The sequence below is a fragment of the Salmo trutta genome, chromosome 17 (genome assembly GCF_901001165.1).
Source record: "Salmo trutta chromosome 17, fSalTru1.1, whole genome shotgun sequence".
Taxonomy (NCBI): domain Eukaryota; kingdom Metazoa; phylum Chordata; class Actinopteri; order Salmoniformes; family Salmonidae; genus Salmo; species Salmo trutta.
In genome coordinates, this window is record NC_042973.1 from 55,016,017 (window position 1) to 55,274,415 (window position 258,399).

Below are 258,399 nucleotides of genomic sequence, written 5' to 3' on the forward strand. Positions count from 1 at the left end.
AAAAATTCTAAATATTCCATTACCGTACTTCGAAGCATGTCAACCGCTGTTTAAAATCAATTTCTATGCAATTTATCTCGTAGAAAAGCGGGAATCTGCCTGTCTGTAAATAGAGGGAAAAACAGAAAGGCGGGGGGGGCAGTGCACGCGCCTAAGCCTTTTGTCTGCTGATAGACCACTTAGCAAAAGCGCTCGTGTGTTTCAGCCAGGGCTTTGAATTACGTCATTCAGGTTTTTCCCGGGCTCTGAGAGCCCATTGGAGACGTGGGAAGTGTCACGTAACAGCAGAGATCCTTAGTTTTTGGAAGAGATGTCAAATAAAGCAAATAAATGGTCAGACAGGCCACTTCCTGTAAAGGAATCTCTCAGGTTTTTGCCTGCCAAATGAGTTCTGTTATACTCACAGACACCATTCAAACAGTTTTAGAAACTTTAGGGTGTTTTCTATCCATATATAATAAGTATATGCATATTCTAGTTACTGGGTAGGATTAGTAACCAGATTAAATCGGGTACGTTTTTTATCCGGCCGTGTAAATACTGCCCCCTAGCCCCAACAGGTTAAACAGCATTTTACATTGGCGCATGATGTTCAGAAAATGTATTCCCACCAAAACATCCAGTGAATGTGCACATCAATTTACAAAAATACTCATCATAAATGTTGACAAAATATCTAACAATTATTTAAAGAATTATAGATAGACTACTCCTGGATGCAACCGCTGTGTCAGATTTTAAAATAGCTTTACGGAGAAAGCACATTTTTCAATATTCTGAGTACATAGCTCAGCCATCACGGTGAGCTATTCAGACACCCGCCAAGTTCATCGCAACCTAAACTCAGAATTAGTATTAGAAATATTCTCTTACCTTTGCTGATCTTCATCTGAATGCACTCCCAGGACTGCTACTTCCACAAGAAATGTTGTTTTTGTTCGAAATAATCCATATTTATGTACAAATACCTCCGTTTTGTTCGTGCGTACAGATCATTTTTCCAAAGACATAACGCGCGAGCGCGGAACGAGAGACGAAAAGTCAAAATGTTCCATTACCGTACTTAGAAGCATGTCAAACTTTGTTTAAAATCAATCTTTATGGTATTTTTAACGTAAAATTGCGATAATATTCCAACCGGACAATAGCATATTCATTCAAGAAGAAAAAGAAGGAATGGTGCGCTCGTGTGACCGCGCATTTCAAATCCCTTTGTTGCCAGGCAGACCACTCAGAAACTGAGCTCCTATTATCTGCCCAGTGACAGGAAAATGCTCAAACCACTTTCTGAAGGCTTTAGACAGCCAATGGAAGCCTTAGGAAGTGCAACGTCACCCCACAGACACTGTAGCTTCGATAGAGAATCAACAGAAGAACTACAATTCTCAGACTTTCCACTTCCTGTTTTCTCAGGTTTTTGCCTGCCATATGAGTTCTGTTATACTCACAGACACCATTCAAACAGTTTTAGAACCTTCAGAGTGTTTCCTATCCAAAGCTACTAATAATATGCATATTCTAGTTTCTGGGCCAGAGTAGTAACCTGTTTAAATTGGGTACGTTTTTCATCCGGCCGTGAAAATACTGCCCCCTAGCCCAGACAGGTTAACTGTGTGTGGGTTGCGTTAACTCTGTGTTATTTTCCCAGGTGTCCCAGAGCGCTCCCACTCGGTGCTACTACAGTACTCTGTGAACGGGGGGATCAGTTGGCTGTTGTTAGATGAGTTTTACTTCCCTACCTCCACCGATACGCTGTTCATCCACCTTCCTCTGCCCACCAGTGCCCAGACCAATGCTACCCGCTTCAGGCTCTGGCAGCCCTACAACAGCGGTGAGTAGTGAACACACACAGAGAGTCTGTGGTCCGTTTATCTACATAAGAAGTGTGTGCTTGTACACTCCACTTCATGGATTTTAAAGGAATGGACTGGTGGAAAAAAATGGTGGAAACTTCATCCAATCCAATGCTTTTAATGCAATGAGAGTGTACATTTTTGGTGAAGAGTAGCGAATCGAATCACAACTAAAGACAAAGTGCAAATACACTCATACTTACAGTATACGCACATCTCAAAATAATGACATACTGTATGAAGACACATTGTATGTCTGACTGGCTATATGTGTTCTGTCCTATAGGTAAAAAAGAGGAGGTGTGGGTGATTGATGACCTGATCATCGATGGCAGCTCGCTCAACAACCCTCCTGTAGTCTCTGAAAGCTTTGAGGGCGGACCCCGGGATTACAACTGGCTCTTCTACCCAGGAGGCAACACTGGACTCTACTGCCCCTACCAGAAGAGTGGCCTGTGAGTAGACCTACTGGTTGTACATCCCTTTAGTGCACTGTGAACACACTGAACCTTCTACTTAACCTACAACCCTTCATCTCTGCGTGCCTCTAAGATGTAAATTCAACATACGTGCGTCAATGCCACTTTAATTCAGGAAATTCAGGAAGTTAACTACCAATTTAGTTTACATATTCATATTCATTTCCTGTGTTTTATATATATTTCCACACTATGAGGTTGGAATAATACTTTGAAATTGTGAAAATTATGATAATGCCCTTTTAGTATAAGATCTGCTTGAAAAGACAGACTGAAATTTGAGCTTGTTTTGGGATGGAGTTTTGGCCTGACTGGTGACATTACCAGGCAGTAAATCAGAAAGAGAGTTCCAAACCTCATTGCCAATAACAGCTAATTTTCAGTTTTCTCCTCCCCATTAGGATGACTCCCAGACAGTACTAGCAAAATTCTTACTTCATAAATTGCTCTTTGCTAAGAAGGTGTTTTTGTTTATTTTTGTCAATTTTAATTGAAATCAATCCCGGTAAGTTTAATTGCTACCCAATATGTTTTTGATATTGATTTTTTTTTTAAAACGGCTGCATTGACTCCTTTAACGTAAAATGTCTGTTTAATTCCAGAATTGATTCAATTGAGTTGGACTTGACCCCAACCCTACTGTAAAGGACTGTAGATAACATACTTTGTCTAATGTATGTGTTTGTACAGGGAGGATGATGAGTCTGCCATGGTGTTTGTCTCCAGTGAGTTGGGAGAACATTCCATTACCACCAGAGACATTGATGTCAATGAAAACACCATCATACAGTTTGAGGTATGAAGAGAAGAGAGAGAACAGACTGATTGGTTGGGAAAACAGTGTGGGAAAGAAAATTAGTGAAGTATAAGAGGAGAGGAATGGGGAAAGAGGAAAGCGGAACAGAGACAGATAAATTGAGTTGGAAAGAGAAATACTGACGGAAAAGATAAGAGGATAAAGAATGAGAAAATGTATCCTAATTTAAAAGTGTAGGCCAGAGCAAAGGGTTTTCATAAAGATAATGACTGATTTATATGAAGTTATTATAATTACTATTCTCTGTGATACAAATGAATGCGGGCTGTATAAGGAACATAATTATTTTATAATAATTCATCACAACATAATTATATGAAATAAAAAACATAAACAGAAGTCTATTGAATATCTAGAGTGGTCTTGTTGATGCAAACACACTAATACTAATAAGTCAGTAGTATATCAAATAAATTAATTAATGTTCTTGCTGAAGCAAGAACATTAATTAATATAATACTGAATAATGTTCATAATTGTCACAAAAAATGTCGTACTGGAGAGAAGACCAAGGCGCAGCGGGAATATGGATGCTCATGTTTTAATTCAAAAAAGGAGTAAAGCATCCACTCACAAAACAATAAAGATGACAACAGCAACAGTTTTGCAGGCTATACAAAAACGCAGTGCAAAAACAATCTCCCACAAATGACAAACACAAACACACCCTAATATATGGGACTCTCAGCCAAAGGCAAATAGACAACACCTGCCTTCAATTGAGAGTCCCAACCCCAATTAACCAAACATAGAAACAGACTCACTAGACTAAACATAGAATACATGAATATCAGACAGTGCCCAAAAAACCCCGGAATACTTAAATCAAATGCCCTTCTAGAAAAACACCACCCTGAACCACATAAAACAAATACCCTCTGCCACGTCCTGACCAAACTACAATAACAATTAACCCTTATGCTGGCCAGGACGTGACAATAATAATACTAGTAATACTTTATAATATAACAACTAAGAATTTGATTGATATTATGATCATAATTTAATCATTTTTCCTGTTTATTTTTCCTGTGTTGTGTTTTAGATGTGATCTTTATAATGATAATGACAATAATATAGTAATAATAATGTATTAATTTGTTCTCAGATCAACGTGGGATGCACGGCAGATTCTTCCTCCTCTAACCCAGTGAGACTGGAGTTCTCCAGGGACTTTGGGGCTACATGGCATCTCCTGGTGCCCCTGTGTTCAGGGGGCCCCCAGCCCTCATCCCAATGCTCCACAGAGCTGCACCCCGCCAGCGTCTACTACCCCGGGACAACACAGGGCTGGAGGAGGGAGATCATCCACTTCGGCAAGCTCAGACTCTGCGGGTGAGAGACTGCAGGACATAGAAGACAGCCTAACTAATGTGAAAACCATCCCATTCAAACGTCTCAAATGGCCAGTTAACATATATATAGATAGGAATGGGCCAAAATTCAGCAAACTTATTGTGGGAAGCTTGCGGAAAGCTACCTGAAATGTTTGACCCAAGTTAAACAATTTAAAGGTAATGCTACCAAATACTAATTGATTACTAAACGCCGCTCAGCAAGGAAGAAGCCACTGCTCCAAAACCGCCATAAAAAAGCCAAACTACGGTTTGCAACTGCACATGGGGACAAAGATCGTACTTTTTGGAGAAATGTCCTCTGGTCCGATGAAACAAAAATAGAACTGTTTGGCCATAATGACCATCGTTATGTTTGGAATAAAAAGGGGTGAGGCTTGCAAGCCGTAGAACACCATCCTAACCGTGAAGCACGGGGGTGGCAGCATCATGTTGTGGGGGTCCTTTGCTGCAGGAGTGACTGGTCAACTTCACAAAATAGATGGCATCATGAGGCAGGAAAATTATGTGGATATATAGAAGCAACATCTCAAGACATTAGTCAGGAAGTTAAAGCTTGGTCGAAATTGGGTCTTCCAAATGGACAATGACCCCAAGCATACTTCCAAAGTTGTGGAAAAATGGCTTAAGGACAACAAAGTCAAGGTATTGGACTGGCCATCACAAAGCCCTGACCTCAATCCTATAGAAAACGTGTGGGCAGAACTGAAAATGCGTGTGCGAGCAAGGAGCCCTACAAACCTGATTCAGTTATACCAGCTCTGTCAGGAGGAATGGGCCAAAATTCACCCAACTTATTGTGGGAAGCTTGTGGAAGGCTACCCAAAACATTTGACCCAAGTTAACCTCTCTAGGGTAGGTGGCACCAAATCGTCCCACCTACATAACAGCCAGTGGAATCCTGTGGTGCGTTATTAAAATACCTTAAATGCTATTACTTCAATTTCTCAAACATATGACTATTTTACACCATTTTAAAGACAAGACTCTCGTTAATATAACCACACTGTCCGATTTCAAAAAGGCTTTACATTGAAAGCAAAACATTAGATTATGTCAGCAGAGTACCCAGCCAGAAATAATCAGACACCCATTTTTCAAGCTAGCATATAATGTCACATAAACCCAGAAGACAGCTAAATGCAGCACTAACCTTTGATGATCTTCATCAGATGACAACCCTAGGACATTATCTTATACAATACATGCATGTTTTGTTCAATCAAGTTCATATTTATATCAAAAACCAGCTTTTTACATTTGCATGTGACGTTCAGAACTAGCATACCCCCCGCAAACTTCCGGCGAATTTACTAACAATTTACTAAATTACTCACGATAAATGTTCACAAAAAGCATAACAATTATTTTAAGAATTATAGATACAGAACTCCTCTATGCACTCGATATGTCCGATTTTAAAATAGCTTTTTGGTGAAAGCACATTTTGCAATATTCTAAGTAGATAGCCCGGCATCACAGGGCTAGCTATTTAGACACCCAGCAAGTTTAGCCTTCACCAAACTCCGATTTACTATTAGAAAAGTGTTATTACCTTTGGTGTTCTTCGTCAGAATGCACTCCCAGGACTTCTACTTCAATAACAAATGTTGGTTTGGTCCCAAATAATCCAGAGTTATGTTCAAACAGCGGCGTTTTGTTTGTGCGTTCAAGACACTATCCGAATGGTAAATAAGGGTTACGAGCACGGCGCATTTCGTGACAAAAAAAATCTAAATATTTCATTACCGTACTTCGAAGCATGTCAACCGCTGTTTAAAATCAATTTTTATGCCATTTTTCTCGTAAAAAAGCGATAATATTCCGACCGGGAATCTGCAATTAGGTAAACAGACGAAAGAAAATAAAGCATGGGGTCGACTCGGGCACGCGCCTAAGCCCATTGTCCTCTGATCGGCCACTTGTCAAAAGCGATAATGTGTTTCAGCCTGGGGCTGCCTCGATATCGTTCAGCTTTTTCCTGGGCTCTGAGAGCCTATGGGAGCCGTAGGAAGTGTCACGTTACAGCAAAGATCCTCAGTCTTCAATAAACAGAGGCAAGAAGAACAACAACTTGTCAGACAGGCCACTTCCTGCATGGAATCTTCTCAGGTTTTTGCCTGCCATATGAGTTCTGTTATAGTCACAGACCCCATTCAAACAGTTTTAGAAACTTTAGGGTGTTTTCTATCCAAAGCCAATAATTATATGCATATTCTAGTTACTGGGCAGGAGTAGTAACCAGATTAAATCGGGTATGTTTTTTATCCGGCCGTGTAAATACTGCCCTCTAGCCCTAACAGGTTAAACAATTTAAAGGCAATGCAACCAAATACTAATTGAGTGTATGTAAACTTCTGAACCACTGGGCATGTGATGAAAGAAATAAAAGCTGAAATAAATCATTCTCTCTACTATTATTCTGACATTTCACATTCTTTAAATGAAGTGGTGATCCTAACTGACCTAAGACAGTGAATTTTTACAAGAAATACATTTCAGAAATTGTGAAAACTGAGTTTATATGTATTTGGCTAAGGTGTATGTAAACATCCGACTTCAACTGTATATACAGTCGTGGCCAAACATTTTGAGAATGTCACAAATATTAATTTCCACAAAGTTTGTTGCTTTAAATCAAATCAAATCAAAGTTTATTTGTCACGTGCGCCGAATAAAACAGGTGTAGACCTTACAGTGAAATGCTTACTTACAGGCTCTAACAAATAGTGCGAAAAAAAGGCGTGTGTGTGTGTGTGTGTGTGTGTGTGTGTGTGTAAGTAAAGAAATAAAACAACAGTAAAAAGACATTTCAAAATAAGAGTAGCAAGGCTATATACAGACACCGGTTAGCCAGGCTTATTGAGGTAGTATGTACATGTAGGTATGGTTAAAGTGACTATGCATATATGATCAACAGAGAGTAGCAGTAGCGTAAAAAGAGGGGTTGGCGGGTGGTGGGACACAATGCAGATAGCCCGGTTAGCCAATGTGCGGGAGCACTGGTTGGTCGGGCCAATTGAGGTAGTATGTACATGAATGTATAGTTAAAGTGACTATGCATATAAGATGAACAGAGAGTAGCAGCAGCGTAAAAGAGGGGTTGGGGAGGGGGGCACACAATGCAAATAGTCCAGGTAACCATTTGGTTACCTGTTCAGGAGTCTTATGACTTGGGGGTAAAAACTGTTGAGAAGCCTTTTTGTCCTAGGCTTGGCACTCTGGTACCGCTTGCCATGCGGTAGTAGAGAGAACAGTCCATGACTGGGGTGGCTGGGGTCTTTGACAATTTTTAGGGCCTTCCTCTGACACTGCCTGGTGTAGAGGCCCTGGATGGCAGGCAGCTTTGCCCCAGTGATGTACTGGGCCGTACGCACTACCCTCTGAAGTGCCTTGCGGTCGGAGGCCGAGCAATTTTCGTACCAGGCAGTGATGCAACAGGTCAGGATGCTCTCGATGGTGCAGCTGTAGAACCTTATAAGGATCTCAAGACCCATGCCAAATCTTTTTAGTTTCCTGAAGGGGAATAGGCTTTGTCGTGCCCTCTTCACGACTGTCTTGGTGTGTTTGGACCATTCTAGTTTGTTGTTGATGTGGACACCAAGGAACTTGAAGCTCTCAACCTGCTCCACTACAGCCCCGTCGATGAGAATGGGGGCGTGCTCGGTCCTCCTTTTCCTGTAGTCCACAATCATCTCCTTAGTCTTGGTTACGTTGAGGGATAGGTTGTTATTCTGGCACCACCCAGCCAGGTCTCTGACCTCCTCCCTATAGGCTGTCTCATTGTTGTCAATGATCAGGCCTACCACTGTTGTGTCATCTGCAAACTTAATGATGGTGTTGGAGTCGTGCCTGGCCATGCAGTCGTGGGTGAACAGGGAGTACAGGAGGGGACTGAGCACGCACCCCTGGGGAGCTCCAGTGTTGTGGATCAGCGTGGCAGATGTGTTGTTACCTACCCTCACCACCTGGGGGCGGGCCATCTGGAAGTCCAGGATCCAGTTGCAGAGGGAGGTGTTTAGTCCCAGGTTCAGTGTCTTTAGATATTTTTGTCAGATGTTACTATGGAATACTGAAGTATAATTACAAGCATTTCATAAGTGTTAAAGGCTTTTATTGACAATTACATGAAGTTGATGCAAAGAGTCAATATTTGCAGTGTTGCCCCTTCTTTTTCAAGACCTCTGCAATCCACCCTGGCATGTTGTCAATTAACTTCTGGGACACATCCTGACTGATGGCAGCCCATTCTTGCATAATCAATGCTTGGAGCTTGTCAGAATTTGTGTGTTTTTGTTTGTCCACCCGCCTCTTGAGGATTGATCACAAGTTCTCAATGGGATTAAAGTCTGGGGAGTTTCCTGGCCATGGACCCAAAATATCAATGTTTTGTTCCCTGAGCCACTTAGTTATCACTTTTGCCTTATGGCAAGGTGCTCCATCATGCTGGAAAATGTATTGTTCGTCACCAAACTGTTCCTGGATGGTTGGGAGAAGTTGCTCTCAGAGGATGTGTTGGTACCATTCTTTATACATGGCTGTGTTCTTAGGCAAAATTGTGAGTGAGCCCACTCCCTTGGCTGAGAAGCAACCCCACACATGAATGGTCTCAGGATGCTTTACTGTTGGCATGACACAGGACTGATGGTAGCGCTCACCTTGTCTTCTCCAGACAAGTTTTTTTCCGGATGCCCCAAACAATCAGAAAGGGGATTCATCAGAGAAAATGACTTTACCCCAGTCCTCAGCAGTCCAATCCCTGTACCTTTTGCAGAATATTAGTCTGTCATTGATGTTTTTCCTGGAGAGAAGTGGCTTCTTTGCTGCCCTTCTTGACACCAGGCCATCCTCCAAAAGTCTTCGCCTCACTGTGTGTGCAGATGAACTCACACCTGCCTGCTGCCATTCCTGAGCAAGCTCTGTACTGGTGGTGCCCCGATCCCGCAGCTGAATCAACTTTAGGAGACGGTCCTGGCGCTTGCTGGACTTTCTTGGGCGCACTGAAGTGTTCTTCACAACAATTGAACCGCTTTCCTTGAAGTTCTTGATGATCCGATAAATGGTTGATCTGGGTGCAATCTTACTGGCAGCAATATCCTTGCCTGTGAAGCCCTTTTTGTGCAAAGCAATGATGACGGCACGTGTTTACTTGCAGGTAACCATGGCTGACAGGAAGAACAATGATTCCAAGCATTACCCTCCTTTTAAAGCTTCCAGTCTGTTATTCGAACTCAATCAGCATGACAGAGTGATCTCCAGCCTTGACCTCGTCAACACTCACACCTGTGTTAATAAGAGAATCACTGACATGATGTCAGCTGGTCCTTTTGTGACAGGGCTGAACTGTAGGGGAAATGTTTTGGGGGGGATTCAGTTCATTTGCATGGCAAAGAGGGACTTTGCAATTAATTGCAATTCATCTGATCACTCTTCATAACATTCTGGAGTATATGCAAATTGTCATCATACAAACTGAGGTAGCAGACTTTGTGAAAATTAATATTTGTGTCATTCTCAAAACCTTTGGCCACGACTGTATGTATATATATATATATATATATATATATATTCACTGAATGTACTAAGCATGACAAACACATTCCTAATATTAGGTTGAACAGCCATTATTTGTCAAAAGCATTCCACAGGGATGCTGGCCCATGTTGACTCCAATGCTTCCCACATTTATGTCAAGTTGGCTGGATGTCCTTTGGGTGGTGGACCATTCTTGATACACACGGGAAAATGTTGACCAGGAAAAACCCAGCAGCGTTGCAGTTCCTGACACTCTCAAACCGGTGAACCTGGCACCTACTACCATACCCTGTTCAAGGGCACTTAACATTTGGTCTTGCCCATTCAGTCTCTGATTGGCAAAGATACACAATCCATGTCACAATTTGCTCAAGGCTTAAACATTTTTTTCTTCCTGTCTCCTCCCCTTCATCTACACTGATTGTGGTTGATTTAATCAGTGACATCAATAAGGGATCATAGCTTTCACCTGGGTAATCTGTCATGGAAAGAGCAGATTTCCTAATGTTTTGTATACTCAGTGTATAGATCCCTTTCTCTCCATCTCTCTCTTCTTCTTCATATTATTTTTCTTCTCTCTCCTCTCAGATCCATCCGGTTCCGTTGGTACCAGGGCTTCTACTCCAGCGGTTCATCCCCCCCTACCTGGGCTTTGGACAGTGTATACATTGGCCCCCAGTGCCAGGACATGTGTAACGGACACGGGTCATGTGTGAGGGGTACACACTGTGTGTGTGACTCGGGCTCCTCAGGACCAGACTGCTCCCAACCCGACACATCCAACCCTGACTTCCTCAAGGAAGACTTTGAAGGTAGGCAGTGGGTATAGAACTGGTAGATATTGTATGGTTTCGGATAATGGCTACATTAACCCTGCCTGATCTTAACACTTACAATTACCCTAACCTTGCTGGTTGAATATACATTTCCTTGAATGTGCAAGAAAACGCAGATGCCGGCACAAACGCAGGGGGAGTATGTGCCAAAGTGTGTGTGTGTGTGTGAGACTAGTAGACAGTCACTGTATCTGTGATGTCCAAACACAGTGTTCAGATAGTGTTTAGCCATCAATACTGATATTGATCAGAGGATCTTTTGAGAACTGTATGAATGGATGTGATTAATATACTTGCGGTAGAAAGGGCTCCTAAGTGTGACAAAATACGTTGTTGTGCGACCAGGAGTTTTATTTTGGCAGCAGATAATAATTGTTGTAATGATAAGGGTTCACTGTACCATTGTTTCTGAGTGCCCTAGAGAAACAATCAAGCACAGATTCATTAGCGTCATGGTTACACCATTACTGCAGCGAAAACGGCTTGTTTTAACCCCACCAGGTCAAAAGATCTGACCCATATTACCTGCTCAACATTTGTATCTGGGACCGCATTTTACATGAATAAACTGCTTGCACATTTTAGTCATGTTACCTCATTGTGTGGGACTGATTTCTTCATCCCACTCCCGCCAACACATTCAGCTTTTCATATCGCACTGGATTCCCACTTGCAAGAACTGGTTTCAAACCTGCGCAGTCCTGCATTTTAGCATGTGACGCAGCTCACTTGCCAGCCAGGTCCCAGCAATTTTGGGCCCTGTAGGCAATATCAAAGTGCGCAAAAATACACTAAGAAGTAGGTTAAATTACCAGAGGTTCTCATGTGGACCAATATATTAATCCATCTTATTACTGGGATATATCAACAACTAAGGTAGACGTAGTTTGTAGCGAGAAGAGTTGGAGAGGATTGCACTTTCACCTGACCTACATTTTATAGCCTTCTTTTTAGGAGTGGGATGATTTTCAGACGGAGACAAATATGGGTGATCAATATTTATTTATCGGAAATGTAGTAAACTATAGCCTGATCATATTTAGGATGTACATATCCTTGGAATGATAACAGCCCCGTGCTTCCCCCGCCCATGCAGGCTATAGCCTACTCTATTTAATTGAGACCACACGCGCACCTGATCTTGCACGTGGCTACATTTACATTTACATTTAAGTCATTTAGCAGACGCTCTTATCCAGAGCGACTTACAAATTGGCTACAATGGGAAAGTAATTCTGCTTTGAAAGTTGATCAACTTGTAAACTCACTTTTGAGAAAACTGTCTTTCAATGTTTTGGTACTACTACTGGAGAGCCCTTCTTTGTCTACAGTGGGGGAAAAAAGTATTTGATCCCCTGCTGATTTTGTACGTTTGCCCACTGATAAAGAAAGGATCAGTCTATAATTTTAATGGTAGGTTTATTTGAACAGTGAGAGACAGAATAACAACAAAAATATCCAGAAAAACGCATGTCAAAATTGTTATAAATTGATTTGCATTTTAATGAGGGAAATAAGTATTTGACCCCCTCTCAATCAGAAAGATTTCTGGCTCCCAGGAGACTTTTTTACAGGTAATGAGCTGAGATTAGGAGCACACTCTTAAAGGGAGTGCTCCTAACCGCAGCTTGTTACCTGTAAAAAAGACACCTGTCCACAGAAGCAATCAATCAATCAGATTCCAAACTCTCCACCATGGCCAAGACCAAAGAGCTCTCCAAGGATGTCAGGGACAAGATTGTAGACCTACACAAGGCTGGAATGGGCTACAAGACCATCGCCAAGCAGCTTGGTGAGAAGGTGACAACATTTGGTGTGATTATTCGCAAATGGAAGAAACACAAAAGAACTGTCAATATCCCTCGGCCTGGGCCTCCATGCAAGATCTCACCTCGTGGGGTTGCAATGATCATGAGAACGGTGAGGAATCAGTCCAGAACTACGCGGGAGGATCTTGTAAATGATCTCAAGGCAGCTGGGACCATAGTCACCAAGAAAACAATTGGTAACACACTACGCCGTGAAGGACTGAAATCCTGCAGCGCCCGCAAGGTCCCCCTGCTCAAGAATACATATACATGCCCGTCTGAAGGTTGCCAATGAACATCTGAATGACTCAGAGGACAACTGGTGAAAGTGTTGTGGTCAGATGAGACCAAAATGGAGCTCTTTGGCATCAACTCAACTCGCCGTGTTTGGAGGAGGAGGAATGCTGCCTATGACCCCAAAAACACCATCTCCACCGTCAAACATAGAGGTGGAAACATTATGCTTTGGGGGTGTTTTTCTGCTAAGGGGACAGGACAACTTCACCGCATCAAAGGGACGATGGACGGGGCCATGTACCGTCAAATCTTGGGTGAGAACCTCCTTCCCTCAGCCAGGACATTGAAAATGTGTCGTGGAATGGTATTCCAGCGTGACAATGACCCAAAACACACAGCCAGGGCAACAAAGGAGTGGCTCAAGAAGAAGCACATTAAGGTCCTGGAGTGGCCTAGCCAGTCTCCAGACCTTAATCCCATAGAAAATCTGTGGAGGGAGCTGAAGGTTCGAGTTGCCAGCCTCGAAACCTTAATGATTTGGAGAAGATCTGCAAAGAAGAGTGGGACAAAATCCCTCCTGATATGTGTGCAAACCTGGTGGCCAACTACAAGAAACGTCTGACCTCTGATTACCAACAACAAGGGTTTTGCCACCAAGTACTAAGTCATGTTTTGCAGAGGGGTCAAATACTTATTTCCCTCATTAAAATGCAAATCATTTTATAACATTTTTGACATGCGTTTCTCAGGAATGCGTTTCTCAGGAATTTATTCTCTCACTGTTCAAATAAACCTACCATTAAAATGATCATTTCTTTGTAAGTGGGCAAATTTACAAAATCAACAGGGGATCAAATACTTTTTTCCCCCACTATACACCCGTTCAGCATTGTTCACACCCTCTTAAGCCTTAGCCCCATCGATCTCTGTAGCCTCTCTGGGCTATGTGGGACGCTACCGTCCCACCTGCGGGACACAGCCAGTGAAATAGCAGGGCGGCAAATTCAAAACAGCAAAATCTCATAATTCCAATTTCTCAAACATACTACTATTTTACACCTTTTTAAAGATACACTTCTCCTGAATCGAACCACATTATCCGATTTAACCTCTATGGGCTAGGTGGCACCAAATTGTCCCACCTACGTAACAGCCAGTTGAATCCTGTGGCGCGATTTTCAAAACGTTTGAAATGCTATTACTTCAATTTCTCAAACATATGACTATTTTACAGCTATTTAAAGACAAGACTCTCGTTAATCTAACCACACTGTCCAATTTCAAAAAGGCTTTACAACGAAAGCAAAACATTAGATTATGTCAGCAGAGTACCCAGCCAGAAATAATCAGACACCCATTTTTCAAGCTAGCATATAATGTCACAAAAACCCAAACCACAGCTAAATGCAGCACTAACCTTTGATGATCTTCATCAGATGACACACCTAGGACATTATGTTATACAATACATGCATGTCTGTTCAATCAAGTTCATATTTATATCAAAAAACAGCTTTTTACATTAGCATGTGACGTTCAGAAAAAGCATACCCCCCGCAAACTTCCGGGGAATTTACTAACAATTTACTAAATTACTCACGATAAACGTTCACAAAAAGCATAACAATTATTTTAAGAATTATAGATACAGAACTCCTCTATGCACTCGATATGTCTGATTTTAAAATAGCTTTTCGGATGAAGCACATTTTGCAATATTCTAAGTACATAGCCCAGCCATCACGGGCTAGCTATTTAGACACCCGGCAAGTTTAGCCTTCATCAAAATCATATTTCCTATAAGAAAAATGGTCTTACCTTTCCTGTTCTTCGTCAGAATGCACTCCCAGGACTTCTACTTCAATAACAAATGTAGGTTTGGTCCCAAATAATCCATCGTTATGTTCCATCAGCGACGTTTTGTTCGTGCGTTCTAGACACTATCAGATTGGTAAATCACGGTCGTGCGCATGGCGCATAACGTGACAAAAAAATTCTAAATATTCCATTACCGTACTTCGAAGCATGTCAACCACTGTTTAAAATCAATTTTTATGCAATTTATCTCGTAGAAAAGCGATAATATTCCGACCGGGAATCTGCCTGTCTGTAAACAGAGGGAAAAACAAAAAGACGGGGGCGGACAGTGCACGAGCATGAAGTCCTTTGTCCTCTGATAGACCACTTAGCAAAAGCGCTCCTGTGTTTCAGCCAGGGCTTTGAATTACGTCATTCAGGTTTTTCCCGGGCTCTGATACCCCATTGGAGACGTGGGAAGTGTCACGTAACAGCAGAGATCCTGAGTTTTTGGAAGAGATGTCAAAGAAAGCAAATAAATGGTCAAACAGGCCACTTCCTGTAAAGGAATCTCTCAGGTTTTTGCCTGCCAAATGAGTTCTGTTATACTCACAGACACCATTCAAACAGTTTTAGAAACTTTAGGGTGTTTTCTATCCATATATAATAAGTATATGCATATTCTAGTTACTGGGTAGGATTAGTAACCACATTAAATCGGGTACGTTTTTTATCTGGCCGTGTAAATACTGCCCCCTAGCCCCAACAGGTTAAAAAAGGCTTTACGGCAAAAGCAAAACAATAGATTATGTTAGGACAGTGCCTAAAAAGTAAATATTTATATAAAAAAAAAAACATTTTACATTGGTCCGTAATGTTCAGAAATGCTTTTCCTCCGAAAACTTCCGGTGAATGAGCACATCAATTTATAGAAATACTCATCATAAACGTTGATAAAATATTAAACTGTTATTCAAAGAATTATAGCTAAACATCTCCTTAAAACCTCTTGGGGATCTTATCCCGGTAATGGGATTCATTGTCAAGTGACCATGGCGTGGAATTCAAAACTGCAAGAGTCTAATCATTTCAAATACTCAAACAATCAACTATTTTCCTCCATTTGAAAGATACACATCTCCTAAATCTAACCACGTTGTCCGATTTTCAAAGAGGCTTTACGGAGAATGCATAAAGTTAGGTTATGTTAGGAGAGTACATTGACAATAGCTGTGTGTAATGTTTAGCCAATTCAAAGAAGGGCATCAACAGAGACAGAAAACCAGCTAGAATTATGCACTTACCTTTGACAATCTGCATCAGATGACACTCATAGGACATTATGTTATACAATACATGCATTTTTAGTTCCATCAAGTTCATATTTATATCCAAAAACAGCATTTACAGTCGCGGTGAAATTCAGAATTTTTTTCGCCTCAAATGCTCCCAGTGAATTCAGCGTTACAAATTACGGAATTACTATTCGAAAACATTGGTAAATTATAATATTGTCATTCAAAGAATAATATATTATCATCTCGTAATTGCTACCGAATGGCCAGATCTCAAAATAACTTTACTGGGAAACCACATTTTGCAATAAACGGGGTACTATGCTAAGAACAATAGGCTAGGCTATACAGGTTAGCAGCATCTAATATCGATAATAACATTGTAAATATCCCCTTACCTTTGATTATCTCCATCAGAAGGCACTTCCAGGTATCCCAGGTCCAGAACAAATGTGGTTTCTTTTGACAAAGTTCATAATTTATGTCCAAATAACACCAAGTAGTTAGCGTTCAGTAGGCTCCCACAAAACGTAGGGGGAGGGGGGAAAATCATGCCGAAAAGCTAAAAAATACTAGTAAATAATCTATTTACGTTCGTTCAAATATGTCAAACGTTGTTTAGCATCAATCTTTTGGTCCATTTTTAACGTGAAACATCAGTAATATTTTCACACGACCTATCCTGTGTCTAGAAAAACGTTTATGAAAAACTCTCTTCTCACATTTATGCGCAGGCGCAAAAATGAAGTGACGATATGTCAACTTCCCTGCATTCTAATTTGCTCTCTGTTAATCATAGATGCTTCAAACAACTTTATAAAGATCGTTGACATCTAGTGGAAGCAGTAGGAGTTGCGAAATGAATCCTTTCTCACTGTGGTATCTATAAAACAATGACCCTAAATAGTACAGTCACAAAATTCACATTTTTTTTAATCTATTTTTCACAGGTTTTTGCCTGCAATATGAGTTTTGTTATACTTACAGACACCATTCAAACTGTTTTAGAAAATTCAGAGTGTTTTCTATCCGAATGTGTTAATAATATGCATATCCTAGCTTCTGAGTTGGTGTAGGAGGCAGTTACAAAGGTGCACATAATTCTTTCAAAATTTCTCAATACTGCCCACTAGCCCGTAGAGGTTATTGCAACCGCTGTGACAGATTTCAAAACAGCTTCACGGGGAAAGCACACTTTGCAATAATCTGAGTACTGCGCTCAGAAAACAATCCAGATACCCACCATTTTGGAGTCATCTAAAATCATAAATAGCATTATAAATATAGCCAACAGCCAATGGCATTGCACGGCACGAAATACAAAGCCAACTAAAATACCACAATTCAATTTTCTCAAACAGTCAACTATTTTACACCATTTTAAAGATAAGACTCTCATTAATCTAACCACATTGTCCGATTTCAAAAAGGCTGTACAACGAAAGCAAAACATTAGCTTATGTTAGGAGAGTACATAGACACAAATAATCACTCAGCCATTTTCCAAGCAAGCATATATGTCACATAAACCCAAACCACAGCTAAATGCAGCACTAACATTCATCAGATGACACTCCTAGGACATTATGTTATACAGTACATGCATATTTTGTTCAATCAAGTTCATATTTATATCAAAAACCTGCTTTTTACATTAGCATGTGATGTTCAGAACTAGCATACCCACCGAAAACTTCCGCTGAATGATCTTTGACCTTTGATGATCTTCATCAGAATGCATTCCTAGGTATCCTGAGATGCTTCTGTTCAGGAAGTACCCTGTTTGAACATTTCTTGCCCTTGTTGATTCTCTCTATCTATTACAAGGGATCTCTGCTGTTATGTGACACTTCCCACGTCTCCAATGAAGTCTCAGAGCCCGGGGAAAACAGTAATGACGTAATTCAAAGCCCTGGCTGAAGCACACGAGAGCAAAAGCTGAGTGGTCACTCAATGGACTAAGCCTTACGCTCGCGACCCGCCCCGCCCCCGGCTTTCGGTTTTTCCCTCAGTATACAGACAGGCAGATTCCCGGTCGGAATATTATCGCTTTTCTACGAGATAAATTGCATAAAAATTGGTTTTAAACAGCGGTTGACATGCTTCGAAGTACGGTAATGGAATATTTAGAAATTTTTTGTCAAATTCTGCGTCATGCTCGTGGCCGAGATTTAGCGTTGGGATAGTGTCTAGAACGCACGAACAAAACGTCTTGATGGAACATAACGATGGATTATTTGGGACCAAACCTACATTTGTTATTGAAGTAGAAGTCCTGGCAGTGTATTCTGACGAAGAACAAGCAAGGTAAGAACATTTTTCTTATAGGAAATGTGATTTTGGTGAAGGCTAAACCTGTTGGGTGTCTAAATAGCTAGCCCTGTGATGCCGGGCTATGTACTTAGATTATTGCAAAATGTGCTTCATCCGAAAAGCTATTTTAAAATCGGACATATCGAGTGCATAGAGGAGTTCTGTATCTATAATTCTTAAAATAATTGTTATGCTTTTTGTGAACGTTTATCGTGAGTAATTTAGTAAAATCACCGGAAGTGTTCGGTGGGAATGCTAGTTCTGAACGTCACATGCTAATGTAAAAAGCTGGTTTTTGATATAAATATGAACTTGATTGAACAGACATGCATGTATTGTATAACATAATGTCCTAGGTGTGTCATCTGATGAAGATCATAAAAGGTTAGTGCTGCATTTAGCTATGGTTTGGGTTTATGTGACATGATATGCTAGCTTGAAAAATGGGTGTCTGATTATTTCTGGCTGGGTACTCTGCTGACATAATCTAATGTTTTGCTTTCGCTGTAAAGCCTTTTTGAAATCGGACAGTGTGGTTAGATAAAGGAGAGTCTTGTCTTTAAATAGCTGTAAAATAGTCATATGTTTGAAAAATGGAAGTTTTCGGATTTTAGAGGAGTTTGTATTTCGCGCCCCGCCCATCATTGGATATTGGAGCAGACGTTCCGCTAGCGCAACGTGTAGATGTAAGATTAAAGTCCATAATTTAAGTCCTCTTTGTTCCAAATGTAGGAAGCTTGCCGAAAACTTCATGACGAAAAGTAAAAAAAAGTTATATTTACGTTCGTAGAAACATGTCAAACGATGTATAGCATCAATCTTTAGGGCTTTTTTAACATAAAAGTTCAATAATATTCCAACCGGACGATTCAATTGTCTTCAAAAATGTAATGGAACACAGCAACCTCTCACATGAATGAGCGCACTTGAGGCAATGTCCTTTCCTGAGTCAACAACTTCCAACTTCCTTTGTTCGCTCTCTGTTCACCATAGAAGCCTCAAACAACTTTCTAAAGACTGTTGACATCTAGTGGAAGCCTTAGGAAGTGCAAAATTAACCCTAAGTCAGTGTATACTGAATAGGTCCAGTCTTGAAAAACTACAAAACACTTCCTGGTTGGATTTTATCTCAGGTTTTTGCCTGCCATATGAGTTATGGAATACTCACAGACATCATTCAAATAGTTCTAGAAACTTCAGAGTGTTTTCTATCCAAAGCCACTAATAATATGCATATCCTACGTTCTGAGCCCGAGTAGTAGGCAGTTTAAATTGGGCACGTCATTCATCCGAATTTCCGAATACTGCCCCATGTCACTAAAAAGTTAACCTGTTGAGGACAGACGTTCCGCTAGCGGAACCCCTAGCCAACAGCCAATGGCATTGCACGGCGCGAAATACAAAGCCAACTAAAATACCACAATTCAATTTTCTCAAACAATCAACTATTTTACATCATTTTACAGATAAGACTCTCGTTAATCTAACCACATTGTCCGATTTCAAAAAGGCTTTACAACGAAAGCAAAACATTAGCTTATGTTAGGAGAGTACATAGACATTATGTTATACAATACATGCATGCCTGTTCAATCAAGTTCATATTTATATCAAAAACCAGCTTTTTACATTAGCATGTGATGTTCAGAACTAGAATACCGACCGAAAACTTCCGGTGAACTTACTAAATTACTCACGATAAATGTTCACAAAAAACATAACAATTATTTTAAGAATTATAGATACAGAACTCCTCTATGCACTCGATATGTCTGATTTTAAAATAGCTTTTCGGTGAAAGCACATTTTGCAATATTCTCAGTAGATAGCCCAGCCATCACGGCTAGCTATTTAGACACCCAGTAAGTTTAGCACTCACCAAAGTCAGATTTACTATAAGAAAAATGTTATTACCTTTGCTGTTCTTCGTCAGAATGCACTCCCAGGACTTCTACTTCAAGAACAAATGTTGGTTTGGTCCCAAATAATCCATAGTTATATCCAAACAGCGGCGTTTTGTTCGTGCGTTCAAGACACTATCCGAATGGTAAAGAAGGGTTACGAGCACGACGCATTTCGTGACAAAAAATGTCTAAATATTCCATTACCGTACTTCGAAGCATGTCAACCGCTGTTTAAAATCAATTTTTATGCCATATTTCTTGTAAATAAGCGATAATATTCCGACCGGGAGTGGTGGTTTTCGTTCAAAGAGAGAGAGAAAGTAACATGGAGTCGACTCGTGCACGAGCCTTAGTCTCATAGTACTCTGACCGGCCACTATCCAAACGCGCTAATGTTTTTCAACCAGGGCCTGCAAAGCCACGATTCAGCAGAGATCCCCTGTATTGGATAGAGATAATCAAGAAGGCCAAGAAATGGTCAGACAGGGTACTTCTTGTTTGGAATCTTCTCAGGTTTTGGCCTGCCAAATGAGTTCTGTTATACTCACAGACACCATTCAAACAGTTTTCGAAACTTTGGAGTGTTTTCTATCCAAAGCTAATAATTATATGCATATTCTAGTTTCTGGGCAGGAGTAATAATCAGATTAAATCGGGTACGTTTTTTATCCGGCCGTGAAAATACTGCCCCCTAGTCATAACAGGGTAAAGAGCCAATGGAAGCCTTAGAAAGTGTCACGTTACAGCACAGATGCTGTAATGTCGATAGAGATGCAACAGAAGGACAACAAATTGTCAGACAGGGCACTTCCTGTATGGAATCTTCTCAGGTTTTGGCCTGCCATATGAGTGCTGTTATACTCAGACACCATTCAAACAGTTTTAGAAACTGTAGTGTGTTTTCTATCCAAATCTACTAACTATATGCATATTCTAGTTTCTGGGCAGGAGTAGTAACCAGATTAAATCGGGTACGTTTTTTGAAAATACTGCCCCCTATCCCAAAAAAGTTAGTATTGCACCTCCTTCGCCACTTTTCCCCTCAGAACAGCCTCAATTCATTGGGGAATGGACTCAACAAGCTGTCGAAAGTGTTCCACGGGGATGCTGGCCCATGTTGACTCCAATGCTTCACACAGTTGTGTCAAGTTGACTGGATGCCCTTTGGGTGGTGGATCATTGTTGATACACATGGGAAACTGTTGAGCGTGAAAAACCTTCTACCATATCCCATTCAAGACACTTAAAATTTTGTCTTGTCCATTCACCCTATAAATAGCACACATACACAATCCATGTCTGAATTACAAATTCTTCTTATACCCGTCTCTTCCTCTTCACCTACCCTGATTGAAGTGGATTTAACTAGTGACATCAATAAGGGATCATAGCTTTCACCTGGATTCACCTGGTCAGTCTATATGATGGAAAGAGCGGGTGTTCTTAATGTTTTGTATACTCAGTGTATGCAGCCAACTGTATACACTGAGTGGGCCCAAAACTGCCCATACATTTGATTGGTTCTACATGGGAAGGTTCCTCACTACAACTGATAATTATAGAGCTGACAGGTGAAAACTACTTAGCCAAATATGGCAAAAACATGATGTTTAACAGAGAGCTGACAATGAACTTAAAAATAAATGGTCAACAACTCGGGTTTCAGAATGTCTTGGTCAGCGACTTCACTGATCCAGAACTAGCAGCTAGAGGAATTTCTCTGACAGCTTGTCGGGGGTCGGTTTCAGTGTGGTTTCTGATTTCTGAACAAGAGTGAGGATTCCAACACAGTATACACATTCTACTGATTCACACAGTGCATGCACGTAATACAGTGCTTTCAGAAAGTATTTACACGCCTTGACTTTTTCCAGAGTTTGTTGTGTTACAGCCTGAATTTAAAATGGATTAAGTTTCAATTTTTTTGTCATTGGCCTACACACACTATCCCATAATGTCAAAGTTGAATTAGGTTTGTAATGTTTTTTACAAATGAATAAAACATTCAAAGCTGAAATGTCTTGAGTCAATAAGTAGTCAGCCCCTTTGTTATGGCAGGTCTGAATACGTTCAGGAGTACAAATGTGCATAACAAGTCACATGACATACTCCGTATGTAATAATAGAGTTTAACAAGATTTTTGAATGACTACGTCATCTCTGTACCCCACACATACAAATAAATATATCATGTCCCTCAGTCAAGTAGTGAATTTTAAGCACAGATTCAACCACAAAGACCAGGAAGGTTTTCCAATGCCTCGCAAAGAAGGGCACCAATTGGTAGTTGGCTAAAATTAACAAAGCAGACATTTAATATCCCTTTGAGCATGGTGAAGTTATTAATAACACTTTGGATGGAGTATCAATATACCCAGTCAATACAAAGATACAGCCGTCCTTCCTAACTCAGTTGCTGGAGAGGAAAGAAACCGCTCAGGGATTTCACCATGAGCCTAATGGTGACTTTAAAACAATTACAGAAATTAATGGCTGTGATAGGAGAAAACAGATGGATCAACAACATTGTAGTTACTCCACAATAATAACCTGACAGAGTGAAAATAAGGAAGCCTGTATAAAATAATAATCCTGTTTGCAACAAGTCACTAAAATAATACTGCAAAAAATGTGGCAAAGCAATTAACATTTTGTCCCGAATACAAAGTGTTATCTTTGAGGTAAATCCAAATCAACACATTACTGAGTACCACTCTCCATATTTCCAAGCATAGTGGTGGCTGCATCATGTTGTGGGTATGCTTGTAATCATTAAAGACTGGGGAGGTTATCAGAGGAAAAAAATAAACAGAATGGCGCTAAGCACAGGGAAAATCCTAGAGGAAACCTGGTTCAGTGTGCCTTCCACCAGACACTGGGAGATGACTTCACCTTTTAGCAGGACAATAAACTAAAACACAAGACCAAATCTACACTGGAGTTGCTTACCAAGAAGACAGTGAATGTTCCTGAGTGGCCAAGTTACAGTTTTGACTTAAATTGGCTTGGAAATCTATGGCAAACCTGAAAATGGTTGTATCGTGTAACCGATGTGAAATGGCTAGTTAGTTAGCGGTGGTGTGCGCTAATAGCGTTTCAATCAGTGACGTCACTCGCTCTGAGACCTGAAGTGGTTGTTCCCCTTGCATTGCTTTTGTGGCGCGATGGGTAACGATGCTTCATGGGTGTCAGTTATTGATGTGTGCAAGGGTCCCTGGTTCGAGCCCAGGTTGGGGCGAAGAGAGGGACGGAACCTACACTGTTACATTGATGCTGTTGACCCGGATCATTGGTTGCTGCGGAAAAGGAGGAGGTCAAGAGGGGGGTGAGTGTAACCGTTGTGAAATGGCTAGTTAGTTAGCGGTGGTGTGCGCTAATAGCATTTCAATCAGTGACGTCACTCGCTCTGAGACCTGAAGTGGTTGTTCCCCTTGCATTGCAAGGGCCGTGGCTTTTGTGGCACGATGGGTAACGATGCTTCGTGGATGTCAGTTGTTGATGTGTGCAAGGGTCCCTGGTTCAAGCCTAGGTTGGGGCGAAGAGAGGGACTGAACCTACACTGTTACAATCGCAATGATCCATAACCAATTTGACAGAGCTTGAAGAATTTTGAAAAGTATACTGGGAAAATGATGTACAATCCAGGTGTGGAAAACTCTTGGAGACTTACCCAGATTATAATTGCTGCTAAAGGTGATTCTAACATGTACTGACTCAGGGGTTGAATACTTACCTAATCAATAAATATTTTTATTTCACTTTTACATTACAGAGTATTTTCTGTAGATCATTGACAAAAACGGTCAATTAAATATATTTTAATCCCACTTTGTAACACAACAAAACGTGGAAAAGGTCAAGCATCATTTGATGTTTTGATAGTTGGGTTTCCCAAGAGACTCCATAGGCCAGCATAGATGACCTAAATTGTAAATATAGAAAGAAGGAGTTGCCTCGTAATGTGTATGTATCTTTCAATTCTTGGAATGTTCTCAAACCATTACTATCCATGATATTGGTAAGGGTACGGACTCCACAGGACCATTGGGGGGATGCAAAAGGTCGCCATCCAGATCGCAAGGCATTATTGTGAAATATTGGAGCATGGGCATGCCATTTTGATTCCCAGTAATATGATTTTTTTGTTGTTGCAATAATAGGACCAAAGCACAGATTACATTGTTTAAGGAATATATCAGTGAAGACAACCTCTTTCAGGGCAATAGGAGACACCATATTTCTTTCTATAATCAACCAGGGGGCGGAACAATCCTGTCTTAACCAATTTAGGATGGGGCAAAATGCAATTAAAAGTTTGGTACGAATAGTCTTCCTATGTCTTTCCCTTTTTGTAAATGTGTTAATTTCATCCGGGATTGTTTACCTTGCAATATACATGTTTTAACCGCACTATGAATTGTATCCCAGTAGCCAGAAAGGGGAGCCATTGGAAGCATTGAACTACAAAAATTCAGCCGTGGAAATATATTCATTTTGGCAAAATATATTTTGTCGGTTAAAGCAACTGGCAATGTACTGAGGTCGGATTGAATTGACTTGAGCGTTCTGTTGAAGTTTCTGGAAATGGTTTTATCTAAAGAAGGAAAAATATCTACTCACAAATATTTAAAAGGTGTAATGATTGGGATGCAATAAATAAAGATAGAATCCTCCAACAGGGTCTTGAGAGACAGTTGGGCTGATTTGGTGTCACGACTTCCGCCGAAGTCGGCTCCTCTCCTTGTTCGATCGGCGGTCGACGTCACCGGCTTTCTAGCCATCACCACTCCATTTTTCATGTATCCATTTGTCTTGTTCCCTGCACACCTGGTTTTCATTCCCCAATCAATCTACATGTATTTATTCCTCTGTTCCCCATCATGTCTTTGTGAAAGATTGTTTGTGTTACGTGTTTATTGTTGACGCGCCAGACTGGTTTGTTTATTCTGTGGTATTTCACAAAGATGTTTATTGTTAAACATAATTCTTGTGACTGTTTTGCACGTTTTACACTTTTGCCTTAATAAAGTGTGCGCCTGTTCACAAATCTCTGCTCTCATGCACCTGACTTTGCTACCAGTGCGCACACACCTGACATTTGGTTAGATTCATTTTATAACTTGAGATGAAGCTGAATGTATCTATGATCTTCAGTGATCTTCAACATTATCTAGATGTAGTAAACAGTTTTAGAAACTTCAGAGTGTTTTCTATCCAAATCTACTAGTAATATGCATATTCTAGTTTCTGGGACAGAGTAGTAACCTGTTTAAATTGGGTACGTTTTTCATCTGGCCGTGAAAATACTGCCCCCTAGCCCTAAGAGGATTTAATGGAGATATTGCCTGATATTGCCTGTTATAACTATGGTTGAGGGATTGGAATATAATATTTTAGTCATATTAATGAAATTGGAGACAATTCCCACATGTTCCAAGACAGATCAGCGATATGACCATTTTTATCTATTAATTTAAAAGCTTTTTCTTCATCAAGAGATAATACAGCCCAAGGAGCTGTTGTTTCTAATGACACATCTGTATAAGATATTTAATGGTCGACGGAGGTTATCCGAAGAAAAAAGCTTTTTAACAAACCTGCTTTGGTCCGTGTAGATCTATTTGGGTAAGTCTCGAGACGGCAAGACAACATTTTGGAAAACAGTTTAATATCTGTGTTTATCATAGATGGGGGTGATAGTGAAAACACTGGGTGGCATCCTTACTTTAAAAACAAATAAAAGCTAAATTAGTGCAATTCTCTCAAATTAACCTTTGTGAACAGCTGTATTAATAATCAGAGCAACAGTGGAACTAATTGATTCCAACATTTTAAATAAACCGCAGGAGGAATACTGTCCCATCCAAGTAATTTGTCTTTATTCGTGCTATCCAATGCCTTTTTGAGTTCATTGAGAGAGATTTGGTCTCCTCTGTTGAGAGGAGGAGTTCTTAATTTTTTGGTCTGGCTTGATGTGGATTTACAATCAGAGGTGTACAGTTTTTTATAATGTATAAGCGGGAGAATCATTGACTGATTAATTTGGGCTCTGATAATAATTTGCCTGTTTCACCTTCAATAGTTGCTATACTTTTTGAATTTTTGAATTTAAGCTTTATTTAACTAGGTAAGTCAGTTAAAAACAAATTCTTATTTACAATGACGGCCTACCCCGGACCAATTGTGCACCGCCCTATGGGACTCCCAATCACAGCCGGATGTGATACAGCATGGATTTGAACCAGGGACTGTAGTGATGCCTCTTGCACTGAGATGCAGCGCCTTAGACCGCTGCACCACTCGAGAGCTAATTGGTAATTACTGCGTAGAATGTTGGCCAGTAAACGACTGGGACAATTACCATGGAAGAAATGGTTGAGTCTTACTCGATGGATGGTAAATTCTGCTTTCTGTCTAATCAATAAATTAAGTTCTGTCTTGACTTTGGAAAGAGTAATAGCTACCTGGTCTGTAAAATGTGTTTGATGGGAACACTAACACAGTTAACATCGACTGACTTTGTATTGATCATCATGAATTTATTTATTTGATTTTCAAATCGATCACAGTATGTAGGATTTTGTAATAATCAACAGTTGAAATGCCATCTTTTGACTCTTAGGAGAGTCTGACATTTTAAGTTGGCAGTGGTAAGCGTGGTGGTCAGACAAGCTTATTATGTTGAATTTCTATTTTCTTGATTAAAGAAGACAGAGGTGTAAATAATGTATGAAATCGGAAGTGTACTCTTTTGCTTTAGGATTGTGTGCTCGCCAGGCCTCAGAGAGTATATCCTGAAAAGCCTTGGTTGCATATGGATTGTAGTTGGTCTAATTCAATTTTTTCCTGCATGCCCAAAATGGCATTCATGTCTGTTCCAATAACCAGACGGAATTGAGTTATTTCTAACAATATGCAGTTCAGAGAATTGAAAAACCTGGGTTCATATGAATTTGGAGCATACACATTAAAAAAGGCAATTTTCTTTCCATTATGGAAACATTGAAGGATAGTGATTCTGCCTTTGTGGTCTTCACTTTTACCCAAAATGGTCATTTTGAGTTTCTTATGTATCATTATGATTACACCTTTAGTTTAATTTGGGGTTGATGAAAAAGCAACCTATTTGTGTATCCTTTTTGTGTTTCTTGGAACATTGCTACAGTATATCAGTATGGTTTCTTGGTAGGATATCAAGACAGCTGGAACATTTCATAGGAGAGTTTACACTTTCAAATTCCAAGAGAGAATAGCTAGCATTGCCATCATTTTAAATAAAATAATGTACTATTAATGATGTAATTGTTATCTTTAGTTTTAATAAGCCCATGGATCTGAAACCAAAAGCAGGACCCACAGGGAGTGATTCTGTTTTCTTTTTTAGGAGATTGATTTCCCCTTCTAGCTTAGTTCGCGCTTTTTAGAGTCAGCCCTCTGTCACATTGTCCACTGTCTCAAACTATTACACTTTAGTTGAGGAGGAATCCACTTCAGAAGTGAGCAGTGCAAGAGATTCATTTATCGGTTTTAATTGCAAGTCGAGGGCAAAGGTAATTTCCTCACAAACAATCTCTCAGATAGTATTGGCTAAATCTTTCTATTGTTGGGTATTGAGAGCTGTCATGATCCCACAGGTGAATGATGAATTTACAGAATATTCGAGCTACTGGAGCGAAATAGACCTGCTATTGTTCCTTGTAAAAGAGTGAATGTCTCACACCTTAATGTATTGCTATGTGTTGACATTTACTTGAAAATAAGTATGATAATTCATAGTTATTTTGCAAAAGAAAAAGCCACTAGAAAGCCACACGTTTTCAATGCATGCCACCTTTTAAATAACTTTTATAATAAACTAATGTGTTAACAGTGTTATATATTACTTTCTAGGGCACAACATGTGCTGTAAAAGTAGCTAGAATTCATAAATCCCAGTATAGGCAATTATCTCAATCAATTAAAAAATTATTCCTTTCTGGTGCTCCTAAATTTCATGTGATAGTCCTAACTTTTTAAAGTTGAGAGCACCAGTGCTACCAATGAAATTTTTTAATTTGCATGCCTGTGTGTGCGTTTGTGTGTGTTTGTTGTGCGTGCTTGTGTGCATGCCTGCTTGCCCTTGTGTGTGTGTGTGTGTACAGGAGGGGCGGTGGATACTGACCGGTTTAGGCTGCTGAGTGGAGGGAAACCTAGCAGGAAATGTGGTATCATGTCCAGTGGGAACCACCTGTTCTTCAGCGAGGAAGGCCTTCGCATGCTGGTCACCAACGACATGGACCTTTCCAACGCAAGGTACCATGTGGTGTGTGTGTGTGTGTGTGTGTGTGTGTGTGTGTGTGTGTGTGTGTGTGTGTGTGTTTGAAGGTTTTTAACTGATAGCTGTGCTACTGAGGCCCTTTAATGGTGAGTTGAGGTGGCATAATGTATTTAACCCTATTAGAAAACCTGGTCCTCACTTCTCAAGTGGAATGGTCCTCACATGGACAGTAAAATGTGTATGTGTGAGCTAAGTATAACCATTTGAATTCAGATGAAAAGAGAAAGAAGTGTATTTTCTCAAGACACACTTACACACACACACACATTGATATATGTACATATATTTATTAATGTGCATTATAATTATATATACAGTTGAAGTCGGAAGTTTACAGACGCCTTAGCCAAGTACATTTAAACTCAGTTTTTCACAATTTCTGACAATTAATCCTATAAAAAAATTCCCTATCTTAGGTCAGTTAGGATCACCACTTTATTGCGTCCCACCTACTCAACAGCCAGTGTAATCCCGTGGCGCGATATTCAAATACCTTAGAAATGCTATTACTTCAATTTCTCAAACATATGACTATTTTACACCATTTTAAAGACAAGACTCTCGTTAATCTAACCACACTGTCCGATTTCAAAAAGGCTTTACAACGAAAGCAAAACATTAGATTATGTCAGCAGAGTACCCAGCCAGAAATAATCAGACACCCATTTTTCAAGCTAGCATATAATGTCACATAAACCCAAACCACAGCTAAATGCAGCACTAACCTTTGATGATCTTCATCAGATGACAATCCTAGGACATTATGTTATACAATACATGCATGTTTTGTTCAATCAAGTTCATATTTATATCAAAAACCAGCTTTTTACATTAGCATGTGATTAGCATGTGACTAGCATTCCCACCGAACACTTCCGGTGAATTTACTAAATTACTAACAATAAACGTTGACAAAAAACATAACAATTATTTTAAGAATTATAGATACAGAACTCCTTTATGCACTCGCTATGTCTGATTTTAAAATAGATTTTCGGTGAAAGCACATTTTGCAATATTCTGAGTAGATAGCCCGGCCATCACAGGCTAGCTATTTTGACACGCACCAAGTGTGGTACTCACCAAACTCCGATTTACTATTAGAAAAGTTTGATTACCTTTGCTGTTCTTCGTCAGAATGCATATTCTAGTTTCTGGGCAGTAGTAATAACCAGATTAAATCGGGTCTGTTTTTTATCCGGCCATGCAAATACTGCCCCCTACCCTAGAGAGGTTAACAAGAAATATGTGGAGTGGTTGAAAACATGTTTTAATGACTACAACCTAAGTGCATGTAAACTTCCGACTTCAACTGTATATATTTTGTAGGTTTATTCAGTTCTTCCTGCGTCTGGGCTGTGGTAAGGCCTCCCCAGACCCCCGCTCCCAACCTGTCCTGCTCCAGTTCTCTGTAGACGGGGCTCTGACCTGGGGCCTGCTGCAGGACTTCTTCTTCTCCAACAGGTTAGCATAACTCTCACTGTACATCATATCAGGATAAGGTAAGACCCAGATGCAGACTGTTTCGAGAAAAAGAGAGGCTGGGAAAAGACAGGAGCTAACAGGACAAATGCTGTTAAGCTTGACAAACAAGACCATCCGACAACAGACAAACAGAAAACACAGGTATAACTACATAGGGGACAATGGGGAGGATGGGCGATACCTGGAGGGGGGTTGAGACATTCACAAAGACAGGTGAAACAGATAAGGGCGTGACACATCACTGTACTTTAAATGTTGTTTTGTGTTATACTGACATGATTTATGACGCAAAAAAATATTTACTAATGGATACAATAACTCATTAACTTCATCATAATCATCATCAACTTCCTCTTCTCCAACAGCAGTAACCAGGCTCGCTTCGTGGCCCTGGAGATCCCTCTGCGTGCCCGTACCTCCGCCACGCGCCTACGCTGGTGGCAGCCCTCTGAGAATGGACACTTCTATAGTCCATGGGTTATTGACCAGGTGAAACACCTTACCTACATCTATCTATCACTCCAGTGTTAATTTGCTAAATTGTAATTACTCCGCTACTATGGCCTATTTATTGCCTTACCTCCTCACGCCATTTGCACACACTGTATATAGACTTTATTTTTTTCTATTGTGTTATTGACTGTATGCTTGTTTATTCCATGTGTAACTCTGTGTTGTTGTTTGTGTCGCACTGCTTTGCTTTATCTTGGCCAGGTCGCAGTTGTAAATGAGAACTTGTTCTCAACTAGCTTACCTGGTTAAATAAAGGTGAAAAATATATATATATATAAATAAATTAAAAATATATGTTCATCCAATTATTCATCCATCCTTCAATCTGTCCATGTTTATCAATATACAGTATCACGCATATGACATGAACCTATGTCTCTCTACTCTGCCAGGTGGTGGTGGGTGGCAGTGCCAGTGGCTGGGGTCCTTTAGAAGATGACTTCTCCTCTATGGATGGGCGTTCCTGGCTGCTCCACCCCGGGGGTACCCGCATGCCCGTCTGTGGTTCTGACGGGGCGGCCTTCGCTTTCATAGAGAAGTCCAACACGCGCTACGCTGTCACCACAGACATCAGCCTGGGACAGGATGCTTTCATACAGTTTGATTTCTCAGCTTCATGCTCTGTCACAAACTCTTGCTACGGTGAGCCACAAAATATATACATTTGACAGGTTGTCTATGTAAGTAAGAATATGTTACATTTATTTTGTCAAGGTAGTCAGAGAATAGTTTTATAAGAAAAGTAGGTAAAAATGTGAGCATTCAGGATTGCTGTTGATTGCTGTTTTCGCTGTTATTAATGTTCCCTGGCTATGCTTTCTAGGTAAGTGAGGTCGGGCACTGATGTTGGGTGATTAGGCCTGGCTCGCAGTTGTCTTTCCAATTCATCCCAAAGGTGTTCAATGGGGTTGAGGTCAGGGCTCTGTCTAGGCCAGTCAAGTGTTTACATACCGATCTCGACAAACCATTTCTGAACCTAGTTTTGTAAACGGGGGCATTGTCATGCTGAAACAGGAAAGGGCCTTCCCCAAACTGTTGACACAAAGTTGGAAGCACAGAATCGTCTAGAATGTCATTGTATGTTGTAACGTAAAATGTCCCTTTCTGGAATAAGTGGCATAGCCCGAACCATGAAAAACATTCCATACCATTATTCCTCCTCCACCAAACTTTACCGTTGGCACTATGTATTGGGGCAGGTAGCGTTCTCCCGGCATCTGGCAAATTATTAACTAGAGAGGTTAGAAAATTAAGCTGTGGAGGGATTCTAGTTGTGGATTTTAAAGAAAACATGAATCATCAGCATACAATGACTCCTTTGCTTTAAGCCCTGGATTTCTAATCCTTTAATGTTATTGTTGGATCTAATTTTAACAGCTAACATTTCGATGGCAATAATACATAGATATGCCAATAGTGGACAACCTTGTTTTACTCCTCTTGACAGTCTAAAACTTTCTGAGATGTAGCCATTATTTACTATTTTACACCTAGGCGTACTATACATAACTTTAACCAATTTTATAAGAGATTCTCCAAAAATGAAATATTCCAGGCATTTATATATATAAACTCCAGTCGTACTTTATCAAAGACTTTTTCAAAGTCAGCTATGAATACCAGGCCTGGTTTCCCCGATATTTCATAGTGTTCTATTGTTTCCAGTACTTGTCTTATATTAACTCCAATGTATCGTCCATGTAAAAAAACCTGTCTGATTAGGATGAATAATATCCGACAATACCTTTTAAATTCTATTCTAAGCTAGAATTTTTGCATCACAACACTAAAGTGTAAGAGGCCTCCAATTTTTTCAATGGACTGGATCTTTATATTTACCACTTGGATCCTGTTTCAGTAATAATGAAATCAGACCTTCTTGTTGAGTGTCTGATAATCTACAATTTATATAGGAGTGGGTAAAACATGCTAATAACGGTCCCCTGAGTATGTCAAAAAAAGTTTGGTGTACTTCCACTGATATGCCATCCAGCCCTGGAGTTTTCCCAGCCTTAATGGCTTTAATTGCATCAAGAAGTTCCTCCATACAATTGACTTCGGTTAGTGGAGATGGAGGAGACGAAGTACTTTACTTCCTCTTTCAAAATATAGTTTGGTAACTCCATTTGTAACAAGTTTCAGTAAATTATTTTAGTTAGCATTTCTTTGTTGAATATAAAAAAATAAGTTGGTGCATTTTTCCCCATATTCCATCCAGTTCATTTTATTTTTATAATATATTACACGGGATCTTTCTTGAATAAGTTCCTCCATTTCTTTTTCTTTTTCCTCTAATATGAGCATCTATGGTACAGTTTTTATTGCTATCTATCTGTATTGTTAGTCCTTCCATTTCCTTTGTTAATATGGACTTTTTTGACCTAAATTTGTTTTGTTTTATACATGAGTTCTGAATTGCATGGCCTCTAAAGGCACATTTAAAAGTGTCCCATACAATAAGGGGGATCTGCTGTACCTATGTTATGTCAGAAAAAGTCAGTTATAAATTCTTATGTCCTAGTTAAAAACAAGTTATCATCCAGTAGGCTTTGATAGCAAGATGGGGACGACAGAGAGGGCTGCTTCGCTTCTAGTCCTTAGGAAACTTTGCAGTATTTAAAAAAAAATGTAATCTATTATTTCTTACATTGTTAGCCCAGAAAAACGTAAGTGTTATTACATACAGCCGGGAAGAACTATAGGAAATCAGAGAGACGTCAACTTACCAGCACTACAACCAGGAATACGACTTTCCCGAAGCGGTACCTTTGTCCGAACCACAAAGGGCATTTGAACTGATTCCAGAGGTTGATCCTCAACAAAACCGCCGGAGAAGAGGTAGACGGAGCGGTCTTCTCTTTAGACTTCAGAGGCACGCACATCTCCCACAGATTCCGTGTATATTACTCACTAATGTCCAGTCTCAGGATAACAAGGTAGACAAAATTAGGGCAAGGGTTGCTTTCTAAAGAGACATCAGGGATTGTAACTACTCTGTTTCAAAGTAAATGGCTGTCTTGGGATATTCTGCCGGAGTTGGTAAAGCCACCTGGATTCCTTGTTCGTCGCGCCGACAGGAATAAACATTTCTCCGGGAAGAAGAAGGGCGGTGGTGTATGTTTCATGATTAACGACTCATGGTGTAATTGTAACAACATACAGGAACTCATGTCCCTTTGTTCACCTGACCTAGAATTCCTCACAATCAAATGCCGACCGTACTGTCTCCCAAGGGGAATTCTCATCGGGTATTGTCACAGCCGGGTATATCCCCCCTCAAGCCTCGACGGCCCTCAAGGAACTTCACTGGACTTTATGCAAACTGGAAACCGTATATCCTGAAGCTGCGTTTATTGTAGCTGGGGACTTTAACAAAGCAAATTTGAGAACAAGGCTACCTAAATTCTATCAGCATATTGACTGTAGCGCTCGCGCTGGTAAAACACTGGATCACTGCTACTCTAACTTCCGCGCTGCATATAAGGCCCACCCCCGCCCTCCTTTTGGCAAATCTGACCACGACTTCCTTTTGCTCCTCCCTTCCTATAGGCAGAAACTCAAACAGGCTGTACCAATGCTCAGGACTATTCAAAGCTGGTCTGACCAATCGGAATCCACTCTTTAAGATTGTTTTGATATATTCCGGGTAACCTCAGAGAATAATATTGATGTATATGCTGATTCGGTGAGTGAGTTTATAAGGAAGTGTATATGAGATGTTGTACCTTCTGTGACTGTTAAAACTTACCCTAACCAGAAACGGTGGATAGATGCATGAAACTGAAAGCGCGAACCACCGCATTTAAACAAGGAAAGGTGACTTCAAATATGGCTGAATTCAAACAGTGTAGTTATGCCCTTCGCAAGGCAATTAAACAAGCGAAATGTCAGTATACAGACAAAGTGGAGTCACAATTCAACGGCTCAGACACGAGACGTATGTGACAGGGTCTACAGGCAATAATGGAATACTTAAGGAAAACCAGCCACGTCACGGGCACCGACGTCTTGCTTCCAGATAAACGAAACTCCTTCTTTGCCCGCTTTGAGGATAATGCAGTGTCACCGACGTGGCCTGCTACCAAGGATTGTGGGCTCTCCTTATCCGTGGCCGACGTGAGTAAAACATTTAACCTGTTTAGGACCGGAGGGACGAATTCGTCCCACCTACGTAACAGCCAGTTGAATCCTGTGGCGCGATTTTCAAAACCTTTGAAATGCTATTGCTTCAATTTCTCAAACATATGACTATTTTACAGCTATTTAAAGACAAGACTCTCGTTAATCTAACCACACTGTCCGATTTCAAAAAGGCTTTACAACGAAAGTAAAACATTAGATTATGTCAGCAGAGTACCCAGCCAGAAATAATCAGACACCCATTTGTCAAGCTAGCATATAATGTCACAAAAACCCAGAAGACAGCTAAATGCAGCACTAACCTTTGATGATCTTCATCAGATGACACACCTAGGACATTATGTTATACAATACATGCATGTTTTGTTCAATCAAGTTCATATTTATATCAAAAACCAGCTTTTTACATTAGCATGTGATGTTCAGAACTAGCATACCCCCCGCAAACTTCCGGGGAATTTACTAACAATTTACTAAATTACTCACGATAAACGTTCACAAAAAGCGTAACAATTATTTTAAGAATTATAGATACATTACTCCTCTATGCACTCGATATGGCCGATTTTAAAATAGCTTTTCGGATGAAGCACATTTTGCAATATTCTGAGTAGATAGCCCGGCATCACAGGGCTAGCTATTTAGACACCCGGCAAGTTTAGCCTTCACCAAAATCACATTTACTATAACAAAAATGTTATTACCTTCCCTGTTCTTCGTCAGAATGCACTCCCAGGACTTCTACTTCAATAACAAATGTAGGTTTCGTCCCAAATAATCCATTGTTATGTTCCAACAGCGACGTTTTGTTCGTGCGTTCTAGACACTATCCCAATGGTAAATAACGGTCGAGCGCACGGCGCATTTCGTGACAAAAGATTTCTAAATATTTCATTACCGTACTTCAAAGCATGTCAACCGCTGTTTAAAATCAATTTTTATGCCATTTTTCTCGTAAAAAAGCGATAATATTCCGACCGGGAATCTACAATTAGGTAAACAGCCGAATTAAAATACTGCACGGGGTCGAATCGGGCACGCGCCTAATTCCATTGTCCTCTGATGGGCCACTTGGAAAAGGCGATAATGTGTTTCAGCCAGAGGCTGCCTCGTCATCGTTCAGGTTTTTCCCGGGCTCTGAGAGCCTATTGGAGCCGTAGGAAGTGTCACGTTACAGCTAAGATCCTGACTCTTCAATAAACAGAAGCAAGAACAACAACACCTTGTCAGACAGGCCACTTCCTGCATGAAATCTTCTCAGGTTTTTGCCTGCCATAGGAGTTCTGTTATACTCACAGACACCATTCAAACAGTTTTAGAAACTTTAGGGTGTTTTCTATCCAAAGCCAATAATTATATGCATATTCTAGTTACTGGGCAGGAGTCGTAACCAGATTAAATCGGGTACGTTTTTTATCCGGATGTGAAAATACTGCCCCCTAGCCCAAAGAAGTTAAACATGTTAACCGTCGCAAGGCTGCCGGTCCAGACGGCATCCCTAGCCGCGTTCACAGAGCATGCGCAGACCAGCTGGCTGGTGTGTTTACGGACAATTCAATCTCTCCCTATCCACATGCTTCAAGACGGCCACCATTGTTCCTGTACCCAAGAAGGCAAAGGTAACTGATCTGAATGACTATTGCCTCAACACTCACTTCTGTCATCATGAAGTACTTTGAGAGGCTAGTCAAGTATCCTATCACCTCCACCTTACCTGTCACCCTAGACCCACTTCAATTTGCTTACCGCCCCAATAGGTCCATAGACGATGCAATCGCCATTACACTGCACACTGCCCTATCCCACCTGGACAAGAGGAATACCTATGTAAGAATGCCGTTCATTGACTATAGCTCAGCATTCGACATAACACTACCCTCCAAACTCATCATTAAGCTTGAGGACCTGGGTTTCAACCCCGCCCTGTGCGATTGGGTCCTGGAATTCCTGACGGGCCGTCCCCAGGTGGTGAAGGTAGGAAACAACATCTCCATTCTGCTGATCCTCAACACTGGGGTGCGTGCTCATCCTCCTCCTGTACTCCCTGTTCACCCATGACTGCGTGGCCATGCACGTCTCCAACTCAATCATCTAGTTTGCAGATGACACAACAGTAGTAGACTTGATCACCAACAGCCTATGACGAGACAGCCTATAGGGAGGAAGTGAGGGCACTCGGAGTGTGGTGTCAGGAAAACAACCTATCACTCAACGTCAACAAAACAAAGGAGATTATCGTGGACATCAGGAAAAAGGGAGCACCCCCTATCCACATCGACGGGACAGCAGTGGAGAAGGTGGACATTTTTAAGTTCCTTGGGGTACACATCACAGACAAACTGAAATGTTCCACCCACACAGTCAGTGTGGTGAAGAAGGTGCAACATCGCCTCTTCAACCTCAGGAGGCTGAAGAAATTTGGCTACAACCCTCACAAACTTTTACAGATGCACAATTGAGAGCATCCTGTTGGGCTGTATCACCGCCTGGTACGGCAACAGCACCGCCCACAACTGCAAAGCTCTCCAAAGGGTGGTGCGGTCACCGGGGGCAAACTATCTGCCCTCCAGGACACATATAGCACCCTATGTCACAGGAAGGCCAAAAACCTGTCACCCTCGCAAGGCTGCCGGTCCAGACGGAATCCCTAGCCGCGTTCGCAGAGCATGCACAGACCAGCTGGCTGGTGTGTTTATGAACAACAACCACCCGAGCCACTGCCTGTTCACCCTGCTACCATCCAGAAGGCCAGGTCAGTACAGGTGCATCTAAGTTGGCACCGAGAGACTGAAAAACAGCTTCTATCTCAAGGCCATCAGACTGTTAACCTCTTGATGACCCCTTCGAGATAAAATTCCGTTAACGGGATTGGTTGGACAACAACCAGTGAGATAGCACGGCGCGAAAAATAAAATAAAAAATAATCTCAAAATTAAAATTCAAGTATTATACGGCATTTTAAAGATTCTCTACTCCTTAATCCAATCACATTGTCCGATTTCAAAAAGGCTTTACGGTGAAAGCAAAACCTTAGATTATTTTAGCATAGCACCTTAGCAACAAACAAAAAAAGCCATTTTCCAAGCATGGATAGCCATCACAAAACCAGATATACAGCTAAAATGAAGCACTAACCTTTGACAATCTTCATCAGATGACACTCCTAGGACATCATGTTAGACAATAGACTTATTTTTTGTTCGATCAAGTTCATATTTATATCCAAAAACCCAATTTTTACATTGGCGTGTGACGTTCAGAAAATGTTTTCTCCCCATAACTCCCAGTGAATAGGCACATTCATTTACAGAAGAACTCATAAACGTTGACAAAATTTATAACAATTATTTAACCTGTTATGGATAGGGGGCAGTATTTTCACGGCCGGATAAAAAATGTACCCGATTTAATCTGGTTACTACTCCTGCCCAGTCACTAGAATATGCATATAATTGTTTGATTTGGATAGAAAACACCCTAAAGCTTCTAGAACTGTTTGAATGGTGTCTGTGAGTATAACAGAACTCATTTGGCAGGCCAAAACCTGAGAAGATTCTGTACAGGAAGTACCCTGTCTGACCATTTCTTGGCCATCTCTATCCATCATCTCTATCCAAAACATGGGATCTCTGCTGTTACGTGACACTTCCTACGGCTCCCATGGGCTCTCAGAAGGCGGCAAAAAGCTGAATGGTGGCTTTGCAGGCCCTGGCTGAAAAACATTAGCGCGTTTGGATAGTGGTCGGTCAGAGTACTATGAGACTGAGGCGCGTGCACGAGTCGACTCCATGTTTACTTTCTCTCTCTTTGAACGAAAACAACCACTCCCGGTCGGAATATTATCGCTTTTTTACGAGAAAAATGGCATAAAAATTGATTTTAAACAGCGGTTGACATGCTTCGAAGTACGGTAATGGATTATTTAGATTTTTTTTGTCACGAAACGCTTCGGGCGCGTAACCCTTCGTCACCCTTGGATAGTGTCTTGAACGCACGAACAAAACGCCGCTATTTGGATATAACTATGGATTATTTGGAACCAAACCAACATTTGTTATTGAAGTAGAAGTCCTTGGAGTGCATTCTGACGAAGAACAGCAAAGGTAATCCAATTTTTCTTATAGTAAATCTGACTTTGGTGAGGGCTAAACTTGGTGGGTGTCTAAATAGCTAGCCCTGTGATGCCGGGCTATCTACTTAGAATATTGCAAAATGTGCTTTCACCGAAAAGCTATTTTAAAATCAGACATAGCGAGTGCATAGAGGAGTTCTGTATCTATAATTCTTAAAATAATTGTTATGTTTTTTGTGAACTTTTATCATGAGTAATTTAGTAAATTCACCGGATGTGTTCGGTGGGAATGCTAGTCACATGCTAGTCACATGCTAATGTAAAAAGCTGTTTTTTGATATAAATATGAATTTGATTGAACAAAACATGCATGTATTGTATAACATAATGTCCTAGGATTGTCATCTGATGAAGATCATCAAAGGTTAGTGCTGCATTTAGCTGTGGTTTGGGTTTATGTGACATTATATGCTAGCTTGAAAAATGGGTGTCTGATTATTTCTGGCTGGGTACTCTGCTGACATAATCTAATGTTTTGCTTTCATTGTAAAGCCTTTTTGAAATCGGACAGTGTGGTTAGACTAACGAGAGTCTTGTCTTTAAAATGGTGTAAAATAGTCATATGTTTGAGAAATTGAAGTAATAGCATTTCTAAGGTATTTGAATATCGCGCCACGGTATTACACTGGCTGTTGAGTAGGTGGGACGCAAGCGTCCCACTGGCCCAGAGAGGTTAAATGATAAACTTGGATTAGCTAACACAACGTGCCATTGGAACACAGGAGTGATGGTTGCTGATAATGGGCCTCTATACGCCTATTTAGATATACCATCAAACATCTGCTTTTTCAAGCTACAATAGTCATCTACAAGATTGTCAATGTCTACACTGTATTTCTGATCAATTTGATGTTATTTTAATGGACAAGAAATTAGCTTTTCTTTCAAAAACACAAACATTTCTAAGTGACCCCAGGATTTAAAATGTTTGGGGAATGTTTGGGGAAATGTAAAACATTATTTTAAAACATTAAAATCACTTTACAAAACTATTCAGGCCCTTTACTCAGTACTTTGTTGAAGCACCTTTGGCATCGATTACAGCCTCAAATCTTCTTGGGTGTGACGCTACAAGCTTGGCACACCTGTATTTGTGGAGTTTATTTCCATTCTTCTCTGCAAATCCTCTCAAGCTCTGTCAGGTTGGATGGGGAGCTTTGCTACACAGCTATTTTCAGGTCCGTCCAGAAATGTTTGATAGGGTTCAAGACTGGGCTCCTGCTCGGCAACTCAAGAACATTCAGAGACTTGTCCCGAAGCCAGTCCTGCATTGTCTTGGCTGTGTGCTTAGGTTCGCTGTCCTGTTGGAAGGTAAACCTTCCATTCTGAGGTCCTGAGTGCTCTGGAGAAGATGTTCATCAAGGATCTCTCAGTACTTTGCTCGGTTCATCTTTCCCTCGATCCTGAGTAGTCTCCCAGTCCCTGCCGCTGAAAAACATCCCTACAGTATGATGCTGCCACCACCATGCTTCACCGTAGGGATTGGTGCCAGGTTTCCTCCAGACGTGGCGCTTGGCATTCAGGCCAAAGAGTTCAGTGTTGGTTTTCTCAGAGAATCTTGTTTCAAATGGTCAGAGTCCTTTAGGTGCCTTTTAGCAAACTCCAAGCGGGCTGTCATATGCCTTTTACTAAGGAGTGGTTTCTGTCTGGCTACTCTACCATAAAGGCCTGATTGATGGACGGAAGGTTCTCCCATCTCCACAGAGGAACTCTGGAGCACTATCAGAGTCACCATCGCGTTCTTGGTCACATCCCTGACCAAGGCCCCTCTCCCCCGATTGCTCAGTTTGGACGGGCAGCCAGCTCTAGGAAGAGTTTTGGTGGTTCCAAACTCCTTCCATTTAAGAGTGATGGAGACCACTGTGTTCTTGTGGACCTTCAATGCTACCCTTCCCCAGATCTGTGCCTCTATACAATCCTGTCTTGGAGCTTAACCGACAATTCCTTCCACCTCATGGCTTGGTTTTTGCTCTGACATGCACAGTCAACTGTAGGACCTTATATAGACAGGTGTGTGCCTTTCCAATTCATGCCCAATCAATTGAATTTACCACAGGCGGACTCCAATCAAGTTGTAGAAACTCCCCAGGGATGATCAATGGAAACAGGATGCACCTGAGCTCAATTTTGAGTCTCTTAGCGAAGGGTCTGAATACTTATACAAACAAGATATCTGTTTTAAATTTTTTATGCATTTGAAAAAATTTCTAAAAACCTGTTTTCACTTTGTCATTATAGTGTAGATTGATGAGGGAATTTTTTTTATAATCAATTTTAGAATAAGGCTGCAATATAACAAAATGTGGAAGAAGGGAAGCGGTCTGAATATTTTCTGAATACCCTGTATTCGCTGCTCCCGTTTGGCACAGCGATCTAAGGCACTGCATCTCAGTGCTTGAGGCGTCACTACAGACACCCTGGTTTGAATCCAGGCTGTATCACAACCGGCCGTGATTGGGAGTCCCATAGGGCGGATCACAATTGGCCCAGTGTCGTCCAGGTTTGGCCGGTGTAGACCGTCATTGTAAAGAAGAATTTGTTCTTAACTGACTTGCCTAGTTAAGTAAAGGTTACACATGTGTATGCGACTAATAACATTAGATTTTATTTATGCGTCTTTCTGTACCCTTGTCCATCACAGCCATTGAGCTTGAGTATTCTCTGGACCTGGGTCTGCACTGGCAGCCTCTGGTGCGTGACTGTCTCCCCACCAGTCAAGACTGCTCCTCCTACACCCTACAGAGACTGCTGGTGGCAGACACATACAACAAGTGGGGCCGAGTCACTCTGCCCGTTCCCACCTACGCCAGGTCAGTTACACGTTGTTTGACTGCCAAACCAAACAGAGGTTGTTATTCTTCAAAATCACCGTCTAAACATTTGAACAGCTTTAAATGTTGGTACGAGTTGTATTATGTCATTAACATGTATCTGCAGGTCTCCAGCTACACGGTTCCGTTGGTTCCAGCAGGCTCCGTTCGACAAGCAGCAGACCTGGGCTCTAGACAACCTCTACATCGGAGACGGCTGCTCCGACATGTGCTCCGGACATGGACGCTGCCAGCAGAGCTCCTGTGTGTGAGTGACTGATATTTCAATAACACACCAGCCTGAAAGAATAATTACAGACACGAATGTGGTGTTCCATTGCCATGTTGAAGTAGAAGTCCCGACATCCGTAACAACAATATCACACACAGCAACCTGAGAGACCATTCAATAACCTCCTTACCCCTTTCTCTCACCTCTCGTCCCCCCCAGGTGTGACCCAGAGTGGGAAGGCGAGTACTGTGATGAGCCTGTGGCCCCCCTGCCCTCCCAGCTGAAGGACAGTTTCAGCCGGGCCCCCTCTCTTAGCCACTGGCACCTGGTAACCGGGGGAAAGCTCAGCACTGTGTGTGGGGCCGTGGCATCTGGAGCTGCACTGCACTTCAGCGGGGTCAGTGCCTATCAATCCATTGTGCCTGTAAACCACACTACGTACAGAGAGAGTTTTCATCTGTATTCTTCGTAGCTGTTTACATACCACCACAGTTAGAGGCTGGCACTACAGTAAGACAGCATTGAATGAGCTGTATTCCGGCATAAGCAAACAAGAACATTCTCACACATAAGCGGAGCTCCTAGTTGCCGGGGACTTTAATGCAGGGAAACTTAAATCCGTTTTACCAAATTTCTATCAGCATGTTACATGTGCAACCAGAGGGGAAAAAAACTCTGGACCACCTTGACTCCACACATGGAGAATCATACAAAGCTCTCCCTCGACCTCATTTTGGCAAATCTGACCATAATTCTATCCTCCTGATTCCTGCTTAGAAGCAAAAATTAAAGCAGGAAGCACCAGTGATTAGATCAATACAAAAGTGGTCAGATGAAGCAGATGCTAAGCTACAGGACTGTTTAGCTAGCACAGATTGGAATAAGTTCAGGGATTCCTACAATGGCATTGAGGAGTACACCACATTAGTCATTGGCTTCATCACTAACTGCATCGATGACGTCATCCCAACAGTGACCGTACGTACATACCCAAACCAGAAGCCATGGATTACAGGCAACATCCACACTGACCTAAAGGCTAGAGTTGCCGCTTTCAAGGAGCGGGACTATGACTCTAACCAGGAAGCTTATAAGAAATCCCGCTATGCCCTCCGACAAACCATCAAACAGGCAAAGCATCAATACAGAACTAAGATCGAATCGTACTACACCGGCTCTGACGCTCGTCGGATGTGGCAGGGCTTGCAAACCATTACAGACTACAAAGGGAAGCACAGCCGAGAGCTGCCCAGTGACAAGGGCCTACCAGACAAGCTTAACTACTTCTATGCTTTTACACCGCTGCTATTTGCTGTTTTTGATTTTGTCATACTCTTGTGAATTCTATGGTTTTTACTAGATTACTTTTTTTCATGTTGTTTGTCTATAATTTTTGTAATGACTTGGTGCTGCCTATCTTGGCCAGGACGCTCTTGAAAAAGTGATTTTAAATCTCAATGAGCCCTTCCTGGTTAAATAAAGGTTTAATAATAATAAAAATGCTCGCTTCAATGCAAATAACACTGAAACATGCATGAGAGCACCAGCTATTCTGGAAGACTGTGAGCGAGCATGCGCGGACCTACTGGCAAGTGTCTTCACTGACATTTTCAACCTCTCCCTGTCCGAGTCTGTAAAACCAACATGTTTTAAGCAGACCACCATAGTGCCTATGCCCAAGAACACTAAGGTAACCTGCCTAAATAACTACCGACCCGTAGCACTCACGTCTGTAGCCATGAAGTGCTTCGAAAGGCTGGTCATGGCTCCCATCAACACCATTATCCCAGAAACCCTAGACCCATTCCAAGTTGCATACCGCCCCAATAGATCCACAGATGATGCAATCTCTATTGCACTCTACACTGCCCTTTCCCAGCTGGACAAAAGGAACACCTATGTGAGAATGCTATTAATTGACTACAGCCAAAAGAGGCAAAGGAGATGATTGTGGACTTCAGGAAAAAGAGGACTGAGCACGCCCCCATTCTTATTGACAGGGCAGCACTGGAGCAGGTTGAGAGCTTCAAGTTCCTTGGTGTCCACATCACCAACAAACTGACATGATCCAAGCACACCAAGACAGTCGTGAAGAGGGCACGACAAAACCTATTCCCCCTCAGGAGACTGAAAAGATTTGGCATGGGTCCTCAGATCCGCAAAAGTTTCTACAGCTGCACCATCGAGAGCATCCTGACTGGTTGCACCGACCGCAAGGCACTTCAGAGGGTAGCACGAACAGCCCAGTACATCACTGGGGCCAAGCTTCCTGCCATCCAGGACCTCTATACGAGGCGGTCAGAGGAAGGCCCTAAAAATTGTCAAAGACTCCAGCCACCCTAGTCATAGACTGTTCTCTCTGCTACTGCACGGCAAGGGGTACCGGAGTGCCAAGTCTAGGTCCAAGAGGCTTCTAAACAGCTTCTACCCCCAAGCCATAAGACTCCTGAACACCTAATCAAATGGCTACCCAGACTATTTGCATTGCCCCCCCCCCCTCTTTTACACCGCTGCTACTCTCTGTTGTTATCAGGGTTAGAATTTATTACAATTCAATTTGGGAAGTGAGCTGACACTACAATTTAATAACAGAAAATTCCTTATTGAGAATAAACTGCTATTTTTACTTGAATTTGATTTTCTCTTTATAACCTCAATTAATAATATTTAAATTGTAATTTTAATACATAAATTAAATTGAGCCCAAACCTGGTGTGTCTCTCTCTTCATCTAATGTCTTTCTCTTTAACCTCCATGTTTTCTCTTGTATTTGTCTCTCTCTCCAACAGAGTTGCAGTCGTCAGCTGGTGACGGTGGATCTGAACCTGACCAACGCAGAGTTCATCCAGTTCTACTTTATGTATGGCTGCATGACCCCACCGAGCAACCGTAACCAGTGTGTGCTACTCGAGTTCAGTCTGAATGGTGGAATCAACTGGATCGTGTTGACAGAGATCTTTTACGACCTGTACAGAAAGCCTGGGTGGGCCTTTTTTATGAAAAATAGATACACGCACACTTTGTTGATTACTCCCAGTGCTCCCACGGTTTATGTTTTTACCCAAAGGTCTTCGTCAGGCTTAACACACATGAAAAAGTAGGAGTATTTATAGACTTACAAGTAATGAAGTACAGCAAAATAGGATATACAGTAACTGGGAATTGGCTTTAACCTGTCCACTTCTTTCACATCAGATGTTCCCAATCCTAACCTGTGTGTCATGTGTAGATTCGTCAATGTACTGCTGCCCCATGCGGCCCGTCAGGAGGGTGTGCGTGTGCGCTGGTGGCAACCGACCCACGAGGGGTCCGATCACAGTGACTGGGCGCTGGATAACGTCCTAATCGCTGGCTCCGACCCGGGGGCACAGATCTCTGACACCTTCGGAGGGGTGGCACTGCCTAACCACGAGAGAGCACCCGCTGATGGTACCCCCACGGGCAGGATAGGCCTGTTGAATGAGGGAGAGGAGGAGAGCACCTCAGGTATATACACAGGGGATCTGGACGAGACCACAACATACACCACCACAGGTACATACACAACTACAGGTACATACACAGTTGGGGGAGTATCTTTCAGTCATACAGGCCCCAATTCTGACTTGACTTCCCATGTCTGATTGTTGAGTTGAGTTTGCGCATCTCATATTAGGTTTCATCCTAATAAGCAATGACCGCATCAAATACAACTGCTTTCAGAAGGAACATTTATTGAATCTAGGTATTTGAAAAAAAAAATAAGGTATTTGAAAAAATATATTTTGTTTGATGAGATGGATGCTTACTTTCTCTCTCCCTCTTCCTTTCTCTCTCCCTTTCTCTGACCCCTCACCCATGCTTCCCTCTCTCTCAGTGAGTGACCACTGGCTGTTCAGTGAGGACTGTGCGGTTCAGAGGTTCTGTAGCTCTCCAGACGGAGTCATGGTGTGTGGTAATGATGACGGCAGAGAGGTGTATGCAGTCACACATGACATCGTCCCGGACAAAGGCTGGGTCATGCAGTTCAAGGTAACAACAATTGTGTACAAAACAGTGGAAATGGTTGAGTGTGTGGTCCTGTCGAAAAACAAATCTTGTTCCTACCCCCTAGACCAGGGATGTTCAATTCCGGTCCTGGAGGGCCGAAACATTTCTGTTTTTTGTTTCTACCTATTAGTTAATTGCTCTCACCTGGTATCCCAGGTCTGCATCAGTTCCTGATTAGGAGAGGGTGAAAGCCAGGAGTGTTTTGGCCCTCCAGGACTGACATTGAACACCCCTGCTTCTCTAGACACTTCTGAGATTAACCGCTAGGAGTGTGTGTGTGTGTGTGTGTGTGTGTGTGTGTGTGTGTGTGTGTGTGTGTTTGTGTGTGTCTCTGTGGGGGGGTTGGGTGTGTTTGTGTATATTGTGAGCAAAAGTACAGGATATGTGTGTATGTACAATAAATGTTTTTGCATGTTCATGTGTCTCTACAGATTGTGGTGGGCTGTAGTGTGCCGGAGCGCCATTCCGAGCATCAGGTCCATGTCCAGTATTCTGTGGACTTCGGTGTCTCCTGGAGGTACCTGGTGCCTCAGTGTCTCCCTGCTGACCCCTGCTGTGGAGGACAGATCTCCCAGCCCAGTGTCTTCTTCCCTGCCCAGGGTTGGAAAAGGGCCGTCTACCCCCTAACGGACAGCCTGGCAGACACGTGAGTGACAAGCCTGATCAATACAGTACAAACATGCACATACAGTACCAGTCAAAACTTTGAACACACCTACTCATTCCAGTGTTTTTCTTCATTTGTACAATTTTCTACATTGTAGAATAAAAGTGAAGACATCAAAACTATGAAATAACACATATGGAATCATGTAGTAAGCAAAAAAGTTTTAGTGTGCAAAGCTGTCATCAAGGCAAAGGGTGGCTACTTTGAAGAATCTCAAATATTAAATATTTTAATTTGTTTTACACTTTTTTGCTTACTACATGATTCCATATGTGTTATTTCATAGTTTTGATGTCTTCACTATTATTTTACAATGTAGAAAATAGTAAAAATAAAGAAAAACCCTTGAATGAGTAGATGTGTCCAAACTTTTGACTGGTAGTGTACATAAGCAAGCATGCACACACAAACACACATATACTCAACCTGGCTGGCACACTCTCTCCTTGCTTCCTCCAATACTTTCTTTAGGTACAAGACATTCGGACTGTCTCAAGTTACAGTTGAAAGGAGGCTTCCTTAACCTCCCTGGGCGAGGTGGGACGCTAGTCAACAGCCAGTGGAATTGCGTGGCGTGAAATACAAATACCTCAAAAATGCTATAACTTCAATTTCTCAAACATATTACTATTTTACACCATTTAAAGACAAGTCTCTCATTAATCTAACCACATTGTCCGATTTCAAAAAGGCTTTACAGCAAAAGCAAAACATTAGATTATGTAAGGAGAGTACCCTGCCAAAAATAATCACACAGCCATTTTCAAAGCAAGCATATGTGTCACAAAAACCAAAACCACAGCTAAATGCAGCACTAACCTTTGATGATCTTCATCAGATGACACTCCTAGGACATTATGTTATACAATACATGCATGTTTTGTTCAATCAAGTTCATATTTATATAAAAAAAATTAGCTTTTTACATTAGCATGTGATGTTCAGAACTAGCATACCCACCGCAAACTTCCGTTGAATTTACTAAATTACTCATGATTAACGTTCACAAAATACATAACAATTATTTTAAGAATTATAGATACAGAACTCCTTTATGCAATTGCGGTGTCAGATTTTAAAATAGCTTTTCGGCGAAAGCACATTTTGAAATATTCTGAGTACATAGCCCGGCCATCACGGCTAGCTATTTTGACACCCACCAAGTTTGGCCCTCACCAAACTCAGAATTACTATTAGAAAAATGGTATTACCTTTGCTGTTCTTCGTCAGAATGCACTCCCAGGACTTCTACTTCAACAACAAATGTTGTTTTGGTTCCAAATAATCCATAGTTATATCCAAATAGCTCTGTTTTGTTCGTGCGTTCAGGTCACTATCCGAAGGGTGACGCGCGAGCGCATTTCATGACAAAAGATTTAAAAATATTCCATTACCGTACTTCGAAGCATGTCAAACACTGATTAAAATCAATTTTTTATGTTTTTTTCTCGTAAAATAGCGATAATATTCCAACCGGGCGACGTTGTATTCATTCAAAGGCTGAAAGAAAAAAAATTAGAATTCTCATGAACGCGCAGCTCCAGTGTCACTGTTCCCAGGCTGACCACACAAATTCTCCTGCTGTTCTTCGCCCAGAGACAGCAGACACCCCATTACACTTTCTGGCGCCTTCTGAGAGCCAATAGAAGCCTTAGAAAATGTCACGTTACAGCAGAGATGCTGTATTTTCGATAGAGATGCAACTGAAGGACAACAAATTGTCAGACAGGGCACTTCCTGTATGCAATCTTCTCAGGTTTTGGCCTTCCATATGAGTTCTGTTATACTCACAGACACCATTCAAACAGTTTTAGAAACTTTAGAGTGTTTTCCATCCAAATCTACTAATTATATGCATATTCTCGTTTCTGGGCAAGAGTAGTAACCAGTTTAAATCGGTTACGTTTTTTATCCGGCCATGCAAATACTGCCCCCTAGCCCCAACAGGTTAAAAACAGCCTATGGAAGATAATTTAAAAGTCTTGCCTCACTTAATCTTTATGACCCTCCTGTGTGTATTGTGTGTATGGCGGTGCATTTCTTTGGTTCAGCACTCTGATATCCAGTGGGCTGTGGAGAACTTCTACATCAGTTCTTAACCTACATTATGTGTTATGTTCTGCAGGGCGGTGCGTTTCCGGTTCTACCAGCAGCACAGTGATACCCAGTGGGCTGTGGAGAACTTCTACATTGGGCCATCGTGTGACAGCCATTGTGGGGGACATGGAGAGTGTCTGGACCAGCGATGTATCTGTGAACCAGGCTTCACTGGACCCAGCTGCTACGTCAGCACTGCACTCAAGGTATCAATCACTTAATCAATCTTTATTTATGTAGTACATTTCATATAATGACATACAAAGTGTCCCTATCTGGCTTGAAGGACCATTTATTTTGTTCACATAGCAAAAACAATGCAATTCAAAATGCAATTACATTGCCCTCCCCCTAGGGATTCTGCACCATGGCAGATTATGTGGCTCGGAACATTTGTGTGTGTTGGGGTGTTGGGAAAAGGGCAGAAGACAAATGTCCATACTATGGACAATAAAGTATCTATTCTATTCTATTTCCCCAGACATCTCTGAAGGAGCGTTTTGACTGGGATGGGGCGCCGGGCCCTCAGTGGCAGGTGTTGGAGGGGGGTCGTCCCTGTACTGACTGTGGGGTTCTGGTGGAGGGGACTGCTTTGTACTTTGGAGGAGCAGACGCCAGGCAGGCCGTCACCGCTGACCTCGACCTCAGAGGAGCCAAGTTAATACCTCTACTGATCAAAAGCCTGTCAACTTCACAGGATTTTGTTATAACGTTCCTACTACCACTCAAACTTTTCATAAGATATATCGTTTTTTCCATATGTTCTCTGAGATCACAATCGCTGGAACTGCTTCAGATGTGCACAGGTCGTTTATCTGTGTTTGAGAGTCCCAGCATAAGTACTCCACTGTTAATGGCTGTGTGATCTGTGTTTTATGATCAGGTTTGTAGAGTACTGGGCCAGGATAGGAAGTGAAGACAACATGACCATGTGCCATCGCCCTACCTGTCGCAAAGAGGGAGTGCTGCTGGACTACTCCAAAGACGGAGGTAAACTGTCATAAACTGTACTAAACAGTAGTAAACTGATGTAAAGTTTCGTTTGTAGTAGATGTAATCTTTAGTACACTGATGAAAAATAGAGGATTTTTTCCCCCCTGAGATTTCATTCATGCCCCCCCAGGTGTGTCATGGACCCTGCTTCATGAGATGGACTATCTGAAGTACGCGTCTGTAAGGCGTGATTACATTGTTTTACCAGAGGGGGCGCTGTCTAACACCACGCGGCTGCGGTGGTGGCAGCCCTTCTCTGTCTCCTCCGGTCTGGCATCACCCGGGCTGGAGCGTGCTCAGTGGGCTATAGACAATATCCTGGTGGGAGGGTCTGACATCAACCCCTCCACCCTGCTCGACACCTTCGATGACGGTAAACACAGCATAGAATAACGTAATATTGGATAACAAAACATAACATTAATCCCTCCACCATGCTGGACATCTTTGATGATGGTAGATAGTTTGTGCTGAAACACTTCTGACATGGAATGGGAGGTGAAAGTGTAAAGATGAATCTGGGCTCTGTTTTGTCCTGTTGTTGATTGTGAAGGTGTCTTAAGCTTGCCATTTTACTCTCCTTATCTCTCTTGAATAATATTCTGAAATCTTCTGGATCCTCTCTCTCTCTCTCTCCCAGAGGGTGTGTCCCATGAGGAGAGCTGGAGCTTCTATCCCAACGCGGTGCGTACGGCTGGGTTTTGTGGCAACCCATCCTTCCACCTCTACTGGCCCAACAAGAACCAGGACAAAACACACAACATCCTAGCCACCCGAGAGCTTATAGTACAGCCTGGATACATCCTACAGTTCAAGGTATCGTTCAAGCACTTATAGACTGGCTAAATTCTATAGTTCAAGGTGCTACCTCTTAGCATTTACAACATGGCTACATTTGACAGTTTAAAATCATTATCATAATCTACAAACATAGAGGTCCAAGAATCGATCCCTGTGGAACCCCAAAACTTACTTGTGACTCTCTCTGTCTCGCTGTATGTAGATTGTGGTGGGCTGTGAGGCAGACAGCTGTGAAGACCACCATTCTGTCCTCCTGCAGTACAGGAAGGATGCCAGGTAGGATAGATTTCTTCCTATGTGCTAACTTACAGTGCTGGGACAAATATATTGGCACCCTTCCATTTTCTTAAATAATTCCCTATTTCTTCTCAAATTTGTCACCACACCATGTTAATGGATTTTATTTTTGTAAATTTAAGTTTACAATTTTAATTTAGAAAATGAAGACAAATGGCTTGGACAGAAATATTGGCACCCTGGAGCTAGCACTTTTTTTGTGCAGAATCTGCTCTAATCCTTCCAGGCTGGAAGGGTGCCCTCCACCAACTGCTGTTTTCAGCTCTCGCCATAGGTTATGGATGGGATTCAGATCTGGACTCTTCACTGGCAACTCCAGTTTCTTGAACCATTCCAGGGTGCTTTTGATGAGTGTTTGGGGTTGTTGTCCTGAATGCAGACCCATTACCTTCAACAGAGCTACAGTAGACTTTACGGTGAAATGTATGCTTACAAGCTTTTCTCAACAATAGATCGTTTCAAAATAAAATCGAAACACAAAATGAGTAAAATAAAATAAACAATACAATACACAGGGAGTACCAGCACCAGATCAATGTGCTGTAATCACTGCCAAAGGTGCTTCAACAAATTACTGAGTAAAGGGTCTGAATACTTATGTAAATGTACTATTTCAGTTGTTTTTTAATACATTTACAAAAAAATCTAAAAACATGTTTTTGTTTTGAGATTATTGGGTATTGTGTGTAGATTGTTGACGGGAAAAAATAAATGTCATCCATTTTAGAATAATGCTGTAAGGTAACAAAATGTGGAAAAAGTCAAGGGGTCTGAATATTTTCCGTAATCACTGTATGTACATGAAGGCAGGGTAAAGTGACTAGACATCAGGATATATAATAAGAAGAGTAAAATAAAGAACAGAGTAACAGCAGCAAATGATGAGTGAAAAAGTGTGTGAGCGTGAACTTCTCAAACTCAACTGAGCAAGCCTAAATCCTGGGAATGTCACGCCCTGACCTTGGAAATCCTTTATTCTCTATTTTGGTTAGGTCGGGGTGTGAATAGGGTGGGCATTCTAGTTTCTTTATTTCTAGGTTGGCTTGGTATGGTTCCCAATCAGAGGCAGCTGTCTATCATTGTCTGTGATTGGGGATCATATTTGGTCAGCTTTTCCCACCTGTTGGTGGTGGGATCTTGTTTGTGTATAGTTGCCTTGAGCACTGCATATCTTCACGTTAGTTTTTGTTCTTTATTCTTTTTTTGCTGGTTCACGTAATAAAGACGATGAACCCAAACCACGCTGCATTTTGGTCCGATTTTTACAACAACGGCCGGACAGGGAAAACATTTCTGTGGACCAATTAAACAAACTTTGAGTTATTTGGCAATGCAGATCAACGCTGTGTTTACTGACGACCAAATGAAGCATTCAATGAAAATAATAGCCTCCCTACAATCGAAGATGTGGGAGGTTTTGTAATGCTGCGGGGTTGCTTTGATGCTTCTGGTACTGGAGTCCTTGAACATGTGCAAGGTATCATAAAATCAGCAGATTATCAGGTGTTTTTAAGTCAATGTTCAACTCAGTGTCCAGAAATGGGGTCTCCATTGAACATTGTGGATCTTCCAGCAGGACAACGACCCCAAACCCACATCTAAAAGCGCCCAGGAATGGTTCATAAAAAGATGCTGGACTCTTCTGGACTGGCCAGATCTGATTCACATCCATAACCTTGGTGGAGGGCACCCTTCCAACATTTAAGAATTAGAGCAGTTTACAATACAATCCTCTTTCTTCCTTCCCTCTCTTCTCTCCAGGTCTGACTCATGGCAGCTGGTCCAGTCAGAGTGTCTTCCCTCCTCTGTGAACAACGTGGGCTGCTCTCCCTTCATGTTCCATGAATCTACCATCTACAGTCCTGTCAACAGCTCTACCTGGACCAGAGTCACAGTCCAGCTGCCTGACCACGTCTCCTCAGGGTAGGACCGCTTTTGCAAATTAGCCTTTTGCCACTCACTAAGCTAGCAAGGTAACAAACTGGCTAATGATGTTTGTTGTGGGTAACTAAATGTGAGCATTCCATGCAGGAGCAGAACAATTCTCTAAAAGAGAAGAGAAGCTTCTGAACCAGCATTTTATTTCTGTGTCTGAAGGGTGATCAAGGCTGTTATCAACGAGCTTCTATAAGGAACATTTGTGTCTGTAAAGGGTTTCTCTCTCAGTTCCGCTCTTTCTTGTCACAGCTCTATAACTCTTTTTCTCTCTCACACTCACCCTTCTCCTGCAGTGCCACGCAGTTCCGTTGGATCCAGAAGGAGGGCGTTGGCGAGCGTCATGGCTGGGGGGTGGACCACATGTACATTGGGGAGGCGTGCCCAGGGCTGTGTAGTGGTCATGGTTACTGTACTAGCGGATTGGTCTGTATCTGTGATGAGGGACACCATGGTGGGTCTGACTGAGTACCACACAAACTCTAACCCAGGGGTCACCAACACGGTGCCCGCGGGCACCAGGTCGCCCCCAGGGACCACATGAGTCGCTACGCAGGCCTGGTCTAAAAATAGCACAATTCACTAGTTGCTATTCTTTTTAATCACACTTGCATTTATATATATTTAAAAATGACAATATCTTAAAAATATTTTCATTATACATGAGTTTAGATAAGTTTAGGTGAACTCTGACCTACTCTAGTTCAAAGGTCAGCATTGTGCGCGTGAAAAAAACAGTGCTCGTGGAGAGTAAGCTAACCGGCGCAGCGAAGATGGTAGCTGAATGCAGTTTCTTGTCCCAAAAACATGGCAGAAAAAAGGAAGAAAACTTATCACTTTCACAACGATTGGGAGGAGGAATTATTTTTTACGACTGTGAAAGAAACCTGCGTGTGTCTCATTTGTGTCTCATTTGCGGGGCGACTGTGGCGACGGCAAAGCGGCACAATGTGGAGAGACACTTCACTACGTGTCACAAAAGCGACCATGCTAACTACCCACCGGGAAGTTCACTACAGGCAGAAAAAGCCTGTGAGCTAAAGGCAGCTTTGGGTAAGCAACAGTCTTTTTTCACGAGGACGGCGAAAAAGTCAAAAAAAGCACAAAAAGCAACCAAAGTCTCGTTTAGAGCTACACATTTTCTGATCAAGAAGAAGGCATTAACAGACGGAGAAGTTGTCAAAGAAGCAATGATGATAATTGCTAACACTGTACTTAAAGATGAGAAAAATGGAACCGATCTAATCTCCACTCTCTCCGACGTCCAACTGGGTGCATCTACGATGGTTAGACGAGTGTCAGCTATGTCTGGTAACTTGGCCGATGAGCTGGACCGGGATCTGGCGAAGTGCAGCTGGTTTAGCAGCAGTGCAACGAGTCCATGGACAGCAGCATTATAGCGCAGCTGTTAGTTTTTATCCGAATGGTGTTTGAAGATTTCTCCACAAGAGAAGAACTCCTGGCACTACTGCCCTTAAAGACAACTACGAGGGGAGTTGGCATTTATAACACGGTGAAGGAGTTTTTTGTGCAGAAAAGGTACCATTGGAAAAGCTGGTAGCAGTGACTACAGACGGGGCTCCTGCTATGATCGGCCGACATACAGGTTTCATCGCTCACTGTAAAAGTGACCCAGACTTCCCAAAATTTCTGCATTACCACTGCATCATTCACCAGCAGGCGTTATGTGCAAAAGTGATCGGCTTTAAGCACGTGATGACTCCCGTTGTAGAAATCATAAACAACATCCGCTCCAAAGCAAAACAGCACAGGATTTTCAAGGTGCTATTGGAGGAGATGTCAGCTGAATATGGTGACCTGCTGCTACACACAGAAATCCGATGGCTCAGCAGAGGACGAGTTTTACTTCGTTTTTTGTCACTTTTGGGTGAAATCAAAGAGTTCAAGCAGTCCAAAGGCGAAGACGTCTCACTGCAAGAGGACACAGAGTGGACACTTGACCTTACATTTTTGACGGACATTACTGGGAAACTAAACGACTTGAACTGTAAGCTGCAAGGCAAAGGTATGACTGTTGTTGATCTGATAAGTGCTTTAAATGCATTTAAAGCCAAGATGAACATTTTCTCTGGATTTACAGAAAAAAAGGTGCTGCACTTTCCCTCTGTGCTATCGGTGCTGAAAGACAATGCTTCTGCATCTGAGACATTTGACAAAGTTGCAGAAAAGTACTGTGAAGTCATAAACAGACTTGGGCAAGAGTTTGAGAATAGGTTTTGTGACCTTCATCAGCTTGAGCCATGAGTGTCGTTCATTTCCAATCCTTTCATGAATGTGGACACAACATTCTTTGCTGAGCAACTAAGTGGAGATTGAAATCATAACATTGCAAAATGACCTCCACCTCAAAGCCTACCAGGCTGCACCAAACTTTTGGTGCCTTGTTTGACACAGAGAAGTACAGTGGAGTATGCACAGCAGCTATGAAGGTTGCTAGCCTGTTTGGTTCAACCTATCTCTGTGAATCAGCGTTTTCTGACATGAACTTCATCAAGAACAAACACAGAACACGCCTCACTGATGCACATCTGAAAGACTCACTCACAATTGCAGTGTCAAGTTACACACCAGATTACAATACACTGGTGAACAGCATGCAATGCCAGTCTTCCCACTAACAAAAAAACAGATACCAGATGTTGTCAGTGGCAACATGGCAGTGCCATGGTGAAGTTGAATTAAAATATTGAAGAATTGTGTTCAATTTAAAAGTGTGTTAAAAAATGCAGCAGATTTGGTCATTAGTTCAAAATGTGACAAGATTTATTTAAAAATAAATAGATTTTTCTAACATTACATAATTGATAACTTTTTGAAACAGTTCATGATTTGTTAAAAGGGTTTGTCAATGGCTAGTGAAAATGTGACATTTTTCCTATGAAATGTAGTGATGTAAGTGATCATCTGAAAATTTAACAATTACTGAGATTAAAGTGCTGAATATTGATATCTGTTTCCCACCTTATTGTCATTGTTGATAATTATTGTGAGAAATTATTAACGTGATCAGTGTCTTCACATAGATGAGTATCATTGATCATTATTAATAACGTATAACTAAAGGCAAACTGAGCAAATTTGTTATTTCAGAAGAGTGTATCAAACTGGTAGCCCTTTGTATGACTCAGTACCCATGAAGTAGCTCTCAGTTTCAAAAAGGTTGGTAACCCCTGCACTAACCGTAGGGGCCAGTACAATGTTCCCTTTAATAAGTAAGACTGACAGCTAGCATTCATCTTGGTTAAACTTTATTCTTTATGCATTCAAATGTTAGGAGTGTTCCAACTGTCACTCATCTAAAATGTAGCGTCACACGGTTGGGGTCAATTCCATTTCAATTCAGTCAATTATCGAAGTAAACTGAAATTCCAAATCCTCATTGCTTTTCAATCAAATATATAAATATATTCTTTAATGGACCCCAACTCTGCAGCACCACAATCTAAATAAACCACCCTTTCGTTCTCTCCTCCCTCTCCCAGGTGATGACTGCTCCCTGTCCGGCAGTGACCTACCCAGCTCCATAAAGGATAACTTTGAGTCAGGCAGCATGTCAGAGGAGAGCTGGCAACTCATCCAGGGTGGCGGGGTGGGAAGTGGGTGTGGTCAGCTCTCTCCCCACGCCCACGGTGACTCGCTCTACTTCAACGGCTGTAAGATGAGGCAAGCTGTCACCAAGCCACTCGACCTGACACGAGCCAGGTAGGGCTGGACAATGGATTGTGCTGTACTAGCCTAGTCTTGCCAACTACTAAAGGGACAGTGAGAGATGCTCATTATACAGTACAATGTTATACTGTACAGTAGCTGTAAAATGAGGCAGACCAAGCCTCTGGAACTCACATGAGACAAGTACTGAACAGGGGCGTCATGCACCCCAAAAAGGGGGCACAAAGTACGTGAGGATGGCTGGGCGGTGGAGAATTTAGTATTTTTCAAACACCTGAAGCAGCTTTTTCCTGCAATCAAGAGCCAAAATCATTATGCTTAATTCTATGTCAAAAATGTATTTTTCTGCATGTCTAAGCACACCTCTTGAACTGTCTGTATCCAGCTGACGGTTTTTACTTTTTTTAGTTATTGCTTGCTTTTCTAAAGTCTAACCAACCTTGCCAGCAGGCACGCCATTTAAACTCTCTAGGGGGTGTGGGACGCTACCGTCCCACCTGGTCAACATCCAGTAAAATTGCCTAGCGCCAAATTCAAAACCAGAAATACTCGTTATAAAAATTCATAAAACAAACAAGTGTTATACATTGGTTTAAAGATTTAGTTCTTGTTAATCCAACCACAGTGTCAGATTTCAAAAAGGCTTTATGGCGAAAGCATAACATGCGATTATCTGAGAACAGCGCCCAGCAGACAAATCATTACAAACAGTTACCAGCCAAGTAGAGGAGTTACAGAAGTCAGAAATAGTGATAAAATGAATCCCTTACCTTTGATGATCTTCATATGGTTGCACTCACAAGACTCCCATTTACTCAATAAATGTTTGTTTGTTTGTTTTGTTCGATAAAGTCCCTCTTTATATCCAAAAACCGTTTTGTTTACGCGTTTTGTTCAGTAATCCACAGGCTCAAAGGCAGTCACAACAGACAGACGAAAAATCCAAAAAGTATCAGTAAAGTTCGTAGAAACATGTCAAACGATGTTTATAATCAATTCTCAGGTTGTTTTTAGTCATAATAATGAATAACATTTCAACCGGACAATAGCTTCATCAATATAAAAGGAAAACAAGAAAGGCGTGATCTCGGTCACGCGCATGAAAAACATCTGGGACACTGCAGTGTTCACTCGTTCAAAGTGAGTTCAGAATACAAGCCTGAAACAATTTCTAAAGACTGTTAACATCTAGTGGAAGCCATAGGAAGTGCAATTTGAGTCCTAAGTCAATGGATACTGGAATGGCATTCAATAGAAAACTACAAACATAAAAATCCCAGTTCCTGGATGGACTTTTCTTAGGTTTTTGCCTGCCATATCAGTTCTGTTATACTCACAGGCATTATTATAACAGTTTTGGAAACTTCAGAGTGTTTTCTATCCATATACATATCCTAGCTTCTGGGCCTGAGTAGCAGGCAGTTTATTTTGAGCACGCTTTTCATCCGGAGGTGAAAATAGTGCCCCCTACCCTAGTGAGGCTAAGACAGTTAGAAAAGCTAGCTACTCTTGATTGATAGCCTGAAATGTCTTCTTGGTAGATGGTTCGGAGATTGGGAACGTATCTGGGCTAGCTAAAGCCAACTTCATAAAATTGCTGTGGCTAGTAGTATTACAGATTTAAAAAAACGAACAGCACAAATCTGTGGTGGCACGTGCCCCCTATGGCATGAAGCCTATTCTAGCTCATCCTAGCCTAGCTAATCCTAGCCAAGGCCAATGAGAGGTCAATATACAGCAGGACTAAGATGGAAAACTTGGAGCCTAAATTTGCTAGGACAAAAATACCAAGGCAATCTTACAATTTTTTTCTCTCTCGCTCTCCCCCACCCACAGTAAGATCATGTTCGTCCTGCAGATAGGTAGTGTGTCCCAGACAGACAGTTGTAACACAGCCCTGGACCAGCCTGACACAGTGGACAGAGCTGTGCTGCTACAGTACACTGTCAATAATGGAGTTAGCTGGCACGTGATCGCCCAGCACCAGCCCAAAGACTTCATCAAGGCCCAGAGAGTGTCCTACAACATCCCACTGTGAGTGAACCTATTCATACAGAGATGTTTTTCCTTCCAATAAAGGTTATATCCAATATTAATGTTCTAGACACGTTTCATTGGAACGTTTCACGAACATTCTTGTGTGTAGTTTTCTGAGGGTTAGGACAAAATTCCATCTACGTCCCATCACAAACATACAATTTATTAATGTTCTAGACATGTTTCGTGGGAACGTTGCAGTGTATCAGTTGTCAGGAAGTCACCTGATGGTCCCAAAGAAATGTTCTCATTGCACATCACGCCTTGTTACTGTTGGCTCTGATTAATGAACCACTGATCCATACACAGCTCTTGCTCTGTTGGCAAAGTTAGGAACACAGTAATTATTATTCATCATGTCCTCACTTGTGATTTGAACTCACAATCTCTTGGTTCACTGCATTCCAATATTTCTACTACGCCACAATGTCTGTGTCAGTTATCAGTTAATCTGACTACTCTCACATCATTGATTTGATTTACTCATTTCAGCAAGGACTTTCTGTATAGTGCTCTAATGTTGCTGAGGCATTTTACCCTGTTCTAATGTTACTCCTGAATCTCTATGATCCATAAAATATTTTTTCTTCTGTGTACTTTCAACAAAGCACATTTTTTGTCCATTAAAATAACATCAAATTGATCAGAAATACAGTGTAGACATTGTTAATGTTGTAAATTACTTTTGTAGCTGTAAACGGCATATTATTTATGGCATATCTACATAGGCGTACGGAGGCCTATTATCAGCAACCATCACTCCTGTGTTCCAATGGCACGTTGTGTTAGCTAATCCAAGTTTATCATTTTAAAAGGCTAATTGATCATTAGAAAACCCTTTTGCAATTATGTTAGCACAGCTGAAAACTGTTGTGCTGATTAAAGAAGCAATACAACTGTCCTTCTTTAGACTAGTTGAGTATCTGGAGCATCAGCATTTGTGGGTTCGATTTCTTCTGAAATTCGTCAGTCTTTTCTTGTTCTGAGAAATGAAGGCTAATCCATGCGAGAAATTGCCAAGAAACTGAAGATCTCGTACAACGCTGTGTACTACTCCCTTCACAGAACAGTGCAAACTGGCTCTAACCAGAATAGAAAGAGGAGTGTGAGGCCCCGGTGCACAACTAAGCAAGAAGACAAGTACATTAGAGTGTCTAGTTTGAGAAACAGATGCCTCACAAATCTTCAACTGGCAGCTTCATTAAATAGTACTCGCAAAACACCAGTCTCAACATCAACAGTGAAGAGGCGACTCCAGGATGCTGACCTTTTAGGCATAGTTCTTCTGTCCAGTGTCTGTGTTCTTTTTCCCATCTTAATCTTTTCTTATTATTGGCCAGACTGAGATATGGCTTTTTCTTTGCAACTCTGCCTAGAAGGCTAGCATTCCGGAGTTGCCTTTTCACTGTTGACGTTGAGACTGATAAACTTGGATTAGCTAACACAACAATTCTCCCATTCTTCTCTGCAGATCCTTCTCTGCAGGTCTCTCGATCCTGACTAGTCTCCCAGTCACTGAAGATTGATGAGGAAAACATTTAATTGAATCCATTTTAGAATAAGGCTGTAACGTAACAAAATGTGGAAAACGGGAAGGAGTCTGAATACTTTCCTAATACTCTGTATAATGATGAAAAAAGAAAACTGGACACAGGAATGTTCTTGCAACGCTCCCATGAAATGTGTCTAAAACATTCATATATTTTGAGAAGATGGTAACTATGTTCTGTGTATGTTTGGTGGGACGTTGATGGAATATTCTCCTGACCCTTAGAAAACTGGACACAGGAATGTTCTTGCAAAGTTACAATAAAACGTGTCTAGAGCATTACTATTGAATATTCTAAGAACATGGTAACCACGATCTGGGTAAGCTCTGTTTGACATTAAGGGAATGGTCTCTTGGAAACAGTTATTGCACGTCACTGGAACATTCCTATGAAAACGTTAGATATGACCTAATAATGCTTAAGGGAACGTTCATTAAAGTTGTGGGAACATTTGTTTTAAGCTAGGTAGAGAGGACATGAGTGATCAAAAAAATAATAATTGAGAAAGACCCACAGCTATTCTTAATCTCTGACCTCTAACTTTCACAGAGAGGCGAGAGTTAAAGGGGTGGAGCTGCGGTGGTGGCAGCCGCGTCACGACGGTGTGGGACATGACCAGTGGGCGCTGGACCATGTGGAAGTAGTTCTGTGAGTATCTCCAACCATCCTAGTAACCCCTGGTTCCTCATTCCCCAAACAATCCCCCAGGCTGTTATCCAAACCGCCCCGTTTTTAGGCTCAATCTGCCAGTCTGTTGTGTTCCTAATGTTTTGTACACTCAGTGTAATTCATATGATATGTTACGAATTGCAATTCAAACAAACGTTATACATTACAATTTGTACAATATGTTACGAATTTGCAAAATGTATGACATGTTATGAATTCCCGTTTTTTGTGGCTAACGTTAGCTAGGTGGTTAGGTGGCTAACGCTAAGTCTAGGCGTTAAGGTTCGTGTTAAGGTTGGGAGTTAGGTTAAAATGTGAAGGTTAGGGTTAGAGGAAGGATTAGCTAACATGCTAAGTAGTTGCAAAGTATCTCAAATGTAGTAAGTAGTTGCTGATAAGCTAAAATTGTCCATGATGAGATTTGAACACGCAACCTTCGGGTTGCTGGACATTCATGTTATATGGCTACCCATCCACCCTGACCAACCACCTTACATTCATTTTTGCCATAAGTAGCCTTCTGTCTTACGTAACCATAACAAACGTAACACATTGAGTGTTTGTCACGTCCTGACCTGACCACGTCCTCTTATTTTCTATGTTAGAGTAGGTCAGGGCGTGACTGGGGGTTTGTCTAGTTATTATTTTCTATGTGGGGTTCTAGTTTAGTTTTTCTATGTTTGGTTGATTTGTATGATTCCCAATTAGAGGCAGCTGGTAATCGTTGTCTCTAATTGGGGATCATACTTAAGTAGCTTGTTTTTCACTTGGGGGTTATGGGATATTGTTTATGTGTAGTTGCATTGTAGTCACAGTTCGTTTATTCTTTATTTGTTTTGTATTTTTCTAAAGTTTAACTTTGTAATAAATTATGTGGAACGCTACTCACGCTGCGCCTTGGTCCGATCATTATTATGACGAACGTGACAGTGTTGGATTTGCTTTTGCTATGTTACGTCTAGTCTATGAGACCAGGCTGCATAAGATGCTATTGAATGTCATTAGTGGCCAATGCATTGCAAATGTTTTACATAAGTGACAGAATGTGTATGTATAGGCTTGATGTCCACCATGTTGTTCACTAAGTAGGTCCTGTCAGTGCTGGTGTCATCAGTTGGCAAACAACAAATACCCAATATAGTACAAATATTCACTGTTTAGGTTTATATGATATCTGTCTTACATCACGGCAAAGCACACACATACAGTACACAATACACACAGTCCTTACATGAGCTGTCCCTGGTTTCGTTTGGCCTCGACCTGCACTCCTCCACTCCCACTCTCCCACTCCCATTGCTGGTTTTCAACATTCAACAACAGTGTCTGCTGAACAGAATAACTGTACGTGATCCTCACACTTCTCTTTTATTTCTGTGTCTCTGTTCCACCACCACTCCTCACACTCCTCTCCTCCTTTTCAATTGTTTCAATCGTCATCCCGTGCCTCTCCTCCCTGGCCTTACAATCACTAACATGTGTGACCATATTCCTCCTTTTCCTCCACCTACCTCCTCCCCTTCCAACGCTTCTTCCTCTGCCTCCGCTAATGCTATTCTGCTACCTCATGTCTTATCATTGCTCCATCTCCTCCTTCCTCTTCCTTCCAATATACATTTTTTCCCTATTACTCCCTCTCTCGTTCTCTCTGGTGCATAATGGACGGATTGGTCCTCTCTTTCTCTTTCACTCCTCCATTTCCATCTGTTATTGTCTATCGCTCTCTCTTTCTCTCTACATCCTTGGTCACTTTTGCTTCTCTCTCACTCCCCTATTCCTTCTTCTCTTTTGCTCTACCTCTCTCTGGATACTTCCTGCTCCCTCTTTCTTTCTCTACCCCCCTACCCCCTCTCTCCCTCCTCCCTGGCTCCCTTCGCCTCCCCAGGCGGCCGGGGTTCCTGCCCCCCCAGAACTTTCTGCGAGCCTGCAGCACCCCCCTCCACCCCATCCTCCCCTCTCGCGCTCTAACCTCTGCTCTCTTCTGTATTCTGCTCCCTGTGGCATTGCTGTAGAGTCAGGTAAGTCTTCCGCCTCTCCCCTCCTGTGACACCCCCTCACCCTTCAGCTACACCTCTGACCCCCTTTTCTGTCAGCATCTCCTTCACCTGAATCCCCCCACCCCACTTCCACAGAGGCACAGGACACCCACTATCATAAACCAGGTGCAGGCTCTTTTCAAGGCCCATCCATGACACACAGACAGAGCTATAGTTCAGACAATACAGATAAATCATTTGAGGAAGCAGGTCTCTCAAAATGTAAAATATATAGCTTTTCTGAAGATCTCAATTGGTCTGCTTCATGTTTATGTGTATTTGTGTGATATAATGCATCACTATATCAATGTCTGTTGCGCACTTGCAGCCATTGTGTTTTAAGTATGGCTTTGGTTTAATGTGGTTACATGTGTGCAGATCCTAGACACGTAGCACACTCTGAGGATGACACTGCCACACAAGTTACACAGTTCAGGCACTGTAATATGGGTAACACACTTACCTCTTCATTCTAACCTGAACATCTAACATCATTATATTAATTAAACCCAACACACACTAGAATATAGAGCATAATGGCATAACTTCAGATCGTTAGACACCACTAAGGACCTAAAACTCATCAGCCCCGATCATCATCATTAGAGTAACCTCCTCCATCCAAGTCCTTGCATGACTTTTTAAATCCACCGTTGCAAAGCTCCCCCCCACCTCCATGGCTGCCGGTCCATGGACCACAACCTTCTCTGAATTTGGAGCTCCCGCCATACTGTCCTTCGCTTTTGTTAATGAGAAAAAAATTGAAAAAACAGAAGCGGCCAGACAGACATCCCATTTTAGTTAGCAAAGCACCCCAACACACCCTCGACCCCATCCCAGTTTCTGCCACCCTCCGACCTTCAACCACACCCCTCCACCACACACCTCCCGACCCCCCAGCTTTGCAGAGGCCACTGGATGCACTCCAGGCATACTGGCACCTCCCGCTGGACAGATGATGCAATGACAGGCTAAGCAATCACAGCATCTTTTTGCGACTAATTACCTTCTCTTTCAATGTATCTCCTCCCTCCCTCAATCCCCTCCACCTTTATTACTTTGATTTGTTTTTCCAAGTGATATGATGGCTGTTACTCTACGAACTCTGACCTCAAACACTCTCCTTCCTTAGATCCTTATAACCATGGTCAGAGTTAGAAAACCCCAGAACCCGACCACATCTGTAGATAATGTCTGTGACCATGTCTGTAGCTCTCTAGCTAGTCTTGTGTCCTCTAGTTTTGTGTTGTTCAATGTCTTGTCCTGTTGACCTGTCTGCTTATGATACTGCCATTGAGAATGTGTCAATACATACAATATTGTTCACCTATAAGATGATGGTCACATACACATTTCAATATTCAGTAAGTAATGCACATCTTAAAGAAACAGTCCACCTTTCGCTAAATCGAATATCATTTTTGAGTGTTTGAGGTTATGGGTGAAACCCAACTGAAAATGCCAGCATGGATCTAGAAGTGTGTGAGCTTGCATATGAGAGTGTATGTGTGTACATGTAAGAGGGTGTCTGCATGAGTGAGTCTGTGGATACTGTTAATACCACTTCCTGGTCACTAATGGTCTCCCTCCTCTCTTCCTCCCACTCTCTTTCTCCTCTCTCTCACTGTCTTTGTCTCCCTACAGCACTCGTAAACAAAACTATATGATGAACTTTGCCAGACAGACCGGCCTACGCCACTACTACAGCCGGAAGAGGCGGGCACTGCTACAACATCGTGCCTAACCTCTGAGAAGAGGATTCGTCCTACGACCTGCCAATCACACATATGACCTACCAACCAACCACATTCCTTTCTCCTGATGACATATCACCCTGTTGAGTCCCACCCACCAGCCAATGGATTCCAGTCAGCCTTGGACCACACTCCCTCCCTCTCCAACCTTCCAATCCTCACTCTGCCAGACATGGGCCCATCCCATCAGTGTACGCTGTAACCAGTCAGAAGCCTTCCCCACCCCCATATGATGGGAAGGAAGGAGACGTGACGGAGCAACAAAGGCAACCATTTTGTTGACTTTTCATGAACTTTCGGGTTTCTAGTTGTTTTCTAATCGTTGCTGTACATGGTTATTATGATATGATGATTCCCTGTTCCAGTTGCGATACGATGATGATGATGATACCTCCTGGCTTTCCCCGTCACCCCATCCTACCCACCTCCTAGTCCTACTACTACCACACTGTGAAGTTATTCCGAGAAATCAGTAATGACCAGGGAGCATAGAGTTGGATAGAGAGCACACTGTCACAGAATTGATAATGGCAAAGATGGGGAGTGAGCCCCCTTTCCAACTCTATGCCAGGGAGCTGGGCTAGCTGGATGCTTCCAAGATCAGCTGAAAATTCCTCTGCTTCGCGCCAGTACCTGAGGAAGCTGATGATGATGATGAGGATCATAACAGTGATAAGGATGCTAAAAAAAAGTACTGTGTTCTTGCTGTTCTGTTCAGTGTGTCTGTGTTCTTTTTGTGATGGTTTGACTGTTGTGCTCCGTTCATTCGTTTTTTACTAATTCATATTGTGCTATTTTTGATTGGATTAGTTTTCTCGTTTCCGTCTCCTCAGAGGCAGACGGAAGAAAGGAAAGAAGGAAGGAACAAATCGCAAAAGGGCGGAATAAAAGACAAATAGAAAAAAAAGAAAACAAATTTAAGACTGAACAATGATTTTTTATTTTATTATTTTTATATATGTTGGTTCCTGAAAATACAGATATTTATGGTAAGCGGTTCTCCACGTAACCTATTTAAAGATGCACTGTGCGTGAAATCTGTATGTTATTTTCTAGTGTTAAGTTATTAGGCAGTCATCCAGCCTCTCTCAAGGCTATTGGGCTGCAACATCCCCCCCTCCTCTCCTCCCCCATTCTCTTGTGCTGTTACCCACATCTCTCTCTTTCTCTCTGCTAAATTCTGCTCCCTGGAGATGAGGCTCCATCAGTGTTGTTTCTTGAAGTCTAATGTGTAATGTGGACCCTCTCCCAGCCCTATCTCTCAGTGTAACTCCAGTATAGCAGTCTCCTGTACATACAGTATATGTATATCCACTATGGGGAGACCCAGCAGCCTTATAAAAGGGAAATAAAGAACTGTCCAAACCTCAGATAGCTGCTTGGTACAGTATGTGTGTGTGAGTGTGTTAATAGATTTATAAAACAACTTTTTACCCACATAACGTCAAAAGGAGACACCACTACGGGTACCAAATGAACTGCAGCACTGTGTCAGGTGCTAAAGTAATTATGGTTTCAACTAGTTACCAGTGGGACGCTTGCATCCCACCTACTCAACAGCCAGTGTAATCCCGTGGCGCAATATTCAAATACCTTAGAAATGCCATTACTTCAATTTCTCAAACATATGACTACTTTACACCATTTTAAAGACAAGACTCTCGTTAATCAAACCACACTGTCCGATTTCAAAAAGGCTTTACAATGAAAGCAAAACATTAGATTATGTCAGCAGAGTACCCAGCCAGAAATAATCAGACACACATTTTTCAAGCTAGCATATAATGTCACATAAACCCAAACCACAGCTAAATGCAGCACTAACCTTTGATGATCTTCATCAGATGACAATCCTAGGACATTATGTTATACAATACATGCATGTTTTGTTCAATCAAGTTCATATTTATATCAAAAAACAGCTTTTTACATTAGCATGTGACTAGCAATCCCACCGAACACTTCCGGTGAATTTACTAAATTACTCACGATAAACGTTCACAAAAAACATAACAATTATTTTAAGAATTATAGATACAGAACTCCTTTATGCAAAATCGCTATGTCCGATTTTAAAATAGCTTTTCGGTGAAAGCACATTTTGCAATATTCTGAGTAGATAGCCCGGCCATCACAGGCTAGCTATTTTGACACCCACAAAGTGTGGTACTCACCAAACTCCGATTTACTATAAGAAAAATTTGATTACCTTTGCTGTTCTTCGTCAGAATGCACTCCCAGGACTTCTACTTCAACAACAAATGTTGGTTTGGTTCCAAATAATCCATAGTTATATTCAAATAGCGGCGTTTTGTTCGTGCATTCAAGACACTATCCGAAGGGTAACAAAAGGGTGACGCGCGGTCCCGTATCGTGACAAAAAATTTCAAAATATTCCATTACTGTACTTCGAAGCATGTCAAACGCTGTTTAAAATAAATTTTTATGCGATATTTCTCGTAAAATAGCGATAATATTCCGACCGGCAGTCGTTGTTTTCGTTCAAAGACTGAAAATGCAAAATGGACTCTTCACGTGCACACCCGTCTCATTGTTCTCAGATCGACCACTATCCAAATGCGCTACTGTTTTTCAGCCAGAGACTGCAGAGTCATCATTCAACGTTCTGGCGCCTTCTGAGAGCCTATGGGAGCCTTAGAAAGCGTCACGTTACAGCAGAGATCCTCTGTACAGAATCTTCTCAGGTTTTGGCCTGCCATTTGAGTTCTGTTATACTCACAGACACCATTCAAACAGTTTTAGAAACTTTGGAGTGTTTTCTATCCAAAGCTACTAATTATATGCATATTACGTTTTTTATCCGGCCGTGAAAATACTGCCCCTTATCCATAACAAGTTAAGATCTTGATCGAAACGTTTTGGTTGCCATCTTTCAGGGACACTACACCATCTGAATTAAAGGCTGAAAAATCACAATGGGAAGACTGAGAATCAAACTCAACTAGTGGCTGAAAACTCACCCTGGTGGTCAGAGGCAGGTTTAACTTGACCTGACTTTTTTGATTTAAGTAGAGGACAATCTTTCTTCCAATGTCCTTCAACTAAACAGTAGCGACAGGTATTAGCATTAACCTGTGCTTTAAGTCCTCTAGACCCAAACTTCTGTTGAGGCCTTTGGAAAGAAGCTCCAAAAATTTGACCTACTATTCCTGGAAGTAAAGTTATGTTTATGGTACATGTCACTGTTTGATTCAAAATTGCTTTTATGTGTTAGCCTGTACTCATCTGCAAGGACTGCTGCGTCACTTGGAGACTTAACTTTACGTTCATTCATGTATGTAGCAACCTGGTCAGACACAGAATTTTTAAACTGTTCTAACACAATCAAATTAGACAGATCCTAAAAAATATTAACTTCTGAAGTTGTACACCAACGATTAAATGCAGAAGTCAAATCACGAACATACTCAGAATAGGTTTGTGAATCTAACTTTTTCCTGTAACGAAAACGTTGACGATATGCCTCCGGCACAAGTTCGTAAACCTTCAGAACTGCTGATTTAACTTTAGCATACACTTTACTGTCAGCTACACAAGGTGCTACAAAAGCCTCACGTGCTTTACCTGTAAGTACACATTTCAACAACATAGTCATGTCCAAATCAGACCAAGCTCTAGCTTCTGCAATACGCTCAAATAAAGTAAAGTATGTATCTGGATCTGACTCATCAAATTTAGGCAACAAACGAAGATTCTGTGCAACATCAAACTGTGGTAGTCCTTCTGGTCTATTAGAGCGATTGCGACATGCTATCTCCAACTGGATTCGCAACAGCTCCCGCTGCTGCTCAAAAGTTAATGAAGTACTAGACTGAAAACTTGTACCTTCACTACTAGCAGATTGACCCAAAAAACACCTATTTCCATAAGACCCTGCTTTAATTTAGCTTTAATAGTCTTTAATTTTTTTATCAACAATCTCAATCTGATAATGTTCAGCAATTTCAATTAACTGCTCCTTAGTACACAACTCTAAGGCTACCTCTGAAGGAGCTTGAACAAAACCAATCAGAGTGGAAGACATTTTCCTCAACCAATACAACTATTACAAATGCTAAAAAAAATACACAACTCACCTGCTGTTAGTCTGGGTTCAAGGACAGGAGTCACACCCCACTATCCTCCAAAAACAATTACCTAACTGGCCCTGGTCTTCGTGCAGTCACATGTGGTGGGGTTTTATGCACACAAAACCAGCGGAGTGGAAAAGACAACCAGAAACTGGCGGCCCCCCCATAACCACGGAGGTGCTCCCGAGCCGATGTAGGGGAAAAGGAAAAGGGAAGCTCTACCCACGTTCACTGCCACCTAAAACAAAAACACCACGAGCCTCCTATTGACACTCACTGATAAGCCTGAACAGGAGAGGACTCCCACTTGAACAAAAACCCAGAGTGAATTGCTAACCAAATTTAGCTACCAAGCTAACTGAACCAAAAGAACACATGGCTCTCAATGCTCTCTCCAACAATATTGGCCAAACCAAAACATCCCTCTCAAACAAAAACTTGGCAACCTGAACTAAACTAACCCAACTATAACTATAAGTACAACTAACCTTAACTTATGGATGAGCCCCCACTTGTCACAACTTATGGATGAGCCCCCACTTGTCAACTTACGGATGAGCCCCCACTTGTCACAACTTACGGACGAGCCCCCACTTGTCACAGGCCGGCTCATAGCCTGTGGCAAAAAATGAGAGGACATCAACAACTGGTATAGGCCAATTCCAAAACGTTCTTTATTATAAAAAAAACTATTAACTATAAACAAAGAAAAAGGAATGAGGTGTGGAAATGTCATAATGTAAGGTGCATGGATGCGTGAATATGTGTGTGTAAACATGACTGAATGGAAACTAACTAAACCAACAAAGTAACAAACGAAACCGGATCATGCCGAGAGACACAGCGAGACAGAAGCTCAGCGAGGAGACAGACGACAGAGAGGTTAGTGGAGCAGTTTGTTAAATACCCTGAGCCCAGGTGGCTCCAATCACACCAGCTGCAATCACTAACGACCCTCCTCTGCCTGCAGGGGGAACCACCCCTGCACTGCAGAGGAGGAGCCGTGACATTAATAACATCTGATTTGAAGACTATAAAAACACCAGCTCGAAGTGGAAATCTTTTCCCAAGTATTGCCATGCATAATAGAGTGACACGTGATTGTATACAATGTTTGAAATGATTGTTTTAGTCCGATATTCTGTTTGGGCTTGCAGTCAATTTGCAGTCTACAAATGATTTGGAATTATGTTCCGGCAACCAGAACCATCCGCTTAAGAAAAAGCAGGTTGTTGTTACAGCGCATGGCAGGGAGGAAGAGGGACACACAGGATGGTCGATAAGAGCTGGGAACTCCTGGGGGCTGATAACAGATCAGTGACTAGGAAATAAGGAAATAAGGATGCTTTGTCTAACTATTTGTACAAGTCCCAATACTCATCATAATAATATATCCATTTAGCAGATGCTTTTATCCAAAGTGACTTAGTCATGCATGCAACAAAATCTGATGGGTGACCCAAGGAATCAAACCCACTACCCAGATGTTGCAAGTGTCATGCTCTACCAACTGAGCCATACAGGGCCCATTTTCTTAAAAGTATCTTAAACAGCGGTTGACATGCTTCAAAGTACGGTAATGGAATATTTAGAATTTTTTTGTCATGAAACGCGTCGGGCACGTCACCCTTATTTACCCTTCGGATAGTGTCTTGAACGCACGAACAAAACACCGCTATTTGGATATAACTATGGATTATTTGGGACCAAACCAACATTTGTTATTGAAGTAGAAGTCCTGGGAGTGCATTCTGATGAAGAACACCAAAGGTAATCAAACTTTTCTAATAGTAAATCGGAGTTTGGTGAGTACCACACTTGGTGGGTGTCAAAATAGCTAGCCTGTGATGGCCGGGCTATCTACTAAGAATATTGCAAAATGTGCTTTCACCGAAAAGCTATTTTAAAATCGGACATAGCGAGTGCACAAAGGAGTTCTGTATCTATAATTCTTAAAATAATTGTTATGTTTTTTGTGAACGTTTATCGTGAGTAATTTAGTAAATTCACCGGAAGTGTTCGGTGGGATTGCTAGTCACATGCTAATGTAAAAAGCTGTTTTTTGATATAAATATGAACTTGATTGAACAAAACATGCATGTATTGTATAACATAATGTCCTAGGATTGTCATCTGATGAAGATCATCAAAGGTTAGTGCTGCATTTAGCTGTGGTTTGGGTTTATGTGACATTATATGCTAGCTTGAAAAATGTGTGTCTGATTATTTCTGGCTGGGTACTCTGCTGACATAATCTAATGTTTTGCCTTTTTGAAATCGGACAGTGTGGTTAGGTTAACGAGAGTCTTGTCTTTAAAATGGTGTAAAATAGTCATATGTTTGAGAAATTGAAGTAATAGCATTTCTAAGGTATTTGAATATCGCGCCACAGGATTCCACTGGCTTTTGAGTAGGTGGGACGCAAGCGAGCGTCCCACTGGCCCAGAGAGGTTAAAGGCCATGATTATTTCATCTTTGTGTCAAGTGATATAGTACTAAAACACTTGAGTGTCACCCTTGATCCTAGGTCCTGGTAGAGTTGTGCAGACTCAGGACAACTGAGCTTTGGAGGAATACGCAGATTTAAAGAGGAGTCCATAATTTGCTTTCTAATGATCATGTTATTTTCCTCAAAGAAGTTCTTGAATTTATTACTGCTGAAGTGAAAGCCATCCTCTCTTGGGGAATGCTGCTTTTTAGTTAATTTTGCGACAGTATCAAAAAGAAATTTTGGATTGTTCTTATTTTCCTCAATTAAGTTGGAAAAACAGGATGATCGAGCAGCAGTGAGGGCTCTTCGATACTGCATGGTACTGTCTTTCCAAGCTAGTCGGAAGACTTCCAGTTTGGTGTGGCGCCATTTCCGTTCCAATTTTCTGTTAGCTTGCTTTAGAGCTTGGGTATTTTCTGTACACCAGGGAGCTAGTTTCTTATGACAAATGTTTTTAGTTTTTAGGTGTGCAACTGCATCTAGGGTGTTGCGCAAGGTTAAATTGAGTTCCTCAGTTAGGCGTTAACTGATTTTTGTCCTCCGATGTCCTTGGGTAGGCAGCCAGATGCTGATCTTGGAATAAACTGACGATAGCAAAGATTCCATCTTTGATGACGCCACATAAATGGAATAGGTACTAGCTAGCTTGATAGTTAATGTTTGCTTTAGTTTGCGCTGCTAGCTCTGCAAATTCAGATAGTGTGTATGTTTACAGTGATATATTGGGGGGGACAAATCAAATTTTTCCCAGGATGGGGGGATCGTGTGTCCCCCGTTCCCCCTGGGATTTCCGCCTATGAGTAAATCTGAAGTAGGGCTGGCCAATATATCCAATTCATTGGATTCATTTGAGTATATGTTTTAGCGCGAAATTCCAAATGCCTGTATCGCAAGTAGGTAACGATATGCGCTGAGAGTCGAGACGCAAGTTCAGGGAATGAGTGTTTTAATAAATAAACATAACATAATACAAAAAAAGAAACAATAACAATGCACAGACATGAAACTGAAACAGAAACAACGCCTGAGGAAGGAACCAAAGGGAGTGACATAAATAGGGAAGGGTAATCAGGGAGGTGATGGAGTCCAGTTGAGTGATGACGTGCAGGTGTGTGTAACGATGGTGACAGGTGTGCGCCATCATGAGCAGCCTGGTGAACTAGAGGCCGGAGAGGGAGTACACGTGACAAAGTATCACTTTTTTTAACGTATTTTTATTTATGAGTTTATTTCCATTTGTTCTCATGTCGTCTTTTTGGTCTCATCTCCTTCATTCCATTCTGTGCCGTGTGCTCCTTCCCATTTACTCACACACACCAAGCCCCTCCCCCTGCCAATCACAACAACAAAGATGAGAGCTCTCTAACTCCCTATTTGCATTTGAGGTTTGGTCCAACAGAATCAATCATATGGACATCGAAAGACATTGAGACATTATTGTACTGTAATAGGAGCAGTGACCTTTCTAACCATACCCTTATTATGTTACAACTCATCAAATTGGGTGCAGAGCAGACACTACTAAAACAGGACTTCTGAATTTTTGATTCTGGAAAATGAATGCTCAGTTTGTCGCACGCAGCATTGCGGTACAAAAAACTGAATTGGCAACTCGTTCTCATTCTGAGAAATAAGGTAGGTCAAGTGATTTCAACATCTGAACTAAGTGGACAGATGAGCATGCTGTTCAAACAGTTGGAGACGGACAGAAGCTAGAAAATAGATCCAGTTAGCTAGCAAATAGATCCTGTTAGCTAGCAAATTGATCCAAGTTGGCTAAAATTGAAATATTAAGATTAGCTGGCTACTACGAGCATGTGAGCTTGTGCTTGAGAGATTTGTTTATGAGACCTGCTAAAATAAGTTAATCATTAATTGATTTTAAACAGCGTTTGACATGCTTCGAAGTACGGTAATGGAATATTTAGAAATTTTTTGTCACGAAACGCTTCGGGCGCGTCACCCTTCTTTACCCTTCAGATAGTGTCTTGAACGCACTAACAAAACGTCGCTATTTGGATATAACTATGGATTATTTGGAACCAAACCAACATTTGTTATTGAAGTAGAAGTCCTGGGAGTGCATTCTGACGAAGAACAGCAAAGGTAATCAAACTTTCTAATAGTAAATCGGAGTTTGGTGAGTACCACACTTGGTGGGTGTCAAAATAGCTAGCCTGTGATGGCCGGGCTATCTACTCAGAATATTGCAAAATGTGCTTTCACCGAAAAGCTATTTTAAATCAGACATAGCGATTGAATAAAGGAGTTCTGTATCTATAATTCTTAAAATAATTGTTATGTATTTTGTCAACGTTTATCATGAGTAATTTTGTAAATTCACCATAAGTTTTTGGTGGGTATGCTAGTTCTGAACATCACATGCTAATGTAAAAAGCTGGTTTTTGATATAAATATGAACTTGATTGAACAAAACATGCATGTATTGCATAACATAATGTCCTAGGAGTGTCATCTGATGAAGATCATCAAAGGTTAGTGCTGCATTTAGCTGTGGTTTGGGTTTATGTGACATGTATGCTTGCTTGGAAAATGGCTGTGTGATTATTTGTGTCTATGTACTCTCCTAACATAATCTAATGTTTTGCTTTCGCTGTAAAGCCTTTTTGAAATCGGACAATGTGGTTAGATTAACGAGAGTCTTAACTTTAAAATGTTGTAAAATAGTTGATTGTTTGAGAAAATTGAATTGTGGTAAATCTAACCACACTGTCCGATTTCAAAAAGGCTTTACAACGAAAGCAAAACATTAGATTATGTCAGCAGAGTACCCAGCCATAAATAATCAGACACCCATTTTTCAAGCTAGCATATAATGTCACATAAACCCAAACCACAGCAGCACTAACCTTTGATGATATTCATCAGATGACAATCATAGGACATTATGTTATACAATACATGCATGCCTGTTCAATCAAGTTCATATTTATATCAAAAACCAGCTTTTTACATTAGCATGTGACTAGCATGTGACTAGCATTCCCACCGAACACTTCCGGTGAATTTACTAAATTACTCACGATAAACGTTCACAAAAAACATAACAATTATTTTAAGAATTATAGATACAGAACTCCTATATAAACTCGCTATGTCCGATTTTAAAATAGATTTTCGGTGAAAGCACATTTTGCAATTTTCTAAGTAGATAGCCCGGCATCACAGGGCTAGCTATTTAGACACCCAGCAAGTTTAGCACCAAAGTCAGATTTACTATAAGAAAAATTGTATGACCTTTGCTGTTCTTTGTCAGAATGCACTCCCAGGACTTCTACTTCAATAACAAATGTTGGTTTGGTCCCAAATAATCCATTGTTATATCCAAATAGCGGCGTTTTGTTTATGCGTTCAAGACACTATCCGAAAGGGTAAATAAGGGTTACGCGCCCGACGCGTTTCGTGACAAAAAATTCTAAATATTCCATTACCGTACTTCGAAGCATGTCAACCGCTGTTTAAAATCAATTTTTATGCCATTTTTCTCATAAAAAAGCGATAATATTCTGACTGGCAAAGCGTGTTTACGTTCAGAGAGAGAGAAAGTAAAAGCATGGGATCCCCTCGTGCACGAGCCTCAGTCTGATGGCCCTCTGATCAAGCACCATCCAAACGCGCTAAAGTTTTTCAGCCAGCGGCTGGAATTGCATCATTCAGCTTTTTCCCGGGTTCTGAGAGTCTATGGGAGCCGTAGGAAGTGTCACGTTACAGCAAAGATCCTAAATGTTCAATAAACAGAGCCAAGAAGCCCAAGGAATGGTCAGAGAGGGTACTTCCTGTTTGGAATCTTCTCAGGTTTTTGCCTGCCATATGAGTTCTGTTATACTCACAGACACCATTCAAACAGTTTTATAAACTTTAGGGTGTTTTCTATCCAAAGCTAATAATTATATGCACATTCTAGTTTCTAGGCAGGAGTAATAATCAGATTAAATCGGGTACGTTTTTTATCCGGCCGTGAAAATACTGCCCCCTAGCTATAACAGGTTAATGTGACAAATGTCGATAGACGTAGCTGGTAAATTCACTCTGGCTATCTACACCGATTTCAGAATAATCTCGTCTGAGTGTGCCAGAGAACAGAATAACTAACGAATTTACGAACGCTCAACACCCTTTGAATATGGCCGGTGTCAGTTAACGTTGGCTAAAAAGCGTAATTAAATTTTTGCCAGCAGCACAGTTGCAGTCACCAACTCTCTAGATAACATAAAAACAGCCTAAACAGCTCTGCTAGGGCGAGTAAAATGTTAAGAGTGAGCAGTTCTCTCATTTGTGTTATCACATCCGGCCGTGATTGGGAGTCCCACAGGGCATGGCACAATTGGCCCAGCATTGTCCAGGTTTGGCCGGGGTAGGCCATCATTGTAAATAAGAATTTGTTCTTAACTGACTTGCCTAGTTAAATAAAGGTTAAATAAAAAATATTAAAAATGATGTCTTGAAGTAGCTAGCAAGCTAGTCAATGTTAGCCAGTTAGCTTGGGTGCATGACTGCTATTGTTATTGTCACGACGCCAGGACAGCGGAGTCAATCACCACCTTCCGTAGACACCTGAAACCCCACCTCTTTAAGGAATACCTGGGATAGGATATAGTAATCCTTCTAACCCCCCCCCCAAAAAAATATATAGATGTACTATTGTAAAGTGGTTCTTCCACTGGATATCTTAAGGTGAATGCACCAATTTGTAAGTCGCTCTGGATAAGAGCGTCTGCTAAATGACGTAAATGTAAATGTAAAATGTTAGGTCAGAACGCTCTGATCAACCCTACTTTTCGGCCAGAGCGTCCAGTTTTCACTTTGAACGCTTAACAAACGGCCAATCTGACAACGCTCTGAGTTTACGAACACCCAGAGCACACTCTGGCACTCAAGATTAAATTTACGAACACATCTGTAGTATAAGCCAGCCTTTAGTCTTGAAATCTTTGTTCTTAAGTAAATAGCCTCACATGTGAATAGTTAAAGAGATGGGTGGGGCTAAAGCTTAAAAGGGTGTGAACGATGCTGAATGGGTGTAGACAAAGAGCTCTCTAGTAGATTCCAAAACATTCAAAGGAGATTTTCTCAAAATGAGGTTATAAGTTTATCAACTTTCAAAGCAGAATTCCTTTCCCATTGTTCCTCAACTGTAATGTATGACATACCTTTTTCTAGCTCTGAGTCTCCACTTTTATCCAATCTAAAAAACACCATTTCAAATGTTGCTACTTAAGACCGAATCGGGCCAGTTTGTCACATATGGTTGAAATTTCATCATCAAAACAATGTATTTTCCACTGAAATTCCACGTCACAATACGTCAAAATTTAAACAATGTTGATTCAACCAGTTTGTGCCCAGTAGACGTCTTCTCTCTGAGTTATGGGTGATAACGGAACACTGTTTTCATGCAGCAGTGTTCTCTCTCTCACCATCACTCAGATGGAACAGATGACCCTGGGCAGGGCAGGGCAGGGCAGGGCAGGGCAGGGCACGGCACACACACACACACACACACACACACACACACACACACACACACACTAACACTGTCTGATTAGGCTACACTCTACTGCTGTTACTGTGATCAGATCACTCCTACTGAACCTGCTACTGCCCAGAGTAGAGAAGACTGCTGTTGTTATTGCTGGGAAAATTCAAGTACCGTACACTCACTCACTAACAGGTAATAACTAGGAGGGGGGAGGAGGGAGGGAGGGTAAGGGTGGTGGAGAGGGGCACAGAGGGAGGGGCACATAGGGGGAGAGAGAGATGGAGTGAAGGAGGGAGAGAAAGAGGGTGGGAGAGAAATGGAGGAAGAAAGAGGAAGAGAGAGGGGCATTGAAAAGGCAGCAGCCTAGTGTGAGTGGGAGGAAGAGAATCCTCGGAGAGTAGATACACATGTGAACAGTTAATGCTCTCTCTCTCTCTCTATATGTGTGTGTGTATCCATTCCCGTCTATCCTGTCGACTGTGTGGGAAGTTAACCTGTTATGGATAGGGGGCAGTATTTTCACGGCCGGATAAAAAACGTACCCGATTTAATCTGTTTATTACTCCTGCCCAGAAACTAGAATATGCATATGTTTGATTTGGATAGAAAATACCCTAAAGTTTCTAAAACTGTTTGAATGGTGTCTGTGAGTATAACAGAACTCATATGGCAGGCCAAAATCTGAGAAGATTCCAAACAGGAAGTGCCCTCTCTGACCATTTCTTGGCCTTCTTTAGCCTTTTTATTGAAAACAGAGGATCTCTGCTGTAACGTGACACTTTCTAACGCTCCCATAGGCTCTCAGAAGGCGCCAGAACGTTGAATGATGACTTTGCAGTCCATGGCTGAAAAACAGTAGCGCATTTGGATAGTGGTCGATCTGAGAACAATGAGACGGGCGTGTACGTGAAGAGTCCATTTTACATTTGAACGAAAACAACGACTCCCGGTCGGAATATTATTGCTATTTTACGAGAAAAATCGCATAAAAATTGATTTTAAACAGCGTTTGACATGCTTCCGAAGTACGGTAATGGAATATTTAGACATTTTTTGTCACGATACGCGCGGGCACGTCACCCTTCGTTACCCTTCGGATAGTGTCTTGAACGCACAAACAAAACGCAGCTATTTGGATATAACCAAACCAACATTTGTTGTTGAAGTAGAAGTCCTGGGAGTGAATTCTGATGAAGAACAGCAAAGGTAATCCAATTTTTCTTATAGTAAATCTGAGTTATGTGAGTACCAAACTTGGTGGGTGTCAAAATAGCTAGCCTGTGATGGCCGGGCTATCTACTCAGAATATTGCAAAATGTGCTTTCACCGAAAAGCTATTTTAAAATCGGACACCGCGATTGCATAAAGGAATCCTGTATCTATAATTCTTAAAATAATTGTTATGTTTTTTGTGAACGTTTATCGTGAGTAATTTAGTAAATTCACCGGAAGTGTTCGGTGGGAATGCTAGTTCTGAACGTCACATGCTAATGTAAAAAGCTGGTTTTTGATATAAATATGAACTTGATTGAACAAAACATGCATGTATTGTATAACATAATGTCCTAGGAGTGTCATCTGATGAAGATCATCAAAGGTTAGTGCTGCATTTAGCTGTGGTTTTGGTTTTTGTGACATTATATGCTAGCTTGAAAAATGGGTGTCTGATTATTTCTGGCTGGGTACTCTCCTGACATAATCTAATGTTTTGCTTTCGTTGTAAAGCCTTTTTGAAATCGGACAGTGTGGTTAGATAAAGGAGAGTCTTGTCTTTAAAATGGTGTAAAAAATTTATATATTTGAAAAATGGACGTTTTCGGATTTTCGAGGGGTTTGTATTTCGCGCCACGCCCTATCATTGGATATTGGAGCAGTGTTCCGCTAGCTGAACGTCTAGATGTAAGAAGTTCATGGGACCAGCTGCTTTTCCTCTGTATCAGCCAGCTAAGGATTGGTTGGAGCCTGCAATGGCAAACTGTATTACTGGTCCTCAAGTAAATAAATAGGAAAAACATCAACTATTTATTGATGATTAACCAGCTGGCTGACTCAATCGAGGTTAAAGAACTGTTGATAGCTAAATGTGTGTGCTTCATTAACCTGTAAATGTATCCCAGAGAATGTCAGCACAGTGGTATTAAAACCTCAACGGGATCGGTGTCCCCCCCACAGGACGGTTGAGCTATCGTAGGCTAATGTGATTAGCATGAGGTTGTAAGAAGGCATTTTGCAGGACATAGACAAATCTGATATGGGCAGAAAGCTTAAATTATGGTTAATCTAACTACACAGTCCAATTTACAGTAGCTATTACAGTGAAAGAATACCAAGCTACTGTTTGAGGAGTTTGCACAGTTATGAACTTGGAAATGCATTAATAAACCAATTAGGCACATTTGGGCAGTCTTGGTACACCATTTTGAACAGAAATGCAATGGTTAATTGAATCAGTCTAAAACTTTGCACATACACTGCTTCCATCTGGTGGCCAAAATCTAAACTGAGCATAACCTGGAATAGTACATTTTGGCCTTTCTCTTGCATTTCGATTTATGATTTCTTTGTATTATATTTTACCAGATCTAATGTGTTATATTCTCCTACATTAATTTCACATTTCCTCAAACTTCAAAATGTTTCCTTTCAAATGGTATCATGCAAATGGTATATGCATATCCTTGTTTCAAGTCCTGAGCTACAAGCAGTTATTTGGGCATGTAATTTTAGGAGAAAATTGATCCTTAAGAGTTTTAAATTCCTTGCCACGGTAGTAGCATGGTCATAGAGCGTTAGTAAACACAAGCCTAAATTAGGATTGTACAACTTAGGTAATTGTCTCCAATGCCACAATAGTTCAAGTGGCTTGACCACCCTTCTCCTCAGTCCTCACTATTATTGAAATCATATTCAATAGGAAACAACACCATGGAAATCCATTAGTACAGCTGGCTACACTCCACCCACATTTAACGCACAAGAGTCTTCTTTGCCAAGAACAAGCATGGCGTGTTGTTGCACTAAGTAGCATAGTTTCCTCTTTGGGCATCTGTTCTTTTAAAAAAATCTCTGGGCTAGGTGGGACGTGACCGTCCCACTCTATTCAACAGCCAGTGGAAGAGCGTGGCGTGAAATACAAAAACCTCAACAATGCAATGATTTCAATTTTTCAAACATACGACTATTTTACACCATTTTAAAGATAAGATTCTCGTTAATCTAACCACATTGTCCGATTTCAAAAAGGCTTTACAGCGAAAGCAAAACATTAGATTATGTTAGGAGAATACATAGAACAAAATAATCGCACAGCCATTTTCCAAGCAAGCATACATGTCACAAGAAAACCAAAACACAGCTAAATGAAGCACTAACCTTTGATGATCTTCATCAGTTGACACTCCTAGGACATTATGTTATACAATACATGTATGTTTTGTTCAATCAAGTTCATATTTATATCCAAAAACAGCTTTTTACATTGGCGTGTGATGTTCAGAACATGCATTCCCACCAAAAACTTCTGGTGAATTTGCTAAATTACTCATGATAAACGTTAACAAAATACATAACAATTATTTTAAGAATTATAGATACAGAACTCCTTTATGCAATCACTATGTCAGATTTTAAAATAGCTTTTCGGCGAAAGCACATTTTGTAATATTCTGAGTACATAGCTCAGCCATCACGGCTAGCTATTTTGACACCCGCCAAGTTCGGGGCACACTAAACTCAGAATTAGTATTAGAAAAATTGCATTACCTTTGCTGAGCTTCATCAGAATGCACTCCCAGGACTGCTACTTCCACAAGAAATGTTGCTTTTGTTCCAAATAATCCATAGTTATGTCCAAATACCTCCGTTTTGTTTGTGCGTTCAGGTCACTATCCAAAGGGTAACGCGTGAGCGCATTTCGAGACAAAAAAATTCAAAATGTTCCATTACCGTACTTAGAAGCATGCCAAACGCTGTTTAAAATCAATTTTTATGGTATTTTTCTCGTAAAGTAGCGATAATATTCCAACCGGACAATAATGTATTCATTCATAGAGGAAAAGAAAAAACAGCGTCCTCGCGTGAATGCACATATCCAATCTCTTAGTCACCAGGCAGACCACTGAGAAACTGAGCTACTATACTCTCTCCAGAGACAGAAGACACCTTAATCCGCTTTCTGAAGGCTTTAGAGAGCCAATGGGAGCCTTAGAACGTGCAACGTAACCCCACAGACACTGTAGTTTCGATAGAGAAACAAAAGAAGAACTACAAATTCTCAGACAGACCACTTCCTGCTTGGAATTTTCTCAGGTTTTTGCCTGCCATATGAGTTCTGTTGTACTCACAGACACCATTCAAATAGTTTTAGAAACTTCAGAGTGTTTTCTACCCAAATCTACTAATAAAATGCATATTCTCATTTCTGGGCAAGAGTAGTAACCAGTTTAAATCGGGTACGTTTTTTATCCGGCCGTGAAAATACTGCCCCTTAGCCCAGACAGGTTAAAACCTTTTGAATTTTAGCTGTCAAATAGTTAGAGAAGGGATACTCAGATATATAGATAAAAGCAGGGCATTTTTTATGGTGGCACTCAGTTTTTGGTATGTGCCTGTGTTCGGGAGAGATATTAGATAGCCTATTCTCCCACACTTTAGTTACATCCACTTACATACAACAAAACAAATGTCCATCAAGACCATTCATAGTGAAATCTGGTTGGGATTTTATGTTGTGTGGACAGTCATTTACTACATGGCATGACCTTATGGGATGTTTAGAGTGGGTATTACTGTCAGAGGGTAGGATTTTCCCTGTCTCCACCAGGCTATCTGAGTCCTGGCTTAGCAGTTTTCTTATATTATTATGGCTCACAAGCCGCCCACACACACACAGTTCTTAGAAACATCAAACTGTGAGGGAAATCTTCTGCCATTTTTACTCAAACCCATTCTATTTCGACATGCGGGGGAAACGTGTGTCCGTCCATGCCACTGTAAAGCGTTAAATCTGCCCAACATAGGTTTGATTGACTGGACTCTGCAACTCTGGCATTGTGAGAATAATTCTTCCGGCCAGACGGGTCACAGGTAAATTGAAGGGAGATAGCATCTTCCCAGTCTGACCACACTGCCCATTGTGGCTATCCCGCCTACCTCTTTCTGCTCCCAGCCCATGTTCATAAAATTGTGGACAATCTAGCCACTGAGTGGACCTGAGTCATGTTGTGGGGGACGATTGTGTGTGTGTGTTATGGGGGTAAGATGGCACAGGGAGAGTGTGACATTGGTGTGGTAAACCTCTCCAACCCACACATCCCATTAACCTTATATTGCAGTGGGCTTAATCAGGGTGACTATTTGTAGTCTTAAACAAATCTACTTTGAAACAAAAGTATACACCTCACACACACATGGTTATGGGTTTACAAAAAAAGAAGAAACTTGTACCATGTAAATGTATTACATTTTGAGTTTGCATCCCAATGTTACACCTTATATACATCACAGAAGACTGAAATATAACAAAACTGTTTGACATAGAAACACAGAATTTCCATCCGTTTTTTAAAATAATCTTGATTAAATTATTACAAATATTTATAACATTCCACCGAAGAAGGTGCTTTTGGTCAAAGGGTTTTAAAAAGCATTCTTGAAGCAGCATTTAGTTCCTCCCACTCCTGAAGCTGTTTGATGTTGTTCTGGTGCACCACTACTCATTTCCAACTCCCTTCCCTCATTCCCTTCCCTGTTGTCCAGCCCCTCAACTCCCCACACCCAACATTGAATTGTAAGTATTGTGTGAGTTTTCTTTAGAGGGTTCATATCACACAAAATGTGAGTGGTTTAGCTGGGAACAGTATGATCAAGCAAGACAACCATTATCATGAGAGGCTAGTGACTAGTGCTTAGGGACAACTTCACCAGCTAGGAGGTAGAGCAAACAGGTGCAGGCTGACCTGGCTGAGGCAAGCAGTGTACTATATTACTGTGAGAAGTGGGACAGAAGATTCTTTGCAGAATCTAAAAGGGGAAACCCTATTTCTGAACTTTGACTCTCATACAGTAGGCCTACTGAGTGATCAGTCATTCATGAGATGCATTGCACAAAGTCAGATACAGAAAACGGAGGAAACATTGTTCTGTTGGAAGCATAACATCCATATACAGTGCATTCAGAAAGTATTTAGACCAGTTGACTTTTTCCACATTTTCTTACTATACAGTCTTATTCTAAAATTGATTAAATAAAATGTTCCTCATCAATCGACACACAATACCCCATAATGACAAAGTCGCTGCCAAAGGTGCTTCAACAAAGTACTTAGTAAAGCGTCTGAATAGTTAAGTAAAGGGTCTGACTAGTTATGTAAATGTGATATTTCAGTTTAAATTTGCACTCATTTATAGAAACCTGTTTTTGCTCATTATGCGGTGTGTGTAGATTGATGAGGGAAACAAACAATTTAATAAATTTTAGAATAAGGCTGTAACGTATGCACTGTATTGAGTGACAGAGTGGATTCCAGTGGAAGACTCATTTCAAATTCTCTGGCTGAAGATGCAACAGCAATTACAGAACTTGGCTATCATTTTATAGGGATGCCAGGAATGTTTTGATGTTTGTTGGAGGAAGTGAAATGTTTGTTTTTCTCTGTCTGTCTGTCTCTGCACGGTCTCAGTGATGTAGAATTGGGTGAACTCGCTGTGTTCTGCTAGTTCCATTAGAGAGACCACTCTACCCCCAACCAATCATATCACATTTCAACTATAGGCTTGACTACTTGTCTTTATAATTGGGTTTGCCTTTCAACTGAGCTTTATTGAGTCTTCATAATGGGTTTTGCCAATGGACTTTCAATGCAATTTTTCTTGTCACAATAGGCCTTCCTTTATGACTTTCATTAGCACTTTGGGTGGCATTATTTTTGTCAACTACAGTGTTGTACAGTACACTCCAGTGTTGTTGTTTTTCTGTGACATCAACATACTACTAGTCTGTATAATGAGGGTTGCCTTTCAATGCAATGTCCTTATTATAATAGGTCTTCAAATAGGATTTCAACATTGAGTGCTAAAATTCTTTGTCAACATCAGTGTTGTACAGTACAACACAACGCTGCCCATGTGCAGATGGTAGAACAGCTTGCTGCGACTCAGACTTTCCCCTCTCCGACCCCTGTTCCTTGTGGTGGTGTATATACTTATTAAGCAATAAGGCTTGAGGAGGAGTGGTAAATGGCCAATACACCATGACTAAGGGCGCAGGGTGTGGCAGGTACAGTGGCAAGAAAAAGTATGTGAACCCTTTGTAATTACCTGGATTTCTGCATAAATTGGTGATCAAATTTGATCTGATCTTCATCTAAGTTACAACAATAGACAAACACAGTGTGCTTAAACTAATAACACACAAATTATTGTATTTTTCTTGTCTATATTGAATACATCATTTAAACATTCACAGTGTATGTTGGAAAACTTTGTGAACCCCTAGGCTAATGACTTCTCCAAAAGCTAATTGGAGTCAGGAGTCAGCTAACCTGGAGTCCAATCAATGAGACGAGATTGGAGATGTTGGTTAAAGCTGCCTTGTCCTATAAAAAACACTCACAAAATTTCAGTTTGCTATTCACAAGAAGCATTGCCTGATGTGAACCCTGCCTCGAACAAAAGAGATCGCAGAAGACCTAAGATTTTATTTTTATTTTTTTATTTTACCTTTATTTAACCAGGTAAGCTAGTTGAGAACATGTTCTCATTTACAAATGCGACCTGGCCAAGATAAAGCAAAGCAGTGCGACACAAACAACAACACAGAGTTAGACATGGAATAAACAATTGTACAGTCAATAACACAATGAAGAAAAAAGAAAGTCTATATACAGTGTGTGCAAATGGCGTGAGGAGGTAAGGCAATAAATAGGCTAAAGTAGCGAAGTAATTGCAATTTAGCAAATTAACACTGGAGTGATAGATGAGCAGATGATGATGTGCAAATAGAAATACTGGTGTGCAAAAGAGCAGAAAGGTAAATAAAAACAATATGTGAATGAGGTAGGTAGATTGGGTGGGCTATTTACAGATAGGCTATGTACAGCTGCAGCGATCGGTTAGCTGCTCAGGTAGCTGATGTTTTTAAGTTAGTGAGGGAAATATAAGTCTCCAGCTTCAGCGATTTTTGCAATTTGTTCCAGCCATTGGCAGCAGATAACTGGAAGGAAAGGCGGCCAAATTAGCTGTTGGCTTTGGGGATGGCCAGTGAAATGTACCTGCTGGAGTGCGTGCTACAGGTGGGTGTTGTTATCGTGTCCAGTGAACTAAGATAAGGCGGAGCTTTACCTAGCATCGACTAATAGATGACCTGGAGCCAGTGGGTCTGGCGACGAATATGTAGCGAGGGCCAGCTGACTAGAGCATACAGGTCGTAGTGGTGAGTGGTATAAAGGGCTTTGGTAACAAAACGGATGGTACAGTGATAGACTGCATCCAGTTTGCTGAGTAGAGTATTGGTAGCTATTTTGTAAATGACATCACCGAAGTCGAGGATCGGTAGGATAGTCAGTTTTACAAGTGTATGTTTGGCGGCGTGAGTGAAGTAGGCTTTGTTGCAAAATAGGAAGCCGATTCTAGATTTAATTTTGGATTGGAGATGTTTAATATGAGTCTGGAAGGAGAGCTTGCAGTCTAGCCGGACACATAAGTATTTGTAGTTGTCCACATATTCTAAGTTAGAACTGTCCAGAGTAGTGATGCTAGTCGGAAAGGCGGGTGCGGGCAGTGAACGGTTGAAAAGCATGCATTTGGTTTTACTAGCGTTTAAGAGCAGTTGGAGGCCACGGAAGGAGTGTTGTATGGCATTGAAGCACGTTTGGAGGTTAGATAACACAATGTCCAAAGCAGGGCCAGATATATACAGAATGGTGTTGTCTGTGTAGAGGTGGATCAGGGACTCAACCGCAGCAAGAGCAACATCATTGATATATACAGAGAAAAGATTTGGCCCGAGAATTGAACCCTGTGGTACCCCCATAGAGACTGCCAGAGGTCCAGACAACAGGCCCTCCAATTTGACAAACTGAACTCTATCTGAGAAGTAGTTGGTGAACCAGGCGAGGCAGTCATTTGAGAAACCAAGGCTGTTGAGTCTGCCAATGAGAATACGGTGATTGACCGAGTGATAAGCCTTGACCAGGTCGATGAAGACGGCTGCACAGTACTGTCTTTTATCGATGGCGGTTATGATATCGTTTAGTACCTTGAGCGTGGCTGAGGTGCACCCGTGACCAGCTTGGAAACCGGATTGCACAGCGGAGAAGGTACGTTGGGATTCGAAATGGTCAGTGATCTGTTTATTAACTTGGCTTTCAAAGACTTTAGAGAGGCAGGCCAGGATGGATATAGTTCTATAACAGTTTGGGACTAGAGTGTCACCCCCTTTGAAGAGGGGGATGACCGCGGCAGCTTTCCAATCTATAGGAATCTCGGACAATACGAAAGAAAGGTTGAACAGACTGGTAATAGGGGTTGCAACAATGGCGGCGGATCATTTTAGAAGGAGAGGGTCCAGATTGTCTAGCCCAACTAATTTGTACGGGTCCAGGTTTTGTAGCTCTTTCAGAACATCTGCTATCTGGATTTGGGTGAAGGAGAAGCTGGGGAGGCTTGTGCAAGTAGCTGTGGGGGGTGCAGAGCTGTTGGCCGGGGTTGGGGTAGCCAGGAGGAAAGCATGGCCAGCCATAGAGAAATGCTTATTAAAATTCTTGATTGTCGTGGATTTATCGGTGGTGACAGTGTTACCTAGCCTCAGTGCAGTGGGCAGCTGGGAGGAGGTGCTCTTATTCTCCATGGACTTTACAGTGTCCCAAAACTTTTTGGAGTTAGAACTACAGGATGCAAATATCTGTTTGATAAAGCTAGTCTTTGCTTTCCTGACTGACTGCATGTATTGGTTCCTGACTTCCCTGAAAAGTTTCATATCGCGGGGATTATTCGATGCTAGTGCAGTCCGCCACAGGATGTTTTTTTGCTGGTCGAGGGCAGTCAGGTCTGGAGTGAACCAAGGGCTATATCTGTTCTTAGTGCTACATTTTTTTGAAAGGGGCATGCTTATTTAAGATGGTGTGGAAATTACTTTTAAAGACTGTCCAAGCACCCTCGACTGACGGGATGAGGTCAATATCCTTCTAGGATACCCGGGCCAGGTTGAATAGAAAGGCCTGCTCGCAGAAGTATTTTAGGGAGTGTTTGACAGTGATAAGTAGTGGTTGTTTGACCTTGGACCTATAGCGGATGCAGGCAATGAGGCAGTGATCGCTGAGATCCTGATTGAAAACAGCAGAGGTGTATTTGGAGGGCAAGTTGGTCAGGATAATATCTATGAGGGTGCCCATGTTTACGGATTTAGGGTTGTACCTGGTGGGTTCCTTGATAATTTGTGTGAGATTGAGAGCATCTAGCTTAGGTTGTAGGACTGCCGGTGTTAAGCATATCCCAGTTTATGTCACCTAACAGAACAGACTCTGAAGATAGACAGGGGGCAATCAATTCACATATGGTGTCCAGGGCACAGCTGGAAGCTGAGGGGCATCTATAACAGGTGGCAACAGTGAGAGACTTATTTATGGAGAGATTCATTTTAAAATTAGAAGCTCGAACTGTTTGGGCATCGACCTGGAAAGTATGACAGAACATCTCTTTACATGTTGCATTTATATTTTTGTTAAGTACAGTAGTAGCTAATTGAAACGCACCAATTATGAAACCCTTCGGAAGAATGCAATTGCTTTTTTGTGCTATGACTGGTGACCTAAGCCATGTAAATTGTAGAGAGGAATCAATGGGGAATGAGAAGCTTGTGGTAGCTAGGCAACCTTTTAAACTGAGTAGTTTGGGTCCTGGATGCTGAATGGCTGAAAGCCGTGGTATATCAGACAATATTTACAACGAATATGACATAAAATTACTTGTTTACTGTTTTAATTATGGTTATAAGCAGTTTTTAATAAGCAATAAGGTACATCTGGGGTTTGTGGTATATTACCAAGGCTAAGGGCCATATCCAGAACATTAAAACACTTAAATAATTTCACTGTGCTCCTCTATTTAGTTGTATACTCCAAAATATCAACTTATGTACTCCTTAAAAAAAATACAAATCAGCGTTACAGCCCTGAAATAGTATAATAAATAAGCAAAATCACTCAGCATTTTGTGACAGGGCAGGCACATTGTTGATTCTTGATGTTCAGTTATAGAACTGTTTATTAGTTTTACTATTGTATCGAAATTATTTCTTTGAACCTACAGTACATTCGTTAAAAGATTCAGGTCACAACAATTACATTGCATTGAGCAAATCACTAATTCGGAAAGTTTTCAGACCCCTTGACTTTTTCCACATTTTGTTACGTTACAGCCTTATTCTAAAATGGAGTAAATTGTTTTTTCCCCTCATCAATCTACACACAATACCCCAGAATGACATAGCAAAAACAGAGGTAGAAATGTTTCACATTTATTAAAAATATAAACGGAAATATGACATTTACATAAGTATTCAGACCCTTCCGTCTGGTCACTCTACCATAAAGGCCTGATTGGTGGAGTATTGTAGAGATGGTTGTCCTTCTGGAAGGTTCTCCCATCTTCACAGAGGAACTCTGGAGCTATGTCAGAGTGACCATCGGGTTCTTGGTCACCTCCCTGACCAAGACCCTTCTCCCCCGATTGCTCAGTTTGGCTGGTCGGACAGCTCTAGGAAAAGTCTTGGTAGTTCCAAACTTCTTCCATTTAAGAATGATGGAGGCCACTGTGTTCTTGGGGACCTTCAATGTTGCAGAAATTCTGTTGCCCTTCCCCAGATCTGTGCCTCAACACAATCCTGCCTCGGAGCTATACTGACAATTCCTTCGACCTCATGGCTTGGTTTTTGCTCTGACATGCACTGTCAACAGTGGGACCTTATGTATACAAGTGTGCAGCTTTCCAAATCATGTCCAATCAATTGAATTTACCACAGGTGGACTTCAGTCAAGTTGTAGAAACATCTCAAGGATGATCAATGGAAACAGGATGCACCTTGGCTCAATTTTGAGGCTCATAGCAAAGGTTCTGAAAACTTATGTAAATAACGTATTTCTGTTTTTTAATACATTTGCAAAAATGTATTTTGCTGCAGCGATGTGTCTCTTCAACAGCACCCTCGATTTGGAGGCGGCTTATGGTAGAGAAATGAGCATTCAATTTACTGGCAACAGCTCTGATGGACATTCCTTTAGTCAGCATGCCAATTTCACGCTCCATCAAAACTTGAGACATCTGTGGCATTGTGTTGTGTTACAAAACTGTACATTTTAGAGTGGCCTTTTATTGTCCTCACCACAAGGTGCACATGTTTAATGATCATGCTGTTTAATCAGTTTCAGGTGAATGGATTATATTGGCAAAGGAGCAATACTTACTAAAAGGGATGTAAACACATTTCTGCACAAAATTTGAGCAAAATATGCTTCTTGTGCATATGGAACATTTCTGGGATCTTTTATTTAAGCTCATGAAACATGGGACCAACACTTTACATGTTCCGTTAATATTTTTTTCAGTATAGTTTATATAGTATAGTTTATATGTTATGTCAAGGCAAAAAGAGTCGCACTATTATATTAGATAGTTGAACTTCTATACTCACTGGTTGGGGTGATAGCACAGCAATGGAGTTTGTCATTATTGAGGCTCCTCCCTGCTAATATTGCTGTGAGCAGATTTTTCATCAGAACTCCTTTTTCCTGATTCAAATTCTGGTTCTTTTAACACCTATCTTTCTGTTCTATTAACGTTCCAGTAACACCTTCCTCTCATTCAGGGCGCTAGGTAGCCTAGTGGTTAGAGTGTTGGGCCAGTAACCAAAAGGTTGCTAGATTAAATCCCTGAGCTGACAAGGTAAAAATCTGTCATTCTGCTCCTGATCAAGGCAGTTAACCCACTATTCCTAGGTTTTCAACGTGTTCTTAACTGACTTGCCTAGTTAAATAAAGGTAACAAATATTTTATCTCATCCTGGTTTGACCACAAGCCACTGGGAGCAACTGACTTACAGAAGAGTGCGCTTTAATTCTAAAGAGAATCGGAGGGTGATTATCTCAATGCAGGTTGTGCATCCCCTCACTGGCTCCTGCACACACAGAGACAGTAAATGCTGTTGTAACCGTTTTCTTTGACTCCTCTCTCTTTTCCCTTTGTTTGGATTTGTGCTGAGAGAGAGAACAGAGAGCGAGAGCGCTGGCCACTTTGGTTTGAATAGAGCTCAGCCTGGAGCTGGAAAGTGACGTCACACACCCTGCCTCTCCGGTTTCAGCAGCATTTTCACTCCAGGCTGCAGCCACACCACATGGTACGTGGGCAGGGAGCAAGGCTCCAGGCATCTTGACAGCTGTGACACTTTATTTCCTCACGAGCTCTGTGCCATCATAGTGCACTTCACAGGAGACGCTTCATAGCAACGAACTATCTTTCCACTTGTTATATTTTTTTCCTTGAACTCTTCTACACTGCTGTTTCTCTCCTGCCGACCAACGACTGATGTTCCGTTGATCTGCTCCGCATCTGGGTAAGGGTTTAGAAGATTCTTCTTCGCTAACTGACCGAAGATATTATTGCACCACCTGTCTGGATTGTTTTGTGGAAGCTTTTCATTGTAAGTAGATATGTCATTTTGCAATGCTGGTTTGGCTATTTATGGCGCTGTTTGTGTTTGCATTCGATAGGAATAGCACATTAGTGTAATTGTGTGTGTGATAGATGTAAAATGCGAGTTCAATGTGTAATAGCGATGTTGATGTTGCGGGTCATTTTCACACATTGGCAGTGGTTGAAAAAGTATCCAAATGTCATACTTGATGAAAGTAAAGATACCTTAATAGAAAATGACTCAAGTGAAAGTCACCCAGTAAAATACTATTTGAGTGAAAGTTTAAAAGTATTTGGTTATAGATAAACGTAAGTATCGAACGTAAAAGTAAAAGTATTAATCATTTCAAATGCCTTATATTAAGCAAACCAGACGGCATACTGTTATTGTTATTTTTTTATTTACGGATCGCCAGGGGCACACTCCAACACAGACATCATTTACAAATTAAGCATTTGTGTTTAGTTAGTCCGCCGGATCAGAGGGAGAAGGGATGACCAGGGATGTTCTCTTGATAAGTGTGTGAATTGGACCATTTTCTGTCCTGTATTCAAACTGTAACGATTACTTTTTGGTGTCAGGGAAAATGTATGGAGTAAAAAGTACATTATTTTATTTAGGAATGTAGTGAAGTAGAAGTTGTCAAAGTAAAGTACAGATACCCCCAAAAAACTGTTTTCTCTCTGTCTGAAGGCGAATATAAGAAAACACACACTGTTATCTTTGTTTGCTTAGAGTTTGCATTATGTTTTGTCGATGTCAGTTGCAAAATGTGTTTAGTCCATTGGTGAAAGGTTGTGACTGTTGCTTCTACATTTTGTTTGTATTTTATTACATAGGGATGTCATTAATGTGTCTCAAATGCAAATTAGCAAAGCTGTTATTGGTGTGCCATTTTCAACATTTTCGACCTACTGTGTATTGATGGATAGAGCACATGTGCTCTTGGAATTACAGGAAAAAGTGACTTTTCCCAAACTGCATTCCAAAGCTTTATGGCCTAATCATGTTTTCTTTTGTTTTTCTCTGTGAAAAGCTGGAAGATGTCAGTTATTTACTGTCAATTTGGCCATAATTGCAGCATTAGTTTTCCACCCACTCTCTCTATCTATGCCTCAGATCAATGACCTGAAAAGGGCTTCTCTGATAGTATGGCTGCACCCTCTGTCAATTCAATTCCAGGGGCTTTATTGGCATGGGAAACATATGTTACCATTGCCAAAGCAAGTGAAGTAGATAATAAACAAAAGAGAAATAAACAATAAAAATTAACAGTAAACATTACACTCACAGAAGTTCCAAAATAATAAAGAGATTTCAATTGTCAGTATGTGTATATATACAGTTGTGGCCAAAGGTTTTGAGAATGATAAAAATATACATTTTCACAAAGTTTGTGCTTCAGTGTCTTTAGATATTTTTGTCAGATGTTACTATGGAATACTGAAGTATAATTACAAGTGTTTCATAAGTGTCAAAGGCTTTTATTGACAATTACATGAAGTTGATGCAAAGAGTCAATATTTGCAGTGTTGACCCTTCTTTTTCAAGACCTCTGCAATCCGCCCTGGCATGCTGTCAATTAACTTCTGGGCCACATCCTGACTGATGGCAGCCCATTCTTGCATAATTAATGTTAGGAGTATGTCAGAATTTGTGGGTTTTTGTTTGTCCACCCGCCTCTTGAGGATTGACCACAAGTTCTCAATGGGATTAAGGTCTGGGGAGTTTCCTGGCCATGGACCAAAAATATTGATGTTTTGTTCCCCGAGCCACTTAGTTATCAATTTTGCCTTATGGCAAGGTTCTCCACCATGCTGGAAAAGGCATTGTTTGTCACCAAACTGTTCCTGGATGGTTGGGAGAAGTTGTTCTCGGAGGATGTGTTGGTACCATTCTTTATTCATGGATGTGTTCTTAGGCAAAATTGTGAGTGAGCCCACTCCCTTGGCTGAGAAGCAACCCCACACATGAATGGTCTCAGGATGCATTACTGTTGGCATGACACAGGACTGATGGTAGCGCTCACCTTGTCTTCTCCGGACAAGCTTTTATCCGCATGCCCCAAACAATCGGAAAGGGGATTCATCAGAGAAAATGACTTTACCCCAGTCCTCAGCAATCCAATCCCTGTACCTTTTGCAGAAATTAGTCTATCCCTGATTTTTTTTCCTGGAGAGAAGTGGCTTCTTTGCTGCCCTTCTGGACACCAGGCCATCCTCCAAAGTCTTCGCCTCACTGTGCATGCAGATGCACTCACACCTGCCTGCTGCCATTCCTGAGCAAGCTCTGTACTGGTGGTGCCCCGATCCCGCAGCTGCATCAACTTTAGAAGACGGTCCTGGCGCTTGCTGGACTTTCTTGGGCGCCCTGAAGCCTTCTTCACAACAATTTAACCGCTCTCCTTGAAGTTCTTGATGATCCGATAAATGGTTGATTTAGGTGCAATCTTACTGGCAGCAATATCCTTGCCTGTGAAGCCCTTTTTTGTGCAAAGCAATGATGACGGCACGTGTTTCTTTTCAGTTAACCATGATTGACAGAGGAAGAACAATGATTCCAAGGACTTTGCAATTAATTGAAATTCATCTGATCACTCTTCATAACATTCTGGAGTATATGCAAATTGCCATCATACAAACTGAGGCAGCAGACTTTGTGAAAATTAATATTTGTGTCATTCTCAAAACTTTTGGCCACGACTGTACAGTGTTGTAACGATGTGAAAATGGTTAAAGTACAAAAGGCAAAATAAATAAACATAAATATGGGTTGTATTTACAATGGTGTTTGTTATTCACTTGTTGTCCTTTTCTTTTGGCAACACGTCACAAATCTTGCTTCTGTGATGGCACACTGTGGTATTTCCCCTAGTAGATATGGGAGTTTATCAAAAAATCATTGTGGATCTGTGTAATCTGAGGGAAATATGTCTCATACATTTGGCAGGAGGTTTAGAAGTGCAGCTCAGTTACCACCTCATTTTGTGGGCAGTGTGCACATACGGCAGCCTTTCTCAATAGCAAGGCTATGCTCACTGAATCTGTACATAGTCAAAGCTTTCCTTGCGTCTGGGTCAGTCACAGTGGTCAGGTATTCTGCCACTGTGTACTCTCTGTTTAGGGCCAAATAGCATTATAGTTTGCTCTGTTTTTTGTGAATTCTTTCCAATGTGTCAATTAATTATCTTTTTGTTTTCTCATGATTTGGTTGGGTCTAATTGTGTTGCTGTCCTGGGGCTCTGTGTGGTCTGTTTGTGAACAGAGCATCAGGACCAGCTTGCTCAGGGGACTCTTCTCATCTCTCTTAACTTCTATGGGCTAGGTGGGACGTCAGCGTCCCACTCTGTTCAACAGCCAGTGGAAGAGCGTGGCGCGAAATACAAAACCTCAAATGCTATAATTTCAATATTTCAAACATACGACTATTTTACACCATTTGAAAGATAAGACTCGTTAATCTAACCACATTGTCCGATTTCAAAAAGGCTTTACAGCGAAAGCAAAACATTAGATTATGTTAGGAGAGTACATAGACACAAATAACCACACAGCCATTTTTCAAGCAAGCATATATGTCACAAAAACCCAAAACACAGCTAAATGCAGCACTAACCTTTGATCTTCATCAGATGACACTCCTAGGACATTATGTTATACAATACATGCATGTTTTGTTCAATCAAGTTCATATTTATATAAAAAAACAGCTTTTTACATTGGCGTGTGATGTTCAGAAATTGTATTCCCACCGAAAACTTCCAGTGAATTTACTAAATTACTCATGATAAACGTTGACAAAATACATAACAATTATTTTAAGAATTATAGATACAGAACTCCTTTATGCAATCGCTATGACAGATTTTAAAATAGCTTTTCGGCGAAAGCACATTTTGCAATATTCTGAGTACATAGCTCAGCCATCACGGCTAGCTAATTTGACACCCGCCAAGTTCGGGGCTCACTAAACTCAGAATTAGTATTAGAAAAATTGTATTACCTTTGCTGTTCTTCGTCGGAATGCACTCCCAGGACTGCTACTTCCACAACAAATGTTGTTTTTGTTCCAAATAATCCATAGTTATGTGCAAATACCTTCGTTTTGTTCGTGCGTTCAGGTCACTATCCAAAGGGTAACGTGCATTTCAAGACAAAACATTTAAAAATGTTCCATTACCGTACTTAGAAGCATGTCAAACGCTGTTTAAAATACATTTTTATGGTATTTTTCTCGTAAAATAGCGATAATATTCCAACCGGACAATGCTGTATTCATTCAAAAGGAAGAGAAAAAAGCGTGCATTATTTAGTGTTTTACGTTGTACACAGAGGATATTTTTTCAGAATTCCGCATGCAAAGTCTCAATTTGGTGTTTGTCCCATTTTGTGAATTCTTGGTTGGTGAGCAGACCCCAGAATTCACAACCATAAAGGGTTCTATAACTGATTCAAGTATTTTTTGCCAGATCCTAATTGGTATGTCGAATGTTCCTTTTGATGGCATAGAAGGCCCTTCTTGCCTTGTCTCTCAGATCGTTCACAGCTTTGTGGAAGTTACCTGTGGCGCTGATGTTTAGGCCAAGGTGTATATATAGTTTTTTGTGTGCTCCAGGGCAACGGTGTCTAGATGGAATTGGTATTTGTGGTCCTGGCGACTGGATCTTTTTTGGAACAGCATTATTTTGTCTTACTGAGATTTAGTGTTGGGGCCCGGGTCTGGCAGAATCTGTGCAGAAGATCCAGGTGCTGCTGTGACCCTCCTTGGTTGGTGACAGAAGCACCAGATCATCAGCAAACAGTAGACATTTGACTTCAGATTCTAGTAGGGTGAGGCCGACTGCTACAGACTGTTCTAGTGCCTTCTCTCTCTTTCTCTCCCCCCATCTCTCTGCCCAGCCAGTCAGCAACATGTGGTTGGTTGATCATCAAATCTCTGTTATCATTTGAGGCAATAGTTGAGAAACTAGTTCCTCATGGTCGTGTGTGTGTGTGTATTTAGCCAGATGTGTCGTCACAAGTTTTCCTTAAAAAAGTTTAAAATAGCTTTAATTTTAAGGAGTGTACCCACTACATGACCTTGTCCTTCTTTTTGACCATAACTAGTTTTTGTAAATATAGAGTTGGAAACCCGATGACTATTTGAATCATAAATTGCTAATAGAGCCAGACTGATTTATCGGTGGATTAGAGTCCGACTGATTTAGCGGTTGACGGATATTATTGGCTGATATTAGCCTTTTACTGAAGTAGGCTATTTATATCGCAATTAATCCACCAAAAAGGAGTGATATAAGATGCAGAGAAAACGCTCTGAAAATAATACGTTCTTCATAGAATATTCCATTTTTTCTACATTTAATGATTTATCTTGAATAAGGCTCACTTTACATGGCTATAAGCCTACATTGCCTTGGCGCGCTACAGCAAGACTGAACACTATCACTCAACACAACTACACCGGTCGGAGAGGAGAGTGAACTTCTGGGAACTAAGTGAGTGTTTTTTATGTTATCCAGAGCATTGGTGACTGCAACTGTGCTGCTGGCAACAATCTTGTTAGGGATAGGGGGCAGTATTTGCACGGCTGGATAAAAAACGTACCCAATTTAATCTGGTTACTACTCCTGCCCAGTAAATAGAATATGCATATAATTAGTAGATATGGATAGAAAACACTCTAAAGTTTCTAAAACTGTTTGAATGGTGTCTGTGAGTATAACAGAACTCATATGGCAAGCCAAAACCTGAGAAGATTCCAAGCAGGAAGTGGAAATCTGATTTGTGGAATCACCTTCAACACTTTGCCTATGTAACACACCATGAGTTAGGATTCATTTAGCACTTCCTAAGGCTTCCACTAGATGTCAACAGTCTTTACAAAGTGGTTTGAGTGTTCTCCTGTAAAAACTGACCGAACGAGAGGCCTGGAAAGTTGGTCATAGGCGGATGGTCATGTCTACTATGACGCGCATGCGTGTGGAGACCCTTTCTTTCCAAAATGTTTTATAAAACAATGCAGTCATCCGCCTTGAATATTATTGAAGTTCTGATTGAAAAAGCCCCTAAAGACTTATGCTATACAACGTTTGACATGTTTGAACGAACGTAAATATTTTTTTTTGCTCTTTCGTGGTGACAAGTCCCACGGGCTTCGGTACATTTTGAGTAGCCTACAGAACGTGCTAACAAGAAGGAGCTATTGGGACATAAATTATTAACTTTTTCGAACAAAACTACATTTGTTGTGGACCTGGGATCCCTGGAAGTGCCTTCTGATGAAGATAATCAAAGGTAAGGGAATATTTACAATAGTATATTTGATTTTAGATGGTTCCAAGATGGCGCTAACATGTATCGCCTAGCCTATTTTTCTTAGCATAGCACCCCGTTTATTGCAAAGTGTGATTTCCCAGTAAAGTTATTTTGAAATCTGGCAATGCGGTTGCATTCACGAGATGTTAATCTATAATTCTTTGAATGACAATATTATAATTTACCAATGTTTTCGAATAGTAATTTTGTAAATTGTAGCGCTGATTCACCGGCAGCATTTGAGGGAATATATTTTCTGAATTTCACCGCCTCTGTAAAATGCTGTTTTTGGATATAAATATGAACTTGATGGAACAAAAAATGCATGTATTGTCTAACATAATGTCCTCGGAGTGTCATCTGATGAAGATTGTCAAAGGTTAGTGCATCATTTTAGCTGGTTTTCTGCTTTTGGTGACGCCTGTCTTTGCATTGACAAAACATTACACACAGCTATTTTCAATGTACTGTCCTAACATAATCTAACTTCATGCTTTTGCCGTAAAGCCTTTTTGAAATTGGACAACGTGGTTAGATTAAGGAGATGTTTATCTTTCAAAGGGTGTAAGATAGTTGATCGTTTGAGAAATGTAAATTATTTGATTTATTCTGTTTTGAATTTCGCGCGTTGTATCTTGTCTAGCAATCCCGTAATCGGGATCCGAATGTGAAGGGGTATCCCCAACAGGTTTTAATTACATTTTTTTGCCAACGTTTACTGACACCGGCCATATTCCACGAGTGTTGAGCATTCATAAATTTGTCAATTATTCTGCGCTCTGGCACACTCAGACGAGAGTGCTCTGAAATTGGAGTAGATAGCCAGAGAGAATTTATCAGCTACGTCTATTGACAGTTGTCGCAGTGACATGAACATTCTATTAAAATGGTTACTTGCATAGCAGTCTTTTGTTTCGACATGTAGATAGCTAGCTAAACAATGAACCATAATCCCAACTAATAACGTTACTATCCTGCATGAATCTGCAGGTAGCTAACCAACCAGGTTCAATGTTAGCTAGCTAACATTAGGCTATAACTAGCAATGCGAATGGCTCTGAGATACAAATAATATAACTTTACAGATCATAAACCTTCCCTGTGGCTCAGTTGATAGAGCATGGTGTGTGCAGCGCCAGGGTTGTGGGTTCGATTCCCACGGGGGGCCAGTACAAAAAATAAATAAATGCATGAAATGTATGTATTCACTACTGTAAGTCGCTCTGGATAAGAGCGTCTGCTAAATGATTAAAATGTAAATGTAAATAAACATAACATTAGCTAGTGAGCCAGCCAGCTAACGTTAGCTTGCTAGCTAGCAGTACATTTTCATTTGAAATGAAAATACTTTCTGACTAAATGAGAAATGTGTAATATCTGAAAATGTAGCTAGCTAGACTATCGTACCCATATACATGGATGGACGCTTCTCTCTCTCTGTCACGGATGCCATGTTTGCCCTTAGTTCGAAGATGTAATCCGGAGACAGGTGTTTTATATATCAGCCTTCTGTGTGTTTTCTTTTCGACTCCATCTGCATATTTGCAATCAAACTGCAGAATCTTTTCTATCTCCTTAGCTATCACACTCTAATTCTACTGATTTCAAAACTCGGTCCTCCAGAAAGTGGAGAGCAACAGTTCTACTACGTGAAATCTTTCAAAAAAGCTAATGTTATAGACAGAAGCGCGCTACATGGCAGACCAATCCGAACTCATCTCTCAGCATGTCCAGCCAACTCATTATCTCAGCAAATAATGGCTAGTGGGAAGGTTGCTAACATTTTCTGTGGCAAAACCAACTAGGCACGTAATTTAACAATTTTGCTCGTATTTGCATATGGCATACACATTTTTTATTAAGGCACATGAATGTTCACATGTTCCAGAAGGAATTTCTGCCAAAGTTTACATTTAAATGGCTCTCCTGGGAAGTAGTGATGCGCAACATATGCATCATTTCCTGAAACGAGTCACATATACGTTTACGTGAATATTCATGGTTGGGTGTCGTGACACAGTGAATGCTATGCCCAAATGTAAAGCAAGTCCTGTGCTAAGAATGTTCAACTCTGTGGTAACGTTAACCTCTCTGGGCACGTTGTGTTAGCTAATCCAAGTTTATCATTTAACGTTACAGCCATTAAGTGATGACCGCGAAATCCAGTTTGTTATATTTGCTCTTTGCGAAGGGTATTCTTCAAGCTCTGTCATTCAAATGTTTTCAGAGACACTAAAAATGTAGCAAGTTACAAAGTATCTCTTCGTAGCTACATTTTGATGTATGGGTTGTCACTTTTCAGGGACTGGTCCAAATTCATGTTTCGCCACCCCATCTAGCCAGCTAACTAGCTGTGTAAAAGTACTTGACGCTGTTCATTGACGGTTAGGGCTATCCGGAATCCTTGGGATGTCCCTACTCTAAACCCTAACCTTAACCCTTACCTTAACTATTTTAAATGTCAATGGTGTAGGGACGTCCCAAGGATCCCCGATAGCAAGGACTGTTCACCGAGGAAGTGCTTGGGGCGAGAGGCAGCGCTGTGGCAACGGTGAATCTGTGATTGATGTTTTTCCTTTCAAGTGACAACTACCAGAAATTCGCTGGCTACAGCCCTGCAATCGATAAAACATGGCTAAATACCAATACATTAAGAACATGTCCTATGTTTTTTTTCTTCACATGGCTAGCATGAGGCAGCTCAGTCTTCAGAGCTTAAGCCCAGGCATCGCAGGACATTTTTTAGATTTTGCTTCCATCTGTCAATTTTCAAATTTTGGGATATTTTGCAACTATAACTTCCATACATTCATAAAATGTACAAATAAATTGGCAATAATGTAAACTCTTTTTCAGGACCCTGTCTTTCAAAGATACTTCATAAAAATCCAAATAACTTCACAGATCTTCATTGTAAAAGGTTTCAACACTGTTTCCCATGCTTGTTCAATGAACCATAAACAATTAATGAACATGCACCTGTGGAAAGGTTGTTAAGACACTAACAGCTTACAGACGGTAGGCAATTAAGGTCACAGTTTTGAAAACTTAGGACACTGAAGAGGCCTTTCTACTGACTCTGAAAAACACCAAAAGAAAGATGCCCAGGGTCCCTGCTCATCTGCGTGAACGTGCCTTAGGCATGCTGCAAGGAGGCATGAGGACTGCAGATGTGGCCAGGCCAATAAATTGCAATGTGAGACGCCTAAGACAGCGCTACAAGGAGACAGGACAGACAGCTGATCATCCTCGCAGTGGCAGACCACGTGTAACAACACCTGCACAGGATCGATACATCCGAACATCTCACCTGAAGGACAGGTACAGGATGGCAACAACAACTGCCCGAGTTACACCAGGAACGCACAATCCCTCCATCAGTGCTCAGACTGTCCGCAATAGGCTGAGAGAGGCTGGACTGAGGGCTTGTAGCTCTATTGTAAGTCAGGTCCTCACCAGACATCACCGCAACAACGTCACCTATGGACACAAACCCACCGTCGCTGGACCAGACAGGACTGGCAAAAAGTGCTCTTCACTGACGAGTCACGGTTTTGTCTCACCAGGTGTGATGGTCGGATTTGCGTTTATTGTCGAACGAATGAGTGTTACACCGAGGCCTGTACTCTGGAGCGGGATCGATTTGGAGGTGGAGGGTCTGTCATGGTCTGGGGCGGTGTGTCACAGCATCATTGGCCTGAGCTTGTTGTCATTGCAGGCAATCTTTACGCTGTGCGTTACAGGGAAGACATCCTCCTCCCTCATGTGGTACCCTTCCTGCAGGCTCATCCTGACATGACCCTTCAGCATGACAATGCCACCAGCCATACTGCTCATTCTGTGCATGATTTCCTGCAAGACAGGAATGTCAGTGTTCTGCCATGGCCAGCAAAAGGCTCGGATCTCAATCCCATTGAGCACGTCTGGGACCTGTTGGATCGGAAGGTGAGGACTCGGGCCATTCCCCCCAGAAATGTCCGGGAGCTTGCAGGTGCCTTGGTGGAAGAGGGGGGTAACATCTCACAGCAAGAACTGGCAAATCTGATGCAGTCCATAAGGAGGAGATGCACTGCAGTACTTAATGCAGCTGTTAGTCACACCAGATACTGACTGTTACTTTTGATTTTGTTCAGGGACACATTATTCCATTTCTGTTAGTCACATGTCTGTGGTCTCAGCTGTTGAATCTTGTTATGTTCATACAAATATTTACACATGTTAAGTTTGCTGAAAATAAACGCAATTGACAGTGAGAGGACGTTTCTTTGTTTGCTGAGTTTATATACCGTAATTTCCGGACTATTAAGCGCACCTGAAAATAAGCCGCACCCACTGAATTAAAAAAAATATATTATTTTGAACATAAATAAGCCGCACATGTCTATAAGCCGCAGGTGCCTACCGGTACATTGAATCAAATGAACTTTACACAGGCTTTAACGAAACACGGCTTGTAACAAAAATAAATAGGCTTTAACGAAACACGGCTTGTAACAAAAATAAATAGGCTTTAACGAAACACGGCTTGTAACAAAAAATTCAAAATTCAAAATTAGCAGTAAGCTTTAGTTGTCTTTTTGCAATGAGTCAATTCCTCACGCTGCTGTTTCCAACGTCTTATCATCGACTCATTAAGACCAAGTTCGCGTGCAGCAGCTCTATTTCCTTTTCCAACAGCCAGATCAATCGCCTTCAACTTGAAAGCTGCATCATATGCATTTCTCCGTGTCTTTGCCATGATGAGGGTGACAAAATGACTACCGTAATCAGAATGATGGGAAGTTTGAGAGCGGTCGATTTAATCTAAACGGTAAACAAAAAAGTTGTTTGACCTTAACCCGTTCGGCAATTTCATTGGTCTAATGAAAGCTTCATGCCGCCAAAAAACTGAGCACGTCACAGAATGTGTTTTTTTGGAGAAAAACATTTGAAAGCGGGAAAAATCCATATATTAGCCGCGTCATTGTTTAAGCTGCGAGGTTCAAAGCCTGGGAAGAAAGTTGCGGCTTATAGTCCGGAATTTACGGTAAATACTTTATTTGTATCATTTTATCCCAACTCCGTCAACTACACCTACCATAAATGTCATTCTTGATAGAACTTTAACTGCTATTTTTAAAATGCTCCATGTTGAATCATATATCATTCAAAGCTTGTTTTCCGGAGCATATCGTTAGCTAGTCCATACATGGCTATATCCTTTGTAGACATAGTGCTTCGTGCTGGAATATGAGTAATTTTCTGACATCCGATTGGTTACTGGCATTTAAAGGCCCTTCCGGCAACCTGATTGGTTAAAATGCCTCACGTGCTGCACAGCACTTTCTTGTTTGAAAATATCTCCCGCGAAGAATCCACGTAAAGAGAGAAAATGAGACAATCTCTAAGAATATACACACACTATGTGAATAAAAATAGGCAATCTCAGTTAGCCAATGCGAGAAAAGCAGTGAATGAAATAAAAAAAATTGCCTGATCAGCAAAGAAGGTTGCCGGCAGCAGCACGTTGTGGAGCAAATTAGTTAAGATGAAGATGACAACTAGCATAGATCAACCAGACAGCAGACAGCCAACAGTGGCTTTTATTCTGCGTCACAAATAAACCAAGTCCAGTGTCTGAACACTGGACTGAAAATCACCGTAGACCCCACCAACCAGTGATTATGTAATTCTGTCATGATAGAATGTGCAGACTGTGAAGGTGATCGTGATGAATTTAGGAGGAGTGTTTACACTTCCTCCAGGAGTGCTCCAGGGGAGATGTGGCATTTGATATAAATGTGAGGATGGTTCCTCCAGCCCATGAACTTGGACACAGGTTATGCAGCTCTAAAGAATATAAGCAACGGGATTTGCATCTCAGCTCATATCAGAGACATGGCAGGAGAGTGACAGGCAAATAAGAGAGAGTGGCCCATTATTGTCAGGTGACTTGATGTGTATATAGAATATTTATTTCAGTTAAGACTAATGTCGACAGACATAATTACCTTTTCCCCCCACTTTAGTTGCAGAGATTCAGAGAGGGCTACAGTCAATGGAGAGTGCTACAAAGATAATTAGAAGAGCATACGCAGATATAGAACCAGACATACAGTGGGGGGAAAAAAATCAATTTATAACATTTTTGACATGTGTTTTTCTGGATATTTTTGTTGTTATTCTGTCCCTCACTGTTCAAATAAACCTACCATTAAAATTATAGACTGATCATTTCTTTATCAGTGGGCAAACGTACAAAATCAGCAGGGGATCAAAATACTTTTCCCCCCACTGTAGCAGAGTTGCTGATGGAGGATGAGGATGCCATCATAGACATTAATGTATCCTTCGAGGGCACTTGGTACAAGAGAGGATTCACTTCCAACTACAGGATAGGTGTGTGCATTGGTGCTGGTACAAGCGAGCCATAGAAAATGGTGAAGATCCACCCTGTCAATAAAACCTTGGAGGCCATATATTTTTTAATAGAGAGGTTGCCCAGAAAATGGTACATGTATATTATAGGATATCAAATGATAACCTCCTCAAAATAATGTAGCTTGGAGGAACCCAGAATTCATATGACTCTCTGAACTCTGTAATATGGTCGCAATGCCCCAAAACTGTCTTGGTGGGCAAAAGCCACATTGACGGAGCAGCCTGTATGGCAGTAGCCACGTTCAATGAGGGAGCTGCTATATCAAATGCGATGAACAAATTGTGGCTTGACAGCACTTTGGTGACACTGGAAGCAATCAGAGAGGAGTTGTGAGAACTGATGCTGCTTCAATGGAGTGGGCCAAGTGTAAGCGCAGGTCCCATGACACAGTCAAGAAAGTCAAAGAGGGCCTTACATATGGGGCAGGCATAGCTGATTAATGTTCTGCACATTTCAACAGCTATACAAAATCATTGTATGTGACTGTTACGTGAATTAAGTTATCAATGTTCTTAAACCGAACTTCAATTAAACTACTCAGTCTGCCCCCTCCCCCCCCCCCCCCCCCCCCCCAGAGTGTGTAAGATTCTGGTTGAATGAAGCAGCCGGACAGCCAGCCCACAAGGGTCAAAACGTTTATTTATGAGAGCTCTGAAAATCCTTACAATGTACAAAGCCTTTTATATTAACACACACACACTAACTTACATCAGTAGAGAACTCCACCCAGCTTTAGGTGGCTGTATTTTTTCACAGTACCCAGACCACCTGTCTCCTTATCTTTTGCCAGCCTAACTGTTCCCAGGCCGTTGTTTCTCTCCCTAACTTAAGGAGGCCTCTTCTCCTGTTCCTTTCCCAAGGTTGTCTTATCAACTCTGCCTCCCTCGTTTTGAAGTGGTACCAGTGTCTTACTCACACACAGTATTGCAATATAGTTTTTAACCCATTATTATAGCCTTATTTCAAATACATTTCAACAGGTTATAAGGTTTCTGAGTGAAATCATTTAGTCAAACCTTTAATCATATAATTTCCATTACAGTGACAAATTGAGAAAAGTAGGAGAATTTTCCCAAAACTGCATATTTGCCCAACAGACCAGTATTCAAAACATATGCTCTATTAATTGAAACAAATGTATTAAACATGCTTATGTATTTGCAAAAGGTATATTTGATGTTTATTTGTCAGTTTAGAAGTGATACATGAATACTAGCTTAATTAATGTGACTTAAATGGTCATATTTATGGGAAGTACATTTTAATTACATTAGCTTATTTTATTGGCCATTTTATAAAAATGACATGTTCCCGGTGTGCCAATTCATTCACATTATTCCACACACAGGTTCTTAGGTCTTATAGTCAGACTTTTACAGAGGCTTTTTTTAATATCTTGTATCGTTTTGATTTTAAGTGTCATTTTATGTGTAAATATAGTCAAAATATGCATCTGTCAAACATGTGAATAGTGTTTTTTAAATAATTCCATGAAATTACAATATTTTGATGAACTGATCTGTAAAAGACTTACCATTGAGTGTCTTACCACAATAAAACAAACATTCTGCCTTGAAGAAATGTGTTGAAAAACAGATTCTCGTAATATGCAAATAAGCACATATTTAATGAGGGGTTGCCTAATTTGCATTTATGTATATATTTTTTTATAAATAAAACTTGTAATACAATAATATCTTGTATTTATGTATACTTTCAACTGGTAAAGTTTCAGTCTGATGAGAGTAAAGGAAAAACAATCCTATTAGCCTGTGGTGCATAGTTAAGCTACGTTTCACTAGAGTAACACACAGTTTTCCATGAAAAAATATTTTCTTTCTGGTGCTTCTAAATTTGATATGGTGCTTACGTTAATATTCTTTCCTCAAAATTAAGAAACCAGATTTCAGAGTATTTTTGTAAGGCTGTTTTAAGCACAATCCATACAATTTTTTAATTTTTTTTCATTCCAGGCATAATAATAGATTTATCAGCAGATGCTGTATATCAGTTATCAGTGAATATTTCCACTCTAAAATTGGTATTGGATCCAAAAATACCATATTGGTCGGGCTTTAATTGCTATACAATTTGTGCTGCCTGCCTTCTGTCTCTAGGTCATCAGTTTGAGTTTTGTGGTTTCCTGAGCAGTGATGTGGAGCTGGGTTCTGGCTGGCACAGTGATCTTGAACCAGCTAAGTCCGAAGGAAACCCTGGGTGTACATGTCGTTTTGTGTGTATAGTACCAGTCAAAGGTTTGGACACACCTACTAATTCAAGGGTTTTTCTTTATTTTTAGTATTTTATACATTGTAGAATGCAGACATCAAAACTATGAAATAACACATATGGAAACATGTAGTAACCAAAAAAGTGTTTAACAAATCTAAATATATTTTACACAGCGTTGTACGAGATCTTCAGTTTCAAGGCAATTTCTCGCATGGAATAGCCTTAATTTCTCAGAACAAGAATAGGCGGACGAGTTTGAGAAGAAAGGTCTTTGTTTCTGGCCATTTTCAGCCTGTAATTGAATCCACAACAGCTGATGCTCCAGATACTCAACTAGTCTAAAGAATGCCAGTTTTATTGCTTCTTTAAATCAGTAACAGTTTTCAGCTGTGCTAACATAATTGCAAAAGGGTTTTCTAATGATCAATTAGCCTTTTAAAATGATAAACTTGGATCAGCTAACACAACGTACCATTGGAACACAGCAGTGATGGTTGCTGAAAATGGGCCTGTACACCTATGTAGATATTCCATTAATACATCTAGACGTTCCGCTAGCGGAACACCTGCTCCAATATCCAATGATAGGTGTGGCGCGAATTACAAATTCCTCAAAAATCCCAAAACTTCAATTTTTCAAACATATGACTATTTTACACCATTTTAAAGACAAGACTCTCCTTTATCTAACTACACTGTCCGATTTCAAAAAGGCTTTACAGCGAAAGCAAAACATTAGATTATGTCAGCAGAGTACCCAGCCAGAAATAATCAGACACCCATTTTTCAAGCTAGCATATAATGTCACAAAAACCAAAACCACAGCTAAATGCAGCACTAACCTTTGATGATCTTCATCAGATGACACTCCTAGGACATTATGTTATACAATACATGCATGTTTTGTTCAATCAAGTTCATATTTATATCAAAAACCATCATTTTACATTAGCATGTGACGTTCAGAACTAGCATTCCCACCGAACACCTCCGGTGAATTTACTAAATTACTCACGATAAACGTTCACAAAAAACATAACAATTATTTTAAGAATTATAGCTACAGAACTCCTTTATGCAATCGCAGTGTCCGATTTTAAAATAGCTTTTCGGTGAAAGCACATTTTGCAATATTCTGAGTAGATAGCCCGGCCATCATGGCTAGCAATTTTGACACCCACCAAGTTTGGTACTAACCAAACTCAGATTTACTATAAGAAAAATTTGATTACCTTTGCTGTTCTTCGTCAGAATGCACTCCCAGGACTTCTGCTTCAATAACAAATGATGGTTTGGTTCCAAATAATCCATAGTTATATCCAAATAGCGGCGTTTTGTTTGTGTGTTCAAGACACTATCCGAAGGGTAAAGAAGGGTGACGCGCCCGACGCGTTTCGTGACAAAAAAATTCTAAATATTCCATTACCATACTTCGAAGCATGTCATCCGCTGTTTAAAATCAATTTTTATGCGATTTTTCTCGTAAAAAAGCGATAATATTCCGACCGGGAAACCCTGTTTTCGTTCAAAGATGGAAAAATTAAAACATGGTGTCGGCTCGTGCACGCGCCCCCAGTCTCATTGTTCTCAGATCGACCACTATCCAAATGCGCTACTGTTTTTCAGCCATGGCCTGCAAAGTCATCATTCAACGTTCTGGCGCCTTCTGAGAGCCTATGGGAGCGTTAGAAAATGTCACGTTATGCCAGAGATCCCGTGTTTTGGATAGAGATGATCAAGAAGGCCAAGAAATAGTCAGAGAGGGCGCTTCCTGTTTGGAATCTTCTCAGGTTTTGGCCTGCCAAATGAGTTCTGTTATACTCACAGACACCATTCAAACAGTTTTAGAAACTTTGGAGTGTTTTCTATCCAAAGCTAATAATTATATGCATATTCTAGTTTCTGGGCAGGAGTAATAATCAGATTAAATCGGGTACGTTTTTTATCCGGCCGTGAAAATACTGCCCCCTATCCATAACAAGTTAAAAAAATCAGCAGTTTCCAGCTACAATAGTCATTTGCAACATTAACAATGTCTACACTGTATTTCTGATCAATTTGTTGTTATTGTAATGGACAAAAAATGCTTTTCTTTCAAAAACAAGGACATTTCTAAGTGACCCCAAACTTTTGAACGGTAGTGTACACATTTTTTTATTCATATTTCTAACAACAGATTAAACACATTTTGGCCGAGGGATCCGTGGAATACGTTTAGAGGGTGTAATATAATACAATGTAATATTATGCATCTACAATGCATGTTCTTTACCCTGGACAACATATGCCTTGGAAGCTCACATGGATTTAAGTATCACAGGGCTCCACCAATTATACATTTGTCAGTTTTTAAGCTAATTTCCTGAAATTATTTGCATTTTGCCATGGCTAGTGCTTATTTTGTACAAACATAATAACAACACCTATACTGCGAAATTCATTTTTAAACTCTCTCTGACTTTTATTTTGGTGATTCTTAGTTCTAAAATATTATATTATAAAAAAGTATTTAGGCTCATTATCTTTTCTATATACCTTATATCTGGTTTTAGTTGTTTAAGTTTACACTGTTTGAACTCCAAGGATTTCATTGTCAGAAAAATACCTGACATCCTCATGATGATGATAAACTGTAATATCACATTTTACATAACTGTTCAGACCCTTTACTAAGTACTTTGTTGAAGCACCTTTGGTAGCGATTACAATCTCAAGTATTTTTGGGTATGACGGTACCACCCCCATAGAGACTGCCAAAGGTCCGGACAACAGATTTGACACCCTGAACTCTGTCTGAGAAGTAGTTGGTGAACCAGGCGAGGCAGTCATTTTAGGAACCAAGGCTGTTGAGTCTGCCGATAAGAATGTGGTGATTGACAGAGTCGAAAGCCTTGGCCAGGTCAATGAATACTGCTGCACAGTATTGTTTCTTATCAGTGGCGGTTATGATATTGTTTAGGACATTGAGTGTGGCTGAGGTGCACCCATGACCAGCTCGGAAACCAGATTGTATAGCGGAGAAGGTACGGTGGGATACGAAATGGTCGGTGATCTGTTTGTTAACTTGGCTTTCAAAAAGCTTAGAAAGGCAGGGTAGGATAGATATAGGTCTGTAACAGTTTGGGTCTAGAGTGTCTCACGTCTAGGGATGACCACGGCAGCTTTCCAATCTTTGGGGATCTCAGACGATACGAAAGAGGTTGAACAGGCTAGTAATAGGAGTTGCAACAATTGCAGCGGATCATTTTAGAAAGAGAGGGTCCAGATTGTCTAGCCCAGCTGATTTGTAGGGGTCCAGATTTTGCAACTCTTTCAGAACATCAGCTATCTGGATTTGGGTGAAGGAGAAATGGGGAAGGTTTGGGCAAGTTGCTGTGGGGGGTGCAGGGCTGTTGACCGGGGTAGGGGAAGCCAGGTGGAAAGCATGGTCAGCCGTAGAAAAATGCTTATTGAAATTCTCAATTATTGTGGATTTCTCGGTGGTGACAGTGTTTCCCAGAACATTTTGGAGTTAGTGCTACAGGATACAAATTTATGTTTGAAAAAGCTATCCTTTGCTTTCCTAACTGCCTGTGTATATTGGTCCCTAACTTCCCTGAAAAGTTTCATATCGCGGGGGCTATTCGATGCTAATGCAGTACACCACAGGAGGCTTTTGTGCTGGTCAAGGGCAGTCAGGTCTGGAGTGAACCAAAGGCTATATCTGTTCCTAGTTCTACATTTTTTGAAAGGGGCATGCTTATATAAGATGGTGAGGAAATTACTTTTAAAGAATAACCAGGCTTCCTCTACTGAAGGAATGAGGTCAATATCCTTCCAGGATACCCAGGCCAGATCTCTTAGAAAGGCTTGTCTGCTGAAGTGTTTTAGGGAGCGTTTGACAATGATGAGGGTTGGTCGTTTGATCGCAGACCTATTACGGACGCAGGCAATGAGGCAGTGATCGCTGAGATCCTGGTTGAAGACAGCAGAGGTGTATTTAGAGGGCAGGTTGGTCAGGATGATATCTTTGAGGGTGCCTGACTAGTCTCCCAGTACCTGCCGCTGAAAACAGCCCCACAGCATGATGCTGCCACCATCATGCTTCACCGTAGGGATGGTGCCAAATTTCCTCCAAACATGACACTTGGGATTCAGGCCAAAGAGTTCAATCTTGGTTTCATCAGACCAGAGAATCTTGTTTCTCATGGTCTGAAAGTCCTTTCAGTGCCTTTTGGCAAACTCCAAGCGGGCTGTCATGTTTCTTTTACTGAGTATAGGCTTCCGTCTATCCACACTACTGTAAAGGCCTGATTGGTGGAGTGCTGCAGAGATGGTTGTCCTTCTGGAAGTTTATCCCATCTTCACAGAGGAACTTTTTTTTGATCTCCAGGTTTTTTCACAACTTATTTATTCCACACATCTGACTTCCCCTTTCCCTCCTGGGCAACCACTAAACATTCCCCCATTTCAAGTTTATTTATCCTTGCTGTCATGTGTTAGTGTTCAGAGTTTGTTTTAACCAATTTAATGATGTGATTATGGTATATTATACTGAAGGCCAGGCTCTATCGTTCACGTACATGCGATGCATACATGTGTCATGTAAAAAGAGCAAGGGTTGAGGGTATAGGGAATGTTTTTCCAAAACAAATGAGGGATTTCGGTAACATAACTTTTCAGTCTAAAATGGCAGAAATGATGTTGCAGCTTCAGCAATGCAGACAGCACGATAAACACTAATGTTCTGTAGCAGGGAGGAGAGAGAGACACCGGGTGCTAGTCACAGTCACTTGCTGTCATTTATTTTAACACAGCGCAGCAAGTCTGTCAATCAAATCAATTGCAGTCGGACTCCCTCCATTCATTTGTGTGTCTTAATAATTTAATCAAACATTGCACTTAAAGCATCAGACTAGCTCAGTGCATATAGTTGATTTGATTAAAACACATAGGATGTCTCTATACTGTATATGGAAAAATACATATTTAAAAAAAACCAAAAGATAGTTTTTGAGTGGATTTTTCCTTTAACTGCAACCGCAGCACTAGGTGTGGAGCAGTGTACAGCCAGCCAGGCATGTGTGAAGGGATACCGAAAGACAAAGTAGGCTATGCATTTCAAATGCCACCCTATTCCCTTTCTAGGGCACTACTTTTGAACTGGGCCCATTTGGGACATAGGCAAATGGTGCCGTTAATCTGTCCTGAGACCTCACACAACGCTCCTCCTGCCAACAATGCTTGCAATAATTACAGACTAGCAGCTAGGGCAAAGGCTTCACTCCAGGCTAAACTGAAACTGAAATCCCATATTTCAAGACTTACCATTGTCTCTACTTCACTACATGTAGTTTAAAGTCAGCCTATTTTTAAAGCCAGTATTATTTTTGGGCTGCATGCATCACTGTGGACTGGAGCTAGCCTGTTTTCTGTTTTTGTCTGACTACTAGGCCTGTATTTAAAAGCAGCTCAAGTGGTTTTGCAGATTTTGACCCGTCTTCTGACCCTTTCAGACAGACAGTTCAGTATGTTCTGTCTCCATCTTCTGTGATCGATCGTGCCACAGATGGTGGAGAATGCAGGCACTCCCTGGCCACACCACACAGGGTGCCACACTTCCATCCTGTGTTGGACAATAAAGTTATATTTTATTTTATTCTCAGTAGCACGTACTTGTGTTCCTAAACACATTGCTACTGGAATGTCAGGCCTATGTCCTCAAAGCCATCCCCTTAGAGAGTTAGGTACTGATTGAACCTGTCTCTGATGATGTAACTCAGATCAAATGAGCATGGGTTAGCCTAGCCCTAATGTATTTATTTAATCAAATGTCTTAATCATGCCAATTATCAGATAGGGTGTTACTTCGCCGGTTCTCAACCAGGAGCTAACTCACTGTACAGGGACTTTCACAGGCTGCTTTCAATACAAATTATGGTCATTTAAATTAAGTCTGGATTTATGACAGGCAGCAGCTGACAATGAGGAGCATCTGAACTAGTAATACTGAGTGATTCCCCTGGACAACAACCCAGCCCTCAGGCCCTCTGAATCAGATTGGACTGTCTCTCTATAATTGCTGATAATTGAAGATGACTCTTGTCCTTGGCTGTGCTCCTTCTCTCCTCTGCCTGCACTGTGTGGTGCTCTCTCCCTACAATGTACCGGTGGTGCTCCAATCATGTTTGTGTGGAAGGAAAGGAAGAGAAAGAAGGGACTTCCATATAAATATAATTACAGGACATCCCCATTCAACTCAATGGGAATTAAGTAGCCTAATTATATTTCTATGGGGACTACTCTGTGTAGTGGAGAGGACTCTAATTGGTCCATCAGCAGCAGGGTGGGTGGTTGGGAGCCTGCATGTCTGTGTGATCAGGCCATGACTGGATGACCAGAGCTGGCAGGGTAGGCAGGGCAGGAGAGATGGAAAGTCTGCTGGAGACTGGGGTCAGAGGGAGTTCCTCTCACAGGTTCACACACAGAAGTTAGAGCCCGAGAGAGTAGCCTAGGCTATAGGCTCCACAGATACATTGGAGTGCGAGGCAGAAGCTTACGGATAGATAGAGGATACTTACGGCAAGATAGCTGGAAAGGATAGTCACTAGTGTCAGTATACTTACTGCATGTGAACTGGTGTGTTTTCATGCATGGCCCGGTGAAGAAGAGGATCAGGATGTTGAAGTTCACTTCAACACACTGCTCCAGGTGTATAATGCACTTTACTGCATACATGTGTCCTCTGCACTGCTTTTGGCTAAAAGGGGATCTTCCAGAGGGTTTAGTGGTGGTAGAATGTCTCCTGCGCAGTGATCCATTTCAACCTCTTGTATTTATGCACTGCATCTGTAGGCTAGGCTACTTCTTACTGCCTTCATTGTCCTGGATTTCTTTGTTTTTTTGAGAGGCAAATGGTACTCTGAAGAGAATGGATTAGCCTGCTAAAGAAAGGAATGCTCTTCTGTATTTGAGCGTGTGTGGTTTGCTCCTGTTCACCCCTCTGGATGTTTCTATTGTGTATAACTTTACAAATAATAAAGCTACAAATCTGTTTACAAGAGCTTTTCTCTTGTCTGTTTTCTGTTTGTTTTAGTTTTCTGTTTTATAAGTCCAGACAGGTCAGGGTTTAATTACAAAGGCTTTACTGTTATGTTATATTCCCCAACTCCCCTGGTGTGTGTGCATCTGTGCGTCTGGTGCGTGTGTGTGCATGTGTGTGCTGGTGTTTGTGGGCGCCAGAGTGACCCAGGGTAATGTGGATATGGAGCTTTCAGCTCACTGATACATTCCCTGACTAGCACAGTACAGTATGATCTGATCACCCCATTAAGGCTGTCTGCAGCATCCTGAATCACAAACTCTCCCATTTTAAATCCTGACCTCAAGGATGGGTACAGTAAAGTGGCAAAAACGGATGCCAAGAGGGCATGTTTTATAGTGGGGCAGCTTAGCAAAACAATCATTCATGTTGTGATAAAAGCACCAAATTTGGTTGATTTGGAGCCACTCCAGACTTGGCCCCTGGGGTGTGGCAGCATTTTTTTCAATTCAGAAGGACTGTTTTTAAGATTAAGGCTCCAAATTTGGCACAGAGAGAATTTTGGACCCTGAAAAGACTTAAATAAGGACCCACCACAGATATAGCATCTGGGGGCCATAGCATCTTACACAATGGCCACAATGTTAAAGTTCTGGCCTTTTTAGAGAAAAGCACACCAAATTTGGCACAGAGGTAGATTTATCTACCCTGAAATGATTTAGATATCGAGCCACCACAGATTTGGCCCCTGCAGGCTGTGGTAAACATCTTTGAAAATAGCCACCAGCAGTACCATTGTTTTACAATTCAGAAGGAATATTTTAAGATAAAGGCTCTACATTTGACTTAACTTCTTGGAGCTATGTGGGACGTTAGCGTGCCACCCGTGGCGCACCCTATCAACAGCAGGTGCATTTCAAGAGCGGCAAATTTGAAACCAAATAAATGTCAAAATTCAAATTTCTCAAACATACAACTAATTTACAGCCTTTGAAAGATAAACATCTCCTTAATCTAACCACGTTTTCCGATTTCAAAAAGGTTTTACGGGGAAAGCATAAAGTTAGGTTATGTTAGGAGAGTACATTGACAATAGCTGTGTGTAGTGTATTGTCGATTCAAAGACAGGCGTCACCAAAACCATAAAATCAGCTAAAATTATGCACTAACCTTTTACAATCTCCATCAGATGACACTCCTAGGACATTATGTTAGACAATGCATGCATTTTTAGTTCTATCAAGTTCATATTTATATCTAAAAACAGCGTTTTACTATGGCGTTGATGTTCAGGAAATCATTTCCCTCCAATACCGGCAGTCAAGTCATGACAACAAAATAATTATTTAATATTAGAAAACATTGGTAAAATATTATATTGTCATTCAAAGAATTATAGATTTACATCTCTTGAACGCAGATTTAAAATTAACCTTACTGGGACATCACACTTTGCAATAATCTGAGCACTGCGCCAGAAAAATACGCATTGCGATACAGACTAACCGCCATGTTGGAGAGATCTAACATCGAAAATACTATGTAAATAATCCATTACCTTTGATTCTCTTCATCAGATGTCACTTCCAAAGAATCCCAGGTCCATAACGAATGTAGTTTTGTTCAAAAAAGCTCATCATTTATGTCCAAAAACCTCCGTGTTGTAGCACATGATCTAAGCCAGCCGGACTTCACTTCACATCACGAACGGAAAAAATATATTTACGTTTGTTCAAACATGTCAAACGTTGTATCGCATAAATCATTAGGGCCTTTTTTAACCAGAACATGAATAAAATTCAAGGCGGACCATTGGGTTCTCTTTTAAAACGTTTCGGAATGAGAGTACCCACCATCAACTCGCGCGCCAGGTGTCTAATGGGCCATCGCCGTTCCAAAGCTCTTCTTCAGTCAGATCTCACTGTAGAAGACTCAAAACACTTTGTAAAGGCTGGGGACATCTTGTGGAAGCAATAGGAAGTGCCAAAACATTCCTCACCCCCTTTGTTTTTCAATGGTATAGGCTTAAAGTCAATTCAACACATCAGGTATCCACTTCCTGTCAGAATCTGTCTAAGGGTTTTGCCTGCCAAATGAGTTCTGTTATACTCACAGACACCATTCAAACAGTTTTTGAAACTTTAGGGTGTTTTCTACCCATATATAATAAGTATATGCATATTGTCGTTACTGGGTAGGATTAGTAACCAGATTAAATTGGGTACATTTTTTTATCCAGCCGTGAAAATACTGCCCCCTATACCCTAACAGGTTAAAGCATTTTCACACAAGTTTGTTTGCTGTATTTCAAATAAGAGTTAGATGATTTGTTACATAGATTTAACATGTTTTTGGTCTGGCTGGTTTCACATCAGGAGGGATTTTATCCCACTCCTCTTTGCAGATCTTCTCCAAGTCATTAAAGTTTCGAGGCTGACGTTTGGCAACTCGAACCTTCAGCTCCCTCCAGAGATTTTCTATGGGATTAAGGTCTGGAGACTGGCTAGGCCACTCCAGGACCTTAATGTGCTTCTTCTTGAGCCACTCCTTTGTTGCCTTGGCCATGTGTTTTGGGTCATTGTCATGCTGGAATACCCATCCACGACCCATTTTCAATGCCCTGCCAGAGGCAAGCATGTTCTCACCCAGGATTTGACGATACATGGCCCCGTCCATCGTACCTTTGATGCGGTGAAGTTGTCCTGTCCCCTTAGAAGAAAAACACCCCCAAAGCATAATGTTTCCACCTCCATGTTTGACAGTGGAGATGGTGTTCTTGGTGTCATAGGCAGCATTCCTCCTCCTCCAAACACGGCGAGTTGAGTTGATGCCAAAGAGCTCCATTTTGGTCTCATCTGACCACAACACTTTCACCAGTTGTCCTCTGAATCATTCAGATGTTCATTGGTAAACTTCAGACGGGCATGTATATGTATTCTTGAGCAGGGGGACCTTGCGGGCGCTGTAGGATTTCAGTCCTTCACGGCGTAGTGTGTTACCAATTGTTTTCTTGGTGACTATGGTCCCAGCTGCCTTGAGATCATTGAGAAGATCCTCCGTGTAGTTCTGGGCTGATTCCTCACCGTTTTCATGATCATTGCAACCCCACGAGGTGAGATCTTGCATGGAGCCCCAGGCCGAGGGATATTGACAGTTCTTTTGTGTTTCTTCCATTTGCGAATAATCGTACCAAATGTTGGCACCTTCTCACCAAGCTGCTTGGCGATGGTCTTGTAGCCCATTCCAGCCTTGTGTAGGTCTACAATCTTGTCCCTGACATCCTTGGAGAGCTCTTTGGTCTTGGCCATGGTGGAGAGTTTGGAATCTGATTGACTGATTGCTTCTGTGGACAGGTGTCTTTTTTACAGGTAACAAGCTGCGGTTAGGAGCACTCCCTTTAAGAGTGTGCTCCTAATCTCAGCTCGTTACCTGTATAAAAGACACCTGGGAGCCAGAAATCTTTCTGATTGAGAGGGGGTCAAATACTTATTTCCCTCATTAAAATTCAAATCAATTTATAACATTTTTGACATGTGTTTTTCTGGATATTTTTGTTGTTATTCAGTCTCCACTGTTCAAATAAACCTACCATTAAAATTATAGACTGATCCATTCTTTATCAGTGGGCAAACGTACAAAATCAGCAGGTGATCACATTTTTTCCCCCCCACTGTATAGGAAACTCCAAAAGCTTGTGGAGGTTGTGAAATATGAACATGAGACTCACATGCTTTTGAAAATATAGATTTTGGTGAAGATAAGACCCTACAACTGCTCCTCCCTAAGAAAGTAGAGTGGGGCAGGGAAGAGATTAACCTCTCTTGGGTATGTGGGACGTGACCGTCCCACCTGCGGGACACACTATTCAACAGCCAGTGAAATAGTAGGGCGCCAAATTCAAAACGACAAAAATCTCATAATTCAAATTTCTCAAACATAGAACTATTATATCCCATTTTAAAGATAAGATTCTCGTTAATCCAACCACATTGTCCGATTTTAAAAAGGCTTTATGGAGAAAGCATAGCATTAGATTATGTTAGCACATCACCTTGACAAGAAAAACCACACAGCCATTTTCCAAGCAAGGAGAGGCGTCACAAAAACCAGAAATACAGCTAAAATTAAGCACTAACCTTTGATGATTTTCATCAGATGGCACTCATAGGACTTCATGTTACACACTACATGTATGTTTTGCTCGATAAAGTTCATATTTGTATTCAAAAAAACCATTTTACATTGGTCCGTAATGTTCAGAAATGTTTTAACTTCAAAAACTTCCGGTGAATGAGCACATTAATTTATAGAAATACTCATCATAAACATTGATAAAATATTAAACTGTTATTCAAAGAATTATAGATAAACATCTCCTTAATGCAACCGCTGTGACAGATTTCAAAAAAGCTTCACGGGGAAAGCACACTTTGCAATAATCTGAGTACGGCGCTCAGAAAACAAGATCAGGCAATGCGCCATTTTGGAGTCATCTAAAATCATAAATTGCATTATAAATATTCACTTATCTTTGATGATCTTCATCAGAATGCACTCCCAGGTATCACAGGTAGTGTGTTTTGCTCCAATTCACATCTATCACATTTCAGCAAACACATTTAGTGGCCTACTTGTTGTGTGAACTGCTGACTGCTCATAATTATGCAGATAGTTGTTGACACATCAACCAGGATCAAGGGGCAGGGCAATTTCTGACTTATTTTGATAATCAGTGGCTGTATTGGAGGGGGAGTGGTTTCACCTCTTTTCTGAGTGTATATAACCAGTCCACTGGTCTCATTCACACAGAACTACCCGACACCTTGACCTTTTTCTCTCCTCTCTCTTTAGATGACATCCTTCGACTATTGAGGTCTGGCCGCCTAACAACCTGCCTGCTCAACTCCACCTCCTCATCCCTTCTCCAGACCATCTCTGGAGACCTTCTCCCATTCTTCACTTCCCTCATCAACTCATTCCTGACCACTGGCTGCGTCCCCTCTGACTTCAAAATGGCCCGAGTTGCTCCCCTCCTCAAGAAACCAACACTCGACTCATCTGACGTCAAAACACTTGAGTGTGGTGTCTCTTTCAACTTTCTCATTATCTATCTCAGAACGATCTTCTTGACCGTAACCAGTCAGGCTTCAAGACGGGTCACTCAACCGAGACTACACTTCTTTGTGTCACGGAGGCTCTCCGCACTATCAAAGCTGACTTTCTCTCCTCTGTTCTCATCCTCCTAGATCTATCCACTCCCTTTGACACCGTGAACCATCAGATCCTCCCTCCACCCTCTCAGGGCTGTGGGTCTCAGACTATGCACACTCTTGGATTTATCCTACCTGGCAGGCCAATTCTACCCGGTGACGTGGAGAGGGTCTGTGTCTGAACCACGTATTCTTACATTTACATTTACATTTAAGTCATTTAGCAGACGCTCTTATCCAGAGCGACTTACAAATTGGTGCATTCACCTTATGATATCCAGTGGAACAACCACTTTACAATAGTGCATCTAAATCTTTTAAGGGGGGGGGGTTAGAAGGATTACTTCATCCTATCCTAGGTATTCCTTAAAGAGGTGGGGTTTCAGGTGTCTCCGGAAGGTGGTGATTGACTCCGCTGTCCTGGCGTCGTGAGGGAGTTTGTTCCACCATTGGGGTGCCAGAGCAGCGAACAGTTTTGACTGGGCTGAGCGGGAACTGTACTTCCTCAGAGGTAGGGAGGCGAGCAGGCCAGAGGTGGATGAACGCAGTGCCCTTGTTTGGGTGTAGGGCCTGATCAGAGCCTGAAGGTACGGAGGTGCCGTTCCCTCACAGCTCCGTAGGCAAGCACCATGGTCTTGTAGCGGATGCGAGCTTCAACTGGAAGCCAGTGGAGAGAGCGGAGGAGCGGGGTGACGTGAGAGAACTTGGGAAGGTTGAACACCAGACGGGCTGCGGCGTTCTGGATGAGTTGTAGGGGTTTAATGGCACAGGCAGGGAGCCCTGCCAACAGCGAGTTGCAGTAATCCAGACGGGAGATGACAAGTGCCTGGATTAGGACCTGCGCCGCTTCCTATGTGAGGCAGGGTTGTACTCTGCGAATGTTGTAGAGCATGAACCTACAGGAACGGGTCACCGCCTTGATGTTAGTTGAGAACGACAGGGTGTTGTCCAGGATCACGCCAAGGTTCTTAGCACTCTGGGAGGAGGACACAATGGAGTTGTCAACCGTGATGGCGAGATCATGGAACGGGCAGTCCTTCCCCGGGAGGAAGAGCAGCTCCGTCTTGCCGAGGTTCAGCTTGAGGTGGTGATCCATCATCCACACTGATATGTCTGCCAGACATGCAGAGATGCGATTCGCCACCTGGTTATCAGAAGGGGGAAAGGAGAAGATTAATTGTGTGTCGTCTGCATAGCAATGATAGGAGAGACCATTTGAGGATATGACAGAGCCAAGTGACTTGGTGTATAGCGAGAATAGGAGAGGGCCTAGAACAGAGCCCTGGGGGACACCAGTGGTGAGAGAACGTTGTGCGGAGACAGATTCTCGCCACGCCACCTGGTAGGAGCGACCTGTCAGGTAGGACGCAATCCAAGCGTGGGCCGCGCCGGAGATGCCCAACTCGGAGAGGGTGGAGAGGAGGATCTGATGGTTCACAGTATCAAAGGCAGCCGATAGGTCTAGAAGGATGAGAACAGAGGAGAGAGAGTTAGCTTTAGCAGTGCGGAGCGCCTCCGTGACACAGAGAAGAGCAGTCTCAGTTGAATGACTAGTCTTGAAACCTGACTGATTTGGATCAAGAAGGTCATTCTGAGAGAGATAGCTGGAGAGCTGGCCAAGGACGGCACGTTCAAGAGTTTTGGAGAGAAAAGAAAAAAGGGATACTGGTCTGTAGATGTTGACATCGGAGGGATCGAGTGTAGGTTTTTTCAGAAGGGATGCAACTCTCGCTCTCTTGAAGACGGAAGGGACGTAGCCAGCGGTCAAGGATGAGTTGATGAGCGAGGTGAGGTAAGGGAGAAGGTCTCCGGAAATGGTCTGGAGAAGAGAGGAGGGGATAGGGTCAAGCGGGCAGGTTGTTGGGCGGCCGGCCGTCACAAGACGCGAGATTTCATCTGGAGAGAGAGGGGAGAAAGAGGTCAAAGCACAGGGTAGGGCAGTGTGTGCAGAACCAGCGGTGTAGTTTGACTTAGCAAACGATGATCGGATGTCGTCGACCTTCTTTTCAAAATGGTTGACGAAGTCATCCGCAGAGAGGGAGGAGGAGGGGGAGGAGGATTCAGGAGGGAGGAGAAGGTGGCAAAGACCTTCCTAGGGTTAGAGGCAGATGCTTGGAATTTAGAGTGGTAGAAAGTGGCTTTAGCAGCAGAGACAGAAGAGGAAAATGTAGAGAGGAGGGAGTGAAAGGATGCCAGGTCCGCAGGGAGGCGAGTTTTCCTCCATTTCCGCTCGGCTGCCCGGAGCCCTGTTCTGTGAGCTCGCAATGAGTCGTCGAGCCACGGAGCAGGAGGGGAGGACCGAGCCGGCCTGGAGGATAGGGGACATAGAGAGTCAAAGGATGCAGAAAGGGAGGAGAGGAGGGTTGAGGAGGCAGAATCAGGAGGTAGGTTGGAGAAGGTTTGAGCAGAGGGAAGAGATGATAGGATGGAAGAGGAGAGAGTAGCGGGGGAGAGAGAGCGAAGGTTGAGACGGCGCGATACCATCCGAGTAGGGGGCAGAGTGGGAAGTGTTGGATGAGAGCGAAAAGGATATAAGGTAGTGGTCGGAGACTTGGAGGGGAGTTGCAATGAGATTAGTGGAAGAACAGCATCTAGTAAAGATGAGGTCAAGCGTATTGCCTGCCTTGTGAGTAGGGGGGGAAAGTGAGAGGGTGAGGTTAAAAGAGGAGAGGAGTGGAAAGAAGGAGGCAGAGAGGAATGAGTCAAAGGTAGACGTGGGGAGGTTAAAGTCACCCAGGACTGTGAGAGGTGAGCCATCCTCAGGAAAGGAACTTATCAAGCCGTCAAGCTCATTGATGAACTCTATAAGGGAACCTGGAGGGCGATAAATTATAAGGATGTTAACCTCTGGTACACCCTATCAACAACAGGTGAAATATCAAGAACGCCAAATTTGAAAACAATTAAATGTCATAATTCAAATTTCTCAAACATACAACTATCTTACACCCTTTGAAAGATAAACATCTCCTTAATCTAACCACGTTGTCCGATTTCAAAAAGGCTTTACGGCGAAAGCATAAAGTTACATTATGTTAGGAGAGTACATTGACAATAGCTGTGTGTAATGTTTTGTCAATTCAAAGACAGGCGTCACCAAAAGCAGAAAACCAGCTAAAATTATGCACTAACCTTTGACAATCTCCATCAGATGACACTCCTAGGACATTATGTTAGACAATACATGCATTTTTTGTTCTATCAAGTTCATATTTATATCCAAAAACAGCGTTTTACTATTGCGTTGATGTTGAGGAAATCTTTTCCCTCCAATACCGCCAGTCAAATCAGCACAAAAAAATTTAATAATTACTATTCGAAAACATTGGTAAAATATTATATTGTCATTCAAAGAATTATAGATTTATATCTCTTGAACGCAACCGGATTGCCAGATTTAAAAATAACCTTACTGGGAAATCACACTTTGCAATAATCTGAGCACTGCGCCCAGAAAAATACGCTTTGCGATACAGACTAACCGCCATGTTGGAGAGATCTAAAATCGAAAATACTATGTAAATAATCCATTACCTTTGATTCTCTTCATCAGATGTCACTTCCAGGAATCCCAGGTCCATAGGAAATGTAGTTTTGTTCGAAAAAGCTCATAATTTATGTCCAAAAAGCTCCGTGTTGTTAGCACATGATCTAAGCCCGCCGGACTTCTCTTCATGAAAGAGGGGAGAAAAAATATTTACGTTCGTTCAAACATGTCAAACGTTGTATAGCATAAATCATTAGGGCCTTTTTCAACCAGAACATGAATAATATTCAAGGCGGATGATTGCATTCTCTTTTAAAACGTATTGGAACGAGAGTACCCAACATGAACTCGCGCGCCAGAGTCTTGTCGGCCACCACGGTTCCAAGGCTCTTGTTCGTTCAGTTCTCACAGTAGAAGACTCAAACAACTTTGTAAAGACTGGTGACATCTAGTGGAAGCCATAGGAAGTGCTCAACAATTAATAAGCCCCTGTGTGTTTCAATGGCATAGGCTTAAAGGTAATTCAACACATCAGGTATCCACTTCCTGTCAGAATTTGTCTCAGGGTTTTGACTGCCATATGAGTTCTGTTATACTTACAGACACCATTCAAACAGTTTTAGAAAATTCAGAGTATTTTCTATCCAAACCTGAACAACAATATGCATATTCTAGCTTCTGAGTTGGTGTAGGAGGCAGTTACAAATGGGCACATATTTTTTTCAAAAATCTCAATACTGCCCCCTATCCCCAACAGGTTTTAAGCTTGAAAGGGCTGGTAACTGTGACAGCATGGAATTCAAAGGAGGCGATAGACAGATGGGTCAGGGGAGAAAGAGAATGTGCACTTGGGAGAGATGAGGATCCAAGTGCCACCACCCCGCTGACCAGAAGCTCTCGGGGTGTGCGAGAACACGTGGGCAGACGAGGAGAGAGCAGTAGGAGTAGCAGTGTTATCTGTGGTAATCCATGTTTCCGTCAGTGCCAAGAAGTCGAGGGACTGGAGGGAAGCATAGGCTGAGATGAACTCTGCCTTGTTGGCCGCAGATCTGCAGTTCCAGAGGCTGCCGGAGACCTGGAACTCCACGTGGGTCGTGCGCGCTGGGACCACCAGGTTAGAGTGGCAGCGGCCACGCGGTGTGAAGCGTTTGTATGGCCTGTGCAGAGAGGAGAGAACAGGGATAGACAGACACATAGTTGACAGGCTACAGAAGAGGCTACGCTAATGCAAAGGAGATTGGAATGACAAGTGGACTACACGTCTCGAATGTTCAGAAAGTTAAGCTTACGTTGCAAAAATCTTATTGACTAAAATGATTAAAATGATACAGTACTGCTGGCTGGTGAAATAGGCTAGCTAGCAGTGGCTGCGTTGTTGACTTTGTTTGAAAGTGTAGCTGGCTAGGTAACCTCGATAATTACTCTAAACTACACAATTATCTTAGATACAAAGACAGCAAAGACAACTATGTAGCTAGCTAACACTACACTAATCAAATTGTTCCGTTGTAATGTATTATTAGTTTTTACAGTGCTGCTAGTTGGTAGAAGTTGACTAGCTAGCTAGCAGTTGTTGACTAGGTAGGGGAACGGTGGCGCGTCGCGGCGACGAAAATAGCTGGCTAGCTAACCTCGATAATTACTCTAAACTACACAATTATCTTAGATACAAAGACAGCAAAGACAACTATGTAGCTAGCTAACACTACACTAATTAAATCGTTCCGTTGTAATGTATTATTAGTTTCTACAGTGCTGCTAGTCGGTAGAAGTTGACTAGCTAGCTAGCAGTTGTTGACTAAGTAGGAGAACGGTGGCGCGGCGTGGCGACGAAAATAGCTGGCTAGCTAACCTCGATAATTACTCTAAACTACACAATTATCTTAGATACAAAGACAGCAAAGACAACTATGTAGCTAGCTAACACTACACTAATCAAGTCATTCCGTTGTAATGTAATAGTTTCTACAGTGCTGCTAGTCGGTAGAAGTTGGCTAGTTGGCTAGCTAGCTAGCAGTGTTGACTACGTTAGAAGGACGAAAATAGCTGGCTAGCTAACCTCGATAATTACTCTAATTACTCTAAACTACACAATTATCTTTGATGCAAAGACGGCTATGTAGCTAGCTAAGAAAAATTGCTCAGATCAAACAAATCAAACCGTTGTAATGTAATGAAATGTAATATTACCTGTGGAGCGAAGCGAAGGGCGACTACTCGCTCCAAACCCGGAACCAGTTCTTACTACTACTGGTGTCCCCCAGGGCTCGGTTCTAGGCCCTCTATACTTCTCTATACACCAAGTCACTCAGCTCCGTCATATCCTTACATGGTCTCTCCTATCATTGCTATGCGGATGACACTCAAGTACTATTCTCTTTCCCCCCTTCTGACACACAGGTGGTGACACGCATCTCTGTGTGCCTGGCAGATATCTCAACTTGGATGTCGGCCCACCACCTCAAGCTCAATCTTGACAAGACGGAACAGCTCCTCCTCCCGGGGAAAGCCTGCCCTCTCAAACACCTCTCCATCACGATTGACAACTCCACAGTGTCGCCCTCCCAGAATGCTGTGTGACCCTGGACAACACCCTGTTGTTCTCTTCAAACACCAAAGATGTGACCCGCTCTTGCAGGTACGCAGCACCCCGACTGGTTTTCAACCTTCCCAAGATCTCTCATGTTACCTTGCTCCTCTGCACATTCCAATGGCTTCCAGTGGAAGCTCGCATCCACTACAATACCATGGGGCTTACCTAAGGAACATTAATAGGAACTGCCTCTCCCTACCTTCAGGCTATGCGCAAACCCTACACCGCAACCTGAGCACTCCGTTCTTCCTCCTCAGGTCTCTTGGCCCTTCCACCCATAGGGTAGGGCAGCTCTCGTTCAGCCAAGTTCAAGCTCTTCTCTGTCCTGGCACCCCAATGGTTGAACCAGTTTCCCCCTGAAGCTAAGACAGCAAAGTCCCTGCCCATCTTCTGAAAACATCTGAAACCCTACCTTTTTAAACAGTATCTTAAATAATCTTCCTCCTCACTTCGACCCTCCCTCCCAAAAATGCAATAAAATAAAAATAAAGAAAAAGAGAACCAGTACTTGCACTTGACCCACCCCACCCACCCTTCTAGCTCTGACTACTAATAGCTACTTTATTGAGGATAAAAACAAATGATATGCCTGTGATATGAGGCTGTCCCACCTAGCTATTTTAAGATGTGTTAGGTTCTAAATGAACCTAGTGACGATTAGTAAAGCTTAAACCAAGTTTATTCACCCATTGGGTCATTCAGCTGCATAAGACAAATACGTATTTCCACCAGTGGTAGTATATATACCCCAATTTGGGTGGAGTCTCCTCCTTCTCTGTAAACATTACATCTTTATTACTAGGCAGGAAGTTAAGTAATGCGGGAAACAAACAGTTCCTTCCTTAATGTGACCTGACCTCGACCCCTTTCCTCGCTAATCCACAGCTCTCCACCATAATCAGTGACTGCAATCATGTGATTGCCTCTCCTCTACTCAGCACCTCCCAAAGACCCCTGGCTCCTATCCAACCTTCATTGACCCACCATATAAACTCAGCAAAACAAGAAACGTCCCTTTTTCAAGACCCTGACTTTCAAAGATAATTCGTAAAAATCCAAATAACTTCACAGATCTTCATTGTAAAAGGTTTAAACACTGTTTCCCATGTTTGTTCAATGAACCATAAACAATTAATGAACATGCACCTGTGGAATGGTCGTTAAGACACACTGAAGAGGCCTTTCTACTGACTCTGAAAGCACCAAAAGAAAGATGCCCAGGGTCCCTGCTCATCTGTGTGAATGTGCCTTAGGCATGCTGCAAGGAGGCATGAGGACTGCAGATGTGGCCGGGGCAATGAATTGCGATGTCCATACTGTGAGACGCCGAAGTCAGCGCTACAGGGAGACAGGACGGACAGCTGATCGTCCTCGCACAGTGGCAGACCACATGTAACAACACCTGAGGGCTTGTAGGCCTGTTGTAAGGCAGGTCCTCACCTGACATCACCAGCAACAACGGGCACAAACCCACCGTCGCTGAACCAGACAGGACTGGCAAAAAGTGCTCTTCACTGACGAATCGCGGTTTTGTCTCACCAGGGGTGATGGTCGGATTCGCGTTTATCATCGAAGGAATGAGTGTTACACCGAGGCCTGTACTCTGGAGAGGGATCGATTTGGAGGTGGAGGGTTCGTCATGGTCTGGGGCAGTGTGTCACAGCATCAAAGGACTGAGCTTGTTGTCATTGCAGGCAATCTCAATGCTGTGCATTACAGGGAAGACATCCTCCTCCCTCATGTGGTACCCTTCCTGCAGGTTCATCTTGACATGACCCTCTAGCATGACAATGCCACCAGCCATACTGCTCGTTCTGTGCAGGATTTCCTGCAAGATAGGAATGTCAGTGTTCTGCCATGGCCAGCGAAGAGCCGGATCTCAATCCCATTGAGCACGTCTGGGACCTGTTGGATTGGAGGGTGAGGGCTAGGGCCATTACCCCCAGAAATGTCAGGGAACTTGCAGGTGCCTTGGTGGAAGAGTGGGGTAACATCTCACAGCAAGAACTGGCAAATCTGGTGCAGTCCATGAGGAGGAGATGCATTGGAGTAATTATTGCAGCTGGTGGCCACACCAGATACTGACTGTTACTTTTGATTTTGACCCCCCCCTTTGTTCAGGGACACATTATTCCATTTCTGTTGGTCACATGTCTGTGGAACATGTTCAGTTTATTACATTTACATTTAAGTCATTTAGCAGACGCTCTTATCCAGAGCAGTTGTTGAATCTTGTTATGTTCATACAAATATTTACACATGTTAAAAACTTCTTAAGGCTAGACATCCTGCTAGCTTGACAACTTCCTGTGAAACTGGAAGGCTCGCAATTCAAATAAATAATCATAAAAATGATGGATATTAGACATGTAGGTACATACAAGTGTCTTACATTGGTTAAAAGCTTAAATTATTGTTAATCTAAATGCCCTGTCTGATTTACAGTAGGATCTACAGCGAAAGCATGCGATTGTTTGAGGACGGCGCCCCAAATTAAATTATTTTCCCACCGGCACAGGTTTCATAAATTCACAAATAGCGATTAAATATTCACTTACTTTTTGAAAATCTTCCTCTGATTTGTCATCCAAAGGGTATAACAGCTATAACATGTAGTGTCATTTTGTTAGATAAAATCCTTCTTTATATCCCAAAAAGTTAGTTTAGTTGGCGCCATCGATTTGAGTAATCCACTCGTTCAACATGCCAAGATAGGAATCCGAAAATGCACCCCTAAACTGTGTTTCAACAAGTCAAAATATGTTTCTATTTAATCCTCAGATACCCTAAAATGTAATTAAACTATAATATTTCATAGGGAAAGAAGTATGTTCAATAGGAAAGCGATATTCACAGGTGCGCGTCCTCTTCATCACGCGAGTGTACACAAATGCAAGTCTGAGTCCCTGTAGTAAAACTCATATTTCTAACTCACTTTGGAAGAAACAAGCCTGAAACCTTGAACAAAGACTACTGACACCCAGTGGAAGCCATAGGAAATGCATACTGGGAGCATTGTATGAGCATGTGCTCTCAAAATAAATAAATTCTGGTTGGTTTTTCTTTGGATTTTCTCCTACCATACCTATTGTGTTATAGTCTCCTATATTCTTTTTTACATTTCTATAAACTTCAGAGTTTTTTCTGTCCAATGGTACCAATTATATGCATATCCTTGCTTCAGGGCCTGAGCAACAGGCAGTTTACTTTGGGCACGTCAATCAGGTGAAAATTGAGAATAATAGACCCTAGCCTGAAGAAGTTTTAATTAAGTTTGCTGAAAATAAATGCAGTTGACAGTGAAAGGACGTTTCTTTTTTTGCTGAGTTGTGTATAAACCAGACTATTGCACTGTAGTTGAAGGGGAGTAAATAATTTGAGACAAGTGAGACATTGATTGTGTATGTGTGCCATTCATAGGGTGAATGGGCAAGACAAAGGATTTGAATGATAATGGTAGTAGGTGCCAGGCACACCGGTTTGTGTCAACAACGGCAACGCTCCTGGGTTTTTCACACTCAATTTTCCCATGTGTATCAAAGGACATCCAGACAACTTGACACAACTGTTGGAAGCATTGGAGTCGACATGGGCCAGCATCCCTGTGGAACGCCTTTGACACCTTGTAGTCAGTCCATGCCCCGATGAATTGAGGCTGTTCTGAAGGCAAAAGAGGGTGGAAGTCAATATTATGGAGGGGTTCCAATTGTTTGGTATAGTCAGTGTATATGTGATCAGGTAGGTGTGTCTTGTCTGTTTAATTAATAAAATAACAAACTATTGATTTCATTTGGATGGTGCAGCCAAGGCTGCACAGACCCGTAACATAAACCTAATTAAACTCAAAATATGCTATTCTATTCTTAGGACCTGCCTAAACAAATTAATAATGGATTTATTTTTGATGGTGTATATTCTCAATGGATTTTTTAAAATAGACACCCACCCACATCTTCACACCACTTCTACCACTCGTCCCCAGCATGCCGGCATGCACAAGGGGGGTATAAAAGGCGTATAAGAATAAAAATAACATGAATAATCTCAAAGTGCATAAAATAAAAGATAAACAAGGCAACAGTAAATATCTTTCCACACGAAAGATGCTGTGCCCCCCTTGGGCCAAGTGAGATATCGTGTGTGACTTTGAAATTTCAGTTCATTAATTTTGTATATGCCGGATCCCTATGGCAAGACGCTTCATTCACCGAAGTTTCATCGAAATCGTCCTAGTGCTGTCGGAGATATCGTGTGTGACTTGTGTACGAACATACGTACAAACAAACGTATGGACGGAGACAGATCCAAGGTCCCCTCCCTGATTTCATTGTGGGGGACAACTAGAAACAATTTTGGAATTAGGTTGTCGATAGGCCTACAGTATATTCAAACAAATAAACAATAATATTCAAAAAAAGGAATTCTTACATACAGTGCATTCAAAAAGTATTCAGACCCCTTGTTTTTTTCCACATTTTGTTATGTTGCAGCCTTATTGTAAAATTGATTTTTTTTTAAATCAGTCTACACACAATACCCCATAATGACAAAGCAAAAACAGGTTTTTTAGACATTTCTGCAATTTTATTTTAAAAAGTATTCAGATCCTCAGGTGCATCCTGTTTCCATTGATCATCATTGTGGTGAATTCAGTTGATTGGACATGATTTGGAAAGGCACACACCTGTCTATGTAAGGTCCAACAGTTGACAGTGCATGTCAGAGCAAAAACCAAGCCATGAGGTCGAAGGAATTATCCGTAGAGCTCTGAGACAGGATTGTGTCGAGGGACAGATCTGGCGAAGGGTACCAAGAACCCGATGGTCACTCTGACAGAGCTCCAGAGTTCCTCTGTGGAGATGGGAGAACTTCCAGAAGGACAACTATCTCTGCAGCCCTCCACCAATCAGTTCTTTATGGTAGAGCGGCCAGATGGAAGCCACTCCTCAGTAAAAGGCACATGACAGCCCGCTTGGAGTTTGCCAAAAGGCACCTAAAGGACTCAGACCATGAGATACAAGATTTTCTGGGCTGATGAAACCAAGTTTGAACTCTTTGGCCAGAATGCCAAGCGTCAAGTCTGTAAGAGACTTGACACTATCCCTACGGTGAAGGATGTTGTTGGTATTATCATGCTGTGGGTATGTTTTTCAGCGGCAGGGACTCGGAGACTGGTAAGGATCGATGGAAAGATGAACAGAGACATCCTTGATGAAAACATTCTCCAGAGCGCTTGGTAACTCAGACTTGGGGCGAAGGTTCACCTTCCAACAGGACATGGACCCTAAGCACCCAGCCAAGACAACACAGGACTGGCTTCGGGACAAGTCTCTGAATGTCCTTGAGTGGCCCAGCCAGAGTCTTGAACCCAATCGAATATCTCTGGAGATACCTGAAAATAGCTGTGCAGCGATGCTCCCCATCCAACCTGACAGAGCTTGAGAGGATCTGCAGAGAATAATGGGAGAAACTCCCCAAATACAGGTGTCCCAAGGCTTGTAGTGTCATACCCAAGAAGACTCAAGGCTGTAATTGCTGCCAAAGTAAGAGTAAAGGGAGAGTAAACGGTCTGAATACTTACAGTACCAGTCAAAAGATTGGACACCTACTCATTCCAGGGTTTTTCATTATTTTTTACAATGTTCTGCATTGTAGAATAATAGTGAACACATTAAAACTATGAAATAACACACATAGAATGATGTAGTAACCAAAAAAGTAATAAACAAATCAAAATATTTTATATTATTCAATGCAGCCATCCTTTGCCTTGATGACTGCTTTGCACACTCTTGGCATTCTCTAAACCAGCTTCATGAGGTGGTCACCGGGAATGCATTTCAATTAACATGTGTGCCTTGTTAATAGTTAATTTGTGGAATTTCCCTCCTTCTTAATGCATTTGAACCAATCAGTTGTGTTGTGACAAGGTAGGGGTGGTATACAGAAAATAGCCCTATTTGGTAAAAGTCGAGTCCATATTATGGCAAGAACAGCTCGAATAAGCAAAGAGAAACGACAGTCCATCATAATTTTAAGACATGAAGGTCAGTCAATAAGGAACATTTCAAGAACTTTGAAAGTTTCCTCAAGTACAGTCTCAAAAACCATAAAGCGCTATGATGACACTGGCTCTCATGAGGACCGCCACAGGAAAGGAAGACTTAGTTACCTCTGCTGCAGAGGATACGTTCATTAGAGTTACCAGCCTCAGAAATTGCAGCCCAAATAAATAAAAGTTAAAGTAACAGACACATCTCAACATCAACTGTTCAGAGGAGACAGCATGTATCAGGCCTTCATGGTCGAATTGCTGCAAAAAAACACTACTAAAATGACACCAATAAGAAGAAGAGACTTGCTTGGGCCAAGAAACACGAGCAATGGACATTAGACTGGTGGATGTTTGTCCTTTAGTCTGAGGAATCCAAATTTGAGATTTTTTGTTCCAACCACCATGTCTTTGTGAGACGCAGAGTAAGTGAACAGATGATCAATGCATGTTTGGTTCCCACCGTGAAGCATGGAGGAGGTGGTGTGATGGTGTGGGGGTGCTTTGCTGGTGACACTATCAGTGATTTATTTAGAATTCAAGGCACACATAAACAGCATGGCTACCACAGCATTCTGCAGTGATACGCCATCCCGTCTGGTTTGTGCTTAGTGGGACATAAATGTGTTTTTCAACATGACAATGACCCAACACACGCCAGGCTGTGTAAGGGCTATTTGACCAAGAAGGAGAGTGATTGAGTTCTGCATTAAATACCCTAGCCTCCACAATCACCTGACCAAGTCCCAATTGAGATGTTTTGGGATGAGTTGGACCGCAGAGTGAAAAGCAGCCTGGAAGTGCTCAGCATATGTGGGAACTCCTTCAAGACGGTTGGACAAGAATTCCAGGTGAAGCTGGCTGAGAGAATGCCAAGAGTGTGCAATGCAGTCATCAAGGCAAAGGGTGGCTACGTTGAAGAGTCTAAAATATATTTTGATTTGTTTAAGATGGTTTTGGTTACTACGTGATTCCATGTGCGTTATTTCATCGTTTTTATGTATTCACTATTATTCTACAATGTAGAAGATAGTAAAAATAAAGAATAACCCTTGAATGGGTAGGTAGTCCAAACATTTGACTGGTAATATTGTATTTTTTTATTTTTAATACATTTGCAAACATTTCTAATGCTTTGTCATTATTGGGTATTGTGTGCAGATTGACAAGGGGAAAAAACGATTTAATCAATTTTAGAATAAAGCTGTAATGTAACAAAACATGGAAAAATGCAAGGAGTCTGAATATTTTTCGAATGCGCTGTATTATTAATAATTCTTACACACTACTGTTAAAAAGTTTGGGGTCACCTAGAAATGTCCTTGTTTTCCATGAAAACATACATGAAATGAGTTGCAAAATGAAGAGGGAATATAGTCAAGACGTTGACAAGGTTATAAATAAGGATTTTTAATTGAAATAATGTGTACTTCAAACTTTGCTTTCGTCAAAGAATCCTCCATTTGCAGCAATTACAGCCTTGCAGACATTTGGCATTCTAGTTGTCAATTTGTTGAGGTAATCTGAAGAGATTTCACCCCATGCTTCATGAAGCACCTCCCACAAGTTGGATTGGCTTGATGGGCACTTCTTACTTACCATACGGTCAAGATGCTCCCACGACAGTTCAATAGGGTTGAGATCCGGTGACTGTGCTGGCCACTCCATTATAGACAGAATACGAGCTGACTGCTTCTTTCCTAAATAGTTCTTGCATAGTTTGGAGCTGTGCTTTGGGTCATTGTCCTGTTGTAGGAGGAAATTGGCTCAAATTAAGCGCCGTCCACAGGAACACGTGGCGTTGCAAAATGGAGTTGCCTTCTTTCTTCAAGATCCCTTTTAGCCTGTTCAAATCTCCAACTTCACCACCACAAAAGTAACTCCAGACAATCACATCATTTATTTAACTAGGCATGTCAGTTAAGAACAAACTCTTATTTTCTATGACAGCCTAGGAAGAGTGGGTTAACTTCATTTACATTTACATTTACGTCATTTAGCAGACGCTCTTATCCAGAGCGACTTACAAATTGGTGCTTTCACCTTATGATATCCAGTGGAACAACCACTTTACAATAGTGGGGGGGGGGGGTTAGAAGGATTACTATATCCTATCCCAGGTATTCCTTAAAGAGGTAGGGTTTCAGGTGTCTACGGAAGGTGGTGTCATGACGTTGGCCTGTGGGTGTGGTTTATGACCCCCCCCATAAATACCTTTCTCCCTTCCCCTCTCTTACTGACCCTACTGAAGGACTGCTGTCCTGTTAAATATAGAGAGTCTGGGAACATCAAACAAATGGGGAAAGGAACCATATTTTGATAATAAAACCAGTTGGAAATATGCTTGATAACGTAATGAGTATGTATGTCAGTTCATTGTTATCTGAGACATTATGATTGATGACAGGACGACATAAACTGTACCTGAGAAAGTATACACCCTCTAGTTATCAGAGTCACATGGAATTGTTATGCAATTGAAATGTTTGATATTGAAATTGTTTGTTAGGAGATTAAATGTAATTTTAGCTTCCAAATGAGAGAATTGGGTTTTCATAAGGAAAGTGCCCTGCTCTATCAGTGGCCCAACCCTGTGAAGAAGACAGGGGTTATAAACGATGAAATACCTCCTTCCCCCCTCTCCACTATATAAGCCTTTGATGAAAAGATAACCAGCAGTTCCAGTACGGGAGGTCTGCAGCCTCTACGTTAGAAGGACCCACATGTTAACTAAACCATATCAAGGACAGAACTAAGCCAACCTTGGCGTGAGCTATGGTATGAACTGGTATGAACTTTGAGCTTATTCACTACAGAAGTGATACTCCCTAGCCGTTGAGTTAGCCGCTGCTAACGTGGGCTAGGAAAGGACGGACGACGGATCCAGTCTAACAACCAGACGGAGATACCACCACGTATCCAATTTACCACCAGAGACATTCTTCCGAGTAACAGGAAGATCTGTTGGCCAACCCGGCCAGCATCTACGACCAATCTACTGAAGCGCAGCTCAGAGTAAATATTTATTGCATTTTCCTTTTCCAAATGGGAGGTAATTTAGAATGCATAAGATAATGTATTTACGATAGCATAGCTGCTGTTTCTGTGTTCCTAAATCTTCCCGCTCTTTCATTCAAGCCCAACCCCCTTTCCTTCGTGTAACCAGCTTTCATACAGGTTCCGTTCACCAGGGGTGAATTCTGTATGACATCATTGTATTCTGTGTATTTGTAATTCTGTATGATTAGTTAGGTATTTAGTAAATAAATAATTAAACCCAATTTTGTATTGCTGATTCAACTTGTTAGCCAGGGTTCGTGAAGATAACCAAGAATTTACAACTTTCATTATGAGACTGAAAATAAGATAAGGGTTAATATTGACTGCTATCGATGTAAAATATTACTAAGTATTTTAAGAGTTTATTCGGAAGATAACGGCTCTATAAACGTTCTTCTGTGGTGCCCCGACTTTCTAGTTAATTACATTTACATGATTAGCTTAATCAGGTAATATTAATTACAGAGAAATAATTTTATGTTAGCATGTCATATCACTTAATCCGGCATAGCCAAAGACACGACAGTGGTGATTGACTCAGCTGTCCTGGCGTCGTGAGGAAGCTTGTTCCACCATTGGGGTGCCAGAGCAGCGAACAGTTTTGACTGGGCTGAGCGGGAACTGTGCTTCCGCAGAGGTAGGGGGGCCAGCAGGCCAGAGGTAGATGAACGCAGTGCCCTTGTTTGGGCGTAGGGCCTGATCAGAGCCTGAAGGTACGGAGGTGCTATTCCCCTCACAGCTCCGTAGGCAAGCACCATGGTCTTGTAGCGGATGCGAGCTTCAACTGGAAGCCAGTGGAGTGTGCGGAGGAGCGAGGTGATGTGAGAGAACTTGGGAAGGTTGAACACCAGACGGGCTGCGGCGTTCTGGATGAGTTGTAGGGGTTTAATGGCACAGGCAGGGAGCCCAGCCAACAGTGAGTTGCAGTAATCCAGACGGGAGATGACAAGTGCCTGGATTAGGACCTGCGCCGCTTCCTGTGTAAGGCAGGGTCGTACTCTGCAAATGTTGTATAGCATGAACCTACAGGATCGGGTCACCGCCTTGATGTTAGTGGAGAACGACAGGGTGTTGTCCAGGGTCACGCCGAGGCTCTTAGCACTCTGGGAGGAGGACACAGTGGAGTTGTCCACCGTGATGGCGAGATCATGGAAAGGGCAGTCCTTCCCCAGGAGGAAGAACAGCTCTGTCTTGCCGAGGTTCAGCTTGAGGTGGTGATCCATCATCCACACTGATATGTCTGCCAGACATGCAGAGATGCGATTCGCCACCTGTTTATAAGAAAGGGGAAAGGAGAAGATTAATTGTGTGTCGTCTGCGCAGCAATGATAGGAGAGACCATGTGAGGATATGACAGAGCCAAGTGACTTGGTGTATAGCGAGAATAGGAGAGGGCCTAGAACTGAGCCCTGGGGGACACCAGTGGTGAGAGCACATGGTGCAGAGACAGATTCTCGCCACGCCACCTGGTAGGAGCGACCTATCAGGTAAGACGCAATCCAAGAGTGAGCAGCGTTCAGGGGCAGAATGACAGATTTTTAACTTGTCAGCTCGGGGATTCGATCTTGCAACCTTTCGGTTACTAGTCCAACACTCTAACCACTAGGCTACCTGCCCCCCCACCATGCTTGACAGATGGCGTCAAGCACTCCTCCTGCATCTTTTCATTTCTTCTGTGTCTCACGAATGTTCTTCTTTGTGATCCGAACACCTCAAACTTATATTCGTCTGTCAATATCACTTTTTTCCAATCTTCCTCTGTCCAGTGTCTGTGTTCTTTAGGCCATCTTAATATTTTCTTTTTATTGGCCAGTCTGAGATATGGCTTTTTCTTTGCAACTCTGCCTAGAAGGCTAGCATCCCGGAGTCGCTTATTCACTGTTGACATTGAGACTGGTGTTTTGTGGGTACTATTTAATGAAGCTGTCAGTTGAGGACTTGTGAGGCGTCTGTTTCTCAAACTAGACACTCTAATGTACTTGTCCTCTTGCTCAGTTGTGCACCGGGGCCTCACACTCCTCTTTCTATTCTGGTTAGAGACAGTTTGTGCTGTTCTGTGAAGGGAGTAGGTCACAGCGTTGTACGAGATCTTCAGTTTTTTGGCAATTTCTCGCATGGAATAGCCTTCATTTCTCAGAACAAGAATAGGCTGACGAGTTTCAGAAGAAAGTGCTTTGTTTCTGGCCATTTTGAGGCTGTAATTGAACCCACAAAGTCTGATGCTCCAGACACTCATCTAGTCTAAAGGCCAGTTTTATTGCTTCTTTAATAAGTACAGCAGTTTTCAGCTGCGCTAATATAATTGAAAAAGGGTTTTCTAATTATCAATTAGTCTTTTAAAATGATAAACTTGGATTAGCTAACACAACATGCCATTGGAACACAGGAGTGATGGTTGCTGATAATGGGCCTCTGTACACCTATTTAGTTATTCCCTAAAGAAATCAGCTGTTCCTAGTTACAAAGTCATTTACAACATTAACAATGTCTACACTGTATTTCTGATCAATTTGATGTTATTTTAATGGACAAAAAAATAGAAATGTTCTTGTTTTTGAAAGAAAAGCAAAGTGATCACAAATTTTTGAATGGTAGTGTATAGATAGTATTATTTTTGCATTTGCCTGTCTGCATTATTTGAACAATTCTGCAAATATTGAAGCATTGTAACAAATAACGAGAATATTGATATTGCAACATAGTAGCCAATGAGAGTGGGCGGCTTTCGCAAATTTTTCCCCGGGCCACCTTGTCTGATATTGTGTGGCCTACTCTGCAGTTGCACTATCTGTGTACTCATTATAGTTAAACAAACAGCCCTACATGCACACTATAGCTAGCCTAAATAACTTAGCAATATTTAATGCCATATTGCCATCAAGACTGATCTGTTACAATATCACATTTTAATTCAGGAAAATGGATAAGCAAGATGATATAGATAGGAATTAGCCATGCAGGCAGGGAATGATGAAGAAGTAGGCCTACAGCAAGAAGTTCAAAAAAGTTAGCCCAACTAAGTATTCATTCATGATTTGCATTATCTCAATTATCATTCTGTCACTGCATGACAATACACCTGTTAGCCTATAGCCTACAATTGTTGTCTTTAAAGCCAAAATAGTGTATTTTGGGGAAATGCTCCAAATTGTATTTGTTTTTATTGCAATCTATGAAACCAAAATTGCACTAGCCCACTGGACCAATGAATGAAAATATCAATTGCAGCTATCACAACCTATATTTTTGTAGAAATGAAACAGATTTTGTTTTTGAATGGTGTCCGAAAAGGAGGGGTCCCCTGCCTCCGAATTCCCAATTCAATTAACCTCTGGCAATCAGATTACAAAAAGGCTTAAAAGGCAGAGTTAAAATGCCCATATCAAATTCAAAGCAATCGGCGCACTGCCTAAACGGCTGACTGGCAAAGCAAACTGGCACTCTCTGCTTTCTAAAAGTGAGAGAAAAGGCGTGCGGGCTGGCAGCTGCTCTCCAAGCGATGCTCTGCATGGCCCTAAAGCCAGCCAATGAATACGTTAAACCGCTTTTGCAATTTTATCGGGATTGGAATGATTTTAGTTTACATTACATTTTTGGTCTTGAGGTAGAACTGAAGACCCTGACTATAATCCAACGAGAGGTGAAGTAATTTACTATATTGCTGAAACCTATTTAATCCTTTTTTAGAGCACTGGCTCCCTTCAGAGCTCACTTTACCTGCCAACCCCAGCTATACCTGCCCCCCTGATACATGTTCATTGTGTTCATTAGAATTAGTTAGAACGGAAGGACCCATCATGGTGCATTTCATGAATGGGAATGTCTGTTCTGGTCATTCTATTTGTATGGTGTTCCCACCTTCTCTGCCAAGCAAAGCCTGGCCCCCTGATAGATAGCCCTCCTAGAACATGTTCACTTTCACAACTGCCACGAGTAGCAGAGGAGGATGAGGAGAGACTCACACTTCTGTGCTATCTTAAAACCTGATCTGGCAGAAGGTGTCTTACTCAAGTCTCTTTCACTTCCTTCAGAATTCTGAGCATAATTGCTTGTTGCAACTGTTCAAACTAGTTGTTTGTCTTTTGAGTTCAAGTTCAATCAATGCCATAACAAATAGTATCTCCCCCTCTCCTACTTCTTCCTTGAAAACAATAAAAATCCCTCTGTAAGTATGGAACTGCTAGGGCCATAGCCCAATTTTCAGTGTGATAACTACAATGTCTCAATCATACATCATAAGTGAAAAACAACAATTAGAGGCACTTCCATTTGTTATGATGAGCGAAGGGGGGGAATCCAAGAGCGGACTCAGAAGAGGAAGCCGGGATGAATGCACAAAAAAGTTTATTGATCACAGAGAAATGGGGAGTGCAGAACCGGGGTAGCTCAGATGAGTTGCAAAAACCAGGAGTGTAGAGTGAGGTTGGAGTTGGCTGAGTAGAACTGGGGAACAGGTCCTGAGGGGAATCCAAGGTAATGGTGGTGAGTAATATCCAGAGCAAAGTTGTTGGTGGTGAGATGTGGAACAGGAGACAGGAGCCAGAGACAGAGCGGTGATGAGCAGAGATTACGATCTGGCAGCGTGGAGGTGGCAGGAAAGAGTAGATGTAGAGGTCTTGATTTATGGGATGATTTGCAGCTGGTAGGGATCTGCTCTGACTCCAGCACACCTGTCTCCAACCACACAATCACACCGAGAGAGAGAAAGTATACAGGGGGAGAACTGCAAGTTTGGACGACACCGGATCTACAGCAGAGGGCGTAGTGGGAGCAGATGTGACAGTCGTCGTCGTCGTCCCCCCCCCCCCCCCCCCACGGACGCCTGGCGCACGACCCGGCTTGTCTGGGTGTGATGTGTAAAAGTTCTGTAAGTGAGAGGGATCCAGAATGTGACGACGGGGCACCCAGCTACGCTCCTCAGACCCGTATCCTTCCCAGTTCATCAGATACTGCTACCCGCGGCCCTGATGGCGCACATCCATGAGCCGCTGGAACGTATAGGCAGGATGGTCGTTGATAAGACAAGGGGTGGAGGAGCAGCTGCAGGAGAGGACAAAGGACTGGAGCAGACTGGTTTGATTAATGAAACATGGTAGGTGGGGAGAATTTTGAGAGAGTCAGGGAGTTTTAGATGAACAGCAGTGGGGTTGATGACATGATCAATTTCAAAGGGGCCAATGAATCTGGGAGCTAGTTTTTTTGAAACCACAGGTCCTTCGAAGAAAGCCATACCCTTTGGCCTGGGGTGTAGACTGGAGCTGCAGCACGATGACGGTTAGCCTTGGATTGGGTCCTGGCGGAGGCACGAAGAAGGGCAGCCCGGGCCCTCCTCCAGGTGCGACGACAATGGTGCATGTGGTCCTGGACTGAGGGCACCGCTACTTCAACCTCTTGGGAAGGGAACAAGGGAGGTTGGTAACCCAGAGCACACTCAAAAGGGAGACATACCTGATGAGGCGTTGATGAGAGTGTTGTGGGCATACTCCACCCTACACAGAGCTGTGCAGAAGGCTCTCCATACCTGGGATGTAAACTGGGGTCCTCTGTCAGAAACAATGTCACTGGGGATTCCATGCAGCCGCAAAACATAGGATTCCAGCAGGTCCGCAGTCTCCCTGGAGGACGGAAGCTTGGAAAGGGGAATGAAGTGGGCCGCTTTAGAAAATCGGTCAGTAATAGTGAGGATGACTAAGTTACCATTTGATGGGGGAAGCCCAGTGACGAAGTCCAAAGCTATGTGTGACCAGGGACGACTAGGTATGGGAAGAGGATGAAGCAGACCAGATGTAGGTTTGGTGGAGGTTTTATTCCAGGCACAGACTGAGCAGGCTGATATGAATTCCCGAGTGTCTCTCTCCATGGTGGGCCACCAAAATCGCTGACGCAGGAAGGCGACTGTCCGGTTCATGCCAGGGTGACAGGTGAGGTGAGTAGAACATCAGAACGAACATCAGAACGAACTGAATCTGGCACAAACAGAGCCTTACACGGGCCGTTTCTAGGATCAGGCTGGGTCAGCTGAGCCCGACGAACACGAGACTCAATCTCCCAGGAGACAGCAGCAACGATGCAGGAGGATGGCATAATGGTCTCAGGCTCGGAACCTTTGTTGTCTGCGGTGAACTGACGAGAGAGGGCATCAGGCTTGGTATTCTTAGATCCAGGGCGATAAGTGAGTGTGAAGTTGAATCTTCCAAAAAACAATGCCCACCTGGCCTGCCGAGTGTTGAGACGCTTGGCAGTCTGGATGTAGGCAAGACTTTTATGATCCGTCCACACAATGAAGGGAAGTATTGAACCCTGAACCTTAACAGCCAAGAGTTCCCGGTTGAAAACGTCAACATTTCTCTCTGGAGGTGAGAGCTTGCGGGACAAGAAGGCACGAGGATGGAGCTTCTGATCCGCGGGAGAACATTGAGACAGAACTGCACCTACCCCGGTGTCGGAAGCGTCCACCTTGAGGACAAACTGGAGTTCTGGGTCTGGCTGGGTAAGGATTGGAGCAGAAGTGAAGCTGTGCTTGAGTTCCCGGAATGCTGCCTCCGCTCCGGGGAACTGGGGAACAGGTCCTGAGGGGAATCCAAGGTAATGGGGGTGAGTGATATCCAGAGCAAGGTGGTTGGTGTTGAGATGTGGAACAGGAGACAGAGAGGTAATGAGCAGAGATTACGATCTGGCAGCGTGGAGGTGGCAGGAAAGAGTATATGTAGAGGTCTTGATTTATGGGACGATTTGCAGCTGGTAGGGATCTGCTCTGAGTCCAGCACACCTGTCTCCAACCACACAATGAGAGAGAGAGAGAGAGAGAGAGAGAGAGAGAGAGAGAGAGAGAGAGAGAGAGAGAGAGAGAGAGAGAGAGAGAGAGGAGAGAGAATGAGAGAAGAGCAGAGAGAGAGAGAGAGAGAGAGAGAGAGAGAGAGAGAGAGAGAGAGGAGAGAGGAGAGAGAGAGAGAGAGAGAGAGAGAGAGAGAGAGAGAGAGAGAGAGAGAGAGAGAGAGAGAGAGAGAGAGAGAGAGAGAGAGAGAGAGATACATTGAGAAGTCATGCAGAAGAACAGCTCCTGACTTGTTATAACTATTTGGTTGTTAAGAGCGAGATTGACACGACTAAATTAGCAAAAAATGTATAGGTAATCTAATTGTACAACTGAAGATCAAAACAGGAGGAAAAGATTGACAGAGAGTGAGTAAAAAGACCAATCTTCATCGTGGTAGCTAGCCAAATTCAAATCTGTCAGCTAGCTCACCGTCTAGCTCTAACCGTTTACTGGTGGTAACCATAGCAACATGGCCACTGAGGCAGCGCTAGCATCGACAGCAACGGCAGAGACTGAGAGACTTTCTCCGTTGTTTTTTGAATACCCAGCAGAAATAAAATCAGAGAAGGGAAGAATCAACTTTAAACACCGAATTCTGAGGGAGAACCCAGAAACTTTGTTTGCCGACTGCTCACAAAACGGGACTGTTACAAACCTGCTATTTTACACAGACCACACTACTGCCTGGCATACAGCTGTAACTAGCCATTTCAGCTACACCACGAAGAAAGGCATCTGCAAGGGAAGACAAATCCACATTTTTGAGGACAGCGATAAGGACCAGGAAAACAGGTTTCTGACGGTAAACATGTATCAGAACGGCACTATCATGGTCCAGGGCAGTGAGGCTGCACTCAGCTCTGTTGTGCAGGACTTCCCCACCCTAATGAAGATAGCAGAAAGTAAAAAAGACAAGGACAGCACCCCGACCTCTCCCCTCACCTCAGGCACCCCAACAGCAGGACTATCCTCCCCCCTGCCTGCCTACAACCACCAGAGCCAAGACCACACTACCATCAGCCTGTTGAGAGACAGGCTGGCTCTGTTAGAGGTATGGGTTACTGAGCTGAAGGAGCAGCCCCCCAGCTACACCACCTCCAGCCCAGACACAGAGCTTCTACAGGACCAGATCAACCAGTGCAGGACCCAGCTGAAGAACTCTGTCCAGGAGCTGAGAGAGAGCCTTACCACAGCGCTTGAGGAGGTAAAGGCCACCATGAGGAGAGAGCTAGTGCAGGTAAAGGAGGAGATGGCAAAGGAGTTGTCTGTCATCAAGAGGGTGCTACAGCAGAGAGAACAGACTGTAGAGACTCCCAGAGAGAAGCTGCAGCCCCTCACCACCCCTAACAACCCCACTGACCCACCTTTACCCACAATCCCCCCCCATACCGACAACACTTTACCCACACCCCCAGTCAACAAAGAGGCCCACATAGAGACACCTACTACAGAGAGAAGCTCTCTGGCCCCCCCTGACACACCCCCACACACCCCTCCATGTACACAGGCCCTGTCTACTCCAGCCCCAGACCGAAAACGCACCAATCTGGTAAAACCCACTGAGGTGGCCATCCTCATTGACTCAAATGGGAAATTCATTCAAGAAGATAAACTCTTCCCCCAACACAAGGTGCGCAAAATATGGTGCCCAAAAACACAAGATGCACTCCACATCCTGTCCCAGCCTGACTTTGGCACACCAGGCCACATTATTATTCACACCGGCACCAACAACCTGCGAGAGGAGCAGGAGAGAGTAGGCAGCCTGGTCAACAGAGTAGCAGAGAGGGCCTCTGAGTGGTTCCCCAACTCCCACATCACCATCTCCACTCTGCTGCCCCGCAAAGACTTTCATCCCCGTACCATCCAGAAAGTCAACGCTGACATCACCAGAGGGTGTGGCCTACTCCCGAACATACACATTGATCACCACCCAACAATCACCCCAGAGCATCTACACGACCACTCCCACCTGAGGAAGCAGACAGTAGGGATGTTTGCCAAGTCCCTAAAGGACGTAGCACTTGGTAGACAAACACCCCATGCTGTACTGGACAGAGGAGCACCCAGAGACCCCTACCAGACCACTGCACCACCAAGGAGCCCCAGGCCCCTTCAACGCCACACCAGACCCAGTGCACCCCACAGGCCCCACCCACCCCCAGAGCATCACCACTTCCATCGGCTTAGCCAGACCAGACCGGGCCCAGCCTATTATCCCGCACCAGACCACCACCCCTACCAGACCAGAGAGGAAGTCCCACAGCCCAGACCTGGCCCCCCTCCACCTCACAGGGCCCAACAGCAGGACCAGCGCAGCTACGCGGAGGTCGTCAGAGGACAGGAGAACCCTGTAGGATTAAGTGAGATTAAACAGCTCCTCCAATACATCTGCACCAAACTGCACTAAACACACACGGACGCATACACACACACACCACACACACACACACACACACACCTATTGTACTAGAATTTACTTGTTCAATGAATAGGAATATTTAACAGAATAACAGAATAAATGTTAGCTGATATCCTGTTTATCTCGCTCTTAACAACTTATTAGTTAATCGTTACTGTATTTCTGACTGCTACTCTTTCTTTTTGCAACATGAAATCACTATCAGTTAGCATGTGGAACATTCAGGGTCTAAACTCATCAACCTTTGGTCTGAAGAGTTTAGCACTGGAGTTCAACAAAAATCTGAAAGATGTTGACGTCATCATTCTGCAGGAGACATGGTGTAAGGCTGACGTTGTCACTCACTGTCCCACAGGCTACAGAGAGGTCATTGTGCCATCACAGAAACACAGCTCTGTCAATAGAGGCAGAGACTCTGGAGGATTGATCATTTGGTACAAATCCGAACTACAAAATCTAATTGATCCCCTCAAAATTGGCAAATACCACATTTGGTTAAAACTAAAAAAAGAACTTGTACTGACAGGAAAAGATGTGTTCCTTTGCGCAATATATATCCCCCCCTCAGAATCCCCATATTACTCAGAGGAGATCTTCCCCACCCTCGAGGTAGAGACGTGCCATTTCCAGGCCCAGGGAAATGTGCTCATCTGTGGGGACACAAATGCGCGCACAGGAACACTACCTGATCTAACGAGCACACGAGGGGACAGCTTTATTACAGGCCATACTGTTTCTAACTATCTTAATCTCCCCCATAGAAACAACAGTGACAGCACCGTCAACAAAAACGGAAGGGATCTTTTGCAGCTCTGTAGAAGCCTGGGTCTGTACTTTGTCAATGGTAGGTTACGGGGGGACTCTTTGGGGAGATTCACCTACTGCTCACCTCTTGGCCACAGTACAGTAGACTATATGATCACAGACATGGACCCTTTCTCTCTCAGCTCATTCACTGTCAAGCCACTAACACCTCTGTCTGATCACAGCCAAATTACGTTGTTCCTCAAAAGAACAGACCTGGAAACAACCACACATTCACAGCCCAGTAAGCTGTACAACATCAGAAATTCATACAGATGGGCCCAAAACAGCACAGAAGAATACCAGAAAGCAACCTGGAACCAAAATATCCAAACACTCTTAGATAACTTTCTGGATACCACATTCACTCACAGTAAAGAAGGCATCAATCTAGCAGTACGAAACATCAACTATATATTCAGGCAAACGGCAAAAGAAGCACAATTGAAATTGATAAAAAACAAAACTAAAAAAATCACAGATGACAACTGGTTTGATGCAGATTGTAAAATTATAAGGAAAAAACTTAGAACACTATCCAACCAAAAGCACAGAGACCCAAATAATGGTGAATTACGCCTTCATTACTGTGAGACTTTAAAACTCTATAAACGTACACTCAGAACCAAAAAAGCACAGTACAACAGCAAGCAGCTGACACTAATTGAGGAGTCCATAAACACAAACAACTTTTGGCAAAATTGGAAAAAACAAAAAAAATCTAAACAAGAGGAATTAGCAATACAAAATGGTGACATATGGACAACCCATTTCAAAACACTCTACAACACCGTTCAAATTGACACAAACGCAGAACAACGCCAAATCCATGAGAAGTTGAATGGATTAGAAAAAGCTATAAAGGACAATCAAAACCCATTGGACTCCCCAATTACTGACCAGGAGCTCTATAAGAAACTTCAGGCTCTCAAATTTAAAAAAGCCTGCGGACCTGATGGCATCCTAAATGAAATGCTCAAACTCACTAGTGCAAAATTTCAATTGGCTATATTAAAATTGTTTAATTTGATCCTGAGTGTAGGTTATTTCCCTGACATCTGGAATCAAGGACTCATAACCCCAATCTTTAAGAATGGAGACAAATTTGACCCTAACAATTACAGAGGCATTTGTGTGAACAGTAACCTGGGGAAGGTTTTCTGTAGTATCATCAATGTAAGAGTTCTAAACTTCCTTAATAAGCACAATGTCTTGAGTAAAAGCCAAATTGGATTTATACCAAAACATCGCACAACTGATCATATTTACACCTTACACACCCTGATAGATAAACATGTCCACCAAAATAATACCAAAATATACACTTGCTTTATCGACTTCCAAAAAGCATTTGATTCTATTTGGCATACAGGACTGTTCTACAAAGTTATTGAAAGTGGTGTAGGGGGTAAAACATATGACATAATTAAATCAATGTATACTGGCAATACGTGCAGCATTAAAATTGGTAAGAAAAGGACAGAATTCTTTAACCAGGGGCGGGGCCTTCGTCAGGGTTGCAATCTGAGCCCTGCACTCTTCAATATTTACATTAACGAATTGGCCACTATTCTAGAAAAATCCTCAGCCCCTGGTGTTAGTCTCCACAATTCAGAAGTTAAATGCCTACTCTTCGCAGATGACCTATGCCTGCTGTCACCCACAGCACCTGGCCTACAGCAGAGCCTGGACCTGCTAGAGCAGTACTGCCAGACCTGGGCCCTGGCAGTAAACCCCAAAAAGACTAAAATAATGATTTTCCAGAGAAGATCCAGATCTCAGGGAATTAGACCAAAGTTCTCAATTGGTACAAAATATATAGAGTACTGTACACACTACAATTACTTAGGTTTAAAAATAAGCTCAACTGGACACCTTAATGAGGCAGTGAATGAACTGAGAGAGAAAGCACGCAGGGCATTCTACGCCATTAAAAAGCAAATTCAAATTGAAATACCTATTAAAATTTGGCTAAAACTAATTGAATATGTCATTGAACCAATTGCACTTTATGGCAGCGAGGTGTGGGGTCCACTTGCAAAACAAGATTTCATCAAATGGGACAAACACCCCATTGAAACCCTACATGCAGAGTTCTGTAAGATTCTCCTACGTGTCCAGAGGAAAACTACAAACAATGCATGCAGGGCAGAATTAGGCCAATATCCACTAATAATAAAAACTCAAAAAAGAGCAATTAAGTTTTGGAAACATCTAAAATACAGTGACCCCCTCTCATATCATTACCAAGCCCTGCAATGCCAAGAGCTGAGCAAAGAAAAGAGTCCCCTCATCCAGCTGGTCCTGGGGCTGAGTTCGCAAACCTGTTCTACTAACACACTGAAGCCTCAGGACCAGAACATCCAATCAATCAGAATAAACCAAATTACAACACAGTCAAAACAAAACTACATTGCTTATTGGGAAACACAAGCACAAACACAAAGCAAAATGCAGTGCTATCTGGCCCTAAATCGACAGTACACTATGGCTAAATATTTGACCATGGTTACTGATCAAAACCTTAGAAAAACCTTGACAAAGTACAGGCTCAGTGAGCACAGCCTTGCCATTGAGAAGGGTAGACACAGGAAAACCTGGCTAACTGTAGAGGAAAGGCTGTGCAACCACTGCACAACAGCAGAACCTGAGACGGAGCTGCATTTCCTGACAAAATGTCAAAAATATAAAACAATTAGAGAGTGTCATTTCCCCAAATTTGAAATACTTATTCAAGGTTTTAAAGACCTCTCTGATGAGGATAGGCTACCCATCCTGTTGGGGGAGGACGCAGAGAGCTGTGGGTTGGCAGCGCACTACATTGCTGCCTGCCATAAGTTGAGGGACAGTGTCTGACAGACCAATAAACCTGCACATGTCCTCAACTGTATGATTATTGTTATTGTTGAATGTATGGTTATATTGACCGTTGGTTATTGTTGTTACTGTTGTCCCGTTGACAATTTTTGATTCTCATTTTTATTTATTTTTTATATTGTAAATATCCAAAGTAAGCTTTGGCAATATGTACATTGTTACGTCATGACAATAAAGCGAATTGAATTGAGAGAGAGAGAGAGAGAGAGAGAGAGAGAGAGAGAGAGAGAGAGAGAGAGAGAGAGAGAGAGAGAGAGAGAGAGAGAGAGAGAGAGAGAGAGAGAGAGAGAGAGAGAGAGAGAGAGAGAGAGAGAGAGAGAGAGAGAGAGAGAGAGAGAGAGAGAGAGAGAGAGAGAGAGAGAGAGAGAGAGAGAGAGAGAGAGAGAGAGAGAGAGAGAGAGAGAGAGAGAGACACAGACAGAGAGACACAGAGACACAGACAGAGAGACACAGACAGAGAGACACAGAGACACAGAGAGAGAGACACAGAGACACAGAGAGAGAGACACAGAGAGAGAGACACAGAGACACAGAGACACAGAGAGAGAGACACAGAGACACAGAGACACAGAGAGAGAGACACAGAGACAGACAGAGAGACACAGAGAGAGAGACACAGAGACAGACAGAGAGACACAGAGACAGACAGAGAGACACAGAGACAGACAGAGAGACACAGAGACAGACAGAGAGACACAGAGACAGAGAGACACAGAGACAGAGAGAGAGACAGAGAGAGAGACAGAGAGACAGAGAGAGAGACAGAGAGAGAGACAGAGAGAGAGACAGAGAGACAGACAGAGAGACACAGAGACAGAGAGAGAGACAGAGAGACACAGAGACAGAGAGAGAGACAGAGAGAGAGACAGAGAGACAGAGAGAGAGACACAGAGACAGAGAGAGAGACAGAGAGAGAGACAGAGAGACAGACAGAGAGACAGAGAGAGAGACAGAGAGACAGACAGAGAGACAGAGAGAGAGACAGAGAGACAGACAGAGAGACAGAGAGAGAGACAGAGAGACAGAGAGACAGAGAGACAGAGAGAGAGACAGAGAGACAGACAGAGAGAGAGACAGAGAGAGAGACAGAGAGACAGAGAGACAGAGAGACAGAGAGAGAGACAGAGAGAGAGACAACACCGGATGGCGTAGTGGGAGCAGATGTGACACCATTATGTCCAACTGTCGTTTCAGTTTTTCCCTCTCTATGGCCTTATTTCAGTTCATCTATGTTTAGCTCCCAGCAAAGAGCTGGAATAAGTTAACATTTTCAAGTTTATTTGTGTAATGGACACTATACATTGCAAAGTCTTAATCACCTGAGCTCTCATAATAAAAACACAACAAAAAATGCCAAAATATACAAAAAAGCAACAATGAAGTGGTAAAATCTGATAATACATAAAGTAGTCCAGTAAAAGATAAAACCGCCTAGTGTGACAACTTGTCTGTTCTGCCAGGATTATTCCACTGTACTCTACACCCACATTCTACTCCTCACGGAGTGAAAGATGCAACCAAATTTTATGAGATGGTTTCTTTGACACAGATGAAGTCTAATCATGGACTAAAAAATATTAAACAACGGAGATGTGTTGCATAAGGCTGGTTTATGCATAATCAAGCCGAAATCTCATCGGCTGGCTATTATTGGAGAAAAAATAATAATAGGAGTAAATCTTTCACTCGGGACCAGTAGAGAAAAGGCCGAGGAAGATTATTTCCGCTCTCCTCCAACCCCCTGGATAAAGACCTTTCTGAATATCACTGTTTAATCCGGCGCTCAGGAGGAAAATGGGCAGAAAAAAGATTACCTCATCTTAGTTTGGATCTTGGAAATGTCACATTGTAAGATGGAGGCTTGGGAAACCCAGGCAATGAAGTTGGGATTACACCCTGATTCTATTTTTATAAGAATAATTATAATAATTATAAGATTTTATAAGACATGTAGGATCTCCTCACACTTCATTTTAAATTAAACTCACTTAAAGTATTGCTTTTGGAAAAAGTTACTTTAGACGAGACATAAATGCACAAATATATTAGAGTAAATCATTACATACAGTAATATTTGTATTGTATTATACATTGGTTTACAGTACAATAATTTAAATACATGCTCCGGAACATTGGCGAATTGGGAAGTTAACCATGTGGGGTGTACTTGTTGACATTCTGAGTCAGGAAGAATGTTGTGACAGGGGAGCTATGCACCAAGCCACACAAGAAAGCAATATTGGAGAAGACAGAATTACTAAACCAGAACAAGGGAAGAATTGTAAAGTTAGCTATGTGGGGTGTACTTGTTGACATCCTGAATAATAACCTAACTATGCCAGACAGAGTAGAACAGTGTTGTGACAGAGGAGTGATACACCAACCCACACAGTGAAGTGTTGATGGAAAGAGGCCACAAACAGAGCTAGGGAAACCATGTGAAGCCATGTGCCGTGTACTTGCTGACAACCACAGCAGAGCAGCGGAGAAAGCAATATTGGAGAAGACCAAAATAAGACTTGGAAGAATTGTGAAGTTAGCCATGTGGGGTTCCTTGTTGACAACCACAGCAGAGCTTCGTGATGGAGGAGAGATGGAAGGAATTGGTGGTCTCCCCTGTGTGTGGGCATTGTAGCACTGGGGCATAAAGCGCCACTCAAATTTACCCAGAAGCCTTATGAAGGCAAGTGCCGAAAGTCCAAAACGTGTTGATTTCAACAATAAATAGTCATTTTTTAAGACAATTCCCCATGTCCAACCAAGAGTTGCTGTATTTTTCATCATCATGATAATGAAAAATCACTCACCATGAAGAACCTCTGTCCTGTCCTCAAAAAGCTCAGTCAGCCTCAGCTAGGCTAATCCTCTTTACCCATGCTTAATCATTAACACGACCCAAGCACTGCTTGCCCCCTGCCTAACATGGTCCCACCACATTATCAACTACCCAGCTCTGCCCCACCAGCCTGACAAACAGCCATCTCTATAGAAATCATAATGGTCCCCCTTTGTGAGCACAAATTCATTTTTTAAAGATTGAAGTTGTAATAGTTTCTCCATTTCCTTAAGAGTATTTTAACTGAAGCGAACTGTTTTCCACTCTGCAATGTGACTTGAAATTATGTCATCACCACATACACGGAGTGAGCAAAACATTAGGAACACCTTCCTAATATTGAGTTGCACCCCCTTTTGCACTCAGAACAGCCTCAATGTGTCGGTATATGGACTCTGCAAGGTGTTGAAAGCGTTCCAAAGGGATACTGACCCATGTTGACACCAATGGCTGGATGTCTTTTGGGTGGTGGACCATTCATGATTACACACGGGAAACTGTTGAGCGTGAAAAACACAATGGATTTCACAAGTGACATCAATAAGGGATCATAGATTTCACCTGGATTGACCTGGTCAGTCTATGTCATGGAAAAAGCAGGTGCTCGTAATGTTTTGTATACTCAGTGTATACCTGGCTATTAAAACAGATCAAAGATTTTTACCAAATTCGTAGTTACTGCACTTTTCCTTTGTAGGGCAGAATAATGCTCATATTAAATCAATCTATGATCATCATGGAGCATCACTTGTGTGTCCCAATCTTCATAATACGTTCACTTAACAACTGTGACGTGCAGTGTATAGGGGAGTCAGTACGCAACTCTGCATCTGCACTTAAAATGCACTGCTACTCACAAAACATTTCAGATATACAGTTGAAGTCAGAAGTTTAGGTTGGAGTCATTAAAACTTGTTTTTCTACCAAACTATAGTTTTGGCAAGTCGGTTAGGACATCTACTTTGTGCTTGACACAAGTAAGTTTTCCAACAATTGTTTACAGACAGATTATTTCACTTATAATTCACTGTATCACAATTCCAGTGGGTCAGAAGTGTGCATACACTAAGTTGACTGTGCCTTTAAATAGCTTGGAAAATTCCAGAAAATTATGTCATGGCTTTAGAAGCTTCTGATAGGCTAATTGACATAATTTGAGTCATTTCAAGCCTTACCTTCAAACTCAGTCCCTCTTTGCTTGACATCATGGGAAAATCTCAATAAATCAGCCAAGACCTCAGAAAACAAATTGTAGACCTCCACAAGTCTGGTTCGTCCGTGGGAGCAATTTTCAAACGCCTGAAGGTACCATGTTCATCTGTACAAACAATAGTACGCAAGTATAAACACCATGGGACCACGCAGCTGCTCAGGAAGGAGACGCGTTCTGTCTGCTAGAGATGAATGTACTTTGGTGTGAAAAGCGCAATTCAATCCCAGAACAACAGCAAAGGACCTTGTGAAGATGCTGGAGGAAACAGGTACAAAAGTTTCTATATCCACAGTAAAATGAGTCCTTTATCGACATAACCTAAAAGGCCACTCAGCAAGGAAGAAGCCACTGCTCCAAAACCACCATAAAAAAGCCAGACTACTGTTTGCAACTGCACATGGGGACAAAGATCATACTTTTTGGAGAAATGTCCTCTGGTCTGATGAAACAAATATAGAACTGTTTGGCCATAATAACCAACTTTATGTTTGGAGGAAAAAGGGGGAGGCTTGCAAGCCGAAGAACACCATCCCAACCGGGAAGCACGGGGGTGGCAGCATCATGTTGTGGCGGTGCTTTGATGCAGGAAGGACTAGTGCACTTCAGAAAATAGATGGCATCATGAGGCAGGAAAATTATGTGAATATATTGAAGCAACATCTCAAGACATCAGTCAGGAAGTTAAAGATTGGTCGCAAATGTGTCTTCCAAATGGACAATGACACCAAGCATACTTCCAAAGTTGTGGCAAAATGGCTTAAGGACAACAAAGTCAAGGTATTGGAGTGGCCATCACAAAGCCCTGACCTTAATACTATATCAAATTTGTGGGCAGAACTGAAAAAGCATGTGCGAACAGTAAAAACTGTAAAAACTGAAATAAAAAACTGAAATAGTAAAAACTGAAATATATAATTCTCTCTACTATTATTCTGACATTTCACATTCATAAAATAAAGTGGTAAACTTTTTATTTTATGAATGTGAAATGTCAGAATAATAGTAGAGAGAATTATATATTTCAGCTTTTATTTCTTTTATCACATACCTCGTGGGTCAGAAGTTTACATATACTCAATTAGTATTTGGTAGCATTGCCTAACTGACCTAAGACAGGGAATTTTTACTAGGATTAAACGTCAGGAATTGTGAAAAACTGAGTTTTAAATGTATTTCGCTAAGGTGTACGTAAACTTCTGAGTTCAACTGTTAATGCAACTGGTACCTTAGTGGAAGACACACAAATTATGCAGTTTCAACTTTGTTACACTGTCAGCAATTACACTGCTATTTTGTTAATAGTATAAATAAAAAGTATAATAAACTAACAAATTAAAATGGCAGATACTGCTCTTTGCTTTGGTATTGCCCTGCAATGTATAACATATCATGGCAAGGAAGAAGGCAGTAACTGCCGTTTTAAGGGTCAAGGGTCATGTCAGATGTCAGAGTCAACATGAATAAAACATTTACTCATAGTAAAGCAACAGAACACTACATCTCCAATGATCTCCCTTGAATTAATTTGGCTGGACAATTAAAAAACTTTGAAGCCATTTTTCTCAGTTCCGTGCTATGAGCAGTTACTGCCTTTTTTCTTGGGAGGGCAATATTCAGCACAAGTAGATCTGGTGCTAGGCTACTGCTGTATGACCCTCCCAGTATTGTATGTTGGTGTAAACCTCCTGTTGCTCACTCTCCTCTGTGTTTACCTACCTACCTGTTGTCCTATCTACCCCTGTTCTGTTGAGCAAAAGCATGCAGACTTACTACTCAAATCTGAGTTTGATATTAAAGGGTCACTGAAGGGTCATTTGTGGATAAACGGAGAGATGTATTGGTGGATTGAGGGAGGAACAAAGGATGGATGAGTTGAGGGAGGGAGGAGTGGATGTATTGGGTGGTAGTATATGTGCGGGTATGGATTGGGCTACTGTATGGCTGAATTGAGTTAGAATGAGGAGGTGTTGTAGACTGTCCCACAGTGCAGCTGGAACCAGGGTTTCTGACTTTCCTTGTTCACTGACCTGAAACCCAATATATTCAAAAGATTCATTGTTGTTTTTTTACGGCAGTATTTTTGTTCAATTCTCTTTTTATAGTGTCATTCCTTGTAGACCACAACATTGTACCATAGCTACAGATTATAGGCTAAGACAGAACATCTCTATGGGACAAAACACTTGCTGTTATTTCACTGCAAGGAGTCCCATCAAGGGTATATATTAAAATGGACGTTTAACCTTTTTTTTTTATTTAAACTTGACTTTTAAAACTTTCCAGCCTTTCAGCAAGACCCACTTTTTTATCAGTCAAATTGACCTCACTTAACACATCTACACTGTGCTCAGGGAGTCAGTCTACAGCAGTTGAAAGCCTCAGCCCTCAGCTATAATAAGCTTAACATGGCCCCTCTGAATCAAGCCAATTACTCTGTTCATGTCACTGCACATACATTTCCCTGCCTTGTCTCTCTAACAACTTTAAATGGGCTGTAGAAGTCTGGCTGACAAATTGAGCTCCAGCAGTTTATGCAGCAGTGATGTAGGCCAAGAATGATTGACTCTGAGAGGCTTCGAGAAAGTTTTGCTTTAGAAGTACCTTATGTAGATCAAACATGCCTCTAATATGTAGAATACGGAATTATGTGAGCTCGTCTTTGATAATTTCCTACCACTTTTATTTCCTGTTGTGTAGGTCCAGCCCCAAAGCGCCAGCGAATGAGAAGGAGTGCCCAATGAGCACCATGAGTAGGGAGACCTCCAACTACACAGGCGGCTCAGACTACGCTACTCACCCCAGTAGCCCCGCAGCAAGAGTGAGTTATAGTGATTACTCACACACACGCACGCTCACGCACACTTAAGGGAATTTTCAATTCCAATCATGCATTTAACCTTTAACCAATTCCCATAGGTTTGTAAGACTCTGGGATCACTAATAATTGGGCAAAGTCTCAGATTTTATAAAAAAGATTCAAAGATCTTTATTCATGAGGGCTCTAAAGTCAAAAATGAGGACTCAGTCCTTTTGTAATACACAGATACATTCCTATCTTTAGACCACTCCCTTCTCAAACAACCAGTACTTTTCCACTAACCACAAAGAACGATAAAAGTTGTCACATTCTTCAAGGCTTTCACCTCCCCTCCCCCGTTGGGACCCTCTTGGTTTGAAACCCTCTAATGATTTTCTATTATCTACTCTACAACTTCACTATTTACATCCCTACTAAAAAATATAACATCATAGTATGACAATACTAACAGATCTACCCACATCCTGGTTTTATCTTCTCCTAATTATCCAACATTTCACCCTATCCTACAATTTCAGAGTAGAACACTTAAGTCATTATTCTAACACATACAAATTATTCTAACACACACTCACACAAACACACACATGAAGGGACAAACTATAATGATCTAGATTCTAGAGTAACTTAATATAAATGTGAGTGTATAATTTACTCATTTTCAGCCCTCAAGATCCTCTAAGAAAATTCACAACTTTGGTAAGAGATCTAACTCGATAAGAAGGAACCCCAATGCAGCGGAAATTAAGAGTAACTGGCTTTACAAACAGGTGAGTGTGTGTGTTGATGGCTTTGTATAGCAGTATACAGTAGTCACTACAGTGAATCAATCTATGAGTCAGGGAGACAAAGGGTGTTTCTCAAAATGCATACTACCATGCTCCGATCACGCAAATTGGAGAACGGGAGGGTCTGAGTATGAGTCCAAATCAAAGTATGCGAAATCAATGGTGGCCATTATTTGAGCTGAAGCGAGAGAAAATACATTCCGACTTTGGAATGAAATGTTGCCTATTCACAACTCATATGTTGCCTGACTATAATATTTTATCTTGATACGTTAATAAATACATGCTGTGCTAATTTTAGCATGTTTACCTTAGATCACAAGCCCATAATAAGTCAATAGGGCTAACTGGCTAGCTACTACTGTTAGCTAGCCAGATAGCCACAAAGAACCTATCTTGCATAATCTTAGTTTTTGGTCATTTTTGCCTGTTTAACTAGCTGGATTATTACGATTCATATATTTAGCTGATAATTATGAAGTAAAACTTTTGCTTTGTGTATATCTTGTTTCGTCTATTGTTGCCATTGTCCTGGCTGGAAGAAGGATAAGTGAATAGGGAGGTGAAGCGTAAGGTAGTACAGTAGTGCAAATGCTTCTCTAATGTAATGTTTTATGCATTCTTCACACTCTCGTCCTCACAAGAACATGCTCAAGAGAACGTCGTCGGAGAATGCACTCAGAGCATGAGAGTGTTGAGCACGGTAGTATGCATATTGAGAAACACCCAGAGTCTTGACATGTAATTTTAGAAATTATGTAACTGTTGTTTTGATTATTGGGAAAGCTGGTACAACTGACCTCAAACTACACTGTACATACAAAAGTATATGGACACCTCTTCAAATTTGTGGATTCGGGCTATTTCAGCCACACTTATTCCTGGCAGGTGTAGAAATAAATCGAGCACACAACCATGCAATCTCCACAAACAAACATTGGCAGTAGAATGGCCTAACTGAAGAGCTCAGTGACTTTCAACGTTGCACCATCATAGGATGCTACAAGTCAGTTCGTAAAATTTCTGCCCTGCTAGAGCTGCCCCGGTCAACTGTAAGTGCTGTTATTGTGAAGTGGAAACGTATAGGAGCAACAATGGCTTAGCCACGAAGTGATAGGCCACACAAGCTCACAGAACGGGACCGCCGAGTGCTGAAGTGCGTAGGGCGTAAAAATCGTCTGTCCTCGATTGCAACACTCACTACCGTGTTCCAAACTGCCTCTGGAAGCAATGGGTTTCTATGGCCCAGCAACCGCACACAAGCCTAAGATCACCATGCCCAATTCCAAGTGTCGGCTGGAGTGGTGTAAAGCTCGCTGCCATAGGACTCTGGAGCAGTGGAAACGCTCCAGAGATCACGCGAGTGATTGTCCGCAGTCCAAAGGACGAATCTGGGTTTAGCGGATTCCAGGTGAACGCTACCTGCCCTAAAGCATAGTGCCAACTGTAAAGTTTGGTGGAGGAGGAATAACGGTCTGTGGACGGTTTTCATGTTTTTTTTACCCCATTTTCTCCCTAGTTTCGTTTATCCAATTGGTAGTTAGTCTTGTCCCATCGCTGAAACTCCTGTACGGACTCGTGAGAGGCGAAGGTCGAGATCCATGAGTCCTCCAAAACACGACCCTGCCAAGCCGCACTGCTTCTTTACACATACTCGCTTAACCCGGAAGCCAGCCACACCAACGTGTTGGAGAAAACACTGTACAACTGGTGTCAGAGTGCATGCTCCCGGCCCGCCACAGGAGTCGCTAGAGCGCGATGGGACAAGAACATCCCGGCCGGCCAATACCTCCTCTAACCGCTGGGCCAATTGTGTGTCTCCTCATGTGTCTCCCGGTCGTGGCCGGCTGCAACACAGCCCAGCATCGAACCCGGATCTGTAGTGACGCCTCAAGCAGTGCAGTGCCTTAGACCGCTGCTCCAATCGGGAGGACCTATGAAGGGAAATCTTAATGCTACAGCATACAATGACATTCTAGACGATTCTGTACTTCCAACTTTGTGGCAACAGTTTGGGGAAGGCCCTTTACGGTTTCAGCATGACAATGCCCCCATGCACAAAGCGAGGTCCATACAGAAATGTTTTGTCAAGATCGGTATGGAAGAACTTGACTGGCCTGCACAGAACCCTGACCTCCACCCCATCGAAAATCTTTGGTATGAATTGGAACGCTGACTGCGAGCCAGGCCTAATCGCACAACATCAGTGGCCGATCTCACTAATGCTCTTGTGGTTGAATGGAAACAAGTCCTCGCAGCAATGTTCCAACATCTAGTGGAAAGCCTTCCCAGAAGGGTGGAGGCTGTTATAGCAGCAAAGGGGAGACCAACTCCATATTAATTCCCATGATTTTGTAATGAGATGTTCGTCGAGCAGGTGTCCACATGCTTTTGGTCATGTAGTGTACCTCAAATCTTCACTCTACATCACAACAGATACACGTTTAAAGTTCTCTCCTATTGTGCCATTCCCTTCTCTTCTATGAATAATGTAGAGGGGCTTACGTTCCCTCCCTGTGCTGTCAGTGTTTGATCAACAGTCTTAAGACAGGCAGCACAATGGAATCTTTCCATTGTCTTACAGGATCTTGTACAGCCTCTAGCCTTTCTGCTCTTCCAGTCAAACTGTGTGTGTATGTGTGTATGTGTGTATGTGTGTGTGTGTGTGTGTGTGTGTGTGTGTGTGTGTGTGTGTGTGTGTGTGTGTGTGTGTGTGTGTGTGTGTGTGTGTGTGTGTGTGTGTGTGTGTGTGTGTGTGTGTGCCAGTCAAACAAACAATGCAAAGCAGTATTTAAATAGCAGTTTCCTTAATCACAGTTCCATGGTTACATACATCAAGGCCTGTACTCATAAAGCATCTCAGAGTAGGAGTGCTAATCTAGAATGAGGTTCACCCTACCCATTTCATCGTATTCATTATTATTCAAAAAGCATAACTGATCCTAGATCAGCACTCCTCTGAGATGAGACTATTTGTGAATAGCGGCCCCAGGTTGAAGAGTGGTGAGCCTAAGGGAGACGGGTAGCCAGAGGGGTCCTTCTTATTCTTTTACACTCGTGCACAAAGTAGGGCCTCCTCATTTAGTTGTGATTACGACGGTGCACAGTTGACCCAAGACCCAGGGCTTTCACTCCATACAGCTGGCAGCTGATGTTTGGAAGGCGACCCCATTTGAGCTGATGGTGTGTGGGCATGCACATGCAAGTGTGTGTGTGCAAGTTTGTTAATGTTTTTTCTTCGAGGGGACTTCATTCGTAGTAGTTCAAGTTCAGAGGAAGAGAGGTGGATTTGCACTTCTCTTCTGGTTCCATTCATTCAAACGTGCAATCTATTGAAGTTCTGTTCTCTGCTGAAAAGGGCTGCAGCACTGCTTCAATTGATTCAGTCTGAGCACCACAATGTCACACTGATTCATGAAGGCCAAAATGTGTCCCAAATGGTACCCTATTCCCTACATAGTGTAATACTTTTGACCAGAGCCCGGGCCTATAGGGCTCTGGTCTAAAGTAGTGCACTATGTAGGGAATATGGAGCCATTTGAGACGCATCCCTCATTTTTTTGTTCCCGCCCAGCCCACGCTCTATTACTAGCCGTGTGTGTTTGATCTATCTGACAAACATGACGGTTTGAGAATGGAATGGTACCTCATTCATGAACGCAAAGCACAGGCATGACATTCAGGAATAGAATCATAAGGGAGGTAGGTGGTGGATTCTGTTATTGGAACAAAGACATTTCAATACATCTCAATACTGCCATAGAAAAAAATGCCACATGTTCAAATGCATATACCACCCGGAAATGTTTGTATATGTCTGATCTGCAAATGTACTGGGAGCATATGTCTATGTATTGTAGTGTAATGCCACCAGAATCAGCCAACCACACGCCAGGCAAGTTTACAGATGGATAAACATTGGTGGCCTGAGGATTTTCCACTAAATGGTAATGAGAGTGAGTTAAAATCACTCTGGGTCCGTGCTGGTTACAGAATCGAGTCCTAGATTGTAGTTCTGGAATCCTAGATTAATTTAAGGAGTTTAGAGTTTAAACAAGAAGGAGAACATCACTTAGTTTTCCAATAAAGAGAACCGAACAGAGGCAGTTGTTGCCCTCTCTTTCAACCCCTTACCTCACCCCCTCCTGTTACAAACAGTAGCCTGAAAAGCCCTTTGAACACAGCATCCAGTGATACCAGAGAAGGACTGCAGTGGAGAGGCTTTATTATTCAAATGTATTTTTTATTTTATTTCACCTTTATTTTACCAGGTAAGCTAGTTGAGAACAAGTTCTCATTTACAACTGCGACCTGGCCAAGATAAAGCAAAGCAGTGCGACAGAAACAACAACACAGAGTTACATGGAATAAACAAGCATAGTCAATAACACAATAGAAAAAAAGAAAGTCTATATACAGTGTGTGCAAATGGCATGAGGAGGTAAGGCAATAAATAGGCCATTGTAGCAAAGTAATTACAATTTAGCAGATTAACACTGGAGTGATAGATGAGCAGATGATGGTGTGTAAGTAGTGATACTGGTGTGCAAAAGAGCAGCAAAGTAAATAAAAACAATATGAGGACGAGGTAGGTAGATTGGGTGAGCTATTTACAGATGGACTATGTACAGCTGCAGCGATCGGTTAGCTGCTCAGATAGCTGATCTTAAAAGTTAGTTAGGGAAATGTAAGTCTCCAGCTTCAGCGATTTTTGCAATTCGTTCCAGTTACTGGCAGCAGAGAACTGGAAGGAAAGGCGGCCAAAGGAGGTGTTGGCTTTGGGGATGACCAGTGAGATATACCTGCTGGAGCGCGTGCTACGGGTGGGTGTTGTTATCGTGACCAGTGAGCTGAGATAAGGCGGAGCTTTACCTAGTACAGACTTGTAGATGACCTGGAGCTAGGGGGTCTGGCGACGAATATGTAGCGAGGGCCAGCCGACTAGAGCATACAGGTCGCAGTGGTGGGTGGTATAAGGCACTTTGGTAACAAAACCGATGGCACTGTGATAGACTGCATCCTGTTTGCTGAGTAGAGTATTGGAAGCTAATTTGTAGATGACATTGGTGAAGTCGAGGATCGGTAGGATAGTCAGTTTTACTAGGGTAAGTTTGGCGGCGTGAGTGAAGGAGGCTTTGTTGTGAAATAGAAAGCCGATTCTAGATTTGATTTTGGATTGGAGATGTTTGATATGAGTCTGGAAGGAGAGTTTACAGTCTAGCCAGACACCTAGGTATTTGTAGTTGTCCACGTATTCTAGGTCAGAACCGTCCAGAGTAGTGATGCTAGTCGGGCGGGCGGGTGCAGGCAGCGAACGGTTGAAAAGCATGTTTTTGCTAGCGGTTAAGAGCAGTTGGAGGCCACGGAAGGAGTGTTGTATGGCATTGAAGCTCGTTTGGAGGTTAGTTAACACAGTGTCCAAAGAAGGGCCAGATGTATACAGAATGGTGTCGTCTGCGTAGAGGTGGACCTAAATCCAACGAAGAACTCAGAACTATGTGTGTGTGTGTACCTTTATTTTAATATAGGACAATGACCCTGTCTTAGGGGAAGGTTGTTTCTTTTTTATCACATCTGGAGTATACAACTAACTTCTTTTATCTTCTTTATTTAGTACCAGTAACCACATTCTACGTCTGAACAGAACACCAGAAGACTGTCTGATCCTTGTTTCTAGCTCTTAGAACGAGTGACTCAGCAGAAATACATCGTAACAATTACGTTATTTTCTTTTTGTAGTCGTTGGGTTAAATAACCAGAATCAATACATTTATTGTCTACAGAAGGTGGGATAGTTTCCCAAACCTCTCCTTGAGGTTCCAACTGCTACATTATCAAGTCTTTGACTAGTTGTAAGGTGAGCTGAGGAGACATAATTTGGTCTGACTGTTTCTGTGTTCCTGTTATGTTTCAGGACAGCATGGGGATGAAGCTATGGAAGAAGAGGTGGTTTGTGCTGTCAGATATGTGCCTGTACTACTACAGAGGTGAGTCCACTATGAAGAACACCTATATTTTTTCTAAACAGTAAGCATAAATATATCACAACAGATACTAGCCTCATCCTGGATTCTATTCCCTATATCTGCAAATGTGTGGTACAGAAATGCCATTTTGATGTTCATGGTGTCTTGAATCTCTTGCTGTAACTGGTCAGAAATGTATTTATTGATTTTATTTAACCTTTATTTAACCAGGAAGGACTCATTTGTGATTTGAAATCTATTTTTCAAGAGTGTCCTGGCCAAGATAGGCAGCACCAAGTCATTGCACAATTACAGACAGACAACACAAAAAACTACAGGTAATCTAGTAAAAAAAACATAGAATTCACAAGAGTAAAACAAAATCATAAAACAGCTAATTAAAACATTGACAAGTCAGGGAGTCAGCCTCAAAATCCTTCATCAATGATTTAAAAACACCAATCGGAACAAGTTCTTCCAGTTTAAAAGTATTTTATAAGGCGCTCCAAGCCGATGGCACAGAGTACATAAAAGCACTTTTACCAAATTCAGTTCGGACATTTGGAACAGTTAGCAGGATAAAGTCCTAGGAACGAAGAGAGTACCCACCACATTTCTGAAATCAAATCAAATCAAATGTATTTATATAGCCCTTCTTACATCAGCTGATATCTCAAAGTGCTGTACAGAAACCCAGCCTAAAACCTCAAACAGCAAGCAATGCAGGTGTAGAAGCACGGTGGCTAGGAAAAACTCCCTAGAAAGGCCAAAACCTAGGAAGAAACCTAGAGAGGAACCAGGCTATGAGGGGTGGCCAGTCCTCTTCTGGCTGTGCCGGGTGGAGATTATAACAGCACATGGCCAAGATATTCAAATGTTCATAAATGACCAGCATGGTCAAATAATAATAATCACAGTAGTTGTCGAGGGTGCAACAGGTCAGCACCTCAGGAGTAAATGTCAGTTGGCTTTTCATAGCCGATCATTGAGAGTATCTCTACCGCTCCTGCTATCTCTAGAGAGTTGAAAACAGCAGGTCTGGGACAGGTGAACAGGTCAGGGTTCCATAGCCGCAGGCAGAACAGTTGAAACTGGAGCAGCAGGTGGACTGGGGCGAGCAAGGAGTCATCAGGCCAGGTAGTCCTGAGGCATGGTCCTAGGGCTCAGGTCCTCTGAGAGAGAGAAAGAGAATTAGAGAGAGCATACTTAAATTCCCACAGGACACTGGATTAGACAGGAGAAATACTCCAGATATAACAGACTGACCCTAGCCCCCCAACACATAAACTACTGCAGCATAAATACTGGAGACTGAGACAGGAGGGGTCAGGTGACACTGTGGCCCCATCCGATGATACCCCCGGACAGGGCCAAACAGGCAGGATATAACCCCACCCACTTTGCCAAAGCACAGCCCCCACACCACTAGAGGGATGTCTACAACCACCAACTTACCGTCCGAAGACAAGGCCGAGTATAGCCCACAAAGATCTCCGTCACGGCACAACCCAAGGGGGGGCGCCAACCCAGACAGGAAGACCACGTCAGTGACTCAACCCACTCAAGTGACGCACCCCTCCCAGGGACGGCATGGAAGAGCACCAGTAAGCCAGTGACTCAGCCCCTGTAATAGGGTTAGAGGCAGAGAATCCCAGTGGAGAGAGGGAAACCGCCCAGGCAGAGACAGCAAGGGCAGTTCGTTGCTCCAGTGCCTTTCCGTTCACCTTCACACTCCTGGGCCAGACTACACTCAATCATAGGACCTACTGAAGAGATGAGTCTTCAATAAAGACTTAAAGGTTGAGACCAAGTCTACGTCTCTCACATGGGTAGGCAGACCATTCCATAAAAATGGAGCTCTATAGGAGAAAGCCCTGCCTCCAGCTGTTTGCTTAAAAAATCTAGGGACCGTAGCGTACGTGTAGGTATGTACGGCAAGACCAAATAGGAAAGATAGGTCTGAGCAAGCCCATGTAATGCTTTGTAGGTTAGCAGTAAAACCTTGAAATCAGCCCTTGCCTTAACAGGAAGCCAGTGTAGAGAGGCTAGCACTGGAGTAATGTGATCAAATCTTTTGTTAATGAATTACAGAATGTAAATCAGCTGCCAGTTTTAAAAAGCAGGGATCTAGAAGATCAGGACCTGCAGGCTTTCTCTGATCTAAGTATTTCAGGGCTTTATGTACCTCCTGCACTGACAATGGCAAAAAGCTAAAAGTTTGACCAGCTCTCACCGGTTCATCCACACAGGGTTGTACAGAGACAGAGGATACTGAGTCAAACAGCCTACCAGATGATACGAAGTGCTCATTCTAACAATTCAGCTTTTCAATTTTGTCATATACAGCAACAGAGTCCTTCAATACACATGACGGTAGTTCATTAACATTACTGTTACCAGACATAGACTTAATAGCCTTCCAAAACTTTCTATGGTCATCTGTGGTAACAGACATAAAATATTCAGACTTGGCCTTCCTGAGAAGAAAATAACACTTGTTTCGTATCTGCCTAAAAAGAAGCAAATCAGCATCAGAACATGATTTCCTTGCTTTAGCCCAGGCTAGATTATGTTTGTGAATAATACAAGACAGCTCAGAAGAAAACCATGGATTATCCTGTCCTTAACTCTGAACCTGTGGAATGGGGCATGTTTGTTTACTATTTGGAAAAAATCATGAAAGAATTTCCAGGCAGTTTCCACATCGGGTAGACAAACAACAAGTTTCAGACTTTGCCACACATACAATTTAGTCTTTACATATATACGCTGAGGGAAAAAAGTATTTGATCCCCTGCTGATTTTGTACGTTTGCCCACTGACAAAGAAATGATCAGTCTATAATTTTAATGTTAGGTTTATTTGAACAGTGAGAGACAGAATAACAACAAAAAAATCCAGAATAACGCATGTCAAAAATGTTATAAAATGATTTCATTTTAATGAGGGAAATAATTATTTCACCCCTCTGCAAAACATGACTTAGTACTTGGTGGTAAAACCCTTGTTGGCAATCACAGAGGTAAGACGTTTCTTGTAGTTGGCCACCAGGTTTGCACACATCTCAGGAGGGATTTTGTCCCACTCCTCTTTGCAGATCTTCTCCAAGTCATTAAGGTTTCGAGGCTGACGTTTGGCAACTCGAACCTTCAGCTCCCTCCACAGATTTTCTATGGGATTAAGGTCTGGAGACTGACTAGGCCACTCCAGGACCTTAATGTGCTTCTTCTTGAGCCACTCCTTTGTTGCCTTGGCCATGTGTTTTGGGTCATTGTCATGCTGGAATACCCATCCACGACCCATTTTCAATGCCCTGGATGAGGGAAGGAGGTTCTCACCCAATATTTGATGGTTCATGGCCCCGTCCATTGTCCCTTTGATGCGGTGAAGTTGTCCTGTCCCCTTAGTAGAAAGACACCCCCAAAGCATAATGTTTCCACCTCCATGTTTGACGGTGGGGATGATGTTCTTGGTGTCATAGGCAGCATTCCTCCTCCTCCAAACACGGCGAGTTGAGTTGATGCCAAAGAGCTCCATTTTGATCTCATTTGACCACTTTCACCCTGTTGTCCTCTGAATCATTCAGATGTTCATTGGCAAACTTCAGACGGGCATGTAAATGTGCTTTCTTGAGCAGGGGGACCTTGCGGGCGCTGCAGGATTTCAGTCCTTCACGGCGTAGTGTGTTACCAATTGTTTTCTTGGTGACTATGGTCCCAGCTGCCTTGAGATCATTGACAAGATCATCCCGTGTAGTTCTGGGCTGATTCCTCACCGTTCTCATGATCATTGCAACTCCACGAGGTGAGATCTTGCATGGAGCACCAGGGCGAGGGATATTGACAGTTCTTTTGTGTTTCTTCCATTTGCGAATAATCACACCAGCTGTTGTCACCTTCTCACCAAGCTGCTTGGCGATGGTCTTGTAGCCCATTCCAGCCTTGTGTAGGTCTACAATATTGTCCCTGACAATATTGGTCTTGGCCATGGTGGAGAGTTTGGAATCTGATTGATTGATTGCTTCTGTGGACAGGTCTTTTATACAGGTAACAAGCTGAGATTAGGAGCGCTCCCTTTAAGGGTGTGCTCCTAATCTCAGCTCGTTACCTGTATAAAAGACACCTGGGAGCCAGAAATCGTTCTGATTGAGAGGGGGTCAAATACTTATTTCCCTCATTAAAATGCAAATCAATTTTTAAATTTTTGACATGGATTTTTCCAGATTTTTTTGTTATTCTGTCTCTCACTGTTCAAATAAACCTACCATTAAAATGATAGACTGATCATTTCTTTGTCAGTAGGCAAACGTACAAAATCAGCAGGAGATAAAAAAAAATTCCCTCACTGTAGCCACAGCCCTATCTTTCTTAACTCAATCAGTGTGATACACATTGTAACCATTTATACAAATATCCTTATCAAGAACAGACTTGCTGAGCCAGGTTTCAGAAAATACAATTACATCAGCATAAGTTGATTTAGCCCAAATCCAAACCCCATCAATTTTTGACAACAGGCTGTCCACATTTAATTGAAAAATACCAAAACCTGATCTAGGTTTAAAATCTGAGGGGGTTTGGAGACATATCAGGGCCAGGGTTAGGTTGCACGTTAGCTGATATCAACAACTGAAGAATAACTAGGCACCTCTGTTTAATAACCTGGTAGACAACAAGGCCTATGGCCACCTAGGGTATGACCTTCTCTGCTGAGTGGCTTCACTGGTGTGCGGTTCTGTGGTTGTGATTCAGTTTTTTTAGCCATGTCCCTGTGTTTATACCAGATCTACTGTATATAACGCACGCATACACTCATGCAAGGGGTTGGGTAGAATACTTTCTAAATGTAATCCATTAAAGTTACTAGTTACCTGTCCAAAATTGTAGTCAGTAACGTAGTCAATGCAACATGCCGAAACAAAATTAACTATGCAACACCTAGTATGCAAAACTAGATATGCAAGAGATTTTGTTGTAGGCAGAATGCATTGGAGTAGGATTCTGTTGCATTGACACACACGACTCAGACCGTACTCTACACAGACCGGTGCGGCGTAACCATGCAGTAGGCCTATATGCAAATAGACCATTGCCATATATGGATCTGAGCTATTTACTTTGAACTGGAAAACAAATGGGGAAAAGAGAGGTCAATTGTTTTAGTCTCATGGGTGCATTGAGAAGAGTGATTACTGGGGTAGGGGTAAATGTGAAAGTTGACCAACTGAAGGGGAAGATTCCCGGTGTTTGTGATGCTCGTAATTTGGTGCGACACAGACAGGGTGGAGTGAGTGTTGAAACAGGAGAGTCGTTGTCTGTTCTTTTGATGTTGAGTCTTTGCCCGACAAAGTGATGTTAGGATATGAAAGTTATCCCGTACAAGCTTTTGTGCCGAATACATGATGTTGTTACAGGTGTCAAGCTTATGGGCATGTGGCAGCAGTGTGTAGGAAGGAGGTTCCTAGGTGTGAGAAGTGTGCAGAAGGAATGTGTAGCATTGGGGAAAGTAGCGGTATGTTTTAATTGTAGGGGTGCCCATGGGGCTGGGGATCAGAAATGTCTGGTGCGAGAGAGGCAGGTTGAGGTTTCCAGGGTTGGAGTACTGCAGTTGTCATATACTGAGGCAGTGAAGAAACTAGAGAAAGACGGGTCAAGGGGGAGAAATCATGAGAGTAGTGGTGTGAGCAGTCGAGCTCTACCAGTACAGAGGGATAGGCCAACAAGTGATATATGTTTCAGTAAGATTGGATTTTTAGCATTTAAAGCAATGGTTATCAAATGTACTGCAGTGATGAAACGTAAGTCACAGAAAATTGAGGTGCTTTTTTTCCATGGGCTGATATTTCTTCTGAGCAGCAGTCCCTGGCAGCTGCGGAGAGGTATTTGGGTGTGCGAGACTTGATGTCAGAAGAGTTACAGGGTGTGTTATTAAGTCCCATCCTATCAGACTGTTGGCCTGAGGTAGGATTAAGTAGATTTAAATAGTGGAGTAGGTTTTTAGTGAGTGTAGGGTCAGATGGTAGGGTATTTGTTGATTTATTATTATTTATATATTTTTTTCAAGCAAAGTATAAGGGATTTGTAGTCCAGTCTAGTTTGTGGCAGTAATGCAACATTTATTGGATGCCTACCACCATTAAACCTCATCGAAGAAGAAGAAGACTTTGAACTGGACATCTTTGAAAAGCAAGTCAGGCAAAGAGCTAATTTTTGTCTTAAAGGGGCAGTGTTGTATTTTGAGACAGGCTTGAATAAGCTAAGTAGCCAATAGGCAGAGGGTAGAATAATTTGTCTGTTTCTCTGTAATAATGGTATGGGAATAATAATGCATTTTATTTTGTAAAGTGGTTTCTTGCATCAAACAACACAATATTTCCAGTCACCTCCTTGTCTGAAGGACAAGTTGAGAAACAGGTTAATGTCAAGCCCTGCATGTTTTTTTTCTTCCAAAAGTCTCTTGAAATGTAGGCCTACATTGAACACCACACATTGATTGCAACCGTAGGCTGAATGAGGAAGGAATTTTAAAGCTATTTTGGGTGTCAGGGAAAATGTATGGAGTAAAAAGTACATTATTTTCTTTAGGAATGTAGTGAACTAAAAGTAAAAGTTGTCAAAAAAATAAATAATAAAGTAAAGATACCCCAAAAAACAACTTGAGTAGTACTTTTAAGTATTTTAACTTAATAAGTACTTTAAGTGGCCAATGTCATACAACAAATGTCAACTCCTGGACTTTGCTAAACGGCATTGGCACTTGGATTGAAACTGGTGCTTTGGTCAGACGACCAAATAGAGCAGTTTCGTTGCTAGCTTGGGGGCAGCGGTGAGTGGTAGAGTAAGAGAGAAACAGAAACAGTTTTAAAACAAACCAGTGATTCCACAGGAAAATGGTAAGTAATACATCAAACACACAGAGCCCTTTGAACAGCAGGTATAGCTTACATATAGTTTGGCTGCATCTGAAATGGCACCCTATATGGTGAAATTTGGGACGCATCCATAGTCTAGGTCAGGGATGGGCATCTCCAGTCCTCCGGGGCCGGATTGGTGTCACACTTTTCCCCCAGTTAGTGTGAAATCTCATTTACTGCACTTTACTGCCTTATGGAGATGGGGAGAGAGGGAGGGAGGGAGGGAGGGAGGGAGGGAGGGAGGGAGGGGAGGGAGGGAGGGAGGGAGGGAGAGAGAGAGAGGGAGAGTGAGTGAGAGAGAGGCTGGGAGGGAGAGAAGGATGGAGAACAAAACAGGCTGGAGGACACCGATCGATCCTGGAGCCAGGCCTCCCAGTCAGAGCCCCAGGACAAATGGTTTCCATCCACTTCCTACCACAGAGAAAACACGCTTCGCAGTACACACACACACACGCGTGCACACACACACAGGAACACACACTTGATTAAGTGCACACATGCACGCAAGCACACACACACACACACACACTTCCACCCAGTATGGTCTCTCAGCTGGATGTAATACGGCTTAGCGAAGGGTTATCGCTCTGCTGGAATTTAATCAATGGATATATGCTAATCTCTTTCCCTGCCTGTCATTTAAATCACTGGGTAATCTCCTTAATATGATTTTATATAATTATCCTGGTGAGGAAGAGGGATTTGTTTCACAGCAGCAATAACTGCATAGACAAACTTCTGAAAATGATAAAATAAGGATCTACTCTACAGATGAAATACAACTCATCTTTGTTTCCTGTTTGTTTTTGTTTCCTTCAGATGAGAAAGAGGAGGGTATCCTCGGCAGCATCCTCCTGCCTAGCTTTCATATATCTATTCTGTCTGTCGACGACCACATCAACAGGAAATATGCCTTCAAGGTCAGTACTTGTTTTCATTCTTTTGTCAAATTGTCGTTTGGCTACAGTGGTTGATTATTTTTATTTGTTGTCTGAGATTCCAGAGCTAAGGGGAAACGAGTGAGAGATTCATTAGGAGGTGAAAAATTCAAGTTTGTTTGATATATAAAAAAAGAAATGTGAGAACAAGAAGAAAAGAGTGAGTTTAGTCAAGGATTAAGAGGGAAGAGAAAATGTTGTTTTTTTCTGGCGTGTGCTGCCACTACTTTAAGCATTGTTAGTAAGCTAAGAGTTTAGTCTTGATCAAAGAGAGGAAAAATAAGGCTGTTTTATCTGCCATCTGCTGCTACTGCTATAGAGAATTGTTAGTAAGCAGCAGGAGCCACCTTCAGCTCTAGAGCCTCGGAGTCCAGTGGCAGCCAGTCCATAATTTTATGGCATCTCTCTCGGTGCTGTGGCTTTCTCTCTGGTCGGGTTCCTTTCCAAAGCCACAGAGAGAGACGAGGGTTCGGCTCAGCCCTGCCAAACAGCACAGCCACACAGACTCCCAGCAGTCTTCCCAAGGTCTCTCTAACCAACCACACATACTCAGTTTCCATCTCCTCAGAAAGAGGAGGAGGGAGGGAGACAGATCATGGAGGAAGGGAAATGAAAGGGGAGGAGGAAGAAAACAGAGCTGTGCATGACCCCTGTAGTTCTTAGGAATAATAATAGCAATATTTTACATAACTCAAAGGAAATGGAATGACGTTATGCCAATCATATTAAACTCTCCATATTCCTGTCTCTTTGTGGCAAACATGGCAGTTTCCTAAGCCTCTTATTCCTCACTAACTGTTGTTACAAACACATTTTTGGATGACACAGGAATGGCTGCCTTTAGTCTTCAGTCCCTGGTAAACAGAATATTGGTATTACTCAATGTGTTCGTGTCTGTCTTTCTCTCTCTGCTGTCTCCTTCTTCCATGCACACACTAACAATGCCTTTGTTTGTCTACTGCGAGCGGATCTTGAGTGAGGAGAATCAGCAGCCTGTTTACCAGTCCAAGTGTTGCATGGTAAGTCCTGAGTCCTGATTCCGTAATGTAGTGGTATACAAATCTGATGAGTCATGGGTTTAGATGTGTTTGGCCTACATGGTGGTGTGGATTTTATTATGTCAGGATATAATTATGTCAGGATGATATTATGTCCTAAAATATGCTTTCTATGTGTCCTAAAAAACCCATTCACACCAGCAGGAAGAATTGAACTAGTCAATGATGCTGTCAGAACAAATTAACTGAGATTGGTTTGTCCATCATTGATAAGAGAAGATGCTGCTGTAGCAAACTATTCTGACTGACTGTTCACATATACAGTGTTGGCTTTAGAACTCAAATAAAGCCAGAGTAAAAGAGACCACATCCCAGTTGACTCAACTAACCCGCTTCTTGCCCTTTCTCTCTTCTCTTCCAGGTCTCTTCTCTTCGACTCTGTTCCGGCAGGCGACACATCCCAACATGCGAACGTACTACTTTTGCACAGACGCAGCCAAAGACATGGAGTCATGGATGAAGGTGATGACAGACGCTGCCCTGGTGCACTCAGAGCCTATCAAGAGGTTTGTACTCAATCAATCAATAAGTGACACTTCGTTTCCTATTCAGTTGAGATGTCAGTACTGAGTAGTAACAAAACAGAGACCCTATTTCCCATTCAGTCGAGCTGTGAGGCTCAGTCTATACTGGACAATTGTCTTAGTCAATTTAGCTACTGAACTTGGAGGAATAGTTTAATTGGATCTCAGACAGTGTTTGAACGGTGGTAACCTCCTAAATAGAAATATTAAGGAGCTGTTCTGTTTTACTGTTATTTGAACTCTCTGAATTGCTTTCCTCAGCATGTAGTTGATTAGGGAAGGGTCTCATCCACCTCAGCATATTCCAGTCCTCTAGAGTGAGACTGAGTGATACAGAAAACGCTGGCTCTTCCCTGTTGCATAACCTGGCTATTGTCAGAGGATAGGGGTGTGTATGTACGATGCCGGTGTAGCGTGAAGGATGCATTAGCTACAGTACAAACTGGACTGACTGACTGACTCAGTGTGTGTGTGCAGCTTGTGTGTGTGTGTGTGTGTGTGTGTGTGTGTGTGTGTGTGTGTGTGTGTGTGTGTGTGTGTGTGTGTGTGTGTGTGTGTGTGTGTGTGTGAGAGAGGCGTCATGTGAAGGGATTAAGGGGATTTAGAGTGAAATAACAGTAACCTGGCAACCTTCCTCAACAACGCTTCCTCCTCTCTACACGGCAGAACAGCGTGCGTGTGTATCATCTACCTGGCAGAGTGAAGTGGAGGCCTAAATGGTGAAGTGATTTTTAATTAAATGAAGTTATGTGATGGTGTCTCTGGCTGCAGTCCTCATGGAGATACGATAGCTAATTGAGCAGGTGACACCGGAACAACTCTGCTGCTAAATCGAAATAAAATTGTTTTGGTTGCATACACATATTTTGCAGATGTTATCGCGGGTGTAGCGAAATGCTTATGTTCCTACCTCTAACAGTGCAGCAATTCTTAACAATACAAAACAATACACTCAAATCCCAAAAATAAAAAGAAGGAATTAAAGAATATAGAAATATTAGTACGATCAATGTCAGAGTCCGAAATATACACGGCATTCGGAAAGTATTCAGACCTCATGACTTTTTCAACGTTTTGTTACATTACAGCCTTATTCTAAAATGTATTAAATTGTTTTTTCCCCTCATTAATCTACACACAAACCCCATCGTGACATAGCAAAAACAGGTTTTTATACATTTTAGCAAATGTATCACTAATAAAAAACAGACATACCTTATTTACATAAGTATTCAGAACTTTTGCTTTGAGACTCGAAATTGAGCTCAGGTGCGTCATGTTTCCATTGGTCATCCTTTAGATGTTTCGATAAGTCCAGCTGTGGTAAATTCAATTGATTGGACATGATTTGGAAAGGTGCAAACCTGTCTATATAAGGTCATACAGCTGACAGTGCAGAGCAAAAACCAAGCCATCAGGTTCTACAGCTGCACATCGAGAGCATCCTGACTGGTTGTATCACTGCCTAGTATGGCAACTGCTCGGCCTTCGACCGCAAGGCGCTACAGAGGGTAGTGCGTACGGCCCAGTACATCACTGGGGCCAAGCTTCCTGCTATCCAGGACCTCTATACCAGGCGGTGTCAGAGGTTGTTGTCCAAGCAGCACATGGCCAGGTCTCTGACCTGCTCCCTGTAGGCTGTCTTATCGTTGTCTGTGATCAGGCCTACCACTGTTGTCAGGCCTACCACTATTGTGTTATCAGCTGTATGTTGATATTGTCGTCGTTCAGCCACGACTCTGTGAAGCAGATTTTACAGTTTTTAATGTCCCGTTGGTAGTTTAATCTTCCGTGTAAATCGTCGATTTTATTCTCCAAGGATTGCACGTTTGCTAGCAGAATGGAGGGAAGTGGGGGTTTATTCGATCGCCTATGAATTCGTAGAAGGCAGCCCACTCTTCGGCCCCTCTTTCTCCGCCGCCTCTTCATGCAGATCACAGGGATCGGGGCCTGTTCGCGAGGAAGCTGTATAACCTTCGTGTCGGGCTCGTCAGATTCGTGTAAGGAAAAAAAGGATTCTGCTAGTCCGTGGTGAGTAATCGCAGTCCTGATGTCTATGCTCTTTTCGGTCATAAGAGACAGTAGGGGCATCATTATGTACAAAATAAGTAAAAAAATAAGTTTTTACAACGCAAATAAACAAACAAAAAAACACAAACGTCTGCCTTCCTCTCCTGCGCTAACAATACTTCAACATTGTTGCATGTTGCGTTTATATTTTTCTTCAGTTTACACAGGGCAGCAGTCTATAAAGTGCAAGGTTGAGTACCAGGTGGAAGCCGGCTAGTAACAGTGAGTAAAGTTCAGGGCAGGATACTGGGCGGAGGCTAGCTAGTGGTGACTATTTTACAGTCTGATGGTCTGGATACAGAAGCTGTTTTTCAGTCTCTCGGCCCCAGCTTTGATGCAGCTGTACTGTCTCCACCTTCTAGGTACTGAGGTGAACAGGCCATGGCTCAGGTGGCTGAGGTCCTTCCTGTGACACCAGGTGCTGTCAATGTCCTGGAGGGCAGGCAGTGTGCCCATGTTAATGCGTTGGGCTCTGGAGAGCCCTGCGATTGTGGATGATGCAGCTGCCGTACTAAGTGGTGATACAGCTCAAAAGGATGCTCTTAATGGTTCATGTGTAGAAATTTCTGAGGGTCTTACGGGCCAAAACAAATTTCTTCAGCCTCCTGAGGTTTGAAGAGCCGCTGTTTTGCTTTCTTCACCACACTGTCTGTGTGGATGGACTATTTTAGGTTGTCAGTGATGTGCACGCCTAGGAACTTGAATCTTTTCACCATCTTCACTGCGGGCCTGTCGATGTGGATGGGGACGTGCTTCCTCTGCTTTTTCCTGAAGTCCACGATCAGCTCCTTCGTCTTGTTGACGTTGAGGGAGATGTTATTTTCTGGGCACCACTCTGCCAGGGCCCTAACCTTCTCCCTGTAGGCAAATGGCACTTTAGTCTATTTATTTGTCTCATCCCATCTCCTCTACTGCTTTTGCCCTTTTTCTTACCTTCTCTTACTCTTAAAACCCGGTGGTACAGTCTTAAAATCTGGCTCTTGTAATTCAACCAAAACGTCCCAATATGTTGCTTTATCTTGGAATGCATAATAACCTTTACTTTATTTGTACCCATTGTACCTCTACTCTAGTTGTTTTAGCATAAAACCTTTCATACAGCCATAAAACCACCCAGAAGTAAACAACCTTAAATACAACTACCTCGCAGCCTTTCTTCCAGCTAAATATACTCCTGATCAGCCAGTCAGTGGTGTGTAATGCAGCAGAAACATGCCTGATGAGGTCATGCAGACAAGGTTTTCATAGGGCCCTATGCGACTTCCATAGTCCTGAAAGAGACACAGACAGGCAGAGGGAGGGAAACACATTATGTTGCTGGCTACTGCCATTAAACGCCAATGGCCTGAGTTTGGAAACTGGGACGGCTGTCAAACAGATTGGTCTCTCTCACTTTTTTTTCTCTCTTATCTCTGTATCTCTGTGTCTCTATCGCACTCTCTATCTCTCTCTCTCTTAACACTGAGATTCCCACGCTGTGTCTTCCAGTGGATTGCCTTTGTTGATGTGACCTTCAGCTCATACAAGGCAAAGGACCAATGGTATCCATTACCTTGAGAGAGCCAAGGCACCAACCTGTTTAACAGATATGTGTGCGCACCTGCATGTGTATCTGTGGAACTCATATGGAACTGCATGAGTGTGTGACCCCAGAGAGGTCAGGGAGTGGTTGCCAGCAGGTCTGAATGAGCGGCAGCACCTTCCGGGCCTGTCAGTCTGGACTGGAGTCAGAGCCAATAGTTTATTGGTGTGTCAGAGATGGATCCCGGGTTCAAATACTATTTAAAATATTTAAAATCCTTTGAGTGTTTGCTTTAGTCTGTCTGTAATGCCAGTTGGGCGGAATTTGCACTTCTGTGACTATTCTATTGGTTCCATTGTGCCAGGCAAGCTCAATCAATTCCAGATAAAGTACCAGTATTTGAAAACATAAAACATATTATTTGAACTCAAGTCTGTCTCAGAGCTGCTGCCCACATATTATAAAGTATGGCTGAGTGTCAGAGAGGTAGGTTCTATTATGGTATATTCTGACTGGATAAAGGACCCAATCATTGCATCTGTGGAAACGCTGACATCGGTTTCCAGAGTTTCCCCAGTGCTTTATGTAAGGCTTTGCTTGGCTGATTTAGTTATTGGTCTCTATGTGGGGTGTTGCTCCCTTCTCTCTCTCACTCTATCCTGTGCAACAGTATCTTGATTGTATCTTGGATCTTGGATCGTTGACTTTGCTCTCCTGTTATTCTCTCTCATTCCTCCCTCTCTCCATACCCCTCTCTCCTCATCTTCCTCCTCCTCCCCTCCTCTTCCTCTTACTCCTCCCCCTTCCTCCTCCTCCCATCATATCCCATCCTCCTCCTCCCATCCTCTCTCCCTCTTTCCATCTCTCCAGCAGGTTACTAAAAGTAGAACAGTGCCGTCCACAGGACATCAGTAACCACATTACCCAGAACCACCGACCAGTCCTAACCCGACCAGTGATCCAGAACAACGAGCGGAACCAAGCTGAGGCTGAGCGGGTACGGGTACTTTACACTGTTGCTGCCGTAACCACAGTAACCTCCACCAAGGAGAAGGGGAACAGGAAGCAGTGTGATGCGGAGCGCTACGGTTTCCAGAAAGAAGGGGCAGAGAGAGACCGTCCGCTTACTAAGATCAACAGCATCAAACTACAGTCGGACCAGGCAGCAGCTGTTGCTGCTAACATCAGAGATGGATCCCCACGACAGGCAGACACACCAGACGGGCTCTACAGATCCCCGCAGGTGAACACAAGATATACAAATGGACATAAGAACCAGTGGTGGAAAAAGTACTTGAGTAAAAGTAAAGATACCTTAATAGAAAATTACTCAAGTAAAAGTGAGTCACACAGTAAATTAGTACTTGAGTAAAAGTATAAAAGTATTTGGTTTAAAATATACTTAAGTATTAAAAGTAAAAGTATGAATAATTTAAAATTCATTATATTAAAGCAAACCAGACGGCACAATTTTCTTTTTCTTTTTTTTTCGGATAGCCAGGGGCACACTCCAACAGTCAGACATAATTTAGAAATGATGCATTTGTGTTTAGTGAGTCCGCCAGATCAGAGGCAGTAAGGATGACCAGGGAGGTTCTGTTGATAAGGGTATGAATTGGACCATTTTCTGTCCTGCTAAGCATTCAAAATGTAACGAGTACTTTTGGGTGTCAAGGAAAATGTAAGGAGTTAAAAGTACATTATTTTCTTTAAGACTGTAGTGAAAGTAAAAGTTGTCAAAAATATAAATAGTAAAGTACAGATACCCCAAAAAACTACTTAAGTATTACTTTAAAGTATTTTTACTTACACCACTGATAAGAATAGAGCGCTAGCTTGAAGTCAGCCATACCTACCTAACAACACTGTTAAATGAACACTTAAGCTGTGACTGACCCTGATATTTATTCTATGATACTGATCAAGACTGTCCCTGATGATCAAGACTGTCCCTGATAGCATTTTCAACACATACACTATACAGTACCAGTCAAAAGTTTGGTCACACCTACTCATTCAAGGGTTTTTCTTTATTTTTACTATTTTCTACATTGTAGAATAACAGTGACATCAAAACTATGAATAGCACATGGAATTATGTAGTAACCAGTCAATCCAAAACATTTCAAGAACTTTGAACTTTTCTTCAAGAGCAGTCGGAAAAACCATCAAGCGCTATGATGACCGCCACAGGAACAGAAGACCAAGAGTTACATCTGCTGCAGAGGATAAGTTCATTAGAGTTACCAGCCTCAAAAATCATCAATTAACTGCACCTCAGATTGCACTTCACAGAATTCAAGTAATAGACACATCTCAACATCAACTGTTCAGAGGAGACTGTGGGAATCAGGCCTTCATGGTCGAATTGCTGCAAAGAAACCACTACTAAAGGACACCAAAAATAAGAAGAGACTTGCTTGGGCCAAGCAATGGATATTAGACTGGTGGAAATCTGCCCTTTGGTCTGATGAGTCCAAATTTGAGATTTTTGGTTCCAACTGCCATGTCTTTGTGAGACGCAGAGTACGTAAATGGATGATTTCTGCATGTGTGATTCCCACCATGAAGCATAGAGGAGGAGGTGTGATGGTGTGGGGATGCTTTGCTGGTGACACTGTCTGTGATTTATTTAGAATTTAAGGCACACTTAACCAGCATGGCTACCACAGCATTCTGCAGCGATACGCCATCCCATCTGGTTTGCCCTTAGTGGGACTATCATTTGTTTCTACAGGAAAATTACCCAAAACACACCTCCAGGCTTTGTAAGGGTAATTTGGCCAAGAAGGAAAGTTACGGAGTGCTGCATCAGATGACCTGGCCTCCACAATCACCCAACCTCAACCCAGTTGAGATGGTTTGGGATAAGTTGGACTGCAGAGTGAAGGAAAAGCAGCCAACAAGTGCTCAGCATATGTGGGAACTCCTTCAAGACTGTTTTGGTTTCTACATGATTCCATATGTGTTATTTCATAGTTTTGATGTCTTCACTATTATTCTACAATGTAGAAAATTGTAAAAATAAAGAAAAACCCTTGAATGAGTAGGTGTGTCCAAACTTTTGACTGGTACTGTATTTACAAAAGTAAATAATACAAAGAAAAAACCAACCATAATTTTTTTAGTTTTTGTACCATCTTTGAAATGCAAGAGAAAGGCCTACATGTATTATTTACCCAGGTGCAATGTAGATTTTGGCCACTAGATGGCATCGTTGTATGTGCAAGGTTTTAGACTGATGCAATGAACCATTGCATTTCTGCTAAAAATGTTGTATCAAGACTGCCCAAATGTGCCTAATTTGTTTGTTAATAACTTTTCATGTTAAAAAATGTCCACTCTCCTCAAACAATAGCATGGTATTCTTTCACTAATAGCTACTGTAAATTGGACAGTGCAGTTAGAGTGAAAAGGATTCAAGCTTTCTGCTGATATCAGATATCTCTATGTCCTGGAAAGTTTAGTTGTTACTTACAAACTCATGCTAATCGCATTAGCCTACTTTAGCTCAACTGTCCCATGGACGGGACACCGAACCCAAAGAAGTTATTAAATGGGTTTCCATGGCCGAGCAGCTGCACACAAGCCTAAGTTCACCATGCGCAATGCCATGCGTCGGCTGGAGTGGTGTAAAGCTTGACGCCATTGGACTCTGAAGCAGTGGAAACGCGTTCTCTGGAGTGATAAGTCACACTTCACCATCTGGCAGTCTGACTGCCGAATCTGGGTTTGGCGGATGCCAGGAGAACGATACCTGCCCCAATGCATAGTGCCAACTGTAAAGTTTGGTGTAGGATGAATAATGGTCTGGGGCTGTTTTTAATGGTTTGGGCTAGGCCTCTTAGTTCCAGTGACTGGAAATCTTAACGCTACAGCATATAATGACATTCGAAACGATTCTGTGGTTCCAACTTTGTGGCAACAGTTTGGGAAAGGCCCTCTCCTGTTTCAGCATGACTATGACGCGTGCACAAAGCGAGTTCCATACAGAAATGGTTTGTCAAGATCGGTGTGGAAAAACTTGACTGGCCTGCACCAAGCCCTTATCTCAACCATATCAAACACCTTTGGGATGAAATGGAACGCCGACTGCGAGCCAGGCCTAATCGTCCAAAATCAGTGCCCAACCTAACTAATGCTCTTGTGGCTGAATGGAAGCAAGTCCCCACAGCAATGTTCCAACATCTAGTGGAAAGCCTTCACAGAAGAGTGGAGGATGTTATAGCAGCAAAGGGGGAACCAACACCATATTAATGCCCATAATTTTGGAACGAGATGTTCGACAAGCAGGTGTACACATACTTTTGGTTTTTGTGGTGTAGTTCTGCGCTATAGCTCAAATCAGAGTTAGATTATTTGTTACATTGTATTTTTTTCATTTGGTCCAGTTGGTTTCACATTCTCTTTGGTCTTCCAACAACATTCTGGAGGAAAACAGTGTAATAGGCGCTCTAACTGCGACGTGCAGGGCCTAGGCTATATTCAGTAGCCTATGTCCCCTGTATAGCCCCGGCCACCCCTAATTATGCACTCATAAAGGCACTGCTACTCACAAAATGTTTCAAAGATATCAAGTTGTGATAATGTGTAATCAAATGCTTACAGACAAACAATCAATATTACTGCAAGCCTCTTGTTCTTTTCCTGTGTTTGGTCCCGACTGCGTTCACACCTGCAACGAACCTTACCATGGTACAAATGGAGAATGACCGAGACCACTAATTTTGAGTGAACCACAGTGCGACTTTTGGTGCTCTTCTGAGTGTGGATAGTGTGTTCACACCAGTCCAAACATACCGAACTAAGGGGGTAAATGCACCAGAGTTTGGTAAAACCGCTCCAAAACTATTTGGTGTGAAGGCCCCCTTAATGATATAAATTCTATTGCTGTTGTTTCCTTTATTGGTATACTCTATTTTATGTAATTTTTATTAGTTGAAGCATTGTTCATTGTAAATTGCAGCTGTAGTTATTTATTGTAAATGTCAACCATTTCAAGGAGAGCTTGTGGTATTTCTACAATGTGAGAATAATCTTTGAACTTCGAACTCTAGGTGAATGGGTCTGGGGACCAGAGCCCAGGGGAGATGATGGTCCACCCCGAGCCCCACCAGACCCCCTCCATCCTGGGTAGCATGACCCCTACCACTCCTACCCCCCAGTACCCCCAGCAAGAGCCTGAGCCCAGGGCCCTGACCAGGACCAGCTCCATGCAGCAGCTGGAACAGTGGGTCCGCACACAGAGAGTACGCAACCAGGACGACGACGCTAGAAGGTGGGTGGGTGGGTATTTTCTTGGTGTCCCAAGATGTTATCTCAGAGAACTTGAAATGTGTATGTATTCCTGGACTGAACAAATAATTCCAGAATAGAAAGTCAATTCAGAAGCCTATACAGTAAAGACTGCATGAACTGCCTCAGTTCCTTCAGTTCCGGTGCATTTTTATTTATTTCTTTCAATATTTGTGATCACTACAAGTAGTGTGCATGACTTGTTTTGCTTTATTTTTTACACATTGTTCACTGACCTCTCTAATACTTTTTCAGACCCACAAAATAGTGTGATAGCGTCCTCTCTCTGATCCAAACCCTTTTATAAATGTAAAGCCCTCTGTAGTTTCCTACTTTTTGATTCCAGTCACACTGACCAGACCAGAAGACATACGGTAGGCCTACCATTGATGCCAAATGTATGAGAGTCTGCTCCTGTCTTCAGTGCAGTAGAGGTTATTGTAGGACAGTCAATTGTGTATTGTTCTTTGTGGACTGTAAGAAAAATGGATCAATACAGTATTCTTCTTCATATAGCCTGTATCATCTGACATTAGAGGAAAGATAGGGGTGAATTTGTCTTAGTCCTGTTAGAAATTCTGAATCATGCAGCAGCCCAGCACGTGTGTGTGTGTGTGTGTGTGTGTGTGTGTGTGTGTGTGTGTAGCCAGTCAGCAGGGATCCTGTTTCTTTCGCTGATCATTAGCTAGCAACCTTACCAGCGCCTTTAGCACAGTTCAGTCTGAATAAGCTTTTTATTTTTACAAAACACTACAGTTTAAAGCACCTAATTTTTTTAAATAAGAATGACAATTGTTATATCTACTTTCAGTAGACATCCATTATTTTAAGCCACACATATTTGGCATGAACTATGACATCTCCCCGAAACCAAGCAGGCAGCAGCATTTGCAAACTCTACAGTTTAAAGTGTGTATTAAAGTGAGAATAGTCATTCTGCAATATGAGATCATTGCTGGGTGTTTGGATTTCAGTATTGTGCTAAATCTGTACCTTGAGCCAAAGAGAACAGATAGGAACTCATAAATCATTCATGGTAATGCAGTAAACCACAGAGCTGCAAGAGGTAAACAATGACAGTACAGTGGGCAGAGGACGAGAGATGGACTGACTAACCAACTGCTCATCTGGGCAAGTTGGTGTTCATTAGGCACCAAACGGAATAAAATGGACTGAAACAGGGAGGAATTATCTGGACTCTGGTCTAATAAGAAAAGCATTTTTTTTTCATTTTCAGATTCAAAATGTTTTGCTACTGTGCCTTACTGAACACAACCCAGGGCTTGCCCACTTAATTGGGGGAAGAATGCTCAGCTGACCCATCCTGCCAGATCCTTCAGAGCATCTCCTCATCTTAATTTTGGCTATGGCCTGATTTCTCCATCCAGACAGCAGCCACTTAAATGTTTGCTCCATCTGAACTCCTACTTCTCCAGCAGTGTGTGTTTGTGTGTGTGTGTGCGCGTGCGTGCTCTGTTTACCATTACTGGGCATAAATGGTCTCCATGCCTCACCCCACCCCGCTCCACTGCAGCAGTCACACATGATGCTTAATTTCCACTGAGTTCAGTAGCAGTCTCCAGTCTCTAGTTGCGTTATCCAGCATCTGTAAGTGAGGGTAATAGGCTGCTCTCTGGCTATCTTTTTTTTCTGTCTCTGGCTATCTCTCAGTCTCTATCTGCACTGTCTCTGACCTGTCTCTGACCAAATATTTTTGGTTGGTATTTGGCTAAAGGGTGTTTCTTCTCTTTCCTTTCAAGCATGCCGGTGTGTGCGCACGTATTCTCACACACTTCACACTTCTCAAACACCATGGTGTGTATATCATATCTGTTACACACACACACACACACACATGGGTTATGGCAGCTGACAAATTATTCAAATGAACAGTGGCTAATGGTTCATAGCACAGATGAACTCACCACAAGGTTGGACAAAAAATGTCATCTGGATTTCAGCTAGGAAAATGTGTCGTTAACAGTGTGTGTATGCACTCGCTCCAGGAACAGAGCATCACTGCCGTTAGATGCGTCTCTGACTGTGATGTTGGCAGTCTGTTACTTTGTTAGATTCACACCCCCAGGATAGTGGTGAGAAGTTTTACAATTAAAGCTGCTTGCTGTTAGCTTGTATATAAAGTTTCATAGATACAGGGTTTGTTAAGGAGAGGAAGTCTTTAACTCTTCATTGAGTGTATTTGTCCTCCAGGGATGTGTTTTCTTCATCCTCTGCATACAGCGCATTCGGAAAGTATTCAGACCCATTGACTTTTTCCACATTTTGTTAGTTTACAGCCTCCTTCTAAAATGTATAACATTGTTTTTTCCCTCATTTAATCTATGTACAATACCACATAATGACATAGCAAAAACAGATTTTTAGAAATGTTTGCAAATGTATTAAAAATAAAAAACTGAAATCACATGAACATAAGTATTCAGACCCTGTACTCAGTACTTTCTTGAAGCACCTTTTGGCAGCGATTAGAGCCTTGAGTCTTAATGGGTATGACACTACAAGTTTGGCACATCTGTATTTGGCGAGTTTCTCCAATTATTCTCTGCAGATCCTCTCAAGCTCTGTCAGGTTGGATGGGGAGCGTTGATGCACAGCTATTTTCAGGTCTCTCCAGAGATGTTTGATCGGGTTCAAGTCTGGGCTCTGGCTGGGCCACTCAAGGACGTTCAGAGACTAGTCCTGAAGCCACTCCTGTGTTGTCTTGGCTCAGTCCAAAGAGTTCAATCTTGGTTCATCAAACCAGAGGATCTTGTTTCTCATGGCCTGAGTTCTTTACGTGCCTTTTGCCAAAATCCAAGCGGGCTGTCATGTGCCTTTTACTGACGAGTGGCTTCCGTCTGGCCACTCTACCATAAAGGCCTGATTGGTGGAGTGCTGCAGAGATGGTTGTCCTTCTGGAAGGTTCCCCACAGAGGAACTCTGGAGCTCTATCAGAGAGACCATCGGGTTCTTGGTCACCTCCCTGACCAGGGCTCTTCTACCCCGATTGATCAGTTTGGACGGGCGGGCAGCTCTACGAAGATTCTTGTTGGTTCCAAACTTCTTCGATTTAAGAATGATGGAGGACACTGTGTTCTTGGGGACCTTCAAAGCTGCAGAAATGTTTTGGTACACTTCCCCAGGTCAGTGCTTCGGCACAATCCTGTCTCTACAGACAATTCCTTTGACCTCATGAATTGGTTTTTGCTCTGACATGCATTGTCAACTGTGGGACCTTATGTAAACAGGTGTGTGCCTTTCCAAATAATGTCCAATCAATTGAATTTACCACAGATGGACTCCAATCAAGTTGTAGAAACATCTCAAGGATGATCAGTGGAAACAGGATGCACCCAAGCTCAATTTCGAGTCTCATAGCAAAGAGTCCGAATTTTTATTTTAAATGCATTTGTAAAAATATCTAAAAACCTTTTTTCTCTTTGTCATTAAGGGGTATTGTGCGTAGACTGATGAGGATATATATATATATATATATATTTTTAATATATTTTAGAATAAGGCTGTAACATAACAAACTGTTTAAAAACTCTGAATGCACTGTATATCACTGAAATTGACTTACAGCCCAAATCAAAATTCTCTATATACTGATGTAATATGTTGTCAAATCAAATCCAATCAAATTTTATTGGTCACATACACATAGTTAGCAGATGTTAATGCGAGTGTAGTGAAATGCTTGTGCTTCTAGTTCCGACAGATGACTTATTAGATATTACTGCACTAACAATTTCACAGCTACCTTATACACACAAGTGTGAATGGATGAATACGAATATGTACATATAAATTGTTAAGTTCTTATTTTTCAGAGTAAATAACCCACGGACGCTAGAAAAGCTTTAACCAAGTTGAATTCTTCCCAAAGCTCTGTACAGCTGTATTCTGACAACCCAACATTTGTCCCATCCAGATATTTATGTCCCACTTATTAAGGCACTCCTCCTTCTCTCCAATCCTTACATTTTACGGCTCTACAGGAAGATAATAAAGAGGGTAACAGGATACCAAACCTTTATTACACTCTTAAAAGAATCTGTCCTCACTTCCTGACCTCAACCCCTCCTTCATCTAATCCACAGATGTCCATTTGTCTCCTCTGTATCGACACATTGCTCTCCTCTTGTCACCCAACACATTCCACAGCTATCTGTCTTTCTACAGAGACCCAGTCTCTTTCACTCCTTAATATACTATGCATCTGATCTATCATGTCTTTAATATCTCAATGTTCAAAATGTCGAATCCAACTAAATATATGGATGAGCGATGGCCGTGCGTTATTGGCAAGATGCAGTAGATGGTATAGAGTACAGTGTATACATATGAGTTGAGTAATGTAGGGTATGTAAACGTTATACAAAGTGCCATTGTTTAAAGTGACTAGTGATACATTTATTACATCCAGTTATTAATTATTAAAGTGGCTAGAGATTTGAGTCTGTGTTGGCAGCAGCCACTCAATGTTAGTGATGGCTGTTTAACAGTCTGATGGCCTTGAGATAGAAGCTGTTTTTCAGTCTCTCGGTCCCAGCTTTAATGCACCTGTACTGACCTCGCCATCTGGATGATAGCGGGGTAAACGGGCAGTGGCTCAGGTGGTTGTTGTCCCTGATGATCTTTTTGGCCTTCCTGTGACATCGGGTGATGTAGGTGTCCTGGACGGCAGGTAAGTTGCCCCCGGTGAAGCGTTGTGCAGACCGCACTACCCTCTGGAGAGCCTTGTGGTTGAGGGCGGAGCAGTTGCCGTCCCAAGCGGTGATACAGCCCGACAGGATGCTCTCGATTGTGCATCTGTAAAAGTTTGTGAGTGTTTTCGATTACAAGCCAAATTTCTTCAGCCTCTTCACCAGCTGGGGGTGGTCCGTCACAAATTCCAGGACCCAGTTGCACAGGCCGGGGTCGAGACCCAGGGCCTCGAGCTTAATGACAAGTTTGGAGGGTACTATGGTGTTAAATGCTGAGCTGTAGTCGATGAACAGCATTCTTACATAGGTATTCCTCTTGTCCAGATGGGTTAGGGCAGTGTGCATGGTGATTGCGATTGCATCATCTGTGGACCTATTGGGGCGGTAAGGAAATTGGAGTGGGTCTAGGGTATCAGGTAGGGTGGAGGTGATATGATCCTTGACTGGTCTCTCAAAGCACTTCATGATGACAGAAGTGAGTGCTATGGGGCGAGAGTCATTTAGCTCAGTTACTTTAGCTTTCTTGGGAACAGAAACTATGGTGGCCCTCTTGAAGCATTTGGGCACAGCAAACTGGGATAGGGATTGATTGAATATGTCTGTAAACACACCAGCCAGCTGGTCTGTGCACGCTCTGGGGACACGGCTAGGGATGCCGTCTGGGCCGGGAGGCTTGCGAGGGTTAACACGTTTAAATGTTTTACTCACGTTGGCCACTGTGAAGGAGAGCCCACAGGTTTTGGTGCGGGCTGTGTCAGTGGCACTGTATTGTCCTCAAAGCGAGCAAAGAAGTTGTTTAATTTGTCTGGCAGCAAAACATCGGTGTCCGCGACGGGGCTGGTTTTCTTTTTGTAATCCGTGATTGACTGTAGACCCTGCCACATACGTCTCGTGTTTGAGCCGTTGAATTGCGACTCTACTTTGTCTCTATATTGACGCTTAGCTTGTTTGATTGCCTTGCAGAGGGAATAGCTACACTGTTTGTATTCGGTCATGTTTCCGGTCGCTTTGCCATGATTAAAAGCAATGGTTCGGGCTTTCAGTTTTGCGCAAATGCTGCAATCAATCCACGGTTTCTGGTTAGGGAAGGTTTTAATAGTCACTGTGGGTACAACATCCCTGATGCACTTGCTAATAAACTCGCTGAACGAGTCAGCGTATACATCAATGTTGTTGTCTGAGGCTATCTGGAACATATCCCAGTCCACGTGATCGAAGCGATCTTGAAGCGTAGAATTCGATTGGTCAGACCAGCATTGGGGCGGCAGGTAGTCTAGGGGTTAGAGCGTTGGACTAGTAGCCGAAAGGTTGCAAGATTGAATCCCCGAGCTGACAAGGTAAAAATCTGTTGTTCTGCCCCACTGTTCCTAGGCAGTCATTGAAAATAAGAATTTGTTCTTAACTTCTTGGGGCTATGTGGGACGTTAGCGTGCCACCCGTGGCGCACCCTATCAACAGCAGGTGCATTTCAAGAGCGGCAAATTTGAAACCAAATAAATGTCAAAATTCAAATTTCTCAAACATACAACTAACTTACAGCCTTTGAAAGATAAACATCTCCTTAACCTCTCTGGGGTATGTGGGACGATTTCGTCCCACCTACGTAACAGCTACTGAAATTCCAGTGGCGCGATTTTTGAATCGTTAGAAATACTATTACTTCAATTTCTCAAACATATGACTATTTTACAGCTATTTAAAGAAAAGAATCTCGTTAATCTAACCCCACTGTCCGATTTCAAAAAGGCTTTACAACGAAAGCAAAACATTAGATTATGTCAGCAGAGTGCCCAGCCAGAAAAAATCAGACAGCCATTTTTCAAGCTAGCATATAATGTCACACAAACCCAAACCACAGCTAAATGCAGCACTAACCTTTGATGATCTTCATCAGATGACACACCTAGGACATTGTGTTATACAATACATGCATGTCTGTTCAATCAAGTTCATATTTATATCAAAAAACAGCTTTTTGCATTAGCAGATATCAAAATACTTAAACTTACATGCAAAATACCTGCTGTTAACTTTAAAATTATTGGAATGAATTATCCAAAGAGTGTAAAGAAGATTTTCAGTTCATTGACCCAGGTTCAGAAAACGCATAACCCCCGGCAAACTTCCGTTGAATTTACTAACAGTTTGCTAAATTACTCACGATAAACGTTCACAAAAAGCATAACAATTATTTTAAGAATTATAGATACATTACTCCTCTATGCACTCGATATGTCCGATTTTAAAATAGCTTTTCGGATGAAGCACATTTTGCAATAATCTAAGTACATAGCCCGGCATTACAGGGCTAGCTATTTAGATACCCACCCAGGTCAGCATCCACCAAAATCACATTTCCTATAAGAAAAATGTTCTTACCTTGCTTGTTCTTCATCAGAATACACTGCCAGGACTTCTACTTCAATAACAAATGTTGGTTTGGTCCCAAATAATCCATCGTTATATCCAAACAGCGACGTTTTGTTCGTGAGTTCTAGAATGCTTCTTCACGGTCTCGCGCATGGCGCATTGGCGTGTCAAAAATGTCTAAATATTCCATTACCGTACTTCGAAGCATGTCAACCGCTGTTTAAAACCAATTTTTATGCCATTTATGTCGTAGAGAAGTGATAATATTCCGACCGGGAGTATGCATTGAGCCTAAACAGCCGAATAAAATTTCTCCTCGGGAGCGACTCATGCACGCGCATCATTCAAAGGTCCTCTGAGCATCCACTTACAAAAGGCGATAATCTGTTTCAACCTGAGGCTCCCTCGTAAACCTTCAGTTATTTCGCGGGCTCTGAGAGCCTATTGGAGCCCTGGGAATTGTCACGTTACAGCTAAGATCCTTACTTTTCAATAAAAAGATGCAAGACGCACGACTCCTTGTCAGACAGGGTACTTCCTGCTTGAAACCTTGTCAGGTTTTTGCCTGCCATAGGAGTTCTGTTATACTCACAGACACCATTCAAACAGTTTTAGAAAATTCAGAGTGTTTTCTATCCAAACCTGAACAATAATATGCATATTCTAGCTTCTGAGTTGGTGTAGGAGGCAGTTAAAAATGGGAACATATTTTTTCCAAAATTCTCAATACTGCCCCCTACCCCAAACAGGTTAATCTAACCACGTTTTCCGATTTCAAAAAGGTTTACGGGGAAAGCATAAAGTTAGGTTATGTTAGGAGAGTACATTGACAATAGCTGTGTGTAGTGTATTGTCGATTCAAAGACAGACGTCACCAAAACCATAAAATCAGCTAAAATTATGCACTAACCTTTTACAATCTCCATCAGATGACACTCCTAGGACATTATGTTAGACAATGCATGCATTTTTAGTTCTATCAAGTTCATATTCATATCTAAAAACAGCGTTTTACTATGGCGTTGATGTTCAGGAAATCGTTTCCCTCCAATACCGGCAGTCAAGTCATGACAACAAAATAATTAATTAATATTAGAAAACATTGGTAAAATATTATATTGTCATTCAAAGAATTATAGATTTACATCTCTTGAACGCAATGGACTTGCCAGATTTAAAATTAACCTTACTGGGAAATCACACTTTGCAATAATCTGAGCACTGCGCCAGAAAAATACGCATTGCGATACAGACTAACCGCCATGTTGGAGAGATCTAAAATCGAAAATACTATGTAAATAATGCATTACCTTTGATTCTCTTCATCAGATGTCACTTCCAAAGAATCCCAGGTCCATAACGAATGTAGTTTTGTTCAAAAAAGCTCATCATTTATGTCCAAAAACCTCCGTGTTGTAGCACATGATCTAAGCCAGCCGGACTTCACTTCACTTCAAGAACGGAAAAAATATATTTACGTTCGTTCAAACATGTCAAACGTTGTATCGCATAAATCATTAGGGCCTTTTTTAACCAGAACATGAATAAAATTCAAGGCGGACCATTGGGTTCTCTTTTAAAACGTTTCGGAATGAGAGTACCCACCATCAACTCGCACGCCAGGTGTCTAATGGGCCATCACGTTCCATGGCTCTTCTTCAGTCAGATCTCACTGTAGAAGACTCAAAACACTTTGTAAAGGCTGGGGACATCTTGTGGAAGCAATAGGAAGTGCCAAAATATTCCTCAGCCCCTTTGTTTTTCAATGGTATAGGCTTAAAGTCAATTCAACACATCAGGTATCCACTTCCTGTCAGAATCTGTCTCAGGGTTTTGCCTGCCAAATGAGTTCTGTTATACTCACAGACACCATTCAAACAGTTTTTGAAACTTTAGGGTGTTTTCTATCCATATATAATAAGTATATGCATATTGTAGTTACTGGGTAGGATTAGTAACCAGATTAAATCGGGTACATTTTTTTATCCAGCCGTGAAAATACTGCCCCCTATACCCTAACAGGTTAACAGGTGTGTCTTCTTAAAAGTTAATTTGTGGAATTTCTTTCCTTCTTATTGCGTTTGAGCCAATCAGTTGTTTTGTGACAAGGTAGGGTGGTATACAGAATTTTTTTATCCAGCCGTGAAAATACTGCCCCCTATACCCTAACAGGTTAACTGACTTGCCTTGTTAAATAAAGGTAAAAAAATATATATGAAAACAGACCTGAGCATGGGCGTTTCCTGTTTTTGTTTCTGTCTATAGGCTGGGAGCAACAAAATGGAGTTGTGGTCAGATTTGTCTTGATCACAGCTCTGATCCTCCTCTTTCTCTTCTCTCTTCTCAGTATCATGTCGTACCAGACCCTGCCTAGGAACATGCCCAGCCACCGGGCACCTCCAGTCATGCCCCACTGCGGGGACCCTGGCTACCGTACCTTACCCAGGAACAGCATGGTGCGGCCGGACAGTATCTGCAGCATGTCCCCTACCATATACGACCAGGCCCTAGGCATGGGGCTGGGCCTGGGGATCTCGCCTGCAGACAAGAGGCGCTCCATGAGGGACGACACCATGTGGCAGCTGTACGAGTGGCAGCAGAGAGTGGGCTACACTCCCAGGTGGGCATGAGACTTTAGAAATATAATTTCTAGAATTGGAATTCCCATTCAAGTTAATGTTCTGTATGCTGGACCGTCAGCCATATTGAGTGTACCCATGAGTGCACCAGTCAAATTGCAGCGGTTTGAATTGGAATTTCCATTGACTTCCTGAATTGACGGAATTGAAATGAAATGTACCCTAAGCAGTATAATGTCACACCTAGCCCCAGACCAACGTCGTCCACGCCCGGGCCATACGGGACCCTGCCCAGCCCCAAGACCATGATCAACTTGTCTGAACACCAGGGTGACAGTCACCAATCTATCCCCCCCTCGCCTTCCCACGGCTCCTTGTACATGTACGGGGGCTACTCGCCCCTCCGCTCCTCCTACAACCACAGCTCCACTAGGTCAGAAGTGGGCTTGCCTGTATACCAGGGGGATATCACTATAGACAGGAGACACAGCAGGACATCCCACCTCAATAAGGTGAGAGGACTAGTATGGACCTGGGTCTTCTAACACCTGACTGTATTCATTATTTTTGCAACATGACATGAGTATGAACAATTCTTATTGAACAATTGCAGGAAGTTCCTCCATGGTCCAGTCTGTTTTCATCCGTTTGGTGCCTAATGAACACAACCCTGGCCCGCAATGGGGATGTATGCTTGCTGAACATTCCCCTGATTGAATACAACCATGCCTCTCTCTCTCTTCTCCAGTATGCCTACCCGCCTGACAGGAGGCCAATGCCAGCTGGGATCCCTGTCCAGACCATCACTGCCCAATCTCTGCAAGGCAAAACAGTCAGTTCACTTCCCTCTCTCTTTCCTTCTTTCCCTCCCTCTCCTCCCTCTTGTCTGGTCTGGCCTACTGTACCCTGCCCTTGGCCTTGATATACAGTCAGGCTCACTTCTGTGATATATCGTCTACTTATAACACTTAGAACACATTTAAAATGGATTGGTTGATTAAAGTAAGGAAATAAAGTATGTTTTCCAAGCACTAGCTGCAGTTTTGGAATAATAGATGTGTCTCATCTATTTTATGCTTTTTGCAAACTGTGCAGCTACAGTGTGCCTAGGCAGGTTCCAGAATGAAATATGCAACCAAAACATTCTTTTGATGAAGGCAAATAGCGTATTCATTAGTCAAAGGGACTACTTTTTTTAATGATTAACAAAAGCCTGCCTACCAAGTTTAAGCTCATAAATCAAACACAGTGCAAAACAAAAATGCACCAAATCCATGTACAGTTGAAGTCAGAAGTTTACATACACCTTATCCAAATACATTTAAACTCACATTTTCACAATTGCTGACATTTAATCCTAGTAACAAATCCCTGTCTTAGGTCAGTTAGGATCACCACTTTATTTTAAGAATTTGAAATGTCAGAATAATAGTAGAGGGAATTATTTATTTATGCTTTTATTTCTTTCATCATATTCCCAGTGGGTCAGAAGTTTATATACACTCAATTAGTATTTGGTAGCATTGCCTTTACATTGTTTAACTTGGGTAGCCTTCCACAAGCTTCCCACAATAAGTTGGGTGAATTTTGGCCCCTCCTGACAGAGCTGGTGTAACTAAGTCAGGTTTGTAGGCCTACTTGCTCGCACACGCTTTTTCAGTTCTGCCCACAAATGTTCTATAGGATTGAGGTCAGGGCTTTATGATGGCCACTCCAATACCTTGACTTTGTTGTCCTTAAGCCATTTTGCTACAACTTTGGAAGTATGCTTGGGGTCATTGTCCATTTGGAGACCCATTTGCAACCAAGCTTTAACTTCCTGACTGAAGAGATGTTGCTTCAATATAGCCACATAATTTTCCTGCCACATGATGACATCTATTTTGTGAAGTGCACCAATCCCTCCTGCAGCAATGCACCGCCACAACATACTACCCCCGTGCTACACGGTTGGGATGGTGTTCTTCTGTCAGGGGTGCATACTGGCGGCAGAGAAGTCAGACGCAGGAGAGCAAAAACTGTGTTTCCAATGGCTCAGTTTGATAATCAACTCCACCAGATACAAAACAATAAAATAAATGTGTACATAACCTGATGCACACCAGAACATAACGTGCACAGGTACTGACAACAAACAATTACGGACAAGGACATGGGGGGGTACAGAGGGTTAAATATACAACATGTAATTGATGGAGTTGGAACCAGGTGTGATGGAAGACAAGACAAAACCAATGGAAAATGAAAAGTGGATTGGCGATGGCTAGAAGGTCGGTGATGTCGAACGCTGAACGCCGCCGGAACAAGGTGAGGAACCGACTTCGGCGGAAGTCGTGACATCTTCGGCTTGCAAGTCTCCCCCCTTTTTCCTTTCAAACATAATGATGGTCATTATGGCCAATCAGTTCTATTTTGTTTCATCAGACCAGACGACATTTCTCCAAAATGTATGATCTCTCGTGTCCCACTGTGCAGTTGCAAACCGTAGTCTGGCTTTTTTATGGCGGTTTTGCAGCAGTAGCTTCTTCCTTGCTGAGCGGCCTTTCAGGTTATGTCGATATAGGACTCGTTTTACTGTGCATATAGATACTTTTGTACCTGTTTCCTCCAGCATCTTCACAAGGTCCTTTGCTGTTGTTCTGGGATTGATTTGCACTTTTCGCACCAAAGTACGTTCATCTCTAGGAGACAGAACGCATCTCCTTCCTGAGCGGTATGTCGGCTGCGTGGTCCCATGGTGTTTATACTTGCGTACTATTGTTTGTACAGATGAACGTGGTACCTTCAGGCATTTGGAAATTGCTTCCAAAAGATGAACTAGACTTGTGGAGGTCTACAATTCTTTTTCTGAGGTCTTGGCTGATGTCTTTTGATTTTCCCATGATGTCAAGCAAAGAGGCACTGAGTTTGAAGGTAGTCATTGAAATACATCCACAGGTACACCTCCAATTGACTGAAACAATGTCAATTGGCCTATCAGAAGCTTCTAAAATTCTTGCAATAAATAGAATGATAAACATATATATATATATATATATATATATATATATATATATATATATATATATATATATATATATATATATATATATATATATATATATATATATATATAAATATATATATATATTTTTTTATATACACACACATGTGGTGTGTATATATATATATATATATATATATATATATATATATATATATAAAAAAAGTAACAAAAAAAAAAGTAAATTATTATTATTATTTTTTTTATCATTCTATTGGTTGCAAGAATTTTGTATAGTTTAAATAAAAAAATTCAGTTTTGAAAGGATGATCAACATGTGCCATGGAATCGGTACGTCGAAAAGCTCTTCCCAACTATTTTGCAATCTATATAGCAGCGCTGTAATTTTTTTGTTCCTTAAATTAAACTGGTCTACTTTTTTATTTATAACAATTTTCTTGAACCAATTTGTCACGTCCTGACCATAGAAAGCTGTTATTTTCTATGGTATAGTAGGTCAGGGCGTGACAGGTTTTTTTTCTAGTTTAGATTTTCTATGTTGTTATGTTCTAGTTTTGTATTTCTACGTTTTTTGGGGGGGGATGATCTCCAATTAGAGGCAGCTGGTCATCGTTGTCTCTAATTGGAGATCACACTTAAGTAGTTGTTTTTCCCACCTTGGTTTGTGGGGGATTGTTTTGAGTTAGTGTATGTTGCACCTCTTCGTCACGGTTTGTTGTTTTTGTTCTTTAGTTTATTTGTATATCTTGCATAGTTTCATAGTGAAAATAAAATGTGGAACGATACACAAACGTGACAGAATCTCCCACCACCAAAGGACCAAGCAGCGTGGTCAGGACCAATGGACCTGGGAGGACATATTGAACGGCAAGGGATCCTCGACGTGGGAGGAGATCCATGCCGGATGGGATCGCCTCCCATGGGAACAGGTGGAAGCATTGAGGGAGGAACAGCAACGAGACCGGGAGTCACGGCAACGACGGAAGCCCGAGAGGCAGCCCACCAAAAAATTGGGGGTGGGCACACGGGGAGATTGACGGAGTCAGGTTGTAGACCTGAGCCAACTCCCCGTGCTTACCGTAGGGAGCATGTGACCAGTCAGGCACCGAGTTATGCTGTGATGCGCACTATATCACCAGTGCGCATTCATAGCCCGGTGCGATCTGTGCCTGCGCCCCGCATTTGCCATGCTAGAGTGGGCATTCAGCCAGGAACGATTGTGCTGGCTCAGCACTCCTGGTCTCCAGTATGCCTCCTCGGTCCAGGATATCCTGCGCCAGTTCTACGCACTGTGTCGCCAGTACGCCTTCACAGCCTAGTTCGTCCTGTGCCAGCGCCCCGCACTTGGCGGGCTAAACTGAGCATCCAGCCAGGACGTGTTGTGCCAGCCATACGCTCCAGACCTCCAGTGCGCCTCCACGGCCCAGGATATCCTGTCCCGGCTCCTCGCACTCGCCCTGAAGTGCGTGTCACCAATCTGGGGCCACCTGTCCCGGTTCCACGCACTAGGCGTCCAGTGAGTCTCTCCAGTCCAGTGTGTCCTGCTCCCCGCACTCGCCCTGAGGTGCGTGTTACCAGTCTGGTGCCACCTGTGCCAGCCCCACGCATCAGGCCTCCAGTGCGCATTCCCAGTCCAGAGCTTCCGGCGACAGTTCCCAGTCCGGAACCTCCTGAGACGGCCCGCAGACCGGGGCCTCCTGAGACGGCCCACAGTCCGGGGCCTCCTGAGACGGCCCGCAGTCCGGGGCCTCCTGAGACGGCCCGCAGTCCGGGGCCTCCTGAGACGACCCGCAGTCCGGGGCCTCCAGCGGCGGCCCTGAGACGGCCCGCAGTCCGGGGCCTCCTGAGACGGCCCGCAGTCCGGGGCCTCCTGAGACGGCCCGCAGTCCGGGGCCTCCAGCGACGGCCCGCAGTCCGGGGCCTCCAGCGGCGGACCGCAGTCCGGGGCCTCCAGCGGCGGACCGCAGTCCGGAGCCTCCAGCGGCGGTCCGCAGTCCGGAATCTCCAGCGGGGGTCTGCAGTCCGGAGTCTCAAGCGACGGTCTGCAGTCCGAAGTCTCCAACGGCGGTCTGCAGTCCGGAGTCTCCAGCGGGGGTCTGCAGTCCGGAGTCTCCAGCGGCGGTCTGCTGTCCGGAACCTCCGGTGATGATCCGCGGTCCGGGTCCTTCGGCGACGATCCAGGGTCCGGTGACACAAAAGCGGAGGGATCAGCGGGCGGAGCGGGGGTTACGCCCCGAACCGGAGCCGCCTCTTCTGCTGGAGGATCCGCGGGATGAGAAAGTTCTTCGTCCTGCACCAGAGCCGCCACCGACATTAGTCACCCACCCTAACCCTCGCTTTTTTTTGTTTTTTTTTGTTGTTTTAAGTTGCGTTCGGAGTCCGCACCTTTGGGGGGGGTGGTACTGTCACGTCCTGACCATAGAAAGCTGTTATTTTTTATGGTAGAGTTGGTCAGGGCGTGACAGGGGGGTTTTCTAGTTTAGATTTTCTATGTTGTTATGTTCTAGTTTTGTATTTCTGTGTTTTTGGGGGGATGATCTCCATTTAGAGGCAGCTGGTCATCGTTGTCTCTAATTGGAGATCATACTTAAGTAGTTGTTTTTCCCACCTGGGTTTGTTGGGGATTGTTTTTGAGTTAGTGTATGTTGCACCTCTTCGTCACGGTTTGTTGTTTTTGTTCTTTAGTTTATTTGTATATCTTGCATAGTTTCACAGTGAAAATAAAATAAAATGTGGAACGATACACACGCTGCACTTTGGTCCGCTCCTTCCTACGACAAACGTGACACAATTATGGTCTTTAACGCAGGGCCAACAGACAAGTTCCCTACTTTTCCCCCTTTCCACTTTCCTCTTCCGTTTTTGCAGTAATACTGCAATTAGTTGCTTGTAATTTTGGGCAGAGCAGACATTTCCAGATATTTTTGTTTGCTGCATGTGTAACAGAACTCCACCAGTCCTATTATGATATCATTTAGAAAGATTATACCTTAAAAAAAGTTTTTATATCTATTAGTATTTGAATTTAACCATAATATTTGTTTTATTATTTGTTCTGTTTTTTTCTCTCAGGTGGATTAAATTGGAATTGCAACCAACTTTCTATGGCTTGTTTAAAAATAGCGATATTTGTGAGATTATTTCCTTTTCAAATAACTGAAAGTGAGAGATTGTAATCTGAATAAAGTGAAAAGGCCATTCTTGAACATGGTGAAACATTCTTATTAGTTTGCTAGAGAACCAGTTCAGATTTAAGAATAACTTTTGTATGACTGAAGCGTTCGAGATCTAATGGTTGAATATTGAATCATTTCTGCACTCCGAATTCATATTCCTTATCCTCTCTAGGGTACTCAACAGCCAGTGGAATCCCGTGGAGCGATATTCAAATACCTTAGAAATGCTACTACTTCAATTTCTCAAACATATGACTATTTTACACCATTTTAAAGACAAGACTCTCGTTAATCTAAACCACACTGTCCGATTTCAAAAAGGCTTTACAACGAAAGCAAAACATTAGATTATGTCAGCAGAGTACCCAGCCAGAAATAATCAGACACCCATTTTTCAAGCTAGCATATAATGTCACATAAACCCAAACCACAGCTAAATGCAGCACTAACCTTTGATGATATTCATCAGATGACACTCCTAGGACATTATGTTATACAATACATGCATGTTTTGTTCAATCAAGTTCATATTTATATCAAAAACCAGCTTTTTACATTAGCATGTGACGTTCAGAACTAGCATACCCACCGAAAACTTCCGGTGAATTTACTAAATTACTCACGATAAACGTTCACAAAAAACATAACAATTATTTTAAGAATTATAGATACAGAATTCCTTTATGCAATCGCTATGTCCGATTTTAAAATAGCTTTTCGGCAAAAGCACATTTTGCAATATTCTGAGTAGATAGCTCGCCATCACAGGCTAGCTATTTTGACACCCACCAAGTTTGGCCCTCACCAAATTCAGATTTACTATAAGAAAAATTGGATTACCTTTGCTGTTCTTCGTCAGAATGCACTCCCAGGACTTCTACTTCAATAACAAATGTTGGTTTGGTTCAAAATAATCCATAGTTATGTTCAAATATCCTCTGTTTTGTTCGTGCGTTCAAGACACTATCTGAAGGGTGGCGAAGGGTGACGCGCCCGACGCGTTTCATGACAAAAAAAATCGAAATATTCCGTCACCGTACTTCGAAGCATGTCATCCGCTGTTTAAAATAAATTTTTATGCGATTTTATCGTAAAAAAGCGATAATATTCCAACCGGGAAACCCTGTTTTCGTTCAAAGACGAAAAAATAAAAACATGGTGTCGGCTCGTGCACGCGCCCCAGTCTCATTGTTCTCTGATCGACCACTATCCAAATGCGCTACTGTTTTTCAGCCAGGGGCTCCAAAGGCATCATTCACCGTTTTGCTGCCTTCTGAAAGCCTATGGGAGCCGTAGGAAGTGTCACGTTACAGCAGAGATCCTCAGTTTTCAATAAAGAGAGTGTAGAAGGCCAAGAAATGGTCACAGAGGGCACTTCCTGTAAGGAATCTTCTCAGGTTTTTGCCTGCCATATGAGTTCTGTTATACTCACAGACACCATTCAAACAGTTTTAGAAACTTTAGGGTGTTTTCTATCCAAAGCCAATAATTATATGCATATTCTAGTTTCTGGGCAGTAGTAATAACCAGATTAAATTGGGTACGTTTTTTATCCGGCCGTGCAAATACTGCCCCCTACCCTAGAGAGGTTAACCAAAATATCAGAAGAGACAAAAACACTCTGACCAATTTACTTGCCCTAGTAGAGCTGGTTAGGCTGTTTTCATGTTATCCAGAGCGTTGGTGACCTCAACTGTGCTGCTGGAAACAATTTTATTATGCTTTTTTTGCCAACGTTTACTGACACCGACCATATTCAACGGGTGTTGAGCGTTCGTAAATTCGTCAGTTATTCTGCTCTCTCGAATATACCAGCTACGTCTATCAGCAGTTGTCGCAGTGACATCCATTAATATTCTATTGAAATGGTTATTTGCATAGTTGAGTCTTTTGTTAAGACATGTAGCTAGCTAGCTAAACAATTAACCATAATCCCAACTCATGACGTTACTACCCTGCATGAATCTGCAGGTAGATAACCAACCAGGTTCAATGTTAGCTAGCTAACATTTGACTATAACTAGCAAAACAAATGGATCTGAGATCTTAGTAATATTACTTCACAGATCATACGTTAGCTAGCTGACCTAACAACAGCAGTCAAGCACCCAAGCTAACTGGCTGACGTTGGCTAGCTTGCTAGCTACTTCCAGATGCAAATGATAAAACAGCTCACTCTGAGCGTTTTATTCGCCCTAGCAGAGCTGGTTAGTCTGTTTTTATGTTATCCAGAGCGTTGGTGACTGCAACTGTGCTGCTGGCAACAATTGAATTATTGAACATTTATACAATAACATTTTTGCCAACGTTTTCTGACACCGGCTATATTCAACAGGTGTTGAGCATTCGTACATTTGTCAGTTATTCTGTGCTCTGGCACACTCAGACAAGTGCTCTGAAATTGGAGTAGATAGCCAGAGCAAATTTACCAGCTACGTCTATCAACAGTTGTTGCAGTGACATGAACATTTTATTGAAATGGTTACTTGCATAGTGGAGTCTTTTGTTAAGATATGTTGCTAGCTAGCTAAACAATGAATCATAAACCCAACTCATGACGTTATTACCCACCATGAATCTGCAGGTAGCTAACCAACCAGGTTCAATGTTAGCTAGCTAACATTAGGCTATAACTAGCAAAGCAAATGCGATACAAATAATATTACTACACAGATCATACACGTAACGTTAACTATTGAGTCAGCCAGCTAATTTTAACTAGCTAGCTAACAGTATGCTTTAACTTGAAATGAAAACAACTTTCTGACACAATTAGAAATGTGTAATATCTGAAAATGTAGCTAGCTAGACTATCATACTGTATACATGGATGGACGCTTCTCCCTCTCTGTCACGGATGCCATGGTTGCCCTTAGTTTGAAGATGTAATCCGGAGACAGGTGTTTTTAACATCTCCTAAGCTATCATACTCTAATTCCACTAATTTCAAAACTGGGTCCTCCAGAAAGTGGAGAGCAGCACTTATGTAGATCTACTATGTGATATCTGTCACGTCTACTCCTGCTCCTCCCCTCCGGTGTTCGACGTCGCAGGTTTACTAACCACCTGTCCTGGTAACCATCATTACGCACACCTGGCATCAATCATTATGCGCACCTGCGCTTCATCATGAGGCACACCTGGACTCCATTACCTTACTAATTACTTCCTTAGGTTCTTTCCCCAGGCAGTATTGTTTCATGTCAAGATGCTACTCCTATGTTGTATTATTCCATGTTCTTTGTTATATTAAACTTACCACCTGCACCTGCTTCTCGACTCCCAGAGTCTACGTTACAATATCTTTCAAAACATGCCGTGTTAGAAAGGATTACCCTACACATACTGATCAGTTCAAATAGACAGAAGCATGCTACATGGCAGACCAGTCCAAACTTATCTCTCGGTATGTCCAGCACACTCATTTTCTCAGCCAATTATGGCTAGCGGGAAGGTTGCTGACTTTTTCTGTGGCTAAACCAACTAGGCTCGTAATAAATAAAAAATATTTGTATTTACAGATAGCATACAAATTTGTTATTAAGGCACATGAAAGTAAAAAAAAAAAAAAAAAAACGCTTTTGCCAACAATTTCTTTTTTTTACGTTCAAATGGCTCTCCTGTGTAGTAGTGACGGGGACATACACCTAGGTTCCTGAAACGAGTCACAAATGTTCAGCTTACCCTTTAAGGGCGGGAGATTACCGTAGTTACGGGGCAGTCGTGTTTGTGTGTGTGTGAGTGAGATTTTGGCTCTAACGAGTAGTAGATGTAATTTGTTATCAGTTGAAGCATCAGACTCAAACTAACATTGAAAAACAACCGAGCTTGTGAACAAAACATTGTAAATAACCAAGAAACATGAGGACAAAGTCTCACTTTGAAGAATTTCAAGTAATTTAGAATAACTTTTAGGCCTGTGCATTGCACCTCTAAAAATGAATCTATCAGTATCAGCACTTTACTCAGTGTGCACTGCTCCCCAGTCAGGCATGATTCATATTTATTTGTGTGATTAGCAGGTATGAAACAAAACAGCAGATATGCAGTACTTTTACATTTTTCTGCTATAAGTCACATATTGCACATGTGCTCATACTCGATCAAAACTCATACTTTACTTTTTACTCTATTTTATTTTTATGATTGTAATGCTCGCACTGTAGAGTCCTAAAAATTGACCACCAGCCTATGTGGTTTGTGAAATGGACGTTCTTAACAGCCAATACCTAAATTTATCCGCCATTTGGTGGGTGGCGGGTGTTCATGTTATGCCCTGACCATAATGCATGTCTAGGACCCCCAGAAATGGCATGTGTATCAAATCAGCCGCTGCAGCAGGTGCATGTACAGCTTTGAGTACACACACACACACACACACACACACACACACACACACACACACACACACACACACACACACACACACACACACACACACACACACACACACACACACACACACACACAGGCAATCTGTTCCATTAGAAACAATGCTCCACCCTACTGTCGGAATCTTTACCCACATGTTCTTTACTGTCATGTATAGAATACAGACATCTTTTGCACTCTTATTTCTTAGTAGTGGATCATAGTCTAAAGACAGAGATAATGTAGAGATGGTGGCTACCGGAACTGCTGGACTAATTTGCTCTGGTCAGTTTGCTACAGTGATTAATTGTAACATCTCTTTAACCTCTCAATCACAATTTTTCTCATTCTCTTGCTCTCTCAGTATCAGCAGTACCCTAATGGACATGGAGAGCACGGTCTCCAGCGGGCGTTCCACCCCAGCTATGATGAATGGACAGGGCAGTGCCGCCCAGTGCCACTCCACTACCAAGGGCCAGGCGGTTGGCTATACCTGTTGCTGGAACCAGTGTGGCCTCTGCTTCACCTGCAGCCCTGACCTGGCTGAACACATCAGGGGCGTGCATGTCGATGGACAAAGAGGAGGGGTGGGTAGAACCAGGGTTCTGTAGGCTACAAGTATTTAAGCTTTGTGTGTCTCTGTGGGATCACTCTCCCTCTCTCTATTCCTCTTTAGACCCACTTGTTAGCCCGCAAACGGCTGTCTGGAGAAGCGCCTTCTTCTAAAAAATGTTTTGCTTGTCTGATCTTTATCTCTCCACCATATCCAACTCTTTCTCCCTCTCTTTCTCTGTCTCTCTTCTCTCTCAACTCTCTTCCTCATGCCATCTCACTCTCTCTTTCTCACTTTCTCACACTTTTCCTCCAGGTGTTTGTGTGTCTGTGGAAGGGCTGTAAGGTGTACAACACCCCTTCCACCAGTCAGAGCTGGCTCCAGAGACACATGCTTACACACAGCGGAGACAAACCCTTCAAGGTAATGTAATAATATATTCCACTTGGCAGACACTTTTATCCAAAGTACAGTAAGTGCATATATTTTTTTGTATATGCATGCGATCCCTACAGCAATTGTAGCATTGTTACCAGATGGTGGTCAGGTGGTTTACTGAATGGTGACCTGCTTGACCCTTGCTCTCTTTCTCTCTTCCTCTCTCTCCCACTGTAGTGTGTGGTCGGGGGCTGCAATGCCAGTTTCGCGTCCCAGGGGGGGCTTGCGCGTCATGTTCCCACCCACTTCAGCCAGCAGAGCTCCTCTAAGCTGTCCAGTCAGGGCAGACTGAAGGAGGAGTCACCCTCTAAGGCGGGGCTTAATAAGAGAAAGAAACGAATCCTGATGAACAAACGCAGGCGCTCCCTACGTATGTACCCACTACAGTGTGTGTTTGTGTTCTGGAAAATGTTTTACTACAATATGCCTTCATGTACATTTTCTATAAACTAGTTATAGCCTAATTTATATTTTATCTATTTTATTGAAGTAGAATACATAGTAAACTTTATTAAGGAATAGCAGTGGACTTATTTATTTATTAGTGTGTGTGAGTAGTTGCTGTGTGTGTGTCACTCTAAAAGACATATTTTAGTCCTCTGGGAAGAGAGGTTAGAATTGGACTGCCCATACACACATAAAGTGCCTTCAGAAGGCATTCATACCCCTTAATTTATTCCACATGTTGTTGTTACAGCCTGAATTGAAAATGGATTAAATCAAATCAAATTGTATTTCTCACATGCGCCGAATACAACAGGTCTAGAACTTACTGTAAAATGTTTACTGACATTCCCTTAACCAACAATGCCGTTTTAAGAAGAAATATAAACCAGTAACAATAAAATAACAATAACGAGGCTATATACAGTGAGGGAAAAAAGTATTTGATCCCCTGCTGATTTTGTATGTTTGCCCACTGACAAAGAAATGATCAGTCTATAATTTTAACGGTAAGTTTACTTGAACAATGAGAGACAGAATAACAACAAAAAAATCCAGAAAAACGCATGTCAAAAATGTTAGAAATTGATTTGCATTTTAATGAGGGAAATAAGTATTTGACTCCCTCTCAATCAGAAAGATTTCTGGCTCCCAGGTGTCTTTTATACAGGTAACAAGCTGAGATTAGGAGCACACTCTTAAAGGGAGTGCTCCTAATCTCAGTTTGTTACCTGTATAAAAGACACCTGTCCACAGAAGCAATCAATCAATCAGATTCCAAACTCCCCACCATGGCCAAGACCAAAGAGCTCTCCATGGATGTCAGGGACAAGATTGTAGACCTACACAAGGCTGGAATGGGCTACAAGACCATCGCCAAGCAGCTTGGTGAGAAGGTGACAACATTTGGTGTGATTATTCGCAAATGGAAGAAACACAAAAGAACTGTCAATATCCCTCGGCCTGGACCTCCATGCAAGATCTCACCTCGTGGGGTTGCAATGATCATGAGAATGGTGAGGAATCAGTCCAGAACTACACGGGAGGATCTTGTCAATGATCTCAAGGCAGCTGCGACCATTGTCACCAAGAAAACAATTGTTAACACACAACGCCATGAAGGACTGAAATCCTGCAGCGCCTGCAAGGTCCCCCTGCTCAAGAAAGCACATATACATGCCCGTCTGAAGTTTGCCAATGAACATCTGAATGATTCAGAGAACAACTGGTGAAAGTGTTGTGGTCAGATGAGACCAAAATGGAGCTCTTTGGCATCAACTCAACTCGCCGTGTTTGGAGGAGGAGGAATGCTGCGTATGATCCCAAGAACACCATCCCCACCGTCAAACATGGAAGTGGAAACATTATGCTTTTAGGGTGTTTTTCTGCTAAGGGGACAGGACAACTTCACCGCATCAAAGGGACGGTGGACGGGGCCATGTACCGTCAAATCTTGGGTGAGAACCTCCTTCCCTCAGCCAGGGCATTGAAAATGGGTCGTGGATGGGTATTCCAGCATGACAATGACCCAAAACACACGGCCAAGGCAACAAAGGAGTGGCTCAAGAAGAAGCACATTAAGGTCCTGGAGTGGCCTAGCCAGTCTCCAGACCTTAATCCCATAGAAAATCTGTTGAGGGAGCTGAAGGTTCGAGTTGCCAAACGTCAGCCTCGAAACCTTAATGACTTGGAGAAGATCTGCAAAGAGGAGTGGGACAAAATCCCTCCTGAGATGTGTGCAAACCTGGTGGCCAACTACAAGAAACGTCTGACCTCTGTGATTGCCATCAAGGGTTTTGCCACCAAGTACTAAGTCATGTTTTGCAGAGGGGTCAAATACTTATTTCCCTCATTAAAATGCAAATCATTTTATAACATTTTTGACATGCGTTTTTCTGGATTGTTTGTTGTTATTCTGTCTCTCACTGTTCAAATAAACCTACCATTAAAATTATAGACTGATCATTTCTTTGTCAGTGGGCAAACGTACAAAATCAGCATAAAATCAGCATAAAAATCAGCAAAATCAAATACTTTTTTCCCTCACTGTATACATGGAGTACCGGTACCGAGTCCGTGTGTGGGGGTACAGGTTAGTAATGAGGCTATATACATGGAGTACAGGTACCGAGTCAATGTGTGGGTGTACAGGTTAGTAATCAAATCAAATCAAATGTATTTATATAGCCCTTCGTATATCAGATGAAATCTCAAAGTGCTGTACAGAAACCCAGCCTAAAACCCCAAACAGCAAGCAATGCATGTGAAAGAAGCGCGGTGGCTAGGAAAAACTCCCTAGGAAAAATTCCCTAGAAAGGCCAAAAACCTAGGAAGAAACCTAGAGAGGAACCAGGCTATGAGGGGTGGCCAGTCCTCTTCTGGCTGTGCCGGGTGGATATTATAACAGAACATGGTCAAGATGTTAAAATGTTCATAAATGACCAGCATGGTCAAATAATAATATTCAGAGTAGTTGTCGAGGGTGCAACAAGCACGTCCGGTGAACAGGTCAGGGTTCCATAGCCGCAGGCAGAACAGTTGAAACTGGAGCAGCAGCATGGCCAGGTGGACTGGGGACAGCAAGGAGTCATCATGCCAGGTAGTCCCGAGGCATGGTCCTAGGGCTCAGGTCCTCCGAGAGAAAGAAAGAAAGAGAGAAAGAGAGAATTAGAGAGAGCATATTTAAATTCACACAGGACACCGGATAAGACAAGAGAATACTCCAGATGTAACAGACTGACCCTAGCCCCCCGACACATAAACTACTGCAGCATAAATACTGGAGGCTGAGACAGGAGGGATCAGAAGACACTGTGGCCCCATCCGATGATACCCCCGGACAGGGCCAAACAGGCAGGATATAACCCCACCCACTTTGCCAAAGCACAGCCCCCACACCACTAGAGGGATGTCTACAACCACCAACTTACCGTCCGAAGACAAGGCCGAGTATAGCCCACAAAGATCTCCGCCATGGCACAACCCAAGGGGGGCGCCAACCCAGACAGGAAGACCACGTAATGAGGCTATATACATGGTGTACCGATACAGAGTCAGGGTGTGGAGGTACAGGTTAGTAATGAGGCTATATACATGGGGTACCGGTACAGAGTCAATGTGTGGAGGTACAGGTTAGCCAAAGAAATGTATGTTTTTCTCACTCATCTACACACAATACTCCATAATGACAAAGTGAAAACATGTTTTTAGAATTTTTTGCAAAAGTATTGAAAATTAAATACAGAAATTACTATTCACACCCCTTTGCTCCGACCCTCCAAATTGAGCTCAAGTGCATCCAACTTCCTTTGATCATCCTTGAAATGTCACTACAACTTGGAGTCCACCTGTGCCCAATTCAATTGTTTAGACATGATTTAGAAAGAAACACACCTGTCTATATAAGGTCCCTATTAGGTATGAAGGTAAGACCCACATGCAGACCATGTCGAACCATGTTTCAACAGGGGCAGGCGATTGACAGATCAAGGCAGGCAGTGGTCAGTAAACCAGAGGTGGGGCAAGAGTACCAGACAGCAAGCAGTGTCAGGGTTAGGCAGAGTGGTCAGGCTGGCGGGCTCAGATTCAGGACAGGCAAGGGTCAAAACCAGGAGGGTGAGAAAAGAGAGACTGGAAAGAGCAGTAACTGAGACACAAAACGCTGGTTGACTTGAACAAACAAGATGAACTAGCAACAGACAAACAGAGAACACAGGTATAAATACACAGGGGATAATGGGGAAGATGGGCTACACCTGGAGGGGGGTGGAGACAATCACAAAGACAGGTGAAACAGATCAGGGTGTGACAGTCCCACAGTTGACAGTGCATGTCAGCAGAAACTATACCATAAAGTCCAAGGAACTGTCCTTAGATCTCTGAGATATAATTGTGATGAGTCATATATCTGGGGAAGGGTATGAAACAATTTCTAGAGTGTTGAAAGTTTCCACGAGCACAGTGGTCTCCATCATTGGGAAATGGAAAAAATATGGAACTACCCAGACTCTGTGTAGAGCTTGCCGTCTGACAGAACTGAGCAACCGGGCAAGAAGGACCCAATGTCCCAATGACCACTCTGACAGAACTACAGAGTTCCTTGACTAAGATGGGAGAACCTGCCAGAAGGAAAACAGTCTCTACAGCACTTCACCAATCTGGGCTTTATGGGAGAGTGGCCAGAGAGAAGCCACACCTAAGAAAAATGCATGTTTGCAATAGGCACGTGTAAGACTCAGATCATATGGCAAAATATTCTGTGGTCTGATGAGACAAAAATGTAAGTCTTTGACCTGAGTGCAAAGCGCTACGTCTAGAGAACCAGGCACAGCTCATCACCCGTTTAACACCATCTCTACCGTGAAGCATGGGGGTGGCAGCATCATGCTGTGGAGATGCTTTTCAGTGGCAGGGACTGGGAGATTGGTAAGGATTGAGGGAACAATGAATGTAGCCAAATACAGTTAGATCCTGGATGAGAACCTGCTTCACAGTGCAAACAACCTTAGACTGGGGTTAAGATTTACGTCCCAACAGGACAATGACCCAAAGCAACACTGGAATGGCTTCAGAAAAAGAATGTGAAAGTCCTTGAGTGGCCCAGCCAATGCTTAGACTTGAGGCCCATTGGGAATCTGTGAAAGACTTGAAGATTGCTGTTCTCCATCACTCCCCATCAAACTTATCAGTTTGAGGAAATCTGCAAGGAAAAATGAAAAAAAATCCCCAAATCCAGATGTGAAAACTGATACAGACATAACAAAGACGACTCAAAGCTGTAATCGCTGCCAATGGTGCTTCTGCAAAAATATTGATTCAGGGGTGTGAATAATTATGTAAATTAAATATTTCTGTATAAATTAGCAAATCTTTCTAAAAACGTCATGTCATTATGGGGTATTGTGTGTAGATGGGTGAGAATTATTATTATTTTTAATCCTTTTGGAATTCAGGCTGAAACACAACAAAATTAAATGTGGAGTAAGTCAAGGGGTATGAATACTTTCTGAAGGCACTAGACAGACAGACAGGCAGGCAGGCAGGTTTCCTAGGTACTGAGGGGTTGGAATGGTTTGTTACTTCAGGTACCTTCTTCAGCTTGAATGGGCCATTCTCGGGCAAACAGGCTTTTTGAGCTCGACTAGACTTCTAAGAAAGATTGATAAAGGGCCATACAAAGTCAAGATGTGTCGAAATATTACTTCTCACTTGGAACAGCACTTGGGAGGAAGTTTGGATGGTGTCTGGCTCTTTGTCAGGAGAGAGAGAAATGTGAGAGTAGGACAGACAACACTTTTCTAAATATCTTTTGACATGAAAATGCCCTTGATTAATTCTCAGCCAATCAACCAACACATTCTCTCTCAACTATATCCCTGCTCTCTAGAATAATATGTTCAGCTCATAGTAGTAATAAAGCAGCAAGGAACCATTCAACAAGTTGTCCTATTTCACACTGTTTCATAGTAATTATCTTCGTGAGGAGACGGTAGTGTTGGTGCTGGCCTGGTCTCACTGCTGTCTCACTTGTCTACACGGTGTCTCTTCACCTCTCATCCCAGACTCTCTCTGCTCTCATCCCAGTGTCTCCTCTCCCACCAGCGAGGCCCCATGACTTCTTCGATGCCCAGACCATGGACGCCATCAGACACCGGGCTATCTGCCTTAACCTGGCCACACACATGGAGAGCACAGGCAATGGACACAGTGTGGTGTTCCACAGCACGGTTAGTCCGAAAAGGGCATACAGACACACGCACGCACGCACACACACACACACACACAAACATAGAGAGCAACGGACACAGTGTGGTCTTCAACAGTACGTTTAGTCTATTAACCCTTGGGATCCTGCTACACCAGTTCTGGCCACAAAGCCTGGCCACAAGGCCTAGTACATAACCCCAAATTAACCTCCTAGTCCTTACCCCCTAGGCACTGGTGTCGATCTGAGAGGATTGGATAGGAATCTGTAAAATGGCAACAATTCCACTTGGACTATCAAGGGCAAGATGGAGCTACCACCATATTACTTAGACATATCCAATCCTCGGAAATCTACACAAGTGTCTGGGCGTTAGGGTTTAATGGTTGATTTGGGATTCAGAGTTAGAGATTCTCCCATCCTGAAAGTGTTCTCACGTCCGTCTGTGCTGTTTTTGGAACAGTCTTTCTCAGAGACCAACATCAGAGACCAACATTTTACAAAATTGTCTCTGTTCTCACTGAAGATGTTCTCAATGCACTTGCAGTGAACCTTGTGAATACCCCTAGGATTGATGCAATACTTTTTGAATTCCTAGCCGGGTACACAGGAGAGACAATTGGTCTGTTTTGTTATTTGATGCTTGTTGGTAAGTAATATATTATGAATGAATTATAACTGCATTAGCACTTTACTGCCTCCGGGGGACAAGGGTTACATTCCAAATGGCACCCTATTCCCTACATAGTGCACTACTTTTGACCAGGGCCCATAGGGCTATGTTAAAAATAGTGTACTATATAGGGTAAAGGGTGCCATTTGGGATGCAGTTAACCTCTCTGGGGTATGTGGGACGCTCCCACCCGCGGGACACACTATTCAACAGCCAGTGAAATAGCAGGGCGCCAAATTCAAAACAACAAAAATCTCATAATTCAAATTTCTCAAACATACAACTATTATATCCCATTTTAAAGATACACTTCTCGTTAATCCAACCACATTGTCTGATTTCAAAAAGGCTTTACGGCGAAAGCATAACATTAGATTATGTTAGGACAGTGCAGAGACAAGAAAAACCACACAGCCATTTTCCAAGCAAGGAGAGGCGTCACAAAAAACAGATACAGCTCAAATTAATCACTAACCTTTGATGATCTTCATAATGCATGTATGTTTTGTTCGATAAAGTCCATCATTTATGTCCAAATACCTCCTTTTTGTTCACGCGTTTAGTCCACTACTCCAAATGCAGGAAGCGTGTGCAAAATGTCACCACGAAAAGTAAAAAAAGTTCTATTTACGTTCGTAGAAACATGTCAAACGATGTATAGCATCAATCTTTAGGATGTTTTTATCACAAATCTTCAGTAATATTCCAACCGGACAATTCCATGGTCTTCAAAAAAGAAAAGGAACACAGCTAACTCTCACGGGAGGTAGCGCCACTGAACTCATGTCATTTTCTCAGTCATCTGACTCCAGGAGCTCTTATTCTCTCCCCAGTCACAGAAGCATGAAACAACGTTCTAAAGACTGTTGACCTCTAGTGGAAGCCTTAGGAAGTGCAAAATGAACCCTAAGTCACTGTATACTGTATAGGCAATCACTTGAAAAACTACAAACCTCAGATTTCCACACTTCATGGTTGGATTTTTCTCAGGTTTTTGCCTGCCATATGAGTTGTGATATACTCACAGACATCATTCAAACAGTTTTAGAAACTTCAGAGTGTTTTCTATCCAAATCTACTAATAATATGCATATCCTCCCTTCTGAGCCTGAGTAGCAGGCAGTTTACTACGGGCACGTCTTTCATCCGGACGTCAAAATACTGCCCCCTACCCTAGAGAAGTTAAGTAGTGGACCGACCTCACCTAGGCACTTCTTTGATTTCTTTATTTAAAAAAATTACTAGATAAGGCTGTTTCTGTTTTGCTGACTAAGGCTTTCTCCTCTTGTGTGGCGATTGGTTGACTTTTTCAGCCATGTATTAATAGATGCATATTGAATAGTGATTGTCAGTGTGAATAATGAATGGTGGACTGAGTTTTGTGAATGACTGTCTGTAATATAGTAGAGTATCACTAGAGGGCAGTTTGTCCCCTTCATTAAAATGGTTGTAGGTTGGTTGGTCTCTTCCTTAAAAGCAGAGGAAAGTAAAGGGTATCACAATCAACTGTGCTATTTTATCGCTCACCAGTAGCTGAGTGATTCCTAGTTTGCAGAGGAATGGCACTTGTCACTGGGCAGTATCACAGGGCATCCATGTATCAGTGAGTTTGCCTGCACACACTCTCACACTCAAATCAAGTCAAATCAAATACACATGTTTAGCAGATGTTATTGCGGGTGTACCGAAATTCTTGTAATGCTCTCATTACAGTACTCAAATGTGCAGGTGTAGACTTTACTGTGAAATGCTTACTAAAAAAGTAAGACATTTGATAAATAGAAATAGAAAATAGTAGGAGTACTGGTATGCAGGTGTCACATTTACGCAGAATTCTGCATTTTTGAAAATAAATATCATTGCACTTCTGTTGTCATCTGATGAAAATTAAGTTATTTTCTGCCGAATGTGTTGCGCTAATGTATATTCTGTGAAGAAAAATGGCTATTATAATAATGTCCATGTCCCTCGTCGGCCTTGAAAGAACTTCACTGGACTCTATGTAAACTGGAAACCATACATCCTGAGGCTGCATTTATTGTAGCTGGGGATTTTAACAAAGCTAACCTAAGAACGATACTTCCTATATTCTATCAGCATATCGAATGCGTGACAGGAGCTGGTAGCTTTCTGGATCATTGCTACTAACTTCTGCGACGCACACAAAGCCCTGCCTTCGGCAAATCTGACTATTACTCCATTTTGTTGCTCCCAGCCTATAGACAGTATCTAAAACAGGAAACGCCTGCGTTCAGGTCAATACAACGCTGGACTGACCAATCGGAAAATATGGCACTGTACAGCATGACGGTCGGGAGTACAGTACTGGGCTATTTAGCTAAAGAGTCCAGTGTCCTGCGGAAGACCGGGGTTCAATTCCCCGATGGGGAGGAAGAAGTAGGCTGGCCTTGATCTTAACTGACTTGCCTAGTTAAATAAAGGTTACACTAAGAGCGTAACATTTCTACACCCTAATTTTCCAATTCTAGTCTAACTAATACCCAAACGGAGATTCAGTGAAAATAAACATCTCATTGATATATCAAGACCAGTTCCCATGCTTGTCTCAGAGCAGCGCGAAACGGTGCTAAAATAGCTGTAGGCTTTTGCTTCAAATCCTATTGCTTCTATCTTCAATATGCTCTTTAAATAAATAAGACCTCCACCACTTTTAACGGCACATTACTCAACACTAGTGAGACTCATGTCGGCTACTGTAGGCCTACAGTATATAGAAAAATATGACGTGAATCTCTTTCAATAATTACATATAGAGGGTTGAAGGATATTTCTGTAGTTCAGTGATATTTATTCCCATAGTAATTTGTTGTGGATCCATAACTAAATAAACATTGGCATTTTGAAAGAGTATTTTTATCATTATTTTATAAATGAAAGCATAAAGATGCCGTAGTTACATTATTTTTGTTTGAATGTGCAGACTGGCACTAAGAACAGAACAACGGGAACGTTTCCCTAGTCAGCGCCATTTATTAGTGCAATGCCCCTTAAAGTGTTGCCAGTGTGGCGGGGTGGGGTCCACCCCCTCCCCCTTCCTCCTCCTCCTCCCTTCCCCATGGACTAGGTCGGTCTTCTTTGCGCGGCTCTGCGGCCCATCCCGAGCCCCCTGCCCTCATGCCTTGAACCTTGCGCGCTTTCAGTGTATACAGCTGGAGAACTGCAAGGCAATCCCATTGTGCGCCTCTCGGGAGCCATGACCAATATACACTGCTCAAAAAAATAAAGGGAACACTAAAATAACACATCCTAGATCTGAATGAATGAAATAATCTTAATAAATACTTTTTTCTTTACATAGTTGAATGTGCTGACAACAAAATCACACAAAAAGAATCAATGGAAATCCAATTTATCAACCCATGGAGGTCTGGATTTGGAGTCACACTCAAAATTAAAGTGGAAAACCACACTACAGGCTGATCCAACTTTGATGTAATGTCCTTAATAAAACAAGTCAAAATGAGGCTCAGTAGTGTGTGTGGCCTCCACGTGCCTGTATGACCTCCCTACAATGCCTGGGCATGCTCCTGATGAGGTGGCGGATGGTCTCCTGAGGGATCTCCTCCCAGACCTGGACTAAAGCCTCCGCCAACTCCTGGACAGTCTGTGGTGCAACGTGGTGTTGGTGGATGGAGCGAGACATGATGTCCCAGATGTGCTCAATTGGATTCAGGTCTGGGGAACAGGCGGGCCAGTCCATAGCATCAATACCTTCCTCTTGCAGGAACTGCTGACACACTCCAGCCACATGAGGTCTAGCATTGTCTTGCATTAGAAGGAACCCAGGGCCAACCGCACCAGCATATGGTCTCACAAGGGGTCTGAGGATCTCATCTCGGTACCTAATGGCAGTCAGGCTACCTCTGGCGAGCACATGTAGGGCTGTGCGGCCCCCCAAAGAAATGCCACCCCACACCATGACTGACCCACCGCCAAACCGGTCATGCTGGAGGATGTTGCAGGCAGCAGAACATTCTCCACAGCGTCTCCAGACTCTGTCACGTCTGTCACATGTGCTCAGTGTGAACCTGCTTTCATATGTGAAGAGCACAGGGCGCCAGTGGCGAATTTGCCAATCGTGGTGTTCTCTTGCAAATGCCAAACGTCCTGCACGGTGTTGGGCTGTAAGCACAACCCCCACCTGTGGACGTCGGGCCCTCATTCCACCCTCATGGAGTCTGTTTCTGACCGTTTGAGAGGACACATGCACATTTGTGGCCTGCTGGAGGTCATTTTGCAGGGCTCTGGCAGTGCTTCTCCTGCTCCTCCTTGCACAAAGGCGGAGGTAGCGGTCCTGCTGCTGGGTTGTTGCCCTCCTACGGCCTCCTCCACGTCTCCTGATGTACTGGCCTGTCTCCTGGTAGCGCCTCCATGCTCTGGACACTACGCTGACAGACACAGCAAACCTTCTTGCCACAGCTCGCATTGATGTGCCATCCTGGATGAGCTGCACTACCTGAGCCACTTGTGTGGGTTGTAGACTCCGTCTCATGCTACCACTAGAGTGAAAGCACCGTCAGCATTCAAAAGTGACCAAAACATCAGCCAGGAAGCATAGGAACTGAGAAGTGGTCTGTGGTCTCCACCTGCTGAACCACTCCTTTATTGGGGGTGTCTTACTAATTGCCTATAATTTCCACCTGTTGTCTATTCCATTTGCACAACAGTGTCGTGTCTTTGGCTATGCCGGATTAAGTGATATGACATGCTAACTTATAAAATGATTTCTCTGTAATTAATATTACCTGATTAAGCTAATCATGTAAATGTAATTAACTAGAAAGTCGGGGCACCACAGAAGAACGTTTATAGAGCCGTTATCTTCCGAATAAACTCTTAAAATACTTAGTAATATTTTACATCGATAGCAGTCAATATTAACCCTTATCTTATTTTCAGTCTCATAATGAAAGTTGTAAATTCTTGGTTATCTTCACGAACCCTGGCTAACAAGTTGAATCAGCAATACAAAATTGGGTTTAATTATTTATTTACTAAATACCTAAACTAATCACACAGAATTACAAATACACAGAATACAATGATGTCATACAGAATTCACCCCTGGTGAACGGAACCTGTATGAAAGCTGGTTACACAAAGGAAAGGGGGTTGGGCTTGAATGAAAAAGCGGGAAGATTTAGGAACACAGAAACAGCAGCTATGCTATCGTAAATACATTATCTTATGCATTCTAAATTACCGCCCATTTGGAAAAGGAAAATGCAATGAATATTTACTCTGAGCTGCGCTTCGGTAGATTGGTCGTAGATGCTGGCCGGGTTGGCCAACAGATCTTCTTGTACTCGGAACAATGTCTCTGGTGGTAAATTGGATACATGGTGGTATCTTCGTCTGTTTGTTAGACTGGATCCGTCGTCCGTCCTTTCCTAGCCCACGTTAGCAGCGGCTAACTCAACGGCTAGGAAGTATCACTTCTGTAGTGAATAAGCTCAAAGTTTATACCAGTTCATACCATAGCTCACGCCAAGGTTGGCTTAGTTCTGTTCTTGACATGTGTCCTTCTAACGTAGAGGCTGCACTTTCCTTATGAAAACCCAATTCTCTCATTTGGAAGCTAAAATTACATTTAATCTCCTAACAAACAATTTCAATATCAAACATTTCAATTGCATAACAATTCCATGTGACTCTGATAACTAGAGGGTGTATACTTTCTCAGGTACAGTTTATGTCGTCCTGTCATCAATCATAATGTCCCAGATAACAACGAACCTGACATACATACTCATTACGTTATCAAGCATATTTCCAACTGGTTTTATTATGTAAATATGGTTCCTTTCCCCCTTTGTTTGATGTTCCCAGACTCTCTATATTTAACAGGACAGCAGTCCTTCAGTAGGGTCAGTAAGAGAGGGGAAGGGAGAAAGGTATTTATGGGGGGGTCATAAACCTTACCTACAGGCCAACGTCATGACAACAGCATGTGAAATTTATTGTCAATCAGTGTTGCTTCCTAAGTGGACAGTTTGATTTCACAGAAGTGTGATTGACTTGGAGTTACATTGTGTTGTTTAAGTGTTCTCTTTATTTTTTTGAGCAGTGTATATTGTCCTCCTAATAACAGGGTTAATAATATATCTGTGAGAATATCCAACGGGATGTTATATAATTCTAAATTAATAATGATAGTAATCGCTTTGTTTAGAAATTACAATATTATGGAGATTTTGTTTTCAAATAACTTAAAAAGAGCAAGTAAAAAGCCATTCTTGAACATGGGGTGAGACTTTGTTACTAATTTGTAAATAAAGCCAGTTTGTTATTTTGAATTATTTATTTATGTTTTTAGAGGGAGAAAAACCAAAAACCTACAGTCATCTCATGTGTCTCCCAGTCGAGACAGGCACTGGTATTGAACCAGCATAGACCGTTGCACCACTCAGGCACTGTACAATGCGCCCGGTCAGGAGTGGCCTCAGTACTACAGTAAGAGCAAAATAATCCTAACAAAATAAAATAATAAAAACCTTAGTGTAACAACAGTTTTGGTAAGTAATACTGAAGTTGTGCACAATTATCAGTTTCTATTTAGGCTTATGTCGCCCATTCATTGTCAGAGACACAGTAGCATCCAAAAGCACAATCAGTGCTCTAACTCACCCTTGCGCTGGTCTGGATTAATGAAGTGGTGATGCAGGGTACCGTACTAAACCACAAGTTACCTCTAAATCCCGCGGCGTAAACTCCCAACTTTTGAAGGAGGAACCACTGTATGTGTGATATTTGTGCATCTGTAACTTTCTCACTCATAATTATTCACGATTTATTCACGATTTAACGTAATCATGGTAGCATCCACATTAATGCAGAAGTGTTAAGAAACATTCTAAACAAACTGAAACAAACATTATTTACCATTCATTTCTATTGGGCACAAATTCAACTAAAACACAACCAAAATAAACGGCAAATGCAAATTTGTAGAGTCACAAGCTTGATGTACCCATTGCGTGCTATGAATGTGGGACCAAATACTTAACTTTTTACTACTTTAATACACATACAAGTGAATTTTACATAATACTTTTGGTCCCCTAAAATGGGGGGGACTATGTACAAAAAGTGCTGCTATTTGTAAACGGTTTACCCGATATGGATGAAAATAACCTAAAATGAATGCTGATAGTCTGTACTTTAACTGCATAGTCATTGTTTGATTTCAAATCCAAACTTTTGGAGTATAGAACCAAAATAATAAAAATACTTCACTGTCCCAATAATTACGGCGGGCATTGTAACTCATATCATAGGCCTAATAGCCCTGTAGCTCTTTTTACTTGCACACAAATAGCTGGATCGCCCCAGCCTGCCCTAGGGTCCACCGCCCTGCAGTGCCCCAACCCAACACACCCCACTCAGCTTTAGGATCTGAGTGTAACATTCATTATTGGTTTCAGGCGTGTTAGGCCAAGGCCAGAGTGACAACCACATTAGAGTGTCTAGTTTGAGAAACAGACGCCTCACAAGTCCTCAACTGGCCGCTTCATTACGTAGTACCCGCAAAACACCAGTCTCAACGTCAACAGTGAAGAGGCGACTCCGGGACTTCTGACCTGATTGCTCAGTTTGGCCAGGCGGCCAGCTCTAGGAAAAGTATTGGTGGTTCCAAACTTATTTCATTTAAGAATGATGGAGGCCACTGTTTTCGGTACCCTTTCCCAGATCTTTGCCTTGACACCATCCTGTTTTGGAGCTCTACTGGCTTGGTTTTTACTCTGACATGCACTGTCAACTGTGGGACCTTATATAGACTGGTGAGTACCTTTCCAAATCATGTCCAATCAATTGAATTTACCACATGTGGACTCCAATCAAGTTGCAGAAACATCTCAAGGATGATCAATGGAAACAGAATACACCTGAGCTCAATTTCGAGTCTCATAGCAAAGGTTCTGAAATCTTAAATAAGGTATTTCTTAAAACCTGTTTTCACTTTGTTATTATGGGGAATTTTGTGTAGATTGCTGAGGATCTTGTTTTTATGTAATCCGTTTTAGAATGAGGCTGTAACGTAACAAAATGTTAATGCATCTGAATACTTTCCGAAGGCAAAAATGTATTTCTGAGATTATATGAACATGACTGGGCATTCAAACATTTCTATATCTATTAATCATCATTAATAGTGTCTCCCTGGTCTTCATCACATTTTTGTTTGACATGTTTTGTGTCATCGGGAAAAGACTCCAACCCCTGATACAGTTTGGAAATCAACTTTTTTCAGACTCCCAAACAGCAAACACTGGACAGGCCAGAAGGTTCAAATATTTTAAATCTTTGAAGCTTCTGGCTTGTCCAGTGTTTGCTGCACAGAGAGAATAAGGTGTTGCATCTGCAAAAGTTCACCTTTGTGCCACCACAGACTTGTCTTCCCTGGTTGCCTGACCCTGCTGAGACCCCATGCCACCATCTGATCCTGCTAAGATGAGGCATGACAAAGAATTACATTGGTTACATTTATACATTATATTTTCCGGTAAATGGAGTCAATGGTTCATTAATTGAAATTACCATTATTTCCAGATCCCAGACTGTAGCTTTAAACTAATGTCATGTAGGCATACCCATCAACTCAAAATGGAACTTTGTTATCATTCAGTGGTTGTTATAATATACCGCAAAATTCACCTGACTTCCGTAGACTGGTCTTCCCTGGCTGTCTGACCCTGCAGGGACACCTGTCACCATCTGATCCTACTAAGACATGATGAGCATAGTAGTGTGTAGTGACTGTGCACCATGTCAGTGAAGCTTGTAGAGCTGTTTATGCCGTGTCAGTGTGAAACGTAGGGAATTGGCTAGGGAAACTAACAGCTCAATAATGTTGCATTGCTGTACTGACTCTAATAAAAAACTCACATTGTGCTGACAGAGAACTTCAGAATATCGGTCCTCAATTGTTTGGCTGCTAGTTTCATTGTTTGATTCAGGTCTAGTGTGATTGATGCAAAAATAATAGCTAAAGTTTGAGCTAACTAGGTACATCAACTGGCGAAAACTAGCCAAGTTAATATACTTATTTTAAAACTGGACAAAACAAAGACTACAAGACCTTTCCATACACGCAACAGCTATTAGATACTGCTACCTGAGATAGCTAGAGGCTAGAGCTAAACTGGCTGTGGTAGCTACTAGCTAGCTACTTTAGCTAGTTCATTCACTTCAGACAGAACTTCAGTTGAGAGGGGATGAAACATTAGCTAACGTTAAATGTCAGTTAGCTACACTACTGTCGTGGAAATGTTCAGTCAATAATATTTCTCAAATACCAGAGCCGGTGAGTTCAAATAGACTTTATTACAAAGTAATATAAGCCGAGCTGGTTCATGAAGCAACTTACTTTCTAGCCTTGGCACACACTTTTTATACAGGTTTCATCCTTACGTCACACACATAGAAACTCCTCTTCATGTTAATGATTAATCCCCTCTGGCATTTAGCCACCATTATCTTTTTGCCTTGCACTAATTTTAGTTTGTTTTCGCATTAGGGCATAAATTATATTGGTGGTGTAACCAGAGCAACAGTAAACATTAGGCCATAGAAATGGTACAAAAATAAACAGACATGCCCACTCCTAAGACAGGTGCATGTCTAATGGTGCCTAATGCCCTAGACACACATATAGAGTGCACTTATTCTGTGCATGTCTAAGATGTATAATGTGCACGCATGTACTGGAAAATTCCCAATATATCCCTCCTCTGGGGCTTACTAATTTCCAAACCTTAAAGTTTGTTCCAGTACAAGTGGGAAGGAAAGCACCTTCTATGTTGCTAAGGAGACAATCTGCCTCCCTTTCACCTTATCAACCTTTGCTTCACTTTCTCATTCATACTGGGGAGTCAGGACCAAACATCTCCTTTCACATATAGCTAGAAGGAAGTAAAAGATCCCTCAAGACAATTGTTCTTTAACATACAGTGTAAAAGCATGTGCATAAATTTTTTAGCCTTGCCCGAGGTTCTCAGTTATGTAAAATATAAGAATAACAAAAACATAAAAAAATGTAAACTAAACCTCATAAACCCTTATAACGCTGTTCTCAATATGACACATAAACATGGCCCTCCCTCACAGACACCTCTCTAACAACTGTTTGGTCATAAGTGGAAAAAACCTGTTAAAGAATTAAGGGCATGGTCCATGGACTCTTGTAACTGGAAAACCCTATGCCACATACATGTCTAGGCAAACAGATATTCAGAAGGTCTAACATCATTTATCATTCAGCAACTGTTCCATTGAGTACATGGTTATATTCTGTTATACTATGTGCATACTTTAAACACATTCTGTATCCCAACATAAGGGGCAGTCCCCCTTTTGGCACATGACACAGAAAATTAGGTCAGCATGATGAAATTTCACATCATCTAGTTTGCACCATTTTCACAAACCTCAAACATCGCAGGTTCAGGTACTGTTCATGTACCTGTCACAGGGGATTTGCTAAACAGTATACAATTGTCCATTCTATGTTTTTGGGCTGGCCTACTTATACCAGCCATTTGTTGTTGCTTTTCTCAATTTTGGGTCAATGTTTGATTCTGGGGTAGTTTCTTCATTGTGGCTACCCCGGTTGGTAACCAGATGTCCAGATTTTCTGTAGCAACCAACTTTCTTGTGGTTTTGTCATTGTCTTAGTTGGTGTACTAGTGCTAGTGGGAGGTGTGTTTACCATTTCTTCCTGGTTTGCCACTGTTGCTGTCAAGGCCATTCTACCATTCTTCATCTGTCCTGGTTTCCACTGTCTGTTAGGAGGACCATGTGAGGGCAGAGAAGTCGATGGTAGAGAAGTCTCCTTCCCATTCTCCTCTCGTTGTTTCTCCGTCACCTTGGACAGCGCCTCCGTCAGGGATATCTGACAAAGTAGGTATGTCATCAGGAGTAACAGGCATGTCACTCCTCTTTATCCCTGGACTCTGGATATTCAGGAGAGAGTGTCTGTTGGCTATTGGGAGATGCACCTTGGTCCTCTTCTCCTTCTGTTTCCTTCAGGCTCCTGCCTGGTGTATCAGCATCCTCTTCTTCCTCATGGCTCGATGGTCGCTCGCTGATCCCCTCCGGAACTCTGGTACAGTGGTTTAAATGGTACCATGTAGTGCTTCCTGTCACCTGGACGGCTGTTGGTGTTGCTAGGACCACTTTGTAGGGACCCTCTCACCTTGGCTCGTTCCACTTCCTCCGGAACACTCTTATGTAGACCTGGTCCCCTGGGATCACCGGACGGGGAACCTCTGGTCCTGGTTCAGATTTTCACCTTTTTTTCCGTGAGGTTTTCAAACTCAGAGACTTATGGCCTCTGTTCTATGATTACACCATACATAATCTTATTTCCATCTCTCATCACACAACAAAATGACATTCCAGCTGAAGCTGGTGACTTCCTTCACTTCAGCTGAGCTGCTTTTAGTTTCTCCACTTTCTCCTTCTGGTTCCTAAGAGATTGGCATAATAAGTCTTGGAAAGCAACGAAAAACACAACAGTATTAACAATGTGGTAAGATATGCATGAAAACCAAAGTCTGAGACCATGACAATTCCCACTCTCTCTTCACCTGACTCTATGGCTCCAGGATACTTTTCTGCTGGACCCCACAAAAATGAAGGCCCTAAAAAGCATCCTCATGCTTTCGACCAGTCTTCCCCTTTCCGGCCCCAGGTTCCGAGAGGTGTTCCCAAGCTATGTCATTTTCACTTTGTTCCCCATCTCCTTCATTGCCACTTGATAGGCACGTCACCTGATAGGCAAGTGCGTATCCCTAATCAACACTACATTATCTTGAGGTAACTCAGCACTGTATATGCTTTCACATAAATGCCTTGTGTGTGGACCAGACCAACGCTGTCCCAACACCCCCCGCCTGGTGTATCTTGATGTACACTCAACTTCCAGAATTCAGCCCATGCCCTTGGTTATCTCTGGCTCCTTATGTGCTGCTTTCACCTGAGGTTATACACACTGCAACACATGGGTCATTTCCTGACAACATGAACTCTCCTCCTATGGCAAGATCACTAATTTGTGATATTTAAATAACAGCACCCCCTGTACTCCTATCGGTCTCCCAGTTACCAGTTACCAATCCATGTGGCACGAGTCTTCATAAACTGATATCCCAACAATGCTACTACTAACATGGCCCATGCCTATAGTCTCCTTCAATTACGGTCCCTACAGCAACTGCCGTAAGAATAACTCCTGCATGTAATCTGTCAAGTGTTCGCCGGCTGTTAGAAATTGGGAAAGAGATTAATGAGTTGGAAGAATATCCAACTTAACAAAAGTCTGAGTCACAGGTTTCTTGAAAGTTTACCATAGTGTCTGAAATGCCACCACTATCTCTTTTACTCTCACCATGCTCTGAGTATGTGCAATTTTCAATTTAACTTCATTAACTCCCTACATTGTGCACAGTTAGCTGTCCTCCCTCTCCTATGAGCTATCTCCTGTAACAATATACAGTCTCTGGGAATGACACTTCTCTATCACCACGACCTTTATGAGCCCCCACAGATCTTTACTGCAGTCACGTTCCATCCCATTTAACAGCCCTGTGTAAACATTCTGTCTCAAACACCTCCTCCTGCTACTGATACATTTGCACATATATCATTCCATCTAACCCATAACACACTAGTCACTACTTCTAATGCACTTCTTCAGTTCTAAACATACTACAACATTCTCAAATCAATTAGTCAATATACATCAGTCCCTCCACCAGAACAATGATCACTCAAATGTTCCACGAAACCTAAAAACATATTGACTTGAAAAGGAAAGAGAAAAAAACTAAAATAAACACATGTTTAATAACTTCGCACCACTTAGTGATGCGACTAAAACTAGGGGAAAAAAACGTACATACGATACGTTCTATGCCCATGTTATTCTGGTCTCTATGCCTTCTCCTTTGTCTTCATCCATGGGTGTTATTGCAAAACACAGACTATGAGCCTTGTATGCAATTAATTGTACTGTATCAACCAGCCATATCTATGTATCGATGCGATTTAACATTAAAATGCTGATGGCATCGTAAAACAAAAGAAACCAAAAAACTTTGTTTGACCCAAGCGGTCATCCAGTTCTCTAACAAACAACCTCCCTGTCGGAGGGCACTTAGAGATAAGGTTTCTGGAGCCTCCCTAGGTGTCATAAATGAATGGTACAATTTGAATAGAGACTGGTGTTTCTCATTCATTTAATAATAAAATTCCACCTGTATTCGATCATTTCTAGTGAGATTGATCAGGCCTCAGAAAGTCAGGATAGAGGGCATTCGACACCTATTCAAATATTTCCTCTCCCTTTTCTTTCCCTGTCCTTCTGAAACCATTTAAATACCTTTCAAAACATTTCCATCCTTCTGCATACCAAATTTAAAACTGAATTGAAAAGACCCCATCCGAAATAAATCCCACAGTATTAACACAAGTAACGTTTATTCATAACGTGTGTGTGTGTGTGTGTGTGTGTGTGTGTGTGTGTGTGTGTGTGTGTGTGTGTGTGTGTGTGGTAAACCATATGGCAAAAACAAACAAAAATGGCCAGGCCTTATTTAATTTGGTAACTCCTCTTTACTACTGAATCCGGATTCTTTTATACCTACAATGTGTTTTACTAACCCCTCTTCCAAGACCATAGCCTCAGGAAACATTCCAAAGAGAGATAATGAAACCCCCTCCTCTTCTGGAAAAGAAAGTGTACATTTCGTTAGCATTCACAATGCTACATCTTAATCAGCAATCCCAAAGTATTATTTTCAAACCAAACATGATAATGGTAAATCCACTGTCCTTACTGCTGTGGCGGAAGAATCAGAATTAGTTTTGTTACATAAATAATTAAGATGTCTTATCTGCATAATATGCTTATGTGATATACTTGTTATTAGAATGTATCCCTTCAGACTCTGGTGTTGGCAGTTGCACTTCTTCCCTGAGCTGAGCTGTGGCTCAGTCACCTTGGGTCCAGAGAGGGGAGAGGTCAGGCTTGTCTTTCACATGTCCATGGTGCTATGCAGAATATCAGAAAGGGAAGAGGACAGGAGGGAACATTGTCTTCATATGTGAATGTATCTTTACCTATTCTTAAACCATGTGAAGGGATGGCGTGGTTAATGGGGAACCAATTACTTGTCTCCACAATGTGGATAACTTGTGTATAAGGTAGTTGTTGTGAAATTGTTAGATTACTTGTTAGAGATTACTTCATGGTCGGAACTAGAAGCACAAGCATTTCGTACACTCGCATTAAAACAAATATAAATTGATTTGTCACATACACATGGTCAGCAGATGTTAATGCGAGCTTAATGACGAGTTTGGAGGGTACTATGGTGTTAAATGCTGAGCTGTAGTCGATGAACAGCATTCTTACATAGGTATTCCTCTTGTCCAGATGGGTTAGGGCAGTGTGATTGCGTTGTCTGTGGACCTATTGGGGCGGTAAGCAAATTGGAGTGGGTCTAGGGTGTCAGGTAGGGTGGAGGTGATATGATCCTTGACAAGTCTCTCAAAGCACTTCATGATGATGGAGGTGAGTGCTACGGGGCGATAGTCATTTAGCTCAGTTACCTTAGCTTTCTTGGGAACTGGAACAATGGTGGCCCTCTTGAAGCATGTGGGAACAGCAGACTGGGATAAGGATTGATTGAATATGTCCGTAAACACACCATCCAGCTGGTCTGCGGATGCTCTGAGGACGCGGCTAAGGATGCCATCTGGGCCGGCAGCCTTCCGAGGGTTAACACGTTTAAATGCTTTACTCACGTTGGCTGCGGTGAAGGAGAGCCCGCAGGTTTTGGTAGCGGACCGTGTCGTTGGCACTGTATTGTCCTCAAAGCGAGCAAAGAAGTTGTTTAGATTGTCTGGGAGCAGGACATCGTGGTCCGCAACGGTGCTGGTTTTCTTTTTGTAGTCCATGATTGACTGTAGACCCTGCCACATACCTTTCGTGTCTGAGCCATTGAATTGCGACTCAACTTTGCCTCTATACTGACGCTTAGCTTGTTTGATTGCCTTTCGGAGGGAATAGCTATACTGTTTGTATTCGGTCATGTTTCCAGTCACCTTGCCCTGATTAAAAGCAATGGTTCGCGCTTTCAGCTTTGCACGAATACTGCCATCAATCCACGGTTTCTGGTTGGGGAAGGTTTTAAAAGTTGCTGTGGGTACAACATCACCGATGCACTTGCGAATAAACTCGCTCACCGAATCAGCTTATGAGGAACATATCCCAGTCCACGTGATCGAAGCAATCTTGAAGCGTGGAATCAGATTGGTCGGACCAGCATTGAACAGACCTGTGCACAAGCGTTTCCTGTTTTAGTTTCTGTCTATAGGCTGGGAGCAGATTTTCCGAAAGGAGGGCGGGGCAGAACTTTGTATGTGTCGTGGAAGTTAGAGTAACAATGGTCCAGGATTTCTTCTGCCCGGGTAGCCCATTCGATATGCTGATAGAATTTAGAGAGTCTTGTTTTCAGATTAGCCTTATTAACCTCTCTAGGGTATGTGGGACGAAATCGTCCCACCTAGTCAACAGCCAGTGGAATCGAGTGGCGCGATATTCAAATACCTTAGAAATGCTATTACTTCAATTTCTCAAACATATTACTATTTTACACCATTTTAAAGACAAGACTCTCGTTAATCTAACCACATTGTCCGATTTCAAAAAGGCTTTACAACGAAAGCAAAACATTAGATTATGTCAGGAGAGTACCCAGCCAGAAATAATCACACACCCATTTTTCAAGCTAGCATATAATGTCACAAAAACCAAAACCACAGCTAAATGCAGCACTAACCTTTGATGATCTTCATCAGATGACACTCCTAGGACATTATGTTATACAATACATGCATGTTTTGTTCAATCAAGTTCATATTTATATCAAAAAACAGCTTTTGCATTAGCATGTGACGTTCAGAACTAGCAAACATACCGAAAACTTCTGGTGAATTTACTAAATTACTCACGATAAACGTTCACAAAAAACATAACAATTATTTTAAGAATTATAGATACAGAACTCCTTTATGCAATCGCGGTGTCAGATTTTAAAATAGCTTTTCGGCAAAAACACATTTTGCAATATTCTGAGTAGATAGCTCGCCATCACGGGCTAGCTAATTTGACACCCACCAAGTTTGGCGTTCACTAAACTCAGAATTACTATAAGAAAAATTGGATTACCTTTGCTGTTCTTCGTCAGAATGCACTCCCAGGACTTCTACTTCATCCACAAATGTTGTTTTGGTTCAAAATAATCCATAGTTATGTTCAAATATCCTCTGTTTTGTTCTTGCGTTCAAGACACTATCCGAACGGTGACGCGCGGACGCGTATCGTGACAAAAAAATTCAAAATATTCCATTACCGTACTTCGAAGCATGTCAAACGCTGTTTAAAATCAATTTTTATGCGATTTTTCTCGTAAAATAGCGATAATATTCCGACCGGGAGACGTCTTTTTCGTTCAAAGACTCAAAATGTAAAATGGCCTCTTCACATGCATGCGCGCACCCGTCTCATTGTTCTCAGATCGACCACTATCCAAATGCGCTACTGTTTTTCAGCCATGGACTGCAAAGTCATTATTCAACGTTCTGGCGCCTTCTGAGAGCCTATGGGAGCCTTAGAAAGTGTCACGTTACAGCAGAGATCCTCTGTTTTCGATAAAGAGAGTGTAGAAGGCCAAGAAATGGTCAGGGAGGGCACTTCCTGTACAGAATCTTCTCAGGTTTTGGCCTGTCATATGAGTTCTGTTATACTCACAGACACCATTCAAACAGTTTTAGAAACTTTAGGGTGTTTTCTATCCAAACAATTATATGCATATTCTAGTTTCTGGGCAGTAGTAATAACCAGATTAAATCGGGTATGTTTTTTATCCGGATGTGAAAATACTGCCCCCTACCCTAGAGAGGTTAAAATCCCCAGCTACAGTGAATGCAGCCTCAGGATATGTGGTTTCCACTTTACATAGAGTCCAAGGAAGTTCATTCAGGGCCATCGATGTGTCTGCTTGGGGGGGATATATACAGCTGTGATTATAATCGAAGAGAATTCTCTTGGTAGATAATGCGGTCGATTTGATTGTAAGGAATTCTAGGTCAGGTGAGCAAAAGGACTTGAGTTCCTGTATGTTGTTATGATCACACCACGTCTCGTTAATCATAAGGCATACCACCCTCGCTCTTCTTCTTACCAGAGAGATGTTTGTTTCTGTCGGTGCGATGCGTGAAGAAACCTGGTGGCTGTACTGACTCCGATAGCGTGTCTCGAGTGAGCCATGTCTCCGTGAAACAAAGAACGTTACAATCTCTGATGTCTCTCTGGAAGGCAACCCTTGCTCGGATTTCGTCTACCTTGTTGTCAAGAGACTAGACGTTGGCAAGTAGTGAACTCGGGAGCTTTGCGCGATGTGCCCGTCTACGGAGCCTGACCAGAAGACCACTTCTTCTGCCCCTCCTGCGGCGCCGTTGTTTTGGGTCGCCGGCTGGGATCCGATCCATTGTCCTAGGTGGTGCACCAAACAGAGGATCCTCTTTGGGAAAGTTGTATTCCTGGTCATAATGTTGGTAAGTTGACGTTGCTCATATATCCAATAGTTCCTCCCGGCTGTATGTAATAAAACTTAAGTTTTCCTGGGGTAACAATGTATGAAAAAATACATAGAAAAACAAAATACTGCATAATTTCCTGAGAACACGAAGCGAGGCGGCCATCTCTGTCAGCACCGGACAACAACATCTGCTAACCATGTGTATGTGACAAATACATTTGATTTGATTTTGAATATGGCTGAAAAAAACTTGCTAAATAGATGTTTTCGTAAATTAACTTCATGACAAAAAATATGCACTATCGTTTGTCTCTACATTAGCTAACATATTCCTCTCAATTGTACATTTTTGCTTGACTCGTTATGACGTTATAACTACATTCACCAGGGACGGGTGGCCCGTGTCAAATTCGTCATTGGTCATATAAAAACCTTGGGACTGTCACGTCCTGACCAGCAGATGGAGCTGTTGTAGTAGTTTGGGGGTCAGGACGTGGCAGTCTTGTGGGTGTGTTTGAATGTTCTGTGTGTCTTGTGACTCCTGATCAGGAACAGCTGGGGATCGTTGTTCCTGATTGAGAGTCATATATGTAGGAGTATGTTTGTCACTGGGGTTTGTGGGTGGTTGTTTTGCACTGCGTTTTCTAGCCTGCAAACTGTTGCTGCTGTCGTGTTTATTGTTTCCTGTGGATCCTTTACTCCTTTTGTTGGGTAATTAAAGATGAGTATTCACATACCTGCTGCGCCTTGGTCCATTTATGAAGACAACCGTTACAGAACCACCCACCACCAAAGGACCAAGCAGCAGAAGAGGAGGAAGCCACAGGAGAGAAAAAAGGAGGAATGGACTTGGGAACAGATCCTGGACGGAGAGGGACCATGGACTCAGGCTGGGGATTATCACCTCCCGCAGTGGGAGATTGAAGCAGAGAGGCGCTATTACGAAGAGAGAGAGCGCAACGAGCGCGAGAGGCACCCCCAATACATTTTTTGGGGGGGGCACACGGGTAGCTTGGCCAGGCCAGGGAAGAGCCGTAAGCCAGCTACCCGTGACTACAAGGAGGTGCATATGAGGTGGAGGGCGCCATGTTACGCTGTGGTACACACCATCTCGCCTATACGGACGCACAGCCCAGTTCGCCCAGTACCAGCGCCCCGCAGGTGCCAGGGCAAGGGGAGCATTGAGCCGGAAGGGGTGATGCCAACCCTGCACTCAAGACCGCCAGTGCGCCCTTTCGGTCCGGTGTTTCCCGCTCCCCGCACTAGCCTGGAGGTGCGTGTTCTCAATCTGGTACGCCCAGTACCAGCACCACGCACCAGGCTTCAAGTGCGTAAACCCAGCCTCGCCAGTCAACAGTCACCAGAGCTGCCAGTCAACAGTCACCAGAGCTGCCCGCCAGTCAACAGTCACCAGAGCTGCCCGCCAGTCAACAGTCACCAGAGCTGCCCGCCAGTCAACAGTCACCAGAGCTGCCCACCAGTCAACAGTCACCAGAGCTGCCTGTTAGTCAACAGTCACCAGAGCTGCCCGCCAGTCAACAGTCACCAGACTGCCCTGAACTGCCAGAGTGGCCAGACTGCCCTGAACTGCCAGAGTGGCCAGACTGCCCTGAACTGCCAGAGTGGCCAGACTGCCCTGAACTGCCAGAGTGGCCAGACTGCCCTGAACTGACAGAGTGGCCCTCCTGCCCTCCGGCCCAGCCCGAGTGGCCCTCCTGCCCTCCGGCCCAGCCCGAGTGGCCCTCCTGCCCTCCGGCCCAGCCCGAGTGGCCCTCCTGCCCTCCGGCCCAGCCCGAGTGGCCCTCCTGCCCTCCGGCCCAGCCCGAGTGGCCCTCCTGCCCCCCGGCCCAGCCCGAGTGGCCCTCCTGCCCCCCGGCCCAGCCCGAGTGGCCCTCCTGCCCCCCGGCCCAGCCTGAGGGGCCCTCCTGCCCCCCGGCCCAGCCCGAGGGGCCCGTCTGCCAGGGTCAGCCCGAGTGGCCCGTCTGCCCGGCGCAGCTATCGGCGCCATCAAAGTGGGCGACGCCGAGGGTGGAGCGAGGTCCACGGCCTGCACCTGAGCCACCTCCAGGATAGGTGGGTTGGGGAGGGAGGGTGTAGCACAGTGCCGTCGTTGACGGCAGCCACCCTCCCTTCCCTCCCTTATTGTTTAAGGGTTAGTGTTTATGGGTTTTGTTGGGGATTTTGTTTGTTGGTGTTTTTTTTTTTGTTAGGTGCATTCCGGGGTCTGCACCTTGAGGGGGGGGTACTGTCACGTCCTGACCAGCAGATGGAGCTGTTGTAGTAGTTTGGAGGTCAGGACATGGCAGTCTTGTGGGTGTGTTTGAATGTTCTGTGTGTCTTGTGACTCCTGATCAGGAACAGCTGGGGATCGTTGTTCCTGATTGGGAGTCATATATGTAGGAGTATGTTTGTCACTGGGGTTTGTGGGTGGTTGTTTTGCACTGCATTTTCTAGCCTGCAAACTGTTGCTGCTGTCGTGTTTATTGTTTCCTGTGGATGCTTTACTCCTTTTGTTGGGTAATTAAAGATGAGTATTCACATACCTGCTGCGCCTTGGTCCATTTATGAAGACAGCCGTTACAGGGACCCAATTGCATAATGAGTGCTATAACTCCCCCTTGTGGTGGTCTGGAGCAATGAAGCCGTGACGCTGGGTACCTCTAAGTCCACAGTGTAAGCTCGCAACTTTTAAAGGAGGAACTACTGTATATTCACATCACCAAATAATTGATTATTACACACTGTTTTGCAATGAAGGTCTACAGTAGCTTCAGCAGCACTCTGTAGGGTAGCATCATGGTGTAGGCGGAGGACAGCTAGCTTCTGTCCGCCTCTGGGTACATTGACTTCATACAAGAACTAGGAGGCTCAAGGTTCTCACCCCCTTCCATAGACTTATACAGTAATAATGACAACTTCCAGAGGACGTCCTCGAGTTTTTTTATGAGGCTAACTGCTCACTGTCTCCGTAGATTCCTGCGTCTGTTTCTAGCACCGTGGAATGGAAGCTATGTGATAAGAATTCCTTTAGCATCAGCCCTGGAATGGATACCTGAGATATTCCAAGATCTCTGGCTTCTGTCTGTCTGGATTGTGGAATGCCATGTGCTTCTTAATGTACTGTACATCACAGAAAGGGGAATGTAGAAGAGATTCCATTCCAAAATAGAACTGTTATGTCTTCACTCATTCATCCCTTTCAAACTATTAAAGACTTTCAACTTCCGTCTGTCTTTGCTCATCTTCTCCACTGTGCCCCAGCTCTGCTGAATGTTATTTATCTCAGTCAACATTCTGCTCCGCCAGTGTTGTGTTTTGGTATTACTTTAATCATCTAATGAATATTATAGCATTCCTGACTCATCTTCTCCATTCACCAGGTGATAGCCAGGAGGAAAGAGGGCTCTGGGAAGGTAAAGGTGCTGCTCCACTGGACTCCAGAGGACATGTAAGTAGTATGGACTATCTTGGACACCATAATTGACTCTGAAGGGAGTATTATGGTCTTTTCAATTTGTTGTTGTGTAACCAGGATAGTTCACTTAGCAACAGCCCTGGCCTTTTTCGAGGCATCCATAAAAACATCCCATTGAATAAATCAGAAAAATTCTAAATAAAGCAACATAAGAAATTGGTTGATGGGCAGGTGATGGTGTTTGTGTGTGTTGCTGATGCTTTTATGCATGTCTTTTCCATCCTCCTCCATACTACAACAAGTTGGCCCCTCCTCACTGGGGCTTGCTCTAAATCTGTTACACTCTTGGCTGTGCTAATATATGTCGTGGATAACGGGCCCAGACCAAGTCCTGTGTGTTTAAGTAGACCCTGCAGAACCATACGCTGCTGCCCAGTTTCTCTTCGCCTTGCAGGGCTCTAGACAAACTTTTTCCACTGGTCAACCTTATCAGTTTATGGCACAAGCAAATATTTTGGTCGCGCCAATTTTTTAGCCACTGCGAGGTGATAATGACCTGACCTGTGCCCTGTAATGTACCTGCATTCCATACAGAACCAGACTTATAATGACTAGCCGTCTTTGAAATTAGCATGCCCTTGATGGGCTTGACATTCAGGTAAGTAAAAGTGTACATATTTGGAGGGTGTAGTTGCCCTTTAATTCAAATTAGTGCCTAGCAAGAGACCATGTGATGAGAGTTTGCTAAACAAATAACCCGATATTTGATACAAATATCATGATATCATTCTGCCAGGTAGGCCTACTTTTTAGTCAACATTTAATTGGGAAGGTTTTTTGGGAAAGACTTTAGAAATGTTCATTCAGGCCTCCCGGGTGGCGCAGTGGTCTAAGGCAGTGCTAGCTGTGCCACCAGAGATTCTGGGTTCATGCCCAGGCTCTGTCGCAGCCGGCCACGACCGGGAGGCCCATGGGGCGGCGCACAATTGGCCCAGCGTCGTCCGGGTTAGGGAGGGTTTGGTCGACAGGGATATCCTTGTCTCATCGCGCACTAGCGACTCCTGTGTCGGGCCGGGCGCAGTGCACGCTGACCAGGTTGCCAGGTGTACGGTGTTTTCTCCGACACATTGGTGCGGCTGGCTTCCATGGGCACTGTGTCAAGAAGCAGTGCGGCTAGGTTGGGTGGTGTTTCGGAGGACTCATGGCTCTCGACCTTTGCCTCTCCCGAGTCCGTGCGGGAGTTGCACCGATGAGACAAGACTGTAACTATTACCAATTGGATACCATGAAATTGGGGATAAAAAAATGTATTCATAAATACAATTTTTAAAAAAAGAAATGTTCATTCAAACAACAGTGCATGATTACTGAATTGCACATCACAGATTCAACCAAACTTTTTGAATGTGCTACCTGGTCTGCATACCCATTGTTGCAGACTGGTTGCTGTTTGAATAGATCTTGATAATAATACTTTTAAAAAGCTAATTGTGAACCAAAAAACTAAATGTGACCAGCTACATTTTTTCACTGGCACTCTAGCGACCAATAAAAAAATTGGTGTTGCACTGCCAAGTCAAAAGGTCTCAAATGCGAGTGTTTTGGTCACAGTTTGGTCTCTCCACTGAAAGAGAAATGGAGTCCACAATCAGTCAATGCCATCACTCAGTGGTCTGCTTGAAAATCCAGCTAGTCCCAGAAACCTAGTCCTAAACCTCGCTCTGTAAGTCTGCCTCCTTTCCCCATGCATCCGGTTGGCTCTTGTCAGTCCAGTACAACCAAAACAAATTTAGGTTTCTGTCTTTCTCACAATCTTTCTAATAGTGACTTGTAAGTGTGGCAACCCATCCCAGCCCTGGCCAACCAATTCCAGGCCAGTACTGCTAAACTAGATTCGTGGTGCTCTGTATTGGACTGTGCTGTATTGTTAATGAGATATGTCTACTTGAACAGTTACATGGTGAACCACAGCAGGACAGGCCTGTAGCCTTGGGGAGGTGAGCTCTGTCCTCTGACTCCGTCTGTGCCTCTGAGTGACTGAACCTCCATTGAAGGGACTGCTCTGCCTTCACCTTGCCTCTCTGTGTAAGGGAGCGACGCAGGAGATGAGAAGCAGGTACAGGGAGTGAAGGTTTACCAGCTGACGGACATGAAACGGAACAGTGTCTAGCCTCTTACATCTACACGTTCCGCTAGCGGAACGTCTGCTCCAATATCCAATGATGGGCGGGGCGCGAAATACAAACTCCTCTAAAATCCGAAAACTTCCACTTTTCAAACATATGACTATTTTACAGCTATTTAAAGACAAGACTCTCCTTTATCTAACCACACTGTCCGATTTCAAAAAGGCTTTACAGTGAAAGCAAAACATTAGATTATGTCAGCAGAGTACCCAGCCAGAAATAATCAGACACCCATTTTTCAAGCTAGCATCTAATGTCACATAAACCCAAACCACAGCTAAATGCAGCACTAACCTTTTATGATCTTCATCAGATGACACACCTAGGACATTATGTTATACAATACATGCATGTCTGTTCAATCAAGTTCATATTTATATCAAAAACCAGCTTTTTACATTAGCATGTGACGTTCAGAACTAGCATTCCCACCGAACACTTCCGGTGATTTTACTAAATTACTCACGATGAACGTTCACAAAAAGCATAACAATTATTTTAATAATTATAGATACAGAACTCCTCTATGCACTCGATATGTCCGATTTTAAAATAGCTTTTCGGATGAAGCACATTTTGCAATAATCTAAGTACATAGCCCAGCCATCACGGGCTAGCTATTTAGACACCCAACCAGTTTAGCCTTCACCAAAATCACATTTCCTATAAGAAAAATGTTCTTACCTTTCCTGTTCTTCGTCAGAATGCAGTCCCAGGACTTCTACTTCAATAACAAATATAGGTTTGGTCCCAAATAATCCATCGTTATGTTCCATCAAGACCATTGCTCGTGCGTTCTAGACACTATCCCAATGCTAAATCTCGGCCACGAGCATGGCGCAGAATGTGACAAAAAATTTCTAAATATTCCATTACCGTACTTCGAAGCATGTCAACTGCTGTTTAAAACCAATTTTTATGCAATTTATCTCGTAGAAAAGCGATAATATTCCGACCGGGAATCTGCCTGTCTGTATACTGAGGGAAAAACCGAAAGCCGGGGGCGGGGCGGGTCGCGAGCGTAAGGCTTAGTCCACTGAGTGACCACTTAGCTTTTGCTCTCCTTTGTTTCAGCCAGGGCTTTGAATTACGTCATTCCTGTTTTTCCCGGGCTCTGAGACTCCATTGGAGACGTGGGAAGTGTCACGTAACAGCAGAGATCCTTAGTTTTTGGAAGAGATGTCAAAGAAAGCAAATAAATGGTCATACAGGGTACTTCCTGAACAGAACCATCTCAGGTTTTTGCCTGCCATAGGAGTTCTGTTATACTCACAGACACCATTCAAACAGTTTTAGAAACTTTGGAGTGTTTTCTCTCCAAAGCTAATAATTATATGCATATTCTAGTTTCTGGGCAGGACTAATAATCAGATTAAATCGGGTACGTTTTTTATCCAGCCGTGAAAATACTGCCCCCTAGCCATAAGAGGTTAAACAGGAACGCATAACAAACACAATATGGAATAATGCAGACACAGGGAACACAACCACAGAACAGACAGATATACAGGGGGTAATCAACAAAGTGAAGAAGTCCAGGTGAGTCCAATGAGCGCAGCTGCGCGTAATGTTGGTAACATTGATGACGGGTAGCCTGGTGCCCTCGAGCGCCAGGGAGGGGGAGCGGGAGCAGGTGTGACACTGAAGATTTTCACAGAGAGAGAGATGAAGAGACAGAGGCAGGGAAGAAAGTGAGAGAGATGTAGTGAGGGAACAAGAGAGCCAGATGGAGCAAGACACATGAGAGGGGGAGCTAGCAAGTGAAGGACCAGATAGATTGAGGGGGAGAGGACTAAAGGAGAAAGAGAGATGGAGAGGAGACGGAGTGGGAGGCAGCCAGAGGAGGGATGATTTAATAAGAACTATTGTAACTGACAGCTTCCAATACAGTATCTACCCTTCTCCCTCCGGCTCTTTCGTCTGATTCATCTGGAAATAGATGGAGAGAGATCAAGAGAGAGAGATGGAATAGAGGGTGAGAGAGATGGAGAGAGAGATGGAGAGAGAAATTACAGATGGATAGAGGTCAGGGACCTAGGAAAGGGACCTAGGTCCCAATTCACTCTGACTGTGCAGGAGAGTCAGTGACACTACATTGAGTCATACATTCTCTGAGCAGCAGAGCCGTACTGTAATAGTGCTGTGGCATTTGGCATGATTAATTATCACTGTCTATCGGTCTATCTGTAGAGGAGAGTTGAGGGGGAGGAGATATCACTTACTGAGACTTTTACTGATGGGGTAGAAGTGAGAGAGGGTGGCCATATTATATCGGCATAATCTTCAGTCCATTCTGGGAGTGTGAGTGGATCTATTACTGAAGTGTAGTAATGTACCCTCACTGGATCTGTAGGGGACGGTGTTAATGTGTTTGTGTTTGTGTCACTTTCAGGGAAAAGTTTGACTTCATGTTTGTTTCAAATCAAATTTTATTTTATTAGTCACTTGCGTCAAATTCACCTTACAGTGAAATGCTTACTTACGAGCCCCTAACCAACAATGCAGGAAAAAAAACAGATATGAATAAGAAATAAAAGTAACAAGTAATTAAAGAGGAGCAGTAAAATAACAATAGTGAGACTATATACAGGGGGGTACCGGTACAGAGTCAATGTGCGGGGGCACCGGTTAGTTGAGGTAATATGTACACGAAGTTAGAGTTATTAGTGACTATGCATAGATGATAACAGAGAGTAACAGCGGTGTAAAAGAGGGTGTGGGGGGGGAGCAAATAGTCTGGGTAGCCATTTGATCAGGAGTCTTATGGCTTGGGGGTAGAAGCTATTTAGAAGCCTCTTGGACCTAGACTTGGTGCTCCGGTACTGCATGCCGTGCGGCAGCAGAGAGAACAGTGACTAGGGTGGCTTGAGTCTTTGACAATTTTTAGGGCCTTCCTCTGACACCGCATGGTATAGAGGTCCTGGATGGCAGGAAGCTTGGCCCCAGTGATGTACTGGGTCGTTCGCACTGCGGTCGAAGGCCGAGCAGTTGCCATACAAGGAAGTGATGCAACCAGTCAGGATACTCTTGATGGTGCAGCTGTAGAACCTTTTGAGGATCTGAGGACCCATGACAAATCTTTTCAGTCTCCTGAGAATAGGTTTTGTAGTGCCCTCTTCACGACTGTCTTGGTGTGTTTGGACGATTCTTTGTTGGTGATGTGGACACAAAGGAACTTGAAGCTCTCAACCTGCTCCACTACAGCCCCGTCGATGAGAACGGGGACGTGCTCGGTCCTCCTTTTCCTGTAGTCCACAATCATCTCCTTAGTCTTGGTTACGTTGAGGGATAGTTTGTTATTCTGGCACCACCCGGCCAGGTCTCTGACCTCCTCCCTGAAGACTGTCTCGTCGTTGTCGGTGATCAGGCCTACCACTGTTGTGTCATCTGCAAACTTAATGATGGTGTTGGAGTCGTCCCTGGCCATGCAGTCATGGGTGAACAGGGACTACCCTTGGGGGGCTCCAGTGTTGAGGATCAGCGTGGAAGATGTGTTGCTACCTACCCTCACCACCTGGGGGTGGTCCGTCAGGAAGTCCAGGATCCAGTTGCAGATGGAGGTGTTTAGTCCCAGGATCCTTAGCTTATGGTGTTGAACGCTGAGCTGTAGTCAATGAATAGTATTCTCACATAGGTGTTCCTTTTGTCCAGGTGGGAAAGGGCAGTGTGGAGTGCAATAGAGATTGCATCATCTGTGGACCTGTTTGGGCGGTATGCAAATTGGAGTGGGTCTAAGGTTTCTGGGATAATGGTGTTGATGTGAGCCATTACCAGCCTTTCAAAGCACTTCATGGCTACGGACGACTGTAGTCATTTAGGCAGGTTGCCTTCGTGTTCATGGGCACAGGGACTATGGTGGTCTGCTTGAAACATGTTGGTATTACAGACTCAATCAGGGACATGTTGAAAATGTCAGTGAAGTCACTTGCCAGTTGGTCAACACATGCCCGGAGCACACGTCCTGGTAATCCGTCTGGCCCCGCAGCCTTGTGAATGTTGACCTGTTTAAAGGTCTTACTCACGTCGGCTTTGGAGAGCGTGATCACACAGTCGTCCGGAACAGCTGATGCTCTCATGCATGCCTCAGTGTTGCTTGCCTCGAAGCGAGCATAGAAGTGATTTAGCTTGTCTTGTAGGCTCGTGTCACTGGGCAGCTCGCGGCTGTGCTCTCCTTTTGTAGTCTGTAATAGTTTGCAAGCCCTGCCACACAAGATGAGCGTCGGAGCCGGTGTAGTACGATTCTATCTGAGCCCTGTATTGACGCTTTGACTGTTTGATAGTTCGTCCGAGGACATAGCAGGATTTTTTTAAGCTTCCGGGTAAGAGTCCCGCACCTTGAAAGCGGTAGCTCTACTCTTTAGCTCAGTGCGAATATTGCCTGTAATCCATGGCTTCTGGTTGGGGTATGTACATACAGTCACTGTGGGGACGACGTCCTCGATACACTTATTGATAAAGCCAGTGACTGGTGTGTTGCCATCGGAAAAATCCCGGAACATGTTCCAGTCTTTAACCTCTATAATGTCACAAAAACCAAAACCACAGCTAAATGCAGCACTAACCTTTGATGATCTTCATCAGATGACACTCCTAGGACATTATGTTATACAATACATGCATGTTTTGTTCAATCAAGTTCATATTTATATCAAAAACCAGCTTTTTACATTAGCATGTGACTAGCATGTGACTAGCATTCCCACCGAACACTTCCGGTGAATTTACTAAATTACTCACGATAAACGTTCACAAAAAACATAACAATTATTTTACGAATTATAGATACAGAACTCCTTTATGCAATCGCTATGTCCGATTTTAAAATAGCTTTTCGGTGAAAGCACATTTTTGCAATATTCTGAGTAGATAGCCCGGCCATCACAGGTTAGCTATTTTGACATCCACCAAGTGTGGTACTCACCAAACTCAGAATTACTATTAGAAAAATTGGATTACCTTTGCTGTTCTTCATCAGAATGCACTCCCAGGACTTCTACTTCAATAACAAATGTTGGTTTGGTTCAAAATAATGCATAGTTATATCCAAATAGTGGCGTTTTGTTCGTGCGTTCAAGACACTATCCGAAGGGTGACGAAGGGTTACGCGCCCCACGCGTTTTGTGACAAAAATTGCTAAATATTCCATTACGAGTAGATAGCCCGTGATGGCGAGCTATCTACTCAGAATATTGCAAAATGTGCTTTCACCGAAAAGCTATTTTAAAATCTGACACCGCGATTGCATAAAGGAGTTCTGTATCTATAATTCTTAAAATAATTGTTATGTTTTTTGTGAACGTTTATCGTGAGTAATTTAGTAAATTCACCGGAAGTGTTCGGTGGGAATGCTAGTTCTGAACGTCACATGCTAATGTAAAAAGCTGTTTTTTGATATAAATATGAACTTGATTGAACAAAACATGCATGTATTGTATAACATAATGTCCTAGGAGAGTCATCTGATGAAGATCATCAAAGGTTAGTGCTGCATTTAGCTGTGGTTTTGTTTTTTGTGACATTATATGCTAGCTTGAAAAATGGGTGTCTGATTATTTCTGGCTGGGTACTCTGCTGACATAATCTAATGTTTTGCTTTCGCTGTAAAGCCTTTTTGAAATCGGACAGTGTGGTTAGATTAACGAGAGTCTTGTCTTTAAAATGATGTAAAATAGTCATATGTTTGAAAAATTGAAGTTTTGCATTTTTTAGGTATTTGTAATTCGTGCCACGCTATACCATTGGATATTGGTGAGGCGTTCCGCTAGCGGAACATCTGTCCCTAACAGGCTAACTACTTCTCAGATAGAGTTCAGTTTGTCAAATCGGAGGGCCTGTTGTCCGGACCTCTGGCAGTCTCTATGGGGGTGCCACAGGGTTCAATTCTCGGGCCGACACATTTCTCTGTATACATCAATGATGTCGCTCTTGCTGTTGGTGATTCTCTGATCCACCTCTATGCAGACGACACCGTTTTGTATCATTCTGGCCCTCCTTTGGACACTGTGTTAACAAATCTCCAGACGAGCTTTAATGCCATAAAACACTCCTTCCGTGGCCTCCAACTGCTCATAAATGCAAGTAAAACTAAATGCATGCTCTTCAACCGATCGCTGCCCGCACCCACCCGCCTGTCTAGCATCACTACTCTGGACGGTTCTGACTTAGAATATGTAGACAACTACAAATACCTAGGTGTCTGGTTAGACTGTAAACTATCCTTCCAGACTCAGATTAAGCTTCTCCAATCCAAAATATAATCTAGAATCAGCTTCCTATTTCGCAACAAAGCGTCCTTCACTCATGCTGCCAAACATACCCACGTAAAACTGACTATCCTACCGATACTTGACTTTGGCAATGTAATTTACAAAATAGCCTCCAACACTCTACTCAGCAAATTGGATGCAGTCCATCACAGTGCAATCCGTTTTGTCACCAAAGCCCCATATACTACCCTCCACTGCGACCTGTATGCTCTCGCTGGCTGGCCCTCGCTTCATATTCGTCGCCAAACCCACTGGTTCCAGGTCGTCTATAAGTCTTTGCTAGGTAAAGCCCCGGCTTATCTCAGAACACTGGTTACCACAGCAGCACCCACCCGTAGCACACGCTCCAGCAGGTATATTTCACTGACCATCCCCAAAGCCAACTCCTCCTTTTGCCGCCTTTCCTTCCAATTCTCTGCTGCCAATGACTGGAACGAATTGCAAAAATCACTGAAGCTGGAGTCTTATATCTCCCTCACTAACTACACTGCTCAAAAAAATAAAGGGAACACTTAAACAACACAATGTAACTCCAAGTCAATCACACTTCTGTGAAATCAAACTGTCCACTTAGGAAGCAACACTGATTGACAATACATTTCACATGCTGTTGTGCAAATGGAATAGATAACAGGTGGAAATTATAGGCAATAAGCAAGACACCCCCAATAAAGGAGTGGTTCAGCAGGTGGTGACCACAGACCCCTTCTCAGTTCCTTTGCTTCCTGGCTGATGTTTTGGTCACTTTTGAATGCTGGCGGTGCTTTCACTCTAGTGGTAGCATGAGACGGAGTCTACAACCCACACAAGTGGCTCAGGTAGTGCAGCTCATCCAGGATGGCACATCAATGCAAGCTGTGGCAAGAAGGTTTGCTGTGTCTGTCAGCATAGTGTCCAGAGCATGGAGGCGCTACCAGGAGACAGGCCAGTACATCAGGAGACGTGGAGGAGGCCGTAGGAGAGCAACAACCCAGCAGCAGGACCTCTACCGCCGCCTTTGTGCAAGGAGGAGCAGGAGGAGCACTGCCAGAGCCCTGCAAAATGACCTCCAGCAGGCCACAAATGTGCATGTGTCTGCTCAAACGGTCAGAAACAGACTCCATGAGGGTGGTATGAGGGCCCGACGTCCACAGGTGGGGGTTGTGCTTACAGCCCAACACCGTGCAGGACGTTTGGCATTTGCCAGAGAACACCAAGATTGGCAAATTCGCCACTGGTGCCCTGTGCTCTTCAGAGATGAAAGCAGGTTCACACTGAGCACGTGACAGACGTGACAGAGTCTGGAGACGCCGTGGAGAACGTTCTGCTGCCTGCAACATTCTCCAGCATGACCGGTTTTGCGGTGGGTCAGTCATGGTGTGGGGTGGCATTTCTTTGGGGGGCCGCACAGCCCTCCATGTGCTCGCCAGAAGTAGCCTGACTGCCATTAGGTACCGAGATGAGATCCTCAGACCCCTTGTGAGACCATATGCTGGTGCGGTTGGCCCTGTGTTCCTCCTAATGCAAGACAATGCTAGACCTCATGTGGCTGGAGTGTGTCAGCAGTTCCTGCAAGAGGAAGGCATTGATGCTATGGACTGGCCCGCCCGTTCCCCAGACCTGAATCTAATTGAGCACATCTGGGACATCATGTTTCGCTCCATCCACCAATGCCGCGTTGCACCACAGACTGTCCAGGAGTTGGCGGATGCTTTAGTCCAGGTCTGGGAGGAGATCCCTCAGGAGACCATCCGCCACCTCATCAGGAGCATGCCCAGGCGTTGTAGGGAGGTCATACAGGCACGTGGAGGCCACACACACTACTGAGCCTCATTTTGACTTGTTTTAAGGACATTACATCAAAGTTGGATCAGCCTGTAGTGTGGTTTTCCACTTTAATTTTGAGTGTGACTCCAAATCCAGACCTCCATGGGTTGATAAATTGGATTTCCATTGATTCTTTTTGTGTGATTTTGTTGTCAGCACATTCAACTATGTAAACAAGAATGTATTTCATAAGATTATTTCTTTCATTCAGATCTAGGATGTGTTGTTTAAGTGTTCCCTTTATTTTTTTGAGCAGTGTATAAGCATCAGCTGTCAGAGCAGCTTACTGATCATGGCCCCTGTACACAGCCCATCTGTAAATAGCCCACCCAACTACCTCATCCCCATGTTGTTATTTATTTGTTCTCCTTTGCACCCCAGTATCTCTACTTGCACATTAATCTTCTGCACATCTATCACTCCAGTGTTTAATTGCTAAATTGTAATTATAGCCTAAATCCCTTATCTTACTACATTTGCACACACTGTATATAGATTTTTCTATTGTGTTATTGACTGTACGTTTGTTTATCCCATGTGTAACTCTGTGTTGTTTGTGTCACACTGCTTTGCTTTATCTTGGCCAGGTCGCAGTTGTAAATGACAACTTTTTCTCAATTGGCCTGCCTGGTTAAATAAAGGTTAAATAAAAATATATAAACTCCAGTCATACTTTATCAAAAGCCTTTTCAAAGTCGGCTATGAATACCAGGCATGATTTCCCAGATGTTTCATAGTGTTCTAATGTTTCTAGTACTTGTCTTATATTATCTCCAATCTATCGTCCATGTAAAAAAAAACTGTCTCATTAGGATGAATAATATCCGTTAATACCTTTTAAATTCTATGCATTTTGCTAGATTTTTTGAATCACAACACTGAAATGTAAGAGGCCTCTAATTTTTTAAAAGGACTGGATCTTTATATTTCCCACTTGTATCCTGATTCAGTAATAATTAAATCCGATCTTGTTGAGTGTCAGATAATCTACCATTGATATAGGAGTGGTTAAAACATGTAATAACGGTCCTCTGAATATATCATAAAAGGTTTGGTATACCTCCACTGGTATGCCATCCAGTCCTGGAGTTTTCCCAGACTTAAAGGCTTTAATTGCATCAAGAAGTTCCTCCTCTGTAATTTAGCCTTCACAAGTCTTTCTGTACAGCTGTTAATTTGACATTATTTATAGAAAGAAAATCCATACAATTATCTTCGGTTAGTGGAGATCCCCCATCGTCTCTTGCCAACTCTCCCTTCCCCTCTGCTCTGCCGTCTTTTTCCTCCTCCTCTTCCCTGCTTACCATCTATCACCCCTTCTCTCCTTCTCCCCTCTCTCTCTTTTTCTCCGACCACATGTTCTAACCACATGTTCTGTGTCTCGCTCCCTCTGTGTTTGTGTGTCGTCCTGCAGCCTGCCTGATGTGTGGGTGAACGAGACGGAGCGTTCTCAGCTGAAGACTAAAGTGGTTCACTTATCCCAGCTACCACAGGACACCGCTATGCTACTAGACCCCAACATCTACAGGTGTGTGTGTGTGTGTGTGTGTGTGTGTGTGTGTGTGTGTGTGTGTGTGTGTGTGTGTGTGTGTGTGTGTGTGTGTGTGTGTGTGTGTGTGTGTGTGTGTGTGTGTGTGTGTGTGTGTGTGTGTGTTGATCAATAAGTTGTGATCACAATAAAATCTGGATGCCCCCAAAATAAAGTACACTACATGGCCAAAAGCATGTGGACTCCCCTCCAATTGAGTGGATTTGGCTATTTTAGCCACACCCGTTGCTGACAGGTGTATAAAACTGAACACACAGCCTTTCAATCGCCATAGACAAACATTGGCAGTAGAATGGCCCATACGTAAGAGCTCAGTGACTTTCAACGGGGCACCGTCATAGGATGCCACTTTCCAACAAGTCAGTTCGTCAAATCTCTGCCCTGCTAGAGCTGCTCCGGTCAACTGTAAGGGCTGTTATTGTGAAGTGGAAACATCTAAGAGCAACAACGGCTCAGCCGCAAAATGGTAGGCCACACCATCTCACAGAACGGGACCGAGAGGGCTGAAGCGCATAGCACGTAAAAATCGTCTGTCCTCAGTTGCAACACTCACTACAGAGTTCCAAACTGCCTCTGGAAGCAACGTCAGCACAAGAACTGTTCGTCGGGAGCATCATGAAAATGGTTTCCATGGCCGAGCAGCCATACACAAGCCTAAGATCACCATGTGTAATGCCAAGCGTCAGCTGGAGTGGTGTAAAGCTCGGCGCCATTGGACTCTGGAGCAGTGGAAACGCATTTTCTGGAGTCATGAATTACGCTTCACTATCTGGGGAAGGCCTTTTCCTGTTTCAGCCCGTGAAGGCTGCTGAGGGGAGGATGGTTCATAATGGCTGGAATGGAGTGGTATCAACCACATGTAAACCACGTCTTTGATTTGTTTGATACCATTCCATTTACTCCATTCAGGTCATTATTATGAGCCGTCCTCCGCTCAGCAGCCTCCACTGGTTTCAGTATGACAATGCCCCCGTGCACATAGGTCCATACAGAAATGTTTTTTTCGAGATCGGTGTGGAAGAACTTGACTGGCCTCCCCAGAGCCCTGACCTCAACCCCATAAAACACATTTGGGATGAATTGGAACGCCGACTGCCAGCCAGGCCTAATCTCCCAACATCAGTGCCCGACCTCACTAATACTCACTAATACTCGTGCTGAATGGAAGCAAGTCCCTGCAGCAATATTCCATCATCTAGTGGAAAGCCTTACCAGAAAAGTGGAGGCTGTTATAGCAGCAGTGGGGGGGATCAACTCCATATTAATGCACAGGATTTTGGAATGAGATGTTCAACGAGCATACTACTTTTGGCCATGTAGTGTCTTAATACCATAAGCTCTGAGTGGCAATAGAAAGGCCCCTGTCCTGTGCCATCTCTCTGCACATTACTGCTACCCACCAGGTGGCGCCAACCCTTGACTTCCCCTCTAGAAAACCAGGTCGCAAAGAAACACTGAGCCTCTTCACATTCACACCACTCACCAACAACAAAATTATGTCAAGCCCAAAAAAGAGAAGTGGTTATGCTGCCATTTCCGTACTGCCATTTGCCATGTGAGATGTGTGTTCTCTGTGTATGTGAAGAGGCAGGTGTCCTATGCTCATAAATGCTGTCCCAGCTTTCTCCAATCCTATTGGCTGCAGTTAAAGCTGGAGAGGAATATGAGGTGAGGTATAAGCACACTGCCATTAGGACTAAGGGCAAGGTTCCCCATGATAATGCATGGTCAAGTGGTTTTGGCTAAGACCTGAATGCACTATAGCCCACTCAGAGTGACCAGGCTAGCAGCTTGAATCCCCCTCATAGTATCCATTATATTAAGATCTCTGCAGCACTGTGCAGGGCAGGGCTATCCTTCACTGCGCCGTACTTCCATAGCCACGGCAAGGTAATGGAAAATAAGGTTAGGTTTATGACCTGCCATAAAAGACTGAAAATGATTACTGAAACAATGTGCCTAAAATAACAAAACGGTCATAAACAGGAAATATATGGCACGCAACGGAGGCACGACTCCAGTCCTGTCCCAGCAATTTTAGGGAGAGAGGGGGCAGGTACTGATGATTTTAACTTTGCATGATGTCGCGACAGAAAAAAAAGACTTCCGGCCAATGGATGTAAAGGATTTTATAATCCAGTTTAACCCCCACCCCCCGTAGTCTGACTCTGTCTTTATCAGGCACATTCATACTATCTGACACACACTCTCTCTCCCTCCCCTGTATGGCTCACTTGGTAGAGCATGGCACTTGCAAAACCGGTGTTGTTGGTTCGATTCCCACAGAGGACCAGTATGAAAATGTATGCACTCTCTACTGTAAGTCGCTCTGGATATGAGCATCTGCTAAATGACTAAAATGTAAATGTCTTCACATACGCTCTGTTATGTCTCCTCAGAGCGTTACCACAGAAGCAGCTGAAGCGAAGGTAAGCATTACATGTCAAGAGCTGAGCTTTTCATTGTCCCTACAGTCTGAACTACTAGTGAGGTCATATTTACAATCTCACATCTTTTTCCTTATTTGCAGTCTGTAAGGAGTCTTCTGTGGACAGAGGACTACAGAAGGGAAGAACTCCTGTTCTTAGGATGTGGGCCTATATGGGATCCTCTATGTCTTGAAAGGAGGAGAGGAGACTAGCAGAAGGGACCCTGGACAGAGGAGAGATGTTACATCCTTTTTCTGGGTAGAGTAGAGAATGTTTCCTCTTTCCTCTGTATTTTTAAACCCACCACTGCATCAGTCTGCAGTGAAAGTAGGTTAACCATTTAAAAGGGTTCAGTAATGAATGTTTTATATTAAGTGCTAAACTTGAAAATAAAAACATGTATAAAGGATTTTAAGTGTACTACTAAAACTATGGTTTGGTTGTTATACACAACTGCGTAAAGAAATAGTTTAATTGTGTAGAAAGTAACATACAGCATTTTTTGTAGACATTGTTCATTTTGTAAATATTTTTGCAGATTTGTAAGTTATTTTTATACCATGAAATACTGTAGTTTATTGTGAATTCTTTATTTTTAAGCATAATGTGTAATTATTGTTTCAATGTGAAAGCTCTTTTTGTAACGTATTATTGTTGAAATTATGTCAAATTAAACCATCAGTACATCAGTCCATATAATGTTCATATTGTCTCCGATGATTATGATAAAATGGGGATAATGGTAATGATGACTTGTATAGGCTACCCATTATTGCATGACAGCGCTTATTCTTGGGCGCTCTTGCTGTTGTCGACAATTTGATAGATACTATCGTCACTAGTTACCACAGCCACAAAGTCATAAACCCTGGCCATTTCTACAATTTATCTCCTTACAATTTGATTTTAAACCTAACCTTAACCATAACCACACTGCTAACCTTATACCCAACCCTAACCTTAAAGCCCATTTTTGTTTTCATTAAGATTTACAATATAGCCAATGTTGACTTTGTGGCTGTGGTAACTAGTTAAAACCGATTGCTACAGACGTGTACATTGAAGCATGACCTCTAACCTTCTAGCACCTATGACCACTAACTACATTAGTGTTAACTAGAACTCCCTAACCCCAAGGCATGGCTAATTCATGAGTATGGTAATACATTATTTGTTATTATTATAGACTATTTACCATGTGTATGTATACAGTTCAACATTCATATGAGGACTTAAATTTCACTCTGTATGTTGAAAGTGGAATATATCACCAATAAAACAAAGAAAGAAGGTAAAAGGATCTTGTTGAACAGCACTAACTATTGCAGCGTGTGTGTGTGTGTGGTGTGTGTGTGTGTGTGTGTGTGTGTGTGTGTGTGTGTGTGTGTGTGTGTGTGTGTGTGTGTGTGTGTGTGTGTGTGTGTGTGTGTGTGTGTGTGTGTGTGTGTGTGTGTGTGTGTGTGTCTTTTTCCAGAGGCGGGATAGGCAGGGCTGTTGCGTCAGTCAGTCTTCCCATTCCCATCAACCAAGCTGACAGTCACAGACTCATGGTCTGTTCGCTCACTCCACTAATCTACTCATTCTCTACAGGCCAGAGGACTAAGAAAAGGCAAAAGTGAGGAGAGGCAAGAGAGGAGAGTCAGGAGAGGCATCTCAGTCATATTCCACCATAGCACAGCAGCAGTACAACTCTGTACTGTACATACTATTCATCACCCCCCTTTAACACCTGGCCTGTCTTTTGGGAGGCAGGTTGACAGGCTGTCATATTGCCTTACTTATGTGTGCCTTACACATATGTTGTGTGTGTGTGCATCTGTCATGTATCACTGACTAGGTCAGGTTATTGAACAAACAAATCAGTGATGGGAAATAAGCTTGGGGATTGTTCAGCTGTGGCAGAGCAAATTTGTACACCTCTGAACATTAACTATGAATGTCAGTGTTAAAGAATGCCTGTATTTGTCATGTGGCTAGGTGTGGTCCGGTGTTCAGAGGGCAGAGTGAGACCAGATATCTCTATGTTCTGATCACAGCCCTGTAATCTGACCCTCACACACCAGTCAGTTAATGTCCTCGGTTCTGAGCAGTCAACAGGAAGTCAACAAGAACTCAAACAGTAATCCCCTAAATTAGATACAAAAGGGGAGTTCCCCATTGGTAATGAGAAAAAACATCCCCCTTTCTTGTATACATTTTTATTTAAAGCTAGAAGAAGCCCGGATTCTATCAGCAATGTCTGGTCGGAAGAGAATGATCATATAGTGAAATATAGTTTAGAATTAGTCTTTAGGATTAAAAATGATTAAAATCATTTCTGTGTCTTCTTGGGAACATCATGGTTTGATCTTTTAAGAACACCGCTGTCATGGCTGGCTGTTCCGTTCTAGGGAAAGCCTTGTTGGGTAGACACACAAACAAACACACAGTGGACTGGAACACAAGCTAATTGGCGGGTTAGCCATTACCTGTCTGTAAACTAGTGGAGGCTGGTAGGGGGAGCTATAGGAGGACGGGCTCATTGTAATGGCTGGAACGGAATAAATGAGCCCATCCTCCTATAGCTCCTCCCACCAGGATCCACTGCTGTAAACCCTACTAAAAGTATTTTTTACATCCTTGGAAAGCTCTGCAGTACACTTGGCAACAGAGCTCTTCTCTCATTGTGCTTGGGCCAGACTCCTTATTGGCTTAAGAGCAACAGAGATGAGAATCCAATGTTTGATTGTCTGTCTGATGCATACCCACACATACCAACTCTGTCATACACACAAACTCTGTCATACACAGTCACACAAACAAACTTTCACACGAATACACCCAGTCTACACAGTCCCAAGTTATTTCCATATCTGGCAATGGGGTAAGGGGGACATTTCATCCAGTGATGAGCGAGGGAGAGAGACCACACAGGATGCGGAAGGAGAATAATTGTGACAAACCACTAAAGCCTTGAACAAAAAAAGGAAACCACAAGGGGAGAGGCAGCGAGCCAATCAGATTCTGACGACAACTGCATTAATCAAAGAAGGGTTCTGCTTGGTCTTGGAGATGGGAATAAAGAAACAAACTGAACAGCTGAACAGCCATAATGAGGCGTTTCCTAACACCCCTGTGTTAGGGTATAACTAGGCCCTCAAAGAAAGGCCTTACAATATGTAATAAATTGTCATAAATAATACAATTTTAAAGGCTAATGAGAACAGTTCAGACGGTTCTAGAAAGAACCCCTCCAAAGATAAAATTGTTATTGCTAGAGCTCTTCATAGAGAGGGTTCTAGGCAGAACCGTTCATAGAGGGTTCAAGGTAGAACAATATACAGGGGATTCTATGAAGAACCCTAAATAGAGGGTTTTAGGCAAAACCCTAGCACCAAAAGGGCACCTTATTTCTAAGAGTGTGCCAGTCAATGTTAACCTGCCTGTCGTGTGTGTGTGTATGTCCTGAACCCTGTTTTGTGCTCACGTGGGCTGTGAGGATGTGTCCTATTTGTTCTGGTTGTCCCTCAGCCCTGTCTGCAGCCTCAGCAGAATGTTCTCCAGTCTCTTCAGTCCCTGCATGTCCATGTCACCATAGGGACAGCTTCTATTGACTACCTGGTGCAAAAGTGACATGTCTACAGTGTCCTCCTCACGAAGGTTAAGGACACTGTGCTACAGCGAGAGTGAGCGAGAGGAGAGTATTTAAAAAACATAGGCTTAATATATACACAATTACACATACACATGTATATATAGGCCTAATAGTACATAACAATACATCACTAATAGTTACCTTCAAGGTACTGTAATATGACCTGCAGCTCATCAGCTGTCAGCGGTTACCTCCTCTTTAATCAAGCTCATGTACACACACCTGTGACTCAAATCATTAGTACTGTAACCTTTATATCAACCCAATAATCTCTATGTGTGTGTGTTTTTCTAAGCTCAATACAGATGTGTGTGTCGTGGTATCGCCTGTAGAATATGGCCCTCATGTTGAACACATGTATTTTCCATCCTTCTTGAACCAACTCGTTCTTAGGGTGTCATCCTCACATCAGATCACAGCATACAAACCTGTTGCTACACAACACAGATACAGACAATACAATTAGTATTGATTTCGATGGAAAGATGGAAATCAAGGTTTGTACTGAATAACATCAGATGTGATCAGTCGATGCAGGCACAACCACCATTCTGTAAGGTGGTAATGTCTGTTAATGTAATAACAATGTCCCAGTGATGTGTATACCTGGCTGTCTAGGCTGGCTGAGTCCAGAGGACAGTGGGCTGCCACCCTCACTAGGAGTGAAGGAGAGGGAGATTATCATTTGTTACGTGTGTCTGTAATATATGATGCAGAGACATGTTGTAAGCTTTTCTGTGTAAACTTGTGTGTGACCTGACAAAAGCTAAAGATGGGTTCCCTGGAAGTCTGATAGGAATATGTCCTATCCAGCTGGTCTGGAATCAGCTCAGGTATCTGCCACTATAAATATATAACCCAGAGACAGACACACAACTGATAGCTTTAGCTATAGCTCATAAATGTGTGTCGCCATGCATAAATTACAGTATTGTGATAATCAGATACCATGTGAGGGTAAGTTATTCACCAGATTCATTCTCTCTCCCTCTCATACTAGATACTCCTCTCTCTCGTGCTCTTTCACGCTCTCTCTCTCTCTCTCACACACACACACACACACACATGTTATTTGAATCATGAGTACTGTAACTGTGTCATTGTCTTTCTTTCCTAAATACAGATGTATGTGTCTGGGTATCTTCTGTAGAAAATGGCCCTCATGTTGAACTCTAGGTGTCCATCCTTCTTGAACGCACCTGTTCTTAGCGTGTAGTCCTCACATCAGATCACAGCATACGAACCTGGTGCTACATATGATTAATGATTTACAGTGCTACTAAACTTAATATTCTCTTGGTTCATCACAATTACATAATAGTGTCTCTAGAGGTGTCTCCTAACCAGCCTTGGGCCCCCAGTTGGCTCGAAGGTTATCTTAAGAGCGGGTGAGGTGGCGATGATGGAACTGGCTTCCTCTCTCACATCAAAACATACCTGCAGATGAGAGACAGCGGGAGAGAGTTTTTAAAAAACAAGGCTTAATCGGGCTAACACTGTCAGTCATCAATCATCAGGAGGTGAAATGCAAAACTGACCTTGGATCATTAACTCTGGGACTACTACACCTCTATCTGTATTTCAATGTAAAGCATAATAATACTTCCTGTGGACCCGACCAAGTGACCTCTGATCGTGCTGTGCCGTCTATGTAGCCAATTCAGATGCGGGAGGGGTTCACCGACACAGCTGATATAACCTAGAGGATTTAAGGAGAAGGGGGAGAGGGATGAAGTGAAGGAGAGAGACTGTTATTGAGAAAATAAGGTAGTTAAAGAGACAGTGTTCAACAGGAACCTGTGTGTGGCCTCACCTGGTGTCAACACTAAGTGGCTGCAGAGTACTTTATACTGAAAAACATGCACAGACACACAAGGACAAACAATATAGCGTAGTCATATAAATATAAATAATGACGTGTCTTACTATTGTTTATTGTTGGTCCTCTTTTCTATTCGTTGAAAGTGGAAGGAGCGACAGTTATTCACCTGAGCCTGCTTACTGCACCACACAATGCATAAATCAGATTGATATACGAGTGTGTAGGTGTGGGTTATAGGGTGTCCAATTGTTAAAAAAATTTTATATGGGTGACTCTTAAAAGAGCCGGGGTTTTTTTCACCCTTACCTAAACAGCACCTTCACCTGAGAGGTAGTAATCAAAGGGTGAGAAACAATTGATTAACTGCAGTTGACATAGCTAAGTAAATGGAAGAATACTATTTTTGCAGTGGATGGCTCTTATAAGAGCCTTTGGTTGTGCATAGTGTAGTATAGGGTGTTGCCAGGGAACAGCACCCTCTTTGAAGAAGTAGGAGGGGAAGATCTCCCGCACACAGATTGCCTCCCATGCTGCGTTGTTGGTCCCCACCCTAGAAATATCCTGCACAGCAGCAGACCTCTCCTCTGGCACACGCCTGGTCCTCGTGTTCATTCTCATGGAGTTATACAGGACACAGGTAGCCTTCACATGCCTCAATTCTCCCAGGAGGCAGTCCCACCACTACAAACACCACCTCCTCCAAGCCATTCATCCACTACCACCACGATGAACACCCTGTCTGTCACCAGAAAAGCGGCCTCCTCTGGACCAACTGCCTCCTCCATCTCCCCTGGTCACATCACCACAGCACCCTCATCTGGTGTCCTTGTACCCTACAAATTGAATAAAGCTTCCTCCACCGGAAAATGCATGTTAAAAGTACAAAATTACTATTTGTTATGTGTTTCATAAAACGGAAATGTTTTAAAAAAATGGTATCTCTACATATTCTCAGTCCATAGCACTAGCCTTCAAGGCATGTCCACCTCTTTCAAAACTTCTGCAGCTTCCTCCAGAGGTATTGATGTAAAAAAGCTCCCCGCAGGAGTGTGATTCTGAGGTGCCATGGGTGTGCTGTGATTTCTGCCAGCACTGGTTCCACTGCAGTGGTGGCGGTGGATCTGGATTTCTTTTGTGATTTCTGTGACAATAGGGATGGCGGTCGAGATTTTCTTCATTTTGTAAGTTTTCATGTGCAATTATTTATTTGTAAAAAAATGACATGTCTAAAATATAATATATATTTATTCAACCCATCTTGTGTATTTCTTCCTTTACTTTCCAAGTGAATCTCTGCGACACAAACTTGTTTATGTCAATGCACATCACGGAAATGAAAGTTTTATTATTCATACTCATTTATATTTTAGTATTAAACTGTTATCTACTTTCTCAAAACATAAGATGAATCTGTAAATCAAATTATGAGACATTATTTGGTTACAACACTGAAAAAGAACCAGTTCACAGGAGGGCACACCGGGCTATGCAATGAAAAGCTGACGGGCAAGTACATTGGTGTCTCTATTTTGAACAAAATTAAACAGATATATCTTGTAATTCAACAAAATAGTAAGGTGGCCAATAACTGGGGACCGTATACAGATAATAAGTGATGTATTTTTTAGCTAAACCGCTTATCAAAAGTTGATAATAGTAGTATTTCCACTGAAATTTCAAACATGTTAATTGCTAACCCGTTAGCTAACATTTTTACGACACCAATAATCACAAAACATTGATGGCTTGATCCCAGGATAGCCCTGTTGAAGGTACTGTATTTCTTAAACGCTGTTGAATATGCCAATAATAGAGGGTTCCACACTAGCTAGCTAGCCAAGTTAACTCAACTCAAAAAAAATAAATAAAAAAAAAATAAACTCAACTCCATGATTTACAATAGACTTGAGTTTAGCTTGGCTAGCTAGCTAACGTTAGTGAGAGAGAGCTATATAGCTACTGTAACCACAATGGCGCCAAATTGAGTGTAATCTATCTAGCTAACTAGTTAGTTTAACAAGCTGCTCTTAGCATATGGGTACACTACAGTTAGCTCGTAAGCTAGCAATACCAACAAATTACAATGCTCAACCAACCAACCAAAACAATTAAGCAATTTTAGCATTACGCGATCACATCAGACCTCATACCTTCTATTCCTTCCCTTAGAGTACACTAGCTAGTCACTCCACATTACATAAGCTTCCACTCAACATTGCATTTTGAACTGAAGTTTAAAATGAAGAAATTTCCAGTTACAATTGTCCACTCCCCTCCCCTGAGCAGTCGTCACTTCCGGTTCTTGTTGCATAAAAAAACATTTTAAAACCATTTTCACCAAAAATTGCTAATTTTTTTTTTTTCATTTTCGTGAAGAAAAAAAAGGGACTCCGGTCATGCCGAACTAGCGACATTCTGGACAGGCCTAAAAAAAAAACATTTTAAAATCATTTTCACAAAAAAGAGCTGATTTTATTTTTTTCATTTTCTTGACACAAAAACAGTGACTCCGGTCATGCCGAATTAGCGACATTCTGGACAGGCCTAAAAAAAAAAACGCAGATTTTTTTATTTTCATTTTCTTGACACAAAAACAGTGACTCCGGTCATGCCAAACTAGCGACATTCTGGACAAGCCTAAAAAAACATTTTAAAACCATTTTCACCAAAAATTGCTATTTTTATTTTTTTTTCATTTTCGTGACTCAAAAAAAGTGACTCCGGTCATGCCGAACTAGCGACATTCTGGACAGGCCTAATTTTTTTTATTTTAGAACCATTTTCACAAAAAAGCGCAGATTTTTTTTTCATCATTACCTTGACCCAAAAACAGTGACTCCGGTCATGCCGAATTAGCGACATTCTGGACAGGCCTAAAAAAAAAACGCAGATTTTTTTATTTTCATTTTCTTGACACAAAAACAGTGACTCCGGTCATGCCAAACTAGCGACATTCTGGACAAGCCTAAAAAAACATTTTAAAACCATTTTCACCAAAAATTGCTATTTTTATTTTTTTTTTCATTTTCGTGACTCAAAAAAAGTGACTCCGGTCATGCCGAACTAGCGACATTCTGGACAGGCCTAATTTTTTTTATTTTAGAACCATTTTCACAAAAAAGCGCAGATTTTTTTTTCATCATTACCTTGACCCAAAAACAGTGACTCCGGTCATGCCGAACTAGCGACATTCTGGACAGGCCTAAAAAAAACATTTTAAAACAATTTTCACAAAAAATTGAAGATTTCTATTTTTGTCACCAAAAACGATGACTCCGATCATGCCGAACTAGCGACATTCTGGACAGGCCTAAAAACACCATTTTAGAACCATTTCCACAAAAAGCGCAGATTTTTTTTTCTTAATTTTCGTGACACAAAAACAGTGACTCCGGTTATGCCGAACTAGCGACATTCTGGACAGGCCTTAAAAAAAAAACATTTTAAAACCATTTTCACAAAAAAATGCAGATTTCTATTTTTATCACCAAAAACGATGACTCCGATCATGCTGAACTAGCGACATTCTGGACAGGCCTAAAAACACAATTTTAGAACCATTTCCACAAAAAAGCGCAGATTTTTTTTTTTTCATTTTCGTGACACAAAAACAGTGACTCCGGTCATGCCGAAATAGCGACATTCTGGACAGGCCTAAAAAAAACATTTTAAAACCATTTTCACAAAAAATTAAAGATTTCTATTTTTGTCACCAAAAACGATGACTCCGATCATGCCGAACTAGCGACATTCTGGACAGGCCTAAAAAAAAACATTTTAAAACCATTTTCACAAAAAATTGCAGATTTCTATTTTTGTCACCAAAAACGATGACTCCGATCATGCCGAACTAGCGACATTCTGGACAGGCCTAAAAAAACATTTTAAAACCATTTTCACCAAAAATTGCAGATTTCTATTTTTGTCACCAAAACCGATGACTCCGAAATAGCGACATTCTGGACAGCCCTAAAAAAACATTTTAAAACCATTTTCACAAAAAAGCGCACATTTTTTTATTTTCATTTTCGTGACACAAAAACAGTGACTCCGATCATGCCGAACTAGCGACATTCTGGACAGGCCTAAAACAAAAACATTTTAAAATAATTTTCACAAAAAATTGCAGATTTCTATTTTTGTCACAAAAACAGTGACATGCCGAACTAGCGAAAGCCGAACTAGCGACATTCTGGACAGGCCTAAAAAAAAACATTTTAAAACCATTTTCACCAAAAATTGCTATTTTTTTTTTCATTTTCGTGACACAAAAAAAGTGACTCCGGTCATGCCGAACTAGCGACATTCTGGACAGGCCTAATTTTTTTTATTTTAGAACCATTTTCACAAAAAAGCGCAGATTTTTTTTTCATCATTACCTTGACCCAAAAACAGTGACTCCGGTCATGCCGAACTAGCGACATTCTGGACAGGCCTAAAAAAAACATTTTAAAACAATTTTCACAAAAAATTGAAGATTTCTATTTTTGTCACCAAAAACGATGACTCCGATCATGCCGAACTAGCGACATTCTGGACAGGCCTAAAAACACCATTTTAGAACCATTTCCACAAAAAGCGCAGATTTTTTTTCCTTAATTTTCGTGACACAAAAACAGTGACTCCGGTTATGCCGAACTAGCGACATTCTGGACAGGCCTTAAAAAAAAACATTTTAAAACCATTTTCACAAAAAAATGCAGATTTCTATTTTTATCACCAAAAACGATGACTCCGATCATGCTGAACTAGCGACATTCTGGACAGGCCTAAAAACACAATTTTAGAACCATTTCCACAAAAAAGCGCAGATTTTTTTTTTTTCATTTTCGTGACACAAAAACAGTGACTCCGGTCATGCCGAACTAGCGACATTCTGGACAGGCCTAAAAAACATTTTAAAACCATTTTCACAAAAAAGCGCAGATTTTTTTTTTCATTTTCTTGACACAAAAACAGTGACTCCGGTCATGCCGAAATAGCGACATTCTGGACAGGCCTAAAAAAACATTTTAAAACCATTTTCACAAAAAATTGCAGATTTCTATTTTTGTCACCAAAAACGATGACTCCGATCATGCCGAACTAGCGACATTCTGGACAGGCCTAAAAAAAAACATTTTAAAACCATTTTCACAAAAAATTGCAGATTTCTATTTTTGTCACCAAAAACGATGACTCCGATCATGCCGAACTAGCGACATTCTGGACAGGCCTAAAAAAACATTTTAAAACCATTTTCACCAAAAATTGCAGATTTCTATTTTTGTCACCAAAAACGATGACTCCGAAATAGCGACATTCTGGACAGGCCTAAAAAAACATTTTAAAACCATTTTCACAAAAAAGCACAAATTATTTTTTTCATTTTCGTGACACAAAAACAGTGACTCCGATCATGCCGAACTAGCGACATTCTGGACAGGCCTAAAACAAAAACATTTTTAAATAATTTTCACAAAAAATTGCAGATTTCTATTTTTGTCACAAAAACAGTGACATGCCGAACTAGCGAAAGCCGAACTAGCGACATTCTGGACAGGCCTAAAAAAAAACATTTTAAAACCATTTTCACCAAAAATTGCTATTTTTTTTTTCATTTTCGTGACACAAAATAAGTGTCTCCGGTCATGCCGAACTAGCGACATTCTGGATAGGCCTTAAAAAAAAAAAACATTTTAAAACCATTTTCACAAAAAATTGCAGATTTCTATTTTTATCAGCAAAAACGATGACTCCGATCATGCCGAACTAGCGACATTCTGGACAGGCCTAAAAACACCATTTTAGAACCATTTCCACAAAAAAGCGCAGATTTTTTTTTGTTATTTTCGTGACACAAAAACAGTGACTCCGGTCATGCCGAACTAGCGACATTCTGGACAGGCCTAAAAAACATTTTAAAACCATTTTCACAAAAAAGCGCAGATTTTTTTTCATTTTCTTGACACAAAAACATGCCGAAATAGCGACATTCTGGACAGGCCTAAAAAACCATTTTAAAACCATTTTCACAAAAATTTAAAGATTTCTATTTTTGTCACCAAAAACGATGACTCCGATCATGCCGAACTTGCGACATTCTGGACAGGCCTAAAAAAAAACATTTTAAAACCATTTTCACAAAAAATTGAAGATTTCTATTTTTATCACCAAAAACGATGACTCCGATCATGCCGAACTAGCAACATTCTGGACAGGCCTAAAAAAAACATTTTAAAACCATTTTCACAAAAAATTGCAGATTTCTATTTTTCATTTTTTGACACAAAAACAGTGACCCCGGTCATGCCGAACTATCCACATTCTGGACAGGCCTATAAAAACATTTTAAAAACATTTTCACAAAAAATTGCAGATATTTTTTTTTCATTTATGTGACACAAAAACAGTGACCCCGGTCATGCCGAACTAGTGACACTCTGGACAGGCCTAAAAAAAAGAATTTAAAACCATTTTCACAAAAAATTGCAGATTTCTATTTTGTCCCTAAAAACAATGACTCCGATCATGCCGAAAAAGCAACGTTCTGGACAGGCCTAAAAAAATGTTTTAAAACCATTTTCACAAAAAATTGCAGATTTCTATTTTTGTCACCAAAAACGATGACTCCGATCATGCCGAACAAGCGACATTCTGAACAGGCCTAAAAAAACATTTTAAAACCATTTTCACAAAAAATTGCAGATATTTTTTTTTCATTTTCGTGACACAAAAACAGTGACTCCGATCATGCCGAACAAGCGACATTCTGGACAGGCCTAAAAAACATTTTAAAACCATTTTCACAAAAAATTGCAGATATTTTTTTTTTCATTTTCGTGACACAAAAACAGTGACCCTGGTCATGCCGAACTAGCGACATTCTGGACAGGCCTAAAAAAACATTTTAAAACCATTTTCACAAAAAAATGCAGATTTCTATTTTTGTCACCAAAAACGATGACTCCGATCATGCCGAAAAAGCGACATTCTGGACAGGCCTAAAAAAACATTTTAAAACCATTTTCACAAAAAATTGCAGATTTCTATTTTGTCCCTAAAAACAATGACTCCGATCATGCCGAAAAAGCAACGTTCTGGACAGGCCTAAAAAAATGTTTTAAAACCATTTTCACAAAAAATTGCAGATCTTTTTTTTTCATTTTCGTGACACAAAAACAGTGACCCCGGACATGCCAAACTATCGACATTCTGGACAGGCCTAAAAAAAATGTTAAAACCATTTTCACAAAAAATTGCAGATTTCTATTTTGTCCCTAAAAACAATGACTCCGATCATGCCGAAAAAGCAACGTTCTGGACAGGCCTAAAAAAATGTTTTAAAACCATTTTCACAAAAAATTGCAGATCTATTTTTTTCATTTTCGTGACACAAAAACAGTGACCCCGGACATGCCGAACTATCGACATTCTGGACAGGCCTAAAAAAAACATTTTAAAACCATTTTCACAAAAAATTGCAGATTTCTATTTTTGTCACCAAAAATGATGACTCCGATCATGCCGAACTAGCGACATTTTGGACAGGCCTAAAAAAAAAGCATTTTAGAACCATTTTCACAAAAAAAATCAGATTTTTTTTTTCATTTTTTGAAACAAAAACAGTGACCCCGGTCATGCCGAACTATCGACATTCTGGACAGGCCTATAAAAACATTTTAAAAACATTTTCACAAAAAATTGCTGATATTTTTTTTTCATTTTCGTGACACAAAAACAGTGACCCCGGTCATGCCGAACTATCGACATTCTGGACAGGCCTAAAAAAACATTTTAAAACCATTTTCACAAAAAATTGCAGATTTCTATTTTTGTCACCAAAAACGATGACTCCGATCATGCCGAAAAAGCAACATTCTTGACAGGCCTAAAAAAACGATTTAAAACCATTTTCACAAAAAATTGCAGATTTCTATTTTTGTCACCAAAAACGATGACTCCGATCATGCCGAACAAGCGACATTCTGGACAGGCCTAAAAAAACATTTTAAAACCATTTTCACAAAAAATTGCAGATATTTTTTTTTCATTTTCGTGACACAAAAACAGTGACCCCGGTCATGCCGAACTAGCGACATTCTGGACAGGCCTAAAAAAACATTTTAAAACCATTTTCACAAAAAATTGCAGATTTCTATTTTTGTCACCAAAAACGATGACTCCGATCATGCCGAACAAGCGACATTCTGGACAGGCCTAAAAAAACATTTTAAAACCATTTTCACAAAAAATTGCAGATATTTTTTTTTCATTTTCGTGACACAAAAACAGTGACTCCGATCATGCCGAACAAGCGACATTCTGGACAGGCCTAAAAAACATTTTAAAACCATTTTCACAAAAATTGCAGATATTTCTTTTTTCATTTTCGTGACACAAAAACAGTGACCCTGGTCATGCCGAACTATCGACATTCTGGACAGGCCTATAAAAACATTTAAAAAACATTTTCACAAAAAATTGCTGATATTTTTTTTTCATTTTCGTGACACAAAAACAGTGACCCCGGTCATGCCGAACTAGTGACATTCTGGACAGGCCTAAAAAAAAAAATTAAAAACCATTTTCACAAAAAATTGCAGATTTCTATTTTGTCCCTAAAAACAATGACTCCGATCATGCCGAAAAAGCAACGTTTTGGACAGGCCTAAAAAAAAATTTTAAAACCATTTTCACAAAAAATTGCAGATCTTTTTTTTCATTTTCGTGACACAAAAACAGTGACCCCGGACATGCCGAACTATCAACATTCTGGACAGGCCTAAAAAAAACATTTTAAAACCATTTTCACAAAAAATTGCAGATTTCTATTTTTGTCACCAAAAACGATGACTCCGATCATGCCGAACAAGCGACATTCTGGACAGGCCTAAAAAAACATTTTAAAACCATTTTCACAAAAAATTGCAGATATTTTTTTTTCATTTTCGTGACACAAAAACAGTGACCACGGTCATGCCGAACTAGCAACATTCTGGACAGGCCTAAAAAAACATTTTAAAACCATTTTCACAAAAAATTGCAGATTTCTATTTTTGTCACCAAAAACAATGACTCCGATCATGCCGAACTAGCGACATTTTGGACAGGCCTAAAAAAAACATTTTAAAACCATTTTCACAAAAAATTGCTGATATTTTTTTTCATTTTCGTGACACAAAAACAGTGACCCCGGTCATGCCGAACTATCGACATTCTGGACAGGCCTAAAAAAACATTTTAAAACCATTTTCACAAAAAATTGCAGATTTCTATTTTTGTCACCAAAAACGATGACTCCGATCATGCCGAAAAAGCAACATTCTTGACAGGCCTAAAAAAACGATTTAAAACCATTTTCACAAAAAATTGCAGATTTCTATTTTTGTCACCAAAAACGAAGACCCCGGTCATGCCGAACTATCGACATTCTGGACAGGCCTAAAAAAAAATGTTAAAACCATTTTCACAAAAAATTGCAGATTTCTATTTTGTCCCTAAAAACAATGACTCCGATCATGCCGAAAAAGCAACGTTCTGGACAGGCCTAAAAAAATGTTTTAAAACCATTTTCACAAAAAATTGCAGATCTTTTTTTTCATTTTCGTGACACAAAAACAGTGACCCCGGACATGCCGAACTATCGACATTCTGGACAGGCCTAAAAAAAACATTTTAAAACCATTTTCACAAAAAAAATGCAGATTTCTATTTTGTCCCTAAAAACGATGACTCCGATCATGCCGAACTAGCGACATTCTGGACAGGCCTAAAAAAACATTTTAAAACCATTTTCACAAAAAATTGCAGATATTTTTTTTTCATTTTCGTGACACAAAAACAGTGACCCCGGTCATGCCGAACTAGCGACATTCTGGACAGGCCTAAAAAAACATTTTAAAACCATTTTCACAAAAAATTGCAGATTTCTATTTTTGTCACCAAAAACGATGACTCCGATCATGCCGAACAAGCGACATTCTGGACAGGCCTAAAAAAAACATTTTAAAACCATTTTCACAAAAAATTGCAGATATTTTTTTTCATTTTCGTGACACAAAAACAGTGACTCCGATCATGCCGAACAAGCGACATTCTGGACAGGCCTAAAAAAACATTTTAAAACCATTTTCACAAAAAATTGCAGATATTTCTTTTTTCATTTTCGTGACACAAAAACAGTGACCCTGGTCATGCCGAACTATCGACATTCTGGACAGGCCTATAAAAACATTTTAAAAACATTTTCACAAAAAATTGCTGATATTTTTTTTTCATTTTCGTGACACAAAAACAGTGACCCCGGTCATGCCGAACTAGTGACATTCTGGACAGGCCTAAAAAAAAATGTTAAAACCATTTTCACAAAAAATTGCAGATTTCTATTTTGTCCCTAAAAACAATGACTCCGATCATGCCGAAAAAGCAACGTTTTGGACAGGCCTAAAAAAAATTTTTAAAACCATTTTCACAAAAAATTGCAGATCTTTTTTTTCATTTTCGTGACACAAAAACAGTGACCCCGGACATGCCGAACTATCAACATTCTGGACAGGCCTAAAAAAAACATTTTAAAACCATTTTCACAAAAAATTGCAGATTTCTATTTTTGTCACCAAAAACGATGACTCCGATCATGCCGAACAAGCGACATTCTGGACAGGCCTAAAAAAACATTTTAAAACCATTTTCACAAAAAATTGCAGATATTTTTTTTTCATTTTCGTGACACAAAAACAGTGACCACGGTCATGCCGAACTAGCAACATTCTGGACAGGCCTAAAAAAACATTTTAAAACCATTTTCACAAAAAATTGCAGATTTCTATTTTTGTCACCAAAAACAATGACTCCGATCATGCCGGACAAGCGACATTTTGGACAGGCCTAAAAAAACATTTTAAAACCATTTTCACAAAAAATTGCTGATATTTTTTTTTCATTTTCGTGACACAAAAACAGTGACCCCGGTCATGCCGAACTATCGACATTCTGGACAGGCCTAAAAAAACATTTTAAAACCATTTTCACAAAAAATTGCAGATTTCTATTTTTGTCACCAAAAACGATGACTCCGATCATGCCGAAAAAGCAACATTCTTGACAGGCCTAAAAAAACGATTTAAAACCATTTTCACAAAAAATTGCAGATTTCTATTTTTGTCACCAAAAACGAAGACCCCGGTCATGCCGAACTATCGACATTCTGGACAGGCCTAAAAAAAAATGTTAAAACCATTTTCACAAAAAATTGCAGATTTCTATTTTGTCCCTAAAAACAATGACTCCGATCATGCCGAAAAAGCAACGTTCTGGACAGGCCTAAAAAAATGTTTTAAAACCATTTTCACAAAAAATTGCAGATCTTTTTTTCATTTTCGTGACACAAAAACAGTGACCCCGGACATGCCGAACTATCGACATTCTGGACAGGCCTAAAAAAAACATTTTAAAACCATTTTCACAAAAAAAATGCAGATTTCTATTTTGTCCCTAAAAAACGATGACTCCGATCATGCCGAACTAGCGACATTCTGGACAGGCCTAAAAAAACATTTTAAAACCATTTTCACAAAAAATTGCAGATTTCTATTTTTGTCACCAAAAACGATGACTCCGATCATGCCGAACTAGCGACATTCTGGACAGGCCTAAAAAAACATTTTAAAACCATTTTCACAAAAAATTGCAGATATTTTTTTTTCATTTTCGTGACACAAAAACAGTGACCCCGGTCATGCCGAACTATCGACATTCTGGACAGGCCTATAAAAACATTTTAAAAACATTTTCACAAAAAATTGCTGATATTTTTTTTTCATTTTCGTGACACAAAAACAGTGACCCCGGTCATGCCGAACTAGTGACATTCTGGACAGGCCTAAAAAAAAAATGTTAAAACCATTTTCACAAAAAATTGCAGATTTCTATTTTGTCCCTAAAAACAGTGACTCCGATCATGCCGAACTAGCGACATTCTGGACAGGCCTAAAAAAAATTTTTAAAACCATTTTCACAAAAAATTGCTGATTTTTTTTTTCATTTTCGTGACACAATAAAAGTGACCGAACTATCATGCCGAACTATCGACATTCTGGACAGGCCTAAAAAAAACATTTTAAAAACCATTTTCACAAAAAATTGCAGATTTCTATTTTTGTCACCAAAAACGATGACTCCGATCATGCCGAACTAGCGACATTTTGGACAGGCCTAAAAAAACATTTTA

The 258,399-nt window shown here is 42.2% G+C and overlaps 3 protein-coding genes across 13 annotated transcripts in view; all 3 read left to right on the forward strand.

Annotated features, from left to right (window-relative positions):
• The window catches only part of LOC115152436 (reelin), a 292,154-nt gene extending 226,371 nt beyond the window's left edge, over window positions 1–65,783 (forward strand). Inside the window, exons 40-67 of one of the 2 annotated variants that reach the window (XM_029697314.1) lie at window positions 1,649–1,831; window positions 2,140–2,308; window positions 3,023–3,128; window positions 4,258–4,484; window positions 10,628–10,851; window positions 28,371–28,521; window positions 29,876–30,010; window positions 30,397–30,520; window positions 30,937–31,186; window positions 41,458–41,626; window positions 41,754–41,894; window positions 42,078–42,255; window positions 44,648–44,841; window positions 45,088–45,392; window positions 45,715–45,869; window positions 46,319–46,533; window positions 48,680–48,857; window positions 49,133–49,308; window positions 49,535–49,641; window positions 49,775–50,017; window positions 50,285–50,460; window positions 50,648–50,721; window positions 52,504–52,665; window positions 52,974–53,131; window positions 56,181–56,400; window positions 58,204–58,401; window positions 60,504–60,602; window positions 64,304–65,783. In XM_029697314.1, the coding sequence (XP_029553174.1) occupies window positions 1,649–1,831; window positions 2,140–2,308; window positions 3,023–3,128; window positions 4,258–4,484; window positions 10,628–10,851; window positions 28,371–28,521; window positions 29,876–30,010; window positions 30,397–30,520; window positions 30,937–31,186; window positions 41,458–41,626; window positions 41,754–41,894; window positions 42,078–42,255; window positions 44,648–44,841; window positions 45,088–45,392; window positions 45,715–45,869; window positions 46,319–46,533; window positions 48,680–48,857; window positions 49,133–49,308; window positions 49,535–49,641; window positions 49,775–50,017; window positions 50,285–50,460; window positions 50,648–50,721; window positions 52,504–52,665; window positions 52,974–53,131; window positions 56,181–56,400; window positions 58,204–58,401; window positions 60,504–60,602; window positions 64,304–64,403 (4,817 nt within the window). In that variant the 3' untranslated portion in view covers window positions 64,404–65,783. The remainder of the gene's footprint in view (window positions 1–1,648; window positions 1,832–2,139; window positions 2,309–3,022; window positions 3,129–4,257; window positions 4,485–10,627; window positions 10,852–28,370; window positions 28,522–29,875; window positions 30,011–30,396; window positions 30,521–30,936; window positions 31,187–41,457; window positions 41,627–41,753; window positions 41,895–42,077; window positions 42,256–44,647; window positions 44,842–45,087; window positions 45,393–45,714; window positions 45,870–46,318; window positions 46,534–48,679; window positions 48,858–49,132; window positions 49,309–49,534; window positions 49,642–49,774; window positions 50,018–50,284; window positions 50,461–50,647; window positions 50,722–52,503; window positions 52,666–52,973; window positions 53,132–56,180; window positions 56,401–58,203; window positions 58,402–60,503; window positions 60,603–64,303) is intronic. The other variant, XM_029697315.1, reaches the window with a different exon arrangement.
• A 24,029-nt stretch (window positions 65,784–89,812) lies between these two features.
• On the forward strand, window positions 89,813–193,193 carry LOC115152437 (pleckstrin homology domain-containing family A member 5). Of its 8 annotated transcripts, XM_029697319.1 has the most exons (12): window positions 89,813–90,101; window positions 123,268–123,505; window positions 152,239–152,359; window positions 153,025–153,129; window positions 159,062–159,134; window positions 166,846–166,946; window positions 168,413–168,528; window positions 173,009–173,381; window positions 177,196–177,416; window positions 186,860–187,132; window positions 187,339–187,603; window positions 187,840–188,145. In XM_029697319.1, the coding sequence occupies exons 3-12, from the start codon at window positions 152,279–152,281 to the stop codon at window positions 188,011–188,013; spliced, it is 1,782 nt and encodes a 593-aa protein (XP_029553179.1). In that variant the 5' UTR covers window positions 89,813–90,101; window positions 123,268–123,505; window positions 152,239–152,278; the 3' UTR covers window positions 188,014–188,145. The 8 variants fall into 8 exon arrangements, with proteins under 8 accessions (XP_029553179.1, XP_029553181.1, XP_029553180.1 ...); XM_029697321.1 differs by lacking the exon at window positions 123,268–123,505; XM_029697320.1 differs by lacking the exon at window positions 89,813–90,101 and having other exon boundaries at window positions 123,265–123,505.
• A 4,814-nt stretch (window positions 193,194–198,007) lies between these two features.
• LOC115152438 (zinc finger protein AEBP2-like) lies at window positions 198,008–242,032 on the forward strand. 3 transcript variants are annotated; one of them, XM_029697325.1, is made up of 8 exons: window positions 198,008–198,229; window positions 198,511–198,618; window positions 198,811–199,003; window positions 204,661–204,803; window positions 226,462–226,529; window positions 238,169–238,282; window positions 240,703–240,732; window positions 240,834–242,032. In XM_029697325.1, exons 1-8 carry the CDS (start codon window positions 198,023–198,025, stop codon window positions 240,838–240,840), a joined length of 870 nt encoding a protein of 289 aa, XP_029553185.1. In that variant the 5' UTR covers window positions 198,008–198,022; the 3' UTR covers window positions 240,841–242,032. The 3 variants fall into 3 exon arrangements, 2 of the variants coding, with proteins under 2 accessions (XP_029553185.1, XP_029553186.1); XM_029697326.1 differs by having other exon boundaries at window positions 204,679–204,803; XR_003867481.1 differs by lacking the exons at window positions 240,703–240,732; window positions 240,834–242,032 and adding an exon at window positions 228,450–228,612 and having other exon boundaries at window positions 238,169–238,237.
• The last annotated feature ends 16,367 nt before the right edge of the window (window positions 242,033–258,399 follow it).

Excerpts from the sequence above, each read along its gene's own strand:
- LOC115152437 (XM_029697317.1), top strand. The coding sequence starts at position 152,159 with ATGCCTCTAATATGTAGAATACGGAATTATGTGAGCTCGTCTTTGATA. Across the intron at positions 166,947-168,412 it reads ACAGGAAATATGCCTTCAAG|GCGACACATCCCAACATGCG; the intron begins GTCAGTACTTGT and ends CTGTTCCGGCAG. Across the intron at positions 187,133-187,338 it reads AGAGTGGGCTACACTCCCAG|CCCCAGACCAACGTCGTCCA; the intron begins GTGGGCATGAGA and ends TGTCACACCTAG.
- LOC115152438 (XM_029697325.1), top strand. The coding sequence starts at position 198,023 with ATGGACATGGAGAGCACGGTCTCCAGCGGGCGTTCCACCCCAGCTATG. Across the intron at positions 198,230-198,510 it reads TCGATGGACAAAGAGGAGGG|GTGTTTGTGTGTCTGTGGAA; the intron begins GTGGGTAGAACC and ends CTTTTCCTCCAG. Across the intron at positions 204,804-226,461 it reads GTGTGGTGTTCCACAGCACG|GTGATAGCCAGGAGGAAAGA; the intron begins GTTAGTCCGAAA and ends TCCATTCACCAG.